Source organism: Indicator indicator, chromosome 3, assembly GCF_027791375.1.
Source record: "Indicator indicator isolate 239-I01 chromosome 3, UM_Iind_1.1, whole genome shotgun sequence".
NCBI classification, from domain to species: Eukaryota; Metazoa; Chordata; class Aves; order Piciformes; family Indicatoridae; genus Indicator; species Indicator indicator.
In genome coordinates this window covers 17,407,083-17,695,440 of record NC_072012.1, presented here as the reverse complement: position 1 = coordinate 17,695,440, position 288,358 = coordinate 17,407,083, and the positions used below count along the sequence as shown (strand labels likewise).

The 288,358-nt window shown below is 44.3% G+C and overlaps 1 protein-coding gene across 1 annotated transcript; it reads left to right on the top strand.

Moving 5' to 3' along the window:
• Positions 1 to 81,802: 81,802 nt before the first annotated feature.
• FRMD4A (FERM domain containing 4A) lies at positions 81,803 to 279,042 on the top strand. The gene is made up of 23 exons (XM_054399433.1): positions 81,803 to 81,895; positions 157,017 to 157,082; positions 184,914 to 185,008; positions 193,096 to 193,188; positions 206,627 to 206,711; positions 210,755 to 210,811; positions 213,282 to 213,304; positions 220,689 to 220,772; positions 229,031 to 229,096; positions 229,309 to 229,366; positions 231,046 to 231,132; positions 247,049 to 247,125; positions 250,728 to 250,866; positions 257,052 to 257,193; positions 263,702 to 263,835; positions 267,012 to 267,134; positions 269,492 to 269,720; positions 270,870 to 270,926; positions 271,381 to 271,618; positions 272,041 to 272,205; positions 273,960 to 274,819; positions 277,176 to 277,272; positions 278,973 to 279,042. The coding sequence occupies exons 1-23, from the start codon at positions 81,803 to 81,805 to the stop codon at positions 279,040 to 279,042; spliced, it is 3,138 nt and encodes a 1,045-aa protein (XP_054255408.1).
• Positions 279,043 to 288,358: the final 9,316 nt, after the last annotated feature.

Genomic DNA, 288,358 nt, shown 5'->3' with positions numbered 1-288,358 from the left:
TGCCCATATACTAGTAGAGCTTAAGTATTACCTGGTGCCTAATGATTGAGAGGAAGATGAAATATGATGCACAACCCCATCCATCCATCCACCCACTGCTGCTCCATCTCTTAGTTTGCTGGGAACTGCCAGCCCAAACTCCAGGGAGCCATGCTGAAATTTGCTCAACAAAAGCCAGTTGTGTTTCCTGGCACCAATGGTGAAGGTTGCTGTGGACAGACTTCGCAGTCCTACACCACTTCAGCTGTGACAATGCCACACAAGAGGCTCATAACTTGCTCAGGGGCCCAGAGCATCCTCCAGATGGAGCTGGGGGTGACAGTCTGCAGTCCCCAGCTGGGCAGGCTCACTGCCAGCTCACATTCATGGCCACAGGTGCTGCTAAAACAGCACCACCCTCTTCCACCTTCCTGCTCATCCTGCTGAGCTGGGCTCTGCTCTGACTCATGCAGTATCAGCACAATTCCCCAATCTGTGCAGATCAGAGAAGCTTTGAGTGCTACTGAACCAGAAAGGCCCTGGCTTGCTTTTCTGGTCCCAGACTGAATTACTCTTTTAGCCTTTAGGAAAACTACAATTTTTTTTTAATCTTGTAAACAGAGAAAACCCAGGAAACCTCATGAGATGCTATGGTTTAGACTGGTTCAAAACAGAACCAAGCATTAAAGGAGAACTAGGTGTTCATATGCTACCAGGGGTGCACAATCCACATTACCATATTGCATTACAGCTTGACCATGTGGCCTGAAATCTCCAAAATTTCCAAATACTCCTCTCTTTAGGTTCCTCTTCACACTATGGAGAATCAAATTTCCCAGATATGGAGGAGATGCTGTTCTACAGATGCTCATGTGGACTTGTACACCACATGTTGAAATTTGATATAATGTTGGACAGCAGAAAAATCCTAATAGTTTTTTACTGGAGTCTGGAATTCCTGCTCCCACTTATCCAACTCTTATTATGGTCTTGTAAATATAATGCAAAACATATTTATATACATCCAGCAAGAAATATATGAGCCTGCCATCTTCAGCTCCAGCATACTTATCTCTGTCTTCAATATGATGTGATCAGATTTGTTCACATTTAATAAGCAGCTGAGTTTGGCTGAGAATAGTTAATTAAAGTTAATATTAATCACAGTAGGGGGCAACTCCCTCCCTGTTTTTACCTCATAAGGAATTTTAAAAAGCCCTGAGATCTACAGGGTTGAAAGGACTGGGAGAGATAGAGAGGAAAATGGATGTGTGGGGTCAAGCAGTTTTTCTTGTGTCACTGCCTGGATGCACTTCTGCTAGGGTTTGCCAGAACAGGGGTTGTGTCTATCTTCGGTTTCATCTCAGGCTTTGCACCTTGTGTTCTCATACACCACCATGAAAATATTCACTCATACCTCTCCATCTCTATGTAGCTTTCAGGAGCCTGTGTTAACAAGACAGATATATGTGGGCAGAGATAGTCCCTTGGTGAGGAGACACAGAGGACCTGAGGGCAGGATTCTCCACAGCTTTGGACATTTAGAGTGAATCACTTTGGGAAGGAGCTTGTTTCTCTTGTTGGTGGCTGGCTCAAAGCAGAGGTCAGAGTTTTAGATGGTGAAAGCAATGTTAGGTGAATCACCATGGTCACCCAAGGACCATGTGGCAATGTCAGGAATTAAACCAGATCCCAGTTCTCAGTGCCTTAATCAGATGGTGAGTCTCTCTCAGTGTATAGCTTTGGGGCTTCAAAGAAGAGTTGATGTTAAAGGGCGTTAGAAATTTCCACCTGTGGTACGCTCCCATGAGAGTGACAGTGATTTTCTGAAACTGAAAATCAGGTTTTGGTTGTGTAACAGGGTTTTTCATTTCATTTTTGGACAGCAGTTGAGTACTGGTATGTGGAAGATTATCCCCAGGGCCAGAGACGGGGAGCCTGTATTAGAAAGTGAGTTAGCCCTGGGAGAAGCCAACCTTTGGAGCAGCGATGGGCACTCACTTGATAGCATTTCAGAGGGGATTTACTTTGGACTGGTCTGATCTGGCCCTGAGAACCAAACATTGGTGTGTCTGCAGGTCCAAAGCCCATTTTCCAGTTGGACTTTTCTACAAGAGATTCTGCCCTTGCATCATTCTGTGAAGGAACACAAAATGCAGGAATTGCGAGCAGTTGCGATATTTTCCACAAAGACAGACTCTGATCTGAATTAAAATGCATTCAACCAGTACCTTTTGCTGACCAACTTTGCCATGCTGTGTTTCTTTTGTTCTGCTCTCTTTTCTTTCATTCTCTCCCTCAATTCCCAGCTGACAATTGACAGGAACTCCCTTTCAGTGTGGGTTTGGTCACTGGCTGACAGCAAACACACCCAGCAGAAAACGCTCCAACTGTTGGTGTTTCCCGAGCCGGGGAAACCTCTTGGCTGCAGCTTGGGATCAGAATTACAGCCCTTTAACTCAGTCCTAGGGAATCCACAATCCTTCTGCGATGACGAAGTTTTCTCAGTGCTTTCCTAGGTAGCACAGGGAGCTGGCGAACTGTCAGCCCGGCGAGGGGATGTTGGCAGATTAAACCCAGTGGCACAATAGGCAGGGCAAAGTCCCATCGCTACCACTGACCAGATCCCCGTGGTTAGGCTGGGATTGCTTGTCCTGTGCTGAATGCATTACGTAAGGCAGGGATCGTTTGTCAGCCGCGATGGTACAAACATAGCTGCAGGCAGATTATGCAGAGAGAGAGAGGAGGGAGAGGAAGGAAGGTCTCTCCAGGAACGGTGCTCCACGCAAGTGAGGATTGCAACTTGTCAGGTTGGTGGCTGACCAAGCTGCCGTGAGGGTGTTGCTGGAGGTCCCTGACATGCTGTTGTTCATGTGGGATGCTTGAAACAGGGACAAGAGACTAAGTTGGGGAACAAGGATTGGCATGAGGATCGGACCAAAATGGAAGGGCTTCTGTCTCCTATGAGAACGAAGGTAGGAGAAGATGTTAATGTCTTTTGAAGCTGCTTTTACCCAAAGAGGGGAAGGGGAGGTGCGGGGTTAGCTCTCTGAATACGGGGGTTGCCAAGCTTTTGTCTTTTTTCTTTTATCTCTCTCTTTTATTTTTTTTTCTTTCTTCTTTTTCAAAACTATGCTTGTGAATGTAACTCTGAGGAGTGACAGCACTTGCCTTCAAGAGGGGAGTAACCCATCACTCTTCCTCGACAGAGATGACCTTTATAAATGAATTTGCCTTTTGGAATAGACAGCCATATTTTTGTTTGAATTTCTAGTCAGAGGCTCTCATTGTGTCTGTGTGTCTATGCATGCTCCCCAGGGAGCTGTTCATGGAAAGCGTACCTGCAGCACAGGGAGGGATGTATGGGACTGGTGGGCTACCCCAGTATGGTATTTTCAGCAACAAAGGGTGCATGGACCAGCAAAGAGGGTGGTTTTGTGCCCAAATGCCCTGCCAGACTGGGAGACCTCTTGGTGCGAATTCAGAGCAGAAAGCTGTAAAAGAGAAAGTGAGTGTGCAGACCAAAGGAATTGCTGCACTTGTTTGCTGCCTTCTTGCACTCCCAACTCTTTTAAAAGATTTTCCATTAATCATTGGTATTAAAGAAACTTGAGTTCCAGCAGGGAAAAGCAAGAAACAAATAGAGTAATAGTTTAGTTTAGAGTAAAATCTTCTTCTGTGCTATTATTTCAGTGTAGTCCTGGGGGTAGAATGAATGTCTAGCGTAATTTTTTTACTCACTGTTTCCATCCCATGTGGTATGTGCCTTGTGTAAACCTTTCTGATTCAAGTCCATTACCACATGCAATCCAGCCCTGCCCTATTGTATCTCAGGACTAGAAAAACTGGAATGCAGTGACAATTCTTGCTGACAACAGAGTGTCTTCATATGTCTTAAATGCAAGCAGTTTTGAAGGTAGTCAGACCAGACCTGTTTCGTATAAATGCTAAACTAGAAAAAATCCTGAGAAATTATCAAGTCCAGTGCCTGTGCTGAAGCAGATCACTTCATCTGGTCTCCTCTATTAAATTCCTGCCATTCACTATTTTAAATTAAAGGCTCTTCAATGATTGAAAGTATTTTCAATATTAAAAGCTAAAAAAGTGATTTAAATAATAATAATTTGCCAGCAAGTGGCTGTACTGTAATTCTCCAGGGAAGTAATCTCCCCCTCCCTCCCCCTGCCCCCCGCCCTTAATTCAGTTCTTTTTTTTGTTGCCCAGTAAGTTGGGGATTTAAAAAATGATGTAGCAACTTCATATTACTGTTCATTACCAAGAATAATGCTAATAGGCAATTTATAGAATGAAAGATTCATAAGGGATTCTACCCATCCATTCATTCCTCTGGTTACTGGGGGACACATACACTAGTATTGGTCTCAGTAGGGCATTTCTCAGTTTGGGTTTGTTTTTTTTTTTTAATCAGAGAATGGAGACCAAAACCAAACCCAAACCGAAACAAACCCACAAAAAACAAACTGAAAACCCCCACACCTTGGCCATCAGAACAGATTTCCATTATTAGAAAATGCAACTTTAAACATTTTAGTTGAAATTTCCATTCCGCTCCTTTAACCAGGCTTGAAATGCTTGCTGGAGGCAGTGTCTCCCAGAACTGTTGTGCTGTCAGGTTGACGCGTGGATTACAGTCAGACGTGTGTACTATCAGCACCTGCAGCACGCGTGCAGCTATACAAATGACAGAGTAAGGGAAATGGACTGGAACTGGGTATTGTGCTTGTTCATCTGACTTGCTTCATAGCTGCAGCTGGAATGTAAGCCCTAATAATGCCATTCATAAAGTGTAATCTCACTGCTATCGGGTTATTCATTGATCCTATTGAAGGATACAGACAACATCCTTCGGACCCCAATCTGCTCTAAAAGCAGAGAAAGGGACAGATTCTGATCCTCCTTTGTGTATGGGAAAAGCTTCCCAAGCCGAAGCAACGCATTCAACCCAATGACTGCAATAATGTAGAACAGATGTGATTCTCTTGAAGATCCAGACCCTGACCTTAGTGTTATGTTGCTGCTAATTTGGAGTTCTTCTGTGGCCACTGGTGGAGATACTCAAATAGACTGTCATGGGATCAAATCAAGATTTGGCCCTTATATCTTTACCTTTCAGAGAATGAGATGATCACTTGAGTAGATCTGAAAACTAATCTCATTTCCAAGATACTTCATAACTGAAAGTGATTTCCTACTCCCTGGCAAGAAAATTGAGTGTAAAATCCATAACTCTCCAAATAGTCTTAATATGTGATGCCTACAAAAAAATCTTGACAACAGCAAGGCTGCTGATGTGCTGAGACCCCTGCCTGTCACACTCCCTAATATTGCCTCATTTTCTCCCCCCAGCTCCCCCATCTGTTTGATCCCATCTGTTGTCGCTTGTTTTACACTTAGGCTGAAATTGTTGGAGGCTAGTTGGAAGGTTTTTTGTCCTTTGGTTTGTGTGGTGACATGAAGGATGGTGGACTCCTGGTCATCTCTGGCAGTGCTGCCTTGAGTGAGCTTAGAGCACCTGTGAGCTCCAAGACTAATCTATGTGAAATCATCTCTACATTACAGTGACATGTACAAAAATACTTGTTTTTCCTTTAAGTGTCCCAGGCAGCTCTATTCAGTCTTCTCAAATCTAGACAGAAAATTAAAACAACAAAACAATTTGCTTTGTTTCCCTGGGTACATAGGAGTAAGGACTGACTCCTGCAAGCACCCTTCACAGTCTGTCACCAAGGGATGAGGACAATGTGCATCTGCCTTTCATAGCCCAGTATGCACACGTCTCTGTAATTAAAAAGAAAATCCTGCATGTGGACGAATCTTGTGGTGGTAACTGAAAATATGATTGCCATCAGTTCTTTGGTCCCTTTTGCTCATAGAAGTTCCCACCCCACACCAGAGCTATCACAGGTAGGCATATCTTGACTTCAGAAGCCAAATTTACAGTGCAGGAGGGATGGAGCTGAGATGTGGAACACAGCATGCAGGACAGAGACGTGAACACGTACCTCTCTACCCAGCTCAATGGCAGAGCTTGCCACCAGAGAGCTGGGAATACATAACCAAGAACATACTTCATATGGGACTTGTTTCCCATTCCACAAAGTGATAACCCATTTGGTTACTGGACCATGCTAGGTGATCACAGAGTGAGGTGCTTAATAACTTAGAAACTCTTTAAAGTATTTGTTGAAGTAAATTAAGTATCAAACATTAAATGCATTACACCATGTAATGGACTCCACTGCAGTAAGTCATGGATGATTAATACATATCTACTTTAGCATAACTGGAATGCACAAATGCAGGAATTTAAGAGAAGGTGGAGGAATACAGGGTAAAATGGGCTGATGAATCAAAATTAAACAGATAATTGGAATGCATTGAACAGAAAACTTCCTGCATTTGTGGAGCTCATGGTTAAATTTCACATGACTAGAAGTAATAATGGGTTGTAAATATTTAGTGTGTTAATGGTGATACTGACAAATATTACCAGAATGAACTGAATTCTGTAGCCTTGTATGTCTGAGTCCCCTTTTTAGGAGTACATGAATGTGCACAATAACAGTGTCCCCATGCCACCTTAAGAGACTGTGAGGTTGATTGAGCACCACAGAGTGAAAAGAATGAAGAAATGCATAAATATTGCAGTCCTTTTGTTAGCCTTCATTTTAATTTGTTTTATAATCCTCAACACATGCACAATTTGCTGTAACCCTCAGTGCATTGCCTTCAGCAAATTGCACTGGCATAAGAATTTCAGTAATTTCAGTTTCTCTGCTGCTGACACTTGCCAGTGCATGCGACTGAATTTGCAATGAGCACCTGGCTAGAACCACACAGAACCAGCTAGCTGCTCTGCTTCCTTTTGAGAAGCCTGTGTCTGACAGCCTTTTTGTTTATCAAAGCACTGCTTTTCTTTCAGACTGGCTGAAAGAACTTTTTTCAGTGAACTTTTCAGCTTTTCAGAAACACACACAGAGGGTAAAAGCAGATTAATTACCGTTGAATTTACTGAGCTTTGCATTCAAAGATAATGAATTTGGAGTGTTCCTGTGTACAGAGAATTCATCTAGGGAACTCAGTAAATAGCGTGTGTAATGTTTAGATACTACACTTAAACTGATAATGGGGCTGTTTTCTTTTATTGAATCTTATTAACTTTATCTGTTTGTTGTAGATTTGGGGGATTAGCAAACTCTCATGGTGTTAGTGTTTATTTGCTAAACCCTTTTGGCCCTACTTTCAAAGCAATTTAGTTTTTTGACCGCTAGATCTCTCAAAAAGAACGGTAAAGTTGTCCTTTGTTCCTTACATAGAGAAGTTCAGAGTGTCTTGAAAGAGAGACACTTCAGGAGGTACCACATCCCCTGTGAGACTTCAACAGCAGAGGGTTGTGACAGGAAGCACTTGAGATTGACGGGGGTGGAAATCAGAAGGGAAAATTACCACAGAGAAAAGCAAATGTGGAATCTGGGTTGCAACCAATGGATGGGGTTGCTGTATTCTTTAACATCCTTGAATGAAAAGAGGTTTACATAAGCAGCTTCTTTATCATAGTGTGAGGCTGCATCTAGCAAAACAATCGAACAGATTCTTTAGCTCATAAGCTATTTTGTGGAAGTTAAAGTTAGGACCCTGCACTATATGGAGAGCTACACATCTTAAAATCACCTTATGGCACTCATGTACAAGTCAAGATGAAGAGCTGGTCCTTTGCATATGTCATGAAACTAATCCTGGTGTTTTTAACAGTGGCAAAAGACGAAATGGTAAAAGGGTGCAGATATTTCCCCAAAAGCGTGCCTGGAGTCTCAGATCCCTGTTTCAACACTACTGTGTATTTAACTCTTCTTTGGAATATCCCATTGAGACAGACACATAGAGGCGCTGATGACACTTAGAATTTCCAAAATCATTTGGGGGATCCAGACCTTCCAGCTGGAGAAACTTTAAACAGACAGTGAATACCCAAACCTTTTGAGTTCCTGAGCTGACACAGATACATGAAGATTGTGGTATGGACTAGGACACATGGGTGTTCCCTTCGCAGCACTTCCACAGGGCACCCAAAGAGTCTGCCAAGCAGCTTAGGAGGTACCTCCATCCCTGCTTTATTAGCAGCTTGACACAAAGGTTAATGAGGCCATATGTAATTCTCTGAGCTTGTAGACAGTTAAAAAGAAAGGCAATACAAGAAATAATGAAGTCCCATGTCTGCTACTGTTAATCAGAATTTTATAAATACCTGGGAGAGATGATGTAGAGGCATAACTCAGAGCAGAGTTTGGTTTTGGAATAATTCTGCCTCTGGAAAAGCAGAGCCCTTTCTTTCTGTTCTGTAACATTTCCTAAACCCATTCAGATTTCAAAACAATATATCACTGAACATAAAACTGAAAGGTTATTCTTCCTCCCCGGCTGTGCTTTGTACCCCTGCAATAAGACACCATGCCTGACTGGGCAGTTGCAGCTCTGTGTGTGGGGGGTGTTATTTACTGTACAGGACAAAAGTATACTTGCCTGTCCAGGGAGTAGCTGGACACTGTGTTGACCATGAGCATTGTATTGCAGTAGGACTAAGGTTGAAGTCCAGCAGAAGGACTCACACGCTTAGTGCTGGCCAAGCATATGATGAGAAAATCCCTGTCCCCAAATATTTCCTAATGAAGGTTGAGAGGAAATGGGGATACTTTGCCTCTTTTAAAAAGGAGATATTTCAGACAAGATTCTGATATCTCACCTGCAATTCAATAGCCAGGTGGTGTTGTCCATTCTTAGCATCCTCAGAAGCATAACTGATTCCAGGTTACACCATCCCAGCATGAAGCACTCTTAGGTACACACCAGGTTGTATTGGTTCAGCTCTTACTGAGCACTCCCATGATGATCCTCAAACAGAACTTGAGATGGACCAGGATGAGTACGATTCAAGGATTGCTCTGCCTTTCGCAGACAGTGTTGTCACTTGATTGGGAATCCTCCTCTATCATCATCAGCTGAGCATCAGGACCCGCATCACTTGGAGATGCAAATAGAATTGGCACCCTGTTGTGTTGAAGCCTGGAACGATCACAGCATGCCTTGATGACAAAGCTCTCATACTGTGTATCAAATGCCATTGGGTCCTTTCAGCTAATGGAATTGCTTTGAAGTGCCCTGCTCACTTCCACTGTCCAGACATCATGTCCCAGCTCAAGCTGACATCGATTCTCCATCTCTTGTTCAGCCTGTGCAAAGCCTAGGCTGTAGCAGAGGTGCTCAGGAACATCTCAGGTTCCCAAAACCTTCCTGCAGCTGGGCTCTCATGAGACCTCAGGCACAAGCACATTTGGGGGGCTGTGTAAAGACCACAGTTGTACCAAATTGAAATTAATAATAGCAACAATAACAATAATAGCATAAGAATAAATAATGCTAATTAAAATCAGCTTTATAGTGCAGTAGGACAAGGCATGAACTGGATGAATCAAAGAAAAGTGACAATGACAACATAAAGCCCACTAGCTCAGTGTCTGAGTTACAGGCTTCAGGGGTTTTTTAATAAGTACAAAGAAAATACACAAATGAGGACCCATCTTCCTAGTCATTTAATTAAGCAGCCTGCTTAATGGGCAGCTGCTGGTGAGGCAACTGGCCATCATTTTTGAAAGCAGAACTTGAACAGATCTGCTTGCTGTTAGCTGTGAAGCACAGGTTGCGTCTACTGGGGAAGGTTCTAGAGTGTTAACTGCTGTAAAAATGGGAAAGTTGGCGGAAAAAAGGGTATGTTGCGGGGATGATTATGAAACAAAAATGATGGTTGTCTCAAAATGCCATCATAGTAGTTATCTGTGGAGGAAAACAGCTGTCCTGCATGTCTATCTGATATAGTAGGTCATTCTGTTACTGGTAGGAACTATGTGCATTTAATTTTAGGGACTATATGGAATGCAATAAAACACTTGCACAATGCATATTTTAAATACACAAAACGTTCGAACAATGACCAGCACATGCCAGCATAGCTCTAAGTGCCTTAGCACACACTTCAGTAGTGATCAGCTATTCTTGTGATTATTTTACTGGGTTTAGATGAGTGTAAAAACGTGTGTACATATGGGCACAGGGGCTTTCTTCCTCAGAATGCACACCTAATGTACTTTAACTTTTGCTGCAATCCACTTTTATTTATGTCACAATATAAACCCCACTAAATCTACAAGACCACAAGTCTGACCCTGTTTGGTATTCAACACAAAAATCCCAGGCCCTGCAGGTTGTTCCAGTTCAGAGAAGACCTGAGGACAGATAGAGATGTATTTTGATATGATTTATAAACATGCATTAATGTCAATAAACATACCCATTTGCTTGAGCACAGTAGGTATCAAGCAAATGAGAGGGCAGTTTTCCTGCTCAGGGTGCCTTCTGTCATACAACATCTACCCACACCTGTGTTTTGCCTTGGTGCCTTGGCCCTTATTTTGATTATACTCTGATGGAGGTTTTTTTCCCCTCCCTAGTAAAGTCACAGAGTATCTTAACACATGGCAGATCAGCTAAAGGAGCCAATCCCTTCCTGCTCAAGCTCCAGGTACCCATTTGTTTTTTTTAAAGAAAGCCCTTGACCCTCTAATGCAGTTCAGCTTTGTGGAGGTACTGTGTTGCAGCTGCCCAGCAACCAGCCTCTCCCCATGTTAACAACAGCAAAGCTTTCCAAAACACAGCTGTCCCCAGGCATAGCCATTGACTCAGGGCACATCTCACAGGCCAAACACTGCTATTAAATGCTGATTTACTAGTAAACAGAGTATAAATAATAGTAATAAAAATGAAACACTCCTTCTATGAAATTTTGTTCATGAGTCTCCCACGCAACAAAAAGCAGAGAAAAGGGGTGGCTGCTGCGGCATGTCATGGGGTCCCTTGGGCTGCAGTGTTGAGGTACAGCCCAAAGCAGCAGCCAAACCTATTCCAGACTCTTTGAAAATATGCAGATAGCATCATTCTTCCTCTCATCTGGGGCTTGGTAGCACAAATGTAAAGCTTGACTCTGCTGAAGTAACATTAAAGACAGAAACAATCTCCTGGTTAGACAGCACTTAAACCGCTTGGGGCTTTGAAGACAGGAGGTCAAAAACTATATATCATGTCAGTTATCAGCCAGACTTGTCTTCCCTTCCTCCCCTCCCTCTGGCTTAGAGCTGTAGGAGCTCAGGTCCTTTGATGTAAACCTGTCAGACACTTTAGTCTCTTCCCTGCCCTATTCTTCCACATGCACATTTGTGTGAGATTTTAATTATAGGCATGATCATATTGGTAAGAAAACCCTTCTTAATTACACACTCAATTAATTCGAGTAGCTTAGGAATGGAAAGATGAAGTTAGGTGAAATTGCTACTGCTTCATCTAAACCTGGATCTCTCCATGGCCAGGTTTGGAATAATACTGTGGAAGTAATTTTTCCTTAGAAAAATGGATTTCATTTAGAAAAGATTAAATTATTTTGAAGAGAGAAAATTAGAGTATTATCTGGTGCACTGAAACTCTTTTGCAGCAAGACTAATAACTTACAGAACTAATCTTTTCAGTAAATATTCTGTGATCAGGCCCAAGAAATATATGGTAAAAAGTAGATAATGTTCAGTCTTATTACTCTGTCACAAGCCTTCCTTTAACCTATTGTGGGTTTTAGAAAGAGAACAGGTTAGGTGAGAGATTAAATGTTTTTTGATAATGTCAGATACCTCTCTGTGGCATGAGTGCCTCAATGTTTACTCTCACACCCTCGCTGGTAGATGTGTAGCACATAGGTACCAATGAGACCAGAGTAGGCATGCGTGAGAAACATCCGGATTGAAGCCAACTCATTGGAGCTTTAAGCTAGGATCTGTCCCTGTCTCTATTATCTGGTGACTCCCAACATGTGGGGCAGGAAGCCTCTGTTACATCCCCTGCTGACACCTGCAGCTACATTAAATAAGGCACAAGTGCAGGGGAGACAATATCCAAGATCGAATAAACAGTCTAGGAGACAGGGGAGGGTATGGACAGAGGATTAGGACTGGAGTAAGTTTAAGAAGTGGCTACCAGGACTAAGTAGATGAAGTCTGGAGAGTATGAGTGAGGGATGTAGGAATAAAGACAAGGTGGAGATCTTGTGTATGTGGCATGGAAACCTTCTTCAGTGCAGATAGTGTGTCCCAGCTGGATGTGAGTGGTAAAATGTACACAGGTAAAGTTGCTTGGTAAAGAAGGAACACCACCAAAGTCCAAAGTTAGGAAACACAGGAGCAAGAGATGTCCCTGCAGCTCTGTCACATGTAAATGTGCAGTCCTGCACTGCTTTTCCACTGATTTATTCTCATCTTGTACATGAGATGGACAGAGCTCAGATAATGAGCAGCTATGCCTTTGATTCTTTGAATGGACAAATGAAAATAAGGCACTATGGCAAAACCATTTGGTGAGGGTGGAGAGTGAATTTCTGTCTTCCCATTTACATCTCTCTATACACTATCTTTGCCTGGAATAGATCTTTTTTTCCATGTGAAAAGCTGTGTCTGATTATTTGCCCTAATTTGATAGGGTAGCAAGGAAAGCTTTGTGAAATGGGTGTGACTCCTACATTGTGTTGCAACTCATTTTTAGAAATATGTGTCTGCATATGCCAGGAGGTACTCTGTTTTAAATCACTCATGCACATACTGCTGGTATTTGCATTTTTGTCGAGCATAGATTTTCTGATTAGTAAACACAGTATTATTAAATTAGATTGTTAGGTAGATTAAGAAGAAAACATTAAGCAAAACCATTCTTTTGGCATTTCTTTAACCTCTAACCAGCTCTTTTCAGGTTCTAAATATGGCAGGTTTTGCTTAGACCACAGTTTTGTCACATATGTCTGAGTCTGATTTTGAAGATCGTCCTAAATGGATGCTAGCAGTGTTCTGGTGTTTCAGTAAATGCAGGGGAAATCATCAGCCAAATGTTTCAGACCTCTTCTACAGACACCACCAAGTGAGCTGGCAATTCTCCTGGACACAGCAAAAATAAAAGGGAAAGGTGGCAGAACAAGCAGGTTTCTGAGATTTCATTGCGTAGGGTCAGAGTCTCTGCTGGCAGAACTCCTGAAACTCAGCAGAGATAAGCTGCAGTTTCTCAGACATGCAACTGAGTCCCAGGCTTTTTTGTGAGAATGACTCAGATTAGTATGGGAACATCACAGATGCACAGAAAGATGGTAAAGTTGTTTGGGAAGCCATCAAAGGCAACAAATACCAAAAGGAAAAAAAAAAAAAAAGAAAATATAACATTTTTCAATCTGGTCAGAAAAAGACCTGCTTTATATATTTTGTTGTTATTATTATTATTTATTATTTCCTGTGAAAAGTATGTACACCAATAAATGGGCTTAAGCCATTAATGTTGCCAGGGAAGTATCAGCCACAGTACAAACAGGGAGATGAAATAAAGCTGTGTTGCCTGTTATGTATGTTGCAGAAAAATTAGTGTCAGTGGATACAACAAACTCAAAGGGAATGAAATGCAGGGCAGAGACTCAGCAATGCAAACTTGTGTTCTACCACCAGCCTTGAAGGAACTGTGACAGTTTGCATTCAGTCAGGAATGTTGCCACTCATTTGTCTGTGTGATGTTTCAGATAGTATGGAAAAAAGACAAAACAATAAGGAATTCTTTAAAGCCTTCTCTTCTAGAAATTAACTGGTAAATATCTTTGTGGACAAGCCATTTTTAGCAAAGAACCAGAAATGTTTGCAGTGATGTCAATAAACAAAATCAAACCAAGCTGAAGCTCAGAACCAAAGCAATTCACAAAATGAGAAGTCTTAGAAATATTTCCAGACCTAACCTAAAGAAATGGTTAAAGACTCTCAGAAGCAAAAATTAATGCTGAACATTTACATCAATTTGACAGAATTTATCTACACTTCTGCTTCATAAAACCTGAGTGCAGTACTTAACCTGCAACCCCCATCAATGTCTGCTGTGTGTTAACTTCCCAGCCCCTCTGATGCTCAGAGACCTGCTCTGGAATGCAGAATGAAGCATATGGTGGAGTCCGCAGGCTGAAGGGAAATCATTATTACACAGTAATCAATACTGTACTTCTTGCATGGCTTCTTGGCTTCTCTGACATCCTACTGTAGCTGTCAGAGGTTGGGATTGTTGGTTAGTTTTCTTTCTAATTTGAATAAAGTCATAGTTTGTTTTGTGGGCTTTTGATTTAAATTGATTTTGTTCCTTTTATGATGATGACAACACTCCTAGATTAGCTAGTGGCAATGAAGCTTCAGCATGCATCATCTTAGCACCTGAGGAAAAATGCACTGGTGGTGGAGGTGAATGTTTTTCTCTTGAAATCAATGCAGATCAAAATGCAGCATTGTGAATGAATAGAATCTATGTTTTGTGGGGGTTTTAAGTGTAGAAATGAGACAGGGAAAAGGGAGTAGGATCTAGGGCTTTCCTCCTTGTAATATATTGATAAAGAAGATAGATACACTCCTGCCAATGTCAGACCTGCAAAGGCAAAGACTTTTACCATTCCTCTAGGTGGTCTCTACATGGACCATCTGGACACAGCTTGGGCTGGGCCATGGTGCCAGGATCCTTCTGCCAGAGAGTAATGGGATTCACTGAGTTTCCAACAGACACACAGGATGGGAATTTGGCTTAAAATTTTCCTCTCAAAGCTTTTCCAGACTGCTTGTTTCCAGGAAGTCTTGCTCAAAACATGCTAGCCTCTGACTTTGTCCAAGTCTACATCAAGGTTTCAGGGCATTCAGTAGCTCTTTGTGCAGGGAAACTCACCCTGTATCCAGCAGTTTTCTGGTGGATAGAAGCTGTCATGGCAAGGTCTTGACCTTGGAATTTTGAGGCTTGTAGGTCCTTTGGTTTGGTACTGAAGCCCTCAAGCAGACTAGGGTCCTTGCTGTTAAATGTTTCCATTCCTCTCCAGGAGGGGTGAAGACCTTGTTACTCTTTCTGTAGTCAGGGCTTCAAAGGGGTCTAGCTGATGAGCCTTTTGCTGGGACTAGGGGTTACAAATCCTGAAGATATGGGTATGATGCTGATGTCCAGGTGCCAGAGAGAACAGGCCAGAAGGGAAATAGAACATTTCCAGTCCCACACAATCAGTGCCCCATACTGCTTTGTCTTCTTCCAGAAAACAGGGACTTAAGGGATTTCTGCTGTGGCCTCAGAAACCTCTTTGTGTTGGCTCCCTGCCCAGCTCTGAATCATCCTCACAGATTTGTAGTAATACTGTTGAAATAACACCCTTCCATGGATAACACCCTATAAATTTTTGCTACTCTCTCCTGCTGCACTTACTGAGAGACAAGAAATGTTAATGACTCGAGGACATCCTCTTAATTGCATGGCTTCTGTCCAGTGGAAGCATATGCACAACTTAGCTGTGATTGCTGGTGTGCACAGTGGTAGTGCTGTTCAGGGAGATGTCTGCTGGTATTAATGCAAATACAAGAGGAAACTCTGGAGAGAAGTCAGACATGGTTTGGTATTAAGCTGCAGACTTGGGTGTGTGTGGTTGGAAAGTTGCAACTTGGAGAGGGACCTGGGAATACTGGTTGACACTTGACTGATTATGAGTCAGCAGTGTGCCCAAGGTGGTCAAGAAGGCCAATGGCATCCTGGCTTGTTTTAGAAACACTGTGGCCAGCCATTAGGGTGAATGTCAGTGAGGAACGAGTGAAAGTATTTAATTACTTCTGTATGAGTTTTAATGTGAATGTTCCTAGTCCCTCAAGGCCATGGCTGCCTTACAAATGAACTGGAAAAACAATGAAAGGAAAAAAAACCCAGACGAGCAATGGCTGTCCATCTGAAGTGATGGCACTCTTATGTTCGGTGCTTTGATGAGCAGGGCTCTCACCCTTATATGCCTTTGTGGCATGCACAGAGCATGCAACCTTTTTTCAGCAGCAAATTCACCAGCCCTCACCTTATCCCAACACCATATGAAAGTTGGTTAAATCCTACGATTATTTATTCCTCTTTGAAACTGGTAATCTGAGCTTGCCAGGTGGGCTATTTTTCTGGGGATTTAAGGGAACAGGTAAGGCAAGGAATGAGCACTGATACATGCATTCTTGCCTTGTGCTGGCCAGACCATCTTCCAGCTGAGAAAGCAACCTCTTCTCTACTTCTATCCAGGTCATGATCTGAGGCTCTTCTTACCAGAGGTTGCTCTTTGTGGTGCCATCAGTGGCAGGATTTTTCCTGCTGGGTCAAAAGCATGAATTACCCCTATGTTTTAAGCAGCTCATCTGAGCTTTGATAATAGGGTTTGAAGGATGGTTAGTAGCTGTATTCATCCGTAATGTCAGCTACTAAGTCAAGATATCCAATTATTAATGTGGCCACTAGCAAAGTGCTCAGGAGGAAAAACCAAGGAAGCTACAGGTAACTGCATGAAAATAGAGCCAGATGAAAAGTAAGCCTGGAAAGGTAGATGCTATGAGAAGGAAATGGTGGGTGTAAGCTCCTGAGGATTGATGGATTCAGAAATGCTTGTAGCTGAACCTCTCTGACATACTTGTTGCTTGTTGGCCTTAGGGAAGGTACTTAAATCTGTTTATACCTTCCCCAGTTTTCTAAATTGAAGTCATAATACCTGTCCACCTACTCACCTTTCAAAAGAATATTCTGAAGCTCTGTCTGTTTGTAAACTGTTCTAGGAAATAGTAGATGCCAAACTCTATGTTTACAGTGAAATTTATAAAAATATTAGGGCTGGAAGGCACCCCAGCTCAGAGACAAAATAGGTACATTTTCACTGTTCACAGTAAGACTCTGTCCAAACTGCTCTCAATACTTCCAGCGTTTGACCCCCAGGCAACCAGCTCCTCTCCCAGTGCTTTACTAGTTTTATGGTTAAAGACAGCTTCTTAATGCCTACTTCTCTGCTCTCTGCAGCATAAGCCATATATATTGTCCTCTTGCAATTAATTCCAGCTCTATCTGCTACCTTTTTATGAAAAACTGTTCCACAACCCCTCAGGCTCCCTTTTTCTGGACCACAGAAGCCTTTTTCTAAACAGCAATTATTCCCATTGCCCCCTTCCAGAAGCAGCCCATTAATTTCTTAGAAGGTGGTGTGCAAACATGGACACAATCTCCAGGTCATACAGATGTCTGCTGCTTTTTGAAAACATCCCTCAGATGAGATCTGTCTTTACATTTTTTTTTTCAATACAGCATGATGATTGATTTATGTGCAGTTTGGGATTTAAAACACTACAATCTAAATTATATTCTACCTGGCACGGGGAGTTACCATACCAGTAAGTTGTGAAAGCTTTCACATTTTGTTCTAATTTTCCAGTCTCCAATATTTTTCTCTCTGCAGATGTCTACATGCCAACTGTTATAGTCAAAATGTTGTAAAATTTAACAGAAAATGCTCCTATTACTACAGGTTTGCTTTAACCATCCTATAAAAATTAATATAAAAATGAAAATTGTGCTGTAAAATACTTTCAACTCCCAAGAGCAGAATATTCATTTCTGTGACATTTTATAGGGGTTTCAAGTGACTCCAACAACACACACACACACACACACACACACATTTATTTAGGGCTAAATACTTAGCTTCTGTAACTTGCTATATCTGCTTTGGCTTCCTACAGTCATACCAATTCTCAGCAAGCAAAAAGCCAGCCTCTACTCTCTACTGCAAGCCGTAGGAACTGTGCTCCTCAGGACTGACTGAGACACTTTGAACCTGATCTTCTCACACCTTATGCGACTTATGTGTGCAAGGAGGGAGTAGAGTAAGCAATAGGAGGAGATGACCTCTTTGTGTCTTCGAAGTGTGACCTGGATTTGTCTTTACCAGAACAAGTAATAGAAAGCTGACACAGAAGTCCAGATAAAATTCTCTCTTTCTTCAGGCATGCACTAACAAAGGTATCTTCCAACTCCCCAGCACTGGAAGTAGTTACATGAGGTGCTGATACTAGTGTTAACCACCAGATGCAGGTTGAGCTTGTGGCCAAAGACCAATTCTAAATCCCACACCAAAGCTGGTTACAGATCTTCCCTTATTGCTTCCAGTGGCTCCATCACACCCAACAACAGCAGGATCCAGCATTCAGTCTTTCAGCCTGGAGAAGGCTCCAGGAAGACCTAGTAATGACAGAGATGCAGTGATAGGACAAGGGGCAAAGCTTTGAAATTAGAGAAGAGTAATTTTGGATTGGATGTTAGGAACAAGTTCTTTACCATGAGGGTGGTGGAACACTGGAACAAGTTGCCCAGAGAGGTAGTTGAGGCCCCATCCCTGGAGATATTCAAAGTGAGGCTCAACAGGTTTCTGGGCAACCTGATCTAGTTGAGGATGCCACTGCTTGCTGCAGAGGGGGTTGGACAATTTGACCTTTGGAGGTTCCTTCCAGCCCAGACGATTCTATGATTCTATGATTCTATGATTCAAGCCTAGACTTCTGCTTGGCTCATGGTAAGGCATTCCAGGGTGGGACATACAGTCGTTGCTGTATAATTAAGGGAAAGGATGGACAAAATTTGGTAAATCATCCATAAATTAAGCCCAATACAATGTCTCTTGGCAGCTTGCTAGTGCAACACTTAAGTCAGGAAACTTTGGCACTCATGATTGTTGCCCATGAACATACTAAGTACCTTGTGTAATCAGGAAATGCACTTTAGCAAGTTTATTTCTGTGTAAATGACTCAAGCATGCAGATGCCTTAAAACATTGCTACTGATTGTATTTTTAATTGCTGTGTTTAGAGAGTCTCATTGATCTAATCAGAGCTAAATAAGCTCTGTGGTACTTCCCATAGTAAAGTTTACTGAGGATGCTTTTCTTTCATTTGCTGTAATGAAACCTTCTGCTGTGCTGTCACTGGTCAGAAGCAAAGCCAGTGAACTGAGGAGGAAGCTCCACACTTTAATAAATCTGTTGTTATTTCTGCAGTTCAGAAATCCTGTCACCCAGGCAGTAGGAAAGCAGCTGGGTGACATTATCAGTAATTGCTTAATATTGTCACTGCATTTGCTTACCAAGGAAAAAAAGCCACAGACTATCAATCAGCCAACAGAATATTCATAGTCTGTGATAATAGTGAGTGCTTTTTGAATGTCATGGCAACAGTCACACAAGCAAAATGATCTTGTATTTGATTGCTTCCTGCTGCATTCCTGATAGTGTCCATATTGCTCCATTAATTTTACTCTCTTTAAAAAAAAAAAAAATCCCATTTGTGTTTGGCAAGTGTGCAAAATAGACAGAACCCTTTTCCCAGGACCTCTTGGGGAACCTGTAGTTCTTCTGTAGCCTAGATGTGTCCTATACAAGTTCTTCTGTAGCTTTCCTGACAGTATTTTGGAATTATATCTAGATTATTACAGCACGTAATCTCTGAAATCAGATTTGAGACTTACTTTTGTGAAAAATATTTAGAATAATCTCATGAAATAATTTCTTGGAAGGGCTTTCCAGACAAGGGGAAATAAATTGATTTGTCTAAGACACATCTGGACCTGACTCACTCTCTTTCCTACAGGCCTCTGCTTTTCAATTGCTTTATCTTATTTAGATTTGTGAGTTTATGGCTTTTATAGGCCAGACATCATTATGAGCATTTAGTCTTCTTCATTAGAAAATTATTCAGTAATGTCTATATCAAGTCCATAACTTCTAAACAGACAGCAGAATATAACTTTAGAAAGAGCTGCTTGGAGATCTGCAGGTGGTCAAATGCTATACTCCCTAGTAAATTGTTCTAGATATTTGTAACCATTCTTCTTAAACAACAACAACAACAAATGAAGAGGAAAAAGCCAAGTCCTTACTTGCAGCCTAAATTTAGTCAGCCTCAATTGCTTTCTCTTACAGCTCATTATGAATTTTAGTCCAGCTTGAAGACCAGAGTCCCCTATGAAATCCGCTCATGCAACTGCTAATAGGGTGTAATCAAGTTCTCTCTTAACCTCCTCAAGGATAAATTACTTTAGATTAATTGGTTTAACAAAAGTGAATATTTCTACTGGGTGTCCGAACTCATGTTAGACAGCTTCTAGACTACCATTTTGGCCACCACTGTGTTTCGCCTAAGGAGTAGTTCTAGTTTCATGGGGACCAGAACTACCAGCTCCTAAAGTATTTTGATAATTTTGTTATAATACCTTGACTATTTTCCTTCCTGTTTTGGGGGTTTGTGGCAGGGGGGTGTTTGGTTTTGGTTTTGTTGTTGGGTTGCTTTTTTTTTGACCAGGAATGTAAGGGGAATGAATAGCCTGGTCTACTTTGAAGCAAGATAATTCCAACTTTCGGTTTTACCTTACATCTTCCTTATATCATCTCTTATTCAGTTCTCATGTGCTTGAGTTTCTGGATGATCATAGCGGAATAGTAGAAATGTTGTGAGCATTTGATTCATCCCTGTAGGCATGACCACTCTGGAGTAAGTGACCACTCACAGGATGATACCCAAGGACTCAGCTGCTCCTTTGCCAACAGAGAGGCAATATTTGATTGTATTGTTTAAAAAGTGCTTTGATAGGCTCATTCACCAGGAGCTAAGTAAAGGCAAGGCCTTTGAGGGCTGGCTGCTTGTCAGATGCTTCTACATTAAGTCTACAAGTGAAAATCAAACTGTCTGGCTTCAAAGATATTTGACTGGTGTAAATTAACCTGTATTTTAGAAGTTCTGGAGCAGATGTCATACTTTGCCCTGGAGATCTCATTACTGCTCAAATGTATGCCACTTTAACAAAGTAGCAGGGGCCCCCTCCCCCACAAAGCAGGATTAGCTGCTGGTGTCTGTAGTCATCTTTGTCAAAAAATCTTATGAAAGCCTGTGTGGGGAGAGGAGGGGGGAAAGTTAAAAAAAAACCAGTATCTCTCTTTATTAATTACAGGATGATTAATTATTTAATGTGCCCAGATATCTGTGTGCACAATTCAGCTGATTCTCATTTATCAGACTTTTAGCGTCATTAATCAAGGGAAGTTTTAAATCTGAAGGGAGACAGGTTGATTTAAGGTGTTTTATGGTGGTGACCTCTCCAGTGCTCATGCTGCCCAGCCCCAATGCCAAGGCCACCGATCTTGGCAAGGTCTGGCTCTCCCTCCCACCAATGAGCTCCTGGCATTTGAGCTGCCTCAGACTCCTTCAAGGCTACTTTTCCAAAGTTTGTTATGGCGTTTGAAACTCACCACAAGCTCAAGTGAAAGCATAAGCTAGATAGCAAGGGAAAGTCTGGAAACACCACTGACTCAGGGGAGCTGAAGAGAAATTGCCCCAGTTCAGCCAAGACCATGATGGTCCCTCTTCTGAAACCATCTTCCAGGATGGTTCATATTTATTGGGAGTTCTGGGTGATGCCTTAGCTTAACCCTGGTCTGTCAAGGTTCATTACCTCAAGTTTCCAACACACACAGAGTCACTCCGGATGTGCTCAGTAATTTGTCATTTTCCTACCTTCTTTAAACTCCTAGGCAAGACTCAGATCTGGGGTTCAGGAGAAAAAAGAATAAGCAGGCATAGAAAATAGAGAATTATGCTTTGCTGAGGAGCTCTTCTCCAGGTGAATGAAGGTGTGAGGAAGAGGTAGGTGGATGTTAGTTCCAACTTGGGCACAGATTAGTTTTTCCTTTTCTTTTTCTCCTCACCTTCTGCTCAAGATTTGGAAAGTGCCCATTTATCAGACTGCAGTTGCCAACTCTCATAATTTTAGAATAATTTTAGAATGAACCTTATGTCATTGGAATGCTTTTTAGAACCTGGAGTCAGGTTATACTGGAAGTAGGCTGCCAGTTTTCATTTTAAAGAACAATTTATCTTCATGATTACTAGAAGAAGCTTAACAGTAAACCCCAAAGGATTATTACAGGCTTTAAAGTCAGATGGCATAAACAAACTTTAATTTTTATTTTTCATGTACTACTTTTCCTGATTTATGAATATAAATTACTTATATTGTATAGAAATATTCATAAACAAATGAGCCAAGGTATCTGGAGGTCTTGCACAGTCCTTTTTCATGGCAGCAGCTTCCATTGCTGAGATTGTATGTGCTCGCTGGGCTCCATCAAGAGTAATGTGGCCAGTAGGTCAAAGGAGTTGATTCTTCCCTTTTACTTTGCTCTTGTGAGACCCCACTCCATCAAAAGACAGACACAGAGCTGTTGGAGGAGGACCCCAAATATGATCCAAGGACTGGAAAACCTCTGCAGTGAGGATAGGCTGAGGGAGCTGGGGTTGTTCATCCTAGAGAAGACTCCAGGGGGACCTTCTACCTGCTTTCCAGTACCTGAAGGGATTCTACAGGAAGACTGGAGAGGGACTTTTCATAAGGGTGTCTAGTAATAGGACAAGAGGGAATAGTTTTAAGTGAGGGAGAGTAAGTTTAGACTTCATCTTAGGAAGAAGTTCTTCAGTACAAGGGTGGTGGGACTCTGGAATAAGTCTCCCAGAGATGTTGTGGATGTCTCCTCCCTGAGGATGTTAAACTCTAGGCTGGACGGTGCCTTGAAGAGCTGAGTCTAGTTGAAAGGTGTCCCTGTCAATGGCAGGCAGCTGGAATAGATGATCTTTAAGGTTCTCTCCAACCTAAGACATTCTGTGTTCCTGTGATTCATGCTGCATAGTTGCTTTGCTTGCCACTGTGTGGCAATCCCTGGCATTGACTTTACCAACCTCTGTTAATCATTCTCATTCAGCTGTGTCAAGAGCTGGTTAAACAAAAATAATGTAAAATAAAATCTATATGATTTTTATTCTATCTGATTCACCTGTGCTGCACTGAAGATAAATACATTCCTTACATTTTCTATTAAATCTCTGTTAAAAAAAAATCAGCTGAATAGCTAGGAGGTCTTGCAAATGTATTAATTTTTATCTTAACATAAGGAAGTTGGTTGCTGATTAGGGTTGTAATCTTTGTTCCAACCCTGCGTGGAAGAGCACAGACATGCCTACAGTTTCAAACACACCCTCTCTGCCATCTTACACACAGGTTTCTGTTATTGGAGAAAAGACAGAACTCTCAGACTCATTAAGCCATAGCAGCGTCCTGCACATTAAACAGACCCATAAGGCAAATCTCCAGGCACAATGCTAGCAGCAGATGGATGTGTGTCCTGTCTGTTTGAGGAGCAAGGATGATTGTCACTTCCAGGGAGAGTTAAAGATCACCTTTCATTAGTGTAGTGTCAGCAAGTGAGGTGTATTCCTATCATTAATGATCACAGAAGGGTGGCTCATGTCAGCCAAGAACACTACGGACCACACGACTCCATTACAAATGATTCCTGGGGCTTTAGTATGCCTTTTTTCTTTTTCAGACCTTCTCCTTCTGAGGGTAAACTCACTCTTTCTCCTGCATACATCTCATTTTCAGGTATGACTGGGCATTAGTCATTGTTGCAGTGTTATTTCACTGAAGCTACCCAAATATCTCTTCAGTATCCAAATCAAATGCACAAAGCTCTTAAGATGCCATGCAGACAATGGTGTGGCTACTACAGGTATGGACAGACTAGAGCTGGTCTCCAGTAGATATCCGAATACAGGCTCTCATCACTCCCCATTCCCTCCAGCAGAACATCACCCTAAGTGGCCAGGAACTGTTTTTGCAGATCAGATTCCATGCTGTGAATTCAAACCCTCACTTAGCCCACAGTGAAGTATGTAGGACCTCAGAAGAAAGAAAATAAAATCAGGATTTGTCTTATAATTAGACACCAAGCTAGGAGCCTATTTCTCTTTTTTTCTTTTTCAAATCACTTAATGTCCCACTTTCCCATTCCTGTCAAGGGATAACTGTACTTTTTTTCCTTCTAATTTCTATTTTATGTAAGGAAATTTTCATCTTCACTTTCCAGAGTCCATCTCTGGTGTGCATGCCTCATTAATAGGACCTAATTTGAGCTGCAAACAGCCAGCCAATGGACAAGTATCAGAACATGCCTGTAGAGTAATTTTTGACCTCCCTTTCTTTTTTGTGCTTCATTGGTGGATTTGTGAGTCATAAAACTCACCAACAGAGCCTCTTCCCATCATAAAGCTCTAATTGCACATTAACCTTTGTTTGATTCCTTGTAAAAATGTTATTCTCCCTGTAATTGAAAAAGAAGGGAGCACAGTAACAAAGCACCCGTTTGTTGCTCAGCTTGCTCTGAAATGTTAAATGTTATGTTATCAGCAGCTGCCTGACTTGTAAACTAATTAAAAATAGTTCTTTGAATACTATTAAGTGCGTGTGATTTTCAGAGATTTTATAAGGAATAATTGGACTGCCAAGATACTTTGACATCTTAGAAATGTTACTTTTGCATGGAGCTAATACAGCATGGTTTAGATTTTTAGCATGAACACACTTTCATAGTACTGAGAAAGAAAATTCAACAGTGCTTGTAGCTAAATTATTTTTTGCTATTAATCATTTGCTTGCACTGGCAGCAATTCACTTTTCCTAAAAGTATTTAGATACTACAGACTGGTTTTGTAATTTCTTTGCAGTGAAGTCATCTGAGCTTTTTATATACCAGTACCTTACAGGACGTTAGTAATCTAATTTAATGCCTTGTGTAATAGTAGGAAACCTCCTATTGGTATAAACTAGTTTTTCATCTAGCAGAATATAGAGTAGACATATTTTTTCTGTTGAAGTACTTTCATTTGGAAATCCTAATAGATGCCAATAACTGAGCATGTCAGTTGTTATGGAAAGATCGGGGGCGGGAGGAGGGGCAAAGGCTTTTAGCTAGTAGAAACTGTTACCCAGTGTTTTCCTTCCCCTTTTTGTAGACATAAATCAACATGTTTGATGGTTAAAACATCTGTGGGAGCATGCTTTGAGTATAGTGAGGAAAAAAAGAAATATTTTGCCTCTAAGTTCTCACTGTAATAAACAAGTGCTTCCCTGAGTCTATAATGGACTAGATCAATAAAACAATTGATGGTAACCATGGGAGAAGAAAAATAACAGCCTTGTTTAGCATTTATAGACTGCTGGTCCTGAAAGACTTTCTAAATGCTTTAATTAAGCATCACAACAACTGTACGATGTGCAGTACAGGAAGAGTTATTATCTATATTTTACAGGTGAAGAACAACACAAAAAAGCACCCTCTCCAAGATCGTGTAGTGAGCCTTTGACAAGCTGATAGTGACAGTCATGTCACCTCACTCCCAGTCATTTACCTCAAACCTTGGAGTACATATCCGCCTCTCTATGTAATGTCATTTACAAGCCAACCCTGAGAGATTCCTGTACACAGAAGTTCAGGTGAACCCACCAAGAGTTAAGAGCATAAAGTGTTTAGGACAATAGTAGATGACAGCCAGCATTTCATTAAAGGAGGGCTGTACAAGCTTTGGAGGTTTAGGAAATACCCAGTTCCTACCAGATCTCTGCAATGTGGTTGGAAAGGTTCAGCTCCTGCCTGTCTTTCTTTCTTCTTTATTTCTCCTGTTTCCTGGGTATGTCTGAATGTGAAGGAAGTAACTAAAGACATGGACAATGTAAAAGTCTCTGCAGGTTACATTTTCACAAGGATTTCTCCAGTGAGCCTATTTTCATACTCTCCACCTTGACATTGCACACTGGGTGTTCTGGATGACTCTAAATGGCTTTGTGGGGCATATGCATGATTTCAGAGTAGCATTTCAGTGCTCTAAAGGCCATCAACCACAGAGCAACAACATCACTGGTAAATCAGTGTCACAAAGCTCTGGAAAAAGGTATCTAACTGAAAAAAGCTCTAGTATCACAGAAATTGTGTTCCTTCCTTATGCAAAGCTTGTAGCTTGAGCCCTGAAGTCGTTGTTTAACAATTTATACAGAGAGCCATTACATTTTCTCTGTGAATTACCAAAACAAATGATCTTGTGACAGAGACTCACATCTGAGATAGGTCTGGAAAATGAAGCTTCTTTGGGTACTGGGACTGTGATGTGTGAGGGGATGTTGGGAAAAATCAGAACAGAAACTATGAGCAGGCTGAGTGGGGATCTATTGGAATTCAGCACTTTCAGAGTCATATTTCAGGCATCACAAATCCCACATATGCGTTCCTGAGATTTTTTAGTATGTGGCTCAAGTTACCAAAACACATGGTTTGTAAGAGCTAGCAGGGATGTTCAGTGGTCCCCAGTGTGTGATCACCTGCAGCTAGCCAAGAGACAATGCAGAAGACAGGGAGCTTCCACCCTGAAATCTGATATATAAATAATTATGTGCAACCTTCCCTTTGAAAATCAAGCAGGAATTATTTAAAGGGAAATATTGCAGAGGTGAAAGAATCTCCCCTTTTGTCTCACACTGTTGTCTTCTCCTAAGGAAGTAGGGAGCAAGGCTCAGTTTTCCGCTGTCAGGAGGTGTCATGTCTTCACCCTTCATCTCCCAGGATCATCATCTGACCTGGCTAGAGGTTACCTCCATCATCCCAGGTCAGGCCTTCCCACATTTGCCTGGAGAGAAAGGAAGAGAAGGAGAGATCTTCTCCTAGGACAACCTCATTATTTAATACAACGATGTCTACCACAGAGTGCATCTACTGTAGAGATTTTGAAGTGCAACTGCAAAGCATATATATAATCCTTTGGCAGGATTTGGTAGGTAGCAAAAGTGACCTCTGTCCCCAGTGGGAGATTTTCTACTTCTTTGATTATCCTTTCTGCTTCCATACTCCATCTATGAAGCATTAGCAGTACCCTTTCTGCCCTCTCTCTGTCTTACTGAACTAAGTAGTAGTTTCTTCCTTGATTTACTTTTGGCATAATTTTGTTGAGATAATGGGAGTGATGTGTTATGAAAATAAACAAGAATGAAGCACTTGCAAATGCAGCATAACAAGTCTACCAAGGACTGGAGCCTACTTTCTGCACTGGCTTTTCCCAGGCTGCCTTCATTTACATCTTCAGGCCTTTGACCTTAGTTAGCTGTGGAGGAAACACCTATGAACGTACTTCTGTGGATTGAATTTAGGCCAAAGTTTGGTATTGAGTTCTCTCGTCTCAACTAAAAATTGCTTGGACCCATCATGCATTTATTCTCTTACATGATATTCTGCCTCATGTAACAGCATGTGCATCTTCAGATGACATCCAAACCTTTCCATTAGGGCATGTAGTCACCATCTGGGCTATGAGCTAAGGCTCCCACCCCAGGCCAGACTGCAGAGTACACCACGTGACACTCTATTCAAGCAGCTGAATCATAGAATCATAGAGAATCTTATAATTGTTTCAGCTGAAAGAGACCTTTAAGGTCATGAAGTCCAACCTTCAACCTAAGACCATGAGAATGTTTGTGTACTGATTCTGTTTTCCTGCTAGGAGACAGGGCAGCCTGTATTTAGAGACACAGAAGAGATGCTGATGACTTCTATCTCCCATGTATTTTTAATGCTAGCAGTGTTTGGAGTAGTATGGAGTAGTAGTATGACATTTACAAGTGTCATAATTGTCTGGAGTGTTTTTATCAAAGTACACCTGGTAAAGATGGCCTTTTGCTTTCCCCTCCACAGCATTTTCAAATATCTCAGGGCAGAGAGTATATTACCTTCAGAAAAACCAACCAAGGGCTGGAAATTTAAGCACAGTGCATTTTGTTGTTTTTTGTTTTTTTTTCCTGTTTGGTTTTATATTACTTTTGATGTTATTTGGTTGTTTTTTAAATTTATAAGCTAGTCTTTAGGGTTGAAGAAATGTTTTGATGGGGAGGAAAGAGATAATAACAGATAATGGAGTAATCCATTTGTTGTGGCTGCTTTAGCCACTAAGATTCATATACATTTGAGACTGCTAAAAAAAATGGAACCATTTACACATAATTTAGTTGATTGAGTTAGTTCTAATTCTTTCACAGCTGCCTCTGAAGTGCATAGTTACTTAAGTTTATCATTTTGCAAAGCAGTTTCATTTAGATAGATTCCAGAGATGCAGGCAACTCTTATTAGGAGACATTCTGCGCTGCCCTTCTACTGTGCTTTATATAATTAGTGCATACTTCAACAGTACAGCTATTTAATAGCTCCTCTGTGTGTTCCACATAATGATTATAATTAGGTCAGTACTGAACGAAGAACCAGAGTATCCAACAGGATGCCCTTGTGACATATAATTAAATACATTTTAACCAGTTCCTCACCAAGGTTTGGCCAGCAGGTTCAGGTGCTGGATAACAGGTTTCCCTTGCAAACCATGCAATGCTCAACCACACATGGAAGCAAAGGTCTTCACAAGGCCTTTCCAAGGGCTGACTCTTCTCTCACACAATAAGCCACTCAAATACTGGGACTATTTCCTCTAACTGCAGAAAGCTTTGAAACAGGAACAATAAGAATTGCAAGAAAAATTATTCTCTGGCTGAATCACTGGTGGCTGACATTTAATGCCTTCTCCCCAAAATGAGAATTTAGTTTAATTTTTTTCCTTCTTACTAACTTTTCACATATCACCAACGCACTGTGCATCTTGGCAAAGAGAGCTCTGCAAAGCACTACAGATAAGAGAAAAAGACTAGAGCACATGAGTCTCCATATACCTACAGCCTGTAGTCCATACAAGTCATTACACACTTCCCTGCACACTGCTTTTCAGCAGCTAGGTCAGTGGCATTTGAGCCAAAAGTGGATGAGACAGGAGTGTATTTAAGAAAAATTTTATTTCCTATCAGGATTATTTTGTTTATTAGGAATATACAGGAAATCATGCTCACAACCCTTAGAAGTAATGGTCTGAAAGTTTGTGCAAAATTTACACTTTTCCCAAGTCCTCAGGTTGTTCATAGGCTGATCCACACATTCGTAATAGAAGGTCTGGGAACATTTTCCTGGCAGAAATGTTATCTTAATACTAAAAGGGACCAGTAGTCCACCTCACTTCCCTCTCTGAGTTTTTGCTTCCTGGTGCTGGTGACAATACTTGGTCAGCTCAAAAGTTACATCTTGAGGAAGTGGTGTCAGTTACATCAGGAGGAAGTCGCATCAAAGTTCTGATGCTCAGCATCATTGCTTTGAAGGCATCATTAAAGACAAATATTTAAATTAAAAAAAACAAAGTAGATGTTGTCTTTTTTCACATCTTTGCCCATAGTCAGAGGCAGTATCATCTCATCACTGAGGTGCTCTACTCAAGCACAGTGTGTGTGGTTAAGTCAAGGAGGCCGCTGACCAAATCTGAGTGCCATCCATCATTTCCCCCACTGTTCCTGGTGCCAGACCTTGCAGAGCGATCTCCTTGTTCAGCCTTCTGCCAGGTGGATGCTGGCCATGGTCAGGATACTATAGCCTGCTCTTCCCTGCAGTAATGCATTACTTACACCAAATTATTCACCAAACAGTTTACACCAACAAACTCCAGTTAGTCAGTTGTTTCTAAGTTTCCTCACTCCCATCTCAGATCCCACTGTGTCCAGAGGAGACACAGCTATTTTACACCATGGAGAACCTATCCTAAAACTGCTGACATCCCTGATTTGCTACAGTGTTGGTTTCATTCTCTCCTTTTGAAAAGGAGACTAGCAAAAAAACCAAACCAAACCAAAACAAAACAAAACAAAAATAAAAACAAAACAAAAAAAAAAACCACCACCAAGTATCAAGCTCTTAGATATTCCGCACATTCACAAACAGTTGGTAGCTCTTGGAGAACTTTTCTGTGAAGAGTAATCTGATGACAAATTCTTTAGTTATTATCCTGCAATCCAATCTGCTCCATCCCTTTGGCATCAAAATCCTTTCAGCCAAAATGTCTTTTATGTTCTTCATTGACAACCCTTTACTGGTTACAGCTTGAGTTGTCTAATTTTGTTAATGTGCTGGTAACAAGGAAGATATTGGCACAGGAATTTTAATTTCTTTGGAATGAGGAAAGAGAACTCTTGATAGATTTGTAATACAAGTTGTAGAGCTGGAAGGAAATCATACCTGCAGGAAGATGTACTAAGCAAAGTGGATTTTGGTGTGGTATCAAAATTAGACCTTTTCCTGCATCATATGAGCATAGAGATGTTGAGAGCAGGTTCCTCTGAGCTAACAGAGAGACATAGCCCACTATTTTGAGGTTTCTGTCCTTCTCTGGTTACAGCCATCTCCTGGGGTGGAGAGGGTGGGATAAATTTCTGTGCTCAGCTCATGAAGAGCATCAGAAAGCTGTATTCGGGATTGATTACAGCTATTACTATTTGAAACAGCTGAGAACTGCAGTCAGCCCTAGAATACTTGTATACTCTGTGGAGAGAGACAGGCACACCAGGTAGCAGAGTAAAAGTCACAAGTACCTAATTTTTCAATATATTTCTACTACAGACTGAGATCTGATGTGAAGCTTCAATGTAGGTCCTTGACATCTATTAAACATACAACACTATCACTGCCTATCAACCATGGGTACCTTCAGAGTCAGATCTCAACACTCCACTCAACAAAGATGGTTTCTATTCTGGGAATGGCAGTAATGATGAAAGAATAATAGAAAGAAGATTTGCAGAAATGCACTGTCCCAGTGAACATATGTGTGTTGTAGTTTAGCATGTTGCCCATAAGCACACCTGACAGTTAATTTTCTAACATGGTACACTGGAAACTTGAAATGAGCTTTTCAGTGATGTGGAGTACACAGAGTGTTTCTCCACAGTGTATTTAATGCAGGCTTTTACAGAATCACAGATTATATCTGGTTGGAAGAGACCACAAAGATCATCAAGTCCAACCCTCAACCCAGCACTGAAGGGTAAATATTAAACCATGTTGCTGAGTACCAGGTCTACACACCGCTTGAGCACCCCCAGGGACAGCGACTCCACCACAGTCCTGGGCAGACCATTCCAATGTTTGAGAACCCTTTCAGTGAAGAAATAGTTCCTAATATCCAGCCTGAACATCCCCTGGCACAGCTTTTATCTATTTCCTCTGTTCCTGTGGCTTGTCATCATGGAGAAGAGGCTGGCCTCCTCCTCACTCCAACCTCCCTTCAGGTAATTGTAGAGAGCGATGAGATCCTCCCTAAGCTTCCTCTTCTCCAAACTGAACAATCCCAGCTCCCTCAGACACTCCCCACAGGCCATGTGCTCCAGGCTCTTCACCAGCCTCATTGCCCATCTGGACACACTGCACTACCTTAATATTTTTCCTATAGTGAGGGACCAAGAACTGAACACAATGCTCCAGGTTCGGCCTTACCAGTGCTGAGTACAGAGGGATGATCACCTCCCTGTTCCTGCTGGCCACAGTGTTTCTAATACAAGCCAGGATGATGTGTCCCTCTTTTCACTGCTCTTCGGTCAGCTTCCTTTTCCTATCTCCTTCCAAAGGGCGCATTTCCATATATAGCTGCTAAAGTTAATGTTTCTGTCTGCGTCTAATGGTTTGACAATGGCATGGTGTGGACAGGGATACATTTAGACAATGCTTTTTAAACGAAAACCTTCAGACCTGAGTTCTGGGTTTCAGTGTTGCATTTGTGACCGTTTCTATCTGGGAGTAATGTTGCAAAAATGCTTCAGCGTACATGCTAATCAGATACTATAATGGAGTTATCTTAGCATTTTAAAAACCCAGCTAATTTTCATATCCAGGATGCACAAGACTAGTCAGTATTAACATTCTTGTTCCTGTAAGATAAGGAATAAATGGGACACCTCTTCTTGGGAGGGAGAGATTTGAGGATTACATCATCTAGCTTAAGGGATGTATGGCTCAAGATACAAGGTAGGCACCCGAGTGCTGTACATTGTTTCAGGACAGCAAAGCCTTGAACAGTTCCTAGAGGAACAAAACCCTGAGACCTGGATGTGTTTAACAAGCTTAAACAGATTTACAGCAGTTGACATTATAGCACTAAAAATTTTACCTGCTACAGGAGTGACATGAACTGTACATCCCAGCTGAGGATCCCCATGAGTAAGCAATGACAGCAGACAATGTCGCAGCAAAGCGTAGCTGCTGTGATCCAGGGCATTCGAGGGGAACAAAAGGAAATCCAAGGAGAAGTCTCCAGACTCAGCAGACCAAGAGTAGGCATTGGCACAAAGGATTTTCAAAGTGCTTCAGAGATGTTGAAGAAAGTCTTTTGCATAATCCAGATGCTCAGAAAGTAATGCTGAAAGAGGGTGTCATTCCCCCCCGCCCCCCACCCCCAGCCTATGTGTGTGCAAATATTTGCCAGTCAAATGATTGCTGGTGCATTTAAGTTTCTAGCCTAAGGCACCCACAGGCTGCAAGCATGGACTTTATTTCCTTTGTGTCTGGAGATGTGTCCACAGCAAAATGAGAATCATAGAATCACAAAATGGTTTGGGTTGGAAGGGACATTAAAGATCATCCATTTCCAGTCTGATGCTGTCATACCCAGCTGTTGGATCTGTTGCCTCAGTCCTCCCCTAGGCCTGACCTTTTCTCCCTGCAGACAGTGATGGGCCATGGTGATGCTGGCTCCTGACACAGTGTGTTACTCAACTCTGTGGGACTGCTACATAGCTTAGCAACTTGCCAATGTGAAATGTTACAGGAGTGAAAAGTGTCACAGCTCTGTATTGGAGGCTAAGAAAATTAGAGCTGAGTTTCTGGGGTTTCTTTTTTCGTTTGTTTGGGGTTTTGTTTGTGGGGTTTGTTTGGTTTTGTTGTGTTTGGTTTGGGGTTTTTTTTGGGGGGGGGGGAAAGGTGTTTGGGTTTGGTTTGGTTTGTAGACTATGAAAGGAGAATGCTAAAGTGGTTTTGACTGGGAGTTAATCCATTAATTCCTCCTACGTACTCAAATGTGTCAGTCTTTGGCCACAGCTATCTGCTTCTAATAAATTTTCCAGGGACCCCATTTGGGTGTTACTTCAAAAGTGGGATGACAAGACAAGGAAAACCACCAAGCAGCTTATCCAGAAAATACAAGTGTTCATCTTCATCATCGGGTTCCCCATCTGCAGAACTGGGGGTGTACCTAGCAGTTGATCAGGAAGAGAACTGGTCTGGACAAGGCTGACCTCGGCTTTCTCCAGGCTTGGTGCAATGTAGTAAGATTTGTAACATGCAGACCAGAGCCAATCTTCCCAGCATGCAACACATCTGGAAGTCACAATTTGCATTTGGCCAAATTTCTCATTATCTCAGTGAATTTACCAGTCAGTGCTGGACTAGCTAGAAAGCAAAGCTGTTTCAAACAATTCTGATTGTGTTAAGGGCCTTTGGAAGGAAGAAGAAATCCTCCAGAGATTTCTTCGTTGGCTCTATCAACAAAGTTCTTAAAGCTTAAAGGAGACTAAAATTCAGCACGAGAAAAAAAATAGTGAAAGGACAGATGAAGTGAGAGGGTGGTCTCACCCCACCATTCTGCATTTTGTTTTTTCCCATCCCATGATCGTGGTTTGTAGACCTCTATGCAACACTTCAAGTATTTAGATACACCTTTGCCTGGAAATGAATGGAACACAAATTAGGGCTTAATATTGTACATCAGGTCAGCTCTCTGGTTTTATTTCTGGAGGTTTTTTGACCCCTCTAGTCCAAGAGGCACTGAAATTAAAATGGGATGGGGTGTTTTGTGTGTCAATTACAGTCTCAGGTACAAGATGGTTTTTGCATATGTGGGAGAAATGGATGTAATGCAGTGTGTGTGATGTTACATGTGTGTTTACAGCTCATAATTCTTTGGGTTTTAATAGGTGCCTGTTGTTTTTTAACCAGACTGTGATTCCAGGCATCATCATGGCTTTCACGTAGTATAAACTCTGAAAGTTATTAGGAGCATTGTTCTTGCAGATGCAATGATTAACATAAAAATTAATTGTACAGGTAAAGAAACCCAAAGATGTGCAAGTGAACCACTGGTGTCTAGTTAGAATTGCAAGTTATACAGATCTCACTTACAACCACTGCTTTTGCCCACAGTAGAATGAAGACACAGAGCTTTTACTTTCTTCTGATATCTATCCCAAGGGGATGTAATCTCTTACAGAAATCCCTCCCAGTAGAGTTTAGCTCTTGCAAACACATCTCACCTTTACATTAAGTGGCTGTAAGTGTTTTAGTTCTGTTTTGTGCCTTTACTGATGCTGTGGAGTCCAATCCTGCCTACTGCTGAGCACCTTCCACGAGCATCGGGACATGTTAAAAGGCTCGGTGGGAGCTCAGTACCAAGAAAGATCAGACTGCAATGCATCAGTATTAAGGTCAGACATGCAATGAATTAATATCGCTCAACAGAAATATTAGCTGTGAAGAAGCTTAGAATTGTTCTTTTTATGGCTTAAGGAACAGTGTTATAGCAAGAATGACAGAATATAAATTCTGCGGGTGTTTACAAGGTGGGAAAACAAGAGTCAACATAAATGGGCTATTATCTGTATTGGGTATGGCCTGATTCTCAGTGAAATGAACACAGACAGTTTGTGCTGAGTAGGCTTTTCCAAGGTTAGCTGAGACAAGGAGCTGTTCCCAGGGGAGGATGAAGTGTAGACAGTGATGGAGATGAGTTACAATGCAAGATGTCAGGTTTTGCACCCCACAGCAGTGTTTCCAAAAGCAAATGATGGAAGATAACTGCAGCACTGATGAAGCTGTTTGCCTCATCATGATCTACGAAACAGAGTCTCTCCCCCTAGCCCAAGCCCCCAGCATATCTACAGGGGTTAGTGGGGTCAGCTCCTTCTGTCAAAAATGCTGTGGTTTGCCAAAAAGAGGCTGAGACAATGAAGAGAAAAGAGATGAAATTTCTTCAGACTATTAAAAAAAAAAAAGCTCCTAAAATAGCTCTAAATAATATTAAAACTGTAAATTCATTATGGGTGTTGCTTTTATAGCTGTAACACTGGCACAAAAATATATCTTCAAGAAATACAGAGGTGAAACTGCAAAAGTCAAAGAAGTAAAGACAGCCACTATTTCTTACTAAATGTATTTATGAAAAATTATTTCACTTTTAGGCACTCTTAAGTCCACTGATGACATAACCCTTGAAGTATGTCACATAAAGATCTGGTGAGGTCAAAGAAAAATCCTGGGTTAGTCTTAAAAGGGAATGTTTTGAAAAACTTAGGGCAGACTGGAAAATATAATGGCTTTCAATTTAAATAAAGATGATGATTCCAAATATTGTACCTTCCATGTAATGAAACACCATGAAGCTATTAAAATATCTGTTTGGCAGAGGCAACAGTGAGCCAAAAAATAAATATTGTGTGTAAAGAAAACCTGAAGTAATATTTGGCTTCAAAGGCTGTGTCAGGCATGCATAGAGATTGTGATAAATTGCAGTGAGATATTAGCTTCCAGTTCAAAAATGGTTCATTTGATTGGAAAAAATTTACAATTATTTACTACAATTCAAAGAAAGACAAAGCATTTTAGCCTATATAGCAGTTTTCCTCATTTTTTTTCCTCAGATAAATATTCTCATTCCATTCTATTCAAAATGGCAAATAGTTTTGGGTAGTTTTTAGAGATGTTTAATCAATACCTGTTGTTATTTTACTTAGAGGATAGTGTTTTATAAAAAGGTCATAAGCTGAGTGCTTATGGAATAAAAAATACCTTGGAAAGCTTATAGAAAATATTTCCTACTTCAAAGACTTCAAACTAGTTCTGTGGGGATAGGAAAATCTTATTATCTGTGGTTCTGCCACTGAATTAATGTAAAAATGGAAATAGTCTTTGAAAACAAGAATGATAAGGCAAAATTCTATGGTTTGGTGTGTACAGGTCAGAAAATTGTCAAAATATAGCCTTTAGAATCTTTGAAAAATATCTGTAGGGTGAGCCAGCAATGCAGCCGTTCTTTCTCTCTCAGAAGTGATTTTACTGTGTTGGGTTTTTCCCCCTTCTGTTCCTCATGATGAAAGACTACACATTCCAAATACATCATGATATTGCTATTGTCTCCAACTTAATCCACCACTAATTGTATTATTCTTCCCTTCTATATTGATCTGGATAAAGCATTGGCTCCAGAAGCTCCTTTTGGTGCTTTTTAGACCTCACCAAAGGACAACATCTTCAACCAGTGGAATAAAGTCTGGTATAATTAAGGACCTGGTGTGCGAGTCAGCATGCTGGAGATGTTCTTAATTGGATAGCATGCTCAGTATGCACATGCAGTGAAGGGTTAGCTCACACAGAACAGGACTGTAAGTGTTTGGACAGCCATTAAAACAAAGCTTCATGACCCAAGAATTAATTTGTTTTTCTCAGACTCTCTGATGGTGCCTAGCACCCTGGTAAATGCTTGATCCTGAGTGATTCTGCAATGGGCAAAGTACCCCCAGTGAGAGTGGATTGTAACAGGATCAGCTTGGCCACAACATAGGCATGTGGCTACAGCTGGACCTTGTGTGCAAGCTTGAATGAGCTTACAAAGCCCTACCACCATCTGATGATGGCGCTGATAGAAAAATATCTTTAGAAAAATGTTGTCCTTCCTGTTTCATAGAAACTCAGCGTTGAAAGTACACCTTCATCTCATACTGGTTATATTTATCTATTCCTCTGCTTTGCGTGATCATTTCTCAGCACCCTTGGCTTTGCTTAAAATAACAGAAAAGAGCAAAATCAGCAACAAAATCCTGAATGACCACCAGCCCAATGTACCCTAGTTGGTAGAATATCCACAGCATGCCTTTCAAGCCCTCCACCTCAATGGTCTCTCCTTCGTTTGACTTTGATAACAAGACCTCCAGACTTTGACCTTTCTTCCAAGCTGAGAGCTAAGTAGAAACCACATCTCCTCCCTAACCCCTCCTATACAGCTCTTACCTGACTCCTAACCAGGTCTGACATGATCTAGCCATGTGAACATCTCCTGGAAAGGCCTCGGTACCTTTAAGTCTCTCTTGACTTTTTGGGGCTCAGTTGCTTCTGTTTGGCTTTTTCATCCACCTGAAGTTTACCTGGCCCACTACTCTGGGTTAATATATTACACAACTCTGCTGCAGTCAGGACAGTAGCACAGTATTCAGGACATGAACCTGATCAATATTTGTGCAATAGTATTACTATCTGTATGTTTTTCAAGAGCTTAATCCTCAGGTTGCTTTCTTGGTTGGAGGTATGATGGGATCTGAGGTGCTCCAGTGCTGCTCTTGGAGCACATGAGGAGAGGAGAACTGGCAGATTTTAGCTTAATATTCAGGATGCATTAAATGCAGTATGAATGCATGTTAGAAAGGTCATGTTTGTTTAGCTATTTATTATTTGATGTTGTAAATAAATATATTTTTATATCAGAAAGAAAAGAGTGGCTATGAGTTAATGTAGCTTGCCAAGCTCTTTGTTTATAAAAAAAGCTTTCTAATTAGCAGCGCTGCATAGCAGACGTATTTTCTGTGTTTGAGGAGCCAAGGTTCTGAGTATCTTCTAGCCTGCATCAAGATGGCATCCCTGTCCCCTTCAAACTGGATTTTTGTTCCCACCTGCCGTTCCCTGGTTCATGTCTGGCTGTTGCAGACCTTACCTTAACATACAACCATTCACATTTCTGGCTGCCCACAGCCCTCAGCCAGATGCTCCTCTTCTGACCACAATGGCATTCATAATTGTATTCTAGAGATTAAGAACAGGAAAAGAGAGTCCACTTTCAACTTCCTAACCTCTTTGAAGGATAGAGTCTGCTTTGGCAGTTCCCCTTCTTGGCTAAGTTAAATGATGGAACTATCAAGTACAAAGCATCTTCCTATCTCTCTATCTTGCTTCTGCTGCACACCAACTTGCCTGCAACAACTATTACCTAAGAGGATATCCTCCTCTTTTTAATATTTTCAGGAGGCCACGGGGAAGGGAGATAAGAAAGAGGTTTTATCATCTTCCCAGCAATATTAGATGGCAGTAAGCAGATGCGAGTTAGAAACTCCATTTTAAAAGGACTTGGTAAACCTCAGTGGCCAGCTACTGACTCCAGAATTACACCCCAAAACAAGAGCCTTTTCTGTGAGGAAGTGTCTTCTAGAAGACAGCAAGACTTATTTACAGTCAATGTCTCCTCAGTCCCTGTGAAGGCTGCAACTGTCAGGAGAATAAGTCGGAGCTGCCAAACTCCTGTCTTCACCAGCTCTTATTCAGGGATACAGAAACTTGCCTCTCAGATTCTTCCTCTACTGGATTGGTTTGTCATGTCATTGCTCCACTGTTTCCTTTGGGAGTCCAGATTTGATGTAACCTCCAAATAAGCTCAAAAGGCCACTGAACTGCATGGCTGTTTCTGTGTACCCTGGGACACACTGCTGCCATCATAGAATCACAGATTCATAGACTGGCTTGAGTTGGAAAGGAACTTAAAGATCACTGAATTCCAACTCCCCTGCCATGGGCAGGGACACCTCCTACTAGACCCTGCTGCTCAAAGCTTCATCCAGCCTGGTCATGAGCCCTGTAGCAGCTTTTTGCATGCCAGCAGAGTAGTTTGGTTTTCCTGCTGCACATCAGATGCTCAGTATCTGCCATTTGGTTAAGATGGGAAGTCTTCAGCTCACTAGTGTCTGTAACCCCCTGATTTGAAGCTTGGCACCTGGCTTTCCCCTCTCCTTCCTTGGTGGCAGGATGGCTGGTCACAGTATCCTGCTCTATGCCATGTGTGCCATCTGAGGGTTGCAGAGCTGTCAGATGGCATGCAGGGATATCTGAGAGTAATCCAACCACTCACTGCGTTGGACTAGGAGGTGCTAATTGCTGCCAGAAGACTTTTCCCTGCAGGTTCCCTGTGGACATTGTCAAAGCAGGCTGAGAAGAGCTGGGCAGGAGTCACTGTGGAACGTGCTGTCAGAAATGACAGACAGTCAAAACCAGAATGTGTCCAAATAGGTTTGTTTTAACAAAACTTTTCACAGGAGGCTTGCTAGGCCAGCAGTGGGAAGGAGTGTGGCAGGGTGACCAGTCACTGAATGAGACACTGTCCTCAAGCCCAGCCCAGGCAGGACTTGTCATGCTGGCCAAGGGACACCTCCTCTCCAGGATCCTGTGGGAGGGGCCAAAAGTCTCTGAAGTTTTGTTACCTGCAAAGATGCAACAAACTCCAAATTTAAAACCACACCTTTCTACTTGGAAAGGAATTTTTTTGTTGTTGTTTGGGGGCTTGGAGGGGGGGCTTTTTTTGGTTTGTTTTTCTGTCCAGCTTTTATCTCAGGCCACACAAAGAGGCAAACCAACCAACCTCTCTGTGTCGTAGACAATAAAAAGCACCCAGGTCCCTGGCAGACCCTGGGAACACAGCAGGTTATTCCTGGTGCAACTACAAAGATTTAACACCATTTTCCATTTTGGCATTGAGGTGGAAAATCCAAATAAATATTTGCAATGAGCTAAGACTATGTCAATACAGAGCTCACTGGAGCAGTGGACAAGAAAGACTTCAATTTAAATATGACCTGATACAGATTCAAAGGATCAAGGAATACAACAGTGGCCTGGTTTGTCCCCAGCACTTCCAAATCAAAGGGAAGAGTCCCTGTTACTGTCTTTTTTGACAGATCTGTTTCTTTTTCTTTCTGGTCAAATGAAGATCTATCTTCCACAGGACTGGAGATAATGTCTGCACCTAGAAAGCCCGGGAGCCTGGTGGTGAGAGCATTCCCCACAGGCACCAGCTACAATGTCTCCTGCAGAAGCCCTGGAACCCCAGTCTCCCAACCATGCATCTATTAGAGTCTGTCTCTCTAATAGATGACAGGTGGCTAAAATCAGGAAATGGGTCAGTTTAGATGGAGATGCTACCTGTGTCTGGAGGGGCCTCTATCTCTCTGATGGTTTGGGGGGAACTTAGATTCCTATTTTAGAAGGCCTGGATGACCTGCTGAGGGCAAATAATTTCACTTTTCAGTGATGTAATGTCTGAGTGAGACAGAATGGATCCAAAGCCCCAGGCTATATGCCTCATATCAATATCTCTTACAAACAGAAATAGCTTTGCAAGGCCAAATTCTCCCTGGTTTCATTCTAGCCCTCAGAAGTTATTTTGAATCGAAAGTCCTTCCTAAAGTGTGTTTTCAAATGAAATATTTGCTGCTTGGATAGATTTACAAGTTAGGTAATATTGTTCAAAGATTTTCTCATCTTTTGATATCCTTCCTTTCCTTCAGTACATTGAAGTATCACACAGCTGAGCAACACAAAGCTATTTTGAGTCATGTAAAATAAACCTCAGTTTAATGGGCAGTAACAGATCCCAAACGCATCTTTGCTGTCTCTGGGGGTCAGTTGTTCAAGACCCATAACAGCCTCACTGACATCAAGGATGATACTCCTGTGACTTTCCAGGGCAAATACTGGGAATGGGTAGTTACTCCTTTTTGTTCCTTATGGCCACATAGAATGAAGTTGCTAACCCAGCTATTTCGTATGCATACTACAGCATGTTGTCCCAGAAAGTCTTGGCAATCTTTCAATATCATTGCTCTTAAGCCTTCTAAAATTACTACAACCAAGCAGCAGCAGCAGTGCTTGGATTTGTTTAAAGTAAGAGGCAAAAATGAACTTTCAGCAATTACGCTGATGTTGATAATATCAGACTCTCCAGTCCTGGGCATGAACAGTCATCTTCTGCTCATAAGCCACGAGGGACTCCAAATCTGCATCAGTTACTTTGAACGTGGAGCTTTTGAAAGCACCAGCTGTGCCATGTTAATTTGCTACTATGGAGCTTAGCAAGACCAGAGGCTTGAATTGCCTGCAATGCTCATGTTATTGATGTGGCTGATCAGGAGCTTTCAAGGTTGGTTCGAGGTGATGTAACCTACATCTCACTAAGAAGATTAAATATGTTAAAGTAAGGTTACTGTAAGTGGTGGACTGTTGCCTCTTCTGCAGGACCACTGCTAATTATTGCAAAGCCATGGCTTCTGCTGTGAGGATCGTTTCAGCCTTTGATTGCACCAGTGTAGGAAGCAAAAAGGAGTTGCAGAGGAGTCCATGGAAAAAAAAATAGAGAACTGAGAATACATCATTGCCATTTTCCTTCCATTCATAGGTGCCGTCTACTGTTTTGTAAAAGTTTTTAGATTGCCACATAGGAAGATGGAAATACAATTTTCTACTTGCTAATAAGATTACAGACTCTAATGCCCTCCAGAGAGACCAAAAATCCCTGTGCTGTAGAGGGCTTAGAAAATACAGGAGGATGATTAAAGGTGAGCATTTACAGAGCACTATCACAGTAGTGCCTGTCCCCCCACAGGGACAGCCTACTGCATACACCAAGGGATACCTGCAAAATCCTCTATCCCCTACGGTCAACCACATTTATTTACTCATAAATGCTCTCTAGAATATATTATCACCACTGGGTTTGTGGGATGACATCATTCAGCAGAGCAAGGGAGCATATATGCCATGGCAGTAAGATGGATTTTAGGTAGAGCAAGACTAAATTTTGAGTAAATCAAACCCAGAAATTCCTGATCTCAGATTCCTCTCAAAAACAAAACAAAACAAAACAAAACAAACCCCACACAAACAAAAAAAGCAACCACAACCCCCCACCTTAAACCCAAGAAAAGCTCTCTTACAAACACTCAAATGAGTGAGCCAGCAGAGATTCCCCAGCCCCTGGATTCAGTTCTGCATCCCATGTGCTACATGCTTCAGGCTACAGACACTTTAAAGCAGCACCTTTCAACATGGTTGGCAGCCCAGATCCAAGCCTTTTGATGACACAGAACAAATAATTACGTATTTCATACCAAACAAATGCCAGTAATGGCACTGCCTAATGAAAGAAGCATTTCAACCTTGATTTGGCAGCAGGATTCACTGCCACACAATAGTTGAGGCTTTCATTTATTCCTGCTGTGATACTACAGGAATGTGTGGAAGCATCTTTCCAGCCCTCAGCAACTGGCACTGGAAAGCTACTACCCCTGTGCCTGATCTGCTGATCAGTTCAATCTGTTTCACACATTCTCCCTCGAGCATCATGGAAGAGACAGGTGTATTTGTCCTCGTTCTAGATCTTCCAGTGTTTGCAAAGGGAGTCTCGTGTTTGCAAATGATCCCTCGTGGTTTAGTTGGATTTATTTCACGCCTATAGGTGGTCAAGCCAGATATGGTTCAGTGTAAGATCATGATTTCTACAATACCATGACCCAAGGAGTTTTAGCAGTTTTCTCTAAGTGCTGTGACATCTACATATTTCTGTTTCTGGGGAGAGGAAGACACTGATGGTGTCTCTTGTACTGACAAGTCTCTGATAGCATAAGCAATGAGACAGAGCACGGTGTTATTAAAAGAAGTTTATGGTGAATTGGATGGCTTATGACAGCTATAATGATGGGAAATTGAAGGAGAAGGTTTGTCAGACTTCCTGGGATGAGACCTGAAGACTTAGTCCTTTCAGCTATAAGGGATGGGCAGCTGCAAATGTGGTACTGGCTCTCCACCTGGACTAGACCTAAATCAGTGTAAGCCACTGTTTCGGACCTGCTATTTAATGCTGTAAATAAGAGATCAACCAAGTCTTTTGTATCCCTAGTGAGTACACCGGTATAAATTCATCATTGTTTGAACTCAGAGGAGCATATGACTGTCCCATGGAGAAAGAAGAGCTAGGGTTTGACAGATCCGGTTCCTGGTACTGTCTCTGACCTCCTCAGTTATCCCAGGTAAAGCCCACCCCCCATCTCTCAGTTTCAGGTACCTGATGATAAAATGAAGGAAAGCATCCTATTCCTCCAAAGGAGAATGACTCTGTTACTCAGACTATGCATCCCTGCTCTGTGGTATCCATTGCCACCACAATGGGGAAGAATTCCACACAAAAAGGAAAAGTAGATGCACTGGTGATATTTAACATTCCAGTAACATCAGAGGAGAGAGTCTTGCTCTTGAGGTCTCTTATCTTCTTCCCACAGCCTCTGTCAGGAGAGGACATTTGCAGCTGAATCAGTGCAACCTGAGACTTGGCTGCATATAGACATGACAGAGGTCTGTTTCCAAAGTACTTTGTAAAACTTGCCCTGCACATATACTTTTCATCTTTTCTCCATAATATTCTCCTCTTTCTCTTAGTATCACTTTATTTTGCCAAAGTGAATATTTCAGGTGTCGTTTGATTCTAATTTTGATGTTTATTCCCAGCATTCCGACTTTATTAACTCAACCTTTATTATTGTTTTTCAGTATTAATTCAGGAGTGTATATCATTTGTAAGTGGAGTCGTATGACTACTAAAAGGCTCCCTCACATAATTTGCTGCCCTGTTAACAGTAGCAATAATTTGAGCAATTAGTGAGGCCTTGACATGGACTTTAGCTTCCCTGTCACACAGGAATACCTCCTCAATGCAGCTGCCGTGCTATTTATACTCTCCCGTCAAGCCCCAGACTGCAATAGTGCCCCAGGAGACCTGCTTGTAATCAGTCCCTTTGCAGTGACTTTATGAGCACTAAATAAGTCCTGGACTTGGTGATATTAATGAAGCTGTGTGGGGAATGCCCATCCGCAAGTCCCCAGACACTGTGCTGCTAGAGCCTTCCATGTGCTCTCACTATCCCTCCCCCCTTGCCCTGCCCCAAGGAAATCTCTAACAGGCCCTTTGCCAATAACCACAGATTTCATAACAGAAGGGCCACAGAATCACAGAAAACATCCAGTTAGAAGAGACCTCAAAGATCACCCAGTCCAACCCTTGACCCAACACTGAACGGGTAACACTAAACCGTGTCCCTAAGTGTCAGGTCCATGCTGCTTAAATACCTCCAGGGATGGTGACACCCTCTCTGTGAAGAAGTAATTCCTAATATCCAGCTTGAACCTCCCCTGGCACAGCTTGAAACATTTCCTCTGATCCTGTTGGTTGTCATCAAGGAGAAGAGGCTGGTCCCCTCCTCCCTCCAACCTCCCTTCAAGTAGTTCTAGAGAGCGACGAGGTCTCCCCTCAGCCTTCTCTTCTCCAAAGGGTCGCTTTGGCTCTTGCACAGTGAACCTGCTGGGAGCCAAGAGAAGCTGAAGCAACCATCCAACTGTTCATCTTTGTCTTGGCAGCAGTGGTTAAACATCCATCTATGACCTCTTGTATAAAGTGCAGGGTGGCAATGCTAATGGGAGTCTCCTACACTGGTCAAAACCCTGTAGACTGTCAGGGCATTGCTGGTACAGCCAAAGTGGCACATCACTGTCTCAGAGGATTTCCGTCCTGTGTTTTACCATCTCATGCTTTAGGTGATGGAGCTGAAATTGCCTCAGAAGCTGAAGGTACCCCTCTGCATCCTTTTCCTAGCAATGCAGGATTTAGGGCTTGAATCGGGGGAGACATGAAAAGCAATCTAAGTCCTTGACTGGCCAGTCACGAGGGAAAGATTCAGCCCACAGGTCCCTTTGGTGCACTGTGACACAAAAAGAGATGTTTTATCTCTAGGAAAGAGCAACTTCATTTAAGCACCCTAGAAAATTTCACATGAAACCCTGCCCTGTGCAACGTCAGAGCTTAAAGCCACCACGTTAAAGTTCTATTTTTGGATCTCATTAAAATAGATACAATCTGTGCATAAAATAAATTACTTACTTTATAATTTTCAGCTGGGTTAGAGATTTACCAGTAAAAGCACTAATTAACAAACTTGGCCTGCTTTTTATTATCAAGACCCTAATTCAGCATAGGAGTTTGGTGAGGTTTGTACTTGGCTGAGCTTACCTCACATGGCAGAGGGCAGGTCACAAACAGCCTCCTAGGCCAGTCGGGTGCTCCCCTCTCCCTCTTGGAAGTCTTCACACTAGGCAGTGCCCCACAAGCTCAATCACTCATACCTTAGCCCTTACTCTGCCCATCAAGACCCACACAGGAAGATTTGGAGCCACCTTCTTGCCTCAGCAGTAGGTGGGATGCAGTGGACACATGGTGGCAGTATTTTGCAGAACCCCATCCCTGAAGGACATGGCTGTATGGCAGATGGCTGAGATCCATGCTTGTTAGCAGTTTGGGCTGGAGGCAAGTTTGAGCTGGCTTGTAGGTATCTAATACACCATGTTGATTAACTATAGATTATGTGTTCAGGAGGGATCATTATGATCAGCTAATTTGCCCTGCAATGTGAATGGACCCACAGCCTCACTCCTGCATCACCAATGTGAGGAAGGGTCTGCTCCTGAGAATCACTCCTGCCTGAGGGCTGCTTGGAGCCAGGTTCAAGTTGCCTCCCAGACTTATTCTTTCCTTTCACTGAAGTTCATTAGTAGGATTTCCATATGAGCTTTAAGATAATCCAGGCCAAATCCGGTGAACTCACAGCTAGAATAGGTTAAATTCTACATTTCACAGACACAGACCTCAAAGCTGACAGGTGAAACGATTGCATAAAATAAGGGCAGAGCAGACAAAAGTATGCAGTCTGCTTTCACTTTAGCAAGCAAGTGGCATCTGCAACTAGAAACAATTTCATTTTTTTTCCTGTGAGCTGCTGCATGTCATGATCAAACAGGAATAAGTATCTGAAATTAAAGGCCAAAATAAATAGTGCAATTGAATTGCTGATTTCTCACTAAGGCTCCCTGGGATAAAAGAGTTGTCCCCAGGGAAAAGAGAGACTGGGGGAAAGCATAAAAGGCCTGGCTGATGTCTTTTGTGCTTTGCATATAATCCCCTGGAAATTGGAATGTCCAAATGCTTGCAATGACACAAGCAGGGCTAATACTCTGGGATCACATGAGCAATTATCTGGTTCACAGGTGAAGATGGCAATAAAGTGGCTGAAAAGCCAACTGCCAGTGAGAGGGCAAGAAACAGCAGGGTCGCTTAGTTATGGACCATGCCACAAACACCTCTTGAGATCAAGCAGTAAAAATAATTAGGGCTGGAAAAGCAAGGAGTGAGGTTCCCAGCTGGTATGGGTGATAGATAAGGAGTCATCCTTTTTATCTGCTGCCAGACCATCCGTTCATCCAGTTTTGTGACTGACTCAGATCTCTGTCAACATGTGGGGCTCTGTGCCACTGGAGCAGTCATGGCCGTGTGTCTTTCAGCCTGGATTAAGGGTTAGGCAAGCTGTGTCTTGCTTTGAGGTCTGGTTATTTGCTTTTATGTTTATACAACAGAGAAGAGAGAAACTCTTTGCTAGGGCAAAGATGGGTTGACACCCCTTTCTAGAGCACTATCAGCTGAGAGCTCAAGGGTGGATCACACATGACTTCCCTACCACACTCTTAACACCTTTGCCAAACCTGTGGCCTGAAAGGTGCTTGTGGAAGCCCTGCCCAAAGACTAGCTCCATGCTTCTTTGCTTGTTTATCTAACAACAAACATGGCAGTCATCCTACCTAGTCATGATGATCTGCAAACCAATCTGCCTTACCTTTTCAGGTCTTCCAGCATTCACACACTAGTTGCAGTTTGTCTACAGAGAAAGTCACAAATAGTGTTTTATAGCTCTCTATGTGTCTGGTTTTCTGCAGGAAGTCTCTTTTTGGTCTAAAGGTACATCTGATCAAGATCTTTGTTGGGGAATATGTGGAAGGAGCATCCTCTGCTGTTGCATTTGCCTGAATGGAAGTAACATTTGCAGTTACTCTGCCTGCAACAAAAACCTCTTGGGCATCTTCAGCCTCCAGGGAATAAGGTGATCAACCCTGAGGGCAGGAAGAAACAATGTTCCTTAGGGCAGCATTGCAGAGACAGAGCTGCTTTGCAGATCCGTTGCCTTCTTTTAAAGCACCCAGACCTAAGCCTCCAGCAGATAGAGTGGTAGGCTTTTCCAGTGTGGAGATGTGTCTTAAAAAGGACGGATCTTTGAGAGTGGTTGAATAAAAGGACTGGTCAATCATGAAATCTGTCTGGAACACAGTAATCAGAAGTTGTCCATTAAGCTACCCAGTACCCTGACTGTATTGGTGATGGCAGGGCTGAGTAGATCCAGGTTGTCATGCACGTTCACATTAGTCTGTTTGTGGTGGTGCCTTTCTCTGTGGGTCATGCTTATAGCAGGAAAATATGTTTGCAACCCTGCCATTACAGTGTATGTCATAGTGTACAGTGTAGTTATACACTAGCAGTGTAGGAGAAGCTGGTGATGGACTTTAGTTGAAAGTATACCAAGCTAAACTGGCTTGCTTGAGAAAGCATTCAACAGACCCATTTTATATGCTGTACCCAGTAGTATGTTTCAGATCATACATGGCACAAATAAGGTGCAGAGAGGACAAGGAGTACCAGCACCTTCTGCAGTTGGTGATGTTCACAGACACCTCCTGCTAAGTGCTCATAGTGAGAAAGAAAAACCTGTCAAAATCCTTTGTTGTGTGACTACAAAGTAGAGTCCTTCCCAAGCTATGCTGCTTTTGAACCTGTTCATGCTGTACAGGATTGTGTAAGTTCACAGAATCACAGAAGTTCATCTGTCTTTGGACAAAGAGGAAGATGCACCAAACTTCTAGAGGGAGATACTCAGTGGAGAGCAGAAAATAAACGAGTTACAGAAGGAAATTCTGTTTTCGTGGGAGCTTGGCAGGCGTTTGTAAGGACATAGTCAGGAACCATCCTTCAAGAGGTGGCAAGAAGCAGAAGGAACACTAGGTCGTGCTGTTTCACCAAAATCTTGTGCAGCAGTGCTAGGGCTGGATTGCACATTTCTTGCAGGGACTGAGGGATTTTTTTTTTTTTTCTGTTAGCAGAGAACTTTGATCACACTGTTCAGGTGTTGCAAGGAAATTAATTGCACTTTATGTACAAAATGCTTTGAGCATGGAGGCAAAGGCTCAGGGCAGGTCTTTATAGGGAAACAGTTCCTGCGTTTGAACGTGAGATAATGCTGCTTGTGTTACAGGGAAGGAATGGTGAATAACAGCAAGAGTTCAGAGGAGTTAATTAGCTTTCCTGCTATTCCCATCAAAAGGGAAAAATAAAGTGGGAATTCTCTTAGGATACAAACTCCACTGTGTGCAGACACAAGGCACAAATGAATGCCTGGGTGAAGGAAGGAGGCAGCTCTGAGTCTATTGTACTACTTGCAGTGTGTGGAACAGTTGGCTCTACCTTAAGGCTGAGCATTTAGCAAATCACTGCAAAGTAATCTTGTGTCTCAGTGGGGAAAGAGCTCAAATGAGTGGTGGATTGGTTTTGTTTCCCTTGCACAGTAAAGAAAACTCTGTTCCCAAGAAAAGAGTTTCTTTGTGCTCCCCCTGTTAAACCATGGCTTGTGCCCCACCCCTTCCCCTGCTTTTAAATGAGTGTATGAAATCAGTGTGGGGATTTTGAGCTCTGTAAAATTCATTGCTGTGTGTGCACTTGAGCAGCACACAGGAGCTTTGAGTATTTTCCTTTAATTTAGCAGGGAGCTGGTGCAGCTGCTGTGGCACTTAAAAGGCTATTCTGTGTATTGCTTCTGCACCTGACGAATACAAGGCCATTGCATTGTTAAACTGCCAGTTTGGAGTGAAATGACTTTGCAAGTAGCACCCAGGGCCACCTCATGCTCTTAAGCCGAGCTCTTGCTGAGCCATGTCTGTGTTTGCCATCCTGTCACACCAGCTACCACAGCTTTATACTAGCTGTGACCACCATGAGCCTGCAGCCCAGGCTCCTGCCCAAACAGACCACCTTTGTCACCTGCCATGTCCAGTTGAGTTTCTAATGTCTCCAAGGATGGAAACTCCACAACTTCTTTGTGCAACCTGTGCTAATGCTCGGTCATTCTCACAGTAGAAACTGTCTCCAGCTCTGCTTCCACCAGCCTCATTCTAAAGGCCACATTGCACAGATTTCTTGCGTCCTTCAACAGAAGGCTGAGATACCTTGTCATGACAAGTGTAATTCATTTTGTCTGTGCTGTACCTATTTCACAAAGAGACAGAAAACCTCAAATGCCAAAGCAAGCTATCAGGCTTTTAGAAGATCCTAAAGATAATGAAAAGTAACACTGTTATAAGCTTTATATAATACCTTATTCCTCCCTTGATTTCTCTTTTTTCCCTCTCCTATTGGCTGCATAATTAAAAGTTTGAAAAGGATGTAGTTCCTCATATATCAACTCAGAAGCTAACTCTTACTAACAGAGGTTAGGAACAATGCTTTTATTTTGCTGCCTGACAGGTTTTCTTGGGGGATTTTGGTATGGGGGGTTGACAGACACCTGGATACATGATGCTCTGTGGATTTTATCTGTTCCTGCCTCCCTAAGCTGCATTATGACCATTTATATCTCAAAGCTACTGTAAATAGGGTATTTGCTTATAAGAAGTGCAGTCATATCTGTCAAAGGCTTTAAGACTGTAGTCCCTTATATGACATAATAAGTGCACAAGGAGGCACTGAGGTTCCAAAATAGAACAGCTTAGTTCATGTGGTTTCCTAAGGAGATACTGTGCCAGACAATGAACCGCAACAGCTTAAATCTCTGCTTAACAATAGTTTCATCTATAAATAGGATATTTTTAAGCAATGGGATGAACATTTAGGGTAAAACTAGATAACATATTTCAGATGAATAGTTTATTCCCTAATAAAGATTGTTTCAGGGTGATAAACTATCCACAGACTCAGGCTGAACTCAAATAATGTTTTCTGCCATGAAAAGGGGGACCCAATTTTTCTTGACAAACCATAAAAACTCCATTCTAACATTTCAACATGAAACGTTTAAGTCATTCAGTTAACAATCATCATGGAATCATAGAATGGCCTGTGTTGGAATCTAGAGATCATCTACTCCAATCTCCTCACCATGGGCTGGGTTGCCTCACAACTAGACTTGGCTGTTCAAGGCCTCATCCAACCTAGCCTTGAACAACCCCAGGGAGGAGGCAAGAAAAATCTTCATCTTAGAATCCATCTTGATTTTATTTGTTTATAAAGAAATTAAATTAATTCTTTTATTTTGAGTCCATCCCGGATACATTTTTTCAGCTTTTATAGCAGGGAAGGCAGAAGACTTTGAATGAACTTTCTTAGTCTGTTCCCTGTTTTGGGTCTTCATTAGCATTTTCAAGTGGCTTTGGAGTGTGAACATAATGTATAGCTGGTGAGCTTGTCTTTACAGCTGATGAAGCAAGTTACACCAGGGTCATGTTGAACTGAACCCTGGATACAGGTCAAGTGCATAAAATAGAGTTCTCCTGTAGCAGTCTCACGTTACAGACCTGACTTATGTTTCCAGAACTTGTGGTTTTGTTTGGAGCCTGGCATGGCTACACAAAATTTTCCTAGCCAAGCTTGGAAGCAGCTTCTTTTCTCAGCTTGGTCATGCAAGCTGGGGAGGGTAAGAGGCAGAAGAATCAGCTTTAAAAATCAGAGAATGACAGAGGCAATAGCAGTGAGTCTTGCTTCCCCAAGTGTATTTGACATCTGTAATCTGTGGGAAGAAAATCTGCTGAAATTATTCATGCAAACAGCCAAAATATGCCTTTTCCAGACAATCTGACATTGAAAAGCATCATTAATAATGGTTCCAAAGTGTGGAGAAACTACAGCTTCTGTCTATAGGACACAAGGAATTTTGCAAGTATTATCTGAGTGTCAGAAGATAAAAGAGAAGAAAGGAAGAAATCAATCTAGCTGGGATTTTTATAGAGGTTTCATGATGGTGCCTGGAGAGATTATTAAAAACACCTAAGCAGATTAAGTACATGTGAATCCTCTTGGAAGCAGTGAGGTTTAGACACCCAACTTGCTATTGATTTTTGCAAATCATAGTCATAAAAGGGGACATTTAAACTAAGCAACTTCAGGTGTCTAATGCACATGCTTAAGTAGACTACATGCAGTCCATGCAGGGGATGGGAGGGAATGCAAAGCTGCATCACACTTCTGCTCTTGATCACACTCAGGACTCTCTTTCTGAGTTGACACGGCCCATGACATAACATTACAACTCTGCTAGGTCAAACCAAGCCTCCAGCAGCAGTCAGCCACAAGCACTTAGGAGAATGGTAAAATAAGGCCAATGGAGAGATGCTTCTCCAGTACATCTTCCTGTTGCCCAAGAGTCCAGCCACTCCCTGACTTCATCATGTTTAACAACACTTTATAGACTTTTCCTATATTGATTTGCCTAATTTCCAGTCCCCTCAGAATATTGCCCTCTCCCACAACTACTGGTGATACTTTCTCTACTTTGACCATGAACTATTCAGATAAGAGCTTTTTGTCATTCTGAACATGCAGCCTCATCATGTAATACTCCTGGTGCTATAGCATAAAATGCTTTTTGAAAATAATAAGCCTTCTCTATTCACCTTTCCTGTGTCTTTCATTATTTCATGCGATTAGAACATATCTTCACTCTATTTCCCAGCCTGACCACTCCTCCTTACCTACTTAGTCCCAAGGTATAATGTGGGGAGCCTGTGATTAAAGCTTAATGTGGGTTGCTGCATCAGTTAGTGACGATAGAATCCTCTTGCCCAGTGCTGAAGTACAGATACCTTTGAGGTGGCACACAGCAGGCATTGGACTGTGCCCAGGGCCAAGAGCAGGGCTCTGTGGAGGAAATGGATGAGGCAAGAAAACAATAAGGCAGTTCAAACACACTGTGTTCTGAACATGCATTTCTGTGATTCTTCACAGATCACAAAAATTCTGCAGACCTTTTGGGAGAAGTCATAGATCTTGTTTTATTTCTTAGAAGCCACATGGACCAGAAGCTAATCTAATGCAATTAGATCTCACCCCATGATGTACTCAGTGGTCACAGCTCCCCAAAAGGCCCTTAGGGAATGTAGATTATCAACATTTATAATGAACAGTCCAAATATACAAGACAGAGTTAAAATAACCCAGGGCTGGCAGCCACCTCCACAGCTCAGTTGTGCTTCTTACTCACTTCCTTGTGCTCAAGTTTTCTTCTCAGAAGCTGGATTTCAAAAACTGGTTGAGAAAGACTTTCTTCAACAATCCTGCATGCTGCATTTTCCTGCCCCATTTCATTTTTCAAAATTGTCCTTCACAATAAAAGAAAAAAAAAAAAAAAACAAGAAAACTGAAGATTTTTCAAACTTGGGGAGACAACATCTGAGAAAAGGAGACAGAACAAGATAAAAAGATGTGTTGCAGTAGGTGAGAAGCAAGTGACACAGCATGCCCTAGAGTAGTGGGAGAACCATACTCAAGATTTCCACTGATGTTCTCCTCAATCTGCTCAGAACTGCCTGCTGAGCTGCTGAAGCATGGATTTCTCTGGTTTTGGTAAAAAAATCCTGTGCTGGTCACAGAAACTATCTCACCACATGTTTGTCAAAGTTGTCCCGTTCATCCAAAAACTATGAGTCTTCTTTCTGTTCAATACAAATACATATTTAAGAACATCAAGATCTTTTTCCTGAGGGATCTACAAAGAGAAATGCTCCTTGTATGTTAATATCTCCTCATTTCCTCAACTCAGTGAGAATAATCACATAAACCAAGGAGTACACAGAGATGCTTGCAAGTGACTAAATTATCACAGATTAGCAGTTATTACAGTTAATTTAAATTAATATGTTTTATGTTATAGTATAATGTGTTGGAAGCACACACTAATAATCTGTTAAACCATGATAACTTCAGCTCTTGCAGTGCATCTCCCTTCCTGAGGGAAAAGCTGAAATATTGAATCTTGTTTTAGCCAGTGACAAGTGACTACTGCAGTGACATAAACTTTGCATGTCCTTAATACTTGAGTCACAGTACACCAAATCATCCTTTTGAAACAAAACAGACCCACCATTTTAATGACCACAGACATCAGAAGATAATATTTCAAAGAAAAAAAAATGGGTTCTTTTCATCCCTAGGGGTTAAATGCTCCTTGTGTCTCCCATCATCCACATCCAAGTCTAGTCCAGTAGAAGTACTGGCCAAACCCAGCCCAGATCCAGTCCCTGGAGTGTCTCATGCCTTCCAGAAAGACTGAGCAGTTGTACCCTGACCACACCCATCCTCTGCAGATGTTAAACTGGATTTTCACACACTTCATCTGATTGCTCAGGTGACATTGAAAGCAGTATCCATACCATCCCAAAGCAGCAGGGACCTCCAGGATTATGGTCCCAGCCATTAGGCTGCTTCTTTGTTTTCCTTTTCACTTCTTAGTGCATGTAAGATCTATGTGCTCTATCCTTTTTAGTCATTAGGCATCTCTCACCACTCCATGCCAAGAGTCTTTCCCTCTGCCACTCCAAATCCTTTGATCAGGGCACTTTGCTTTGATGTACCCATCAGTATCAGCAGATACATGGCCAAGTACAACCATTGGAGATCTCCCCCATTGACAGTGAAGAGCTGCTTGACTTCCAGGCTGCTTTTCCCTCCTGTACCTCTGCTTCCCTTACCCTCATGCTCCTTGCCTTCACCTGAGAGATGAAACATGTCTCAGATAAAAGTTGCTATCAAGGGCTTGAAGCTGAGTCAGTTAAGTAGCTGCAACCAGTGTGGGACAATGCTTCTTGGAACACTCTCTCCCTCCTGACCTCCAGAAAGGTGAGAAAATGATGCAGGGAAACTATAAACACCAAGGTATGTGGCCAAGATGGTAGAAATAATGAGGATAATTTTGGTTTGTTTTGATAACTTCCTTAAAGTAGTGAATGAACCCAAATATCTCATCTAATAACTCTTCACCTGCCTGCTTTCCTCAGTAAAAAACAAGAGTAGTATCTAAGTGTTGTTTGTCCATATGTTATACCAGTGAGGAAAGTATTTCAGCTCCAAAACTGGCCCAACGCTCCACAGACCTTCTCCATTCCTTCAGACTATCCAGCAGGACGTTTGAGGCTTGGTACTTAGTTTGCAGTATAGAATGTGTGCAAAGGTACAGAGACAGAAAGAAAACCCTTCTGTAAGGTGATGTCTTGTGCTTGAGGACCAGTGTGCTGGGCTCAGTGGGGTCCCTGCTACAAGTCACTTCTTAGGTATGGAAAGAGTAAAGAGAAAGGTGATGTGAGTGAATATGACCAAGAGAGAAGCCCCAGGGGAGATTGTGCCTCAGCAGAGAGCATAAGCACTGTCACTCTTCTTCAAGGAGGAAAAGGGCCATCTTGACACTGTCTGGTGTCTGGGCTTTGCTAGAGTGCAGCTCTCTAATGAAGGGCATGCTACTGTTAGAGACATTTGAAGGATGAAGGAATTAAGGATCCTGGCTTGTACCTAGAGTTGAAACAAAAATTGCTGTGAGGCTTAAACCTTTTTTTAACAAGAGTACATAGCTTGCCAGACCTGGTGGGAGATCATCAATTTAATTGCACAGGCCTTGCTTTCCTGCTTTCCACTAAGTGCCTAAAACACCTCTACAAGGGCCCAATCAGGTAGCTCAGAGCTGCATAACCACATAAGTAGGACAGGGGTTCCCTTGCAGAGATCTCAGGGTTTTATAGCTAAGTGCATTTGATGGATCTGTCACAGCAACCCAGGAAAGCAAAACCTGTCACTCTCTGGAGCAACCATTAGCTTTATTTCCAGAGTCTCTGCAAGTGTTTTTGTCCCCTGTTGAACTCATGGAGAAGAGTATGGGCTCTTCTTGGATGGCTGACTGACTTTGAGAGTGAAGGAGGCAAAACAAGTAGCCAGGTTGTGAGGCACAAGGATTTGGGGCAGAAAGCCTTGGCAGAAGACTTCAGGGATGTCATAGTGGGTGGCTGAGTGCTGCTTCATGTGGGAAACAGAGGAAGGGCAAGCAGAAAGCTGATGAGAAACACGTGACATCCAACCTGCTGAGCTCAGAAAGGTTCTTTGAAATAGGGAGCCAGAAGGAAGAAGAGGCAGCTGGAGTCTTTTTGTGCTTTCCATTCACAGGGAGCAAATTTATTAAGGACCAAGAGGTCCCATTAGCATAAGCAATGAACCTTCTGCAACCATTTTGCTTTCCAGCACTGGCTGTGGATCATTGTCAGATAGTCCTGCTTCACAGATGCACTTCAGAGTCAAAACTGACTCGTGTTACTTGTACAAGTCCATCCATGCATAAAGCCGTTTAAGATGGTATTGTCATCTCTGGATTCACCCCTGCTCTTCTTTCCTAACATCACTTATATCAGCAGCAGGCACCACAGGGTTTGAGTCCCACCATTATATGCACTAGAATGTACTTGCAGTAAGGTCCCTGCTAAGGAGTGTGGAGAGACATCATGTGAATTTAACAGGTATTTTCCTGTTTAATACCCCTGTGACAGAATAGCAGTGATTCTTGCAACCCCTACACCTTTATACATCCACAGGGCAGTGCTTTGGAAAGTTCAAACCTTGGAGCACCAGTCTGCTGCCACCAGAGACGTCTGTTTTGCCTAAAATCCTTTAAACACCAAAGCAAGAACATCTACTTTGCAGGAAGCACAGAAAATTTTCTGTGGATGCAATGGAGCGTAATCAGTGACAGATTTGTCATGTCTGTTCCATCACTGTGGCATGGGGGGAGACCAACACTGATCGTGTCAGCAAAGCATGGTGACAGAGGAGACCTCTGTCTCTTCAAGCTAGTCTTGTGTCATGTTAAGCCAGGCTTCAGTTCCTGGGACATGAAGAGAGAAATGTGTTCCTTTTTTGTCAGTCATCAGGCTTGGGGTTCAACCCACTTGGGGGCATGCTGGGATGGAGAGAGGATGTAAGTTAGGGTTCCCGTACTGCTTGAAGTGTGGTCTCCCCAGTGCCTGATTTGTGTGATCTGATCACATCTTTAGAGGTGAGCTACACTCTAGATTTGGGATCAGAAACTCATTTCCCCATTTCATATTGTCATGTGTGTTGTGACTTTACCTGATGCGGCTTCCAGTCTGCTCACTAGAACCACTCAGGAAGTTCAACTAGTGCATCTTATGTTTGTGTAGGAGCAGTGGCAAAGCTTTGGTGCCTCCTGCCACAATGTCCAATTTTATTTGCAATAGAGTTGGTGGGTTTTGTGATAACAGAGACACAGTGAGAAGATGCTCTCTGGCTCTTCCTAAACTAAACATCATTCCCAGAATTACCTGCAGTGGCAGGAATGTGATGAAACTTAGCCAACTGTGATAGTCCTTCCTATCTCCCTTATGCTGCTGCCCCTTACCATGCTTTGAGGAGGGGGTTCATACCACTGAGCTGATGAATCAGTGGAGGAAAAGGCTGAAGCTCCATAGCTTGAATGAGGTGCTTATTGGTCTTTGATCTTGGACAACAAGGTGAGGCCCTTGCTGGCCAAGATACCCTCCCTGCAGGGAGCTCAGTGAGGGTAAAATGAATATGGGAGGACTAGATATCAGGTTATGGAGAATGGCATCCCCTTGGGAACCTCACACTCCCTGAACCCTTCCTAAAGCCTTGACTGCTCTGCTCAGGCGATTAGTTGGCAGTGACAGACTCGGTCAGACAGCAGAAGGTTTTTTACCCTTCACCATCCTGGGGAAGAGTGTTAAAGTGCCATGAAGTGTGACAAAACTGGGAGAATGTGAAAGAGCCCAGACATTATTTTCTTTTTGTATTTCCATAGTTGGAGGCTCCTTTTTTTTTCTTTTTTTTTTTTTTTTTTAGCAAATAAAATCATGCTGAGGTTTGATTCATATTTTTTTAATGCCTCAGAAGTCTGCAGTGTCATTCTCCTGGTTTGGCATCTTAATTCAAAGTGAAATACATAAAACTAAAAGGAGTGTGCCAAGGAGTTTCTCTAGCTTTCATCATCTTTTTTTTTTTTTCTGTTTTCATGAGCAGGCGTGTCCTTTTGTGTAGAAAGGAATAGAGGGAAGAGCTTGATAATAAAATACTAAAGAGATTTTTATTATTATTTTCAGTGGTATCAGGCTAGAGCCTTTATGCATAGAACATCAGCTAGACATTCAACAACTGAAACTTGTTCTTACTGAGCTTATAACAACTCACTGCAGCATACTTGCATTGTCCAGCTATTAGGACAAATTAACAGCTATTAATAGATACTGTCAGTGACTGGATACATGACATAAGAAGAACTTTATCTTCACACGAAATAAGGATATGAAAAAATACATGAGGATGAGGCGCAAGCTCTGCAGACCTTTGCGGCTGCCAGCTGAGCTCAGGGTCTGCACACCCCTACCAAAGGTGAGCTGCTGGTGTCAGGGTGGAGGTGGATGTTGGGGGGAGTGGAGGTCTGTGATGGGGCAGTGGCAACAGGATAGTGTTTAATTATGGACTTCTGTAGGAGTTTCCCAAACCTGAAACCTTTAGAAGACAAAGGAAGCAGGGGGATAAGGTAGGAAAGGGAGGTGGAGACCTCTTTCCTGAGATGGAGATCTCTGGGACATTCTCTGGCCAGGTTAAATGAGAGGTTGCTTCACTACATTAAGTCTTTTCAAATTAGGCTAAAAGAACAAGTAGGCTGTTCAGTTGTCAGTTAGGAGTAGGCTGGAAAAACATCCTCTCTAATCCTCATCTGTGATCAGGAGATACACAATTTCTGCTCTGATCTGCCTCTGGAGAAACCTCTCTCTTGCTGACTATGAGCAGTCCCTTGAACAGGGGAGTTAAATTAGTGAAAATGTCCCTGCTCCCCACCATCCCCATCACCTCTACAACATTTTTTCATGTGCATGCTTCCAACTTTCCAAACATTGCTTCTTCTTGAGTCATCAAGCTCTGCTATCCAAAAGCCGACGGGTCACATAGCAGAAAACATTGCACATGTTCCCAAATGCCCTGCCTTACAGGAAATACTTTGCCATTGCCTGAGGATAGTTTCTGTGAGCTGTCTGCAATGTGAGCTGTCTGCAATGTGAGCTAGAGGGGGAAGGAGGCAAGGGGATATGAACTCTGGTGGGTCCAGCATGAGACATGGTTGCAGTACTTGCAGGTGCATTGCATTCCATTATGCCTCCACCGTGAGCAAGTGATAATGTGAGCTGAAAGCATTGTACCTGCCACATGAGGCAGGTTAATTGACTTCTGCTTGCAAAATACCTGGGAATCTCAGAGCAGGGTGGAGGGGTTGTCCCATGTTCACTGGGTAAAACTCAGGCAGTAAGAACCTTCAGTGTGACAGACAGGGACTCAGCTGCCCCTCTTGTGTGGACCCCAGCCACATGGGTAGCACTAAGGATGAGGGGTGCTGTTTGCATCACTGGGGCCCCAACCCTCTTGCTGTGCCAGACTTTGTAGAAATTCTAATAGCAGACCTGGGGGCATGCATCACCAGGGGACCGTAAATATAATTTTTAATTAACTGGCTATTCTACAGAGGAGACTTTGTGCAGTGCTGTGAGACATGGGAACAAAGTTCAGCCTGTCCCTGTGACAGAGCTCCAAATTTCCCCTGCTCTTTCCCAGCCCAACACCAGCAAACAGATGTACTCTGTGTCTCCTATTTATGCCCTCCCAAGAAATTAGCACCCCGTTAAGCTACACAATGCAGCATTTATTTTTATTTCACTGCACTGAAGCCTTTCAATGTTAAGTCCTGATTCTTTCTGAAATGAAATCCAGACTAGCACCAAGAGCTGCTTAAATCAACAGCCAATAAGGGTATGAATTGTGTGCAGAAGAACTAGTGCCTATAGCTTAAGATAAAGCAGCCCCCAAGCTGCAAAGTCCAATGCTTGATCCAGATCCAAAAGGGAAAGGACAGAGGAGGAAGATTTCACTTCCAAATATCTGAAGCTGGGACTGTGGTTTGTCTACAGACCCATTTTAAGGCAATAAACAGCTATATTTATATCTCCTGAATGTGCCTATTATTTCAAGATCTTGCCCAAACAAATGAAAGTGACATGACAAAGCAACACTGTAGGAAGCCAAAAAACGTATAAAAAGGAATTAATCCATTATAGATGCAGTCTCAGGCAAGTTCAGTCTATTTTTAATCATTTTAATAATGCAACTGATTTGCTACATCAAGAAGGCAAGCTGAAGTGGGACCCCTCCTAGCAAGATACGTAATAGCCTTGTGTGGCTCAGTAAGCATCTGGACCTCTTCAAGAGCATGCACAGCACAACAGTCTTCCAGAGAAATGGTTATCACTGCAGAAGCCCTGCCCAGCAGGTCACTTTGAGGCACAGGAGACCTCAAAGACAAATGGATGATGCTCTAGGATAGCAAGGTAGAAGCCAGTGGGGCACTGGATTGTAGCAAATAAAATTAGAAAAACAGAGGCTTTCTTGATAATATTTTTAAAGCCTATTTCTGTTGTGATTTGGGTAGGTGAATTGTGAGATTGTTGCCATGGGAGGTAAAAATGGGTATCCATAGACTAACCAGGCTGGGGGACTTGATTCCTCCATGTTTGTCATGATCATCCTGGGCTGTTTAGTCTTGAGAATAGAAGACTGAGAGGAGATCTGATCAATGTCTATAAATATCTGAGGGGTGGGTGTCAAGTGGAGGGGGCCAGGCTCTTTTCGGTGGTTCACAGTCATAAGACAAGGAACAATGGGTTCAAACTAGAACATAGAAGATTTCACCTCAACATGAGGAGAAACTTCTTTACAGTGAGGGTGACAGAGCACTGGAACAGGCTGCCCAGGGGGGTTGTGGAGTCTCCTTCTCTGGAGACTTTCAAAACCCACCTGGATTCATTCCTGTGCAGACTATTCTAAGTGATCCTGCTCTGGCAGGGTGGTTGGACCTGATGATCTCTTGAGGTCTCTTCCAACCTCTGATATACTGTGATACTGTGATACTGTGATCCCTCTCTCTCTAGTTGAAACAGACAAGATCCATCTGAGCATCACTTGCTCAGCTTGCCTGTGCTAAAGACAAAATAGTTTCTCCATCCTTGGGTGGCTTGTTTGGCCCTGAGGGAAGTCTGGAAGAGAGAAATCTTGAAGTTTCCCCTCCCTTTCCCATAGCAGCCTTTAAATGAGAGTGCATGTGGGGGAGGACAGGAGACAGATGCCTTCTAGGCAAAGGATGGTTTTCAGGGTACTCATTTAAATCATGAAAATAAAATAATGTCTTGGTTGCAGAGAGTGGTGTGAAGCCATCAAGGAAAAGGACCACCCATGAGGGGTCAGTGAAAAAAGTCAGACAGTGTCAGCTATGCCCAGGAAGGGGATGAGATGTTGGTTGAATATAGTGACAATAAAACAGAAATCATAGCCAGGAGTTTTAAACTTGAAAGTTGAGTGATCTACAACACATTAGACTCTTCAGAGGCTAATCTTGCTTCATAAAACAAACAAAACCATCCAGTTAAGCCTGTGAAAAGGCTGGGTCGTGAGCCTTGATGCTAAACCTGAGAGGGTAGAGTGAGCCCAGCCATCAATTTCCTTGTTTGTAATACCTCTGGGCTGTTGGTGCTTCCCATCTGGGGACTTCCTTACAAAAACGTTTATCTTGTTGTCGTGTGGAAGTAGCATTTTTGCTCCATTCTGGAGCTATGTCAGTCCCACGGTGGGTGAGAGGTCAGGAATGGGACTCCCACGTTCATTCTTAATCTGGCAGCACGGGCCAGACCCGTCTGGCAAGTCCGTCAGCTGCTACCAACGACTTCTCCATCTTATTGCCAGCAAGGGGCTGGACAGATATGTGGGATTTAGATTGTCCTGTTGAGAAGCCCTCAGAGACTCTGCAGTCCTGCTCAGCAGTGCACTATGTACCTTCAAGCTTGGCCCATGTAGTTTAGGGTGGGGAGCTGCTCTTGAGGGAAAGGCTTGGGCTTGCATGTAATCGATGTTGCCTTTGGTCATGCTCAGCCCCTTTCTCCACAGTCTCAGACATCAGCTTTGCCAGGCCAAAGTAGCTGTCTCTTCGTGGAATGTCATCACTCTGGGACAAAGGCAAGACTTATAAATAAAGGGAAATGACAGGTAGTTCCTGTTGAGTAGAATAGAGCTACAGGTTGCTTAGATCATTGATCAGCAACCCATGTCACACTACTTCCACAGCTTCAGCATGCACATACTTTCCATACAAGCGTAGCAGTAGTATTTAAAGTTTTGATGACTCCATGGAGTCTCTGATGTTTCTATCTTTTGGGAGTCAAAGCAGTCCATGGAGAACTTTGTTTTGAAGAGTCTGGAATTGGCTTAGGCTAGGAAAATTCAGTATAAATTTGGGGCAGCTTCTCATAGAATCATAGAATCACAGAATCATAGAATGGTCTGGGTTGGAAGGGACCTCCAACCCAACATCATCTAGTCCAACCCCCTCTGCAGTAAGCAGGGCCATCCTCAACTAGAGCAGGCTGCCTAGAGCCCTATCAAGCCTCACCTTGAATATCTCCAGGGATGAGGCCCCAACCACCTCCCCAGGCAACCTGTTCCAGTGTTCCACTACCCTCACGGTAAAGGACCTGTTCCTAACATTCGATCTAAATTTGCTCTTCTCTAGTTCAAAGACATTGCCCCTCATCCTATCACTGCAGGCCTTTGTAAACAGTTGCTCTCCGTCCTTTCTGTAGCTTCTTGTCCATCAGCACCCCCAAGTCCTTTTCCACAGGACTGCTTTCTAACACCTCATCCCCTAGTCTGTATTGATAGCAAGGATTGTTCTGGACCAGGTACAGAACTCCATGGATATACCATCCTTTAATTTGTCCAGTCCTTTTCTGAACCCAGGGGAAATTTTGTGTTCTCACCATCCTTTGGCAAGGAGTGGCCCAGATAAAATATCAACTGTGCTTGAACTGTTTCCTTTAATTTCTTCTGAGTGTCATTCCTGCCAGCTTCATTCGATGCAACTTTATTCTTGTATTGGGTGAAGCAGGGAGCAGTGATCCCTTTTTGCTCTCTCCATGTCACTCACCTTAATTTTTGTAGGTCTCCTTAATTTTTCTTTCAAGTAATTCTTTTTCTATTGTGATTTTTTTTCCCAGATCAAAGAGTCCACTTTGCTTACTTAGTCATTTCTTTATAGAAGCCATTTTCTTTTTGCATTCAGTCATCTTTACTGCCTTTCCTTGAATCCTCTCCATCATCTCTATATCTTTTCTGGAGAGAGAAGGATCAGAAGATAGAATTCAAGATATAAGTGAATACTGATTTTATTCAGTGGCATATTAATATTCTCTTTTGCTGCCCCTTGGTAATTGTTAATATTTAATTTGCTTATTCTACCACTACTGAGTAATGAACTGATGTTTCATAGAAGCCAAATATCTTCCCTCTGAGTGAGCCCAGAGTCCATAATTTTAAACATGAAGTTCAGAACATTTTTCCTGCCATGAACATTACTTCACATTCAGCTACATTAAATTTAATTTGCTGGTTTATTGTTCATTTACTTAGTCTCATCATGTATTTCTGCATGCCCTTGTTCTCCCTCTCCTGAATACTATAGTGTCATCTGTAAACTGTACTCCTTTTAAGCTCAGTCCCTTTCTCAGGTTGTCTATGCATATGTCCTCACCCAAATCCTTGGAGAAAACCAGAAGACCATCTGCTTGTTGCTTTGATTGCATAGACCTGAGGTTTGCAAGACTTCTCTGAAGATACTGTGTCATAGCTAGATCACTTCATCAGGTGAAGTTGTTCCATTCTATTCTGGAGCACAGCTTTGAGGTTGGGCCATAGGCTGATGAGCCTTTGGTGCAGTTTAGGTTGATTCATTTGAAAGTTATTATCTAGGTCTTCAGCTGACATTGAAAGCTACTGCAGGACGAGATTGACTTACAGCATCCTGAACCAAGATGAAGGCAGATGGCTGTGTCCTGGGCCAGTTGGATTCAAATTTCGCTCCAGATGTAGTGAATTACTGCAAATCTACCTGGAGTTGTCAGGTCAATGAGCTTCTATGTCCACATTTTTGTGTGGGAAGGAAAACTGGAGGTGAGAGGAGAGATCTGTAAGCTAATGCCACTATGCCATCCAAATTCACCAGGAGGATGGGAATTCCCTCTTCACCTTCCCCAAAAAGAATAGTTTTGTGCTTTGTGGCAGCAGATCTATTGTGCTCAAGAGGAGCAAGCATAGAATAACCTCACTTCAGTTAAAGCTTAAAAATTCATAAAAGTTCTTTACTAGTTGGGTAGAAACACGTCCTGGCTTGCCACAGCTGAGTTGCCATCACATCCCACATTTGTGCTTTCTCCCATATTTGTCATACATGTTCATAATCCACAGTTACTGAAGGCTTGACCCCTTGGCTAAATCAGTAGAGGTGAACCAGGGTCCCTTTTCTAGCAGACTCCATGATCCAGTGTAAGAGGATTAAGAAATTGCCCTTAACTAATAAACGATATGGCAAGAGGATATTAATAAAAATGCTAGTCACCCTTTATTCATGAAAATAGCCAAAACTCATTCAATAGGATCACTATATGGTTGGAATATATATTTACAATAGGAATGTACAGTCTTTGGGCAAAACACAACAATTCTATGCAAATTAGGAGGTAATAACTTGGAAAGAGAAGGTCCCTGGGAGCTCAATGATAGCAGGAGGGAGACTCGATAAGGACCCTTATGCCAAAAAGGGCAATGAATTAATTACTCACAGCTTGTTTTACCCACATGGGGAGTGCTGCTGCTGCTGCTGTGTTAGCTATGAAGCTTTGGGGTGCTCTCGTACAGCGCTGTCATGGCAGATTGCCGGAAAGAAGGGTTTGCCACGTTGTCCCAGGCTGATCTGGTTTCAGCAGACGGCGGGCGGTTAACGACGCTTCTCGCAACAGGCCCTTGCTTGGTTCCTGGGTAAACTGAGGCGTGGCATGATTCTAGTGGCAAGGGGAAGCAGGCTAGGCAGATGCGGCTTCTAGGCTCATGGCTTCTCCGGTTTGCTGTGTATGGGCTTGTGGCTTTATCCCAGGCTCTGGACCAGGCACTTGAGGCAAGGCAGGGCAACTGGAGGCAGCTAAGCTTGAAAGCAAGGCTTGAAGCAAGGCTTGAAGCAAGGTGAAGGTGACTACCAAGTCAGCCTGTACATATACGTTGCCAGAGATTGATTGGGCTAATGGGGCAACTGAAGCTAACGTGTAGCTGCCCAATGGAAAGGCGTTCTGCCAGGCTATAACCATAAAAGGCAGAAACAAAGGCATACGTCAGCACACGTGCTCTTATCCCAGGTAAACAACTTGTTTACCAGACAGGCAGGGGTCCTGTCCCCTTTGTTCTTTTTCCCACGTTGCCCTGTCTTTCTGCAGGAAGGAGGGGAGAGAGCAGGACCATGTCTAGACATCTTAAGGCCTGTCTGGGTTTGTACTGGGCTATATCATGGCCCTACCATGACATCCAGGCATACTTTTTTGCCTCATACAAGGCACTGTTCTTCCCAGACTCCTCATATCCCATCTTCGCTCGCCCAAACATAGATTCCTGGCACAAATTAGGCTCTGGTCTGCTCCTTAATGCCTTTTTTGTCAGCTTTTGGCTTTACTCACTTTTGGCTTTTACATCCCTATCTTTGTTGCATGGTAACTTTTTCCTACCATCACAAAACACCTTCACTCCTGAAACTCCCTTAAGAAAACAATTCTGGGACCCAGCATGCTCCCACATAACACTTCAGCTTTTGAAAACTAGCATATTTTGCTGAAATCTCCATCTTGGCAAAAGTGTTCCAATAGTCTCCACTTTTCGTCTCTCTTCTGGTATCTTATTCCCAAATGGCAGAAGAAAACTAGGAAGGAAGTGAGGGGAAAATGTGGGTGTAGAAGAACATCCTGTTCTGCACAAATACCCTGGTGTGTTGTCAGATGGATGCTCTGCTTTAAATAGAAGAGGTCTCCTGCTTGCAAAGGCCAAAATAATAACTTCTCAGGATTTAAATAAAGATGGAAATAATGGTCTAAGAGAATGTTTGGACCTAGTGCAGTAAAGATTGAACCAGGTTAGAGCTTCTCATTATCACGTGATCTCTTTTTTTTTTTTTTGTCTGTAGCTAAAGTACACACACATGCAAAGAGAGTTTTAGAATAATCTCTAGGGAACTCAGGGAAATTTTGGGTTTTGTTTATTGTATTTGAGAGGCTGTTTCCATAAAAGAGGTCATTTGGGGTAAGCAGTATTGAAGTGAGAGAAGAGAGCCATGGGATAAATTCAGGGGTCCTGAAGCTTTGCTGTATTTGAAGAAGTTCTGCTTCGATCGGATTTTGTGACTGATTTCTGCTATCCACTTTCGCAAGGGGTTAAGTGGTACAACGTGCTGCACTCTGATGACTTTTTATTTTTTACCGTCAATATTTTTTTACTATATCCACACCAACTGCTTTGGCTATCACTAGGAGACAATTTTTATTTTTTCTCGTCTTCTGCACTTTTTCCTCTATGTTAGATTTTTCCCTAATGTGCTTTGCTTAGAATATGAATTATTTAGCACAATTTGAAGGAAAAATAGAAAGAGAGATACCCTTGGGTACAAAATATCTAGGAGTCTAGGAGTTAGGAAAATTCCACAGGATTTACTTTAGCAAAGCAACTTTTCACATCAGCAGCATTTTCCCCAAATTTCTGACTATCTCTAAAGACAGTTAATACTGACTAGTAAGAGAACTGCTTGGCTGAATATTCACAGCAGTGGTTGCTAATATCCATCCTGAATGTCCCTTGGTGTGGCTTGTAACTATTTCCTCTAGTCCTGTCACTTGTCATCATGGAGAAGAGGTTGGCCCCCTCCTCACTACAACCTTCCTTCAGGTAGTTGTAGAGAGTGATGAGGTCTCCTCTCAGCCTTGTCTTCTCCATGCTGAGCAACCCCAGGTTCCTCAGATGCTCCTCATAGGCCTTCTGTTCCAGGCGCTTCACCAGTATCCTTGCCTTCTCTGGACACACTCCAGCACCTCAATGTCCTTCCTATAGTGAGGGGCCCAGAACACTCGAGGTTTGGCCTTGCCAGTGCTGAGTACAGGAGGATGATAACCTCCCTCATCCTGCTGGCCACAGTCTTTCTAACACAAGCCAGGATACCGTTTCTTGCTCACTTGGGCACACTGCTGGCTCATACTCGGTCAACTGTCAACCAACAACTCCAGGTCTTTCCAAGTCGCAGATTTCCAACCACACATAGCCAAATCTGTAACTTGTCATGGGGTTATTGTGACCCAGGTGGAGGACCTGGCACTTGGTCTTGTTGAACTTCATACAATTAGCCTTGGCCCATCCATCTAATTTGTTCAGATTGTGCTGTATAGTTTCCCTGCCCTCTAGCAGATTGACACAACCACTCAGGTTGGTGTCATCTGCAAACTGAGGGTGCACTCAATCCCCTCAGCCAGATCATTAATAAAGATGTGAAAGAAAACAGGCTCCAGGAACACCACTAGTGACTGGGCCCCAGCCAGATTTAACTCCATTCATGACTACTCTTTGGGCCCAACCGTCCAACCATTTTTTTATCCAGCGCAGAGTGCACTTATCCAGGTCTTGTGCCATGAGTTTCTGAAGGAGAATGCAAGTGCTAGAGTCTGACAGCTGGTATATTTCATATCTCTGCTATTTATTGTTGTGGTAATGGAAACCCAGACCATGTAAAGCTGAGGCTGGGTGAGAACCCATAAACTCATTCACCCTTGTTGCCCCACTAGTAGAGCATGGGGGGTTTTAGTGCCAGATGGTTCTTGAGCAGAAATCAGGGAAACCATTATGTGCTCCCTTAGGCCATTTTCTTGTGCCTGACACTATTTTCTCCATCACTTTTGAAATAATCTTGAAATTCATCTTTGCGAGGACAAAAATGAGCCTGTGTTGGAGTCAGAGTCTGTCATGTGGAGCCTGCATTCTGACCCTGGAAGAGATCTTCTGTTGTTTATTTCTGTTGCCAATACAATGCAGCTGCAGGGACAGTCAAGGGGCAGAAGTGATGTGGTTCCCCTGAGGCACCACACAGAGACATCCTACAAAAAAGGATCTTTAAGTTCATATTTCAGTATTTAATACGTAGCCTTTGTGTAATAAATGGGGTGAAAAGGGGGGAGTGATCACATGTTTGGTTCCAGTAAAGTTCTTGTTGTGCTCAGACTGGTTGGACAGTAGTATCAGCTAAAAGAGGGCAAATGCATAATTCAATACTAGTGGACTTCTGTTGGCTTGTACTGACACAGACTGAGCACTGCTTGCTGTGGACCAGGGACAGGGACCTGCGAAAGAACAGTCATATGTCCTTGTACCCATCCTGCTCTTGTAGAAACCATAGCTTCTGACTTTACATGTACATAAGAGGAGATAAAGGCGTACCAGCGGTCAGGCATTCTGCAAAGAGAGCAGGGCACATGAAATCCTGTCTGTAGTGAAACCTATGTGGCAGTGGTGAGCAATCCATACTAGCTTACTCATAAGCATACTGTATTATGGTTCCCTGAGTTTCAACCACCTGCAGTGTGATACCCTCCAAATATTGTGCTTTGATCCATTCTCATTAAAATGCTCTTCTACTCAGACTGGTGAAGGTAAACCCTTTATCAAAAGCTTTAATGAAAGAGCAGCACATGGATAGTGAACAGATTTTCTTTTCAGTGGAGAAGCTTCCCATGCTGGGTTTATTTCTGGAGCAGCTGACCTATTATCTGATGCAGGGCCTTGTGTGAATGAGAGTTGGTCCACCCAGAAAATGAATTATGTGCCCTTCTTTGCCGTTGACATTATCCATCATTTTGTGTCCCAAATGGTCTATCATGTTGTTGTCTAGTAAAACTCAGCCATCAGTGGCAGTTCCTGCTCAGATGCTGATGCTAGATGTCTGAAAATGTGATTTCAGCTATAACTCTGAGGACATTTAGTTGAATTTATGACTGGAGGTCCCTCTAAGCCACAACAACCCTATCCATCTCATACCTTTATAAATAATACTAGTCTTCTGTTTCTGAATCCTTCAGGGCAGCCTTGGGAGGGGGGCTGGGGGGGTGTTTCCTGTGTCTGGAATGCAAACAGGCAAAATTTCACTCTGAGATGTCGAACTGTCTGAGTACACATCAAATAAATAAAAAAGAGTTTGGTTGAATAATGCGGACATCATGTAAGGCAGTTTGGTGAATTTGGCATTGTCTAGAATACACAAGACTTTGGTGCCACTCATGGCCAGACCAAGAAGACTTCCAGTATTTCTCTTTTTTGTGCCTCAGATTCCTTTCTAATCGGTTCCCAGTTAGTATTAGGTAAAATCCTTGAGAGATTCCCATTGGGTTTGTCTTCTGCTGGATCATGTTCATCAGTACTTTACCACTACACGTGGTGCTGGGAGAGCTACAAACAAAAAGTGCTAAGCAAGCAGAAATGTCTCCTTTTCTCCACTGACTTAAGTAGGAGCAGATGTGCCGAGGAACAGCAAGCATTAGGCTCGTGCTTTAAATGTCCATAGATACAGTAAAAGGAGAAAGGGTTTATCCCAGAGAAATGCTTAGCATCCTGAAGCGGGATGCTGCAGAGCTGAAGTGGTTGAGCAATGGGAGGACATTTCAGAGGGGGTGTTAGCAGAGTCAAACCCTGTAAGATTATTTGAGGTTATTCCCCTTCGTGCATAGCCTCAGCAGTCACTGCCATAGTGCAATGCCTTGGGGAGTGGGTAAGGGAATCTATTAATACCCTTAGGAAAAAGTTAGCATCCAAAAACCTTTTGTTTCCTTGTTTTTTACACATCTGTGCTCTCCTCTGTCACTAGCTACAGCGCAAAGCCTGGCATAGCTTCTGACAAAGAGCTATTGATGGTATGCTTGTGTGAATTGGCCCAGCACTAGTCACAGCCAACTTCTGTGGGACCTGCTGCCCCTGTTTTACAATACGCTCCAGTGTGCTGAGCCATTTGTGAAAGGTCAGAAATGAACAGAGAAATGGACTGGAGTCAAAAACAAGTAGTCCTATAAATATCAGTTGTAGTCAAAGGCAATTTATTCCATTCCCCTCCTCGCTCTCCCTGTGTGTGTGTCTCTCCCTCCCTCTGTTGTGGTTTCCCAGATATAGCTCCATGTTTCTGACTGGGGAGCTCTGAAAGGAAAGCAGCACGCACATTGCAGCTTCTGCTCCAATCTTGCAGACATGGAATGATCCTCAGTCCTTCAGGTTGGACTGACAGCTGACACAGAGCCCAGGCATCATCTGGACTCAGATGTTCGGTTTTGATTTCTCAGATTTTCTTTATCTGTGAGAAAATAATTTGCTACAGTTTGAGAACTTGCTTTGGCCACAGACATTTTGGATTGGAATTCTTGAGGGTTCTTCTCTGCTCGGAGATAACGTTTTCCTTCACAATGACTTTAGCAGCTAAATTAGAGGATATTGAAGTGACACTGGAGCACCTATTAATGGATGTGTTCGTAAGTAAACTACACTTTCCTATTTAAAGTGAGATGCTAATAATCCAGAGGACACTGTACAAATTTAATGGTGTATCCATGTGTTTCATTGACTAAATTCCTTTGCATTTCCCAGTAAACTGTGTCTCCAACACTACTAATGTATTGTGGTATAGCTAAGGTGCCTACTGGGAGTGATAGTGTGTACAACTGGAACAGTATGACAGAACACTTGCTGCGTTGGGTTTGTGTATCATCTGCAATGGTGATAAAGTACATGCAAAGGATAAGAGCTTTGGTCAGTTGGAGAAATATCTTTGTAAAGAAGTGCATTGACAGAACATTTAAACTGTGTGCTGTTTAGCATCGAGAGCCCTCAGCTTTGGATTTTGGCAGCTAATAGTTTAGAGTCTCTTACCACTTTGACTTTTGAGTTAGCTTTGTAAGAGATAGATGAACAAGCAAAAGTAGTCATGTTTTCAAGAAAATTAATTTTATTCCTCCCGGATGTACCAAACACTTTAAATCAATGTTAATCTGGAATTGCTTCCTTGAAATCATCAAAGCTCAGTGAAGCAGTGTATGACTTGCTTCAGCACATCTGGAATAAGAGTCTGCCTGTATCATCTCTTTTAAAAAATTTCTTCAAAAGATCACTATATTTCAAAAGATTTTCCTGCTTTTTCCAACACCACTTGATGGGTTTTGCCTAAAGGTCAGAAATGGCCAGGGTTTGGAAGTTTATTGGGGAGGGAAACAATGATGAGGGATTTCTAGATCATTGATCTTCTTCAAAAAAAAAAAAAGTCATACCAAGGTGATCTGCACTTTCTGAATTCAGGTGGTAAGAAGTAAGACAGAAAGTGACATTCTGAATTTTCAGAAGAGATTTTTGGCATCTCTTAAATTAAATGCTTCAAATGTCAGGGTCTAATGATGAGGAATCTTAGGCATCAACCACAAAAGTGAAAAACAGGAGAGCTTGCCAGCTTTCTAGCCCTGTGGTCCAATTACTAAGGTGTCCATCTGTGCTGTGAAATTGATTCAAGTCTCTCTGGGCTGGCCATTTCCCCTTAACTCTTTGGATAGTGCCCTGCCCCTTTCTTACAAGTTACTGAAGTAGTGATAGAGCAAAATAGGAGGAGGCTATCCTGTCAAAGTCTCTCTGTAGAGTGTGAAGTACTGAAATACTCTTTGGGCTATAAGATTTGAATCAATTTAGTGATTATTTGCCACTTTGGGTTCAACTCCTTTCCCAGCTCTGAGTATTGTGCATCTTGGGGAAAATCCCTAAGGATTTAAATACTCATGACAAGCAAAGATGCAACATCTGCATCTCATGACCACAAAAGGCTTTGAAAGTTACTCTTTGTGGGAAGGGGACAAGTGCTTTTTCTGGACTTTTTGCAGTACAGCAAACTCGACATTATGATCTCTCCTTGTCTATTTGTAGCTCAGCATCACTTCATTGAGCTGAGCAGTTGACACCTGGGAAGCTGAGATCCTCCATGGAGCAGGTGTCATTGAACAGTGGGTGCCTAAAGGCATTTATCGCAGGGTAGCTCCAAGCAATATCCCAGGGGTTGCCAAGATCTAGAAAGCCAGGGCTGAGATGAATGAGACTGAACAATCCTACATGTGTCTGATTGTGTTTGAAGGACATCAAATGCCTCTTGCCCTGCTGAGAACCAACCAGCCCCCTAAAACAAGTCATAAGGAATTATTTCTTCTTGGCGTTCATGTCCCATCCAGAACACTGTTTTGAGGTTGTGTTTGGGCTTTGTCTATTCCTATGTCCATCTCTTGCTTTCATCCAAGTGTTTTTCCTCATGGTTTCTTTTGGGGGGAGGGGGGGTTTGGAGGGCTTTGTTTTTACAAAGAGGGTGACAGTAGACCAAATAAAACATAGACAAAATTCACCAGAGCTGCAGGTGGCCTTAGTTCCTGAAGCCAATGGAGCTGTTCTCAGGTTGCATTTTGAACTGATCCCTCAAATATATAATTCCATAAAACCATTGAAGCATCCCCAGCTGGGACATTGCAATCACAGCTGAAATTGTGAGGCACGGACATATCTATGTGGTGTCATGCTGTGCCATGCCAGAGCCCCAGCTGGCTCTGGAAAAGCCGGTATGTCTGTGCAGCATTGTGCAGGGCCACACTGCAGTAGTGTCACTGCTTCACTCCCCTTGTCCCTCTGAAGAGCCTGAGGCTGTAAGATTCAGAATTAATCAGTCCAGGCTCCACATCTCACGTTGACTATGAGAACTGTGAATCTAATCTAGCCTCTATGAAATGCAAGAAAATAAGTTTTTGCTGATGAGCAACCATGCTTTAAGCTATCTGAGGTCTTCTAGAAACTACCTAGGAATTATGGCAGAAAGAGTTTCAGATAATCTAAACCAAATATTCCAAATGCAGAATCATTTTGTCTATCAGGCACAATTTTCAGCCTTTACTCATACATCATCTTGCCTTGTGGCTGTGTTTGATCTTAAGCCATCTGTCCATTGAGCAATGCTAAGAATAATCTCTACTCCTGGATACAGAAAGGTAAATAAGAAACTTAATATGAAGGGCAAAACATAAAAAGCTGTTATAGATCATTCTAGCAGCCAGGTTCACTCGAAGTCATTAATCCATTACCAGGTGTTTTGCTGTTACCAGTAAGACTAGGACTTGGGTGAGGAGTGTGGGGCCAGATCAGTGGGCCTGAACAGGCTGCAGGCAGATGGACTGCCAGGTAACAGGACCCTCCTGGGAATGATTTCGAAGTCTGCTCCATGTCATGCATCTTTATCTCTGTCAGGTTTATTGCTGAAAGAATGAAGCCATCTGTCACACAGCTCCTCTTCCAATTCTCTGGTGCCCTCCACTGCTCCAAACCAGGCAACCACTTACAAAATTGGAAAATTGTGGTCTCTGGACCCTTGATGGGTTTTTTTCCTTTGAAGAAGCCTAGTTTTAATGATTGTTAGGGGGGCAGTAACCTGTTCCCAGTTCAGTGGGCCCTGACAAAGCCCCCTTTAACAGCCCATACCAAGATGGCAGGCCCATTTTTGTCACAGTGTAAGAAGGTTATATTAGACAGCAAAGTTTTCTAAAGAAAACTGAGATCTAGCTCAGTTCAGACTAACCCACCTTGATGTAATTGGCGTCTGCAGGAATACAGACTACAGAAAGACCATAGGATTGGGCTTGTTTTCCTCTGGACAAGGTTTTAAACTAAGTTGTCCTGCAGGAGTTCACCTGGAATGGGTTCAGCAGAGTTTCACAGGGAGGATGGCAAGTCTTGGCAGCAGATATACTTAATGCTTCCTCTAAAAAGCTAATATAACATGGGAACACTTTTCCCTTTTTTTGATGGGGAGAGACTAGAGATTTGTATTCGCATGACATGAGCTGCCACTTCCTTGCTTGACAGGGTGTACTCACTGTGTTGCCATCCCTCTATCAGAAAAGCAGCTGTTGCTGCACTGACACTTCCTTTTCCCTGTTTCCAAATGGCATTGTAGAGCTTTACTGGGTTCTACAAGGTGAGATAAAAAGGAAGTCTCTGACATGACATTTCATAATTAGCTGGTTGCCATCAGGTTGCCACCAAGCTGCTTGGTGAGCTGGGACTTGGCTGCCTGAAGAAACCCAAACAGAGCAAAAGGGGCCTCTGTAGGGAGGCAGTGCAGGGACAAGCTCAGGAGGTCCCTCTGGTGTGCTGAGAGGAAAAGGAGATCTGGGTAAGAAATACAGGCTCTGAGTCCTTGGTTCACTGCTTGCAAAAGGCATCCCTGAGCAAAAACCCTCTTCTTGCCTCTAGACATGCTTAATTATTCTTGTGCAGTCTATGGAAGAAGACCTTTGACATACACCTCAGGACCAACCTTGCTGATTTCCAAGCCTTGCCTTAGGCACATATCAGGGAGAAAGCCTCCCTGATACATCACACCCAACATGCCTGGGGATGTCAGGGAAGGTTTGGTAGTGAGCTGGGCTGTGGAGCCTGGCCACTGAGATGCTTTCTTTGCATTATGTTAGAAACAGACTTTCAAACAAACAAGAAGAGCGGTAATAATTTTGGTGAAAAAGTGAGCCTGAAGCAGCCAAATATCAGCTGTTTTCAAAAAGGAGATTGAATTCTGAAGGCAGGTGTGACAGAGCTTTAGTGGATGTCCCAGGAGAGAAAGAGAGATTTAAATTAAATCTTTCAACCATGAACAATGTATCCCTGGCTCACTCCAGACATCACCTGGGAAAAAACAGGCAATCTATCTCCAGTGGATCATGGGGTCTTAGACACCATCCAAACACAGTTAAGCCTGCCAAATCCATAGCACACTCTATACCTCCACCTACATTCCTGCAGACATTTATTTTTCCACAACTGGCTCCTCAGCCTTCCTCCCACCACACTCCACAGATAAGTAGATGTTTATGCATATATGTGTATATATATTATATGTTTTTTTAAAACATGTGTGTGTATATATGTAAGAGACTATTTGATGAAAGTGGCATTCTGGAGAGCTTCCTGGCATGCAGAAGGGCTGAGATTGCTTTGCCCTGGGTGGACATAGCAATTTGAATTTGCTATGTTCCAGCGTCCTCAAGCACTCTGAGAAAACAGCTGCTCTTCTCCCTTCCCACACTGTCAAGTCCTGGCAGCACTAACACCGAAATAGGAAGGACATGCAACTTAATCTCTGTTTCAAATACCCTAACAGTCAGAGGAAATTACCTGGGATGCTGCAAGTATTCTGGCTCATTCCTCTGACAGCTAGCAATGAGAGGAATTAAAGTTTGAGTCAACCTCCTGCATCCAGCCAAACCCCAAGCTGGATATTTGATGGAGAAGGAATCAAAGCCTGAAGAGTCCATACAGAGAGGCAGAGGTCACAAAGGAGTCAGGGCTCTCTGGAGTACCTTGACAATGGGGATGGCAACGTGAGGTGGACAAGGTCACAATGTCCTGGTGGGCTACAAATACCCATATTCAAACTTTTAAAATCAGGCTGCCAAGAGAGGCATTTAAGTGACCTGGCTCTTCATTAATAATAAATAACAACAAAAGCAATGGAGACAAGTGCCAGCTCTTCTCCTCATCCCTCCAGAAGCAGGGAAACTGAGAGACAGGGGCAGAAAGCCTCTAACTGCCCACTTTAAAAACAGTAGAAATCTGAATTCCAGAATCCCAGTTTGATGATTTCTTTATACTCCCTCCAGAGTATAAAACTCCAATACAATGGCAAAATAATCCACCATCAATGTTTGGGTCACAGATCCCCAGTGCCATGGATGAAGAATGCCTTTTGATCTAGTCCTACCATGCTTTAGCACAGAAAGGTGTTGTATTTGTCCATTCTTCAGGCAATTACATCATTAATTTTCTTATTTTCTCGTGCTGTCATCACTGGTAAACAGTAGCCATTCCCATAGTTAGTACTGAGGACAATCTGGAGAAAGGAGTGGTGTAGTAAGATGGTTGTGATGAACCTGCTTCAAACACCATCTGCACAGTGAGCCCTGCACGCAGCAGCCTCCATCCCTGCCATAATCAAACAAACATTCTTGCAGTTTCTATTGACTCCTGATGTCTGTGTTACATTTTTCTTCATAACCATTGCAATAATAAGACACCATCAACATGCAAAGTGGCAATAAATTGTGTGGCTTTGCCAGCCTTCCAGGACTTGCTAATTGAAGAGCAAGCAGCAAATTCATACATGGAATAGTCACAAATCATTCATAATTCAAAAGCGTGGGTGCTACCCTCACTCTCTACAGTGTAATGGCTATTTCCACATGTTTTTTTATCAGGGAAATCCATTCTTTGAAGTAGTTCCTAAAGAGTTTCTCTCTGGCAACAGCAGCATCCTCCAGTTTATCCTCAGCATCCAGTTTGCAGGAGATTTAAAGCCTCATTCTCTACTGCTGCAGTCAGACTGAGTTTTGCCAGTACAGCGGGCAGGGGCAGAATCAGGCCTCTTGACCTACACTAAAAGCTGAGGTTACTCAGCATGATTGTACTGTTGAAGAGAACCAATGAGGTAGATGTTTTCTTTAGAGACTTCTGAAAATGAGAACATTAAAATGATCGAACCAGGTCTTTCCAATAAATTATCTAGTCCAGCATCATGTCTTGCAGGGCAACTGATATCAGATGCCTACAAACAAGTGCAAGAGCAGGGCAAGTATGCAGCCACAGTCCCCACAGTATCTTCCAACCACCTGCTCATTGCATTCAGGAATTTCATGACCCAGAAGTAGTGTCTTCAAATTTAACAGCCCACAATAGATGTTCTTTCATTAAATTAAGTAATTTTTAAACTTAGCCCAGGGGCCCAAGTTAGCAGTCACAGCTGCCATCAAGAGCCCTAGAGCACAAGAAAAGCCATAGTGTTGTGCTACAGCCCTATGCACAGTGTCGCCAACCACAGATTACTCCTAACTTCACTTCCAAGAGAGTCGGGTCACACTGTTGACCCTCAGAAAGCCTTTGTGGAACAGAAGGACTTTGTGGAGCAATCTAGGCTTGCTCACCCATACTGAACAACTCACAGAAAAAGAAGATGGTGAGAATGAAGAGCTGAGAGCATCAATGCCAACAGGGATGTTAGCAAACACAGCTACCAAGGGACACAACAGAATTTCTGATAACTGGAGAGGTAGACCAAGAGTGATCAGTTATCAAGCTTCTTTTATAATCATTGGGGAGACATTGACACTTTTAGGTATCATTCACCCCCCCAGCAAAGTAGGCAGCTAGAGCAGGTCTGCTATCTCAAACCCTGCAAGTGCCTATTTCTCTTCAGTGATGACAAAAAGGAGTCCAGATTACAAGCTCACATAAAAGCAACTAAGGTTAGGAGACGTAAACATCACTGCAGATGTCTCCTATAACTGAGGTAGGGTGTCATTACATCTTGGCAGACACAGGAGAGCTGAAGCACTAAAATAGAGATGGGTAGGAATTACGAGGAGCAATTCCAATGCTGAAGATCCAGAGTCAAACAAACTATTCACATTTCTTAACCTGTCCATGAAAAACCCACACAAACTAAACTGGTTTTGTATTTCAACGATGTTAGCAGTTCCTCTTTTCTTGCTTTGTGCAAACAGTTTTCCCCTCACTCAAAGTCATCGTTATTCCATGCCTGCAAGACTTCAGCTACAAAACAAAATTTGCCTGAGAATCTGGTTTTCAGCTCTGATAAGACTTAAAAAAACCCTCTTAATATGTCTCAGGGGTCTTCTATTTCCCTCCTTTCTTAAGGGACATGTTGGCTTTCTCTGCTATTCATGTGGCTTTCTCTTGGGGAAACATAACTCTCCCTCCTTCCCTCACACAGGCACGTAAACTTTCCCACAATATATTAAGATTAATCAAAGCAGTGTAACAAGGATGAAGATTTAAAAGAAAATTACACAGCACAAAGAAGGATTTCTCTTCACGGTGTTTGACATAGTCCATGTGTCACATATCATGTTCAAGGCTTAAATTTAGCTCAAGGCTGAGTACCTTCCATGCCATGCTGAACAAACCCCTATTTCTTCAGGGACTGAAGTAAATCAGCAGTGGCAAGCACTGTTCAGGAGTAGCTTGCTGACCTTTTAAGACTTGACACCAAGATGCACCAAGTATTTGCACACTCCTTGCACTCACCAGGATTTGCAAAGACTTCAGACCAGATCCCTGACAGAAATATTGTACAGTCATACTCCAGCTGATTCCATGACTGCTGTTGTATGGACCACACTCAGCCTCTGCTACACATCCATGATGTGGGAATGTGGTGTTGGTGCCAAATATCTCCTCTTTTGTTTATGTAAGCCCTGAAAGCCAGAGGTGGCCTCTGCAATCCCTTTGTGATGTTTACAGGGGCATGTCTCCAGGGCAATGGGGTCAGGCAAGTTCCCTCCCTAATTAATTAGTGTCTCTCTGAGTTATGTGGGAACAGAGCTGACCTACCAGCACAGTAAAACACAAGGGAAATGTCCTTCCTACTAGCAGAGACCTCACTTGCTATATGCCCTGTTCTTCTTTCTGGTCAGGGTTTTCCAAGAGCCTGTATGCGTGGAAGCTGGGACCATAGCAGCAAGGACCATACACAGGACAGAGAGAGGGTGGGGAGGAGAACTAGAGGTGGGGTGGAGTCTGATTCTGGAGAATCTGCTTGGTGGGATCAGGGGAAGAGGAAAGGTGCAGGTTGTTCTGTCCTCTTCCCTGAAGACATTTTCTGGGATGTCTAGGTCTGTGCCATGGCTTTCACTAGAGGCTGTGCCAAGAACTTGCTGGCTTGGTGGACACACCATCTGATGGATCTAAGTCCTTGGCTAGGTGAAGGCTCAACAGGTGACATTTTGCTCTGTCAGTCACTCTCCATGACATCCAAGGCTGCAATACAAAAAGCAGCAGTCATGTGGATACTTTTGCTGGAATACTAACAAATGATGAAAATTAGGAACATCCAGCATTACATTTTGGGTTAACCTACAGCAGTGTGGATCACATAAGAACTTCTCTGAGACGAGAAGTACTTGGTTCTGGGTTTCTGTTTAGGTTTATGCTAGTCAGGTCTATGAACTGCAGATGGTTAAACAACCATGCTGTAGCACAATGCAAAGTTGTCACAGGAGCCTAAATGCGTCTCTGTTGATGCAAGTGATGGACATGCTGCACATGCTGTCCAACACCATGCTGATCACTGCATAACCCAGAGCACCAAAACAGAGTAAAACAGAGCAAGAATATCTATTCAAGTGTGGGGCTGACCTTCATGTTCAGCCTGGATTGCTGCTCCCAGCAACAGCACTCACATGCACTGCTTTCCCAGAGGAGACAAAGACATGATGATCTGTGTGGCCTCCAGACGTGACACAGCATTGCCACATACAGGGGAAGCCCCTGGGCTTTCTGTGGCTCAGGACCATGAACAGCCTCCCCCACCCTCAAAAGCTGCTGAGTTATTGCCAGCTGTGACGGAGAAGGCTCATGCAGGAACAAAGCTTCATGTGGTGTGTTTTCTCACAATATTCCCCAGGCTAGAGTGATTGCAACATTTCTCTGTAAAAAAACATGTAAGACTAGGAAATTGCTTGGTTTCTTTGACTTTTAAGGCAAACTGGATTTGCACTGACAGTCTGCACTTATTTTTCACTCTCAGAGAGGCCATTTCCTTTACAGTCTGATTCTGGGTGCAATAAAACACAAGCTAAGTCACTCTAGGGACTGCAACCCCAAAACATCACCCTATTCTCCTTGTCTTTTTATTGCTTTGCTATGTCCCAGCAAATCAGCTAGGCAGGCTTCAGTGGTAAGTTAGAAAGATTAATAGGAGCTGAAAAAGAGCTCAAATAAGAGAGGTTTTCCTATCGGGACTCCAGGGGCTTTGCTACTAATAGAGACCATAGACATCATGTCAGGAGCTGCAAGGTACCCTTGTTTTTCTCTCACTCTGTTTCCATACTTCTGTATTCATGGAGTACAGAACTTAAGTTGGGGGTTTTTGTACTGAGTGCCCTTTCAGTTTTACAAAACAGTGTCTTACTGTTAGATCTGACAGATACCACAAACTGCATTTCAGCCTGTGCCACTGCTTGCACTGGTTTTGGTTCACTGATCTCCCCTGAGCATACACTGACTTGAAATTTGACTCCTCCATTGCCAGCGTAAGACACACTTTGCAGTAGTAAATGATTTCTTTCTCCTTTTCATTAAAGAAAAAAAAATCCAGTATAAATAGCAATCAATTGGAATGTGCTTTCCTCTGATGCATTGTTACTGCAAACCACTGCCCCTGGCAGCCTGCAATTATTACTGAAAAGCATCCACTGCTTTAATCCACTAACTTTGAGCAGTTAGTAAACACGGTCTTTTGAGGGTCTGTGTTGGTAAGGCCAGGACACTCCCTTTCAAAAGTCTGGCTTTTATTTCCTGCTGTGCTGGTTAGTTGGAGATGTCTCTACAGGCAACAGTGCAGTTGAATGAAGCCTCAGTGATGAGTCTTTATCATCTTAATTTGCCTCTGCAGTCAGCTACACAAGAGAGGGGGCTCTCCAGAGGGAAATTTAGAATTTCATGGGCTGAAGTGCCCTTGGACATGCTTATGTCTGCCATGAACACCTAAACTCCCTCTCTGCAAACAACTAGAAAGGCTCTCATAAAAGCATATTTTACATTGCCTACCCTATAGGCAATCTCTCAAACTAAACCTAATATACTGCACTATACACTTGCCTCCCAATGTACTTTGAACAGCTCTAAAAATAAGAAGCAAATATCTCATCCTTCCACAGCCTTAATGATTATGGTTTGGATTTCTTTCTCCAGGTTCATTCCACCTGGGAAATGAGGAATGAGACTGGGAAGTGTCTTTGTGTCCACATCTCCATCTGTCTGTGGTTTCTGTGGAGGACACCATAGAGGTGTGCCTAGGGTGCAGCACAGGGAGGGAGGGAGAATTCAGGTCCATTGAGATATGAAAGGATTTTGTTGGAACTGGTTCCAATACCGTACAAATGGATGGATTTCTTCTACTTTCCACATGTGTAAGAGGTTTCCTGCAAAGAAGCATGTATGTATTATTAGTCAGCTGCCTTGAGCAATATGCAAATTTGCATTTCATTCGCAAGACCTAAAATCAATGCAAAGAACTTGTGGCTTGTGGAAATGACTGTACGAATGCTCCTCTTTATCCTGCGGAGAAAATCAGCCTATTTGGTGCTTCTTGCTGGTACCGCTGGACCATCTCTGATCCCTCGTCCTGATTGTTTACAGACGCAGGCGGAGACATATGTTACGGCTCTTTGTCCCCTCTAGTGGATAAAGGTCTATTTACAAGACTGGTATTTGGAGGTGGAACTGCAGGGGGCCTTGCCTGCAGGAATGTGAGAGTTTCTGGGGAAGAGGAGCCCCCTCAGCCCAGGGCTTCAGATCAGATGAGTAGGGAGATCTTTGCTACTCTGCCCTCATACGAAGCATTCACCTCCGAGGTCTTCGCTCAGACTGACTGAGTCTTTATTCAGGCAAAGCTCCCAGCAAGAGAGGTTGCAGCTGCCTTTGTTCTCTTTCTGCACCGGTAGATTTTCAGTGGCTCTGCTGGTGTAGGCAAGGGGTCCTGGTGGGCAGCTGGGAAATGCCAGCCACCTCATGCTTAAAATGCAGGTAGGCAAACTGTGAGATGCGGCGGGGGGGCATTAGCAATTGTTACAAACTCTGCAAGAAGTACAGACCCTAACTCTGCACCTATTCCACATAAAGAACCTGCATTAGCCAGTCATGCTTAAGATATTTCCATCTTTTCCTGTCTCTGACTCTCTTTGGCAAAGACATATGGAACTAATTATGAACAAAGGCCGATTGTTTGAATATGTAGAGTTTCCCACATCAAGCTGCTGCTTTTTTTTTCTTTGACTAGTTTTAATGCATGTGCATATGCTGAGCAGATACAGTGTTTCTCTTCTTGATTTTAAACAGTTGCTTTAATGTCATGTCCCGAACACCTTCACCTTGACTTTTGGACTTGGATCAAAACAAAGTATTTTTAGTTCTGCATTAAAATGAGAACAATACATGGAGGAAGGGACTGGCTCCACAGCTCAGCAGATTTTGCTCTCCCAGCTAGATTGCTCTGAGGAAAAGAGTGTGGGCCAACATCTTTTCCATTTTACTAAGCAAATTCAAAATGCCTTTGTGGAGTTGGTGGACTGGGAAGCTCCTGCTCTAAACTGCATCTGGACCAGTACCCGTAACTGAGAATGGAAATGAACACAATATCCAACCCACATGTTTACAAAATCATAGAATCATACCTGTCTGATGTGGGACAATTCCTGGTGCTGGAGAAAGTCTGTGGGAAGGAAAAGTATTCTTCTCATTTTCAAAACACGTGTGTACAATTTAAAGTCTAAATATAGTTTCAAACTTTTCTTCCAAAGAAAGAAAATGTCATTGTCTACTAGTCTCTGAAGTGTTTTCATAAAAGAAAAAAAGAAGGCATTGAGACTAATTGTAGTCTGACCCTAATTATAGGCTCTAATATAATTATTTTTTATAAGGACACAGACAACCTGTAGGTTTCACTGAGCAGCAGGTTTCCACTAACACCTGTGCCTCCAGAGATGAGAGTGAGTGCTTGTGTCTGTTCTTTGCACGTCTGTGTGCGCTGCGGTACCCGGTGCTGTACGGACCACACAGCCTGAGTCAGGGAGTGCTCTTGCTTAGCTGAGCAGCCACAAGGATCTGCTCAAGCCCTATTCTGGGTATATGCTTTCCAACATCTAGAAATATCTGAATATAAGCTTTAATCTCTGCACCAGATGGTGATACACCACATATTCTTTTTTAGGTGGACATGTGATCTATAGCACAGCAAACCAGAGGGGTCTGTAGTCACATGGCAAAATGTATAATAACTCTGATAGAGCTTTGGTTAGACAACTGACCTGGTTACCATCTGTAGCAACAAGAAGCAAGCTTGACATTTTTGGAACATTCTCCCCAGAAGCTTAATTCTTCCACCTCTGTGGCACAGCAATTCTGCTGAGCAAACTACACCGAGAAACAGAAGGAAGCTAAAGATACACTGCTTGAAGCATGTTGTTAAGGTTACAAGGCTTAGGGTTTTCCTTTTTTTTTTTTTTCCTTTCTCCCTTTCCCCTCTCCTTCCCCCCTCCTTCTTTCCACTAAGCCACATCTTGACTCATAGTCTGATGTGAAAACCCACTCAGCTATTTGATAGTTGGGAAATCTAAATGAGTCTGTAAGTTCTTTCAGAGGAAGCCTGTGTATGATGTGAACTCTCTCTGTCACACACACTCACACACACGAGTTAGTTCTGCACTATGGTAGTACAGGCATCTGTGACTCCGGGTAGGACCCGAAGACTTTTATTCAAAATCCCATATGGATCACTGAGGAGACGCAGTGTGGAAAGGGTAAGCTGTGATTTCTTTGTCCTGAATGCATGCCAAGAGGATGAGGAGGGTACCATTTGATAGCAGTTTTCTGCCCCAGTAGCAGTCAGAGCTAATAGGGGTTATGTCATCCTGTGCAGAAATTACTAGTGGTGTGTGGCATGGTGTGTAGAAACTACTGTTGGTGGGACCTGCATGTTAATGAATGGGATTTAATACCAGTCAGAGGCTGTGTGATAACTTAGGATTGAAACTGGTGCCAGGAGGAGCGATAAGACAACATGCAACAATTAAAACTACTTAAAGGCTTCAATAATACTCCACAAAGTTATAATTTCTGAAATAATAATTTCTGAAAAGGATTGTTTCTAATAATCATTACTCATTGAGACATTGTGATGGTGTGTGGTGGTACCAACCTGTAGCAGTGGGGACTAAATAATAATGTCAAACAATAATAGTAAATAATAATAATAATAATAGTAATAGTAATAATAATAATAATGCCAGGGTGATGTGGAAAAGCTCACTATCAGTGAACATAGATGCAGGTGCCCACCAGTGCCTGTCCCACCTGAGATGCAGAGCGAGCAGTTGTTACACAGTACAACATGGGCTACACAGCACATGTTACATACCTCTGGTCAGTGACAGCCAAGGTGATACAACGAGACTGGCAGTCTCTAGCTAGATGATGCCATTGCTTTCTTACTCTGACAGGCATAGCAGAGAGTCCCAGGGAAGCTGGAATTATGTCATTAACTTCCTGGAAGCATGTTGCATTAGCAGCAGCACTTGGAGGACCAAGGGGATACCATTGAAGGACTGACAGGCTGGCAAAGTGGTAGCGGCTGGGACATGAGCCTCAGAGAGTGACGCACACCTGTGGAGCACTGTGAGCACACACCAAGCTCACACTGAGCTCACACTTGGTGCTTCAGGCTGCCTTTGCCTGATGAGAAGCCTCTGCTGGAGATGACATGGGTGGCACAGCACCCCCTGAGAACAGTGACACCTTGCACACCCCCTCTGCTTGTCACTGCTGATACCTCCTGAGATGATGCTTGGCTGAAAGGAATGGGCACAGTCTGCACTCTCTGAGCCAGAAGGGGGTTGGGTACCAGGGCTGGCTGAGGGATGCTTCACTCACTGGTCCATGGCTGCTGGTAGGTGTAGAAGCTCTACAAGCCAGAGGAGTTCAAAGATGCGTTGCATAAGATTAAGGGAAACCTTTGCTTGAGGCATTTGTTTTGCTGAAAAGCAGTTTGGTGGCAGCTGAAGCCACCTGTAAGCTTACTTTGAGTCTGCTGAAAGTGTCACTCAAAAAAAAAAAAAAAAAGTCTGGTTTCAGTCATTTCAAACCAAAATTTTTTGCCTGATGTTCCTTTCAAACAGTGTGTAATTTCATTTGGATGAATGCCTTAATGCCTTCTTTTCTTTTTTTTAAAGGATGCGGAAAAAATCTCAAAAATTAAATGCGGCTTAAAAACTGTTTCATTTAACATTGGGGGGGGAGGGGGGCAGGTGTGTCTTTGTTTTTCTTCCTTCTGCATTTGGCAAAAGGGAAGCAGAATAACTTTTTGTCAACCTGAAACATATTTTTTTTTTGCCTTTCCAGTCTGTCAAGCAAACCAATGATAATCAATTATTCATACAGCTTTGGTCTGCTATTGTTTCACTCTTGCTTGTTGCTTTGGAGTGCATTCAGAAAAGTCCCTCCTGGTAAATTTGATCTTTGTGGTTGAAGATGCCTGTTCTGAGAGGGGCCCAGGGCAGGCAGTCCTGCCTGCAGCCTTAACCTGCCCTGGGGAAAGATTTTATTTGTATCCAACTGCTCAGTGCCCAGCACCACTGTAACATCAGCCAGTGCTGTCCCTTCTGGAGAGACACTGCTCTTGCTGAACCAGGGCATAGGAGGTGGGTTGGTACCTCTACTGGCTTTGCAGCTGCTTTTGCAAGTGTAGGGAGGAAGAAAATCTGATGTCTTCTTCCAGGGCAGTTTCCTGCAAGGTGGCAGATGACATTTTGGCCAAAGCAAACTCTTAGCTGCTGCTGGCTACAGTGGGTCCCTCCCTGAAAGGACTCATGCTTTCACACAGGCCACACCTGAGACACAAGACACAAGAGCCTAGACACAAGAGATACAACAGTGCGGAAAATGGAAGACAACTCTTCTCCATGCATGCACACATCCCCTTTGGATGCATGCTATCCATACTGACCTCTCCTGGGAGGTCAAGAGAATTAATGTTGTTCAGCTTGGAGAAGGGAAAGCTGCAGGGAGATGCTGCAGCAGCCTTTCAGTACTTAAAGGGGGCCTACAGGAATGATGAGGAGGAACTCTATCAGGGAGTGCAATGATCAGATAAGATTAAACTGATGGAGGATAGATTTAGCACAGATACTAGGAATAAATACTTAATAGTGAGGATGGTGAAACACGAGGACAGGTTGCCTAGGGAGGTCATAGATGCCCCCTCCCTGGAAGTGTTCAAGGCCAGGATGGATGAGGTTTTGAGCAGCCTGGTCTAGTGAAAGGTGTCCCGGCCCATGGTGGGGGAGTTGGAACTAGGTGATCTTTAAAGTTCGTTCCAAGCCAAACTATTCTGTAATTCTATGATTCTGTGTGATGGAAAGGTGCAAAAACCAGCAGTCCACTCCCAGAGTGTTTTCAGGAAGTAACCCCATGGTAGGGACCATGGAAATACCTACAGAAGAAGGTGCCAGAGAAGATTGATATTTATATACCAGGCAAGAATGGGTGCGTAAGGATGACCAGTACTGCAGGGCACTTGTCACTGTGTACTCACTTAACAGCTTCACACACAGCCCAAGTGAGTAGCTGCTGTCAGGGGGGGCTACGTTGTATTTTAACTCACATCCACAGTTTATTTCTCTCTTTCCCACTTCCTGACCTGAGGTTTAGGCTTCTTGTCAGGCAAATACTGGAGCCTTCTATAAGGGTTTCCAAAGGATTTGGTAGGATGATTTTTGCAGCCAGCTCTTTTTTGTCCTCAAGCTCTGTCCTTCCCATTATTCTCTGCACCTCATCACAGAACTGTCTCATCAGGCACCCGGCCCATGAGGTTTTGGTCAACCTGATCGAAGCATGCTCTCTCTCCCTGGAGCTACTCCCACCAGTTGGAGACTGAAGGGCAGATCCCCTGCACTTGGGGTCCTGAAATTCAGAATCCACAAAATCCTAATGCAGGAAGGAAAGACCCAAAGTACAATCCCAAGTGAAGAAGTGTCACACATAAAACCTGAGCAATGTGTGGTATGCACCCAGAAGAGAAAATGACTTTGCAAAGGCTTTTACAAGTCCCAGTGAAAAAAAGAAAAGGAAAAAAAAAAGCACAACAGACAACAGTGCTAAATATTAGTAGCTATTGCACAGAGACCATCAAACATGTCAGCTGAGGCAGAATTGAATTTTGTACCACGGAGCACACCAGCAGTCAGTGCCAGGTCTGGAACATGAGTTGGGTTCATCTAAGTCAATGCTGATGTCTATGGGACATAGAATCATAGAATCATTTTGTTTGGAAGGCACATTTAAGGTCAAGTCCAACTGTTAATCCAGCACAACCAAGCCACCACTAAACCATGTCCCTCAGCACCACATCTATATGTCTGGTGACACCACCACTCCCTTGGGCAGCCTCCAGCCTCCAGTGCCTCACAGCCCTTTTGGTGAAGAATTTTTTCCTAATAGCAAAACTAAACCTGGCACAACTTGAGGTTGTTTCTTGTCCTATTGCTTGCCATTGGTTGTCCTATTCTTGTCCATTCTAACCATCACCTTGGGCTCACTTCAGAATCACTGCAGAGACTGCAATCAAAATATCCTACAGGGGTTGCAGAGGGTTCCCCTGGACACCCTAGTTTGGCTGAATCAATAACTCCAGGTCTCCTTTAATCAGCGTATATAGGAACACCTTGGTTCCCTAAACCAGGAAATATGAATCCCATCCCTAACAGTATTACTCAAAGACAGAGCCCCCTCCCCACCAGATCTTCCTTCTCTGGATCTCCTTCCTCACCAGCAAACTTGCACGTTAGATGTGTAGCCTGTTCTCCCTTTGCATTATTAATGTGAGATGGTTTATGCCTATGAGCTGTTATTGTATCCATGTGCTGCGGATGTGTGTGAGAGGAAAATGAATAGGAGGCCTGCTAATGTCTAACAAATGGCCCAACACCATTCAGAGATCTCTTTCTGCTCTTTCACGGCACTGGTAAAGAAGAACACGTATTTACTCCTTTTCTCAAGAACTCTCTGGCTGTTTTCCAGCCACGAGAATGTTTCTCACCGCAAACACAAGGCATTGTTTCTTGAGTTAGAAAGCCTAGAGAAAGCATGCAGCTTCCTTGTATTAAAAAAGAGCAAGTCTGTCTTCTCTGCTGCCTTCAAGGCTCAAAGAATGATACTACAAATGTTGTGTAAAAGGAAGGCCACCTCCAGTCTAAATGAAGTGCTGTAAGGAATGAATCAATCTGGGAGAGATATGGCCAGGAAAGCCATTTTAAATTAGGCCTTGCAGTTTGCACCCCAGCTTTAGGTCCCAGCTCTCAGCTGTGGTAAATTAAAGGCCCTGTGCTCAATTGTGTCAGTGGATGTTTGCAGCTCAGCAGGATTTTAGTCCAGATTGCTTTTTTTATTTCTTGTGTCTCCAAAGGAGATAAGCCATGAACACTCATTCATATCATGACTTTAAAACATACCAAGAAGAGATAAATCCGCAAATGGATATTTATTGCCATAGAAAACAGATGGCAGAAGACATAGCTCCCATATTCTCATCCCAAGATGCAAGCACATTAAGAATGCAGCAGGAAACATCATTCCTCCTATAAATAAATTTCTCTTGAAAAGAGAGAACCCAGAGCTGAAAATATTAATCAGTCTTTCTATTCTACAGGCCAAGTCTGAGGCAGGTTTTCCCACGCTATTCTGCAGTTTATGGTGATCTTTGCTTTTGGCAAAAGGAGATGCTGCCTTCAAGCAAATGCAGCAAAAGGGTTTGAGTCTTGCTGCAGCACACACCTACTGGTGCTTTCATTACTGAGTTACTGATTTTCTTTTTCTCTTAGACAAGGCATAAATCAGTTATTCTTTTTTTCCAGCATGAATTCAAGAGCAAAGTGGTCAGAAACCTCTCACACCAAGGGTTGTTCTGGAGGGTCTGGCAAGGTGGAATAAGACAGATCCTGCAGCATTCATGGTGGAGTGATCCTCCCGTATTAAACTCTCTCATGCAAGCTTCTATGAATGATGTTGTGAGCACTCATTTTGACACCATGACTGAACAAGTGCTTCAAGGGAAGTTGATCTTTCCGCTTCGTGCAATTTACTTGCAAACTCTTACACTGACATGCAAGTCCTGCAGACCTTTGCCTAATTCAATGACATTTTTTGGACAAGTCTCTTACCTTGACAGCATCACTACCAATCTGATAGACACTGTGGTGACAGCAGAGTTGCTCATGTACTGTGAATAACAAAATGACAGTAGATATTTGAGTGTAAAAGTTGTCCAAGAGAGAAGAAAGACCTTGAAACAAGTAATTCCTGTTGTCTTAGCTTTTTTTCTGGAAGTAATTCAAGTTGCAAGGTGATGAAACCAATATGCAAACTTAAAGTGGTGAAAAAAAAACATTTTGCAACACACTTTATTTGCAATGAGTGCTTCACCAGCCCAATAGACAAAGAATTGTATATTAAAAAAAAAGATTAAGAGGATAAGCTTAAGTAGCAGATTTGTCACCTGTATAATTTCTGATGTAATCTCTTGTGACTGCTGAAACATCAATTTCATCTGCTTCATCTGAGCTTTATCTTTTCTGACCTGTTCACAAGTATTTTGGAGGAACTGGTTTAATTTGAACTCTACCTAGACAGATAGATGTTTGGCACACTCTCTCAGGTGTCTAGAAGTTGTAATATTTAGTGGCACTTCTGAAAGGTGTAACAAATCAAAGCAGACTTCTCTGTGAAATGGATCAGGAATTGTGCCAGGCTTTGTCCCCACAAACTGTACGCAGGTTAACAGTGCAAGAGGTGAGAGGATGGCCGAGGCTAATGGATAGTGACTGGTGAACTCTTCAGAGTTCAGAGCCAGAATACTGTTCAAATCAGCTTTCAAATGGTTGGAGCTTAATTGAATTATCAGAAGCTCTCAAGGCTCAGAGACCTCATGAGCTCACAAGCAGAGGATCTGCTGTGAAATTTCCAGTGCTGCAGATTCCTATTTTGATCAGAAAATGAAAAGCTTTTTCATTATAGTTTGGCATTTGTTGTCTTCTCCTTGGCCAGACAGCAAAGGTAGGTCAGAGGACAGAGCAAAGGCAAGCCAGGGAACAGAGGCTGGGAGCCAGAAATGAGCTTAGTGTTTTGGACAAAAGGAAGGAGAGGATTATGTGAATCTGATCATAAAGCTTTGGAGAGAGTGGAAAGGTTCCCGTAGTGCAAGGACATCTTTGATTTTCCAGCTAATAAGCCCACACAAAGGCTTTTCTCGGGTAACGATCATGCCCAGATCATACCCCCATCAGTAGCTCAAAACTCAAGAGTTACAAAGGTTTGGCACTAGAGTAGTTGCTTCCAGATTCTGTTCTGCAGCCCAAAAGACAAGAACTTACCCCTACAAGGAGCTTCCAAGAAGAGCTTTTCCATAGGGAGGCTATGTTTCATGCAAGATCAGCAGGTGATAATTGAAAGTAGTAGCTTGAGCTTTTGAAATAGCCTCCAATCTGAAGAGCCACTTCTAAATCAGCTTCGAGCCAGGACTTATCCCTGGAAGGGCTCAGGCATGCCTTCAGCTGGGCATAGAAAGCCTCTATATATTTCTCAATTTATGATCCATGCAAGGGATTAAATGTTGCTTCAACAAATTTCCTGAACAAACAGTGTTTTCAAATACTGAGTGCAAAGTACAACACAGCCTTTCTCCAGTTGTTAATCGCTTGATCAATCTTTTCATCTGTTTAGATCAGGATACTGTAAGTGTATGAAAAAAAAAAAAACAACAAAAGATTAAACACACACATACAGCCCCCAAAAAACCAAAATTATGGATGAGTGGTAAACTTATCCCTCATAGATATTTTCCATTTTCACTCTTCAGACATCTGTGGTCCAGACCAAGCACCAACACAAGTCTGGTTAAACACTAGCAGTTACTTTAGTGAAATTCACAAACACCAGGGCACTCTTAACCAGTCTGATAGAAATGATGAAAAAGGCCATTCTGTCCAAAAGGAAATCTGTTATGTAGGTAGTCACATAGTTGATGTTTTGCTGATTCAAGAAGTTTTGAAAGTTGAATTTAGATTTCAAACATACTTCAAAGTTCTGGTCAAACATTCTGTCTGATTTTAGCTTATTTCCTGGTGAAGTATACATTATTCTCATTGTGTCAATCATTTCTAATGGCTTCCAGGAAACAGTGATTTTTTCATTCTACCAGATGATGGATATGAGTGATTCTTATGCTTTAATTTTTCTTGTTGGGACCAAAGTATCAAGCTCTCCAAATAGCACAGGGAAGGAGCACAATTAGTCTCCACTTCCCAAAGATACCACGTGGAAAGCTTTTGAGAAGATAATGGGCTGCAAATGATGCCATTTAGTCACCAGCACAGACTCTACAGTCCAGCTGTACTTCTAGAATATATTTAGAAGGTATAATTAGGGTTGTGAACAAGTTTCTTAACTGAGGTTGAAATTCATTTTAGTTTCCAGCACTCTCTTTATAAAAGCCACCAAGACTTGATGACGTGGGACCATGGATATCTATTTTCTCTCCATGTTTTGCATCATCATAGATTAGGTAAACTGTGTGAAATGATAGCTAAGGACCAATAACCTGCAGTTAATGCTGATGCACTGAGCATCTGCCTTTAGAGATCTGTGTGCATGACAGGCACCATTTTACGGGTTTACCATTTTAGTTCAGAACAGAAATCACTGTAAGAGTGAACCAAATTGGCCTTAACTCAAAAGTTTCTGCCACAGGGAGTTTCTACCCTGCCAACTCCCAACAGATTATTGATGGATTGAGATGTATTTTGGAGAAAATAATCTAAGAGCGATTAAAGGTGAGAGTTATGTTCTTGCTAGTGCATAAGTCACATGTCAGCTACCTTCCACCTGTACCTTTAGCCAGTGTACATTTACTTTTCCACAACACTCCAAAAAAGGTCTCCAACACCTTGCTTTATTAATCCTTTTGCTGTACATTCAGGAACCCATGTATGTCTCTAACCACAACATTGTAATATTATTGGCAAAGGAGCATCTTAGGAAGCTGAATGAGGATGACAACTTTCTGTCTTTCAGTCTTCTCTTAATCAATCTTAATGCATCAGCAGACAGCAGGGAGGAGGAGGAGCAAGGTTAAAACCCTGTAGGTAGTTTGTCCTCTTTAAAGGTCCAGGTTTTCACAGAAAACCAGAAAAAAAGCAAGTTGCAAATGTTTCACAGGCTCTCCTTTCCTCAGAGCAGAGATCAAAGCTGTTACTGTTGCCTGAGGGCAGAGCCTGGAGTTCCTAATTTTTGAAAATATTGTCAAGAAAATCTGTCAAGGCTAATGTGATGGATGGTCTGTTGAAAGAGGGAAGCTTAGCAATCCTGGGTCACAATTTGAAATGACTCCTTATAATACATCGGACTTTACATATTACAAAGGCTCCACAGATACTTATCCTCTCCAGAACTCTGCAAGACCCAGTCAGTGGTGCTGTTCCCACTTGGCAGCAAGGACGCTTACAGAGTGAAGGTGAGATGCCCACACTGTGCAAATCAGGGGGTGTTTGAAGCAGGATCAAATTTCAGGGCTCTTGTTGGCTAGAAGTGCACATCCACATCCCTTTCCTCCCTCTTCAGCATCTCTCCACCCAATCTGTGCTTGCAAACTACACGAGGGACTGGGAGTAGGCTTTCTAATTTTCATAATTTCCACTCTGAAATGTTGGAATACTTCCTTTTTTTCATCCTGTACTTTGCTGTAATGTGCCCATTGTGTATCCTCTTGTAAACTTTCAAATGCACCAATAGTGGCAGTTTCCTGCAGCTGAAAAAAGGATTTGCTTCAGTTACAGCAAGTGGGATCCTGGCCAACGAGAGTCATAAAACCAGGCAACATTGATTTTTGAAAGCACAGTTTTGTTAGTGCATTCCAATGCATCAAGTCAGTCACTGGAGAGTGGTTAAAGTGGCCTTGGGGCCAACCTCCAGCTTCTGGAGGACGGTGTCAGCAATACTACAGGCTTGGGGAAGTGTGGCTGGAAAGCTGTCTGGCAGAAAGGGACCTGGGGAATCTAATCGACAAGCAACTGAATATGAGCAAGCAGTGTGCCCAGGTGGCCAAGAAAATCAGTGGTGTCCTGGCTTGTATTAGAAATGCTGTGTCCAATAGGAACAGGGAGGTGATTGTCCTCTTGTACTCAGCTCTGGTGAGGACACACCTTGAGTATTGTGTCCAGTTTTGGGTACCTCGATACAAGAGAGATTTGAAGGTGCTGGAGAAAGTGCAGAGGAGGGCAATGAAGCTGGTGAAGGGCCTGGAGAATAAATCCTATGAGGAGCAACTGAGGGAGCTGGGACTGCTTAGCTGAAAAAGAGGAGGCTGAGGAGGGATCTCACTGCTCTCTACAACCTCAAAGGATGTTGTGGAGAGGTCGGTGCTGGTCTCTTCTCACAGGTAATTAATGATAGAAGAAGAGGGAATGGCCTCAAGCTGCAACTGGGTAGGTTTAGACTGGACATTAGGGAAAAAATTTTCACAGAAGGAGTGGTCAGGTATTGGAATGGGCTACCCAGGGAGCTGGTTGAGTCACCAAGCATGGATGTATTTAAAGGTCTTTTGGATTTGGTGCTTTGTGATATAGTTTAGGGGTGAACTTTGTAAAGTAGGGTTATAGGTTGGACTTGGTGGCCCCTTTTCTTTATGATCAGTCACAGAAAATTGTGCAGTACTGGCCAGAACCTGGGTTGCAGCAGCATTCTGAAAACATTTCATTCCTGAGCTTTGGTTTTTACTAATCCACAGATGCTGTTATGTGCCCTAGACTGGAAGGGAAATCAATGCGAGATTCAGGACAAGGGTGTAGGCAGCATGAATGTTTTCCTCCAAAGGACAAGAGATGGTGTGAGGTCTCTGGACAACCCTTACTGAGCCCAAGCATTGGCATTTTTTTCTGAAGTCAGCAGCTTCCTTTCCCCAGGAGTCCTCTGTTCAAGGGACTCAACATAAAAGACCTCTGTCAGCATATTTTAGAGAAATTCCAGGTGGAATCCCTCAAATCCAGATACTCTGAATCACTTGAAGATGGATCAGGCAGCCAGGCTGTGTACCACCACACTCTTGCACATAGACACTCTTCCATGAAATAAACATTTTGCAAGGAGAAATTGCAGGAGAGGCCTCAAATTCCTTGGGCACTAGCCTCTGAGAAACCCTCTGTTGTTTGTGTTTTGCAGCAACTGTCCATCAGGGAGGCACTGACCATCTCTCTCTCCCAGTCCCTAGCTCATGAAGCCAAGAAATACCAACATGAAAAGGTCCACATTCTCATATCCTGGAATGAACTGACCATGTCTGGTCAGATGGGGACAGAACTCAGAATATCATTTACGTAGGCTTTTCTTTCCCATGACAATTTCCCAACCAGAGCTTAAGTAAACATGAGATCATCACCAGTTTGCAAATGCTGAGATTTATGTCTCTCCTGGTCACATTTTCATAGAAGCAGCAATACACTTCCATTCTGACTCCTCTGCTCATATCTTAATCAGTCTTCTGACAAAACCAAACCCCTGTTTTGAAATCAAACAGGTTCATAGAGAGTGTTCCCTGCCGAGGCAGTGATCCTTGTCTCACTGGTCCACTGCCCTGTCCTCTGTTGATTTTGGTGGGCTTCAGACATAAATCGTCCCAAAGACCATTTCTTTCACTGCACAGAATAAAAGCCCTATTGTTACAGCCACAATGCACTTGGGACATGTCTCCATTGCTCTTCAGACCAAGGCAGTCACTTAATGGGATTGTTCTCATAGCTGAGTACCCTGTTTCATCTCCTTGTCTTGATGGTGCAGAGCAGTTCCAGTCACTATACCAGGGGAAGGTGTGGGTGGTGGGGTTGCTGCTCTCTGTCCCCTCATTTTGTCTGAGCAATGGGGTGGAGAAGTGTCTGTAACCAAATCCTAGGCAAAGCACCATGATGGAAATGTGTAGTTGTTTATATTCTTCCTGACTCCTGCAATAACCCAAATGAGGTCAGCCAGGACCAACTTTGCCTTGAAGTGCCTAGTTCATACAGGTCAGGAAAATTTTCTGGCTTTGCAAGGTTGTGGCATGCCTTGTAAATTGATGCCTGTCCATGGCAAGATTGAACCCCAGTTCCTGCCCCTACTGTCAAGACTCTTAGAGGTTTTCCTTCAACCTACATGTGCATTGTTCATTAATGGCAATGAGCCTTGCATTGCCAATATTTGTGAGCAGTTCTGCAGGAACCAAGAACTTTCCATCCCAAACAAAGAGGGAGTGGGAACCAAATCAGGGCAACATAACAGCAAGAGCCATGATCATAGATCAAAACATGTCTAGACCCATTGAAGCTTCATGTCTGGGTAGAGATCCTGCTGGGACTGAGCTGCATCTGGAGTTGCACAGGGTGTGTGCTGTGTGGGACAAACAGGAGAGGGCATAACATGGCACTTCAGGCTGACACTGAAGGCTTGGTGGGAGCTGCCGGAAGAAATGAGAGCAGTCTTGCATGTGGTTGAAAGAGAATTGGATGGATAGAATGTGTGGCCTTAAGAAATGCAGAAATGAGTGTATTTCAACCACATGAAGCTATTGAACTTGTGAACAACATTAGCTGGGTTTTAATCACGCTTTTTTTCCAAGCTACTGTGGTGCTTGGGCAGAACTTCCAAGTTAATCAGTCTCTTAAAAGTTCCTATATTTGTCTTCCTTAGACTTGAGATTTCTTTAAAAAAAAAAAAGAAAGGAAAATCTGCCATATCCTTCAGCTGCAAATGATTTAATAGTTCTTGGCTTTGTGTGATCTGAATATTTTCTTGTTCTCTTGCTTTGCAGCTGTGACCTACTTAATTACAAGCAGGAAACAAATCCCAGAGTCATTAGGCATTCTGCTTGGCTTGAAGAAAAGGAAAAAAAATTAAAATATCATGTTTTTAAATACTAGGATGTCCTTCTTAATAACAGGAAGTCAGGCTCCAGATAGCAACAGTGAACATTTGAATTCTTTGTGGATCAAGATAAGGGCAGCAAAGAGCTGCCCTTTTATTTTTTATTTTATTTTTTTTTATGGCATGGATGTTTTGGGGGCAGGGGAAATGACAGCCACTTCCAACAGCCAAAATGCGAATGAGTCATAAATTGTTAAATCAAGAGCGTAAATCCTCTTTGTTTTAACTTCTGAACAGCTTCAGTCTGTCTGCTCTACACAGAGACAGTGAAGTGACTGACTTCCTGCTTCAATCCAGCAGCTTTCGATCCATTTTCTCCCCTTTTCAGGTATGAGCAAACAAGCTAGACAGCAAGTTTGGATTCCACACAGCAAATCATCGGGTTGGGAGGCAGAGCATGGGGGATTTTGATTAACTGCTCTGCACCTCTGCAGACAGAGTCTAGGCTGCTATCTATAGCTCCTCAAACACAGCATCCCGTCTGAGTATCCTGGTGGGGATGCGGGTGTAACAGTAGCTACAGAAAACAGCCAGAAAAAAGGGAAAGCCAAGACTGCCATTCTCTGTGACTGGCTGTCCCACACAGGCACTTCAGTCCTCTTGTTTATCTGCAGCTCTGGGAGCAGCTTAATAATACAAATCTCTTAATGCATTATGAGGCAATAGAAGCTGATGTTTGTACAGGGTTTTAAGCCAACCAACACAGAAGTGCAACTTATCATCTTCTGTCAACTGTGCATGCATTATCACTGTAGATGGCATGGATCCAGCACTGTCCTACAACACAAATGGAGATTTTCCATTAGTTCAAGCCACATGGGTCTGTGTTTTGGGAGCAAATAGGGTAGAGGTCAACTCTTAGGCTGTACTGAGAAGATCTAACTGGTCCCAGCTGGGGAGATGTTCTCAGCATGAAGATCTGCTGCAGTACAGTAATCCCCCTACACGGACTCCTAAATTTCCCATTTGCAGATTAATCATACAGTGGCAATAGAAAGAACCAAACTGTCCCACGTGAGTCTGCCCCAGCACAGGTCCCAATGAATGTTTAAGTGTCTGCACACACTGTGTCCTGGGGTGCTAGCAGATCAGCACGGCTCACTCTGGGACCTCTGCAACCCAGAGCCAACAGAGCAAATACCTTTCTCCATGGCACCTTTCATACAGGCATTTAGCATCACCTGAATTTATACAGCACTACTCTCACAAGGAACATTTAAACACATAACCAGTCTTCACCTCAGGGAGCATTTATTCACTCACAGTTATGCCTATTTTGATAATCAGTGTAGGAGCTTTCAACACGGAGGGTACATTATTGATTGGAGATCTCATAAGTGTTTCTGTTTATGGAATATGACCAGTTGGCTGTCTAGCAGGCTGAACACATATTTACTTTTTAATGTAAAACAGCTCCCCTGGGATTTCATAGCACCTGACAAATGTCAGTGAATTAATCTACTGAGGAAATGGAGATCCATCAAGTTATGTGACTCGTCTAATGTTCCTCAGGAAACTGATTACATTTTGGAATAGGACCAGATCCCTCCTCATTTCTGCTCTGAAGGTCACACCTGACCTTTTTATATTGCATCTTTTCTCTCTGTCTGGTGACAATTACATCCTAACCAGCAAGGAAAGTTACTTATACGTAATGATTGTAAGGTGCTTCGTAATAAATTAAATACGAGGGCTTCAACTTCAGCAAGAACAAGCTTATCTATCCATAAGTGAGATCAAACATGAGAAATATGGACCAATGATTTTCTGAAATATGTTCCCTTAGCCCCCCTTCTTTTCAGTGAAATGCTCAGGTCTTGTCTGTGAACAGAAAGGACTTTGTATTAGTCATTGAATACAGTGAGTGTTACCACTGGGTCTGAATCAGACAGACTACTTAAATATATCTGCAGAGTAAGTTGGAAGAAAATTTTCTGCTGAAATGGGCCATTTGTGCTGTGTGCAGGCTGGTTTTGCATAGGCAGCAAGGCTGCCCTTCAGTCAATTATCCATCTTGCCACAGGGCAAAACTGTAGACTGGCTTTTTATGAGACACAAGGTTTGTCCTCTCTCCCAGGCAAACAGTGCCAGTTTAGAGATACCTGCAATGTGAAGCAGTGTCCTCCAAGCCACAGCACACAGCCAAGGCCATTTTGACAGCTTGGCTGTCATGGAGGTCAGGCTCCATGAGGCTCTGAGCAACCTGATCTAGTGGAGCATATCCCTGCTCACTGCAGGAGGGTTGGACTGAATGACATTTGGAGGACCCTTCCAATCCAAACCATTCTATGATTCTATGTTCTGATAGGGGGTAGGAAGCAGAAGTTAAATGTATAACTCAAAATTATATGAGCACAGGAGTACTGAGGAACTTCTCATAGAAGGAAATACTTCTTCCAGTCATCTCACTAACAAAACCTTGAAAAAAGAAAAATGTGACTGAAAAATATGAACAGTCAGGTGTGTTCAATCCCCAGTCTGAAACTTAGTGTCCACCTGATGGGCACAAACTCAGGTTTGTCTTGGTTTGTGTTACTTCACTCCTGAACCTTGCCAGAGACTGTTTTAGACACAGGTGAATAATGTGTTAGGACAGAAGCTCAACTGTTGATGAGGTTTGCATTGCCCCTGTTCATACCCACCTCTGAAATAGGCTAGGAGGGCTATTTCTGGCCAAAAACATTTCTCTGAATCATTTCTGCACAGAATACCAGAGAGCAGCATGATGATAAACCTTGGGGTGATGGTCATGTTCAAGCATGTGGTGCTTTGATTGGACACCATGGTCACAGGTTGTTACAGTCCCCAGCAGGATCAGAGTTAATCGTAAGCTTGAGTTTCCAAAGCGAATAATCATATTTAAGATCTCACCATTCACTTTCTGTGACTCTACTGCACTATTTACTTAATACATTGTCCTGACCTACATCCGCTCCTGCAGACTCATTCAACACAGTGTTAGTGGAGAAAGAGGATTGAATAGCAAATCTCTGCACAATCTCTTCCACATTTTTGCCTAGCAGAAGTGAAAATCACTTTAGCTGATGGAATATTAGGGACAAGTACAAGCCCAGCTTTATAGGATTCACCTACTTTTAAACCTTGTTAAATCACTAACACAGATTACTTTAGGGAATGAAATGTGTATGATTTGAGGCTATGACATCCTCTCCTGTGTCAGTCCATAAAAAGCTCTCCAAAGCGAGGGTGTGGAAGGAGCTGCTGTTCACATAATGGGAATACTTAGTGCTACTAGAGCACTTTACATTTTCAAAGAGCTTCAGAAGTGTTATGATCAAGGTAGATGACTAGAATAGTAAATTTTCCTTCAGTTATTAATGTGAAGCAGCAGTTCTTTTTATTAGGAACATTTCAGGCCATATGGACTTGTGAGAACATCTTGAGGAAACTGGCCAGGATTTCTGACTCCTGATGTTCATCCTAAAATGTAACTAGCTGAGAAAGTCAACAGTTTCCTGAATTTTCTCTGTAGGGGGGTTGTAGGAATGTCAGTTGTGGCCCTCCAGGGGATGAGGGTTGAAGGCTATATATGTCTGGTTTTGGCAGTGTGTAGATGACAGAAAGTACCTAAAGTGGTGCAGGCACAGCCATCGCATTTGCATGGGGCAGCAGATCTTTGGGAGATACTTCCAAGTACAGCATCTTGAACTATAGCTCCAGAGAGACAGGCTCTTCTACAGCCTTAGTACCTCCTCTAAAAGACTGTGAAGGTTCAAGCATTATCATTTTCCCTGTCTTGTGGCCCAGACAAACTGAGATCATGATATTTTGGCAATCCAAAATGATTACAAGGTCAGCAGAACCTCAGCTGATCAAAGCTCTCAGAAGCCCATTATGGACTTTTTTTTAACCTTTTTAAATTCAGGTGAGGGGGGTTTTTGCCTAGAACATATATGTTGTATAACATACTCCTCAAAGGCTAAGGATTTGCTTCTTCAGGTCATTCCCAGCTCCTTTTAAAACCCCTCCCTCAAACCTTTCCTTATATGACCAAAGTATAAAATCTGCAAAGGTATGTGAAATACACACCATAGTATCCAGTTCTTGCACTCCAGGAAGCTTCCACTTCACACATAGGAATCCTCCATGATCCCTCCTTCGGTGGCAATGAGGGCACTTGACAGGGGAAAGACAAAGAAGCCCACCTGTTAGCATGAGGGTTAGTATGAAGGGTGAGACCACCTTAGTTAGAGGGGAAATAGGGCATTCAGAGAATCAGATTCTCACTTGGATTTGGTGCCCAGCATTCGTTTGTATATCTTGGCACAGTTTGTGGTTCAGTGCAGTTACAGGAGGGAGGTCACTAAGTCCTCATTGAGGGTCCTGGCTCTGTGTGGGCACATGTGAAGGACAGGAGTGAATCTTTTGTATTGTATTTGATCACTTGGTGGTGGGTCCTCTCTAACTGTTCCCATCATATTAGCCACAAAATTGATGTGAAAATACAACTAGTTAAACATCTCAGAAAAAAAAAAAAAATCTCCAAATGAAAAAAGCAAGAGGCTGTAACATGAAAGGGAACTTCAGACACAAAGATCTAGCAGCATTAATCCTCTTAACATTATAGAGAAATAAAGATCAAAAAGGCTAATGGATTTGAAATAAAACCTAAAAGACCACACTGGGATGGAGCTGCAGGGACCATTGGGACCATATGTTGGGCAGAAGCAGGATGTTTCTGGTATGTCTACAGCAAGCTCAAAGGAAACCGCCCTCCACCCGGCATGTTTGTCTTTCAACATGCCCAAAACACATCCACACCCATTGGAAAGTTGTGTGTAGAGATTTACTCAAGAGCACACTGGGGAGGATGAACTCTTCCTTCCAAGGCCGGAATATGTAGTCTGCCTAAAGGCAAAACTCAGACCTGTCTCTTGAGCTCCTGGTGCAGGCAACATCTACCTACATCAGTGCGCAGTAGTGATTTGTAGGCTTTGGGGTGAGGAGGAGCTGTCTGCTGGGCTTGGTTTGGGAAGTCCACCGCCATCCTTCAAAATGTCAGTGACAGACCCATGAAACAGCACAGCAGCCCTAAGGGGTTTGGTGCTGTTTGAGTTCTTTTTATTTTTTTTTCATGGGAAGTAAGGAGCTATTTTTATACCCTAGTGACAGCCTTTGGACTGTCAGTAAAATGTGGGAGGTTTCATAGTGAATGTTTTGTCTGACATTTTCTTAGAAACAGCAGGAAATAATCAGTGCCTAATTAGAGAGGAACTGTTGAAAAGACCTGCAAATATCCATAGGTCTGTGTGGAGGGCTACGAAAGACTCTTTTTTTTTTTTTTCCTTAATTGACCTTACCGAAGGTGAAGTTCAGTGTGGTTTATAGAAATGTAAGATGACTTTATAGAAATTACTCAAAGTATGGACCTGTAGAAGAGCCAGGTTGCTGATTCTCAGTATTTTTTTCTCCCTTCTTCTGCCATTCCCTGCTTCTCCCTTCTACTGCCATTCCCTGTAGCAATGACCTCTTCTGGACTTTTGGGGTGAGAGCACCTTCTGAAGGGTGTCCCTGGAAAAGAGCACCTTTAGTGGTGTATCTCTTGGCTCTGGAGAGGACAGCCTGTCTTTCACGGAATCACAGAACAGTTAGGGATTGGAAGGGACCTCAAAAGATCATCCAGAACAACTCCCCTGCCAGGAGCAGGATCACCTAAAGAAGGTCACACAGGAATGCACCCAGACAGGTTTTGAATGTCTCCAGAGGAGACTCTACAACCTCCCTGATCAGCCAGGTCCAGTGCTCTGTCACCCTCACAGTGAAAAAGGTTTCCTTCATGTTCATATGGAACCTCCTCTGACCCAGCTTGCACCCATTGCCCCTTGATTGGACATCACTGAACAGAGCCTGGCTCTGTCCTCCCAACACTCACCCGTCACATTTTTATAAATATGAATGAGGCCCCACCTCAGCCTCCTCCAAGATAAAGCTCCAGCTCCCTCAGCCTTTCCTCATAAGGAGGCGTTCCACTCCATCATCTTTGTGGCTCTGCAGTGGACTCTTTAAAGCAGTTCCCTGAAGTTCTTCCTGAACTGAGGGACCCAGCACTGGACACAATATTCCAGATGTGGCCTCACCAACTCTTTGCCTGAGAAACACCCGAGGTTGTAATTCCCTCGGAAGCTGTGATGGGTAATCTGTATTCAGGCAGCTTTTACCCCCTCAAAAAATAGTTTGTGTCTAATCAGCAGGAAAACCTCTGCAGGAAACCAAACAATCTGCTCTAATCATAAGGTAAATCTACCCACTGAAATGCTCAGTGGGCCTCCTGACTCAAGTGACTTCTAAGGAGACTGCTCCAGTCTATTGGTTAAATAAATATGTAGGGGAACTATTTTCAGAAAATCTGATTATGTCATCAGCCAACTGAAAAGGCTCCTTCAGAGCTGCCCCTTAGTCTGTTGAGTAATTACTGAGTTTGGATGGGGGTTGAAAGTCTCCTTTTGAGCATAGGGAAAGGCTAGATGCACATGTGGAGTAGCTAATTTTAAAATTCCAGCATATCCTCCATTTCCCCTCCTCTCCCCCTCTGCGGAATACCAAAGGCGTTAGTTACATCCCACAGCAATCACTTGCTTTGGTTTGGTTTCTTTTCCCCCACTCTGCTTTCCTTTATCAAACACGTTTCTTTCTTTTCCTCTCCTGTGCTTCCAGGCAGAGCTCTTATATACATCAGCCTGTAGCCTGGAGCAAATATTATCTAGTCAAGCTAAATAAAAACCCACTTTTGCTCCAAATGAGGCTTTATCAAAGAGATGTTCCTGGTTCCTTGCCTACATCACTGCAGTGTCACCTATTTTACACGCAGGGAAAGAAATCACTGAGGTGATGAGCATAGAGAGACTAGCAGCAAAGGCTGGACACCAAGCAAACACACAGGGCAAGAGAGAGGAGGGAAGAAAACTGTGCTTTGCAGAATAAATAGCTTCTGACAAATTTGAGGGAAATATTACTATGATTTTATTTCTGTATTTGATGATGACACTCTAAAAATGATGTCCTGAAGAAGCAATTAAGGAAGAACATGAATTTTGCAGCTGTGTTTTCCTGGCTCTCCTTCTGCCCTGTCAATGAGCTGATGAGCATCCTTGTGGCATTATTGTGATGTGCTTCTTGCTACATGCCCTCCAGTTCTCAAAGATCAAATTATGGATGGGGTCAGGGTGGGACAGACCTGAAGAAAGCAAATCAGTAATTAATGTCCCCCCTCCTTGCATATCCAGGATGCTAAATCTGAGATGTCAAGGCTTTTGGGAAATGGTGACTTCCCTGCTCTACTAAACCAGCAGCTTTAGGGACTCAGTACTTGCAGGTCCTTTGTGATTTCATCTCAAAGTATGCCCACACTTCTAAAATATGCTTCCTTGGAAATGCCTCTATGTAGGCACTTCCCAGATGACTCTTCCTCTGAGTCCTGTTGCCTTTTTGTGCACATTCCTCTGAAGGGAGAGTGAAATGAGTGAAAAATAGCACTGACAGGCAGCTGTCTCCAAGGGCACTGGTCGACACTGTGCCATTGGTAAAAATACTTCCATTGCAGTTCCTCCACCTGGTTATTAAACTTTAGCCCATAGGTGGAAGGAGCATTCATGGGTTTTCTTTGAAAAAGTTGATGCAATTTAACTGCATGGATTTTGTGAGGATTTAACTGAACACTCATCAGAGGGAGTGAACTACTCTCACTCAACCCACCTCATCAACCCACCCTATGTCAACATAGATGTAGACAGCATTGAAGTCTCCACCCACACAAGCTGCTCCTGGATGGAAATGGGCATGGAACTGATCTCTTCTCAACATCCCTTTTAGGAAAGGGTGTCAGAAATGAACCTTTGCATCCATAGACTGAAAAAGAATGTTTTAGCATCCAGCTCAGATGGAAAGAACTGCTTTTCTTTCTCCTGGGCTTGTTCAGATGAGACCTTATTAATGCAAGCTTATTAAGGGTTAAAAATGTGTCCACATGAGCTGAATCAAACTGATTTTAAATGGGTTTAATCTGTGCAACTTTCCAAGGTAGCATCTGTTGGGTAAATAAGATGCTTTGCAGACTATTGCATGTTTCATATAAAGATTAAGTTCCCTTCTGAGTCCAAACCATATAAAGGCTCCAGAATAGACAGTTGGGTGGATGCCTTTGCAGTGGCCAGTCAGCACAAGAACAAAAGGATGAAATGTTGCATGTGGCAAAGCTGTCCTCTCAGCTGTTCCTCGGGAGTGTTTGAAAGAGTTAAGCCCAGTACTGGAATGTCTTGGGAATGTTGGCAGAGGGAGAGCAAGAGGCTTTTTTCCTCCCTCTGGATGGAATCCCAGGACTGAGCTTGCAAAGTGATGACTTTGGATCCAAGTTTGCTTCTTGGTTCTGCAGCAGAGAGCTGGGAAGTGATGCAGTGTAACCAAGAAACCCTTTGTGAGGGATGTGCAATTGCCTTCCTAAGTCAGGAGAGGTATTTTTACCTCTTCTCCACTCCTCCCTGGGTACAGCAGAGCTGGCTTTGAGAAGATCCACAGAGGGAGAAACCACATCCTGAAGGGCGTGTGCGAAAGGAGAAAGGCACATCTCCAAACAGTTTATTTTGGCTGCTGGGTTTTGTTGTCGGGTTTGGTTTGGTGGTTTGGTTTTTTTCCCTTTCTTTTCCTTCTCCTTCTTTAATGGAAATTGCAGTGACTTTTTAACCTTGCAGTTCATAAGGCGCCTTGGGATTAGCTGATTGCCTCTGAGCAGGGAGTCTGGGGTGTTTCAAACGGGCAGTTGGCATGGCTGCTGTGCTCTTTGGCTTGGAGGATCTGCTCTACAGCTGGGACAGCCTGGTGTGGAGTCTGACGTCCCGGGCTCTGAGGACTTGCCGTTTTGGAAACCTGAGGGTCCTGCAGCTCATGCTGAAGCCATGGTGCATTTCCAGAGCCGTTTATCAGGTAGGGTTACAAAACACCAAGCCAAACCCTCAGCCCCCAAGTGCTACAGAAGGGAAACCCCACCGGGAGTCTCACAGAATCCTGTGCTATTCATACCATCTGCCTTGGGATCTGCCACAGGTGCTGGGAAAGAGGAGACACCATAGGCAGGGGAGGTCAGGTTTTGAGGGTGGTGGGGTCTCCTGTGTCTGAACACAGGTCCAAACTCCCCTTCCCATGGAGGAGAGAGGAATTGAATGCAGATTAAGGTGCACTGCTATATCCTCTTTTGTTGAGCTTTATACTCGTAAGTGCAGTCAGCTTGAGCTGTGTTGCACACTCAAACTGGCTCTGTGGCTGCACAAGAGTATTTAAAACTTATCCAGAGTAAAAGCTGCCTAAAGACGCCTAACCTCTGGAAAATGGGCAAACACAGTGGAGTCTAGACTGCAGTAAGACTAGCTGTCTCTACTTGACTTGTGCAATGCCTTTTAGCTGCTTCACCTTGCAAAGTCCAAGGCATCTGATTGTCCAAAACTTTTGTTCTACTTGGTGTGTGTTTTATGTGGTATATAGAGAGGTTTGGGGCTTGATTGACTAGCTTCTCTGAAGAGTTAACTCTATCTGCTTGCAACTTGAGCTGTAACAATACAGCTCTGATAAACTGTGTTTCTGAGACTAGCTATGCTGGGTTAAATAAACTGAACATTACAGTCAAGGCACTGGAAATGGTTGCTGCTTTGAATAGCAACTCATTCCAGTCCATAGAGAAGTCCAGGCTGACATGACACTGTAAATCAGCCAGTACCCAGATTACTTGCTTTGTAATCAACCTTAGATAACTGAGACTAGACTTTATTCTGCTGGGGGACAAACCTGTTGCAGTATTTATCAACTTCACAGATTTGACTCGTGCTGGAGGCTGGATTGGTAGATCAGTGTTTGCATTCAGAAAACAAAACAAAACAAAAAAGCATTTTCTGGTATTCCCATTTGCTTAGTATTTCGCTTTTCTGGTGCTCTGGAAGACTCCATGTGTGAAGCGAAGTTATACAGAATCCAAATTAAAAGGCTGTAGAAATTGTGTGTGTTACTTAGAGGGAGGCCAATGAAAGGCTCTCAGTAATTATGACAAACTTTGAGCCTCCTTCAAATCAAGCTCTGGTTTCAGCAGACTTCAGGAATAGATTTTATAGCCTTCATTGGCATGGCATGGGCATGGGCAGTGTGTTTATTTTAAGTATTTGTTTGTTCTAGAAGATGCCTGCCACCAATAACACAAATTCCTTACCCAAAAGGACACATCATCCTGCTGATTGCTGTGGTTACCCTGGGGCATGGCTTTGAAATCTCTGTGAAAGGTACCACAGTGATGGCTCCAAGTGAACCAAGTTGCCCACATTAGGCTGCACCTGGCCAGTGTGAACCTGCAGATCAGTTTGTACAGAGGCTGCCTATGGTGTGGGGGTGCCCCATCCACTCTGCAGTTTGTTTTAAGAGCCTGAGCCTGAGGCAAGTTAACTCACATGGGCCTGGGAAAGGGGAGGGGGAAGTAAGAGGGCTTAATGATGAATGCCCTTTTTACCCTCAGCTCAGGTGAAATCATTCTCAAAAACTAGAGAGTTCTTAGATGTGTCCAGATTCCTATTATGAATAACCTTAGGGCCCATGCATGAGGAGATGCTACTGCCTGTGATATCTCCTGGGACTGGTGGTGTTTTAATAGATTTACTCTTCTGCAAGCACTGAGCAGACACACAAGTGCACTTTTTCCATTACAAAATGCACCCATCTTCAGCTATTTCCCGTGGTATTATATCACATTCCTGACGTGCTACCACCTTCTGCAAGAGTCACCAGGGACATGGCACCAGCCTCCCTTGCCATTCTAATGAGCATCAATGCAGCCTGACATTCATTCACAGGACAGAGTGGACTTGAATAGTTGTCTGTTTCTCAGACAGAATAAGTGAACATCTGCAACAGCTCAGTAAAACCATGTCACTTTATTTGTGAATGCCCATGAGCTTCCAGTTCTTTGGAGAGGACCTGAAATGGTGAGGCAGATACCAGGAGAGTTGCTGCTGGGTGGAGGTTTGCTTCAGAAAGGCATCTCATAGCTCATCAGCAGAGAGACAGCACCAGTGGTGTTATCAGTGGTCAGCATGAGCTGATAGCTACCTCTACATTTAATACTAGCAGCATTTTCTCCAGTAGCTAGCATCCTCCGATTTACATCCTGATGGGAGGTTTTAGTAGAATATTGCTTGGATGGAAAACCTGATGGCTTCATCACTTCCCAGGGGTAGAGAATTCTCCACTCTTTATCATTTAGACAAGCAAATAAGCTCTCGGCTCTGGTAGTTTTTCTTTCTGCTGTGTATTAATCTGTTGCTACTGCATCTTGAGAGCAAAGTAGATCAGATGTAGGAACACTGCATGGTTACAGAATCAAAAAAGTCCTAAAAGGACACAGTAGTCGGCTTTGTAAAACTGAGCAAAACCTTTTTGTACTCCAAAAAGTATGTTTTGTGCTTATGTGAGTTAATCAGATCTCAATGCAGCTGTGCTTCTGGATCCATTTGTTGGCTCATTCTTACTGAGACTGACTTGGAGGTACCACAGCAGATTACCGCATAGCCAGGCTCCTGGCTGAGCAGGATCCTTGCTGCTGTGTACACATCACTGGAGAGGACTCAGGTCCTTCTTTGCACCACCAAGAATATGGCTGCTCAGCTATAGCACTGACTTGGAGAATTATCTTTTCCCTAGACTGTCATCTCCACTACATGAACCCTGAAGAACATCCATGGTTTGATAATTCCCTTTTACTCTCCCATCCATGAAATATGCACAAACAAAGCTAATACTGTACAGAGTGTACAGTCCAGATTTACTGCCAGTGTAAAAGGAAATGGGCTCTTGAAAAGGAAAGGAGCTTTAGGCATCAACATAATCAGTGTAATTCCCCTTATTTCTGACAAGTCAGACTTTGCTTTCTTGGCTCTCAGGACATCAGCAGTGATGCATTAGCAGAAATAGATATAATAGTAACTTCAGTGTGATGCCGGATGTGGTGGTCAGGATGAGATTGTAAGCACCTGAGATTTCTATCTTCAAATCCAAATAAGAAGGATGGACTTGCTGAGGCTGCAGTCTGGGCAGTAGTTGTTGTATAAAAGGTTACACAACAAAAAATTATTCCTTCATTCTTGGACTCCAGACTGGATTTGACTCAGAGGTGCTGGGTAACTCCATTTCTCGTTGTCTTTAAGAGATACTCTGGTACTCAGGACATCTGAAAACTACTTTTGGTACCCTGGAGTTAGGTACTATCATCAGTCCCAGATTGCCCATCTGTTCCCAACAGGGAAATCTTCTTGCAAGTCTGCTTCAGTTCCCAAGGATGCGTTTGTCTGCACAGTCTGGACAAACCCCTTGCTCTGTTTGCCTTTATTCACCAGTTGCTATATTTTAATTGCCATGAAACCCTGCTGTATCTAAATTGGGTTTTGTGATCCATCATATGGTTTTCTGACTGCATTTGAAAAAGGATATTAACAAATAATAAACTACCAGTCAAGGCTTTCAGACAGTCAGCTGTGTGAGATGCCACAGAGCTGTCAGATGCATTTTTTACCAATGCCCAGAAGACGTCTGACTGCTCTGATATTGGTAAAATTGGCCCTGTGAACTAAGTGTGCTTGCTTTTGCAGAAATACATTTCAAGAAGTGCTGGAGGACGTCTGGTTTATAATGGAATAGGCAGTCAGTTCTGTACTTCAACATCCTGAAGATAGTTCACTATTTATTTAATCTCCAAATCTATCAACAAATGTTCTACTTTCCCAGCTCTGTCTGTGCAGTGTCAAAGAGCATCAGGCAGGCCAGGACCTACATCTTTAATAAAAATGTGTTTATATGTCTGTCTGGTTAAAATCCCACCAACTGCTCCTACCAAGTCAAAGGTGGACCGATGGACGCAGGGCAGTCTCTCAAGGAGCTGTAACACCAATCACAGGCACATAATTACTCACACATTGTACAAGATAATGCTACACACTGCTTATTATCCAACAAGTTCTTGGAAAGGAGGTTAAGTAATATCATACTTATTTTACTGATGTACAAACTGAGGCAGGAATGGATGAGATTACTTCCTTTGGGCTATAGACACAACCACAGAGTTGTCTTCAGTACCTCACTGCTTCCCATATATCCAGCTATAGGTAATGGTTTTAAGAAAGGAGGTGGGATGTAACATATAGGGCCTGGATGTTAACCTAAAACGAGGAAGAGAAGAGAGCTTTTGCCATGCTAGCAGGAGGATATAGGCCCAAGGAGCAATGGCAGGAACAACTGCAGAAGCTGAGGTACCATGATGGGGAAAAGATATCTGGGGGTTCTCTCAGCCCTGGGAGAAGGATTGCTGCTTCTGTGGAAAGTCTCAGTTCCTGCAAGCCAGAATCAAGTTGCAGATCCCAAGTTGCTAGCTGGTTTCCAGCTGTGGAAATCACCGTTGTGTCCTAGCCCCTTAGTATTGAGGGTGGTTTTGCAGTGCTTTAACACCCTGCCACTCTTTTTGGGCTGGAGCTGACAGGTGTCACAGACCAGAAAGTGGTTTTTCATCTATAGACATGCAGATGTGCTCAGCCATGTGAGCTCTCAAACCACGTCCTCCTTAGGCCTTATGTTCAGATACTTAATTCCCCTTGTTTTCTACATCCTGCTATTTTATTTTCCATGAGTAGAATGCATCTCAGGAGTGTTTCCCACACAGTGGGCTGATAATAGGTTTCCACACTTCCAGCACTGGAAATTGAGCTGAAGGGCTTTGGGGCTTCTCTTCCATCCACTTTGGGGATGCTAGCACTCTGCTGAATACTGCAAGGATAGAGGGACAGGCTACTATCCACCTTGCAGTTGGCTCTGAGACATCCTCACAAACCCATGTAACCTATCAGAAGTATGATCTTCTGCCTCATAAAGGAGCAGCTTGGAATATCCATTCTTGTTTCAGCACCATTCCTTACCCTGTTTGCCTTGAAGACATCTTATATTACCTAAGCACAATTAAGGATTCAGGAGCCAAAGAAGCACTTTCCAAGGCTGCCCTGCTGCCGGAAAAGACTCTGCAAATCAGTGTCAAGCAAGAGGGAGGAAGGAAAGGACTGAAATGTTTAACACATCATTTCAGAATGGTAAAACTTCCAGGTTTTGATTTATAGCTTCATCACCAAGTAGATTAATGTGGAATTCAAACACAATCAGCTCTTTGCTTTTCTTTCAGGCCTGAGGTATTAGCATTTCCCATTAATCTAGTCTGCTCCAGCATGATGAAGGCTGAGGAAACGGGAGATTAGACTTGTGGGAGTGTTGGGTGGGCAGGAGGAAAAAAGCCAACAAAATTCACTTTATTCAGGTCTCAAGTTGTAGCTGAAGCTCTTTCTGCCTCCTTCAAAGTCAGCAAACCCAGTTCCTTTCTATTCTGGTTCTGGGCAGAGGATTTTTCAGTGTGGTTGTTGATTTTCTACTCATAAGGACAACAGTGGATGTGGGTACTGGTGCCACCTGTAGAAGCGTGCTTTCAGGGATCTTTCCTAGCAGCTGCTCTGTCCTCGGGATACTGTAATGCCCCAGTACAGTCAGTGTTCAGGAAGCTTCAGGTAAGCAGGTTGAGAGGTGATTCTGCCCCTTTACTATGCTCTGCTGAGACCCCACTCTGAATACTGCCTCTAGTTCTGGTGTCCCCATCATATGAATGACCCAGAGCTGTCGGAGTGAGTCCAGAGGAGGGCCACAAAGGTGATGCAAGGGCTGGAACACCTCTGCTATATGGGTAGGCTGAGGGAGCTGAGCTTGGTCCTGGGGGGACCTTAGAGCTACGTTACAGTACCTGAAGGGATCCTACAGGAAGGATAATGGTTTCTAGTGACAGGACAAGGGGGAATGGTTGAAGCTGAGGGAGAGTAGGTTTAGACTGGATCTTAAGAAGAAGTTCTTCAGTACGAGGGTGGTGAGACTCTGGAAAAGGCTACTCAGGGAGGCTGTGGATGCCTTCCCCCTGGGGATGTTCAAAACTCAGTTGAATGAGGCCTTGAGCAGCTGCCCATAGTAGGGAGGTTTGAGTAGATGATCTCTAAGGTCCTTTCCAACCTAAGCCATTCTATAATTCTATGATTCTCTAAAGCCACCCCATCAGGTATGGTAATGGGGTCAGGCCCTTCCAAGCTTGCAGCCTAATTCACACTTTAGTGGGAGTTAACTGTCACTTTTTTCCCTGATACTCTTTGCTGAGCTAGTGCACAGCCTCTTGGAGCTGCCCTGGAGCCTTCTCAAACTTTATTAGTACATATTTAAGCATTTATGAAACTTGAACTGCTTCCCTTAAAAAAGAATTTTAAAAGACCCAACAAAAAGCTAAAGGCAAAAAAGCAACAACAGCTGACACAAATCACAAAGAAAAAGAGGAAAATAATCCTCCACCCTAAAAAAATCCCCAGGGTTGCAAAAGGGCAAATCAACCTCACATATTTCCAAAAACCACTCAGGAGCTTTTGGCTTGTGGAGTTTCTCACCCCCTCTTCATTCTAGGCAGAAGCCAAGAGGGTTAGACAGGCAGAGGAGAGAAAATACAAGTGTTAAAAATGCAGCTTTGTCACAAAATATATCCAAACAGACACAAAAAAAACCCCAGATCGGCTTGTGGAGGAATCTCAAGCCATTTCTACTTGAGGCACTTATGGAATAAGCACAAGAGATGATCAGTTCCCATTCCCAGGTATTTTTACAACACTGTAAAATTGCCCTCAGCAATTGATGCAGACCTCTGATGCCTTTCTAGAGTTGGGAAGGGCCCTGGCAATCTGGTAGGATTTGTGCTGCTGCCATCCGTCCCACTGTAGCCCCACAGAGATGAAGTAGAGAGGAGGTCAAAATGTTAATGCTGAAAAATATCCAACTAGACATTAGTGCTTAATGCCATTCTGGGGCATGCCAGATCAGCCAGCCCCAGGCTGGTCTTCATCCTGTGCTGCATCAGGCAAGAGGGCAATAGCAGCCCAGGTTCAGGTAATGCTAGAGCACTACTTGGGATGTCTTGTCCAGGGCTGACTGAGGATTCAAGGTGGAGCTCACCTGAGGAGCACAAAGGGCTTCTGCACTTGTAAAATTTGAGGCAATAACCTTCTTGCCTCCTGAGTAGTCACAAACACCTACTCCCCTTGGCATCTTGTGCATTCTCATCTCTCCCTCCCGTGCCCCGAGGGCAAGAGGCTTAGGGCTTTCCTTAAGGACAGGGACAGGAACTATTAAATCATGTCAGGAGTTGATGTAAGGTAGACTTGAAACACACACTGATACCCCTGTCCATCTTTACATGAAATTTTATGGATGGTAGGAGAAGATCAAGTGGTCAGGTCTCACGACTGAGCCTCTTTTGGTTCAATAAATACAGCAGCCTCTTAAAAGAGGAGGAGTATTTGGCATAGTTTTGCTCACATGTCAGTTTTTCCAACTTGCTTCCCTGTGAGAAACAGTCTCCAGTACTGAGTCTGTCCATGAGAGAGGAGTCTGGCTGCCCCTGTTATGAACATGGGCAAAGTCTTTGATGGTGTTAATTCTAACACACTAATAAATGGGTTATGATTGCCAACGCAACTTATGTAGGCCACTGGCCAAGGAGCAAGCAAAACCACTTCTGAATGGTTTCTAGCACAGGATGGTTTTGAATCTGCCACAAAACTGAACTATCTTGAAGTCCACCACCAGTGATTTGGGCATTCCTGCCCCTGTCTTTGCTTTTGGCTGCAAGGGATGAAATCTGTGCTCTCCACAAGGGGTACAAACCATCAAAGGGTTTGCAGGAGCTGGGTCCAAAATGCTTCTTCCTAAACTTAGCTATTTTCTACTCAGTGTCTTGAAGTGTGAGATGGGATGCAGCTCATTCTCCTTTAGTTATTCAAAATCTACACTGGTTCCTTCCAAGATGAGTGTCTTGGTACAAGTCACTGTCTGGAGATCCTGCCCCTTTATGCTGAAACTTGAAAGAGCTGAGATCATTAAACCCAACTAGATGCTAAACTGTTAAACACCCACAGACCTGTGAGGCAGGATGTAGTTGTGCCTTCTTGTATTGTGTGGTGTGTTGGTTCCGGAGCCTGCCGGTCCCAACACGGAATGCTGAAATCCAAGCTTCCAGACCAGCTGTGGAGAGGTGACCACAGCCACAGGTGGGCCAGAATGGCCTCAAACCATGGAACCAGTAGCTATTTATTGAGAGCTTTGTGCATGCTTTACTTCACTTTCCCACAGCCTGCCAATCCTCAAGCCCACTGTTCTGTCTTACTCTAACAGATTTTTTTTTCCCCCAACTGCTCTTCCTGCCTGCTTCAGTGATACAGCATCCACACTCCCATCCTTTCTCACACGGTTCCGAGGTACAACAAGACATCCCATCACTTATCACCCCCTGGTGCCCGCATAGACACAAAGACCAGATAAGCATCCCATTAACTACTCCCTTGGGTTCCCACAGCAGAGCCCAGTCATGTTCTAACTGTCATCCAGGGCCTGGGTAGAAAATGCTGGAAGCCCTCAGGAAGGCAGATAGCCATCAGGACAGAGTGCCCACCAACCCTGCAAGTCCAAGTCATCCAGCTTCAGCTGCTGCAGTTGATACAGCATGCTCTGTAGTAGGACAGGCTCCCAAGACCCTGCTTTTGGTAAAGAGCTTTGCCTTTCCCAATTTGTGAACATTTGTGAACAATTCAACCCCCTAAATTAACTGAAATTAGTGAGGAGTTTTGCCTGGAGAATTTTTGTTCAATTCAACCCCTTCTCCCTCAAAGAGAAATCCATCCTGAATGTATGGCTCAGAGTGGCCCAAGAGCAGGTCCACTCATACTGGTCTTCCACGTGTTCCTTCTCTTGCATAAAAGACAATGGTTATGGGGAAAAAAATCTGCTTTTCCCTTCTCGTTTGCAACATGTCTTTGTTTCTGCACCAAAAGCTTTGTGCAATGGATGCCATTTCTTCCAGATGTTCTCCTGGGGCAAAGGTGGAGCTGACTAGTACCATTGATGTGATCCTGCCCTAATTGTATTTGCAGCTGCATCCAAGATGCTGCCTTGAATCATCTGCACTCTTGCAGAAATTCTTTTTACATCCAACCAACAGCATCCAATTGTTTAGAGAAAAACAGTTGCTTTTAGGCATGGGAGCTTTGGGGAAAAATAAGCCCAAATTATGCCCTTGAAAGATGACTTTCATGTGATAGCAAAAAAAGAACAGAAAAAAAAGGCGTTGAATGCCATCCAGGTGTCAGTACCAGAAGGCTCTGGAATCACAATATGTGCTGCCTCTCCTTCCATTCCTCCGAGGTTGGACCGAGGAGAATATAAACTTTGTGGATCTTTGACACCCACAACTGGCTACAGAAAGTCTTTTACCAACATTTGCATATTAATTACTTCTGAAGCTTCAATATAAAGAGTCATTTCTAGTGTCCACTCTTTAATTCACCTGTAACACTCTTAATTCAAATCTATGCAATGCATGTGTTCATGTGTGCTCGCAGAAAAGAAGGCTTGTTGTTTCCTAAATTGAAAGCTTATGGACCCAAGTTTGAGGGAAATTGTCATGGGATTTCAAACCCTGCCTTTTTCCCTTCTCCTTCTTACAGTTTGGGAGGTCTTTCTTTTAACCATGTGCATCCACTGAGGACTCCAAAACAGCTGACAAAGCATAGCTTCGGGGTGGTTGTATCCCCGCAGCTCCTGGAGAAGAGCTCCATGTGACAGCCAGTGCTAAATCTCAAATACAAAAAGTTATCCAAGGTCAAATTCCTCCACACTGTGAACTTCTATCTAGCTCCCCAGTGGAAATTAGCATCTGTCCAGCACCTGGCAGGAATCACCCAGTGTCTGCAACATTGCATAACTTGCAAATCCTGTTGCATGTAGTTGCTTGCCACCTCCACTGGTCACTGTACTGCTGTAGCTGCCAGTCACTGGGACTCAAGGGACTCTCATAAAGCTCCAGGAGGGCAAGAATGTGGGTTTTACAGTCACTGCAAGCACATTTTGCTCCACTTCCATGGGGCCTGATCTCAACCCCTGTGTGCTTAGGGGCTTAACACAAACATTTGTATGGTCATTTCCATGCTGGTAAGGAGGTAGCTCATGATGAAGAGAGGCATGTTTGAGGGCTGGGAATTTTTACATTACTTTAAGTTGCTGCACTTGGGCTGACCTCTGCTTTTTCTTTTCTTCTTTTTTTTCCCCTAATGCTTTTTTAGCACTCTTTAGAGCCCCACAGCCATAGGAGCTGAGAGTCAGGCAGATCCTCGTGTATGTAGGCACGGCTGAGACAACAACTTCAAGTATTGGTAGGGCCAGCAGTGGAGCTGGGCTTTGCAAAACCTCAAGAAATCAGTCAGGGGTTTTGTAAAACCAGACTGAAAATGAGGAATGGTTTGCACCAGACAAACTGCATAAGAGCAGCCACTGAGATGAGGAGGTAGAGAGGGAAGGGGAATAAGCAGCACAGGAGTTGGATAATTTCTAATTAAAGTAAGAACAGAGTCACCTTTCATCTTAGAAAAGAGAAGTTCTGGGAAGTTTGCTATCATGTATATTCTCAGCCATTCATCATCTGAAATGTCTCTTAGTTGCCACTATTACATCATAAACATTCCTATAATTTATCAGTCAGAACCTCCTACAAAGGGATTCTTTCAGTTGGGCATTTTCACAAAAATCTTTTCCCCTTGGATCATGGTCCTGTAACACACACAGACCAGGAATCTTTTCCTTCTTTGTTCTAAATGCCAGATGTTTTTTGCAGACAATTTATTTCAATAAATATGCTTCTCATTATCAACCTCTTTCCTCTTTGTCCCAAGATAATCCGCTCTTAACAGCTCTTCTTCCTCTTATGGTAAAAGCTGAAATGTAAATATTCAAGATGTCGTAAGTGTCAGGAGCCATCTGAGTCCTACTAACCCAGATGAAGGGTCCCCAACATGGGGCTGCCTTAAACATTCAGCTCAGCCATCAGACTGTATTTGTAATGTAAACTCCCCTTGTCAGTTCCCAACTCCTGGCTCCAGTTTTTAGGAAATTTAAGATTTCTGGGGGTTGTATTTTCCCACCAGTTAGTCAGGAGCTGAATTTTTTCCTCTCAGAAAAGGCACTTGCATGTCAAAGACCAATGACCTAAAAAAATATCAGCAGTTTTGCGATCTAAATATAGCCCAAGACTGAAATCCTGAATTCCATGGAAGGAGCCAGTGTAAACAGCTTTTGTCTGTGCAAGCAGGGGTGGGCTGCAGCCCAGGGCTGCAATATGTTATCGCAGACTGCAGCGCCTGGATGTCCCAGCACCAGTGATGGACATCCTGGCCAAAGCCTTTCCAATCTATAGCCTTCATTACCCATCTTCAGCAAAGGGCTGGAGTTATCCCAACCTAAAGATACTGCCCTTCTGCTGGCCTGCACCCACTCATCATAAGGGATTACTTGCATGGTTGTGAGGTGGAAAGCCCCAAGTTCAAGTTCTGCCACTGAATTTGCCAAGGAGTCAGATTGCAGTGGAAAGCCATAGGGACGGTCCCCCTTGTGAATGCCAAGCTGCTCAGAAATTATTAATCCAAGGAGAAAAGCCATCACTGGGTGGTGATGAAGGAGAAATAATCCACTGCTGTCACCTGAGTCAGGGGCTGTGATTCCCAGTCACATCACTTTATAATAGCTAAACTAATCTCGTATTTATCTGTGGACGCTTTATCAGGCACAAACTCATTCCTCTGATTCATCTCGTCTTATAGTTGATACATAAAGCAGATCAGAAGTCACTTCTGCCAATAGTGATGATAGCTGAAGGTGACCAGGAAAGATGGACCCATCTGCCCTAAAAAACATCCAGCATTGCCCAGGAACATCTCCTACCTACTCTATCTTCAGCTTGGGCCAGAGCCTATTATTTGTTAATACACATGGGTAATGTCTTAATCGTTTGCTGTGGATGTGGAAGGCAAGCTAGCCATTAGACCTTCCCCTCCCTCCCTACCAACTTGGGAGGATTGGAAGTAAATGCAACCCAGCCAGGAAAATGCAGCAGGGAATATGGTGTGCAGAGTGTTGAAATTGTTTGTGAATGCTCAGGGGTGGGGAGAGCTAATTTTTGTCAGAGCTAATAACTGTTGGTTTACCTCACTCCTTTTCATTTCACTAACCCAGCTCTCGGTGGATCTCATTATCCTGGAAGTTGTCCAAGAGACTCCTCCTCCTCTAACAGGGCTCCAGACACCTTGCAGGTCTCCAGAGATAAATTGCTATTTATATAGACCAGACATAAATTTCTCAGTGGAGCATTTTCTTCTGTGTCTCACAAGTTTGTTGTGTTTTAGGGAAGAGTGTATCTGGATGGCCTCTTGAGGTTTTCTCCAAAGGTTTTCTCAAAGGAAAGGTCTTCTCCAAAGCTTTCTGTTCACATACTTCTTTTCCTAGGATGTGCTTCTCCTCTTTCATTCCTAGACACTGTTTGTTTTGGTGCAACCAGGCTCCTGTCTGAGTAGCTGCATAAGCCCTAAGCAGGGTGATAGACCCAAAGTGATGACAGGCCTGTAGCCTGGGAGAGTTGCACTACCCTTGAAACGCCGTGTATCTGCCCTCTCAGATTCAGGCAGACCTGCTTCCCTTCCATCTGCTGTTTCTCCTCTTGCTTTTCAGTATTTTTTGCTCTGGCTGTTCCTGCCAGGAGTTGCAACCCCATTTCCACCCCATCACCTGTTCATAAGCAAATTCAAGTGCTTGCAGATGACACCGCTTCTAGCCTCTTCTAAGGCAAAACCCAAATGCCACTTAGGATGCCAAGTGATGCTTCACATATCCATGGTGCACTCCAGGAGTGAGTGTAGCTGAGTGACTGAGCATTGTACTGCCACAGCTGTGGAGCGTAGGACCAGTTATTTGAAGAAGACTCCTATCTTAGTCATCACTGACCTAGTTTGGGTCACCCATCAATATGCTCTTCCCTTACCCAGGAGGTCTACATGCGAAATGGAATACATTCAGAAAAAAGTACTCTGAAAGGATTTTGCTGGGCCATTTGGCAGCTTGGAAAATCTGAGAGTCACTTATCATTTAACAGTTTTGTAGCTATGAAAATAAAGGGGCTTTTGAATTAGTACCACTACAGAAAAGGGAAGTCTGGAAAGAGTGGGACAAAGCTGTATCTCGAATCAGCAGTTCTTTTTGACACTCTCTTGGACTTAAGTCATCCTTGAAAGGCTGGGAAGTGCTGGATGAGTCACTTCATTTTGGAGGGAAAAGACAGAAATCATCAATGTTAATTTATGGGTAAAATATATCTTTGGTCTTTTGTCTTGGTCCGAGACAAGGACACTGGGCTGTGCATCCAGCTGTGCCAGGGGAACTGTGGAATCTTTGCATCTTGCATGACCTTTGCCTCCTGAGTGTTGGTGTTTCCTCCTCCCATTGTTCCAACCTGCTTTGGGACTATCTGAGCTTGTAACAGTGCACTTCACAAGAGGCTTCAGGCAAGTTATTTTGTACATGTTGCTATATGCATACTAAACATATGTGAGAGAGTGCACAGAGTTCATATGGACAGTACAGTCTGAACTCTAGAGTTATAGAATCATAGAATGGTTTGGGTTGGAAGTGACCTTTAACACGCATCTAGTCCACCCCTCACTGCAGTGAGCAGGGACATCTTCAGCTACATTCCTGACCTGGAACACTTCCACAGATGGGGCAACCTGTGCCAGTGCTTCATTATCCTCATTGTAAAGAATTTGCTGCTTATATCTAGTTTGAAACTACTCTCTTTAAGTTTAAAACCATTACCCCTTGTCCTAGCACAACAGGCCCTGCTAAAAAGCCTTTCCCCATCTTTCTTATACTTGCCTTTAGTTACTGAAAGGCTGCAAAGTCATTCAGCACTGAGTTCATACAGGCAATAGAGTCAGTGTCTTGGGCTGTCATCGTACAGATGTCTTCCCCATCAGGGGCTGGTAGATGTGAAAGTCACTGTACATAGTTGAGACCATACACTGGGAAGAAGAGCTGGATTAACAACCTTTTTCTCTGCACAAAACATCTGCAGCAGGACCTGGTTTGGAAGCAAGGGTAAGTGTGTGATATGGTACCACTGCCAAGGCAAGGGCAGCCCACTGCAACTGGCTAACAGTCTGGGCTGCTCAGGCTTTCTTGCATAAGCAAGCAAAATCCCCCTTTCCATGTTCTTTTGTATCTCTAGAACTTCAATTTTTGCCAGAAAGCCAAAGAAGAGCAGTGAAAATTCAACAAATCTCTTTGTTGCCCATTCCCAGGTTGTGGTAGAAGTGATAAAGATCTTTCAAAGAACAGAGGGTTTCATCACGAAAGAATCACAGATCTTTTTTTGTTTCCTCATTTTTATAGAACCAGTCCTGGTTTGTTTAGGGTTTCCTTTCTTTTCAATATCCTGAGCATCTGGAGATTAAAGGTGTTTTGACTCATCACCAAATGGCTCAGCACGGCAGCATTAAACACATGCTGTTTGACAGCAGAAAGCCAAACCATGCACCAGTACTGAACATTAGCTGAGTCAGAATTCTTCTATTGCCTTCAGCCTTCCTGTGTTTGAGGTCAGGAGTACATGAGAGGACTCAGACACGGGTTCCCTTTATCAAAGCACAATATTTACCAGCAAATCTTCTAATCCAGGGGATGGACAAACACAGGAGTGAGGGATTGGGAGAGGCACAAAGCTGTGATGCACAGTACCACCTAGTGACGGAGCCCAGCTACATAAGCAGGGCAACCCCGCATTTGCAAAGTCCAGGATCCATTTTCCCATCCAATCTTTAATCCTTTATGCACTTTTAATCCTTTAATGCACCACATTTAATGCATTTAATGCACCACATACTGTCTCCCGTGGGTCAAGGAACAGCAGCATTTGAAGCAAATTACATTGTTTTCCTCCTTCTCACAGTTTCCTTTTTGCAAATCAGATTTGGATTATGATAGGACTTCTTATTTCCAGTGAGAAGGAGCCAAGGGATGTTGTTTCCTTTGCTGAGTGTGGTAGGCAGGTCGTGTTCCACATGTATCACCCTCTGAATCACGCAGGAGGAATTCCTCATCACGTTGTGCAAAAGAGGAAAAGAAAAATGCAAGGTCCAGTGAGTAATGCAGACTTTCAGGGCATCTGCAATGAAAAGAAATGCCACAGCCTTGTTCCATTTATAGCAATGATGTGAAAGAGCAGTGTGAGGACCTCTGCTCAAGAGAAGGCTTCTAACCTTTTCCATTAATTTCTTTTCAAAGAATTGCTTATTGAAGGCTAAGCTGCTTTTTATAAGCCTCAGAGGCTGAGTGTGTCTTTGTCCTTTTTTCATTATTGCTGCTTCTCTCTGTTACTCTGGCTTTTAAGAGAAAACAGTGACTGTACCTGGGTGGTGTTTTTCTCTCTGTGGTTATCTGAGACAAGCCCAGCACTGAGATGGGAATTTTGTCACTTTTTCACAATAGCAGAATTGCATAGCATGAAGTGAATTAGAAGAATTCCAGATCTGTAGAATTTCCCCATACTCCAACCCATGGATCTACCCAGGATCCAAGCAGTTGGGCTTAAAAGGCTTTGATTTCTTCTCCTTGTTAAGGTGTCTTTACACATGTTCTTGAGCAGGACCAAAAAGGCTCCACTTAGTTTCCATGAATGGGTGAGGGAGCAGGGGCAACTCAATGTCTGGGTACCACCCTGCAGCTTGTGGGAAGCATCAGAAGATCACTGCACCTCCTTGTGAGGCCCTGCACATGTATAAGGCTTCCTTAAATGTTTGCATCAATTACAGCTGGTCTGGAAGGGGTTGGAGCCACCACTACACTCTGTGCTTTCCATGGACAGATAATATGGGGGATAAAGTAGCCTTTTCTTCCTCTTATCTGTGAAAGGGCTTCATAGGGAAAGGACATTCAGACCCTATCCTGGACCTTGCTGCACTAGTTGGTAGGAAGTCCCATGCTTGTACACCAGGCAATCTGAGGTGTTTCTCAGAGGTTTTATATATTTTTTTTTTATTTCTTCTGTGACTTCAGTGGAAGTTTTCATCTAAAGACTGGCTGGTAACTCAAAGACCAGCACTGTCCTTTCTTTGCTTACTAAAACTTACTAAATCACCCATGTGCAAAAAATAGCATATTTGTGGGGTCACCAGCATGATTCTGTCCTGAGAAGGTAATGCACAGCCACTGAGCACATTGCACCCAACAAGAGCCTGCCAAGGGATGAGGCCATCTCACGCACACAGTCATCCCACGGTGCACACAGTATTTCCATCAGGATTTCTTCCTAGGCTTATCCTTCTAGAGCTAATTGCTTTTTTCTTTCCCACAATCTGCAGTGCTGTGTCCAGCTCCTGAGCATATCAGCCTTGGAGAAGCTCCTGCAGCTGGGTAAACACAGTTGAGTGAATAGGGCCCTTCACAATAGAGTTACCAGGAAATCCAAACACTGTAAAGGGCAACAATTCAGCAGGGACATAATTATGTCATTACAAGACATTCTCCTCCCAAGCACCAGAAGAACACAGCCTGAACATTACCTAGCAAAGATGCACCTCAAACAGTAGGTTTTCCACCCCACAGGTCTCCAGGAGAGACTGCTTTCATATCTTCTTTCAGTCATTCTTAGTGTTAAGGAGGAAGAAGAGGTTCTACAGAGAGGTATGTGGATTTTCCTCCCATTCGGGATGTTTCAGGTATAACAGGCTGCCCCAGCCCCATTCTTCATGCAGGGATGAAGAAAAGATGGAGGGATGATAAATGGGGAAATATTATCAGGCTAAGTTCTGTTCATGGTAACGCAGAGGTAAAAAGAAACTGATAGTGAATTGAGTGCTGATTTACAACAAACTGAAGGAGATACAGCCCAGGTCAGCTGCTTCTACAAGCACAGGATTTTATGGGCTTTTAGGCACCAGGGTGAGGAGGAGAGGTAGAGGAGTCTCCATTCCCTTACATTTTCCCTGGTGTGTTGCAATGGCTGTTGGAAAATACAGTGTCATTTTCTTTACTCTGCACATTAGTATAGTGGCTTTGGCCACTGTGGTCTCTTTTGGCTCTTGGGGGTCTTTTTCTGCTGGGGCCTATGCAAGCTCCCTTTCCCCTGTATCTACTATTCTTATATATTTCCCTGAAATGCAGTCATTAGCATGTAAAGTAACTCTCATTAATCTCCAGTCATTGCTGCAAGGCAAACTTTTCCTTGTTGTAAATTGCAAATTGTACCAGAATCTGACCTTGAACACGGAAGCCAATATAATATATGCTGATATGGACAAACTGGCTGTGAGTCTCAAGTGAGCATATACCAAGCCAAATCCCAAAGTCAAGAATTAGGCAGCTTTCTACTAACAGAGGAGCTGGCTCACTGCATTATTGGCATTTGTGAAAATTAATCACATCCTGCAACAATGTTCACAGGATGTGTTTGATCTATTACTAATCCTGTACACTCTTGCAGCTGCTGATCTGCTGCCAGAGGATATCATAATGTTGCAGCTGGCACCCCTGTTGTGATGACCATCAACATAGTCAATGGCATGCACTGGATCCGTCCTCCTCAGCAAAACTATTGCATTTGCTACTCAAGATGAAAACTCGGGCCCTGTAGCTCTGGTTATAAGTTTGTCTCTTATATAAAATAAGAATATTTTCTTATATATTCTCATACAAGGATAAGAATATATATGCACAGACCAGGCAAGCACATATAAAGTTGAAAATATTTCCAAGTATTCAAATCTGCAGAACAAAACTGACTTTGTCTCAGTCTATGGGAGTTTCTGTCACCCAGCTGTCCCTGCAGAGGTGTGTGAGGAAGCTCTGCAGTGCTCTGAGGATGAGACGATTTCTGATCAAGAATGGAAAGACACGACACAGCTACTGCAATGCTGTCTTCCCAAAACACAGCTAGGTCTCCCAAGATTAGGCCACAGAAAGAGGAGGTGGAAGAAATTAAATTCTCATTTCTCAGAGGATTTCTTGCCCTGGTTTTATCCTGGGCCTTGCACAACTTTGCAGGGCATTTTGGCATGGGTGCTTTTCCTGCCAAAGAACTACTTTCATTAATATTTTTCCAGTTTACCAAAGCACTACCTCTACCTGGGACCACGCAGACAGAATTAAATGTCTCTGTTGACCAGGAAAGGGCTGTGTCCATGCTCACACACCAACAGTCTTGTTAGAGGTATCTGTGGCAAAAGGAGATTAGATTTGTGCAGTTCAGCTTGTTCCCTGTGGAAAAGCTTGCTTTGTGCAGATCAGGAGAGTCTCATTTTCAGAGCACAGGTGATGTATTTCCAAAGGTGAAGATGAATTGCAAGATGAAGGTAGTTGCTCAAGAGCATCCTGCTGAGCTCAAGGCTGAGTCAGAAGACATTACTCTGTTAGGATTTCATGAGTTGGGCCTTGATTTAATTCCACCAAAATCAGGGATTTAGTGAGAGGGCTGGATTAAATTCACATAACCCATAGCTTTAGACATCAAGACAAAAGCTTTTTTCTGTATTTTCAACACTGAGATAGTTATTTCTCTCCCCTTCTCTTTCCATCCTGGCCAATAAAGCAGAGGATAAGTGGTGCACAAGAGAAGAACACTGCATCATGTAGGGATGCTTTCCCAAAGCAGAATTCTCCTCAGGCACAGGCAGAATGTCTGTTACCCACTGTGGTTGACCCAGGGGCAGAAAGATGTTGCCCAGCCTGGCTGATAATTATCCCACAAGAAAAGGGAACTGGCTGTGCAAATTGTGAAACGTGAGGGCTGTCAGCATCAAGGGGATTCGCACTGGGGATGACAGGCATGACCTGCTTTTCCTATTCTGTTTGTTTATTTGGTGACATGCTGTCATTCAGTGAATAATCCAGAGTTTTCCTCTTAGGGGTTTTTCCCCTGTTCATCTGGTACTGAAGACAACCAAGGTGAGGATGGGGACAGACACCTCACTCCCTGACTCTTACAAGACTTCAGTTCTGTTCCTGTTATACTGAGGGAAACCAAGTTAAAAGGGTACAGCATATGGTCCCCAAAATCTTGGGAGGAGACTAGGGATCTCCCAACCACCTCAAGGGGGAGCAATGAAGGTTGGACAACCCCCTCTCCTGCTCCCTTGTCTCAAATTAACTTCCATCACAGTAGCTGCTGCAATCCTGTGCACCCAGGAGCGCAAGATCTACGTGGCGCTTACCAAACAAGGCTCCTCCCACATTGGCACCTGCTTTTTCATCACCCACCTCCAATTAAGGATGCACAGGGCAGAAAGGAGCAGTTCCACAACCTCAATCACCCCAAATACAATCTGTTGCAACTGGGCAGTTCTAGAAGCCTCAGATGCATACAGTCTGATTAAACTGTGATGGTACACAATCTGCAGCACCTTCAGGACTGCCTTCAGAATTGCTTCAGCACAGCTGTCCACTAGTCCTAGTTGTCCCTGATATATACATTATTAGAGCTACAAGTGTACATTAAATTTGCACAGAAGCACATGCATATAATGGGAAAGAGTCCATAAACCAAGCAAACTGACAGCATTCTTGCAGAAAACTCTGGTTTTATTCTGTGTGCACTTTCAAGGAGGGGAAGTTTGGTTATGAGTCAGAACATTTCTTGTTATGCCAAGAATCGAGATACTAGCCCAAGTGATAAAAAAGCCAACTGAAACACTAAAAGAAGTGGCCAGTCTCTCAGTAGCTGGGCTTTATAAGTTGCTGGCACATCATGCCTGAATGAGTTGCCTCAGATGCAGCCCTGGGTCTCTGTTTGGGCTGAATCAAGACCTGCACCTAATGGTGTGTAACATTTGGCCACAAACTCTCTTGACAATGCACCAGGGCAGCATTAAGCACCAAACATTTTGCATGAGATGTCACAGCAAGTTCAGGTCTCCCTTAACTGACTTCCCAACCAAAACCTACAAAGTTCATCAGGGATCTTGCTTTCACTCCTGTTTTCTCCTCAAGCTGTCTGTTGATAATTCTAAATCATAATTACAGAACTATAATGATAAGCCAATTACTGGAGCAGGGCATCTTTTCAAAATCCTGTAATAGAAAGAGAAGTGCAAATGTTCTTTAAATTCATGCTTTTGCAAACTGGTTTTGACAGGCTGTCCTCTGCTGACAGCACCTCACATCCTGCATACCAAGTACAAGAGTAATCTCAGTACGAGTCACTACCTACACCACGGTTGGATTTTTATTTTACTACTTTGCCTACCTTACAGTGGAGTCCAGCGAACTATAAAGGCACCAAATACAGATCCCATCCTGTGTGACTGCAAAGCTGGGGCTGCTCTGAGCATTCTGCAAGTGCAGGAGGGCAGAAATAATGAGCATTTTGAAGACAGGTGAGCTTGTGCTCTTTGCTTTTTGCCCAGAGCAGCTGTCTCTATAAAAGCTCCTGACAGGTAGGCAATGAGCTGGGCAATGCTCTCATTCCCATCAAACTCTTGTTTTCCTCAGCACGCATGCCTCAAGCATTCTGCTTTTCTCTTATTTCCATGCAAAGTCAGGCAACCATTCAAGTGCAGGTGATGTCCTAAAGCTAACTTCATTCCTAAAATATACGTTAGAATAATCAATTGCTCCTTTTTGCTCTTTTGAAGCCTGTCCTGGCAGAGCTTGGGAGCACTGCTGAGTTCATCTCTTCACTTTGCCCAGATCCTTCCTGGCCATCTCTTCCTTGTAATTGGGATTTTTTTTATTGGGTTTTTTTTGTAGCCAAGAGGGATGAGCAGATGGGATTAGGAGCAGCCCCAGGAGCCTGTGGCTCCTGTATCTTCATCAATGGCTGTAGCACAGGAGCAAAGATACCCTTTCATAAGCATCTTCTGCTTCATAAGCATCCAAAATGCAGGGTCAGCTCCTCCAGGCTGGTTGATGGTGGATGCAAAGCAGTCACAAGCTCTTTCCGTAGTAATTTTTGGCATCATCCCTCCAGGAAACCTCAGGTAGCTTCAGGTGTCAGGTTTTTTTGCATGGCCACAAGCTCAAGGAAGATCAAGAGCATCAGAGTTGCTCAAAAAGGCAACACTCAGTAAAAAAACAGGTTATATTTATGCCTTCAGAGAACGTTAGTATCTTTAAATACATCTTAGAGGTGCTGTAGCCATAATTCTGGATATTGACACATTGCCAGGGCATTGGGTTGAAGAAGGGAACAGCAGGACCCAAGCCACACACCCCCATTCTGTCATCTGAACTCCCTGTGAGGAGCACTGGAGAAACAGCCCCATCTACATGAACCCTTATCTGCAGAGGGCTGCATGGCAGAGGGTAGGTTTGGCACTTCAAGCTCTGCTGGCTTCAGATGAAGAAGGGGGTTTGGGTACTTCAGTTCTCTAATTAAGCCTAAATGCCACTTTTCACTCAGACAACCAGAGGCCACTGCAGATTGTACAGAGGTTAGCTACAACCTTCAGAAAACTATGGGAAAATACACTGCATTTGCTGTCCTTTGTCAAAATGCTAAATAAGAGACCTGCCAAAGTCGATAAATATTCCACCAAAGGCACAGGAGGCCACAAAGAGCAGGTTTTAACAGTCAGCATTACAACATTTGCATTTGGCAAAGACCCTGCTCTGCACCAAGAGCCACGTGAGCTGTCTGAGTTTAGTATTGTGCCTTCAATGCATTTTTCACTCCACCTCCTCGTTTCTAGGGATGCCATTATCAACAGAGGACCTGCTTTTATTATTAAGTAGCAAATCAATCCAGCAATCCAATTATTGCCTGTAGTTACTGTAGGCTGAAGAAGTCATAAATAAATGAGCATGCTGCAGCTATTTAACATTTTGGTACCACCATAAGCACCCAGACAATCATTTGTGCTCCTGCACCAGCTGGGCAATGATTCTGCTGTGAATCACTTGCTTTGGGAGGGATTTTTGGTTGGTGTGGCAGAACAGCACCATCAGAGGCCTGGCTGTGGTGCTCGGTGCTGGCCCAGGCAATTGCAAGATAATCGGGGGTAAATGCAAACTCCTTTTTCCTTTTGTTTCCAGGGGAGAGGCAGGGCAGGGGCCTCTCCCTGCTCTTCTCACATTGAACCCAGCAGGAGCAGAGCAAACCCAGGCTCATGTGTCAGTCCGTGGGCACAGGAAAGCCAAGAAAAGGTGCTTTGCAAAACCCCAGCCAGCTCCCAAGGGGACAGGGCTGAACGCAGTGCTCACCTTTCCTTCTCTTACTGCTGTTCCCAAAGCACCCCAGCTGTTTGGTCTGGGGTTTCAAACCGTATTTTTAGAGGGTTTGGGCTGTTCAGTGGAAATAAAGCATCTTGTAGTATACAGGCATCTAATTACTCATTACCTCATTAGCACAGTGATGTATGAACAGCCGCACAAGTAAAACAGTGCTCAAGTAAAATATAAACATAGTCACGGCTAAACAGACTCGTTTTGAAAAGTATCCCTCACATCTGGCTTTCCTTCAGTCGTGTTTTTTCCCTTTTCTTTTCCTCAAGGCTGTTTTTCTACTTCTACTTATTAGGATAATTTTGAAGTGTCCACCCTCAGTTATCACTGTTTGGGGGGAGCATGGAAGGAAGGAATCCCCATGCCTGCAGCCTGTAGGCAGGTGTCACAGGGAGCTTGGGTTCACCTCAGTGTCCGTCCCCAGACAAAGAGGTGTACACGAGGAGCTCTGCCCATGCTGTGCTGATGGTGAGAAGGACAGAATCACAAAATCATAGAATCACTTCAGTTGGAAAAGACTTTTAAGACCATCAACAATGGTCTTCAAATGGTGCACTGGTCAGTATCCAACTGTAGGGTCAAAGGACTCATTTTTCCCAAGTTATTGCTGTTACTACTACAACTGCTGCTGCTGCTACTACTACTAAGATTATCAGGGTCAGTATAAGGACTAGTGCTGTTTAACACCTTTTTATCAGCAGTACAGACAGTGGGATCAAGTTTGCCTATGACACTGATCTGTGTGGTTGACACACTGGAGGGAAGGGATGCCATCCAGAAGGACTTTGACAGGCGTGAGAGGTGGGCCCATGTTAAACTCATAAAGTTCAACAAGGCCAGGTGCAAGCTGCTGCACCTGTATCTGAGAAATCCCAAACACAACTACAGGCTGGGTGATGAGTGTACTGAGAACAGCCCTGTGGAGAAGGACTTGGGGAGTGCCAGTGGATGAAAAACCGAGGCTGCATCAAAAGAAGTGTGGTCAGAAAGTCAAGGGAGGTGATTCTCTCACTCTGCTCTGCTCTCATGAAACCTCACCTGAAGTACTATGTCCAGCTTTGAGGATCCCAGCATAATAAAGACATGGACCTGCTTGATCAGGTCCAGACAAGAGCTAAGAAGATGATCAGGGAGTTGGAGCATCTCCCCTATGAGGACAATTTGAGAGAGTTGGGGTTGTTCAGCCTGGAGGAAAGATTCCACAAGGACCTTATAGTAGCCTTCCAGTACTTAAAAGGGGCCTATGGGAGAGATGGGGATGGACACCTTTATCAGGGAGTGTTGTGACAGGAAGAGGGGTAATGGTTTCAGACTGAAAGAGGGTGGATTTAGATTAGATGTCAGGAAGAAATTATTCACTGTGAAGGTGGTGAGACACTGGCACAGGTTGCCCAAAGAAGTTGTGGATGTCCCCTCCCTGCAAGTGTTCAAGGCCAGGATGGATGAAGCTTTGAGCAATCTGGTCTAGTGGAAGGTGTCCCTGTGCATGGCCAGGGGGGTGAGACTAAGATGATCTTTAAGATCTGTTCTAACCCAAACCATTCTATGATTCTGTGATTCTATGGTTATTATTCACTGTTTCTGTCAGGGAGTATATAAAAAAGACATTTACAATCCTGCACCATCATCTATGTGATTTTGTCCTTGGTCACTTTTTGATGCAGAAATCTTCATGAGTTGGCGGGGGAAATCAAACAAACAAAAAACCCTAACCACACACAAAAAAAAGGCTGATGTTGCGTGAAAGCAGGTGGCAGTTTCTCTATTCTGTTTGTCACAAGCAGCAAGGTGTCTTCAGCCATCCTGTGGTTTAAGGATCCTGTTCTGAGAGAATTAAAGGATAAGGGGGAAATGGGGTATTTCCTATGGATTGCTTTGTTTATTTCCTTGGGCTTGCTTGTTTCTCTGTAAGGGGAAATCAGCAGGAAAAAGAATTTCTAGTGAAAGCCGTGAATGATGGGGGATGGTTTCCAGATTTACCTCCAGATATTTCCACAGCCCTAAATAAAATATGTGGAAAGCTGCTATTGAAATCAACTGCTCTCAAGGGAAGCAGTTATGGGATCTCCACTCTCCAGTTCTGGGTGCTATCTGAATTCTAGTAAAAATAACTATCTGAAACCTTGAGATTTGTTATCCTCCTTCTTAGGGGGAGGCCTTGTAGCCTTCCACTCATTCCCATGGATATGGTGTCATGGAAAGCCCTGAGGTCAGAAATCAGCCATGTTCTCAACTCCAGACCTTCTCCCGTGCAGTAGAAGAGCAAAGTGATGGCAGTTGCACACTGACTCAGTTGCTCTAAAGAATCAAAGGCTAGAGCACACTCACACATATCCAAAGTCTCACATTTGAACATTAAAAATGTAGTGACATGACTTGAAAGACCTCCATATTTCTAGGTAGGCTTTAGCCAAGAGGCCTGAATTCAGAGGTCATAAGTTTTCTCACTTGACCTGGGAAGCAGAAAAGAAAACAGGCAGATTTCTTCAGGGTGTATTAGCACAATCCTCAGACTTAGTTGAAGGTCTGCACAAGATCAAATATACTCCTAGAGAGTATATTTACTTTGGCCACATGCAGGTGGAACTACCAAGCCCAGCTCTGTCAGCTGAGGGAACAGCAACGCTTTAAGGGCTGTAGGAATGAATGAGCAGAGAGATAACCTAAGTGATCACCACTGGAAAAATCCACCATTCACCACTGATTATCACACTCAAGGTCTCAAGAGAGGCTACAATTATTCCCTACTCCAAGTCTAGGGCAAATCAGCATTTTCCCAGTAATTGAAATGTAGTAACTATTGTAGATGTTGATTTTTAATAGAAAACACTGCTCAACCATAAGATTTACAGTCCTGTTAGTTAGCTTTAGTGACTTGGGAATCAATTACCTTCCCGTACAACGTGACCAAAGATTATAGGTTAGCCCATGTAATAATTCATATTGCCATCTAGGAGTGAAACTCTAACTTCAGCATTTCACATAGAAAGACACCCTGCACAGCAATAATTCCTGTAATAAAAATAATAACCATAAAAAGGGAAAAGGACAGAAAAGGTCGTTACAAAATATGGAAAGACCTCTGTACATACAGAGCACTGGGAGGTGATGAGAGCTTTGCCATTCTCAATTACATTTCAGAATGGTAATAGCAGTAGGATTTTGCTAATAGATAAATTTTATCAGTTCAGTTCACTTGGGCTGGCAAGTGAGGCTGCATGGCTCTGCCCCAGCAGAAGCGTTGTCCCAGTCAAGTTGTTGGAACACACAGACAGTGTGTTGTGACATCAGCAACACAAAATGCACTACTGGCCTTTGTTAACCACTTGCCCTCTTGTCTGATGTCAGCACTGCTAATTTCTATGATCACTTTTATAGGCAGCAATTTTCCTGTTTTCTGCCCACCTCTGTCTCCCAGCATTTGTTGCCATACTTGACTCTTCTTCTGCTTGGCACAGGAAAAAATTTGGCCTATTTCTCCAGGTCTCTCTGCACAAAAGAAACATCTTTCTTTTAATTCCTTTGAAACAAGACCACCCAAGTCAGCTTTTCAGTCTGTGTTTCCAAGCAAATTATGGAGAAAGAACATTAATTAATTCTTTTTTCCTCCTGCAAAGGAATTGCCACTGTGACCCTTTAACTATTGGCTTTGTCCATTTTTCTCTTGTTTATTTCCCATTTATTTGAGTCCTCACTTCGCATGAAGCTGGCAGCTGAGCTTTTGAGCTTGAACCCTCAAAGCACAGTGGTACCTCATAAAACAAAAAACAGTGAAAATATATGAAAAATTTTTACTGTCATTATAAAATGGACCAGGACAAAGGCTTCCAGATGCAAGTGTCCATCAGTAGACAGTAAAAAGTTTGTACAAATTTATCAGACTACTCACTTAACTCTAACCACCAAAGCACACTCCAATTTTAAAATGGCTAAGGCTCAAAAATATTAAGACTGCCTTAAAATAATACAATGAATAGAATGCATAGAGTTGTGCTCTATTCTCCTTCACCTTCTGGAACCAGCCCAGGAGAGCAGGTTTTCAGAAAAGCATCATCTGTCATGAGATTTGGCAACCTTGTGCTCTCAGATCGTAAGGTCACTGTCACTGCAGAAAGGTAGCTGTATCCTGAATGAGGAGGGGGGAGAAGTGTCTGCCTGTGAGCCAAGAACAGGAAAATTAGCATTGCTCTAAACAAGGAGGCTGAGCTGCAGTATGCAAATAGCATCACTGCCCCTCAGAGATGGTCCAAACTCTGGGAATGTGCAACCCTGCTACACCCACATGCCCATCAGGTGTGGGCATCCAAGCTATGGGCCACAGAGGGAGATATAGCCTTACCCCATCCAGGCTGGTGGCTCCCAAGAAATTTGAGGACAAGGCTCAGGGGAAGCTTTTATCATTAGTTTCCCTCATTACAGCTTGAATGTGCAAAGGATAATATATGAATGCTGTTGACTCTTCACAGGAGTTTGTCTCTATTTTGGAGGTGCAGTTCAGTTGCATCCTGCAGCTAAGCAAACATCAAGGACCATGGGGCATCTGGGTTTTATTTCCTCTCCTTCTCCTGTGCAACCTCCCATGAGAACTGCTGTGGAAATTCTTGTTTTGCCTAAAAATATGCATTTGACTACCTGTGATTGTATTTAAGCCTGTTTGATTGCTTTGACAAAAAACCTTCCAACACACCTAATCTAAAAATGTTTTCAGTGTACTCCAAATCTTACAAACAAAGACGGTAGTCACCATCACACTGGTTCTGCAAATCCAAAATTCAAGCATCACTTGGTTTGCTGTATAGCTTAATTACTGAGTATCCTATCTACCTAGTGGCATGTGCTGCTATAACTACTCTGAATACAATTTCTCCCCCTTCTCTAAATAAAACAAGCCCAAGGAGTTATTGTAAAAAGTATCATGTTAGCAAGAGTTTTGGTTTATGTCTGAAATCTGTATTTACCTCTCAGGGCTTAAGGAGTTACACTTTACAGTCCTCCTAGGAGAGAGGGAAGCGTTTTGTGATCACATTCAGGTTATAGTTGAGAACAGAGGGATAGTGCAAGGCAAGACATCACTGAGAAATAGGTGGGAGAGAATAGGCCCAACCATAACAAACATGTCCTTTCCCATGTCAAAACCAGACACCTAGATTTTCACAGCACAAAGACTGAAAAAACACCACAAAGCTGCAGAAATTACCAACAATAGCTGACAAGTACTGGTTTTGCTGGGAGGTAGGCACCTCCATCATTTTCTGCAAAAATGGAGCAGGGGATGAAAAGTTGAGCGCGTGGAATGCTTTTGAAGGCACAGCTAATAGGTGAAACCTTCACCCTTTTCATGCAGGGGATCTGTGGCTTGAGATCTCCTTCAGGAGGTGTGAATTTGAGCTTCTTATCTCTTTTTTTGTGGTGGAAGTATCAATGCCACTTACCCTATGGCCTTGCAGACTTCGTCTTCAAAGCAGGCAGCAATACCCAGATCTGTTCCATCCCAAACCGTAGCCAGCAAGGGCTTTTAAGTCCCATCGGTGGGCTACTTCTAGGCTCTCCTGCCCTTTTCCAGGTTGGTATCTAGTAGCTCTGGGTCTGGGTGGCTCTGTGCAAACACAGCTAGGCTTGGAGACCACAGGGTGCTCAGAAACCAGGCCACAACCACATACAGAGAGGAAATGAGCAACCTTTATGAAATGAATTAATCAAGCGCTTCAATCTCCTCAGCTGTGGTGACTGCCATGGACAGAGTATCAGGAGAGCTGGATTTTATTCCTGATGTGCTTCAGTAATGAAAAGGAAATTGTATTCAGAGGAGTGATAGAAGCCCTTGCTCCCAGAGACGTCGGATACGCAGCAATTAGACTCAAGTTAAACAATAAATCAAGGAACACTGAGCCTTTGGCTCTAGCAGAGCACTATTAGGACTAGTGCTATGTTTGTTTAGAAGATGCTGAGCCCATTTAAAATGTTTTCATGTTAAATGTAATTCGGGTGTTTGTTACTAAAGAGATTGACTGGGCCTAGATGCAAACATTATTGGTCAGATAAGTATTTTCTGGCAAATAAGATCTATTCACTGTACTTTACTGATGTGAAGGCTTGCTTGCTCCATGATTTATTTTCTGTTTTCTTCCTCTCTGTGCAAGGATTGCCTCATAAAGATAAAAAGCCAAAGTGAACCAAAGTGTAAAGTAGAAATCAACGATTAAACTGTCAAAAATGGAGGGGCCTTTGTTGATCACTGATTCATTAGCTGGGAAAAGAAGAGGGGATTCAAGTTAACACAAAGGCTTTGGTGTCACAGCGTTTGTGATTTATTCCCAGGTCTCTCTCTCTCTCTCCAATTTGGTATGGGATCTTACCCAGGTAAATTGATCTCTCTAGGACTCCATTTTCCCATCTGTTCAACTTAGGTAATGATCTTGCCTCACAGAGATAGTGAAAACTTTCAATAAGAAAAAAAGGTTACTTTAAAACCCATGCTTCCATCTGAAATTAGGCTTCCTGCTACTAACACCGACAAGAGCTTTGACTAGAACAGCTACTTCTTAGTAAAGCCAGGAGGTTTCCCTGATTTTCTCAGGGGCCAGCAATGGAGTAGAGAAAAAACATTTTAAGAAATAAGAAAGTATGACCAAAAGATAAAAGAAACTGGAAAGCAAGCTTACAGCACTTCTATTCCAATTACTAAAGCTATCATTTGCCTGTGTCACTTGACTATTTCATCAGCCCTTTTTTAATGTCGTAGTGATGTATTCAAAGCTTTTACTTTTTATTTGGATTTTTTTATTTAAAAAAATATATTTAGTAAAAGCTGTTAATAATTATTTCGATGCTATTTTGAAAAATTCTCAGGATTTTCTGCAAAAAATGTGACACTTTGAAATAAAAAGCATTCCCAACTTGTGTAAGGTTTGAAATACTCAGTAGAAGGCAGCACAAAACTACAAAAATGATCTTCCCTTCCAACCTTCTTGATTCTATGATTCTAAGATTCTATGGTTCTATGATTCAAATCTGACACCATTCAATGCATAAAGGCTGCTTCAGGGTACAAAAAGCCAAATCAATGAGAAGTAGTTTGTTTTATTCTTTATGCAAAGAAAGTACTTCATTACGTAGCTCCATGTAAAGTGGTACATGCAGGCTTTGCTTAACAGGAGGCACGTTTCTGGGCTCAGATCTCTCAGCTGACTCATCTGATGTCCTTTGCAATCATATGCTCTGCCTTTTGTCATCCAAGAAAGCTTTTCTGTGGCTTTCACCAGCACCAGTCAACTGTTACATCTGAGGACAGCGTGGGGAGAATAATCTTGCCTTTCTTCAATCTTGTTCCTGCGTTCTTGCTATTTACTTGGAGTTCCCTCGCATAGATACAATTGGTTCACTTGCTTTTGGAGGCATTAAGATGTCCTCTTATCAGGTGCTTTCTATTCCTGTCTTCTCTGTGGTTATATCAGTGGTCTGCAAGAATCTCTCCAGGTCTCCTCCAACCAAACAGTGCCCTTTGCCAGCATCATTAGTGTTTTCTGGTTTTCCTCCATGCTTCCAAACACCTCTCTCTTCCACCAGCCCATGTTTTTCCCCCAAGGAAAAGCTTTCCCATCTCCCACCATGATCCAGTCCATTTTATGGATAGAAGTGGCCCCTGCCATGTCCTATCCTTCCTGCATTGTTCTGCTTTCAGGTCATTTCAGATGAAAATGGCAATAATCTGGGAACTGGAGGAAGTTCCTGAGACAGAGCTTCACTCAGCTTTGAAGAAAAGGGCAGCAGGGTCCCACATGTCCCTTCTGTCCCATGAATGGGTAGAATGGCCTAGTGAGAACCTGACTTCCAACAGAGAGGGAAACCCCTCACCTCTCCTATTCCTCCTGCAAGGACAAGGATGGCCCCCAGCACATGCCATCAGGAAGATCTTCTCTTTTCTCCCTTCTCCCAGCCCCAGGTGGGTGCAAATTAGAAAGGACTCAAGAACAGCCCCTTTCCCTGGCATCATGTCACTGAGATGTGGGTCACCTATGGAGGGCTGGTAGTACACCAGGCTCATCTTTATTCCTTTATGCACACTTCAGCTGTTCATTTGGGCTTGTCTGTTCGATGCCAGGATTACCCAGAGCTAACTGGGACACAGGTGACTTACACGTGACTCCTGTCCTGCTCCAGCCCCAGTTTGGAGCTGGAGGCAGCAGGCAGCATTTGCCAGCCCACAGGTCATAGCACCCACCAGCTGGAGTTGGCTTGGCCCCACCACCCATTTCAGCTGCCTCATGAATATCAAGCTTCATTTGCCTGCAGAGTAATCCAGCACACACTTTCTGCGCCTAATGAAGGAAGGATTTATTCTCTTTGGGAACGCTGAGGTTTGCTCACTTCCCTCTTCAGCTCTTGAGATCCTTTAAGCAGAATCTGTGTGAAAACTAATCAGATGCCCTGGAGGCTTATTTTGTCCAAGTCTAAAGTCCTGCTTCTCCCTTCCCCCCTTCTTTTGTGCCCCAATTACTTAAGGGATTGTCCTGAAAATTAATGAAAGTATGGCATGGGAAAAAATACCCACTGTTCATCTCAGAAGTGAAGCATTTCTGTGGAAGGCTTAGCTAGAAACATCTTGTGGTTCACTCAACAAACTTAGAGATCTTCCCAATTTGAAGTGACATGTCATGACAGTTGATATTGAATGTGCCCTATCTCCTAAATTGATTGCAGGTCCAGAACCAGCTATATGAGTCAGGTCCTGCTCCTGACTAATTGTATTTCACTTTTCTGAATGAGATCTCTGTGAATTCCACCTGGGTTTCAAAGTTCTCATCATGAATTATCTCAAGGACACAATTCATCCCAAACTGTTATAGATGGAAAATGAGGTGATGGGGACAGGTTTGGTAGCGGTACATGCAATGCTCTGTCTCTCTCTTGCAATCAAGTGGGAGTTAGGCTCTTAAATTCCTCCCATAGAGAGGCAGGCAGTTAGATGCCTTCAGCAAATCCTAAATATTCTTTGAAAGCATGTCCCTCACCTTCCTTGAGTTTCATATGTACCATTCAGGGGAGGTGACACTGACTTCTGTAAATCACTGCAACCACTTATGGATGCAAATCATTGTGTAAGTGTGAATATTACTTCATGACACGCCATATCCTCCACCTCCTTAGTGCTAATTAATTCAGTTCTGGGATAGACAATATTCATTAAGCTTTTCTGAAAATACTAGAAATGTTCATGTAACAGCTCACACATTTTGATAGCACCCACAGTCCTACCACCATGTTCCCTGTGAAGTATTTTGATACTTTAATCTTTGCCAACGAGAGTGGAAATGAATTGTCAGCAGTAGTTCTCCAGCACAAGGCCATGGTGTTTCTTCCTTGCTTTGTTATCAGGAGCAATAAAAAGGAATCAGTCCATTGTCATTTTGGTGCAGAGGCATCTGGTTGCTGGAGGTTTTCTTCTGTATATGTCAAAGTTAAATATTTGGTTCACTGGTCTCTTTTTGGGACTTGCCATGATATGAACCAGCTTGGAAGAAACACAGCTATTGCCTGCTTCTAATCATTGCAATGACAAGAGCTGCCTGCAGACTAAATGCTTGTTGGCTGGCCATGTTCTTTGGGGATGGACCGCTCCAGAGACCTTGAGAAATTACAGAAGCTCCTTGAAGAAAATGACTCTTGCTGCTGCTGCTGAATTATGACTAGGAAATGTAGAGAGAAATGTGTATAAGGTGAATGTGTTGGTTTGTTTTTTTCTGAAAGGAAGCTGTTGAGGAAGTCAAAGAGAGGAATAAGTGGAGAGCAAACTCTAGGTGGCACGAGGCATTGCCTCAGCACTGCACTGCAGCCATCTTTCTGCAGGCTTTAATCAAGCTGGTGGGGGCTTTGGCAGCTGTTTTGCTGAGCCAGCAGCAAACACTTCATGCATTATGATGCTTGGGATAGTGGTCCCAGTCTTGGTGGCCTCTTAGCTACCATGGTCTAAGCAACCATCTGAAGCTGTCCCAAGTACAAACACATCAGGCAGCATGCCCAGCAGTGTACACCTACCCCACACGCTGATGCCCACCAGTTTATTAGCTTGATTTCCCACAAAGTGATCAGCCCTGAGTGCCATTCTGTACTCGTTTGTCCATCTGTGACACGAGGCTGGCAGCCTTCCCTGACATCATGGGAGTGCTGCAGGGATTGTTTAACTGTGACTGCAGAGTTTTGCAAGTGATGTCGCATAACCGCACACAACAGCTGCTATTCATCCAGGACGACCTTTAACATCTTCTGCTGACCCAGCTCACTGATTTACCTGAAATGAGCAAGGGTCCAAGGAAGAAAATAGATCCCCAAAGCATGATCTTGCCCTTGGAATCTTTTCTCACTCTTCTGCCTCAGACAGATTTTCTTATTGTTGAGGCCAACTGATGTCCCAAAGGTGTCAGAGGACATTAGTAGGATCACACAGTGATGGGATGCTTTGTGGGCAGCTCCAGTAGAAAATGCCGCTGCAACATGAGGAATAAGAAAGGATGTTTTCTTTCTGCTTCTGGACTAGTCCAAAACCCTTGCCTGTTTAACCAGGCTTTGTGCCAAAGAAAGAGACTGGACTGTTGCAGGGAGCCTTCTTTTTCAAGCTAAGTCTAGTGAAACTCCCCACAGCTGAGTCACCTTTATTTTCCAGGTGTTGCTGCTATGCATGAAACAAATTATTTTCCAATTAGAGGCTTTTTAACCCACCAGGTGAACTCTTTTATCACCTGCTGAATAATGCTGCACCACACCCTAGCTCTGCTTTGGAGGCAGATTCTGCTGGTAGAGGATGAGTTTACTTTGAATGACAACCTGTGCCATGCAGTAATGGGTGGGGAAATTGCCTTGAGGCTTTGCTAGTTGAAGGATCATCCTACCCCAAGGGCAAAGTCCATTGCCTTGACATATTCTTGTAGAGCAACAAGCACAGGCAGGCACCTGCATGATAAGTGCACCTTTGAAGCAGCTTCACCTCCTGCTTTAGTGAAAGGCAGCCTGGGAAAGTGATTTTTCATTGCTAGTTCTGAGCACAGTTGAGGACCAGGCTTACATGTTCTGTGCTATCACCACTAAAGTTGGCAGAACCAGCTTGAGATATGTTGTGACCACTGTTGAAGGAAAAAGGCAAACTGGAACATAGGAGGCAATTTAAAATTTTACCTCTCTCTGAAATTATGGATTTAGAACTCTAGGAGATTTTGATGTTTGTGTTTTGATTGTTTTCTCCTCAGGGGTACTTAAACAGCCAGATTCTAGGTGTGGATTAGATGCACCCAGAAAACCTTAATTTTTACTCTCACAATGCAGTCATGGTCCCCCTGCTTTACTTGAAGCAGAGAGAGAGACCTTGCTGCCTCCTGCTACTGTGTCCTGACCTTGGGATTGCCTCCAAAGCAGAATTGGGATGCCTCAGTCTCTTGCTCTTAACCCTCAGCAGCCAGAGACCAGAACTGCTTCTATATTTATCCCCTTAACCAAAACCAGTCCCTTGGATGGAGCAAAGTGGATGGATGAGCCTGTCCAGGGCTGCATAGACAGCGCCATTTTTATTATGTCTGTGCCCTTAAAGACAGGAGAAGGAACTCTCTAATTTTTGCTTATTGCACTCAAAAGTATTTTGCAGCCCACTGTCCCCTCCCCCTAGACCCATTGCAGAGGAGAGGACATCAAGGCTCATGGCATCCCCATGCTGGCATGGTTTTGGATTTCATTCTGAGAGTAGATCAAAGCAAAAAAAAATCTCCATCTAAAATCAGACATCCGGATCGTTCACCACCACCACCACATTGAGAGAGTGGCTATCTTATCTCCCTACAGGGCAAAGAGGAAATTCCCTGTAACCCATGAAAGCCCCAGCTCTGTTCTGGCCATGAGCATGCTCATAGTGGCATAAATGTCAGCTGAAAATGAAGGACAAGGCTCACCTCCACATCTCCCCTTGCAAAGCAGACCTCTTCCTGGCCAGCCTGCACCAGAGCATGGCACAATGTTGTCTCAGGGTTTTATATGGTGGGAGTAAGTCCAGTCCCAGAAAGAAAATGCTAACAGGAGGCAAAAAAGCAGCACCAGGAGCAAGTCAGAGCTCAGAGTCCAGGTGTTGTAATGTGGGTGCTTCATACTGTGCCTGTTTAAACTAGTGCTTTTTGAAGTCTTACACAGGTTGTCCCTCTCAGCTGATCTAATTATTTAACAGCAATACCCTTGCATCAGGGCTACTGCTAGTACAATCTGTAACAATGCTTGCTTTATTCCTGGGTAACAGCCTCTATCAGTGGGTGCGCTTTTACTCCATCACAAGTTGCACCCATTTCCCAGCTGGGGGAAGGTTGAGGGGAGGGGTGTGGATTGGGGGTGCCCCTTCTGCATCAGAGCTGCAGCCTGGCAGGAGCTGTGCTGCCTGCCCAGCCCCCTGGGTGCCTAGGGCCCTCGCTGCCCTCCTCTTCCTCCCTGCCACCGCTTCGTGAGAACTGGCAACAAGCGCAAGCATCCCCGCTCCTTTCGCCCCTGTCCATTATCATTTCAAGGTGTGTACGCCTGTGTCGGGGGTGTGAACCCTCCCAACCCTCGCACCCTTTCTCCTTCCATCCTTCCTTTCCCTTCGTCTCTCCATTCTCCTCCCAGAGGCGAGGGAGAGCCCAGATGTTGGCAGGCCCCAGCCGGGTTCATCTGTTTCACATGACCCAGCGCCAACTGCTGCTCGCTGCCCTCCTCCCTCCTTCCTCCCCCCCTCCTCCTTTTCCTCCCTTCCCCTCCTCCTCCTCGTCCTCCCCGGCTCCAGCCTCGCAGCGCGGCAGCGGCCGCGCAGGAGCCGGGCGCCGCGAGCCGGCAAGGCGGGGAAAGGGAGGAAGAAGGGGGGAAAAGAGGGCTAGAGCATCCCGCGTCGGAGCATGGGACCGCCCTAGGGCCGCCCGGGAGCGGAGGGAAGGGCCGCGCCAGCCCCGCGCATCCCCCCGCCGAGACGCGGGCGATGGATGTGATGCGGTAGAGCCGCGGCCTGCCGACGCTGGTGCAGCGGGGATGCTCTCGACCGGGGCTTGGAGCTGAGGGGCCGCCGGAGCCGCCGAGGGAGCGGGAGAAGGTAACGGGGTCTTTGTCTGCGGAGGCGAGGCGAGGCGAGGCGGACCGGGGCTCCCCTTCAAGCCCCGCGGGGAAAGCCCAGCCGCAGTATGCGGGGCTGCTCCACGCCCCCCTCTCTCCATTTATCTCAGAGAGAAATGTGGGCAGCATCTGCTTCCTCCGTGCTTTCAAAAAAACAACCACCCAGCCCCGATATCCTGAATTCGGTGGGAGAGTAACGGAGGCAAGCCGGGCGGCTAGGTTTTTCTGCACTAGAGGGAAGGAGAGCGTGTAGGGGAGAGAAGCTGTGCTGTGATTTCTTACCACCCCACCCCCCTCCGCCCACCCCCAGCAATCTGGATGCCTGTCCCCAGTGACTGCTAAGATGGACTGCTCCTTCCCTTTCCAAATGGCTGAAGCAAGTTTAATGCAGAGCTGGGGGCTTTACAAAGGGTAAAGCCCTCTGCTTGTTATTCTTTTGCCCTGTGTACCTTTTCCTAAATCAGGGCTGCAAAAGTTGCTACAAACGCAGGGCTAGAAAAGAAAAATAGCTAGCTCCGCTTCCAAACTGTGTCTCTATCGGTGTATCTGCTTGCCTTGCAGACATGCTCCGTGTAAGGAGGGTTTCTGGCCTCATTGTTAGCCCGCTGGCTGCTGGGGAGGGCACGAGAAAAGTTGTTTCAAGGCTCTCTGCAAAATTTCCAGGAGAGACAATTGTTTCTAATAATAACCCTGGCAGAGGGTTAGCAATACAACACACACAGATGTGGGAGCCAGCTAGCAAATCTCCTCTCCCAGGCAAGCCAGGTTGGAGGGAAAGCTCGGTTCCCAGCTTACTGGTTTGGTCTGAGGTTTTAAAACGTTGTCCTGAACAAAAACCCCAGCACCATTTGCTCTTTCCACCGGGAAGGGGGTGTGGTCCCTGTGCCTGCACACCGCGTTTCGTGGGCATGACTGAACTGGGCTCTCCTGGTGCCTCCAATACCGAAAGAGGCCAGCCGAATCCTGGCTCTGCCGAGTGCCAGCTGGTCATCGGGGTTTCTCGGACTTGACTCACTCTAGATTGGCTCCCGGGGTCTGATGAGCATCCCCAATCCAGCATGGAGGGGGTTGTAACAAGCATGGGTGTCTGTGCCATTTTCCCTGCCTAGAACTGTCTGCCAAGCAGCAGAGGGATCTCAATGGAGCTAAAACTATCAGACTGATCCCCTTGCTCCTTGCAGTGATGGCAGGGGGAGCAGCAGGAAGGCTTCTGACTGCACTGATGCCTCCACACTCACTTGAACCCACATTGCTAACCCTGGCTGGGAGAAGCTGCACCAGCTCAGTTTGGTGGCTCAGAGCTCCTTGTCTTGACCTTAGCACAACGTACTGATATCTTGTTCTCTTCTAAATATTAATATTTTCAAGGTGGCTTTAAGTATCAGTGTCAAGCAGGGACATGCCATGTGTTGCAGGAGGGAGAGCTGTTCATGACGTGGCTTCTGTAGCCCAGCTGTGCCATTGAGCAAGGGAGTCTCTGGCAGAAGCTGTGGGGAGCTACAGATATGTTGCTGCTGAGCAATGAGAGGAGATGTTTTTAAGGGTCTTCAGCTTAGTATTGCTGCTAAGATCATCCCTGTGAGGTCCAAACTGGCTGAAGGAATTTTCACTGGTCACCCCTCACAGTGTGAGTGGTCCAGTCCAAATCAGTTTTCACAGTGGGCATAAGGGCACTAGTGGGGCATAACGTGGATTTATTGCATGCATCTGAAGTGGTTATTACATTAAAAATGCCAGTCAGTATTTGGTGAGAGCCATGGTCACAGCATTGGTGCGCTCAGGGCCATGCGCCAATGTAGCATCACTTGGTGCAGAGACCGTAGTCCACAGAGGTTGTGTAAAATTGTTTAGCCAAATTAAGAACTTCGGTGAGTGATTTGGGTGTTGTTAGAAAGAATTCCCAACTCATGGAGTCTGGTCCCATGTAACACCAGTTATTACAGTCAAACACATCCCCTTGGTTGCTTTCTGTGTGGGTAAGAGCACAAGATTTAAATGCAGCTCAAGAACGAGCATGGATTAGGGAGAAAAAAATTATTTAGGGTGAACTCAAAAGGGGCTGGGAAGTGACTGAAGTCTCAAATCCTGACCTAATAGAACTGCAGAGGAGAAGGAAGGGTTGTGTATTGTGATTGATGAGACATACAGGAAGGTAGAAAAGGAGTGTGTTGATACAATGCCAACTACGTTTGAGGTCAGGGCTTACTGGTGTCCGCTGAAGATGCAGTAAATCACTGTGTAACCCACTTCTTGTGAACTAAGCAGGAGCAGGCTGGATCATCTGGAACAAGTAAAGGTTGCTGTCACACTTGGCTCTCACAGACCTTCACTCAAAACACTTTAGGTTTGAGGTAACTGGTATTCCTGTTGCACCCCAAATCTCCATCTAGCTGGAAGCCATCCTACAAGTGCCCCATCTCTTGAGGAGGGCAGTGCTGCAGAGTGATCTGAAAGCGAGTGATGGTGGCTTCCTGAGATCCTCATGCTTCATTGCAGGATGGAGTGTGCTCGGGTGCACAGACAAATCCCAAGGTCAGTTGGCAATGCTGGTCTCCAGTCACCCTTGCTGGTTTGCTCCTTCTGGCAGCTGGAGGTGTGGATTGCCCTGCAGCCTCAGTGCAAGCAGAGCCTGGCAGCCCAGCAGGCAGCATGGTCTGACAAGGTTAAGTTACAGTAGAATGACTTGGGAGCCTCCTCCAGTCCAAATCAGTTTTTGTCCTGGCCTCTCCCAGGCTATACAGTTCCCTAAGCAAGCAGTGGATTGACCAGCATGGCCTTGGGGGACCACTGCAGCTCACAGCATTCCCTGATGTTTCTCCTTCTCCCAGACTTTTAACAACGTAATCCCCACGCTTCCTGTAAACCTCAATGTATGTGATTTTCTGGAAAGCCACAATTCTCCAAGGCTGCACAGTGAACTGGTGGCCATCTTCTTCTTGGGATATGAATCCCATCAAGGACCAAAAATCGATTGGACTGCTTTTCTCTCTGATCTGACACTGAAAAGACCCCAGCCATATCGTGGATCAGCTTTTTCATGCTGACAAATCACAAACACATAGGGTTGATCCTGCCTGCCTCTGTTCCACATCACCTTTGCTCTCCACCTACTCATGGGCGAATGGCAGCCTGAAGGTTTATTCCTTGCCTATGTTGGGCTCTATTAGGCTGCCTGCCAAAATAAGTAGAAGAGCCTGATGTACTTCCCTTTCCCAGTGCATTCCTTCTTCATGGCTGTGTTATACTTCTCTGTGAACCCATGCACAGTGTACATTTCCATGGGTTGGCACTTCAACCCCTAATCCAGTCTTAAAGTGCAAAGGAGAGCAGTGGGAACCATGATTTTCAGTGTAGTTAGCGATGTTCTTGCTTACAATCTTCTCTGTCTCCTTTCTTAGCAGATACACCACTGTCCTGCTCCTGTCCTGGGCTTCTGTGTGACATTTTCACATCGTGTTAAGCAGTTACTGTGTCCCACCATCAAGAAAAGATCTCTAGTGGATAGTAAAATGCTCTTTCCACACTCTATCTGTGCTGTGGGATGTGGTGTGACCTAATGTAAACTTTGCAAAAAGTCCTTGAGGGCACAAAAAGAGACACAAGTTGAGCCTTTTTTATTTGAAGTCCCTGTAAAAGAGTCCACTGATCCCACACTCCTAGAAAGCTTTTGGCCACAGAATTTCTTTGTGCTAACACTTCCACATGTAATGTGTAACATTTTGACAATGGCTGTTGGGCTTGCCAGCCCACAAGACTCAGTCTCTGTGTTTAGATTTTTTTTTTCATCTTAAAAGTTCCCAGATCTCCCAACCAAAATAAATCCACCCTTGTTTGGGTTTCCTGACCGCGTGAGATCGAATGTGGCTGCAGCTGTACCACACACGCTGCAAGCGCTGTTGGCATCCTCTCCATCCAAGATGAAATATTTCACGCCAGGAAGTGCTTTGCAGATAGGGCAGTCACAGGCTGACCCTGCTGCTTTCACACAGGGTTTGTGAAGGACAAGCCAGGGCTGCAAAGCTGACACATCAAGTGAGCAGCTTGGAAAGACAGCACAAAATCTGAAGCTAAAACATAGTGGCTGTCCTGGAGAGAGGAGTAGGGATGAAGCTCTTCCCACCCTTAAAAATAGTTTAGTCCTTTCTCTTCATGGATAGTATCTCTCTTGGCTATACCCACATAGGGTTTTATGAAGGTGCCCATCATCTCAACATGTGGCTGATATGTGTGTGCTTGTGTACCACCAGACACTCTCATTTCCCAGTGAAATGGGCCACACAAGAGGACATGGATGATTTAGGGAACATGTAATCAGACACAGTGCTTCCTTTGTGTGCACACAGCCCCCAGCATGGAAGCATGCTGGAAAATACATTTGATTGGTAGCTTTCAAAGGAAGCACCGTCTGAAGTGCTGAGATAGGGGTGGTGATGCAGCCATTGCAGGTCCCACCTGGGCTTGTGCTGCAGGAGGTGGTAGGAATGGTGGAAGAAGGAAATTTGTGCCTCACCAAGGCCAGTGAGAGCTGGAGGGAAGCACTGAGTCTACTTTGCCTTTGTGTTGCACCATGGGAGATGCTTTCTGAAATGTTTTGGGAGTGCTGATGGCCATTCTAGGGGGAATCTTTGAACCTAAAGATTCTGGGCTGTGTACTCTCTTGTTCAGTCCCCTCTTGCAGGCACATCCAATTGCATAGGTGGTAAAAGGCTGTTCCAAAATGGATATCAAATCCTGGGAGCTTAGGGCTCAGGGGTATTATATCCAGCTTCTGAGTTTGCAGACATTGCATCAGGCTGTTCCCTCTTTGCTTTCCATCCTTAACTCTTTTGCATCGATTCTGCATGGTATTAAAGACCTGCTGAGTTTTCTTCCAAAAAGGAATATCCTTCCCTGGCTTTTAAAAAGCAGAGGTGTCTGATACAAAGAAAGGCTCAAGTTGAGGAGTTTATTCCAGGTTCTTCCTGAGCAGAGGTTACAGGATCTTGTTATTTATTATGGTGTGAGGTGTCCTGATGCAGAGAGGACGCAGTCTTGCTTTGCAATAGTCAAAGAGTCAAAGCATTCTCAATACGGGTGATGCAAAATCCTAGCATTACTCAGAAGATGAATAAGATATAAATACACAGGCCATGTGTCCTGGAGACAGCTTTCCCTGCTTGAGCTCAGAGTGCAGCTAGTCTTAGCTCTCTAGTTCTCACCAGACACACAGCATCGGGCGTTATCAGGACAAAGGAAGGCAAGTGTGACTGCTTTATGCTCCTCCAACCATCTAGGTGTACAAGCAGAACCCATGGGAGATGTCCCAGTCCTGCGACCCCCAGTTCTGCCCTGCTCAGCACAGACTGCTCCTGACAACGCAGGAGCAGAAATGGTCAAATCAGACTTTTGAAGGTCCTGTTTCTAAAAAACACCTAGATCTCTGAGGAAGAGTCAGCTGCTTGTCATTTGAACATGCTCTGCCTCTTGCCCTGTCCTTCCTGTGAATGCCTACTGGGGGATGATGAGGATGATGTCTACCCATCACCAATCCCATCACTGCTGCAGCTCAGGCAGAACCACTGGCAGCTGCCCAGTCTGGGCACCAGCTGCTCCACTGGCTCTTGACATCAAATGTATGTCAAACGCACTGATTAACAGTGGCTGCAAACAACCTGGTGACATATTTTTCCACTGGAAGCATATCAGTTCTTAGAGTGTTATTCAAAACAAGAGGGGAAAAAAACCCACAACAATAACAACAAAACAAACAAACCATCCCCCCAAAAACCCAAACAAACTAAAACCCAGTGAAACAAGAAACCAACCAACCAAACAAACAAAAATAAATCAAAGCAAAAAAGGTGCAAAAAAACAGTGGAAAACACCCAATATTTCTGTGCAGAGATTAACATTTTACACTTTATTTTTTCACATCTGGAATGACTGTTGCAAGCATGTTTTCTATTATGTGTAACAGCTTGCACTGCTCAATGCTATTGACCTGCTCAGTTACAGAATATCTGAGCGATGCACTGCCCAGCACCTTGGCTCCATCGATCAGGGAAATCACCACTCACACTTCCAAATGCTTAGTGCTACAGTAGGTACAAAACACTCAACCAGCACTAAAAGAACACTTTGAGCCTTAAATCTTAATTTGTCCTTTGAAAATATTTCACACATATTACTACTTCTACTGCCTTGGGTCACTTTGGTCATCTTCCTATGAACCTACATTGATTTTTTTTTTTCTGCAGCAAATCACATCGGTTTCAGTAGCAAATAAATCGTCCTGTTCTCCTCTATAACTAAACCAAACCTCCTGCAAATGTTTTCCCAGAAGACTTGAATGCTCTCCTGTAATTACCACCCTGTCTGTGTGCACAAATGAGTGATATCTGGAAGAGTTTGCTGAAAATATGCCATGTTTGAAGTGTGAAACTACAAAAAATTACATTTTTATATATGTTTACAAGGAATTAAAAGTCTGATGTAGGATAGATTAACAGACATGAGCATCTTTGGGAATAATAATAATCTGTTCCTATGTGCTTTAATGCCACTTGGTCGTTATCATGATGATGACTCATGGTGCTTGCCACAGTACGAAGCAGGGAACGAAGCAGAAAAGTGACCAGGAGTCCCTACAGAGATGTTGATCTGACTTATAAAAGGCTGTGAAGTCCAATACTGGTAAATGATTGTCCTGGCAGATAATTTAGATCCTTTTCCCTTAGACCATGCTGTGCTCTTTGTGCATGGTGAACAGAGTAAACATGGAGTTTCTCCAGGGGAAACAAGGCTCTTCTAGGACATAGCACAATTGTTTTGTGCCTGTGCTATGATTAAGAGTTGATGAAGCACCTGTCCTGGGACCACTGGCTTGTCCTTGTGCAAAACATCAGTGAGCATCCTATTTTACTTCTGCTGTTGATATTTATTTCTTTGGGCTGCATTAGGGACTGGCAATCCAAATGATGGATCACAGTCCCTGTACATAATGTGCAAACATGGGATGAAGCTACAGAACTTGCCTTAAAGTGATTATTATCTAGAAAATAAGTTCACTCTGGGTGAGGCAGGTTGGCAACCTCACAAAATAAAGTTGTTCCTCACACAGTTTAGCTGAGCTGAGTTAGCTCAGGAGAAGTTTGCATACAGAGCAAGTTATCCTGATCCTGGGTGTTAACTGGGAAGTTGGCAGCAAAGAAGATTGTCTACCTGTTGTCTTATTAATGTTGGCACGAGGGGGCTTATTGTTTTTGCTATGTATTTTGTGTTAGTGATGCTTTTGCAGCCTTTAGGTATTCCTTTGGCATATGGATGAAAAGCATAGTATGGATGAATAGCCCCAAGGTCCAAAAGGTGGGATGAGGCCATAGGCTACCCTAGCTGCTTGCCTTCCACTTCCTGTAGCATGTGACCCTCTGGTTGCAATGGTTTCACTTGACAGCTCTGTAAGGAGTGATGAAGAGCTCAGCAGGACTGCAGCTTTCCTTTCTCACCAGGACTTGAGGTCAGCTCCAGGAAGGAGTTGTTCTACCAGGTCCATGGAGCTGTAAAGGAGATTCCAGCAAGAGAGGATGGAAACTCCATCCCTTGACTCAATTAAAACTCATCTGCACAGAAGTGCTGACCACAGGGGGAGCCCCAAGCTGGCAGGAGGATGAGCAGTGGGACCACCTTGATTGCACAATTACTTATTTATTATACATTCCCCATGCAGCCCTCACCCATGTGCACTGCACATGTGGAAAGGCTGTAGGAGCAACACAAGCTTCCTAGCTAAAAGTAGAGGAGACAACTACAGGATCTCAGTTTCAAGCAAGGTTTTAAGAGCTCTGATATGTTCTTGACCTAAAAATGTTGGCTCAAAGCAAGTGTTCATATTCAACCAGCTGCACAACTGACCGACTGAGGCAAGGTTTATCAAGACACACTTCTCCTGAGTGCAGAAGAGATTGCAAATCTGTGAGGTTTAAGACTTCTGTAGCCAGTGAATGCTCTAAAATAATAAATAGTACTGAAAACTGTGTCAGTGCCCTGTGGTCAGCCTCAGTTCCAGAGCTCAGAGGATGCCCTGACCAGCCATCTTAAAGCTCCTACACTCTCCACTCCTGCCTTGTAACTAGTGGGGATAATGCTTAGAAGTTGATATATTTTTAAGCTGCCAATTGGTTTTCTGGCAAAGAAAGGGAATGGAAAGGTGTAATGGTTTAAATCAGAAGAAAATGGGTCAAACCAAAGCAGCGGGTTAACCTGGCTATTTTCCCAACACAGAAGTGACAGAAAAGTAACACAGAAAATCTTGGGATTGAGACCAAAAAAAAAAAAAAAGATAAGAGAGATAAGAGATAAGAGAGATAAGAATGGAGTTTACTGATCAAAATCAGATAAACATGGTACAAAATGCATAATTACCTTAGTCTATTTGGAGAAAAAGCATAGTGCAAAGCAGCAGCAAGCAGAAGCAAGGGAGCCAAAAGCCCAAGCCAGAAAACTGCTCCCCCATCCCTCTTTGTTCCCCCACCATACCAGTGGAAAAAAAGAACACCTGAAAGCCTAGAACCCGGAAGCCACAACTGGAACAGGAAGCCTCCCATGTTACAACCTGAACTTCAAGCTCCGTAATACCTTGCTCCAGCCAGCACATTCGTTTTTTGAAGCTGGCATGACTGCAAGCATGCTCTGAATAACAGCAGCAGGTTCAACTCAATCCATGACAAAAGGTGATGAGGGTAAAAAAAGTCAAAAGTAGTGAAAAGTCTGGATTGGCAATGTCTTCTCCTGCATCAACATAGAAGACAGGGAGGGCACAAGATGTTCTGCTTCCCTTTGCATTTTAAAATATTTAGAGATGCATTATTTTTAAGAAAGGAAACAATACGTGACATAAACCAGCATAAGCTCCACGCTGGTGAGGAAGCTGGCTTCTGCAGAAAAGAACTTTATCTCAGGATATAACTGAAATCAGGCCTCCAAGGCAGGCCGTTCTCAGGGCCATGATTTAGGTGTCTGCAGGGTAATACCCTGATTGGTTTAAAAAGTAGCATTGGATTAGATTTAATTCTAACTGCAAGGCTCAAGCACTGAGTGTTTCGAGGTTAAGACATGCCATTCCCAGCTTTAAAGTTCACCTGAGAGTTATTGCTTGGTGTTGTAAATGGACTTAAGGACCGTAGGAGACAGTTTTTCATTTCAGCCCTGATACAGTAAGCCACTTAAACACTTGCTTATGTCACACTGAAATAAAAGGGATTTATGAACATAGCTATGTGCTTTGCTGAATCAGAGCATTTTTGCTGAGCCCTGTTTAGAGAAAGCATGAGAAATAACCTGTGCAGATGTCCTCAGGTGATGTGGGAGCCTCAGCAAGGCTGGAGAGTGCTAGGCGGAAGAAGCAAGGAGCCCCTGGGCAGGCCAGGAACTCTTTTGTCAGCTCTCAAGACAAAACAGGGAGGTCACCAGGTCACTCAGCCTTTAGTTTGGTTTAATTTTTATCCAGTCAGTCTCTGTCAGCTTCCACACAATGGCTGGGTCATGCTTTTCATGCCATGCTTCCACCAGGATGACATCACAGCTGATGCTGTCCCACCTGCTTTCTTTCTTTCTAATTACTGAAACTTTCTTTCCTCTCCTGATGAATGGGTGTTTGAAGAAATGATCACAATATTTGATACAACCCCTCATAAACACATCCCCAGCACAGCCCCCCCACATGATGGATAATGTCAAGCTCCTCCAAGGGGCAGCAGCCCTCCCTTCCTGCAGGTCAGGAGAGGTTTTTAAGAGCTGTGTCTGTAACCATGGTTTCAGCAATTTTGTCTCCATTCTCTAGTCCACAGGCAAGGACATTGATTTTTCAAGGGATTGAGGAAAAAAAGGCTTGCAATGAAAGCCAATGGCTTTGGGCCCAATATGTTCCTCTGGGCCTACCCAACCAGTGGGAGATGCCACATCACTGTTGGCTTATGTTTTCTGGCTATGAAATGTGCGTGTATGTCACACAGCCTCAGAGTACATCCTAAAGAGGGAAATCCATGCTGCATTAGAAGGTGGAGTATGATTAAACATCAGCCACCTACATCTCTTTGCACCGCCATTATCCACATTTGCAGCATCTTTCCTGGGTCTATCTTTTCAGCTCCAAAGCTCCATTTGCCACCAAATTCCCTGCTTTTCTTTCTTTGAATATGCAACATCTTCGTTCTCCTACATGAGTACTGCTAGAAGATGACAGGTGCCTGAGGATACAGCTGGGATACCATTCCTAGGATAAAAAAAACTACTGGCTTAGAGCTCTCCTGTTCCAGCGCACCAATAGTCTCTCCATTAAGAAATCATCACATGGACAAATCTGAATGTTAGAAGTGTTGTCTAATGGATTCCTATGCACTGCAGTGACTGCAATTCTGTACTGGCTCATTTCAGGAAGTTCAGATCATGTTATGTACTATGTCACTGACCATTACACACAGGGCACAATACGTAGACCTGTGCTCTCTATGCAAGGATCGTTGTGCCAGATTTAAATATTTTTTCTCTCTTTTGAAATAATAATTATAAACCAGATTTTCTATTGTTGGTTGAAGAAAGGTGGAAAATAGTTGATAGAAATAAGAATCATATTCAGAACACGAGTATCTCCCCATCCTCAGACCTTTGAGCCACCAAGGCTCAGGCAGAAGCCACCCTGCCTAAATATGGCCCATTCTGGTGAAGAGGAGGACCAGGGGAAGTGAATGTGCATGAAGGCTTTGGAGATGGACTGCGAGATGGCATGAACAGTGCTGCAAGCCACAGTGATGTGATGTCAGGGCAAGGCACTGTACAGAGCCCCATGACTGCGACAGATGAACCAGATTTACACCAACAGCCATCTCACTATTCTTCTTCAGGGATTGTTCCCATTGAGTCACAACAGAAGACTGTAAAAATGAGCAAGCCTCAAGGGCAGGCCCCTCTGGGCAGCTCCCCAGCTCTCCAGCCATTGCTGCTGTGCACCAATGACAGAGTCAGTTGTAGCCTTGTCCCCTCTCCCCAGGTGTCCGTGCAAGGATCAGTCATATAGCTCAGCTCTTTGCACTCTATCTCACAGCCCTCCTCATCCAAATCACTGCCAATATTATTTACCAGGTGCTGATGCACCTAGCCAGCAGCTGGATAGGATGCTTTGCAAACACAGAACTTAAAAAAAAAAAAATCCATTCCTTCAGGATCCTGAAATGTGAGTGTAGAACAGGAGACAACAGATGGATGCAAGCAAGTAAAGAGACAGTGCTGGTCAGTGCAACAGGCAGCCATTTGCAAGACCTGCCTCAGTTCAGCACAGGGAAGTGTTGCCACATGTGCAGATACGGAAAGCACAAAAAAATTACACCCCCCTCTCCCTGCAAACTTAAGAGCTGCCAAGCTGAGAAGGCAGCAAGAAGTGGTCAAGTGGGAGCAGGATGTTTAATCTAAGAGTTTATTGTAATCAGCAGGCTGTCATCTCTCCCTATCTCCTTTCAGCGGGTCTGTACAAACAGCAAACTAAGCCGCACAGATTTTTGTGTATTCAGCACAGTAATTGCCTCCTGTACAGGCAGTGAGCATTTAGGAAACATTCTGCCTCCAATTATAATTTGTGATTTGAGTCATGGAAGAACACGCTGTATTCCTCCTGATTTCTGCAGTCACTGGGCTAATGAAACGTGCCACAGATATTTATAGAACTGCCATTGTAAATAGCATTTGCATGAGGTGCCTTGGAGTTATTTAGTGTGACAGTGCTTTCACCAGGAGGATTTTTTCGTTTTGAAAGGGAAAGGTTCCCTTTGGAGCTGTTTCCTCCCGGCGCCTTTGCTGTTTGTGTTGGATGGATCAGTTCTGTGGACAGTTGCTGATAATTTAGTGACAAAGTGATGGGCGCACAGGGATTAGCTGAGCGTGGTGTGGGGTTTTTGGGCTGTGTCACAGACAGTTTATAGGATTTTTCTGAGACAGTGTTTGGAGTTACAGCAAAGATGAATAGAGAGGAGAGCAGTCACTGGAACAGTTTATGCCACAGAACGAAACAATCACCAGCTTGCCTTCCCCAGGAAACTCATTGTGTAAATATTTGGGTAGGAGCCTCTGCAGGAGATTTAAAGTCTTGTGATAAAGGTAACTAAAACATTCTTTCCTTGAGAAAAACAGCTAGGATATGGAAGATCCCATGAGTAACCATGAGAGAGATTTGCTTTCTGTAATATCCGTATATAAGAGAGAACAAATGTGTATGTCAGGTCTCATTGTCACTGATGGATCTCAAAGCATTTTACAAAGGAGGTCAGCATTAGTTTTTCTATCCTCAAGGTGCAGAAGCCAAGGAAAGGAGAAAGCACACATGCCTTGTGTATGATCAGCTCTCCTGCACACTAATCCAGCATCTCACCCACACAAACACGTTCCTTCAGGTCTTCACATGACTTACAAGCGCTATCTGTGTCTGTACAGATACATTGTCCCTAGTCTTTACACACTTGTGTGTATAAATGACAGAGCTTTTGAGAAGCGGTCGTGTTCAGCTCTTCAAGTGCTTGCGGGTCAGGCTGCATGGGCAGGCACTAAAAGAAGTGGCAGATTTTCAGGAAAAAAATGTGATTTACTGAGCTGTTATTAAAAAAAAAATTGTTCTGTGTTTTGGCACATCTTCTCCATTTGAGTTCGTGATAAATCTGGCCCATGAAATGCATGTGGCCCATATTCACACCCAGCACGTGTAGCTCCCTGCCATATGTATGATCTGTTAGCACTCAGGAGTGTGTAATACACTTCCATCTCTTCATAGATCTTCAGAAGCATTAGAAATTTGAGGGGTTGATATAGATACAGCATGCTGGCTGTTGGAGGATGCTTCTGGGTGGAGCACTAGAGCTTGGATCTAGTATTTTGTCCATCATGCTCTTGTCCCAGATCCTCAGATGTGAGAAAAAACATGTGCAAACAGCTGAGCAAGCAGCAGGAACAAACAAGGAGCTCATCAGGGAACTGTTGTAATAAAAATGTATATTTTTATAGATTTGATAGTTAATATTTCCTGGCAGTGGTATCTTCAACCACCACCGTAACTTATTTACAAAATGTATTCACAGGTTCAATTATTCGGTTGTGGGTTTTACACTGCACATATAAAGACAGTTAAATGATTTAAGCACAGATCTAACCTTTCCAGTACACCAATTCAAATTGGAAATACATGTGCTGTGATCTGTGGTTTTCCCACAAATGGGATTCCGTGGCAGATTGGCCAGGTACTCACGACTTACTCCTCTCTCTGGTATCTTCCCCAGACGCTGTGGCTATAATTTGAGTCCTTGGCTCAGAGAGGCCTAAGGAGCCTCTCTCTTGTCATGCCCAGTCACTGGGCTGTAGCCTCTTCAGGGATTCAGTTCCCTTGGAGCTTTTCCCCTTTCTGCCTTGGCCAGGTGCAAGGCCTGGGTGACGTTGTTGATCTGCTAGAGCAGATTCTTCAGCTGCTACTCGAGCAGCATTTGGCTCTTGTTGCTGTCTGGGTGAGAACAAGGCAAGTTGCCTGACTTCTTGGATGGTTTAAATACTGTCCCAGGACAATTAATACCCTTTGGTAACACAGAACCCTGATGACTGGACCTATGGGATGGGGCATATCCAAACATGGCAAGGGGCACACACAGTTCACAGCTGTGTTACAAAGTTATTTACATGTGGTACATGTTTATCTGGGCCCCAGGAACTGTCCAGGTTAGCACAATTCCAAGTGTTTAGACCATTGTCTGGGCTAGGGCTTGTTTGGGGGTTTGATCCATCAGGACAACTGTCTCACCTAACTTGAAACATCTGAAAGTTCCCTCTACTTTGAGTATCAAGGTCATCTAGATGGTTAGGTTAAACCAGACACTTGACTTTTTACTTTCTGGAGTTAGGGTGAAAGGCTGTAGGCCCTTCAGAAGGAAATTGGGAACCTGTGTTGGTACAGGAAAAGACACTCACTGAGGCATGGTGAAATCCAGGACCTGATCAAGAGCAAACTCTCTTGGTTCCCTGCCACATCAAGTATCCTTTTCTGTCAGCGATTGCTTCTTGTGTCTTTGCTAGGATTTTACTTTTCCATGGTGAAGGGAAAGCCATGGTGCTGTGCCTTATCTCATTTACCCCCATTCTTCTCCAGGTAAGAGCCTTTGGAAAGGAGTGCTTCAATTTACTCCTGATAGTCTTCCTCCATCCAATCTCTGCTGCTGCTAACCTCATGCTTAGTGACCTCCTGCTCCCACATTCACACTTGTAGGGCTTTGGGGTTCCCTGACTTGTCCCCTAAGAGCTGACCACAGCCCCACCCGCAGCAATGCAGCAAATACTATAGATCAGCCAATTTGCAGAGCTTTAGAAGCAGCATATTCTACACAGACAGCCTGTGCTAAATCAGGTCTTTCTTGCTGTGCTTTGAAATGTTCCCGTTCCTTGCTCTGACAAACTAGTAGAGTTTGTATTATCTAATGATGCAAAAAGCAAATAGTCTAGGCTTCAGACACCTGGTGGAATAATAAAATGCAGAGATGGGAGGGCAAGACCATCACATTTTAGCTTTTATCAAGTAGAAAGTCTGCCTTCTACCTTATTTTCTTTTCTCTTGGAAGCATGATTTGATTCTAAAGGAGGTGAAAAGCCCCATGGCTGGGCATCCTGCCTGCAACAGGAAATACTGTAACACATCTCCAGCCACATACATACATTGTTGTCCTTTTGAGCTTCAAGCTCAAGACAAACTAGAAGCTTCTTCACCGTCTGTGTTGGTACCTGGCCTTGGATCAGGCTCCAGTGTTGAGTCTCTTTCCCCTGAGGCTGTGCAATGGTTGATGCATCCTCTTCATAGCTCTTTACCCTCTCTTGTGCAGAAAAGCCTAAGTGGAAACAGCCTGAAGACCACCACCTGGGGCCATTAACCCATAGAATGAACCTTCAAACCACTGAGAAGCACAGAAACAAGGTGACACTAAAGAAATATTCATGTGCCTTGTTGTGTGTTCACACACTGCATGATCAAATTATAATAGTGATCGTGGCCCTTGCAAGGCACTTTGCTGAGGGACAGAACTTCTGGGGACAAGCTGATGTGAAAGTGGTGTGCAGTTGTCCAGTTCTGGGCCCCTCAGTTCAAGGGCAGAGGACTGTTTGAAAGAGTCCAGTGCAGAGACACCATGATGATGGAGTGGAACCTCTCCCTTCTGAGGAAATGTTGAAGGAGCTGGAGCTCTTTAGCTTGGAGAAGAGGAGACTGAGTGGTGATCTCATTCATGCTTATAAATATGTGAAGGGTGAGTGTCAGGGGGACAGAGCCAGGCTCTTCTCAGTGATGCCCAATGATAGGACAAGGGGCAATGTGTGCAAGCTGGAGCAGAACATAAGGAAAAGCTTTTTCACTGTGAGGGTGCTGGAGCTCTCAACAGGCTGTCAAGAATGGTTGTGGAGTGTCCTTCTCTGGGGGTATTTCCTGTGTGATATGCTCTAGGTGATCTTGCTCTGGCAGCGGGGTTTGACTGGATGATCTTTCGAGGTCCCTTCTAACCCCTAATGTTCTGTGATTCCCTTTCCCATTTTTGCGAATGATATTCACAAATACCTTGCAATTAGTCAAGCATCATGTTCTGCATTTCAGAGCTTCACTTTATTCAGATACTTCATGTTCCTAGCTGTTTGCGTTTGGGATTTCTTTAAGCAGTGGAAACTGTGGGTTGGAAAAATGTGGAGAGCTAGAGAAGCAAGTGCTTTGCTGAAATGCTAAAGCACAAAATCAAACATCTCAGAAAATCTTCCCCCTTTCACCTTTTTTTTCTTATTTCAACTTTGTTATAAATGATGGAGCGTAACACAGGAGAGCTGGGCTGTGTTTCCATCTCTGCCATTGCATGTTACTGCCATGATAAGCTCACTGCTTTATCTCTTCTTGCCTTGGGTAAACTTATATTAAAACTGGACTCTCAGTGCATGCTCACCATCACAGGGATGCAGCAGATGTGTGACAGTAAGAGGACAGGAGAGATGCCGAAGCAGAGCTCAGCCACTCAGATTTTTATCTGCTGGGGTTGCCCAGCAAAGCAAGTTTGGTTTTCCTTATGCTCACATGAACACAACCACCACAACTCTTATTCCAGGCAGGGCAGGCTGTTGCAAAGCCCTTCTGTGAGCCTCTGGTGTAGCTTTACAGCTGAGCTGAAAGCTATTTAATACAGACCTCATAAAGAAAAATCTCACTCACCAATTTATATACCTTATGAGAAGCCATATTTTGCATAGGATTGCTTGCTGGAGGAAACTCTCGTAAGAAGATAATTTATTGCCATGGCAGTAACTGTCTGACATTTATGAGAAGCCTTGTTTTACAAGGCTTTCCTTTGGCTGCAATGCCAGGGCTTCAGTTGTGCTCGTGGAAAATGAGAAGGAAAGTGGTATTATTTAGTGAAGGAAAGTGCTATTGTTTCACATGCATGATACTCCTGAGGCGTGCTGGTGGGAATAACAGCAGGGGTAAAGGCTGCTTGGATCACATGGGATTGTGCATTCCAGGATCATAAATTTGGGCTGAGTTGAAGGGAAAAGCTCATTCTGTCTAAAGCTGTCTCATAATAAACTCTGTACCTTGCACAGCCACTTGAGGCTCAATAGATTTCTCAACACATCTGTTTTTTGCTATGGGGAAGAGGCTGGGGTCAGGGTAAGTGTTGATCTTTCCTGACACCAGGAAAGGTGGAGGTGGATGTGGGACAGGAGCACCCAGGAGAGCCGGAGAGGCTGTGCCAAGAGTCAGCAATTGGCAGGGTGAGGGAGATGCTGCTGGAGACAGCCAAGGTTGATGACCCCATGGCAATGGCCACACACCACCTGGACTCAAACAGGTGATGTTGATGGTGGGGCATCCACCACCACCTTCTGGATGCCAGCAAATTCAGCATTCAGCCCCACTAAGCCACATGTGGATGCATTTTAGCCTGCAGAGCTAAAGCAGAAGGCTGAGCTGTTCTTTGTTAACACCCTAAGTTCACACCTTCCCACACTCTGCAAGGCAGCTTTGCATCAAGGGCTCAGCACCCCTCGGTAGAGAGAGGTGATGGGTGAGTTCAGAAGCACCCAGGGCACTGTGGCAGCCACATCCCCAGCAGCCTTTTCCTCCCAGCCAGGATCCCGTGGATCTCTGCTCCTTTCAGGTGATGCTTTTGGACCCACCACAGCAAGAAGTATCATTAGAATGAGTTGGAGGTTTCTATAGCACTTAGGAAGGTGCCTTGGCTAGAAGGTGGTAGGTCCCTGGGGGACTGAACTGTGCTGTGGGGCTGAGCTGGGTCCATGCCACTGTGGGTCCAGGTGTGTGTAAGAGTCATGAGGCAAGCCCACTTTGAGGGTCTGCCTGTTTGCTGCCTAAGTCATGCTGAGGAAGGGATTTCCAAGAGCCAAAGAGGCTTAGGCAGTTCATATCCCATTAGCAGAGAGTGGGATTGTGCCTGTGTGTGCTGAAGGTCTTTGGGGAGTTGAGCTGGGATCTTTTACTCTGCAAAGCAAAGTTGCTCCTCACTTACGGCACTCTGTGCAAGAGAAAAAACAGGAAAGGGTTTGACTGACTGTAGAGGAGCTCCTTCATGCCACAGGTCATTTGTTTATTAGCATCCCAGTTTACAGAACCCTGAAAGTCTTGTAAAAATCTTCTATACCCAAAAGTTTTATTGATGTTATTTGTTAACAGTTGCAATAAACTATACTAGTGTGGAAACACCTTTGGATTAGAATAATCACAAGTGGCTTCCATGGTGCATCAGATGGGGATAATCCATTAGCAGGACAAGGGGTGATAGTTTTACACTAAAAGAGGAGAGCTTTGGACTAGATATAAGGAAGAAATTTTTTACAGTGAGGGTGGTGAAACATTGGAACAGGTTACCCAGAGAAGTGGTAGACGGCCCATCCCTGGAGACATTCCAGGTTAGGTTGGACGGGCCTCTGAGCAACCTGATCTAGTTGAAGATGTTCCTGATTACTGCAGACAGTTTGGACTAGATGACCCTTAAAAGGTCCCTTCCAAGCCAAAACATTCCACAATTCTGTGATCTTAAATAGAACATCCCAAGTAGGACAAGCCCATTTTGGGATTCAGGCCCAAACAGGCAGCTGGTGCAACCCGAGGGAGCGCTGTCAGCAGAGCCCAGGGAGCAGTATTGCTTGCTTGGTCCTACCTCTGGGATGGCTGAATCACTGCTGTTATGAGGTGTGGGGGAAACTTGTCTGGATGTCTCCTCCACTAACTAAGCTGGCTGCAAAGCTGGAGGCTGCAGTATGAATTGTCGGGACCCCTGTGCTGCAAACTGTCCCTCTGGCCTCATTTTTCACGCTGGAACAACGTCCTCCCAGCATCTGCATCCAAGCAGACTCCACACACTCCTCTATGACAGCTACTGGGGTGGCTTTTCTTTTTCTCCTTCCAGTCTTTTCTTTCTTTTGGTGCCAAATGAACGGGAATTGGGGGGATAAAACAGAAAAGTAAAAAACCCAAACCCTAAACCAAAACAAGACCAAAAGCAGGGCAGTGAATGGAAGGCTTCAGCCTGCGCTGGGGGAGACAGCAGTCGTGTGCTGAGCCCTGACACGCTTGCCTCTTCTCTTTTGCAGATGACGGAGGGTCGCAGATGCCAAGTGCACCTCCTTGATGACAGGAAGCTGGAGCTCCTTGTTCAGGTAGGAACTGCACATTTTGCCATGTGATAGTTTGCTTTGGCTGCAGTTTTCACTTGGCTCAAGAGAGAAAAGGGTTTCCAGCTGATTTTCTCCACAACTTCACACTGATTGCCTATGGAGCTCAGGGAGGCTGTGCTAGTGCTGGGTGGGAAGGATCTGCAATGACATATCTGTGGGAAGGACTAATTCAGGATGTATTTTGCTTTATTTATTTGTCAAAACTGTCCCTGTAACTGCCAGTGGGATAGAAAAGCAGCTCTGGTCATTTCTGACACTCTTCACTATATCCTTTAGCTATTTTTTGAGGCATTGCTCAGGTTTGAGAAATACATCGGGGGTTTTTCTTTTTCTTTGAGAACAGTATCTGCCTAAAATACTTCCAGCATGTGTTTTAATATTCCTTACTTACCATCATGGGTTGCTGGGGTAGGATGCCAGGCTCCATGCCAGAGTTAGATATGCCCCATGCATCCACCTGTGTCAGAAGTGCAGCTGGAACAGAAGAGGCTGCAGTCGTGGTGCCACAGGACAGCATTGCTTTAAATATTAGAGAGGTTGTAAATCATGTCCAACACAGATATACATTAAAATAAGTCTCTGCTCCATCTGCCTTTTTTTTTATGTTTAAAAACAATGGAAAATCAGCAAAAATTATATTCTGTTGCTGCCTGTGTAATGATGGGCTACTGGAAGCTTTCCTCACAATTTTGGCTGATGTCTCAGAGATCACCAATGGGTTAATAACAAGAATTAGTGGAATGTCTTTCCTTTTACAAACTGCTGGCCAGCCACAGGCAGCCCAAGAAGCAGGAAATGAAACTTCCCATAGCACCCAATTTCCCCGGCTGCAGCTGATAAGCCAGGAACCAGGATGGGATCCTGCCCAGCACAGACAAAACTGAATGGGGATTGCTGAAGGCCACTTGAATCACCGGAAGCACATTCAGCCTCACTTTCTGGAAAGCTGCTTAAAAATACCAAATGTTTGTGGGCAACCGTTTTTCAAGTACATAGTCGCTGAGGAGGTGAAATCCCTCAGGAATCCCCTCAGAATCCAGGACACTCAGTGTGGTCAGAGAGTGTCTGGATAAGTGTGAAAGAGCCAGGCCAGAGCTGGAATGAGAACAGCTAAATCAGGATGACTAATTAAAAAAAAAACATCATTCCAATGGTCTCTGCACACGAGCATCTCAGCACCATGCTTCACTGGGCTCTCACTGATGCTTAGCAGCTGGCTGGGGAAGTTCACCCACCTTCACCACAAGGATGCAACACTTGGCTTCCTCTTCCATATAGGTGTCTTTTTAAGTGTTTCTTAATTCAATTAAAAATGAATGAGCTGTTGCAGAACAGCTCTGCTACAGCACTGCTCACAACATTAATAATCACAGTTTAAACTATGCTGCAGGGAATCTATATGAGCTGCCCTGGTCAACCTGCTTATTTGGGGTTTTATCAATAACACAAAAACCCCATAGTGAAGAGGAGGCTGGTTTAAGAAGCTCTGTGCCCTCTTCTGAGTGAGCAGGAACAATGTGACATTATTATTTTAAGTGGTCAATCACACCTTCAGTAGGCATTTCTTGTAATCAATACAGGAAGTGAATTGCCCTGTAAATCACACTTAACTAGTTTGCAAGTGACCCGTGCCTGAATTTTATTCATACAATAAATTGTTTTACTGTTTTCGAGTAACGTATGAATGGAGAAAGCCAGAAGGGATGATTATGGAAAATTAATATCCAGAAAAAGCAGTAACCTCTGTTGCATGCATTGACCCAGCTCTCTGAGCAGCACTATGCCCTTCAGATGCTTTTCTGGTTAAATGAGTCTTTTCAGTGCTGTCAGGTAGACTCTACTCAGGGCAATAGTAAATAAAACACTTTGGGGTGGAGCAGATGACAGAAGAAGAGGATGTTTGGATTTCAGTATGTCTCCAATATTGATACTCTTTGCAGATGTAGGCACATTGCTTTGGTTTGCTTCCTATAAAGCACAGGCAAAGTCTCCAGCTTTTGGGTGGTCCTAGTGCTGCTCCCCACTTGAGGCAGACATGGGCTGGTGCTACCCAGATGAAAAACGCTTTGCCTTGGCATGTCCCAGATTAACTAGCTCTCTCTGGGAGCAACATGCACTTCACCAGGGGAAATCTCAACCCATATTGTTTGCAACTTGTGGTGATATTTCAGATAAAAGTTGTGTTGTAATCTCTGAGCACCACTATTATTAGCTTATCTTGTAGCTGAAGTGAATACAAAGATGTAAATAAAAATGTTCATCCAACCCTGGGCTTTTGGCTGTCCCTTCAAAGCTGTATTTTTCTGTGGGGATCTTGCCATGAGCTAGAACAGAGGGTGATTTGCTGGTTTATGCCACAGAAAAGGTTTCTTCATAGCTGTGTTGAGTCTTAATATCTAGACCTGAATTGGTTTGAATCACTTAGGAGCTGGGCTCTTAAATTCTCATGTGAAAATTCCTCCCTTCCACCAACCTCAACCTTTCCTGAAGCTTTTCTATAGCTAATTTCACATTCCTGTGGCAAATTTATGAGACCACTGGGAACTGGTAGAATGGATTTCTCTACCATGGGTGAGGTCAAAATAACATCCTAAACTGGATCTGGCTTTATGCAGCCTTACAGTGCTTGATGTCAAGTGATGTCAAGTGCTCTGCTTAGAAAAGGGCTCAGGGATCCTGCTGCTCTATCTGGGTATGGAAAAACACAGCAGAAGAAGCTGGGTATGATTGAAAGAGGGAAATGGGTACATCTCCTTCAAAAGGCTGCAGAAGGGCTCATGGAGCACCTTGAAACTGCTTAGGCCAGTGGCTTTGGGGAGCTGAAATTATTTCCTCTCCTGCTGCCTTGAATGCTGCTGGGCAGAAATAGATGCATCTGGGAATGATCAGGGTGTTTGCAAAAACCAGTGTATTAAGCATGTGTGCTCCTTTTTTTGTCTGCAAATTAGCTGTGATCAGTCTCAGGGGTTTATGAATGTCGTTCAAAACGTATCAATTGATGGCTAATGAGGACCACACTTCAGGCTGAAGGAGGATGGCAAGTGGGAACTGTGTTCCTGTGGTTGCTCACAGGAGTCAGCCTTGACTGTGAGGCAGCTTCACCAGGCCAGATTGTAATGTTCTGACACCACAAATTCTCTCCTGAAACTACAAAGACCCCTCACACTGGCCATACAGCTGTTGCCAGTGGGAACCCCTCATGCATATATGTTTTATTTGCATTACTGAGCCCCAAAAGTATGATTTGGGCTCAGAGGCAGCATTTGTAACCTCTTTTCGTGAAGGCTGGCTTGCTTCAGTGTTGGCACCTAAAGCACAGGCTTAGGGTTACCACCATCAGGGAAAAAATCCTGGGTTTAGTCAGTCAAAGGGTCCTGACTAAAGCCTTTTGCTTCCAAGCTGAGCAGCTGCAGTGTGGTAGAGCAGCAGCTAAGAAAAAGCAGAAACACAGTCTTTGCAGATAAAAGAAAGCCCTCCCCAATGTGCTTTGTCAGATAAATGCTGAAATTTAGAAGGGCTAATCATAAACAGAGACAGAGGGGGATCATATGGAAATCTCCTCCTGAGGGTCTGAAACTCAAAGCCTGTTTGATTTGGGATTAGGAAGAAGAGTTGCATTTGGTACGTGTTTCATTTGATAAATGCCTGTTGATGATCTGGTGTGTGGCAAGTTTACATAGGATATTTTCTTGACAGCATTTTCTTTCTGAGCAGGAGCAGAGCATGGCTCTTTGGATCTCCTACAATCTGATGTGTGTTGTGTTTTTTTCCCCTCTTTTTTGTTTGACGCATGTTTAGTTTCTTACACAGTTTTTTGGGTTTTTTTTTAAGTGTTTGGCTTTATCCAGCTAATCCTTTTCAGTGAGTGAGTTTCTTTCTTGCTTCTGGAAAATGGATTTGCTCACGTTCCCCAGTCTCAGCCTCCCTATCAGTTATATGATTTCCTTATAACCGAATATCATTTGTCTGTTGCACATGAAAGGTTTGTGTTGCTTTAGTTAAAGACTTGCATAATTGGCAATGCATTCCCTTTCATCTGGGGTTTTTAGAAACAGTCTTTTTTCCAGGCTGGCTGAACCAGGCAGCTTGGCTTGCTCCCGGCTCCTGTGCTGACTGCCGGTGCCTGTTATCTGACAGCAGCTCCAGCAATTGTCATCCAGAAGTGTAAAGCCTCCTAATTCTTTCACTCTGGAGGAGCTATTGCAGAAATAGTACTCATCCGAGGCTCCTAGCAGAGCTGCCTGTGGGGTCTGGAGAGCTCTAAAATGTAATCATAGAGAAAAAATGGGCTTTTTTGTTTCAAACTTTCTCCCCAAGGAGCACTGAGTCTGATTTGGAAGAGTTAGGGAGAGATGTGGGGGTCAGGACCATGCTCGCCTGTAGGTATTTGGTTGGTTAACCCACTTGTTATCACTTCTGAAGTAAATCCTGCTGCCCAAAAGCTCAGGGTAAGCTAGGTAAGCTGGCAGCATTTCTGTTCCCCAGCTGCAATGCAAGAGCATCCAAAACCATGTGAACACTAATATGTGTAAATGCCTAATATGTGTAAATGGGATGCACAGAACATCCCTTTCCAGTCCTTTTGCCTTGTGCAAAAGGTGACTGGCTCTACTCTGAGTGGATCAGAAGTCCTTTGAAAGCCCAGGACTTGTCTCTAGCATGCCTGCTGGGCTTCAGCATCTCATACCCAGGAACCACTCCAGACTGGGAGACACTGGTAGCTGTGAGCTAGCGCTGCGCTGGCAAGATACGTCATGGCCTGGTGACTCACTGCCACATGAACAGCTGGCATCAGCATGACTGTCCCAGTGGAAAGGTTCAGTTCAGAGCACACCAATGTCCCTTGCTGCTCTGAGCTTAGCCTCACTGGCACCTGGCTGAGCACACTGTCCTGAGGGAGATACAATATCTTTTGAAAGCAGTAACTCCACTAATAATGGTTAGAAGGAGAAATCCAATTTTCTACCTTCCTACCAGATGCTGTAGAGTTTTTGGCAATATTTTCACTGTTGCTCATGGTCAGGAAATTGCAGTCAGTGGGGATTTACCTGTGTTTCCTTGTTGCCTCACTCCTGTATGCCACTAAGTGGGGTTGGCATAACAAGCAAAGGTTCCCTTCCAGGAGGTGCTAAGGATGGCACCTACCTGCCATTGGGGAGAAGTTGTCTAATTTTGGATAGAGGTCTTGCATGAGGACCAGAGCAATATATCACATCCTCAAACTAGGATAAACAATCTCCTCTGGGAATTCACGAAAGTTGCAGGGAAATGGGGTCCAGCCCTGCTCCATTGCTGGAACTGGGGATTCCTTTAACAGTACCCAGACTGGTGCAGAAATTCAGCCTCACAGCCCTGCCCATAAATGGAGACATTTGGGTGTCAGTAGCTGTCCTCGCTGTGTGACAACTCGGCTCCATGTAGCACTTGCAGCCTCTTCTCCAAAAGTGCTCTCTTCCCACCCAGCCTCTTCATACCTGAACACCTGGAAAGTGTCCCTCCATCTCAATGCAAGAGCTTAGCTTTGGTTTGGCAACTGCCCTCTGAGGGGATTTGTAGCTGTGGGTTGGTATGTTTCCCCTCTCACAGAAAAATGGATGTTTTCTGCAGGGCAGACAAATAATTGGAGACCAGGCTGAACTTGAGTGGGGTTTTGTGCTAGGAATCTGACAGAATCCAGTCCCTTGCACTGAGAAATATGTGCCGAAATTGGATTTGGATCAGAATTTAAAATGGATTGTATATGAAAGGGTGCTCAGATCTGTCTTCTAGAGAGGAGGCTTTTTGTCCCCTAACTAACTGCAAAGCTAGGACTCTGGTATGTCTGATTTCCAAACCAAATCCTGATTTATTACAGTAAGACTATAGTCGAGCTTGGTCTGTGTTTGGAAAATTGCAAAGTAGATTTTTAAATTTCTTTGATGTTAAAAATTATTAAGATCCACAGCTTTGGATCAGCTTGGGAGCTGTAGAAGTGTCTGAGGTGGGACTTACATCACTGAGACAAGCCATACATTTCCCCCTCCACAGACTGGGGCTCCTGGCAGTGTGAAGCTCGCTGTCTTCTCCAGGAAAGTCTCTTCTGGCCTTCTACTACCTCTTGAGCCCCTGTTTGACAGTTTTGATTGTCTTAAATACAACAAGCATGGCTACAAATGAGGCAAATACATGTCTGGATTTGGTTACCTTGAGAAGTGGAGGGATGAAGGAGATAGTGCTCTGCACAAAGGGTGGTAGGACCCTGGATTTGAGTCTGGTCTCACTAAGCAACCAGTGAGCTGTGAGCAAAGAGCTTTTGTGCTGAAAGTTGGCTGTTTACCAAGGAGTAACATTAGGAAAATATGTTTAGCATTGCTTCATGGGGAATGTGAAGCCGGGAGGGCTGTTGGCTTTCCCAGTCATCTCACCTCCTACAGACAAGGTTGTTGCACCACACATTGATATTGCCTTAGACAGGATTAGGGGATAAATTAAAACAGGGGAAGGTGAGCCAAGTCTGCTCCCAAACCCAGCCTTTCAGCCTGCAAGGTGTGACTGTGTTAACCTGCTCTACAGAGCCTCACTAATTCCCTCAAAAATCATCCACCCCTGCCATCCATGGCCTGCAGAGCATCTGGGGTCAGGCTGGAGGGCTGTTGTTCCACAATTCGTTTCTCAGCTTAAGCTCCAGTGAACCCAGAAGCCCCAGAAGTTGAGCCTAGAGGGGAGAGTGTTTGCTGGGAAATGGAAGAACACAGAGGCAGAAAAGAAATATATTTGATATGCAGAAGTAAAGAGTGAACAATTCAACTTAATAGCCAAGATGAACCTCAGGAAGGATGAAGGTGGAAAGGCTCTATTGTGAGGGCAAAATTAAAGAGATTTGTGACAGGAGGTGGGATGAGCATCTCAGGGAATTCCTGAGCAAGGCTCAGAAACTAGGGTTGGAAGAGCTTCTGCTGTGCACTCTGGCTTGACTCCAGCAAGGCCAATGCAGTGGTGCTGGCCACGAGAGGCTGGTCTAAGCACAGAAGCTCCCAGATGTGCTTATGTGCTCCAGCTTCCACTGAGCTGACTGCGAGTGTCCATGGCACAGTGAGAATGGGCACTGTCCCTGTGCTGCAGATGGCACTCCTTGAGGGAGTGCTGGTGGAGAACAAGCTCTGCAGTCAGATGCCAGCAAGGCAGGCCGTAGGGAGCAAACTGTCAGGTCAGGCTAGTCAGTGAGGTTCACCAGGTGCAGGATTTGAAGAGGTCAAGTCAGGTGCACAGCTCCAGGGCAGGGATCAGCCATGAACCCAAATGGGCAGGGGGCACAGAGGACCTCCAAGAGGTCTGCTGTGCAGTAAAGGTCAATCTGGTCAAGCAGCTCTAGAGAAAGCCAGGCTGTGTCTGGAACAGCAGGACTAGAAATTAATGAAACCCAGCAGGAATAGCTGCATCCCTCCAGATTTGTTTTTCAGCCACCTGCAAGTCAGCATAGGCATGGGAGGAGCATCAGCAGAAGATGGGACAGGTAGAGGCAGGGGGTAATAGATGCTAGGAGCAAAGTGACCCTGGAGAATTAGTTCAGTTAGGGCTGACCTCTAGCCTATGGCAGAGGTACCTCTGTGACGTAACAGAGGTTAACTGGGGTGTATGATGCTGCCCTGGACAGTAGTGCTGCATGTACCCCTCTTTCTGAGCTTCCTGTTGGTTTCTGAACAGAGCTAAGAGTGGATTTCATGCTTTCATGCCCTAAGACCCCTGTAAGCACACCTACATGTCTGTCAGGCACCACATGAGGAGCCTCAGGGAGCGCAGTGACAATGCTTACAGCATCATAATGCCAGGGAATGGCAATGATGCACCTCTATGGAGGGAAATGAGGGTGTGATTTCCAACAGCCTGCATAATCAATATCCCTATTATCAGTCTTTCAGAATAAATTGTATTTAAACTAATACAGACTGGGGAGCCATCCATGAGCTGCCAGGAGAGAGATAAGCTGAAGACATACATTTATTCATAATGCACATGCTGAGAGCTGGGTGTTCTTTACAGCTGGCCAAATACAAGTGAAGACCTTCACTATTTCCCTTTTTCAGTTGTTCTGCTAAAGTCTGTCAAATACCCTTAATTGTGGGCACAGATGGTGCTTTTCAACCTCATAGGGTGGCAGCTAGTGACTAGCCCAGTGAAACATCTGGTGAAGGAAGAAATCTCTTCCCTTTCCGAGGATTAATTCCTACAAGTTTTGTAGAGCATCAGCAATTTAAGCTGCCCTGGTGACCTCCCACCACATATAGCAGTACAGGAGCAGCATCTAATGGCTCTGTTACGGAGAAAATGTCTCTGTTACGGAGAGAAAATGTCTCTGTCACAATTGCTTGGGAGAAATTCAAAAATTCACTATTGTTTCTGCTCAGCTCAGCTGCTCCATGGCTTTTGTTAATGCCTGGGCCAACCTGCCAGTGTTCAGCAGTGGTTGTGAAATACATTATTGTAGCCCATGAGATGCTGCTCCAACCACAGACTCCCCAGGGACCCCAGCCTCGCTTCCCCCCCTCAGGGTGACTGCAAGGGATCCACAAAGTGCAAAGGTAGAATTAAATGCATTTTAACAGCAGGATGATGGGGTTGAAATGCACAGAGCTCCTTCTGCTCTCTGCTTCTATTCCTTTGTGGTTGACCACCCCTTGTGTTAGTGCTGCATCCTATTCCTTGCCCCCAACTGCAGCTTGCCTGAGCACCTGCCATATTCAGACCATGGCAGTCACTGCTGAGGTTCATCTCATTTAACTTGAAGCACACACAGAGTAGGCATCTGTGCCCAAGTTAGGCTTTTACAAGTGGTGGAGAGACGAGGGCACTTGTAGGGTATGGCTGAGCTCATCCTAAAATAGGTTGTCTGAATTTTTTCTCCTTGACTGCAAAAGTAGCCTCTGCAATTACATCTTAGGAGGGTCTTCAGACTGTGCATGGTTATGTGTGACCAGATTAGTCCCCCTTTGGCTCTGAGTTTTTCTTATATATCCCCGTGCCTAGATGAGGAAACCTAAACAGTAAATCCAGGTAAGAAAGCACTAAATGTGGCACAGGAAAAAAGCTGCCTCCTGGAAGGCAATGGGAATAGAAAATTATTTTTTTATAGCATGGTCTAAGTGAGCAGTTTTGAAAAATAATAACATATGTACCAGATGATTTCAGGAGATATTGAACAATCTAGAAGAGAGTAGCTCAGAAGAAATGATGAGCAAGGCAGCGTAGCAGATTTGCTTTCAAGCCAAGGTATAAAGATGTGCATTTCTAATCCGAGCTGGCATTTCAGGATGGAGCATTTCTCCTTATTGCTGCCTTTGCACTGTGCAGTACAAATGCCACACTTGATTGTCTGAGCTACATTACTCAGCATATAGAAAATGGGTTTCTTTTCCCTTTCCCTTTCCTTTTCAGCCTCAAGCAAATGCAGCTTAGACAAAAGTTCTCAACATTCAGCCAAAAGGCTCTTCCTTCATCATGGCAAAATGAGAGCCTCAGCCACAAGAGAGGCTCCTAGGCTCAGGGGTATTGCACATAATGAGTAAAAAGGGTTTAAAATTGTTGCCATCTCCCTGGGAAATAGTTTTATTTCCTATTCCCTTGCAGCAGGTAACCAAAAGTTGCAGCAGGTTGTGGCTGTGTGGTGTCAGGGTGTGATGGTTTGCCCACAGTAATGCATTCAGGTTGGTTAGTTTAGGGCTCACACAGACATGGGTTTCAGCATCACAGCTGGCAGTGGCACTGAGTAAAGCAAAAAGAAGCTGGGTCTGGCATCATGGCACTACCAGCTAAGGCTGCTGGGGCTGGGTCACCTTGCTTCCTGCAGCATGTGAATGAAAGGAGACATCAACGACCACACAGAGGGCAGGAGGCTGGAGGCGGGCAGCATGGGGATGCAAGGAGACCACACTGCCCTTCCCAAGTGAGTCCTGGGTACTCTGGTGCCCTGCCCACCCAACAACCTCTTCCTCTACAGTCCCCATTCATTCCCCCTGCCTTTGCCCTGGAGTCTGTTTTTCAGGCCCAGACTTTTTGGAAATGATGAACATTTTGTCCTCAAGTGATAGAGCAAATCTCCATCACTTAGCCTGCTCCGTATTTCCAGTGTGTGGCTTGTTGGTCCTTTCTGTCTGTATTTCTGGGAAGTGCCTACTCATGAGGAAGCTTTGGGCAATCTGATGTCAAAATGGATTTGTCCCTCTCTCTGGTGGTTTACTTTCCTGGATTGCCCTCCTCCTCCAGGGATGTGCTGTCTTGATGACAGCAGCATGCCTGTGAACTCAGTGCCCCGAGAAGGAGCGCAGCAGACACAGCGTGTGCTGCCAGCACAGAAAGGCTGCCTGTGGCATTCGTGTCAGCTGTGATAGGGGATGTCAGAAAAAACATCAGCTTTTCTAATTTGCAGGACAGAGGAGATGGCTTTTGGCTTATAATTAGGTCATGTTTATAAAAAAAAGAAACTGCATGACCTCATCATGATCAACAAGACATGTGCTCGTTCTTCTCTTATGTTCCTCTCCCGACTTCTCTGGGAAAAGCAATCCTTTTGTATGAGAGTCTGTTATCATCCAGATAGGATGTCTTTACTTTTCCATCTGTCTGTACTCATAGACAGTTCATTACCATTACGTTTGAATTAAAACTTTTGTTATTACCTTTGCTGGGAAAGTGCCTACATTTGGGGGAGAAGAAACACAAATCTAACCTGCCTTGGGAGGAAATTTGAGTCTCTGTCTTGGTAGTAGGTCAAACCAGAGACTTGGAGGTAAAGCTAGCAAAGTATGCCAACTTTAGGAAATGTTTATCTTCGGTAAAATTGAGCAATACTATATATTTTGGCTTAGTGATTCATCCTTAGTTTTGGAGTGGACTTTCCCTTCTGCTGTGCTGCCCATCTCTGGAATTCCTGTTACCAGAATAAGAATAGTCTCTCCTGTGCAAGCAGACAGCAGGCCAGCAGTGCAGCCCAGTCCTTGGTACATCTGCCTTTAGGAACGACCATTCCCTGCATTCCCTGGAATAACATGGAATGAACAGTACAGATATCTCCTTATTCTCTCATGGGCTTGGGACATTTTGGGCTGCTGGCCAGAAGGCTGCCAATTTGCAGAGGCACCTCTGACTCATTGCTAGTGTGCAATCGTGTGGTTATGGTGAAGGATGGAGAAATAAAGGGAGGCTTGAAGCAGGAGGTGCAGCAGTGACTAGAAGTGACCTGACAAGATTGTGAACAGGCCAGCAACTCTCAGTTCATCCCTGCCCTCCTAGTTTGGCAGACCAGTGTTAGAGACTTGGGCTTGTCAGAGTAGATCTTATAATGTCTTGAAGTTACACTTCTCTCCTGGAAAATAAATGAATTAAGGAGATTTGCCTTTGCCCTTTCTAAGAATAAAAGAAAAGGAACCAGCTGAGCCATTTACATTTAATTTTGTCTTCTCTCTTCGAAGCCAGGACAATATTTTCATGCATAGAGTTGTTCTGACCCACAAAGTGATGTGGGCAATGCTGTTGCTCACGCTTCCTCAATCTCTCTGATGTTCATTGAAGGAGACCATCCCAGTACCCATGCATCAGCCTCATGTAGCAGACAAACTGTTGCATCAGAGGAGGCTCTGGCTGCTGAGGAGCTCAAAGGCAAAAATATTGAGGGTTTTGACTGTGGCATTTGGTTTCTCTTGGTTACTAGGAAGGCTGGGTTGGTTTTGTTTTGTTTTGTTTTTAATTGAATTCGCTCTTTTGAGAATGTTTCAGCAGTAGATGCCTAATGAGGATACCTTTCCACTTAGACTCTGCCTTTACTCCTCATTACTATCACTAATGGACAAGGGATGAATAAGCTCATTTCTTGGTGTTCAGTTCAGGCTTATCTTCCATAATTCTCTGATTTTTCTTGGCTTGAGTAACCAGAGTGTTTATACACATAGATTATATGTACTAACATGATTAATTTAAAGAGGAGGAAGCACTATCCATGTCCCTCACCTGGTCCATCTCATGGAGACTGGTGCCCATTTCTTAGGGCTCCCTTAGCTCCTCTATGCCAAAGTGGGACCACAGGCAGCAGCTGGGTTAAACCTCAACTTCAGTGTCCTTTGTCTCTGCACCCATGTTCCATTCACTGGCCTTCTGCTACTGTTTTGGCAACCACATCTCTAATAGTACAAACATCTGCATGCTCCAGCACAGCCTTGGGGCCAGGCTTTGGGAGCTGGGGATGACATTTCAGCCCTAGTAGGGCACAATATATCTCTGAAGATGGAGACCCCAAATATTTCCAGAAACTGAGGTGGTCACTTGCATATTTATAGAGGATTTTCCCAAATTATTCAGCAAAAATCTCTGTTGCAGAATCATTTGACCGTAAGGCAGACTCAGTATGATTCAGAGCTTGTCACAAGCGTTTTGCACAGCTCTAGCACTTGGGCTTTAGTGGATGATTTAAAGCAGTCCTTTCCCTGAAAAACACTATGGAGGCAGCTAGCATGAATTATTATTTATTTTCGCTGCGTGGACAGTTGATCAGTAACAGATGTTTCTAATTGCATTAAGCAAGTGGAAATAATGAGAATTAGATGGCAGATTCATCAGGAATTTACATTTAGATTGAGTTACAATTTGCTGTTAAAAAACCCACAAACCAACAACAACAAATTCAATGGAGACTCATTGGCTCTTCAGCAGAAATGGGAGCCTATTATTTTTCATTATTATTTGATTATTTTAAAATGAACTGTGTTACTGTACTTAAAAATATTTGACTCAAGGTGATGATTTAATATATGTGCATTGTGTCTCCTGAAAAGGATATGGAGCAATGACATTGTTCATCAGCAAACATCTCAGGGCCATCTCATTTAACTACATTCTTAGGCTGAAAGGTTGGACTAGATGATACTTGAGGTCCCTTCCAACCTGGTGTTCTGTAAATCTACTTCTCCACCTCTCCATTAGGGTCATATTGAAAAACAAATGCAAAACGAGGGCAACCACAACCACATCTCATAGTGCTGGTGCAAAACTTGGCCACATCTGGATGGTGGTGACTGGATTGGGCTCACCCAAACCTTCTGCATCCCTGACAAATCGAATTAAGTTGCACTGATGGAAGACAAACTGCATGTCCCTTCTTGGGCACCACACTATGCCGAGTTTGGCAAGAATTTCAGATTGATTATCCCCATGCTGTGCATTGCAGGCAGCTGATGTAAAGCCAGCCAGAGCAGGGCAGAGGTGGGTTCACTGTCTGCAGCAGGGTAGGGAAGTGAGCAGGGCTTTAGCACAGAGAGGAACAGTGTCTGCTGCCTCGAAATGACACATAGATGACAATTATCTCCCAATTCATGCCAAAAGAAAATGAGCTGTCGTTCAAACCACTGGAGATTTTTCCTTCTGGGACTCTCTCATGGCTTCTTTTTTTTTTTTTATCTCCTAGATTTCAAGTTCAGCTTCAGACACAGAAATATGTGAATCCCCCATCAGCAGAGAAGGGATTTATGTGCAGAATATTATATGTCTCTGTTAAGTGCAGAATCCAAGCTATAATAATTTTTTTTTAACTAACTAGCTGGCTCAGTTTTTAATTGTTTTTTTCTTACTTCTGCCTAATGAAAGCCTTACCCGGAACTCCTTGAGGTCAGAGACTCTTGTCTATCAGCTTCAGTAGGCTTTGGATCAGATTTCAAATCACTGATTCATTATTAATTACACATCTGGGACTCCCTTTTCAAAGAGTTCATTGTTAAATAAATTCACTTTTAGTCATTACAGACTTGGCATTCTTCTGCACTTAATAGAAGTCTGGCAAACCAGTAAAGAGCCATAGGCCAACTTCTCTTCTGGTATTGATGGATGAATCTCTGCTGAACAGCAGTGGTTTACACTATATGGATATAAAATATCTCTTTTCTCTCATACAACCACTTTCTGTCTCAGACTAAGTCTGTGTTTGAAACTTTTGCCTTTTTTATGATTTCTCCGCATTTTCTCATAACTTTTCTCTACCAGCAAGAGTTCCTTTGTGGATCCAAACAATGCAGGAAGAAATACCTTTGCCATCAAGTTTCCTTTCTCTTCAGAGAGATACTGGCACCTTTTTCTTAGGACAAACTGCAGTCACACCTTCAGAGCCTCTCAGAAGAGCAAGCAGGCAGGCAAACGTTTTCCTGGTCCTTAATGGCAAATAGAATGGAAAATGTCTTTCTAAACATTTATGATCTTTACTGTAGTTCTCAATAATCCAGTTCAAATCCAGACATCAAGACATTAAAGTGACCAAGGAGGTGTTCTAGAGGCTCCATTTACCCAGAGGGATAACATTTTGGTAAGGGAATATGCAGAAACAAAGATTTTCCTGTTGGAGTCCATTCAACAGGTGGTTAGGCCCTAGATGAAAAAGCAGGACATATTATGTTGTGATTTAATGGCACAGAGTATTCCCACTTTGTAGTCGAAGGCACAGGGACCAGCAGCCCATGTGGGTGTTTCCTGTGCTACAAGCAAGGATCTTCTAAGCTACACTCATCCCATCCTCTGCTTCTATAAGGGCCACCTAGACATTTTGGGAAGAAAGGATGGGGCAAGTCCTTTTTTCCTTCTTCTGGTACCAAATTAGAGTTTTAAATGGGTCTGAATGGGTCTGGTTAATACGAATGTCCAAAGGGAATGGTGAGGTTTCATCTGAATTATTCATGTGACAGCTCCACATTTTTCAAAGCTTTCACATAATTGACAACTGTTTAAGTTATTTGGAACCAAAAATCGATAGAAACACAACTCCCACCATTTAAATAATGAAGCTGTGAATGTTTATTAGAGGCAGACACCCACCAAGGCCATGGCTTGCTTTCAATGAAAGGGATAAAAATCACCACACAGTTGTGGAGGGGACTGTGAAGGAAGAGGGCATTGAAACACTGGGGCACTCAAACCCCTGAGCAGTCAAAGCTATTTCACCATTGCAATTCAGGCATCTCTCCTGTTTCACACAGCAAAGAACAAAAGCCCTCCTCTGCCCAAATTCACCTCCCTCAGCTTCTCAGAAATCACATTAAATACAATTATACTTTTCACCCTCACTTTATAGAAAGCACAACTCTTTCGAGACCTGCTGCCCTTCAACATTAGAAATGACAGAGGCACACACTCCTTGCACTAGGGGTGGGTTCACAACTATCTGGTAGAATATCAGAAAGGAGAGAGAGAACTGTCACACAGGCAGCATGGCCACTGGGCGGTCAGCAGAAATGCCTTCAGTTCTCAGAGGGCCACCAAGGTCTCCAGCATAATCTTCTGGAAGTCTTTGTGCTTCCAGCAGCAGGAGCTGACAGCAGCATGACTGATTGCCAGACTGCCACAGCTTGTGAGACCGGCTATGTCACTTGAAGAAATGGACTGGGAAGAGCCTCTCTAATTTCCCTGCCCACACTGCTGCTTTAGGATCTGCTTCTGCCCATCGTTCACATCGGGTTTAATGAAAGCATGGACAGACACCGTTACTTAGTCACTTGGATCTCACTTTGCAGTGAGCAGTTGTCTGGGTGAGACTCAGAAAGAGACAAGGTGTGTTTGACCCTACCCTGTGGCCCAGGGGAGTGAGGGGCACACCCACAGACAGGAGATTAGAGGCCAGACTATCAGTGAGGATGTAAGTGGAATAGCACTGGTTTACTGTGCCTTTGGACCTACGCATTGCATAATTCTTTCATTCTGCTTCAAAGCTAAAGCAGTTTACTTAGCTATCCCATTTCTTGTGGTCTCTGACCACTTGGTTTCCCTTAGCATCTGAGCTTTGCCACAAGGCATTAAGAAATGTAACCAACATCTGGCAAATGAGGTTCAGCTTTTCTCTCCTGACCTTCCCAGGGGAAGAACTCTCCATCTGATGTGCAGTATTTTCCTAGTATGCTTTACATTTCAATGTGCTAAGCCAGAAGCTTCAAAATGTTGTGGTATCTTCTTCATATGGCAGCTTTATACATGCAGATGATTAAACTGATGAGAGCACCCAAGAATCCAAATATGTGTCAGCTCCAAGTTCTTTAGGGCAGAGAGTGTGTAATATTGCTGTATGTGTGAAGAATCTAACAGTGGAGTCAACAATTTTGACTATATCCCTAGGTATAAGTACGGATAAAGAAGATGACTGCACAAAAACCTATGCAGCCATTTTGTTTCTAAAGATACCCTCTTCTCCAGTCTCAGCACATGAGGATGTAGATCTCTTTAAATTTGATTAGTTTCCCTGCGCTTACAAGTGGTGTGTAGGACATCTGCTGGAGAGAGTCCAATGGAGAGCTGTGAGGATGATTGCAGGACTTGAACATTTCTCCTGTGAAGAGAGACTGAGAGAACTCAGGCTGTTTAGTCTTGAGAAGAGAAGGCTGAGAGGGGATCTTAGTAATGGCTACAAATACCTGAGGGGTGGGTGTCAAGATGAAGGTGGCAGGCTCTTTTGGTCATGCACAGTGACAGGACAAGGAGCAGTGGGTACAAGCTAGAACACAGGAGGTTCCACCTCAACATGAGGAGATGATTCTTTATGGTGAGGGAGTACTGGAACAGGCTGACCAGAGAGGTTGTGGAGTCTCCTCCTCTGGAGAGTTTCAAAACCCACATGGAAGTGTTCCTGTGTGGCCTGCCCTAAGTGATCCTGCTTTGGCAGGGGGGGTTGGAATCAATGATCTCTGGAGGTCCCTTTCAACCCCTAACATTCTGTGATTCAGTGATAAAACAGGAAGATGTAATTCTGTGCATCAGAACAGACATCATTCAGACCTATTGCCATTATTGATTTTATTTACTTTTATTGCCAATAAATTTATGAAAATCTGAACTATCTAACCACAGCTCATAAGATGGTCATGCAGGTTTGCATGTTATTGGCTCTTTCTAAAATGCTAAAAGTAAACATTTACTTAGCTTGTTTAATAATTTTAGCTATGAAGAAGTGACTTGGAGTCAGGATGGAAATAAAGATCCTTATTCAGGAGAGATATTTAAAAAGCAATCAGAACATAAGAATGCAACTAAACTAGTGTGTCTTGGGAAATTATTTTTGCTTTTCCACATCAGCAATACCAGATCAAGAGCATTTCTAAGCACCAATTTCTGTAGGTTGGATAGAGGGAGATGGACATTTCTACAGTTGATTTGAAACTGGATGAACTAGAGCCCTTCAGAGGTTTACAGTCGAAAAGATAAATGGGTTGTGTGAGCTGTCTGATTTCATTATGTGCCCTAGCAAAACTCTTTCTTTAATGTTTGATAGAATTATGATCAAATATTTCAAAATAAAACTGCTGACCTCTGTAGAAATTGTTGTTGACCTTGTCAAGGTAACTTTAATGCTTAAAAAGAATATCAACAATCTCTCAGTGATATAAAGCCTCAACAGATGATGCCAAATCAAAATATATATAGGAGGCAGCTGTTTTTTCACACTGGCCAAGCTCTTATCAAACCCTGTTGTTGGCTGAATGTGAAATGGATTCCTGACATAGAAAGTTGGCTCTGAACCTCATTTGATTTGCCACATGTGATACAGATGGATAATTTAAAACACAGTTGACTTTCTTGTAGTAGTTGACTACCCTTTTTCAAAATCAGACAGATCTCCAGAAACTGAAAGGCAAGCACACATGAAGACCCAAAATATTTTAAGCCAAACATTTACAATACAGATTGTCTGCATAAATTTGACATGTTGGAATAGCTTTCTTAAACTAGGTCATAGAACTTTCATCCCAGCATGCTGCAAAGAATGCCATATCCATGTCTTTCTTCTTTTGCATTAAGTCAAGGGTTTGAACCAAAGCCATGTACACAAACCCTCTTAACTCCACAGCATGTACAATTTGCATCTTGAGCTGCTTCGGTCTGAATTAATTTAGCACCAATCTCCAATTGGAGAGCTCCATCTAATCTGGTCTCAATCCATCACTGCTGTGTTACATGCAAAGGAAGGTGAAAAGTCCTCTGCAGACTCCAGTTCTGTGATAAAAGTGGGAGATATGCTTAGTCTCATCAGTATCTTTGCTTGCTTTAATTGATTACAGATACTGGCAATGAAATTCAAAATTCAGCCAGTGTCTCTCATAGTATCTCTGTTGCAGGGGCAACTTCTACATGTCACAAAATGAGACCTTTTTGAGTCTTCACAAAGATGGGGGAAACCAGAGTTGCCTGGCTACCCAGGCTTCTTGTACACCATTCAGAGATGTTGGGGTGTAGGAACACGTGAAAAGACCGGTTATACAAAGCAGAAAACTTGTAGCCCAGGTAACAAAGTCAGTTGTGTACACCATTGTAATTCAGGAGGTCATCACATTCCTGCTTCACAGTAGGAAGCAGGCTGAAAGCATTATTCCCTCCCCTCACATAAGACAAGTTGGGAAAAAAAGACAATTTGAGTTTCTCTTGTATTTGAGTCAATGTCTAGGGACTAAACCCAAACCTGAGCACAGCTGTGGTACTTGGCCAAGTTTCAGTGTCCTTCATGGGGCAAACCCAGGGGAGGACACAAAGCCTCGTGATCTGCCTGTTGGATTAAGAAATCACTGTGTTGAGCTGGCTGGTTGTGGCTGCAGCTAGGTGACAGGCAGAAAGGATGGGACATGCCATGCACATCTGAGCTCTGTCTTGTCATCTGTGCAAAACATTGCTACAGAACCTGCTACCACATGAGCTAATTCTTCTGGTTTAGAAACATGTGAAGTCTGTGTTTGTTTACCTCGTTGACTACTGATGGCCAGTTTGGGACCATCCTTTCTCTGACTTAGGTCATAGGGGAGGAAAGTAAATGACTCTCTGCTAGAAGAAGAACCAATTCAGAACTTCCTCACTGGCTCATAGACTCTACTGGTATCCAGCTGGCTAAGCTCTCATTCCCTCGAATGAGGTGACAACTAGAAGGGCTCCCTGGCTCAGGGTATAAGTGGGTAACTTTTCTGTATCAGTTTCTCTGAGTTTGTGCCTCATAAATTTGCACTAAATTCCCTGAAAGCTCAAAGAAAATCTTTAGTCAAAGCTGTCACATTTGGGATGTATTTTCATTAAATCTGTATTAATGACAGAATGCACTTCCTGACAATACTATAAAACCTCCCATGGAGTTCAGAGTGGTCTCCTGCAAATACAGTATTTGCTAGAGTAAACACATAGTAAAGCAAGCAGCCATCCAGGCTTGTCTTCAGGAGTGTCTTGAAAAGCGTGAAACAGATTTGATGTTACGTTAGGTTTTGGGAGAAACCCAAAAGAAAGGTAATAGAGGAAGGATCTGTCTCCTCCAACCACTGAAAAATAAACTTAGAAAGTTTACATAAAGAAAAATAAAAGTTGCATGCAGAAATTGACCCAGGGCAATTTTATAACTTGCTTCAGTGATGGTTTCATGGTTGATTAGATGAGCTGGCAGCATCCTTGGCAGTGCTACAGAAGCAATTTTTGCATCCCTCAGCATAAGGAATTCCACACTTTCCATCAAATCCCTCCTAAAAAGATGCCTACTTGCCCTTGCAAACTGGGTTTGTTTCTGTGGTTGGCCAGATCTCACTTGGTTCATGCTCCTGGCTGTGACTCAGTTGGAAAGGATTCAGATGAGGTTGCCCTGTGCAATCTCCTTTACTGCCCAGAAAGATTACCCAGGGGAATGTCAGAATTTTGACTACTTGCCTTTGATTCTCAGGCCTCTGGAAATCCGGTGCAAAGGTGTGCATGTGTATGCACAGGTCAGTGATCTGGCATAGGGGAGGTACACTGGAGACAGTGGGCCTGGCACAGGTGCTCCATGAAGGTGATGTGCATCTAGGCAGCACATTTACACTGCACACTGCAGAGATGCAGACTGTTGGAGGATCCCAGGCAGAGATACCTTACAGTGTGCTGTTCCACTGGCACCTGAACCATCCGGACTAAGTCAGTCTGAATGCTAGGTATAGCATCCTCTCTTTCCCCCAGTCCTGCAGGAGACAGCTATGCATATTCCCACATGGGATATAGAGCTCTTGGCAGTCACCAGATCTCTTTGTACTCCAGGGCTATGGATGAAAAAAAATGCATGTATACAAAGCAGAGGCCAGCCACAAAACTGAGCTCATCCTCCTTCCATCCTCTGGCTCTTTCAGCAGTTTGTGGAGACATTAGCTGCTCCCAGCAGAGACAGAATAGATGGAGCAGGCAGAGAGCTAGAGAAGGAAAGAGGGAAGCACTGATGCTATTGTCATACATGAAAGGAAGGTCTGAGCGCAGAGATGTCCTAACACCCGTGGCAGCTGGCTGGTCTCTTTGGATGCAGTCACATGAAAACTCTCTTGGAGCCATGGGATGATACAGAAGAAAACAAAAAGGAATGGGGTCACTGGGCATCGATGCAGAGCCCCATCTGAATGGGGGAAGCGTGCAGCTGCCTCTGGATCAGGCAAGAAGGGGAGGATGGATATTACAGACCCAAAAGTGTCTTTTTCCTCCCACCAACTGCTTCTCATTTTGGTTCTGACATAAATTTGCCATGCAGATTTGGGTCAGCTCATGCTCTCCACTTTCTCTACAAAAATATTTAAGCAGATTCACATTGCTAACAAGTAGGAAAATTAGAAAAGCTGTGGCTTCTGACTTAAGATACAGAGTGTCAGATATTAGCTGAACCCAGAAATGCAGCTATCTGTGAATATTTCTAAGGCAAATTTTCAGTAGGGCATTTCTATAATCCTTTTACCAAACAGACTTTTTAAAAAACTTGGGATTTTTTTTTCCTTTATCTATCTGACCCTGATTTATTAATCTTAATTCCCACAACTTGTGGGTGCTGATTTTCCAAGAAAAACATCAGTGGCACTCTGTCACCACCCTCCATGCTCTCGATGAAGCTGCTGGAGGCAAGTTGTCTCATTTTACTATGTAAATGAAGAAGAGATTTTTAGAGCCAACCACTAACCCTGGAAAAGAGGTGCCAGCAATGCTCCCACCACTGGTCCCTGACACCATTGGAGTTCAGCTGTTTCATGATTAAAACCGAGACATTCTCTCTCCAGGCATCTTGCATTTCAATGAATGATTTTTCACCCAGCCTGCTTTGATTATATGCACTCCATATATTGACAGAGTAACACAGAGATGAGAATGGTGGATCTATCCCATAAGGGGAATTGCAGTCCCTGAAGCCCCAAGCCTTCAGGCTGAGTGATTTTATACAATGTTATTACGCTGCATTCAGAGGAGAGGATAGCTGAAAGGGCTTTGATTTGATACTTACATAACATCACTATGGAGCCACTTTGGATTCTTCTTTTTTTCAAACTACATAAAATGGGTTAAACAACACGATGACAGAGCTGCTGGCAGAGCCAATTTGCCAAGATAAGAATTGCCAGTGACTGACAGTTCAATGGCCTCTGGATGAAACTTTTGGGTGTTTCGTGCACAGGGAAGCAGGGGTGGGAGAGCGTTGCCCTCTGTAGCTATCATGGGTTAATGTGCCACCTAATACAGCCAGGTGTAAGGGTGCTGCTGGGCTTCAGCAGATAAGGCTGCTGGCCACTGAATGCCCAATGCCAGAGTGGCAGCACAAAGGCTCAATATGGGCATCCTTACTGCCCTTGTCACTGTGGTGTTGGAGTTTTGTGGCTGGTTTTAGCAGATGATCTAATTCAGCTGGGGCACCTGGAGCTTGCTTCATTAGCAAATGATAATAGTTGTTGGAAGGGAAGAATTGTGCATGAGTTACCATTTTGCACTTTAATTTCCTCCTGATTACACTGCCCAAGGCTGGAGACAGGCGAAAGCTGCTGCCAGCTGATGAAGGAGCATTGTACTCTGCCTGGCAGTACCATGTGGGGAATGGCCAAGGCAGGAATGATTCTGTATTCATGCAAACCTCTCCTTTTTCCACCTCACCTCTGCTGCTGATGGACTGGCCACACCACACACACACCCCAGTTTACATTTCAACTCAAGCCACCAAAGAGATGTTTTTCAAACATCCAACCTTTGAACATTTTGCAAAACTGGACTGAGTCAGGAAGGCTCAAAAAGCTACTTTGAACTAAATATGTATTGTATCTGTCCTGCAGAAACCAAACCTGCCTGGGAGCTCACCAGACAGCATCTGCTATGTCTACAGTCATGAATAAAATAGGCTGGGGCTCACTGGCTGGGCTTGAAGCCACATGGCACAGCCCAGCTTGTGTTCCTAGGAGTAAAATCCCTCCTTCCCCCAAACATGGTGACCATCCTTGGGACTGTGTCTGATAGACCTAACAATGACCTTCCAGTACCAGAAGAGGGCCTACAAGAAGGATGGAGGGAGACTGTTTACAAAGGCCTGTAGTGATAGGATGAGGGGCAATGGCTTCAAACTAGAAAACAGTAGATTTAGACTGGATGTTAGGAGGAAGTTCTTTACCATGGGGGTAGCAGAATACTGGAACGGGTTGCCCAGGGAGGTGGTTGAAACCCCATCCCTGGAGATCTTGAATGTGCCCTGGCGGCTTGGAGGATGCCAGTGGGCCAGCCTGCAGAACGTGCTCACAGATTTGATTCCTGGAGCCTGCTCCTGACCATAGCTGGGTTATAGCACAAAATCAGCACAGGCTGACCACCAGTACTGCAAACACTCCTTAGCATTGCAGCACTTAATGTAGCAGCATCTCATCTCTATATTGTCATCATGTATCTTGCTCTAAGCCTCTCCAGCAAGGAGACAGGGGATAGTAGTGGCCTTTTTAATCTAATGAAACAAGTCATTGCTAAGTGTGATCTAGTTACCCGGTTCCCACAGTTCACTGTGTCTCTGTGCTGATGGATTCACGGGGTGTGTGCCTGGCCATATGTTGAAACTATGCATTTCCCAGAAACCTTCTGCCACGGAGAATTAGGGAAAAGCTATGAAATGGGGGAGGGGACCTCGATAGGCTTGTTTGACAGTTAATAAAACAATAAAATATACTTTGTGTGTTCCTGCCTTTCTAGGGGCGTACCAGCAGCTGCTAATACCATGTCATCTGTTTTTTATTCATGGCACTGCTGGACTGTGGCTAGATAATCTGTCTCTATAACTCACTCTTTTCTAGGTATAATGGGAAGCTGTCACTGAGAAACATGCTCTTCTGCCAAAAATGGGCAGCCTGTCTTTCCACTGGGGAAACACATGACTCTGGAGTTCCTCAGGCAGCTCGAATCCCAGCATCATTGTCTTTTAATTATATTGAATATTTAATACTGAAATGCTTGGGGTTTCTGCTGAATTTTTCAGAGTGACTGACAGAATGATCTTCTCTAGCTACAGAGAAATCCTTGCTGGTTGAGATAGGCAGGTGTTTACTTCCGGGGCAATGAGCCAGCTGAGACACCCATGGCTTGTTAAGATAAGCTCACAGTTGCACCCGTGGAGGCACTTGGGCTATTTACTTTGCAGCCTCCAAGGAGCTCCTTCTCAGATGGCATCACTGCCTTCTCAAGGCAGGATTTGGCTCAGGTCAGGTTAGATATTTATAGTGCTTATCCTCAGCTGAGTCAGTCATCATGCCCTCCTGAAGAGAAATAGGTATTTGTAGGAATTTGAGCTAGGTTTAGGATGAGATTAGATGCTCCTAGAAGCTTAACATTGAATCACAGAATGGTTTGCCTGTAAGGGACCTCTAAAGGTCATTTAGTCCAACCTCCTTGCAGTGAGCAGGGACATCTTTAACTAGATCAGAGCTCCATCCAGTCTGATCTTGGATACTTGCAGGGATGGGGCATCTGCCACCTCTCTGAGTAACCTGTTACAGTGTTTTGTCACCCTCATCCTAAGAAATTTCTTCTTTGTATTTAATTGAAATATACCCTCTTTTAGTTGAAAACTATCACTCCTGCTGCAGCTCAGGCTACAGAGTGGGCTCTAAGCAATGGACCAATGCAGGGAATAAGCCCTGACAATGCCAGTCAGCTGTGATCCCATACATCCTCTTTCCCTGTCTTTGGTGCCTTTTCATAACCTTTCTTGTTGCAGGTTCAAGTCACCAAGCTGGTATTCAGGCTCAGTTCTTTCCCTGCCACCTTCCAATACCACTAACAAAGCTCTCCCTTTCCTCTGTGTAATTATTTGAACAAACTTCACTTGCTTTGGAGGGGAGGAAGGGAGTGAGTTCATTGCTTTAAGGCTGCAGGAGCTGAGGTTGCAGAAGAGCCCCAGGGGTGCTCACTCTGCTCCTCGTTGCTGAGGCAGAAGTTCTTTGCAGTAGCAGAGCACTACACAATGTTTCATATAAACCTCATGGGCATGGGCCAGGCACAGTGAACAGTGTCTGGGTCATTCTCCTTACAAGGAAGCAGCCCCTAATGAGTCCATCTTTCCTCTCCTGCCTCTCCAAGAGGGAAGAGAAAAACCTCAGGGTACTTCCAAGCCCATTTGGACTTTACAGTAGAGCTGCCCACTCTGCAGATGATCAGGAATCCCCTGGATGAAGCATTGATGCCATCACACATAGCAGGAGGACTCACTGACCCAGTACTGAGGTATTAACTATTGTGGGAATTGTGTTTGCAAATGCAGAGAGGCCAAGCTGCAAAGTGTTGCTTGTCACAGGCTGGATAGGCATTGGGGAGTACAGGTGGGGTCCAGAGCTGTGAACGCACTCAGTTCACTGCCATCCAGAAAATCCTCAGGGATGGTGTCTTTGGCTGTGAAATTGCTGGTGCATGCCAGAAACTTCAGTCTATGGGAGTAAGGGTCCCTCAGCCCTTCTCTGTGGCAGAGAGAGTGTGCTCACCAGGAAAAGGCTCTTCTCCCCCAGGGCCACAGCTCCAGTGTGCTGGAACCACAACCAGGATCCTGTTGATTTCTCTGGTTCACAGCACGTTGCTTTTTATGTGCATTTTTGCTAAGAGGATCCTGTAGCAGGGGAAGCAGCAGGAGAAAACCTGGCTGAATAACGTTGCTCTGACAACCCACCCCCACCAGCAACGCATGTCCTCATTGCTCCGGCTGAAGGATTTCTATTGCTATACCCCAACCCAAGTTCAGGCCAGCCAGCTCCAGCTCTGACATGCTCTGCCAGGCTGTTGTTTTGGGTTTTTTTGATGCAGGTTATGTGGAGGATGCGAGGGCAGTATGGGTAGGAAAAAGCAACAGATGCAGAGCGGTCTCAGCAGTTGCCTGGACACCTCACAGTGTACCACAGTCCATCTCTGCAGCATTAAGGACACAGCTTGGTTTCTGGTCAGAATGCCACTTGTTGTTCCTAATTTATGCCAGTGGGATTCACAAGCTACCTTGCCTGCCACCCTGCTGTATAGGATACAGAAAGTCCTGGGCCTGCCTTCTATTGATTTCCCTGCTCTCAAAGACTTCATCTTCTTCAATGTGTCTGTGATGGAAGTTTTATAAATGCAAAATGAATATCCCTCTGGAAAATGAAGTCCAGAAATTAATAATGAATTAAAACAACTTGCCACAGGCATTGCTAATGAGCTCTTTGTCTGTGAGGCTCACATGAAAGGGGGTCATTGCTCAGCTGTTCCCATCACCAACGGCAAGAAGATTAACCATTAACACCGCTTTTTTTTCTCTCCTGAGACAGCGGCACAGGACGCAACTCAGCTTGTGACTGGCAGGGTTTTCCTGCCCTTATCCCTGATGTGCAGGGATGTCTTGAGGAGTCATTGCCACCTGGAGAAAAAAACACTTCTCTCCAAAGACACAGATTGCCCGTCTGTGTTGGGAGGAACACCTGGAAAGGACAATAACCTTGTAGAGCTCAAGAGGAGAGTGGAAAGTAATCTTGGAGGGGACTAGCAGGGCTTAACTTCACTGCTGTAAGCCTCTTCGGGGACTCTGGTACAGTAACTAAACTGGCACTGCTCCAGTTCTGGGTCTTTATCTATTGTTCTTTTTCCTTATCTTGCAAGGCAAAGGGTTATCCTGCCTTATCTGCTACCACAGGCTTTGGAGGGGGTTTCATGTCAAGGGCAGTGGAGATCATGCACCTGCAAGCCTTGACGGAGCTGTGCTGGGTGAGGAGCAGAGGCCCCTGGGCAGTAGAAAAGGGGAAGCTGTCACACCATGCCAACTACCTCTCCATGGCTTTTTCAGCAACCAGATCTCACTCAGCAGAAACAGAGAAGCAGTACATTGTGTTTACCAGTCTTGCCTGGGGAGGGTGGGAGAGGGCAGGTGCTTCCAGGTGCTGCTCCCCTGATACCTGGGGAGCTGGATGCAGCAGTGCATGGGGGAAGGGACATGGAGCACCACTTACCCACGATGTGGCTGGACATAAGAAGGGGATTTTGCCTCTTGTACAGTGATGTGACCATGGCACCATACCTAGTCTGCTCAGCTCTTAGCACAAATCAGAGCTAGTGCAGCAATCTGTGAAAGGCAACACAGAGGCAGCATAGGCATAGCAGAGGCTTCCAATGGCTGTGCCTGAGAAGTCTGAGTTGGGAATTAAAATAAAGCTGGTTGTATCCCACCTATTCCTTATCCACCAGGCTGTTGCTTCTACACAACAACTCATCCTGTATTCAGAGAATGTTTTAAGCTAGTGCTGCATTTAGACACAGCTACTGCTTTAGTTCCAAGAATGACCTGGAAACCACCTTTGTGTTGGGTGTAAAAAGGAGCAGTATGGACAATGCTGGTAACTGCAGTGGGACATAGTAGGGAAGTGGGTGAAGGACAGTGAATGCCAGGGAACTTCACCTCAGCTGTGTGAGATACTGTGACAGTGCGGGATTTGGAGACATTTTGAGAGTCTCACTAATCTGTTTGGGAGTTTAGTACAACTGAAGATTTGTTTCAATACAAGCTGTGTTTGTATTTACAGGACAGAACAGTCAGTTAGGACAGCAGAGTTCCCAAGACCCTGCCTCCTCTTTTCTGGACAGCATCATCATTTCATCTCCATTTAATAACAGGTTCACGTCCGGGGTAACTGACTCAGCTGCTTGGCAGACTCACTTTATTTTCACTGGGCTTGCAGCACAGAGATTTGTAGACCAGATCCTTGTGAGCAGTCACCAGGGAACATTGTTGGGATCTCTGACTCCATCTGTGCCACTGCTGCTCTAGCCATTGCAGCTCTGGGATCTGGGGCTTCATCTCCCTGGACTCTTTGTACCCCTATTTCCTACCAGTGACAGGCAAGAGCTCTGTTATGGCCAAGACAAGTAGACAGCAGAGCTGGTAAAAATTCATACAGTCAGGAGGATATATTAGACTTAAAAGTGAAATAAGATTTTGCAGACAGGGTAGTAAGGCACCATCCTCCATACAGAGTGAACAGTTTCTTGGAGCTTGGCTTTTATGCTCTTACAAAGGGCATTTTGAAAACGTGTTACTTTTCTCTCTTTCTTTCCAAGTGCCTAAATTTGAGGATATATCCTTATATCTAAATGACAAGCAATACTGAATGGCAAACTAATTTATTCTGTCATTTACTTCTCTTTTGGTCCTGTCACATCCTATCTTTTGGCACTATGTATTTTCTTAGTGTTATGAGCATATATCTGTGCTGTGTGTGTGAGAGTGGGTGTCTGAAATGTGTTTGCAAAGGTTCTTGATAAAAAACTTTAACAAATATAATTACCAGAGAGGCATGAGATAACTGGTCATAGCAGATCTGAACACTGGCAGGTCACCTGTCTGCACTGAAGAGGTCAGAATTGCCAAGTTTTTAGTACATAGGAGGGAAACTACTGCTCATTTCAAGGAGCTAATAATGCTTGCAACCTAATCTGAACACCAGCAGCAGAATACCTTCAAGAATAGTGTTTCCCTCCATAAGCACAGTAAAGTTCTGGAGCAGTTCTCATTAATCACTTTCTTTCATTCTTCTTTTCCAGCCAAAGCTTTTGGCCAAGGAGTTGCTTGACCTGGTTGCATCTCATTTCAACCTGAAGGAGAAGGAGTACTTTGGAATTGCATTCACTGATGAAACGTAAGTGTGAGAAATCAAAGACCACCACAGGAAATCTTGGTGCCTCTGTCCTAAGCAAAATGACTGACAGAAAGGACCTGTGTATCCCAAGGTCTAAGGAGGCATGGACCCCACCTCAGAGTCTGTCCTGTATTGCTTTTTATTCAGAGGGCTAGAGGCCTCTCACATCAACTAAGAATGGCCAGAGGTGTACAGAGGCAGTATCAATCCCTTCATGATCTCATGCTCAGAGTTGGTGTCATTTGGCATTGGTAAAAGGTTAGCTTAAGATAGCTCAAAATTATCAGATTGGCTATTCAATTAAATTGTTACTCAGTTTATTCGCTCAAGCAGGCTTAAAAGTAACATGAAATTATTCCAAGGAAATAAAAGCAAAACAAAACCAGCCACACAAAAAGACAGCTACTCTGTTATATCTGATGTTTTAGATCACAGATTAGAGATGTTTTAAAAAGGAAAACAATAAAGTGTAGGAAAGGAAGGGATTACCAAACTTAATGTGAACAAAGTCTTTTTAAATATAAAATATCCATTGTGGAAGGAATTTGGCCTTACCAGGAATCACACAACAGCCTTATGGCTGAGATAAACCAAAGTATGGGACTGTGACACTAGAGTCATCTTAGGTGATGTTGGTTGTTCCTCTTGAGCTCCAACTCACAGAATTGTAATATTCCCACAAAATTAAAAGTTTGGTCTCGAACAGGCCTTTTCTACCCCCTGTTTAAAAGACAAATATAAAATTAGCACAGGAGAAACATTAAAGGTCTACCAAATGCTATGATTAGTCCCTAGACTGTGACCTTTGAGTTCCTTTTACTGTTTCCCAAATGCCTGTAGCTAGACTTTCCACAGCATATGGACTATGTCTTGCACCACACCCACCATATTCCACCATGGTTTGCAGTAGGGGTTTTTAAAATACTAATCAGGAAGAGGCTTGCCACACTTATGTTGTTTTAAAAAACCCAAGATTTTCAAGCCAACACTGTGTTCCCAGAGCAGCTGAGTTAGCAGTATTGCTGTCACGAGCCTGCTCCGCTCATGTGGCAGCAAACTGCAAATTATCTGATGGAATAATGATTCAGGATCAGGTAATCAGAGGCTGCTGATTGTACAAACACATCCACACTCATCTCAGCAGTGATCACCCCTTTAGAGACAGATCTTTTGGCAAGCACCTGCCTTGGGTAGCCTAAGGCCATCTCAGGACGCAGGTCCGAGGATGGAGCAATACTCAGCATCTGGCAGGTGCAGGAGTGGGAGCTGAACCAAAGGAGATCTCAGAATTCATCCCATCTCACTGACATAGCAGCTTAGCCCTGTAGGAGATCTCCAACCTGCAACAAAGTAATGTGACTGATTCTCAAAGAGGAACATCAGGAGACACTCAAATTTTTAAAGCAGGAGGAAGAAACTGCTTCTCACCAAGGTGCTTTTTCTTTCTGGAGAGAGCAGGTCATGCAGTGGGCGCTGCCTGATGGGTGCAGGAAAGCCATCCAGGGAAGCCAAAAAAGAGTGAGAGACTTTAACAGCTCCAGTTGCACAGGTTATAAACAAGAAACATGTCAGACTACAAACAGATAGCAGCTGAGCAAGTCCAATCTCAGGTCAGCTGAGTGGGCACAGGGCTCCCTTGGGAGTGCAAGGGGAGCTGATGAGGGGGTGTCAGCAATTAGAGAGAGTCCAGCCTCCCCTGGGGCTCCCGTGTTTAACATGGAGCAGCGTGAGCAAAGATCAGGGTTAGCAATAGGAGGAAGCATGAGAAGCTGACAGAGCCTGTTGAGGCAGTGCTCAAAGATGAACAGCAGATGCAGATAGATGTGCACTGCCTGGACAGGATTTCAAAGGGTGAGGTGATGGCATCTGCTCATTTGGTCACCTCCTTAACTCACAGTCAAGATGGAGCAAAGTGCATTTTAGGAGACACTTAGCCAGCCCAGATGAAAGATTTGGGGACACACCCTCATTAAGTCTAGTAAATACAACCCAGAAACAGAGCAATAAGTTCCAACTGAGATGAAGCTTGATCTGCAGCTCTTGTGCTGTCCCATAGTGAATCTGACCTTCTGACCACTGAGACTTCTTCGCTGCTGCAAAAATAACCTTGACAAAAGTATCTCCTCTTCAGTTGTGAAAAACTTTGCATAGAATTGGTACAAACAGCAATTATTTTATTTGACTGAACACAGACAAAAATATATACTGGAGGGGATGGATTGAGTCTTGGAAACAGATGTCCCATGCCACTTTCAGAAAATAAACTGAGCTGTCTGTACCACAGGTCTTCACCTGCAATGTGAAATATAAGTTAAAAAAAAAAATCAAAAAGTAGGAAAACCAATCTTCTAATGTGCATTTGCAGAGCACCTAGCACACATAAAGCAACCCTTTAGTTCTGAGACAAATGCCTTCAGGGATTTTCTTCTCTTCACTCTTTGCTGACTTTCCATGTAACTTACGTGAAGAGACCTCATCATAACCAGCTAAAACAGTATGAGCTTGGTTTATAAACGTAGTCTGGGGTTAGCTAAATTGCAAGTTTAGAAAGACAAAAAGCCACTAACATATTAAATCAATTCCTCTGTTTAAGAGTGTGAGCCCTATGAGAGTAATTTATTTAGAAATTATTTGGACTGGGGATTTTCATTCATTAGTTGTGGTCTATCATGACAACCTAAGAAAATCAATAGCAACAACCTTTGCGTTGGCAACGTGATAGTTTCTTGTGATAATAGAGGGTCATTACTGCAGTCAGCATGACCAAAATTAGATTGTCAGGCTATTGTGGAGGAGGTCTTCTATTTTAATGATCATAGGAACGTTTTATGGTGTGAGCTGTTAACTGTGGGAGAGCACAGGTCAAAAGGGTGTCCCTGTACAGAATGTGGGGCCAAGCTTCATGTGAAATCAGAAGAGGTATATGCTGGTTGATGAAGACTGAAAAGAAATGGAGAAAGGACTTAATTTTTTTAGTTCAGCTCGTTATGGATCTCCATTAACTGCCCTTTCCCTTGGCATCAGTTCTTTCAGCATTCAGTGAGAGCAAGGGGTTAGGATTACCCTTCTGTTTGCTGCTGTCACCCCATCTGGGCCACAGGCAGATTTTCCGCATCCTTCACTTGTCCTTAGACATGAGTCACCTGCTCTGTGGACAGCTACCAACTTTTGCATCCCACAGCTCCTCCTCTCTCTGGATCCAAACAAAAGCTTATCAAAACCCTTTTGATCCCAGAGGAGAAGCTGCAGAGCAACTTCTTCAGCTAGCAAATACACAGATAAAAACTGCAAGACACTGAGGCCCACAACACTTGCATCCCACACCTGGGCTACAGACTGAACTAAAGTGATAAAGTAATGACAGAGTGATCTTGCTTAGCCTTAGGGTCCTATGGCTGAGAGGGTGACAAGGGAAGAGCAGGGTACCACTCCTTCCTGGAATGCACTCTCATCTCTGGGAACTAGAGGGAAGCCTGTTTCCACCCTGCAGCCATGTGGCAGAGCCAAAATGAGGGACCTGGTGTCCCACATCCTAACTGAATAATGTTCTGCTCTGGTGTTAGACCAGTTCCTTTGTCACACAGCACATCACCTCACAGAGCCTGTATAGATAAACTCATACAGCTCCTTGAGATTTCCAGCCTCTTCAAAAGTATTTCTGTTGAAGGATTAAGACCTTAAACAAGAAAATCTGTGAGCCTAAAAGATGGGGGAGGATTGCTTCTGTCATGATTGATGGAAAAGTAAAATAGTTTATAAGGTTTCTGTTTTCTGAATTGGTCTTCCCCAATGCCCATTCAGTTCAGCATGAGTTTGACACTGGAGAGGCCTGAGCTGGTTTATTGCTCTAAATACCTTTATAACACAAACCAATGTGGATCCACTTCTCAGAAAACTGTCCACTAACCAGTAAAACCCTGTAAACTGAACCACCTGGAGGCAAAAGGATTCATTGGTGTACAACTCTTTATTGAAAGCCCTGATAAAATAAAACAGAACTACATCATGCAATTGACCATATGAACCCTGGGCACCAAAATACATACCCAGTCTGTAACATAAACAGACCTCGTTTATTTTTCTAAAAGCAATTATTTCTTTGTTACTGACACACCAGTTTAACTGAAAATGTGAGTACAACAAATAGAGAACAATTATCTGGCTTCCAATGTTCTTTCTCCCTATAGGCTACCCCAAACTCTTTTCACCATTGTTTGTGAATACAGCGGTATAAGTACCCAAATGAAAAAATCAGTGGTGGTAATGAAACAAAAGCTAATTGGTGACTCTAAATCAAACCATGAAGAAAATCCAGCTAGACACAGGCACGTGTGAACAGGATCCCAGTGCAAAATGCCTAAACTGGTCCATGGGAACAGTCAGGATTACTGCACGCCTCAGGTTATATTGCCCATACTTTTCTTTGTTTTACATGGGATTGTGCTCCATGAATAGTTCTGAAGACAGGAAGACAGCTTCCAGAGCAAAGCATTTTGTGATGTAACAGCACTAGAGTTTGGTTCCCTGATAGACCACATTCACCAGCAGATGCCAGTGAATGTTCACTGCTGCTGTTCTCTACATGCCACACATGCCCCCTTTAAAACAAGGAGTTAGGTGACAGTCAGCAGTGCAAAGTTCTGAGTGATGAAATATTGTAAGTGGTAATTGAGTACAGTGAGCAGTTAGCTTCTGGCAGTGATTTAAGTGACTTTCCTCTTCTGAAGGAGCTTGAGATGCAGATGAGAGTAGTGAAATTCTTCAACTCAGAAATTCAGTGGCAATTAAATGTGTGATTCAGTACACACAACTGTATGTGTGCGGCATAAATGTGTAACCTGCTATGCATATGTGCATGCATGTATTCTTTTTTGTACTGATGATATCAGCCATTTTCTTAATTAAAATGAGGTGAGAATGAAAAGAGCAAAGAAGAAATACCTGGAAGTGACTTATAGTTCTGTGCACCACAGCTTCTCAACTCTTTCTTGTACATGTTAGGCAAACCCAGACATTTCTATTGAATAAACATAGAAGTAGACAGTAAGCCCATTGACAACAAATCAGTCTCGGTAGGAACTGGTGTGTAATGCCATCAGCTGCTGGTGGCTGCTACTTTGGTGATACAAATGCAGCTGGACAGGTTCAGGATAGGATGTCAGGCTTAGTGTGGCTTTTCCTTGCTGTGACAGTGTTTTATACATTGTCCTATATAGTTAAATGCTTGGTTTTTACTTTGGCTAGGAATTGGTGAGCATGTCTAGTTTCAATCTTCATGCATACTCTGACCTTCACAGTTAATTTCAGCCTCCCTGAAACCTATTAAAAGAAACAGAAACATTCAGGACAAACAAAACAGGGAAAAGGACTGGTTTCAAGAAGGGGAATGCAGTGGGTGATGTGGACACCTCAAATTTTTGGGTGCCTAGGCTGATAATCTTTCAACATGGTAAAGACAGGAGTAACAGGTACAAATTGCTACTGGGGAGATTTGGACTGGATGAAAGAAAAAAAAATTCAGCATTTGAACTTTGGAATAAACTCCCAAGACAGTTTCGAGGCCCATCTTGACAGGGTGCTGGGACATCTCATTTAAACTATATACCTTATATATACCCTTATACTACATACCCTATATATAAACTATATTTAAACTATATACCCTGTATATACCCTTATACTATATATATTCTTTCTGAGTAAGAATCCTGAAAGGTTGGAATAGATCATCCTTGAGGTCCCTTCCAACCTGGTATTCTATGAATCTATGAATGTTATGAGACCCTGGAACATTTGTCTTCTACACTAAGCCTTTTTAAAGTGCACATCTGTGCTGAACAGCAGGGCATGATGCAGGGTCTTGAACCAGCACTCAGTGACTGCACTCCAGCAGCAGAAATGATGGAAGGAGACCCCATCATGTTGCATGTCCCGCTACACAGCTTGCTGAGAACAAGACCAGTTTACCCATACACTCAGCCCCATTAACCTGGTCATCTTTCCACATGATCCACACAGGCAGAATCACTGCACAGCACTGTCCCAGGCTGGGCACGCTTGCCCCCAGCCGAGATACTGCAATAGGCACGTGTGAAATGACTAGTTTCACTTGAAAATCTGCAGTAGGTCACGCCTTTCCAGTAGCCATGCTGCTGGCAAGTCTGTACCTCTAGTACACAGTTTGGGCTACACTTTACCTAGAGAGAAAAAGAATAGGAAAAAAAATGTTTAAAAAAAATTACCTAGAGAAAAAAATAGCTAAAAGTTGAAATATTTTGGAGAGGAAACACATAGGTGTCTGGAGAAGGGGACAAAAAAGGGTTTGATGCTTTTTGTACACCAAAAGATGTCCAGGATGTGTTTGAAATGTCCCCAACTCCACATGTGTCACATCTAGTTGAGACTCCTGCAAAATAATGCAAAGGCTGCTTAAGCTGAATGCCTGACTTCTATATGGCAAAATTTGCGGTGAGTTAGCCTCTTAATGAATGTCTGATCCTGAACACAGTGGAGTGATGAGTGGAGCTCACAAGTAATTTTGAATCCCTTAGAGCAAAGCAGCACACTGTACTGAGCACACACGATATCCCAGCTGGTCTCTAAGGCAGCCTGCAGCTGCCTGGGCTTGAAGGTCCCAGAGCAGCCCATCCTCTTATACATCTAAATAACCCAGGGCAGCTGTGCAGAAATTCAAATCGAACTCAGGTGATTCAAAGCCTCCTGAAACTTTGCCCTTTATTTATTTTTCTAGAAAAGATGGAGTGAGTGAGCTACAAACCCAGTTAAACTGCTATAGAGGTGATTCTAAAGGGGCTTCTCAGTTGCTCAAACCACACATGATTCTAAGGGGAAACAGGCAGACCCCTGTGAAAACTGAGTGTGTTTGTTGACAGGGTATATTGTGAAAGCTTGTGGCAACCCTAGAAGTGAATTTGACACTTTTTATTTTTTAAACAAGCCTTTGTTTTTTCTTTTTTTTCCCTTTTCATTTTCAGTGGAATGAAGAGTTGTTCTTGAGGATTAGCATAAGCCAGCAAATAGGCAATAGAATAGAGCTCAGGACATCTGAATTCCATTTCCTGCTTTATTTGCTGCAAGAGTCTTCCCAAAATGACTTAAATTCTCTCTCCTCTTGCTTGTAGAGACAGAAGAGTGCTGAAGGCAAGTGCTGCCTCCTCTTCTGGGTGAACTCTGGTCTGACTGAAATCAACAGCAAAATGTTCACAGGATGCAGCCCTAGCATCACTGAAGGCAACAGCAAAATTCCTGCTGACTTCAGTGGGTCCTGAATTTTACCCTATGGTGTTTCCACAGTGCCTAATTTAACAAGGCCTTTATCTCAGCTGGGGAGTGAGATGCCCCAGTAATACAAATAAGGGTATTTATAAAATATCTCTCTCACATACACAGCACTTGACAATGTGGGGAATGTGACAAAGAACAGAGCTGCTTCTGCCCAGGAAAGCTTCCAGCAGCAAGGCACGAATGGATAAATTATAAGAGAAAATAGCAGAGATAGGTACCATCCAGGCTAAAAAGCAGCATGTGGTAATTGGAGCTGGAACGCTTCATGGAGCAGCTGTTTTTCAGGAGCTCTCTGAAGGAAGAAAAACGAAGGCTAGGCAAACCTAGAGAGGTTATTGCAGGGCTGTGGGTGGTAAATAAACTGTCTGCGGCTGTAGAGTGAGGTTTAGCCTTGAGTGAAATATTGCAGGTGCTGTGGAAACTCTTAACAATGAGGACTTCTAATGAAAATCTTGACAGACTTTTAATGATACGACTGCTCCAGGGGTTTGTAATAAAAAGGTGAAGCTCATAACATTTTGGGCTGTCCTGCATGCTTGGTGCTGCCAGCTTTCACCCTGACAGATTGAACTTTAGCAGTTCGATTCCCAGACTGAAATGTTGCCAGGATGATATCGCCTCCGCTCCTCAAACATTTATTGTGTGGCTTTCAAATACCATGCAATAGTTGAGGGCAAATAGCACAAGCTTCAGTTCATCTTTTGAAATACCTCAGATCTCATTGCCATGAGTAGTAAGAAACCTCTTTGGTGCCAGGCTCAAAACTGTCTCTCTCTTGGCAGGGGACACCTGAACTGGCTTCAGCTGGACCGCCGGGTGCTGGAACATGACTTCCCCAAGAAGTCAGGACCGGTTGTTTTGTACTTCTGTGTCAGGTAAGTGCATGATGGCAAGGCCTTCCCATGGGATACAGCTTCTGTAGAGGCCAAGAACTGAGGTTGTTGGTTTCTCACACTGTAGGAACACCTGTAAACAAACAAAAACTTTTAGCTTTGAAAATTCATCTCACCCAAGTGTAAATAAGTAGTAGCCACACTAACACCCATAGCTGCCCAAGAGAAACCTTGCATGAGGACAAGATCAGATGTTAAATCTTTAAATTTTTATTGGTGAGTTTTGAACTGCTTTGCTCTGACTGCAGAACAAAGACCTCTTTCTGCCAGAATAACCAACCTGAGCCAGCCACCTGGCACTTCCTTGCTGGTGAGCCATCCATTTCCTCTGGATTGTGCCCAGGGTGTGCATTATGCCAGGGACCAAATTGATTGCTGCTTAGCTGTGTCCTCTTTGCCTTCTGGACTCAACCACATAATGGTCTAATGAATTGCTCAAAACCAGCAAATGGCATTTCTGGACTGGACCAGACTAGGAAGGATTTAATGAAGGTTATGCCAGGTTGGGAGAATTTCTCTTCATCTGGGAATTTTGCAAGGAGCTGTTAATGTTTGGAAGATGATAGAAGCTGTCAGTGCTCTTGTGTACACAGCATCTTTGCTTCCAAGGCATCTTTGCTTCTGAGAAGACAAACTTGCTCTTGCATCTTTAAAACACCCAGAGAGAGGCTGGGGTGTTGGAATGGCATATGTACAAAATTAGGTTGAGGGTTTTGACTTACTTTTAATGGATAGCTTATGTCTACAACTAGCCAGTGCAGTGTTACTGTGTCTTTTTCTGTTAGCCTTTCCACTCCGGTGTTACATTACATCTGACATCACTCGCCTTCATTTCATAGTACCCGCAAAAAACGAAGACCTACTTTTGAGTTTCTTCCCCCGAGTGAAGCTTCTTTTCCCCACATAGTGATTGTCATTCATTTAACTTCAATTACAAGGGAGGCTTCTCAAGAGAAGAGGCTCTTTGTTCTGTGATGTCCCCGTATTTAGTGGTGGAAATATCTTGGGACAAAAGAAGGCTGCACAAAGCCCCATGACTCCAGAACTGGCCTGCTGTCTCTCCCAAAAGAAGAGCTTAGTGTACATTTCGGGTGCTTCAGACCACAAGGGTAGATCCAGAGCTGAACATTTCTAGTGTATATGATACAGAGTCACCTGCGCTTAGAACTACACAAAATTGTGGGTGCTCGTCTGCAAAAGTGTTAGACTTTTTTAACAAGGCCACAAAACTCACCAACCAAACTCATTAAAAACACAGCAGCTTTGTTATCAATCATCTTGCCTATGGGCCAAATTAAGGAGTCCATGCTAGGGCAGGGATCCCACAGAAAGCAAGGAAATCTCTGACTGAGCAGGAGCTGAATGCAGATTTTAGCAGTGGAACTGCTAACTGTGTGAAAGTCAGTGCTACTGAGCCACTCTCATATTCATTTCAAAGACCACTCAACAAGCATAAACATTGCCATTTGCATTGTTTTATGGAAGTTGGCAGCACAACAACTCTTGGACAACTTGTCGGAGACAAGTCATTCTAGCAGGATCTTAGCCAAGGACTATGGATCCATACAACAGTTAGTAAATAAGTGACCTCTCCTGTTCCGGAATTGTAATCCATAGAGGAAAAGCCAGTGTTCAGTATCTGAAAAGTGAGTGTGTAAAAAACAAACCTACCATGGTTTGTACTGGTTTTTGTGGTGGTAATGAATGGATTGTCACACTGAGTTACAATTTGAAATGGACTCAAAAGCCAAATGCCTCAAAGAGTTAGGAATGGCATTAATTTACCACAGCTTTTCTACTGCATTTTTTCCTCTGTGGATATCAGATGCTGGCAAGAAGTTGAAGAAGTTTCCCAGCATTGAAAGAGTTCTCATGTCCATCCCCAAATCTGATATGAGCAGAAGGCAGTTGGAGAAGACATTGACTTCAACCAGCTGGCTGAAGTTGGAAAGGCCCCACATATCTGTTACTAGGGGTTTCAGTTCTGGTCTGGGAACTAAAGTGAAGGCTGAAGGAGTGGTTGTGAAAAAACTCACAAATACATGGAATTTTATTTTGACAATCTTGGGGTGCACAGCAGCTTGCAGAGCCATCTGTGCTATAAACAGAACATTCCTTCCCTCCTGCTGCCACGAGCTGGAAAGCAGAGATAACTGACTCTGTACTGTGCCTAATTACAAATGTTTTAATTAAGGGACTGGGTGCCCATGACACCTACTGCATCATTGGTAAAGCCTTGCTTATGTTTGCAGATGCCTCTCTTGCATTATTTTTCCAAGCACTGCAGCTGAGAAAGCTTAGGATGATGCTGGAGGTCCTAATTGGGGAGATAGTAATGCACATAACTGGATGTGCCAGATGTTCGTTGCAGGGAAATCTGTTTACTCTATCAGGATTTAGTAATCATGTGAGGGTTTTCCCTCTAGTCAAAGCAATACACTATTTAACCACACTGGGTAACTACTGAAGGCATGAAGCTTCAGGCAAGAACAGTAAATGGTCTTTTGTAAAGAGGAGAAGCTACAGAGGAACTATTTTCACCTTTTACGTTACTATGGAATTTTTTTACCCTTAATATGCCTGGAGCAATGTTGATGGGCAGCATGCCAGCTAAAGATTGTTGTAGATTTTAGATCGCTCTAAAAGTACATGTAAAGGAAGCTTTTAAGCAAAGGCATCTTGGAAGAACTGAAAATAGGAAATTTCCTGAGCTTTGTAGCATGAAATTCTCCTCCCTTATTTAAATCTCTGTAGTATTGTTGAAGTTTCATCTTTTGACACACATTTCCTTGGTGTTTGACATTGTTGAACATTGATGTCCAGTCTCTTTACTTTCTTCTGTAATCAAAGACTAAAAATTTCACAGCACTGTGTCAAAGAAAGAGGATTTTATAAGGCTGTTCTTAGCATGAGTTCAGATGAAGTTGCTTTGACCCTTGTACACTTGCACAGATAACCGAAGCCTTCAGGTTGTCATCCAGTGCTCCTCTGGAAGCTTTCCACTGAGAACAATACAGAAATCTAGGAAGCAATCAAAACTGCTTGGGCAGCTGTGAATTGCCCCATGGCAACTGTGCAATATTATTTCATGAGACTGCTAATATCTGTTTCTATAGCTTTAAAGCCATACATGAAAGCAAGAGGCAGTGCCATCTGTCTTGCAGAGGAGGTAGGACCTCTGGCAACAGACTGGAAGTCATATTTGTTCTTATCCTAGAATTAGCTTCCCTGGGTGGCTTTCTAAAGCCCTAGTCACTTGGTTATTGGTGAAAGTCATTCCCTGCCCCAGAGGGTTTATAGTGCAGATAAACCAAGTCAGATCAAAGTCACAGCTAAAGTCCAGGAGACCCAAAGGATGGGGGTGAAAGAAGGAGGGACTGCTTGACTAGCAATTTTACAGAGGTGTTTTGAGACCAGAAGAGGACAGTGAAATTGTACCTCACAACCAACATGAGCTACATGGCAAAGGACAGAGAAACCTAAGTAAAGTGTGGAGACACAGGCAGCAAGGAAGACAGCAGCAAACAGCTAGCAGAGGTTCAGATGAAAGTGGTTGTCTTTTTGGCAGGGAAGGAAACATTTTGCTTTGACTCAAACAGGAGAAGGAAAGCAAAGTTACTCCCTTTGCATAAAGCTTTGGGGTGAGAGAGAACCAGAGCATAGATATGTTTGTTCACGGAAAGTTGGCCAGGCTTCGCAGTGAATTCTTATCACCAAACAATAGCCTTGTGGGACTAGCAATCCTTAGCTAGGGAACCACCAGCATGGGTCTGAGCTCTTTATCTTCTGGGTGTTTGTCATGCTGTTAGCTTATATGAACAAGTTCAGCAAACAGAATTGACTTCACTGGTGGATCTTTTCCCAGGAATGAATGTATGTGTTCCCAGGGTAGCTCCACCAGCTAACCAGTGACAAGTCACTGCAGAAGTCGTCACACTGAATCAGAACATCTCTCATGTGGAAAGGCATGGAAAGAAATGTGAAATAAATCCTCAATACACAAATACATTGTGGGGCAGTTTGTATCCATGGCCCAGCAGTATTCCCACAAAGGAATGCCTGTGTCCAGCAGCGTCTGGCATGTGTTCATATGTACTGGCTAGGCTGAAGTCAGCACGGGAGCCATGGGTGCTCAGGACTCTCAATATTGAGGCCAGATGTTTTGTCAGGTTACCACAGTTACTACAGAACAAAGTGGCCTTAAATAAGAAACCAGCACTGAAACACAGTATAAAGCTCATGCATGTCACTGCTTCCTTTAAGCTGAAGAAACTTTGCTCTCTGTGCACTGGTGGTGGTCCAGGTCAAAGGCAGGTGGGGCAGATGTCTGAGATAGGACTCACCACACCAAACTTGAGGTGTCTGTTTGGTATACAGCTCTATGTCAGGGTTAAATAGTGCAGCTTCCCTGTATAACCACTGGAAAGAAATAGGCAATTTTCAGGAAAATTCATCTGACATATTTCATATGACTGCTTTGGAAGTTCTGTAAGTTGCAATCTAAAGTACCTGTGTTTCTTGACTGACCTCAGACCCCTGTTCAGATGTAGTCATCCATATTGTAGCTACTTCTTCTCACCTGATTAACCCCCCTTTGTGTACATCAAGGGCAGCCTACAAATTCAGAATATTATTTCAAACAGGGTTGGCACAGCCAGCTACCTCACAGCAGATTTCAGCTCCTAATGAGGCCTTATGCTATTTTAGTTTTCCAGCCCTCCTTTGTAGCCAGTCTTTAAACCTGTATTCCAGGACTGATGTAAAAAATCAAAGAAGCGGGAGACCATTTGGAAACAGATGACTCTGAAAGGGAGACAGTGGTTGCTATTATAGATTGTTCATAGCACTAGATGGAATTTACAACTTGTTGCTGAAATGTGTTGCTGCCTCCCACCCTGACCAGAAGACATGCATGGAGTGCAGACTGAGGGCACCCTGCTCCCAACTTCTCCAACACACGTGGCAATCCCAGCACACCATGGCTGTATGTGTGACTCACTTCCACTCGGCTTCCTTCTCTTAGAGAAATTAGATTAGGGGTGGTGATGACAGCAGCCTGCTGCAGCAAGAAGAGTGGAATAGAGCCACAGTAACTTAGCCAGAGCAATTTATGTGTCTCATATAATGGGCTGCTTCTCCATCCACAGCCCTCCCCACCAGAGAGGAGTATGTGGTGTTCTACTGCTTTGCTTCAGACAGGGAATGAGGAATCACCAGCTCCTGTTTCTCCTCGCTGAGGAGGATGAAGGATCAGGTTTACAGGTACTGCAGAGAGAGACCCAAGGAGATTATCAAATACATCCATTTTGCAGCCAGGAGAGAGGGAGAGAAGTGGCAGAGCTTACTCCAACCCATGGAAATTCTTCATCTCTACCTGACAGCATGCAGGAGAAGGTGCTGGGGAAAAAAATCATGTGTACACAAATTGCTCTGCCCTTCCCTGGGCATCTGCTGACCCCTCTGCAAGGGGAGATGCAAGATAGACAGTACCAGACCTGACTTTGGCAAGGAGCTTGATCATCCCAGAAGAGTTTAGGGAATTGCCCTGAGATATTTCAGGTGCTCTGTCTTCATCCTCCTGGCTAGTCGTCTCTGCTCTGAGCTACCTTCCAGCTGTGCTGTCTCCCTCACCTGCTCTCCCTGGTACCACTGAATAGGTGAGTCCTCACACCAAGCTTGCAGGCAGTTGATGTTATGTGCAAGTGGAGACAAAGAGTCATCTCCTGTTCACATTATACCTCTACAGCTCCATCCACTGCTGGGATGCCGTAGAAACAATAGCCAAAAAAGTCAGGATATCAAACCTACATAAACATCCCAGTCCAACTAAATTTCTTTGAGGGGCTTCCATGAGTTGCTCTGGTACCATTACCTTTAAGACTGGTAAAGCTGTGCCATAAGCCAGCTCTCTTTGTACAGCATGTGTTTTGCTGGTTGGTGTTCATCAGCTGTGCGTACGTGAAGCAGGAGGATCTCAAAGGCCAGCAGCCCTTCAAACCCTCCTCCCAGCCAGCCACAGTGTAAAAATACAGCCACTCAGACCTTGTTTGTGCTGGAAGACAAGGCTCCCTGCAGACAATTTATTGCAGTCTTCTCAGGGTGGCCCCCTACTCTGTTCACCCAGGGGAAGGTGTAATAAATTGCCTGTGGGGAGGCTTTTCTCCTCAGAGTCTCTTTAGAGAGATGAGAAACTTCTGTCCAGTCAGAAGATTTACTTGTGTGAAAACTGACCTTTGCTTGAGGAAGGGAACTAATGGGGTTCTGCTACTTAGCACACTGCTCTGAGCTAAGTCATCCATTACACACACGTCTTAATAGTAGTCTGGCTCTTGAGTCCCATAACATCATTTCTGTTTTCTGCTTAACTGAGAATATATTTGTCTAAGTGAGCTGTGTTTGGAGAAGGGGATAGCTTGTTTTTCCCTTCCAACAGCCACCTGAGAGGGAAATAAAAAAGCAGCATTTAAAAAATTTGTTGATTTAAGCCACATTTTGAATATGTTGATGCTGGCGGCATTGTCTTGTGTAATTTTGGAAAGCATTTAGACAGGATGATAGGTACCATACAGAAATAATGGATGCTGTCAGTGTAAGATTTGTACCTAATTTGGATCAAGCAGCAACAGCTATGTTAGTGCCTACACACAGATTCCCTCACTGGGTCAGAGTCATGCAGACATTTTTGTCATTTTCATTGCAATTTGTGCATATCTACCTTACACCAGGGGGTGTGATTTGCTGTCATCAGTGAAGCAAGCAGAAAGGTCTGCTATCAGAGGTCCCATTGCTGTGCTACGAAACAAAGAAGGAGGTAGAGGGAGTGAGTGAGTAAACCACATGCCAGCTTTCACAGCCGAGCCATACCCTTGTGTGCTGCTGACAACACGGTGGACTGGCTGGAGGGATTTCTGTTCCTCAGATGGTTCAAGATCTTCAGATCTACAAGTACTGAGGGATGGTGTTATGCAAGACAGTGCACTCAGCAAGTTACTTCTAATAGCCAAGGTGTCACTCTGACTAAGGATCAAAGAGCAAGAAAGAGCTGGGGTGGCACTCAGGAGAGTGTGGGGAAATTCCCTGGCAACTGAGGGAGAGGAAGGTAGGAAGGTAGCATGCTTCTGTGATCCAGTCACTGCTCTCACCCTGCACCTGGAACAGATAACCAGAGCTGCAACAAGCCTTTTTGTTCAAAGATGTACTTCTCTTGCAAGTTAAGCTCCACAGGACACTTCAGGGGTGGTGTGATTTGCTGAATACACAGAGCTGGCTTATGGCTTGGTCAGGCCTGGTTCCCCACCAGGTATGATCACAAAGGGCCCACAGCAGTGAGGTTAGTGCCTTTCCAGGTGAGGCTTGATCACAGAATCACAGAATCAACCAGGTTGGAGGAGACCTCCAAGAGAGGAATGTGCATGCATTACTACCTCAATTCCTTCCCCTTTGTATGATGATATTGAAATATTTTGTGGTTTGCAAAGACTCCCAGGTGTACAGTCTGGAACAGAGGAAGAGAGCTGGTCTCTACATATTCCAAAGCAGATCCCTTAGTGTTTTATACATGGAGAAGATAAGGCACAGGAATGAGCGAAAGTCCCCAAAGGACAAAGTTTTCTGGGAGTTCAATAAGCCAACCTCTTACAGCCACTGAGAAAAATGAATGGGTGATGAGTGAAGGTACAAACAGCTTCAGAGTGCACTACAGCTCATAGGAAAGAGAAAGGAACAGGCTCTGGTTCAGCATCCACAGGGATTTTGTTAACTGCAATTCCCTCTGCTCCTGGGATCATATTCACCTCCAGTTTCATGGCTTCCTTGCAGTGAGGTAAAAGTTGACATAGGTCCTGTCCTCTGCGTACCCGTCCCAGCTGCTGGGTGAAAGAGGCCAGAGCATGGCACCAGAGAAGATGACAGGATGTGGGATCAGAATCAAAATGAATGCAGAAGGGGAGGTAAATGGAGCTTTTTAGCTGACTTCCATTCCTGGCTGATTACTTAACAGTCCAACTATTTAGCATGACCATTGTCTGCTTTAAGTGTCTGCACATAAAAGTGCACACCCATGACTATTAGCAAATAGGGTTGGAAGGTAAAAGGAGCTCTGCAGCCTGAGCTGCTCAGAATATTCATTTGGGATGAGACACTGGACATAATGACATCTGCATTTATGTCCATTATACCAATGTATGTGATTTTTCTTCTCCTGGTTTGCAAATGGCCTCGCATTTTTCACATTATCCTCTGAGGTTTTGAATGACATGGTGAGGCATAATGAGCCAGACCCCAGGATGGATGAGGCAGAAAAGGGGTCTTCTCCTTTATCCATTGCTTTGTAATAATGAAATTAGAGTCAGACCATTGACAGAACCATTGAAGTCTACTGACAACTCTGTCCTGAATCCTAAGCCGAATGGAGTCATCTGGGAAGGACATGGGAGACACCTCTGCCCATTTCAATCCTTTCATCTTGCAACTAGATTTCCCACCTAGGGCAGGAGGAAACACTGGGGAAGGTGACTGCACATCAAAACCAAAATCCTTTTGCTTCGTTATCACTTCTTTCATGAAATCTCTATTTTCCTCTTTCATGGTAAAAATAATGTTTTCACCAGGGGGAAGAAGAGCCCTGGTGGATTGTTATTCTGGAATTTTTCCCCATTCCTATTCTTAATAAGCCCTCCCTGCATGGAGGCAATATCACAGGGCTGCAGGGGAGGTAGCAAATACTGAGTCTCCAGCTCCTGCCCCTTGGAAAAGTCAGGAACTCATTCAAAAAGCACTGCCCGCATTGTTATCATGGTCACTTTGATCAGCAGCAAGCATCTTCAGCGCCATGCTTGGTGTCCCCATCACAGCCTGACACTCACCTCTGCTTTGACTGACCCTCTCACACAGCACTGTACCAACACACCAGAGACACCCACATTGGCATGGCCTTCTGCCAGCTCCCTCCTGTGCCCCACCCCACTACTGCCTTCTTCTAAAAGCAAGGCTTCTGAGGAGTGGGGCTCAATAGCACAGTAACAAGAGAGTGCTTTGCTATGCCCTGGCTCTCCAAATGACAGAGGGACCCTCATGCCTCCAGTTTCAATTTCTTGTTTTTTCTGGTAGAGGCAGTCCTCAAGAAGATGTTGTTACTTACTGAAGCCAAATGTTGAACTACTTTTGAGGACTTCCAAAATCCTTTCAATATTTTCTTCTAATTTTCTTTGAAGAAAAACACCATGGCACTAGAATGGGAATTTTGGAGCATTTCTTTCCGGTGATAAAATGCTTTTGTTGTTGGATAAAAGCCTTTTGGACCAACCGGTGCCCACCAGAGTCAAACCACAAAAGTAGGGTGAAATCACTGCCCCAGGATAGCTCTACACCTGAAGCAAGATAAAAAAGAGCACAGTGAAGTATTTTCACTGGTTGTCAGCTTCTGCTTGAAAATAAGCACAGGGGCTTGTGTTGTCCAGTGCTAGGACAGCATATTAACAGAGTCAGGAACTCAGCTGCTCAGAGCCCAGTCCCTGCGAGGGGATAGACAGACAAGTTCAGGCTGACAGGATATGTCCAGGGCTGTATACTAAATGTTTTTTACCTGACAGTTTCTCTTGGTGTGTGGAAATTGAGTGTGTCTCATTTTGTCTCTCACTGTCCACACAAGCACACCACCAGCTCAGGTGCTTTTGGAGGCCATTTCTCTTACAGTCTTCAGGCCTCCTATCCCCACTCACAGGACAAAGCACAAGTGAACAAGCATCCTCCCAACACTGCTGATTTTTGCCCATATACACACTCCCAACTGGGTTCATATATGAGGCCAGCAGAAGCAGCCAGGGCATTCTCCATCTGCTGAAGAACCAGAGTCCAGCTCCCAGCCAGGCATTTCTCTCTTCTGCAAGTCAGAGGTGAGCAAGCGTGCCATGCAAAGGAGAAAGTACAGTAGTGCCAGTTTCCCATCACCTAAGGATCAGGAATTTCCACAGCTACTTCTCACAGGCATTGCCATAGAAATGAGAATTGCTATTCATCACAGCATGAGGGGGCTTAAGCTGTCTCAGAGCAAGTTGTCAGTTAACCAGTGCTTAATAGAGAGCAATCTGATCAGTATGAGACATGGCCTCACAGCTAAAAAGCCTTAAATGTTTCAGATGCAGCAGCTTCTGAAGTATTCCAAGGTATCTCTGCAATACTGGTTTTCCTGCTGCTGAGAGGGAGTAGTCAGAGTAGGCACTTAGTGTTCATTACCCAGCATAATATTCACTGGTCTATTTAATTAATGCTTAGAAAATGTACTTGATTAATGAAAAGCTACTGGGGGTGGGGAGGCATGAGGCATGCAGAAGCAGAGGAATAACACTGGCATATCTTCTAAAAATTCAAGAATTATTTCTTTGGTTTCTACAAAGTCTTGTTGCATGCACACAATTTTTCGTAGCAACAGTTGCTGGCTATCCAGGATCCTCTTCCAGGAGCTGCTTGAGGAAAAACTCTTTGTTGGTGTATGGCAAGAGATGTAGGTAGTGAAGCTGAAGTGTTGGACACGTTGTACTGCCTGTTTCTCTGTCCAACCCATCCAGTATTTCCTGGATATATCAGCTTCACACCACATGGAGGAATGCTGCTCTCAGGGGAGTCCTTAACAGAAATCTGAGACTTACCCCTTAAAATTGATGAAAATATGCTGTAAGAAAGGGCCAACAGGCAAACCAAGCAGAGGGGCGAAGAGGATGGAGGAGTATTTTCTAAACACAACACAACAGCTCCAAGCAGCCTAAAGGTTTTCTGAAGGTCAGAAAGGAAACTGGTGTCCAAATCAGGAATTTACCCCAGAGTTTTCACTTGGTTCATTGCCTTATCAGATGGATGCTTTTTCCTGCCACCTTAGTCACTGACATTGGTCACTGTAAAGTGCAGATTCCTTCACTGTATTTAGAAAAGGTGGTAACAAGAGGAGGTCTGACAGATTCACAACCAGTGCAAAATAGGTGTCTTTACCTCCCCTTTCTGTTGTTGCAGCATAAGCTGTGAATTCAGGGCAGTCGGCCCCAGTTTGGGTTTTCTGAGCTTGCCACATAGAAAATCCCACAAGAGTTCTCTGCAAATCTGTTTTCTTTTAAGTAGCACCAATTTTCTGATGCACATTTTCCATTAGTCTGGGTGCATGTGTGAGAGCCAGTAGCTTCCCAGCACAGTCTCCATTCTGGAGATCACTTGAGAAATTGCTTTTCTTTGTGAAGATGAAGTATCATGTGCAGGCTCTGTGCTCTCAGAGACTCAGTTTTGTACAGAAAATTATTGAGGTATGTGTCCTTGTGGAAGGCCTTGGGAAAGCTCTTTGCAGCCTTAAGAAATGCAATATTGCCCTCTAGTGATGATGAGGATGGTCTCATTTGATCCAATGAAACCAAAAAGCATTCTGGCTAACTTTCACCAAGATGCAAAAATTGAATAAATGTTCCCATTATCTTCTGGCTCTGAAATTAAAGATGCTACCATCACAACTTGGAAAGCACTGGCAGAGGTCACAAGCAGAGGAGGTTCTTCAAGAATCATCACATTCATAAAATTATCATTTTTCTCCGTGAATTCATCAGATGGAAATCCAGCTGAACTAACTCAAAGAGCAAATTTAGTAAGAAGATGCCTTTATAAATGTAGTATCTTTTTTTGCATTTTTAAAGCCAAGTATATTTTTATTTGGGGAAAAAAATGAGAGAGAGAGAGGCAATTTCAAGGAGGTGAAACCCAGTGGAAAACAGGAAAGGTGTGGGGGGGAACAAGAATAAAATGTTTAAATTTTGTGGTTCTTCATTCAAATATGTAGGGATTTTATTTGGGTTTTATTTTTATTTCTGATTTGAACTCTTCAGAAGTGGAAAAAGGAGGGATAATTACAAGAGCAGATGAACAAGAGCTCAAAATATTTCACTTTAGTGAGTAAGTAGTCGGTTATATCTGTCAGGAAAGAAACTATTTTGAAGAGTCTTCAGAAGACACTTAGGAGCACTACAAAAATTTGACCTTTACCCCTAAGAAGGTTACATTTAATGCCCTCAATTCTGCAAATACCTCAACACCCACAAGCCCTACAGTGTTTGTGTGAAGCCCCAAGAGTGTCAAAAGGTCTCTCAGCTCCACTCCCAGACAGTAGGGTCAGGGAGCAAGGTCTCCCTGTAACTGGACCCTGGATTTTAACCCAAATTTCTAAGGTATCTTTCTTTTAAAGTTTCTGATGCAGACAGCATTTCCCTGGCACCTTTCTCTATTCTATTTGTCTGTGACAAAGCACGATAGCACTGGAATTTATGTAAGAAATGTTGTTGCCACTGTACTGAAGCGTAAAGATTGCTGTAAAACAGGGTGAACAGGCAGATGTTTTCTTTGTTGGGTTTTTTCCCCCCTGCTTTAAAACACAAAGTAAATGCAAAATTCACCTTAATCATTTCCTAAACCTAAGCAGGCTTTCTCTGTTACTACAGGAAGGCACAATATACTTAACATGTATCAGTCACTAACTTTGACAGTATCCTGAACTCTTTTTCCCCACAAGGTCACTAGACAGAATTAAGGGCTGGCATCTCAAAATCATTTTTGTTGGAAAAGCCCTTTTAAGGTCATCAATTCACAGAATCACAGAATATATCTGGTCAGAAGTCCAACCATTACCTAACTATCAAGTTGGTACTAAACCATGTCCCTCAGCACCACAGAGTCAATTCAAGTCAGCGGCAAAATTCTCATAAAGTTCTCTGCTCATGGATCCAACCATCAAAGCAGGCAGAACATGGGGTACAAAATAAAATAGTACATATCATGGACTTTCAACATAATTGTAAATATTTGGGATAATCAGCAATGCAATTGAGTGGGTGTTTCTGATGCTGAGGTTTGGGCTAGTCAGCCTGTCAGCTTTCTGCTGAGTTCTGATGACCATAGCTGCTACATGTTAGCTGCTAAAATATGTAAGCAGATGGCTTTACAAAACGTGTCTTATACAGAGCTGAAGTGGACATGGAAGGAAGCCACAGGAGGATTTTTGTCAGTGAACATTCTACAAGACACAGGTCAACAGCACAAAAACGGGCAGGTTAGGGTTAGAAGTGAAGAAGATAGGCCAAAATGTGATGGAGAAAGCAAATTTTACAGGCAGAGTAAAGGATTAGTTGAAGTTTAAAAACGAAACAAAAGATTATTTAGACAATCATCCGCTTGATGACCCATTGCCTTTGGTATGGCTGGGGTAGGTGTGACCAATGATGTCGTGGAGCAGGCACAAGCCGTTTGCACCACCCCAGTCTGCCATAAGCAAAGAAACTGAATTTTTAGTACGCTCATCATGACTCCTCTGACCACATTTTTCATGTAATGAGTGCATTTTCATGTTTTGCCCTAGCTTCATCTTGTGTCTCACCTTTCTTGCTTTCCCTTCCAGGTTCTATATTGAAAGCATCTCCTATCTAAAGGACAATGCCACCATTGAGCTGTTTTTCTTGAATGCCAAGTCCTGCATCTATAAGGTAAGGGCTCGGGGAGCTCTGAGTGGCACTGGTCTGGGCTGAGACTCCAGGGTCTGCATCCCCGACCCAAAACTGACATTGTTCACACCGTGACTTCAAGGTACAACCTCTATTTCCTCCTCGTCGTCTGACCCTCTCTCAGTCCCCTAATTACCCCGGCCAGCTTCCCTATTGGAAGTAACTGTTACGGTTGGCAGCAGGAAATCCGCAGCTGCTAAAATTATCAGCTGACTTGTATTTAGAAGGAAATGCCTGGGTTTGTGTTAAAAAATCAGCGCGGTGGAGGCGTTGGGGCCGGCGCTGGGCGGAGAGGGTGTTGTTAGTAGTTCCCACCCGAAGAGGGCGCCAGTGGCCGCGCGGGCTGCGGCGCGGGCGCCATCTTGTGGGCGTCTGGGTAGGGGGCGGTGGCGTCGGGGAGTAAGTGCGGATGATGGGAGCGGTTAAGTGTAGCAAAAAGCGTGCAAGGGAAGCGTGAGAGAGGCTGAGTGCGGCAGTGGAGCTAGGAATGGTGGCTGAGTGTGTGAGGAGTGTGGAACTGCACACGGGTAACTGAGCGTTTGTGTAGCTGTGAGGGTGTTAGGGGTGCATATGACTACGTTTGTGACAGTGTGGGCCAGAGAGTGACTGTGCAGCTGTGTGGGGGTGGTGGGAAGGGTGTCTATAGGTGTGCGCTGAAGATCACCCTGCGCAGGAACAAGTCACGCATGGGGAAGTTTTGTTTTGTTTTGTACCCTGCCTGGTAGGCTATTGAAAACACCAGCACTGTAACTCAGAGCTGCCCTTTGCAAGGCATTCTGTGTGCCAGAGATAAGGGTGTCCTGGCACAGCCTCCACCTCCCTGGCAGGGCACCACCACAGGGCTGCCAAACCGATCCCTCCCATGCCACAAGCCAGCCTTATGAGGGAAGAGGTGGGGCCCAGAACACACTGAGGTGGAGGCTGGCTGCATGCAGACTCAGACAGGTGGGCTGGGTGAGCGGCTCGATGCGTGGGACTGCAAAAGGGTTTTCAGCAGCTGGGGTTCCCTGGGAGGATCCCTTCTACGTCCATCTGTGCTGGCAGAGGCTATTGCCAGTGACTCACCTTCCATCTGCCAGAGAGGAAGTAGTAGGAAAAGACAGCTGTAGTCGGGGAGTGATTGTACCACCACACCACAACCCTCAGCCGCTTCGTAACCTGCTAACCAAGCTACCTTACACTGAATCTGTAGCCTTGCTTTCTGACATCTGCATGTCCTAAAATCCAGGGGACTAACTTTGCATCCCTTGAAATGCAGGGTAACAGCCAGAAAATGCCTTTTTCTCAGTGTCCTGGAAAGAGGCAGGGGTGCAATTAGGTGTGCTTAGTCAGCCCTCTCCAGCAACAAGCTCAGTAAGCTTTTGGTTCCTGGGGAAAGTTCCTTTTTGAAGTATTGCCAGGAAAAGCTTACACTGTTGTTCTTTTTTTGGAGAATGCTTCAGAAGAAAAAGAGGAGGGAGGGGGAAAAAAAAAAAAGACAAAAAAGTGCCTCCAGATCTAGGTTGGTCTATTTCAGTCTGACCTCTCCTGAAACCATTACTTTGCACATTTGAGCTGACTGTTATCTCTATCCAAAAATAGCCCTACTGGATTCCCAGCCTCCCATACAGGTCCTCCCTGCTTTGCCATCCAGCCACAGTAAACTATGCTGTGCTATTTAAAAAAGGCACTAGATTTGAAAGTTGGGTGCAAAGTCTCTGCTAAGCTAGAGGGCATGCACCCAGCCCATATGCCTGGAGGATTCATCTAGGTGGAAAGGCAGATTCAGTGTCTAAGCTCAGCCAGATCTTGTCATCCCTGCAACTAGCAGATGATGTTGCATGCTCCCAAACCTTGAAAGCTTCCCTGTTGCACCAAATCATTCCTTGTTGGACTTCCCTTGGAAACCTTCAAGCTAGATTCCCCTGTAGAAAGACCACAGTGTGCGTGATGTAAGTGTAGTTATGCACTTATGGTATGTGCTAATGCTATGCTAGCTGATTTTCCAGGCACACATCCTCAGTGTTCCCATGCCCAGGGCTGCTCAGATTGGGAAAGAATGAAACAGTTGCCAGCTGGCTCTGCACTGGGTGCTGCACTCCTCTGGCTGTGCCCACTGCCCCTCCTTGCACACCCACATACCCAAACCTTTGCACAGGACAAACAAGCCACTTTTGCTCAGAAAGGCCAAACCACATTTGTACTACCAAATGAGACAGTGCTTGGCATCAGGTGCTACCTCTTGATCAGTCAGGCTACTTAATTACTAGCACATTCTGGCACAGGTTTTGGCCTGTGCCAACTAGCCCTATCCCAGGCATTGCCTGGTCGCTGTTCAGGGAGAGCACCTGTTCTCAAAAGGCAATACAGCTGAGGTAGCCCCGTCTAGGACCCAGGGAGGAAGAGTGTTTAGTCATGAGCTATACTGTGCCACGTATCCTTGGGGCAGGAGAACAGTATAGGCTTGCCATAACATTGGCATTGGTTGAAGAGGCAGGTGTTTCCATGAGATGTCCTTGGTGCTTCAAGATGGGAGGAAGACCAGGCACCCTGGTTCTACTCCACATTGCTCCTTGCTATGGGATATGCCTGGCTGCTCCAGCCTGGCTCTGCCTGCAGCTGCATTCACAACTCACACCAGTGCTTCCCTTGGCACACACACATCATCAGGGCAGGTGCCTGCCTGACTCAGGCAGTTCAGCTTAAGCGCAGACGGTGTGTTTTATTACCCGTAGCAGAGCTGCTCCTCACTCCCCGAGGAGTTGTTGTGAAGGAGGTGAAGGGAGTGCTTATTTTAAAAAGCTGGCACTAGTGAAAGCCAAGGACACCTGGATCTTATCCTCTGTTTTGTTCCCTTTGTTTTTGATTTTGCCAGAGACAAGCCAACACAGCAACTGTGGCTTGTAAACGAGGTGTGGCCATGACTTGGCTGGAGCTATATTGAGATGACTTGTTTCTTGCCAGATGAAGTAAAATATTTAAAACAGCAGCTTAAATAAATACAAGAGAAAAGCCACCACAAGAGTGAGCTGAACAGTGACCCAGTTTACATGGCCACATATGTAGGAGGCAATATAGGAGTTCTAGTAGCAGAGTAGGGTCTAAAAGTATCTTAGTGAAGCCCACTGTCTTCCCAAAAGCAGGAACCAGAGACTCAAGGAGAGCATGCTTAGCTGCAAGATTAATGCTCTTGCCATCCCAAGCATCTTTGATGTCAGGTCTGCATCCCACACATTCAGAAAGAGCATTGCCTGGATCTTTTGGTTCTGTGACTACTGTCTCAGGCACAGCTGAAGGACTCTGAGAGGATCTCACAGGACCATCAGTGTCCTTCATGTGACCATTGTGTCCAAGTAAACAGTCAGAATTACACATGATCTTCCAAGATTGTTTTCATCAGAGGCTGGCTTCCATAGAATGGAGCAGTGAACATCTACCAGAAGATTTACTGACACAGCTCATTCTCAAAGCACCTCCAGCTTCAGTGCTCATGGGGATGAAGGGTCTGAAACAAGAGCTCTCATCCTGCAAGAAGGAATATAACTCACTTGCCTGTGAGCTTACCCTGAACAAGTTCTGCAGGGGCTTTGGCACAACCTCAGTGAAGACAAATTCTTTCATTTCCTTTCTTCTCTGAGCAAAGGACAAGGCTGTGCTTTCCTGAAGCACAGGTGATGTTGGGGGAGAAAAAATATATTTCCCAGACTACCTTTCAGTAAAACACACAAGAAAATAAAAATTACCCTAATCTTCCCCTCTCCACCTGCTTTCTTTTCCCTCCTCCCCAGGAATGTCTTCATGCCACATCCAGTTATACTTCATTTAGCAAATCATTACACTGAATATTTGGCTTTCTCCACACCTGAGTGGGCAGGTTCTCCCTCACTTTGGTCTCCAGGAGCACAGGGAATGCTTTGAAGCCTAGCCAGGAGAGAAAACTAGCACTGCACGCTTCACCGTGCAGTAGCCAGGAGGAGATGCACATCCTTCTGACAGGAGCTCAGACTCAACTCCCTTTTTCTTTTTTGCCTTCTTCCCCTTTCCAGGAACTCATTGAGGTTGACAGTGAAGTGGTGTTTGAACTGGCTGCATACATCTTGCAGGTAAGCACTCGCCTTCTTTTACTTCATGCTTTCTCGTACTGCATTAAGTCCTTTGATTTGTCAAACCCATAATGGCTGTAGGAAAGTTTCCCTAATTGCAGAAGAAAGATATCTTTACACAGTTTTCAACAATGCAAAACAGATACAGTAGACTCCCAAACCAGAGCTGTCCAAGCATGCATCAGATTCCACTGCTTTTATGTACCTAAATGTATATTTGTGCTGACACCAATATCCAAGACCATGGAGTATGGTGTAATGCCAAAGAAAATCTAAGTGTTAAATGCAATTTCCTAGGTGAAATCCATCCGCAATGGGTTCTTGTCTAGTGAGTTTACTTGCATTTGTTTACCCAAAGGAGCTTAGCCCTTTGATGAACTCCATAAGCTTCTACGTATGCAATTGTCTATATTCTTCAACATGGACAGAGTAGCTTAAAGACTTTCCAAAAAAACTTCTCCAGAAAAAAAAAAAAATCTTTGAAAGTCCTGTTCCTTAAGAAGGGGGAAAGGGTCAGAGAGCAAATTATCAGCAGCATCTGGTAAATCTCTGGTTCCCAAAGAAGAATCTTTTCAGGGTAATGGAGGATTTTTTGTGTGTGTGTGTGAAAGAAATATTTTTAGAAGCATGACTGTGGGAGCAGACCAGAGATAATTTTGAGGTGATCCTTGTTCCTCTTTTGTGAAGTTTTAATTTATTTTTTTTCACATCAGCCTTGAAGCTATGAGGAGCCATGTAAACAGACAAGCATCTCATCAGAGTACACTAGGAAATAACAATGCACTGCACTTCTCTAGCACTTCCCATGCTAAAGAAGCAATTAATGCAGAGGGATTTGAATTTTCATTAAAAGCATTTTATGTAACAAAAATGGAACGAGAGAGCCAGGATGAAGGACTCAATTAAAAGCACATTATAGAAATTACGTATTGGCTGTGGGGGAATAGGCATCAAACAGGCTCATTGTGAGAACCAGGGTTATGAATCTATTGTCTGCTCATCCTAATTAATAACTTGTGTGCCTAGTAATTGTGTAGCCAGATCCAGCTCTGCCACTGTAAACCTTGCTGCTGTGATTGTTTCTCATCACAAACACAGGATGTTATGTATACTCCTGTAGTAGTTTGATGTGTAACTTAATGAAAACAGTCAAAACAAGCCACACCTCTGCTGTCTGTAACCAGGAATTACTACAACTGATGTTTGTGACAGGATCCAAGCAAAACAAGAGGGATCATACTGCAGTTCTACTTCTCACTGCAGCATTTAGGTCAACAAATGCAGAAAGCCTGCCCTACAAAATTGTTTTTTAAATTCAGTGTGCCCATCCCTGTGGAGACCAGGGCATATCCTTTGAGTATTGCTCTGTTGAACTATAATCATGATATGCTCAAGGGCTCCTTTCTATGACCCAGAGGAGAGCTTGTCTGCCCTTCAGTTCACTCAGGGGGAAATGGGAAGATAGTAAAGGACTGTCAGATAGTGAAGGACTGTCAGAACTCAAATGATTTGGTGTGCAGCCTTATTACAAATTGTTGTGTTACCAGAACCAAGCAATGTACGATCAAGGCTCTGAACTCTATCCTCAAGACTGAAGTGCTACTGGACATGGGCTGACAGTTTTGTGGATGGCAGTAAAGACAAAAGACCTGAATGCAAAACCCAATCCTATGGGCAGTGGAAACTCCTTCACTGCACAAATTACGCTCTTGCACTGTGCTTTCTGTGTAGCTGATGGCAAATGAGGTGCTTTAGCCTTCATCATGTGAAATGCAGATTGCCTATGGAAAATGTAATGGGTATTGCACCTAGTGAGGGGAGGACTCACCAGATTCTGAGGGTTCACCAGGTAAGAAGTAAGACTCAGCTACTAATCTAACTGCTGGGTGGAACATTACCCAGCCCTTTAACGTCAGGCTGTGATGCTAATCAATAGAAATATCCAGATATCTAAGTAAAGGAGCTAAATTCTCCCCCAAACACTCAGCACAGCTTTAAAGACCCATGAGTCTCGCATCCCATTTCAAGCTAACAGTGAGATAGCTTTTGTAAATCTAGCTATTTGAAAATAACAAGAATACTTTTAAAAAGAGCTGGGATTTGCAGAGTCAGAGGCTGCAAAGTCAATGAGACTTCAGAGACCTTCTAGTAATGTAGCAATCCACATTGACAAGAAAAAGTCTACTTCTTTGCTAGCATTATTTCCTGCAGCTTCTTGGATATCCACTAGCAGAATGAAGAATCATCTGGCCCTGTATTAGGCAAACCTTTTGTTTGTTAATCTGCCCAGCTCACTGCATGGCACTTGACATTATATACTGGTTCCAAAAAATGCATGAGAAATCAGTTACAACAGGAAATTGCTGCTAAATGAATTTTGCAAATGGAAAATCTTTAACAGACTCTTTCTTAATTTATTTTATTTCTATTTTTAATGATCCACTTGTAATTGTTCTTCCTCATTTTACAGGAGGCAAAGGGAGATTTTTCAAGGTAGGTGAACTTGAAAGTTTTTGCCATTGTGCGCTGTGAGAATGAATCTGCTAAAATCACCATGCAAGCAAGGCGACAATAGCTGTGTAGCAACAGGAGTCATTGCTAACATAGGCATTGTGTTTCCTGAAATTATTTCCTCACAAAACACAGCCTTTGACCACAGCATGCCTTACAAACAGCATTGTTTGTGACTTTGTTGTTGGCAAATCTCTTTATATGTCCATTAAGTTCAGGAAACAGACTAGTCTTCGGAAGGAAATTGCTAAGGAAATGCCTATACAAACACTGTTACATCACAGATCCAGCCAGAGGCAACATTAAAATTCCATCAGTAATTGATATTTCAGCTTGAATTTGGACAGAGTTCTCAAAATCATAATTTAGATAATTGATTTTGTTGAACTTCTGCTATCCCTTGAGCTGAATCTTCACACTTGCTGTAAGGAGTTCAAAGAGATGACTCTGCTTGGTCTTTCAGAAGACTGTTAACGAAATGCCCAAGAATTTCCAGTATCTCTCAGTTACAGGTTAGTCGCAACCCAAGGTCAGACAGCTATTTGACACCTCATGTGAGAAACATGAGGTTCTTCATCTGAAGCTCAGGAGAGCTATCTGTGCTAAAAATTTCACCTACTGCTTATATTACTATTGCTGACCTGAAGATGAGTTCAGCTGGAAGACCACAACATCTGTTGAAGTTAGTTCAGAGAATAAAACAAGGTATAAAAGGTCTGGGAGGTTGAATTGACAGATGAGCTTGAAGAGATTTTTAGTTTGTGTTGGCACTGAGGTACTCTTAAAAAAAGACTTGTATGATAATTCTGTGCAACCAATAGGAGGCTGTGAATAACTGTCAGGTTCCACCTTCTGGTGGACTGGGACTTCTACCCAGCTAAAATTGAGACAAATCAGTGAAAAGGAACAATGCATTGTAAATACTGCCTGCCCATTGTGGAATCTGAGATGACACAAGGTAGCTTTTGCTAAAAGGAAGTTTAAGTTCTGTCTCATCATTTCTTAACCTTAATCAGCTTGCAAAATCCCCGCATGCAACTGACCTCAGAAACACAAGACCAGTTTTACTTCATTTTTCAGTTCTACCCAATTTGGAACAGCTCAGCTATCAGCAGTGTTTACCTAGGAGGTACTGGAGTGCATGTGGCTCTTTCACTTTTCATTCTGGTTTTCAAAGTACTGCCAAGTGCTTAGCCCAGAAGAGTTGGACCAAGCACTGTTTTGCTGTTCAAACCTGTGATAAACCACATCATCCACTGGTTTTGCTATGAAGAACAGTATTTAACATTTCTCAGAGTATCTTGGACACGGTGAAGACACAGAAACACAGATTAAAACACAGCATAGAAAGGAATCTGATGGCTCCGGGTAACATGACTGAAAGCATTTTATCTTCAAGTATCTGTTTACAGATCAGAAGTGGAAACAGCCAGTGCAAGCATCCATCTGATAAAAGCTATTTGATGTCCCTTGTAAAAGGAATGGTTGAGTTTATCACTAGGCATTTCACTAGGCCACAGGGAAATGAGGAATCTTCTCTGAGAGCACAAAACACACTAACTGCTGAAGTTAACTGCTTCCTCTGTGTTGGTGTGGCAGTCATCACCATCCCCATTAAAACAGTGACCTCTTAGTCCTTTACACCTGTGGATCCTGATGGTTTGAAGTGGAAGTGGAAGTCAGGCAGAGAAGTGATGTCCTAATAACTTGCTGACACTGCCATGGATCTTCATTTATAAATAGGGTTTGATGGCAAATCAATCTGCCATAGTAGCGGAGTTTAAAGCCTGTTCTTGAAGGAAGGTAGAAGAATGCTACCCTCGCCCTCTATGGTCCAGAAGACTTAGCATCTCCAGGGATGTCTGTCCAGCAGCTCCCCTCTAATGCGCACTGACATGGGTTTATGTGCTGGGTGAGATCAAGATGCTGCTGAAGTCTAGATGAGGTCATTGTGGTCAAGATTTTGCCTGCTGAGATTTGTGGTTATTCCTATCAGCGGTATAAAATCTGGAAGGCAAATCAAGCCTGAGGCCGGCCAAAGGAACTGCAGATGGAGACAAATGTTATGACTTCTCTTAGGGCTGGAGTTAGCTTCAATATTTGAAGTCCTTTGATGCTGAAATGCTGTTTGAAACAGAAGTGGCTACGCTTTTGAAACAGAGAAACTCTTCAGCTGTGAATGCCTTGCTGCTGAGATTTAAAGAGAATATGTTGTGCACAGCAGCATACATTGCACAAAGGCTGAACTCTTGAACTCCTGCTTTGTTTTTTGAAGAAATAAGTTAATTCTAAAGGGTTGCATGCTTGGAATGCAGACTGCAGCTTTCCCACACCTGTCCTGTCTACTGCCACCAGCAGATTTATAGCCCATGAGACGACAAGTTTGTCTTTGGCCCTGATCCAGAAATGTGCATAAGCACTGGTTCATTTGTAGTGATGAGAAAACTGCTGTTCTCCATGGGAGATTTCCTATGAGTCACTGCCAGTCCCTGAGCACCTCAGGTGCTGGGATAGGCAATGCCAAATTGTCACAATTTCTGCTGCAGGTTGACATCTGCCTGTGGTGGCCACAGCATGATTACCTCCAAACTCCACTGCACCCAGATGGTGGATCACAAGGTCAGGTCCCCTGAGTTTAGTTGCATGTCTACTTTTTGGGCCTCATGAGAGCTCAAAAAGCAGAACTGATCTTGAAAACTCTAGCAGTTAGCTTTTCACCACTGTGAACCTCTGCATCCACCACAATGACAGCAGCTCCCACTGCTTTTGAGGAAATCATTCCATGCCTCAGAATAATGACTGTGTTCATAGAACTCCTTTGTTCTTTCCCCAAAAGGGGCTTATGTGCCATTTCAAACCATGTTCTACATCCTTTTATAGAGTGTCATCATGCATGAATCTTTTGTCACTTATTCTTGCTACCTTGGAGTACCACTTAACTTGGGCATCACAATAACTGCCCAGTGTTTGATAAGCCCAGAGAGAAAACATCGTCTGAGTCAACCTTATCTATCTTAGCTAAGATGCCACAGCAGCCCAAACAGATCAGCTTGGCACCTGTAGTAAGCATTTTGTCTAAGCCCTTTTCCATTTTTAATGCTTGTTTCATTACAAAACCAAGCCCATCAGAAACCCTGAGCTCCTGAACTCATTACAATCAGCTAAGTATTTCTCAATGTTTACTCTAAATGGTATGCTCTAACTCCACGTTTTTTACAGAGTTGTACATAGGACACATCTCTTAGCTGATACAGATTTAGTCAGAGCCAGATTTAAAATAACAAGTTATTTTCCTTAAGAAGTTGTGAGTCATCTGCATTAAAGGGGAGTGATTTTCCTGCTGTTATTAAACAGCAAATTCTTCAGCTGACAAGACTGAAACATGCTTACATTTAGGCTGGGACATACCACTGAATTTAGGACAGCAATTGAGTATCCTGGTTCAACTGATTCTCAGGTTGAACAGGACAATTAAGATTGGATCTGTGCTTTTTGATACCAGCTGCAAAAACTTTCATTTCAAAGGAACAGGATCACATATATAAAGCTCCTAAACTAGTATCCTGCAGACAGATGTTATTAGCTCAGGCTAATCTTGTTTCTAGCTGGGAGCTGGGTCACGCTTGGTTGGCAGAGTGCAGGCAGGAAAAATTTCAGGTCCTTCAGTGAACACAAATCCTGCAGGTGTGATGCTCTTTGGGCCTACATAGGCGAACCAGGGTGCCATGAGTAATTTTGGGAGAGGTATCACTTATTGCTAAAATAGTCCAGATTTTCTCTCTAAATTAATCCTACTGGATTTAGATTCCAGTCTGACACTGACCAAAATACTTCGGAAGCTCACACCAGCTTTGGCTTTAAATGTTCAGAACCCAGCTCTTCAACCCCAAACAGCATCTGTGTCAAAGCAGCTAGAAATAACATATACTGATCATTTGTCCCTCTGTTTGGGGAGGGGAAAGAAAAATCTCTAAGTAAAACACAGTCCTGAACTGCTGCATCTCAGACAGGCTCTCTCTGCTTGATTTCTTTTCTTCCAATTAAGCAACATGAGACATTTCTAGTGAACTCCAATTATCTCCCAGCAACATATAAAAGAATAACAAGGGAGGAAAGCAAGCAGACAGTTTCCTGTTAAGCAGAATTTCACAACCATTTCACCATTTGGGCAGAGGGTAATCTAACAGTTTCAGGCTTATTTTTCTCTCTGTGTAACCAAGTGACATTTCACCTATTAGAATTCATTCAGGAATTACAAAACCCAGGCTGCGTTGTTGCAACCTTATGGAGAAGATGCTAAACACTGTATTCTAAATGGTACCATTTAGTCCGAGAATCTTAGGCCCTGCATTTGCTCCTGCAGTCAACAGAATGAATTTTCATGCTGAAAAGAGGTGATAAATTTAATCTGCAGTGTTGGTCTGTTACTGTTCATTGTTACTTCACATGCTGGAAAACGCATGGATTTCCTGAGACAACTGCACATGAAACACTGAGGTGTGGTGGCTAATTTATTTAGCCAAGACTGATTAAACAAACAGTACTAAGACCAGAAATTAGTTCTGTTAGGTCATTCTCCAGTCAGCTGACTTTATTGCTGTATATCTAACCAGCTTTCAGGAACACATGCAGATGATTTTTCCAGTTCAGTTTTCATATTGTTATTCTATCTTTTAAATATTATAATTTCCACCATAGTGAAGGAATGAAGTGGCTTAGAGGACACAGAGAAAGTGTATCTGGAGCCTTTCCCCTGCATATGAATAAATATGTATCAAAAGCATCCTTACATATACAGCCTGGAGGTTGGACATTTTCAAATACAAAATAAATGCAGCACAAGTGACCAGATTAAACAAATACTTTCTAAATACAATAATAAAATAAACACACTAAGATATTTCACTAGAAAGAGAGGGAAAGACCGTAAGTACAAAGCCACTTGTGATCCTGCTGGAAACATTTTAAAAATTAAGAGGTTTGGTGTTGTAAAAGGAGCCAAAAGGAAATTGACCTCATGGCCACTAGTTCAAATGCAATCTGAGTCATACTTTTTTTCCCTTTTCTTGATCTGACATTCTTTTGGGAGTCTAAATTCATCTGTCTTGAGACGAGTCTTGCCAGAAGACTTAGTGAATATATAGACCATGGAATGAAAAACTTTTTTGTTCCTGGAAGTGATTACCTGAAATACATTTGGTGCTTTGAAGTTGTGAGGCACTACCTTCATGGTATTTTCTAGGTACTGAGCAGATGATAGTCTCATCACTAAGAATTTCGTTTTCCCTGATTCTTTGGAGGCTTTATATCACAGTTGCAAGCTTTGCTCCTCACTGACAGAAAAGACAGAGCTGATGTTAGCCCTTTCTTTTGAGGGAGCTCTTTCTGATACAGGTTTTTTCCCAGGCTCTGACAGATGATTACTCACCACTAATCTTGCCCTGTTTAATGGGTTTCTTGACTCAGAAAGTCCCTGTTTGGAAATTACTCCCTGTTTTCCCAGTCAAAAAAAAATTGGAAATTTCTCAACTTCCTTCTCTGAGCAGCCAACCTCAAAAAATCTTCACTTGAGGGTAGTGACTGCTGCCTGTTCTCCCAATTGTGCTGGGTTTGATTTTGTTTCCCCCCAGTTCCTTTCAAAATATCAGAAAACTCAGTAAGAGCTGTGTGTGCACATGCTGTGGAGGACATATCTCTGGGCAGACCCAGCAAGCTCTGTAAACAGAAACAGCTTATTTTCTGAGCTGTCAGTCACAGAACAGAGCAGCCAGAGCAGCCAGATCAGCAGATAACATGGAACAGAGCCATTTCTTGTTCAGACTTGTGCAGATATTTATTTGCCGTGGAAGAAGAACTCTGAGCACTTGGACTTACAAAGGAAGATCTACCTGATGGTCAAATGACCATGGGATTTAGATAGGACTAGATGTTCAGTTTGTCAAGAATTGTTTGAGTTTGCATATGACATGCTACTGAATGGCTTTCTAGGTGCTTAACATGGAAGTGGTTGCCTCAGTCACCTCTGTAAGAGCTGTTCTGTACATCTTCACTCTGCAAAATTTGAACCTGACTGGGACTTGGGCAGAGATTTGCCTGGACTAGCAGTTGTGGTCCTGTTTTATAATTACTCGATTGATCATCAGATAATTACCATGTTAATGAATGCCTGTAGTCATACCCCAAATGGCTGCTCCAGCATTTATGTTAGTGGCTCAACCTAGCAATTAACCTGCAAACCCAATTAAGATAAACCCAACTAGGTCTCAAGCAGAGCCTGCTGCTGGGATATGCAAATGGAGAAATGCCGTGGGAAGATTTTTACAGCTGAAGCAGTATCATGTCTTTACAAGCCACCAGAATGTCCCAGAGACAAAGAAAAAAAAAATCTCAGGGTGACCTGAGATATCCAAGGGCTTCTTGAGCCTTTAGCAGATGTTAGGATGTCTGGCCTACAGCTGAGGATACCAAGACTAGCTGTCTGCCTGGTTATGGCAAAAGGTGGCAGAAAAACCTCTGCTATTAAAAAGTAAGCCAATAACCATTAATCCTTTGGCACTCCTCAGTGGCCCTCTTGGCTGGGTATTTCTATGATTTCAAAAGTAACAGCGACACTGCCTTCCTTCCTAAGCCTTTGAGGGATTCGTATGCACACGATTCCTTGGAGTAAGAAGGGAGGCACTTGGGGTTTGTAGGAAAAAATCCCTAGGTTTCATTTCATCTGCAATAATCTGCTTCTCTTTTGATGAGCTCTCTCTGCTCACCAGGGTACAGAGATGCTGCTAGAGCATCTGAGATTGCAGGAAGGAGAATGTTAGTGAAGTGGTTGGGCCTGGTCCCATGGGAGGGTTTTGTGTAGCAGGACATAAATTCAAGCTGGAATCTTATCAATGAAGATGTTGTGCAAGGTCAGGTCACTGGGATGAGGAGCTAAGAGCAACCCGTGATTGCTAAGAAAGCAAATCGTTACTTTTTGCAGCAGATTATAAGGCATTGAATAAAGGTGAATAAAATTGTGTCTGAAAGCATCACTTTCTCTTTCTTTCCCTTTTTTTTTTTTCCTGTGTGTGAACATGTCTGTGGGACCCTGATCAATTAAATGTGACATGGTGGCTTTTGTGTCCAGTCACTGGTAGGAAGTGCTTCAACATAACCATCTGGGAGAGCTTCTCTCCAATTTTGATAATAGAGGAGAAAGTTAACTGGGCTGTCATAAAACAAATAAAGAGAGAAGGAAAAGGAAACTCCATTGCCTCATGCTAAGGAGGAACAGATGTAGAGTCATAGCAGCCTGCCAGCTAGGTCAGGTCATATTAAATATTGTGGTTGTTTTCTTGTAGCCTGATCCTCCTTTTGAACTCTCTTTCAGCAATGAAGTTGTAAGGAATGAATTAAAGAAGCTGCCAGCCCTTCCAACACCAGCACTGAAGGAGCATCCTTCCCTCGCTTACTGGTAAGGTATCATTCTGCTGAGCAGCTTTGCAGTGTCTTATGCAGGACCTGCCTCTGGCATTAAGTGATCTGAGAGTGGAACTAGGATGCAGGGATACCTGCCTTCTAACTCTGGCTCTGCCACTGACTCATTGCATGATTCAGCACAAGGGTGGGCTACTGTCCTGGGCCTCAGTTTCCCTGGCTGTCAAGTGGCTGCAGTAATGACTAGCCAGAAAATTCACTGGAAACATGCAAGTGTCCTGATGAAATCAAGAGGCCTAACGTGCCATTTCCTTTCCCAGAACTTTACATCTGTGCAAAGTTTTCCCATTTTGAAAGCTCAGCATTTTTCACTGCTCTGTGTTAATTTTGAGAGACTGAGCTTCATCTTGCAAGTCCTCTCTGTATGGCATAGCTGAACTAAAAGGGACGTATCTCTTTTTTAATTTGAACTAGGTGATGTTTGGAGGTGGAAGCTTGTGAGCTCTATCTTTATTGCACTGAAAATTAAACCCAGGGTAGGAGCAGGGCCATAATTAAATTTTGTATGCCCCACACATAGATTCTCTGTGCCACCCTGCATATCCCTTTTATCTGCACAAATAGGAAAGAATTTAGTGAAATACTGTTCATTAATTGGAATATGCTCGCACTTGATTTTCTGTTTGTTCCTCTTTCATGTTTGTCTTTAAAGTGCTAGGCTGTAGGCCTGGGGGTGGGAGTGAACTTCTTTATCTACTACTCTTAATTTTGATATCTTGGTAATCTGAGGATGGCAGGAGGGAGCAAATCACTTTGTGGTATATGATCTCAATTCTTCCCTTTGCCATGGAGGCCATCCGCGTTCCCTAGCATTGCTACAACAGTACAATTAGCTGGACTTCATGTCAAGCTGTAGGCAAGCTGGTCTGTGAGATCTCCCAATCACTTCATCAGGAGAGATTCAGAGTCCCAGGGTGAGGTTAGGAACATTAACACAAAAGCTGTGGATCACTGCATTCTCCTGGTGTTTGTGAAAATAAAATTAATGTAGGCTTCGCTGCAAGCAGAATGGTCTCTGTTTTGAACGTGTTCTTCTTTTTTGCACAAATTAATCCACACATTCATAAGAAGTGTATTTCCAGCCAGGTAGGTGGCCTGGACTGACTGACAGACTGGTAACACAAGTTACAAGTCACCACAAGAGGAGTGGTGGGAACCTGTAGCCATGAACAGGGAAAGCAAGTTTGACCCCTCAGCAGCAACATAGACCGCATTTAGTCACCCAAAGCAAGAAGAACCATGTAAAAGCCTCATGCTCAGGATGCAGATGCTTACAGTTATACACAAGGTTCAGTGCTTTGTGCAGCTGTCACTAATTTTGTGGAAGTTCTCATGTGACGGACAGCAGGTCACAGGTCGGGATGCTGGTTGTGTCTATTAGGGGAATAAATTCAGTGGCTACAGTCATGTGTGATTTCACTTCAGGAACCAGGTCTCAGAGACCTCTTATATGTCAGTAGTTCATTATTTTTTTAACGGTGGCTTTTTCTCAAACACCTTCTGAAACTCAGAATGATCTCAAGAAGAGGCCACTGGGCAATCAGACAAAAAGCCTCTGAGGTGCAGCTCAACTTCACTTATCTAAGAGGGCAGATTTTAAAAACTGCATTTTCTGACACTTTGGCATATCATGCAGAATCATCCCAATGACATGCTGGATACAAATTTCATCCTCTTTTTTCTGTGTGCAGTCAGTTTTATGCTGCAGTTCTCCAGAATTAGCACAAAACAGCAGCAGGGAAATTTCCAACTCTAAAAGGAAACATCTAAAACATTGGTGGTGGATGGGTAATTGCTCTTCTTAGTTTATAAAACACAAACAAACAGAAGAACTCTATGCTACATTGTATAGGCTGAAATGGACTAAGAGTTGGTAAAATAGGTAATCAAGTAAAGACTTTCAGCAAGATACTATGATAGATCTGCATGAAATAATGTAATATTTCCATCACACACCATGAAAAACATCACCTGTTGCTCCCATCAAACATAGCAGGGCCAGTGGGGTGAGTCCTGGATCTATAGATGCAGCAAGGGCTGAATCAGCACAATTTGATGGCTCTGACTCTACCTTAATGGAATCTTCTGGTTACATACTCTTGCTGCAAGCCTTTCACTTCACTGTAACCTCTTCTCAGGGGGTTGCAGACATCAGAACAAAGATGAAAGTTCTGGTGTTTACATCATCAACTTTTTTTTCCAACTCACTACAGATTAGTAAGAATGAGTTGCACATCTTGTTCTCGAGCATGTCTTAGCATCATGGATTACTGGTGAAGCATCATAGATTACTGATATTTTTTCTTTTAAATGAAAGCTGATTTTCTGTTCCTCCCACACAGTCCAGAAACTGGAGCTCTGAGCTTTGACTACTCTTGCCCATGTGTAGAACCAACTGCCAGTATTTATTATATTAGATATAAAACTGAGCACAATTAGACAGAAGAGAACGTGTTACATCACAGCACTCCTTTCCAGACATTATAATTGTACTTTATGCCAATTCAGAGCCTCTACAGATAGCTAGCCAAGTACTAGGTTGCCAATATGATGGCAAGAGGAGGAGATGCAACAGCACAGAAGTAGGTGCTAGAGTAGGATTTTCAACAGGCCATGGGGAAGAAAGACTTCTCCCAGGTTCCCAGAAACATTGAATACAAGCTTATTTTTCACAGCCTAGAGCATCAGCACTGACAGAAAATTCACTTCCAAAAATATCAACTGAAAAATCACTATTTATTTCTCTCACACCTGAGGCTCTGATCCTGCTCATGGCCCTCTTGGTCCAAAAGATGCTCTGTCAGCTTCAGGGGGACATTATACAACTGCAAATAAAGATGTTAGTGAGTTCAAAAGTATAATCAAGATAGACAAAGGTCAGAAACAACATTAGTCAGGCACAGCAATGAGTGGACTGCTATTTAAAACAGCTCCATGTGCTGGGAAGAGAGGGGGGAAACAATTACCTTTGAAATCTGAATCTGATGGGGAACTCTGGCCTTGCATTTGCTTGCAGGTTGTCTGGTCTGCAGTTCCGTAAGCTGCTGGGACAGGAGGAATTTGTTGATTATTCTAATGATCTTTATCAGAGTTGTCTGCTGCAGGATATCATCCATGTACTAATTTTTGCATCTTTGAGGGGGATGTTTTATGATCTGGCAAACAGACAGTAGTGCTTCAGCAGCCTCCGTGTCTCCACAGTAGTTAAGCATCCTCTGTCAGCCCTGCATTATGAATGAGTTTCTGTGTCACTGACACAGCAACAAGCCAGAGCAGGGGGACAGAAGACGTCAGCTGGTGGTCCAGGCAGTGTCCCAGCACTCTCCCAGCTGTCAATAGCAGCATGGCAGCTGCTCAGAGATGAACAGCTGAAAGGATAAAGGAGAACGTTTATAAGCTCTGCTAATCCTCCATCTGACCTGTGAATGATTTTGCTTGTTTTCCCTGGCACGTTACCCCTCTGTCCCAAAACTGGAATCAGAAAATGATCCCTGTGCTGGACGATCCTTCCTGTGCAGGGAATGAAAAGGAAGTTAAAGAGTTGTTAGAAGACTGACTGTCACATAGCTGGGGTGGGATCCATTTGACCATGAACATTTCTTCAGTGCGGACATCTCCATCTGAACTAGGTGCCCTCAGCTTCCTTTGCTGATGGGATGAATTGTTCTCTGGAGTATCTGTTTCTTTTCCCAAAGTGTGACTAGCCCAGTGCTGCAGAAAGGTGAAAGGCAACAAATCTCACTTTTAAATATTAATAGCTCAACTGATAATTCAGGCTTTACAATTTTTGTCCAAAAGTAGCAGCAAGGATGATACTTCTCTGGCACAATATCTGTAGGCTTCAAAACATTGCACAATCACAGAATCACAGAAACATTCAGGTTGGAAAAAACCCTCAGGATCACCCTACTCTACAAAGTTCACCCCTAAACCATACCTTGAAGCACCACATCTAAACCTTTAAATACATCCAGGGCTGGTGACTCAACCAGCTTCCTGGGCAGCCCATTCCAGTGCCTGACCACTCTTTCCATGAACAGATTTTTCCTGATGTCCAGTCTAAACCTACCCAGTCGCAGCTTGAGGCCATTCCCTTTTCTTCTATCACTAATTCCTTGTAAGAAGAGACCAGCACCAGTCTCTCTGCAATGTCCTTTGACGTAGTTGTAGACAGCAATGAGGTCTCCCTTCAGCCTCCTCTTTTTCAAACTGAACAGCCCCAGCTCCTTCAGTCACTCTTCATAAGATTTATTCTCCAGGCCCTTCCCCAGCTTTGCTGCCCTCCTCTGCACTCCAGCACCTCCACATTTCTCCTTTATTGAGGTGCCCAAAACTGGACACAATACTCAAGGTGTGGCCTCATCAGAGCTGAGTACAAGAGGACAATCACCTCCCTACTCCTGCTGGACACAGCATTTGATACAAGCCAGGATGCCATTGGCTTTCCTGGCCACCTGGGCACACTGCTTGCTCGTATTCAGTTGCTTGTCGATTAGAATCCCCAGGTCCCTTTCTACCAGACAGCTTTCCAGGCACACTTCCCCAAGCCTGTAGCATTGCATGGGGTTGTTGTGACTCAAGTGCAGGACCTGGCATTTGGCCTAGTTGAAGCTCATCCTGTTAATGTTGGTCCATTGATCCAACCTATGCAAGTCCCTCTGTAAAGCCTCCCTACCCTCATGCACATCAACACTGCCACCTAACTCAGTGTCATCTGTGAACTTACTGATGATAAACTCTATGTCTTCATCAAGATCATCCATAAAGATGTTAAACAGAAGTGGTTCCAGCACTGAGCCCTGAGGGACACCACTTGTGACCAGCCACCAGCTGAATTTAACTCCAGTGACCACCACTGTTTGGGCCTGTTCAGCCAGCCAGTGCTCTATCCAGCAGTGTGTGCTCATCCAAGCCATGAGCAGCCAGTTTGTCCACAAGAATTCTGTGGGAAACACTGTCAAAGGCTTTTCGAAAGTCTAGGTAGACAATATCCACAGCCTTTGCCTCATCGAACAGTCAGGACATCCTGTCATAGAAGGAGATCAGGGTGGTCAGGCAGGACCTGCCCTTCATAAACCCATTGTGAGTGGGCCTGATCCCCTGGTTGTCCTCTATATGGTGTGTAATGGCACTCAAGATGACATTGCCTGGTACCGAGGTCAGACAGACAGGTTTATAGTTCCCCGGATCCTCCTTTCTTCCTTTCTTATAGATAGGTGGAAAGGAAAGGAAGATCATCAATGTCTTAACAACAGAGGGTATAGAGAGTGTTATCTGCATTTCTTAAGGAGAATTGGGTTGAGTCTAGACTATCCCACATATTTGAGTATGGGTTGAGAACATAACTTTATTCATCCTATGTTCAGGAAGGCTCCCTGACATCTGATTTGTCCTTTTGAAGGGAATGGGCCATTGACTGACTTCCCCAGCCAAGGATTATAGCCCAGGAACATGTCCATTATTTTATAGTAATCATTTGTACAAAAGCAGAGCACATCCAGAATCCCATCAGGTAATCATCCTGTAGGTACATCTATTCTTTACTTGAATGGTATCAATATGAGAAGCTGATCTCTACAATAAAGTGCAGAGAGTGGAAACCAAAGCTAAGAGCATTTTCCACTGGAGACACTCCATTGTTTTCTGAGAAGTCACTCCTGGTTTGTTCCTGTCTGAGACAGAGAGGAATTACATCCACATGTAATCATGGTTTTAAGAGGTAATTTCAAAGGGCTGTAAGCCCTCTCTGTCTATCTTCTTTATTAAGAATGATATTTTTTGGAGGTTGTCCAGTACTGAATTCTCACATAATTTGGTTACTACTCCAAAAGTAATCCTATTTCTGATAATCATGGCAGGAATCCAGGCTCTGCCTTCATGTGCACACCCATAACTTCTGCAGTACTTGCTTGGATCAGTGGGCTGACTATGGTTTCATAGCTGTTGAATTTATAGCTCACAAATCATTTTCTAAGCATTGAAATTACTCTGAAGGATTTGATGGGAGAGCTGGACCATTGCTTTACTCATGTCACTGAGTCAACCAGCACCTTGCACCTGCTGTGGCACGCTGGTGGGACATCCCTTCTCCTTGCCCTAAGAGCAGTCCTTTTATTTTCTCAAGTGACCTTTGGGGGAAATCAACTGGTGAGTAAGAAAAGCAGTTACCCCCAGACAAGTTACAGGGTTGTGGAGGAACAGCTGGCCCTGCAGACAGCCCAACAGACTCTCTACTTTGAATTGCTCTCTGCCCAATACACTGGTATTTCTGGTCCTCCTCCTGCGTTACCAGGGAGGGATGCACAGTCCTCAGCTCCCCTGTGCCGGACCTCATGCCCCATCTGGGCCTAGCACCTCTTGTTTAGCATGTCACAGTGCAGTTTGTCACACAACAGAACCTCCTGTGTGTGATGTCACAGCAGGCTCTGTGTGGCCTTGACCTATGACATCATTGAGGGCATTACAAAGGCTGTGCCCAGCAGAGCCAGGGAAATTTCTTTCTAAAAGAGATTCTGGATCCACACAGACCTTTCTGGCAAAAGGATGCATTTGGAAAAGGCAGCAGGGTTGTGAAATGCTTTGCAGCTTTCCACAGAAGTCCCCGTGGGCATGTCTGAGCAATTGTGCTGAGGTCATCTACCATACCATCCCACACTGCTGTGTGCTCCTTCACACTGTCTAGCAATAAACCCAGCTTCAGTTCTGCCTGGGGAAGGATTACCACATGGTGGGAACAGCGTGGCTCCCATTAAAGACCCCATTAGGGGTCCCAGCTGGATCTAAGACAAGCAGAAAGGGAGCAGTGCCAGTTCACATTTGCCTAAACCACACGTGGCATAATGGCATTAGATAGACACTTGGTACTACTGGAAGCTCATGCAGTGCCAGGTGGGGAGTACACAAAGGTGGCATAAAGGTGGTTTAGGTTTCCTTCCTTTTGTACAAGGTCTGTACAGCATCTTGAGAGGACTCAAGAGATTCCATATCCTTGGTGTTGCAACATAAATAGCAAGAGAGTGGGGTTAAACCTGAGAACTTGCATAGTCTGTCACACACATGTAACAGAGATGGTCCTGCAGGGCATTATGTTGCTGGAAGTTAGAGAAGAACCAAAGTCAGACCAGTCTGAAAGTACCAGGTGTGGAGGCTGTGATGATTTGTGTGGCTGTAGATCGAGAAGAGTCCTACTGAAATCACAGGCGAGTGCTGTGAACCTTTGAAAGGAGATGCTCGTCTTACACTTTGCCATGCTACAATCTTGGTAGCACAGCTGTTTGTATGCATCCAATAGTTCTGGTTCTGTTTAAAAGCAAAATCACAAACACCTCTCAGTCTGTCATTTGCATCATTCTGATCTCCTCTTGGATGCTGAATCTCTAGTCTGTATAGATGAATGTCTCAACATGTGTGCATCCAACACACACAGGACTGTTCTGTGACACAGAGGCCCACTGGTGTGGAAGAGCATCCATATATACTATGAAATTCTCTCGTCTCCACAGCAGTGTTGGGAATAGGCCCTGGCCCATGCTAAGTCCCAACACACAGCCAGGAATTGCCTGGGGGAATAAAATCAGTGTAATCCAAAAGTCTGCAAAGGCACATCAGAACTTTAACAGCAAAGGGAACTAAGTCTGAGTGTGCCACTGTTTAATGTGCTTCTATAGACATTGCCTCTGTGTGCACTAGGACTTCATCTCCTTGCTGAGAGAGATTTCTTCAGAGTACTTCTACTTGTGCTCCTGTACATGATTTTGTGCAGTTGCAGTGAGGAGTAATCTGTGAGGCTTGGGCTAGTACGGGTTATCAGTTTCTGAAACCTACTCTAGCTTTCAGAGAACTTGGTGGTGTTGGAAAGAAGCTGCACCAGCTAGGGCAAAGCAGAGATTGAGCAGCTCCACACACATCTGTTTTTCACACATTGTAATATCATGGGAATCATTTGTAGATAACGAAAGTAATGCAGAGAGGAAAAAAATCTGTATACATAGATACCTTGTTTGTGATTAAGAAAAGATTCTTCCAGAAAGCCAGCTCCAGGAAAACAATTTTTATTCTTAGTCTGAGATTCTGCCTTGTTTACCCTGGGCTGCATCAAATCCCCTTATCTAACACTTTTCATTGACATCTTTTGATTCCCTCAGTCAGTAGCTGTGTTAACAGAATTATCTCTTCACCATTTGGCAAGATTCTTAGTCATGGTACTGCCATAACATAAAATATCTTCCTTTCCAGTGAGGATCGAGTCATTGAACATTACAAGAAACTAAATGGTCAGACAAGAGGTCAAGCAATTGTGAAGTAAGTGAAATAAGAGTCATTTTTGGTGACCTTTGTTTATCAGAAAGTGTTTATACTGGACTGTAAATACAATATGTAACTATGTCTTCCATCTCATCTAATGATTTATTTTTAAGTACTTATGCACTTAATTATTTAATAATTAATGTCTTTCTCTCAGATCATCCTATCAGCTTCCCAGACATGTTATTCTTTTATGTGTTATTTTGCAGTTACATGAGCATTGTAGAATCCCTCCCAACATATGGAGTGCATTATTATGCAGTAAAGGTATGTGCAGCAAAAAAGGGTCATTTCTTGAATTAAACTGTTTTTGGAGAGGGAGGGGGGGAGAGAGGGACAAATAACCATCCTGCTTTCAGAATACAATACACTGCTACTAAAGTCTGGTTTCACTTCCTGTAGTAGGATAAATTTATTTCAACTCTGTAGTGAATGTTTGGTAAACACAGTTCTAAAGAGGAAAATTCTGCTCTTGTTGATAAAGCTCTTCCAGTCCTATTGTGCTGGAGATGTTCAGCCCACAAGCTGCAGCAAGCTCTGGAGGTCAGACTGTTCCCAGTCAGCAACTAACTATGGGCAGCCATGACCTTCAGATTGCAGAGATGTAGTTAGATGGATACAGATATCTCTCTTTTATGCCAAATCATTGTCCCATACTCTAGAGATAACACATTGCCCTCTCCAGACAGCTCTCCCCTTCTAATTATGTGGATTTCATGAAGGCACTCACAAAATCCTTTGTCCTTTTGTCTTACAATTTATCACCAAATCTTCCACTCTCATTTTATTATTATTAGTGTTGTTATTATTGTTATTATTACTTCCATGCCTAACTAGCTGAATGGAGTTGTTATTTTTTTTTAAGTAGAGAAATCAATAAACATAAAGAAAGATAGATCTGCACTCCCCAGAGTATATTCCCTCATTTATCACTCCTGAGGTTTTGATGTGTTTCATCATTATCTCTCTGCACAGATCATACATGTGTAATATCTTGCACACATGGGATACCATAAAAACACAAGTATCCAACTGAACCTGTCTCAAGGAGAGGTGTTTCTAGTCTGTTCCTGCTAACATTTTGCCAAAAGCATTAGCCTCATTTTTTGCCGGAGGTTAGGACCCCTCCAGCACGAATCCAGATCTCTTGAACTACTCAAGATCAAGAAAGATCTGGTGGATTGGGGTGGGTCTTCAAGCCTGTGAAAACTGGAGAACTACTGAAGTGAACTTCCGTGACCAATACGTACTTATGAGCAGCAATGAGGCAGCAAATACTGGACATAACAGGGTTTGCTTCAGCCTGATGGGGGTGTTGGGTTTTGGTTTACCCTGCCATCCTCTATCACATTAACAGAACAGATATAATTTCATTGAGGACTCCAGTAAATTGCAAAGAATCTGATATCAGATGTCAGCCATTACTCCATAAGGCCATTTTATTGCACACTCAGACACAAAGCAGTTGGGTCCAAGCCTGCCAGACCTTATCACTTTGTAGCTCTCAGATCCCATTACTGCTACATTTCCAAGATTAATGCTAAAATCTTTGCACATAATTCAAGTCAGCTGGGTGATTCAATTTCCTTCCTCTCCAATCTCTGAGTGTTCAGACTGAATAATTTACAAGGAAGAGAAAAAGGATTCACCACTGCACAAGGGACCCATGTCAAACCTCCTCACCTTCCCTAGCAGCATTTTGAGTAACTTAATCACACGTGATGCATTTTAAACAGTTTTATATTTCACGGCCAAAAGTGAAGCAGATCTCTCCTAAACACCATGGAGCTTTGTGACTTGAGAAAATTCAGCTGAGGTAAATTTAACAGCACCCAGACATTCACAGGTATTACTTAGGGACAAATCTTCATTTTGAATAACAACCTGGAAAATCTCCAGCATTTCCCTGTCTCTTTCAATATAATTCCTTCTGGTTTCTCTTCCAGGACAAACAGGGAATTCCTTGGTGGTTAGGACTTAGCTACAAGGGGATTTTTCAATATGACTACCATGACAAAGTGAAACCAAGAAAGGTAAAGTGTTTACTTTTCTATCAAGGACTGGGCTTGCCAAGCATGTTATAGCTTGATTTGAGGCTGTGACATATGCTAAAAGCTGGCATTGATTCATGGGATTTTGAAGGATGTTGATTTTCTCTCAAACTTGTCTGAATGTCTGCAAGAATTAATGGACAGAAGTAGGTTTTAATTTACAAAGTGTTGTATGGGGGAGAAATAAGCAGCACTTAATCTTGCAATTTATTCTTCTTTTATGCATGGCTCATAAGACATACATGGGAACTGCAGGACTGATCCTGCCATGTGCTGGAGGCCTTCCATCCACTGGCTATGGCAGGTCGAGGATGCTCAACCAACCCATGATAGTATATTGTCAGGCCATAAATGGTCTTAGAGAGGTGGAGAGAAGAAATAGGGAAACTTCTTCCATTTATTACAAAAAGAAAAAAAAATTGCATGGTTTTCCTGGCAGCAGCATTACATTTGACAAGCAACAGTTTTACTAACCGTCAAGCTGGCAGGGAAAGATTACTTTCATTCATCACACGCCTAAAAAAAAAATAAAAAGGCATTAAGAAGTTTGTGCCAAGTGGCTGATTTGGTTAAGAACTTTACTTTGAAACATTTCACAAATTGAGGTATGGCATGCATAGGTCTGATCATGAACCTTGAGTTTGGTCAGTGATGACTAGCCATGCTGGTCTCCTTATTGCTATTTGCTTTCAGTGCATCTGAAAATCAGGATTTGTCTCAGTCCTTTCAAGTCATCTCAAATCCTTGAAAAATCCAGCTAAGGAACATCCTATTCATTTGGGTGGAAGAATGTTTTGATCCCCTGAGCTCATCCTACTAGGCAGACCCATGTGTTCTGATTTTCCTACCTAGGATGCCATCTAATATAAAAAAGCTCACCTCTGAGCACATGTCCTGCAGGTGGGCATGCAGTCTGATAGCAGCAGCACTTGTACTGCAAACCTTTGGAGATATCAGGTGGCAAGGTTTGGGGCATGCTTGCAGGCTGCAGAATGGGATGATTTGGAGCAACTAGGCAGCTCTTCTGTGGATGCAAAGGCTTCCATGCTGAATTCATGTACTTCATTTCACCTTGCATCATCTCTGTGCCAAGGTTCCCTTTTCCTTTCTTTCATCTCCTCTGGTCACGTTCAAGATGCACACTGCATGGTGCTCACAGATAGCATCTTCTATTAAAATAAACCAGATTTAAGGTTTTGGTACAAACAGTAGCAGGAGGAGGCAGTGGGAGACTATAGGTGCATTGATGAACTTTTATCACTGAAGGCCATTAATGGGTTTTTTTTTGTTAACTGAAGGAAAGGATGAGGGTAGTAAGGAGGTCTTCACAGAGCATCTGTGCTCTCCAATATTTGGGATCAATCATTACTTGCAGGGCAAACCATATTCACATGTGACATCTTAAAACACGTCTAGGCTAGGTATTTGCACCCACGTACCTGCATTAGTGCCAACCCTCCAGGGAAGGTATCCTTAAAAGATGCCTTCAGAAGTCAGTAACAGAAGCATTTCATTGGAGGAAAAGAATGCCCTGCCATGACAGGATTCAGCCACTCACAAGCTACAGCAGTTTCTATCAGTCCTGACAGGATGAGTGTTGGTGGAGAGCAGCAGCAGAAGAAAATAGGTCAGATATTCTGACTGCTTGAGAGGAGACAGATGTTTCCACTAGAACAGTCAAGCCTCCTTTCTGAGCTTCTGTTTCCTCAGCCACTCAGGATGATCTCCTCTGTAGCATTGGTTTTAGCGCTTGATAACATCTTGGGCAGCCTTTATCTCTTTCCACTAATCTACCTCCCAAATCAGAGGCTGTAGGCATCTCCTACCCTTTTTCTGCAACTGTAACCTTAAAATAGGGTTCAAATTTTCTTTTTATTGGTTTGCCTCAGCAAATTATATATGAAATCCAGGAGACCCAAACCAGCGGTGGTGCTTTATGTATAAATCACTGAGAACTTCTGTGGCTTAACAGAAGTGGTCACAGATCTGGGAGGGAAGCTTGGGTGTGAAGGGAGAACAGGAATTTCCAGGTTAGAATTTGTCCATTGCTATCTGGAGACTAAAATAGTGAAAGGACAGCCTAGATGAGCATTTCTCTGTTACATGATGCTTGCAAACCCCATCTGTTGGCAGGGCTGTTCCAAAATATACGGCCTAAATCATAAACAGGGCTTGGACAGAGTGGATGAGGCTTCATTATTTCTCCATCAAGTGCTTTTACCCTCTGTAGAGCAAGTAAAAAGACTTCTTACCCTACACAGGTGGTAAAACCCTTCTGGCAAGAGCAGCTCAACTGTCTCAGCAAGGTGCAATGTTTAATTCTCCACTAATTAGATTGTAAAATTGCACTTGATAATCCTGGTATCTGGGAGCTTACCTTTCACTATACCAGCATGAGCTGGTTTAAATCTTTGCTGTGCAAAGGGAGAGAGGTAAACCTTACTGAACTTTCTGCAAGGTAAAATTAGCAGGGGGAGGTGAAAAGAAATCGTGTCTCTTCTGATCTTTATTATTTTGTTCCTGCACATTGCCAACGTCAGAAACAAACTGAAAAAATACAATGGAAAAATAAATCTCCCTGGAAGACACAAGCAGAAAATTGTAGCAAGAAACCAGCTGAAAACAAGACATTTATATTAAATGCATGTAGAAACATTGCTTGTCTCATAAGGGAGATTTTAATGTTTTTCTATTATGTCATCCTAGATAGATTTCTGTGCTTATTGTCTTTGCAAGTAAAACTGTAACCCATACTAAGCAGCTGAACCTATCTCAGCCTATCCCATTAGCAGTCAGTCAAACCCACATTTTTATTAAATTGCTGATAATCAGCCATGTGTCTCTAGAAAACTAACCAGATTTGTCAGCAAGTTGGGTGAGTCTGGAAAGCAGGACTGAGGCCAATGCAGGGCCAGAATCTGATCTTGCTTGTGATATTACCACTCAGACATGAGTCCTCCAGCATCATTGGGAATGCAGCTGAGATGGGTATCTGGCACCTAGTCCAGGGTGGTTCAGATGGGAATGCAGGGCTATTAAACTGGAATGCAGCTGGGCTGCAGAGCCTGATTTGACTCCATGCTTCTATTTTTATGTTCCTTCCTGCCTATGCTTGAATTCTGTGGGAGCCCTGAAGCTACTCAAAGCCATCACTCTGAGCCTTAATCATTCTCCTTTCTGTTCTCTCCTGAATGTTTAGGGACTAGCTTACAGATTCAGGAAGCCCTGCCAAAGGCTTCATCTTGAATATTGCCTTTTCAAACTCAGATTTGGGCTGTATCAGTTATGATATGACAGCTGTTCATTCTTAGATATTAAATAAATGCAAAAGTTTCACTATACCTCACAAAATCCATCACTGCAGCTGGACAAAGAGAATGGATTATCAAGTGTGTCCTGCTAACCACATGCTGAGGCATTTGGACGTTTAGTAGTGGCTTGCAGAACCAGTATCATTTTTATGGCAGCAGTCCACAATATCCAGGATGGGCAGAAGCCATCTCTTTATGTGTTAGACTTTGCTTCCCTGTGAAGAGAAAAGGCCCATCAAGGTTTGGTGTCTCTAAAAAAGCACAACAAAAAGTAGTCATTGTCCTGCAGGGCTTTGCCCACCTCGGGTCAGCACCTCCAATATTCATGATAAACCAAATTCTCTGCAGCCAGGTCTTCAGACAGGATGTGCCTGTACCATGCTCCACAAGCTGCTCCGGGGGTGGTGAGAAAACCCGCCGTTTTCAGAGAAGGGTCATTAGGGTTTGGTTTTTTGCTTGCAATGCAGACCAATTGGAAAGACAGCAAGGCACTGCAGCCCCCCATGAGGCTGTATTGTCTGTGAGTGGTGTTTTTCCATTTTTGCCGTCAGGTAGGGATGTAACTCCACTCTATCCCCAGAGACCTGTACATGAAGCAGAAGCAGCATAGCCAGGAGCTGCGAGACCAGCATGCCCGAGCAGCTATAGTAGCACTAGGCATGTCTGTTCTGCTGGTTTTCCCATTGACTTAAGAGCCCAAAGGCATTTTCTAGTGCACACAGTTTAACAGTTAGTAAACAATTAACTCCAAGCTGAAGAGTGAATCATTAACAAAGTCAGCCAAAGGACTTCCATGTGGCAAATAAACAGACAGAGATATTGTTTAACTTGTCACCTAAACTAAAATAACCTTAAAGGAGCATGTGGTAGCATTTGCAAGAAGCACTTCTATGTAGTGTTATCTCATTTTTTTCCACAGAAGGCTAGTGGCAACAAAAGGCAAGGTGAACCTTTTTCTCAGACTCAACAAAATTATCACTGTTTGCATTCTCTGGTTGACCGAAGAGAACCCAAGGGGATTAAAGAGTTTTGAAAACAAGATAAAATGTGAGGCATCCTGAAATTCAGCTGTGAATGTAGCTTGACAAAGTTTTCTTTGTGGCAGCCAAACACCAGCTTCTGTCATTTCTTCTCAGCTTTATCATGCTATGAAAACACTCTGTCCCTTGCCATAAGGTCTCCACAATGCTTTATGGATTCTCATTACAGAATAATTTAATTTGTATTAATTAATACTGTTGTGAATCCAAACCAGCAGTAACGGATTGACTTCCCTTTTAAACATGTAAAACCATGGGCTGGGTTGGACCCATCCTACCAAGCAGTACAAAGCACAAGTAAAATCAGTAGCTTTAAGTGTCTGATCAGAGAGAAACCACTGGCTTGTCAACAGCATGAGCAAAGTATTCAGCACATTAATTGTGTCCAGAAAGTGAAAGATTGCTGTGTGATAACACCTGGCCTTTTCCAAACAACAAGAGATAGAGTCAACTTTCCCAATTCCAGAGGCAAAATGAGATATTTACACAGGAGGAGCAATAACCTAATTAAGACCTGCTTTATTGCAGAACAAATAGAGATCCTCTCTGCTTGAGGGCATAGTGAAGCATTGTGAAGTCAGTAATTGTGCTGATGGAGTGGTTAAACTTGTGCTTACTGCGGTGAAGGAATGACAGACCAGTAACTTATAAACCCATAAAGCAGGAATTGATATGAACTGGATAGAATCTGGTGAATGATGAGGAGGAGGAAGCTGACAAATTGATCTCTATCTTGACTGATCATAGAACATGGGGGCAGTCAAAAAGGCAAAAGAAACATGACATTCAAATCAGTTACAGGGAGACCAGTTCACCTGCATAGCTTCTTGCTACATGATACAACAAAGGTCATGAGCTTTGAAGGGTTGAAGATAGGACAAAAAGTGTGATGCTCCATCCACAGTTTTAACATTCAATTGGTTGTTTTTGAACAGGAGAGGTGATAAAGCATCATGTCCAAGGAGAGTGTTTGATTTAGCAGCAGGCTGGTTTCTGTTGTCAGAGGCACAGAGCATGTGTAACACTCCTCACTGGCATGCCACTGAGCCACAGGGTATACTCACAGAGAGCTGTCCTTTCTCTAGAGCATCCAGAGTCAAGTGAGGTCGGAGACAATATAAGTGGGCTCTTTGTGGAATGGGATAATTTCCTAAGACCTTTGCAAATATCATAGCATTGCAGACTGGGATAAAATATTTCAAATTTGCAAATGATACAAGAGGAGCAGAAAACATTTCCAGGAAATACTGGCTTAAAAGATAGTGGAGTCTCAGTGGCATTGCTGTAATAAATTATTCACTAGGATTAGCTGACTGTTAAGGACTACCTGCTGACTCCTTCTGCTCAGCACTTTTATTTCTCTTCCCGTTGCTGATCATTCATTCTCTTTGGATTATGGACTTGGCTGAAAACTGAACCAGTCTTCAGGTCACAGTGGGTTCAACTCATTTTATAGTGCAGTAATTCAGTCTGGGTTTTGTATTTGGAAATGTGGAGCACGGGAGGTGTGACACATACAAAGCAAAGTTCCCTATCATGCTGTTTCTTCTCACAGAAAAAGTTGCTCACCCAGTTTCCTTCCATATCAAAATGTAAGACCCAGACCTGTGACTGATGAAGGGCAGCCTTCATGACTTTCATAAGTCATGCTGGTATAGTTGTGTGGCTGGGAAGGAAACTGCTCCAGAGAAAGGATCAGACCTCAGCAAAAACCAGACAAAAAAAGTGGTCATTTTTAACCTCAATCAGTTCTCAATCCCATTCACTATCTGGCCCACCATCACTATCCCACAGCACAGCTACAGGACCTGGGTATGGGTGCAGGCTGCATAACTTAGAGCAGGCACATTAACCTACACAGTAACTTTATAGAGCAAGACAAGGGGTTCCATAGCTTGGAACAAGATGGAAGGAGTTTGACTGCATAGAATTTGCCATGGTTGAACAAGGATGAATTAACATTATGGGTTATCATCACCACCTCTTCCCTTTCACAGACAAGCTAGCAAAAGTTTGCTTCAGGTGTTTCTCCCAAACAGGGTTGATCTCAAACCACCAGGTAGATTACTCCCATTTTCAAAAAAGGTAAGAAGGAAGAACCAGGGAACTACAGGCCAGTCAGTCTCACCTCTGTGCCTGGTAAGATCATGGGGCACATTCTCCTGGAGTCAGCTTGGGTTTACCAAGGGCAAATCCTGCCTAACAAACCTGGTGGCCTTCTATGAACAGGTGACAACATTAATAGATGAGGGGAGAGCAACTGATGTCATTTACCTGGACCTGAGCAAAGCCTTCGACACTGTCCCACACCACATCCTGGTCTCCAAACTGGTGACACAGGGGTTTGATGGATGGACCATGAGATGGATAAAGAACTGACTTGATGGCTGCACCCAAAGAGTGGCTGTCAATGGCTCCATGTCCCAGTGGAGGCCACTGACAAGCGGAGTCCCTCAGGGATCAGTCCTGGGACCAGTCTTGTTCAACATCTTTGTTGGTGACATGGACAGTGGCAATGAGTGCACCCTCAGCAGGTTTGCTTCTGACACCAAGCTGTGTGGTGCAGCAGACAGGCTGGAGGGAAGGGATCCATCCAGAGGGACCTTGACAGGCTGGAGAGGTGGGCACAAGCCAACCTCATGAGGTTCAACAAGACCAAGTGCAGGGTCCTGCATCTAGGTCGAGGCAATCCCAAGCACAAATACAGGCTGGGCAGTCACTGGCTAGAAAGCAGCCCTGAGGAGAGGGACTTCGGGGTGCTGGTGGATGAGAAGCTCAACATGAGCTGTCAGTGTGCACTGGTAGCCCAGAAAGCCAAGCAGATCCTGGGCTGCATCAGGAGAAGTGTGGCCAGCAGGTCAAGGGAGGTGATTCTCCCCCTCTACTCAGCTCTGGTGAGACTCCACCTGGAGTACTGTGTCCAGTTCTGGAGCCCCTATTACAAGAGGGATATGGACATGCTGGAACGAGTCCAGAGAAGAGCCACCAGGATGATCAGAGGGCTGGAGCACCTCTCCTATGAGGACAGACTGAAAGCTGGGGAGGGACTTTTTAGGATATCAGGTAGTGATAGGACTAGGGGGAATGGAATAAAGCTGGAAGTGGGGAGATTCAGGCTGGATGTGAGGAAGAAGTTCTTCACCATGAGAGTGGTGAGACCCTGGAATGGGTTGTCCAGGGAGGTGGTTGAGGCCCCATCCCTGGAGGTATTTAAGGCCAGGCTGGATGAGGCTCTGGCCAGCCTGATCTAGTGTGAGGTGTCCCTGCCCATGGCAGGGGGGTTGGAACTGGATGATCCTTGTGGTCCCTTCCAACCCTGACTGATTCTATGATTCTACGATTGTCTAGGTAAACAGCTTCTTAAAATCATAGAATAGTCATGCTTGGTTTCCATTATCTAGGTAAATAAGTAGCTTGATCAACTATAATGCTTGTAAACACTAGTATATAATCTAAGGCTCCACTGTGTGGTGTTTTGGTGTGCATGTACCGTGGTGATACCATCGGGCATAAAGTCCCCAGGGCTTTCTGTAAGATTGTACACTCACAAAGGCTACAGCAGGACATTCCATCCCCTGATCTAGCCACGTCAAGCCCATTGCTACCATTAAATACAGGAGTAGACTCTTGTTCTAAGTGCTTTGTCATATTCAGGTCTTAAAATGTAATTCTCTATAAAAGCAGCAGCCAAATCTTACAGGATTCTGCAGTGCACAGCAGAAACTTCAACAAGGTGCAAAGACAAATCACTCTGACAGGACAAAGTGAAACAAATTGGACCTCAGTGCCCTGGAGTTAGGGTGTCGATCTGGAGTGAGATTGAAACCTCCTCAAGTGCTTGTGCTTGGCTCTAAAGTGGCAGCAGGCTCCCCATGTGCCCCACCCTTCTCAAACGCTGTCTCTTAGTTCATCAGGACTGCTCCAGAGGCCTGAGCCTTTTTATCACCAGATGAAGCCAGGCAGGAATCCAGCTATTCAGTGGCTACAAATATGAGGCATCTTTAAGTCAGTGGCATGGGCAGGAGGCTCAGAAGGTCAGGCATTGCAGCCCATTGCCATGTATGTGGGATTGCTGCTGCTGTGGCAGTCCATATGAAGACATTCAACATAACTGGAGTGCTTTTAGTCACACAACAGGACCATTTACAAAGGCATGTAGCACTTGGAGAAGGGGCAAGGGTTTTAAGCAAGAAAAGGGCAAATTTAGATTGGACATTAGGAAGAAGTTCTTTACTAGGGTGGTAGCCCAGGGAGGTGATGGAGGGCCCATCCCTAGAGACACTCAAGGTCAGGCTTTATGGGGCTCTGAGCAACCTGATCTAGTTGAGGATGTCCCTGCTTACTGCAGGGAAGTCAGACCTGTAATGGTCCCTTCCAACCCAACCCATTCTATAATTCTGTGATTCTATATGTGTTCATGGTTGTAGCAGTGTGGGGTGGGGATGGTGGTTTCTGTGTTTTGGTCCCAAGATATAGATGTACTTTAGTCATGCCATTAGAGAAGACAAAAAGATCCTTAGGAAAGAAAGTAGTAGGAATGGTGGGTGGCATAAATTATTCATAGATTCTTTATCTAATACATTGTATATTACATCAGAAAGGAGAGATCTTCAATGCAGAAATATCTAAGCAGTTTGATTTGCTTGCAAAGGATAAAAGGGAGAAAATTTAACTTACAAGAATCAGGGAAAAAAAATGTTCTCCGTGGACCTATTGATTTGGATACATTCAGCATGGTGACAGCAATGTAATGTCCAACAGCATCTACCAGATGTAGATGTGCAGGGAAGATGGATTCAGTTGTGTGTACAGTCAAAGTCTGATCTAGTCTGTAAACAGTTATAGACACATATATCAAGTCGCATTATGTAGACAAATAGTGCTTTGTCCAGCTCTTCCTTCTGTGATCTGATGCTTTGCTGCCTCTCTGAGCCAATAAATCATTTTGAAATTTAAGAGGGAATTGTCTCTCCATAATGGAGATGAATGCAGAGTCTTGACTATATAGATATAGACACAATTTCTGTTTGGTCAAGACAGAAATATCTGTTGGGGTGGTATGGTCCCATGATAACAGCACACAGCAAAAGGGATCTCAAATTGGACCAGAAATTGTTTGTCTGTTTGGCAAAAAAAAGAGTCCTGAAGCCTGAGGGGAAGAATTAATTAGATAGTGAGCTGGGGTTGCTGACAGACCACTGAAAGTCCTGCTTAGCTAAGTCGCTCTCTAATTCCATGGGGGGAGGACGGCAATCCTCTGGGAAGATCCCTGGTGTAGCTGTTTCCCAGATCAAATCACACAGGAAACCTTTTTTTTTTTTTTTTAACTGAAAGAACAAAAAAAAAAAATACCCCAAACTAATAGAAATACAGGAATTAACGGAAGTGTGGCAGGATGGAGGGCTAAGTTATGGTGTAGCAGCATCCTCATCTCATGACCCAGGGGCACCCTCAGCAACAGGTCACACTAATTCACAGGTGACAACCCACAGAAATCTCTTGGTAAATCTGCCCCTGAAACAAGAACCCATTTGTTTAAGCCAAGACAGTGCTGTTCTGCATGGACCAAATACCTCCTCATTCACTCAACTAGTTTGACAGAGGTATGATTGATGGCAGCAGGGTTGGCTTGAGGCAGAACACAAATCCATGCCTGGAAACCATGGCCCCACTGAAATCACTGGGACAAAACTGCCATTGACTTTGCTGGAGCTGTGATTTTCATACAGTTTGAGGCCAAAAAGGGACTGCTCATAACCTACACCCTGACCTCCTGCATAACTCAACCCCTAGAAGTTTGCTCACTGGTTTGTTCAGTGGAGGGAATTATATTTCCAAATAGAAAAATTTTTATTACGTTTGTTTTATCTTTAAACTGCAAAACAAGAGTTGGGAATTTGTAGCTGCACTCATGCAAGCTGTGTGAAAATACTGCCATTGGTTAGTTCCTTTGTTCAGTACCAGTTTTAGGACTGGGATGTCATCCAGGGTTGGCCCTTGTCCACAGCATAGGCAATGGAAGAGGTTTCATTTGGGCTGTTAGGAACGTGCCATATTATTTCCCTGCCTTTCCTAAAAGCCTTTCAAAAGCATCCAGTCTGGATGATAGTCTATACATCTCTGCATAGTCTGATTTAGCAAGGCATTAATCATCTATTAAGCTGCAAGACTTGAAGGACTGGGAGACATCATATAGGTCACTAAGTCCAACAGCAATTTCAGTTGGTCATTCATTAGATGCTTAGAATTAAAGAAAGGGCCAACTTCAATTAAAGCAGGGCCAGCTTCAGAGTTTGATCAGGTCAGTGTTTGACCTCCTTTGCTGATTGTTGTGGGTTTGAGGGTTTTTTTATATACCTAGTCAGAATTTCCCTTGCTGCCACCCAGCAACCTCTGTTCACAGCCTCGTATACATTCACGGAAGACCTCTGAGAAAAGTCTTTCACCATCTCCTTTGTACCCCCCCTTTAGATCAACAAGAGCAGACAAACAGCAGGTAGATCTTCTGTAGACTTCTGCAAACCATTTCATTCTGAACAGCCACCAAGCCTGGTATCTGAAGCCCCTGAGAGCGTGTGCAGCACCGAGTAACCCCATCAGGCCCTTCAGGTGAAGACATGTACACAGGAAAGGGAAAGAAAACAAGACACCAAATACCTGGGCATTTGTATCTGGTTCCTAATAGACACAATGCAAAGCAGTTCACATTGTGTCCCCACAGGGTCATCCAGCCACAGTGCATGCTGCCCAGTTCAGTTTCAAGTCCAGCTCTTCTGGGCACAGAAAGCAGAAGACAGTATCAAGGACTCAATACCCCAACCCCAGGATAGAGAATCTTGAAAATTATTCCAAAATGTACTATTTGGGCATGTTTCTCTAGGAAACATAATTCAGAGAGCACTATGTCCCAACCAGGAGTTCTGCCCTTCAGCCACCCTCTGTCCTGTCCCTCAGCCACAGGCCAACACAGGAGACAGCAACAGCCTCGTTGCTGCCAAGGATTTCCAAATGTATGGCATGTTCCCTCTGATGGGTATTCAGACAAGGCTTCCCAAGCACAAAGGCACAGAGCAAAGCCCACTGCCTGGCACAGACTGACTCAGCCCCCAACACCTCAATGAAGTCCAGGTCACCCAGGACATGAGTGACCAAGCCAGAAACACTCCTGTGTGTCATTCACAAAACACCCTCCCTTCTTTATCAGGAGCCTCTGGCATTGTTCAGATGCTTTTGTGTTGACCCTACCTCCTGCTGTGTGCAGACACCACGACACTTGCCCCATGGTCAGTAAAAATGGTAAAAACCTTCTTCAGACTCATGTGGCTGAAAAGCATGCAGATCTCTGGGCCTCTTCTCCTCCAGACTCAGCTTAATTAGGGAGCTGCCAGCAGACCACAAGCATGCTCACAAAAGAAGCTTGCAATCTGAACGGCTTTGACTGCAGCTCTTTGTAACTAGTCAAAAACATCTGGTACCTGGCAAGCTTGCCTGCCTCTTGGAAGGAGATTCCAATGAGAAAATCCCTGTAGCTTGCACCTGAATTCTCCACAGTGCACTGTGCAGCAGTCAGATCTCTCCACTGGCTCCTTTTCTAAGCTGCCAGCTTTGCAGAAAAGCCATTTCTGGCACTTCGCTTCCTCACCTTAGCCTCCCCACCCACCACAACACATTTTAAACAGTACACATGGCCCAATGGGGAACAATTTTTCCCTCCAGTGTTTGTGGGTTGATAAGCTGTCTTGAAAATTCAAGCACTAGTGTTGATTCCAGTTTTATTGACATGATGGAACAGAGCCCATGGTGGGAATAGTTCCCCCAGAGAAGGAGGGAGTAAGGGTAATTCTTTTCTCCTCTTTGAGTAGTCCCTTTCCCTTCCACATGCATGTGGGACTGTGCAGCTGTGCTCATAAGCCAGTCTCAGGGAGACTTCCAAAAGTGTCTACAGAAGATTAAATGATCTCATGTGCAGCCTGTAATGATGGCCACTACCAAAAATTGTTCCCATCTGAAAGCTGCCCTGTGCTGCATGATCTGAAATGGGCTGCTGACCTCAGACAAGATCCCAGTGGGCAAACCACCACATCACAGAAAGTCAGCCCACCGCAAGCACCGCTAATTGTCTCCTTGTTTGTAGGCTCTGAGTGAAGGCAGCTACTCAAGGGCTGGGGAGCTCTGCTCTCAGCTTCTATTACCAAGTGACTTTCTCCTAAGCCTCATTTGCAGTGCATTAAGGGAGATGCTGTCCCAGTCCCTGCTGTGAGGTACCTTTTGTCTGGTAAAAGTCATTATACCCTGAATAAACTCCAGTAAAGCCAATATGAATTGTCCCACCCACAAAGGCAGATGTTGGGTTTGGTCCTGCAAATTAATCAAACATGATCATAAGCCAAATAACCCAAAACTAGATGCAGCTTTCAGTGCAGGAAGAGGTGAACCTGCTTGAGCATGGCTGCATTGACTCAGACTAGCCCCAAACTAGCACACATCTGTTGTCGATGCATTTCCACAAGGCTGTTGAAATTACAACCAGCTCTCTGATGTGGCTCTTATTCCCCAGTGAAGGCTGCAAGCACCAGTGTGGCAAAAGGATCTTGATGGGTAAAAATTATGCTTCCATTTAAGAAGACCTACTAATGGCACCTTGTGCATCTGTCACTGCATTAACAACATCAATTTGAAACTATGTAAGCTCAGCAACTGGTGAAGGGAACAGCTTGCTGACATTAGGTCTGGTTGAAGGGAGATCTTAGGCTTTGTTTCTCCCTGAGGGCTTGTGGTTGGCTAACAGGAAAACAGATACTTTCTTGTGGGTATTCACAGTTTTGAAGATTGGATTCCTTATGTATAGGAAGGTTGAGATCTCTCACATCAATGTGGGCAAAAGGAGTGGGAGGCTGCAGAATAGCATCCATGGAGCAAATGGAGTGCAGAACATGGGCTATGGGAAAAAAAGACACAAACTCAGGTTGTGGGGTCAATTTCACCCCCTCCTTCCCAAGAGGCTGGATTTACCTCCTTCTGCACACTGACAAGGAAAACAAAGAAACTAAATATAAAAATGCAGTAATCTGGGGAGCTGCTCTGGTGCCCAAAACATGGGTGTCTAATGTCATTTTAGGCACTGATAGTGATCCAAGTCATCTGTATGGGGCTGGAAGATGTGGTATCAGACCTGTGGCAGGTCCACTCCCTCCTGGGGCAGCAGCCAGGGCCAGGCAGGAGACTCCAGGGCACAGAAAATGGCACTTGATGCCTGCGTTCAGGCATCTGAACAGCTCCCCCAGAGCCCTGTGTGTTTGGACAGTTGGAGTTAATCATCAAAGGAAAACAGAGCTGCAGTGAGCAAACTGAGCACGGTGAGGGTAGGTAGCAGAGAGGACAAAGTAGGAATGGATCCGAGCACAGGGGACAGTCCTGCAGAGTTTGAGGGAGGAGGTTGTGAATGAAAGCATCCAAGGAGATCAGCTGCCAGCAGCTTCGAAAAGGGTCTCAAATTCCTTCTGCATCACACTGTAGTTTAGTCATAAATGACAACAAGCGACCCAGGGACAGAGCGATATTTTCTGAAGGGTGTGATATGCTGTTTTTTCAGACTCTTATGTGTTCCACATGTCTGAGAGCCTCCCAAACAAGCCCTCTTCACATGCTGTGCTGCACGACCACATTACCCTCCCCATCTTGCGGACGGGCATTTGGAAGTACAGAGAGATGATTTTGGCAGCCCACATGGCACTCTCAGGCTTGACCCTAGTTGTTGTCTGTGGGAGTTTAGACCCCAAACTTCCTTTTTGTGCCTTTGAAGCTAAGTGATTGCAGAGGAGACAGACTTCACTTCAGACCTCAGCTCTCAGCTTAACCCTTTCACCCCATGTCTGTTCTGCCTTAGTGCATAAAACAGCAGGTATTTCTGTACTTTCCTTGGTGATTACAACTTTTATGCAGTGATTAATTTTTCCAGTGGAGGAATAAAATAATCCCCTAAGGACAGCCCTTTCAAGCTTCCCAGCCCTCCTGGCCTCCTTCCTCTCCCAATATACCTCTGCAGTGCAGAGAGCCTGAGAGTATGGGGCAGCTCAGTGCCTGCCTTTCACCACTCTTCCTTCCAAACAGCTCATAATAGAAAAAAACACCTCTTGGCTGGAAACTTTTACAAACACAAATATTTTTAGTTTTGCTGCACTGAAATACTAGTGAGGAGAACACTTTGGGTGCTTGCTTTGTTTTTTAGACTTCACCTCCACCAGCAGCTTAATCAGTACAAATCAAATTACTCCTCCTGTTTACTTATTTCCAGAGCACTGACATTGGCAAGTGGCTTATCTCGGCGTGGCAGGAGCCAGCGCCTTCCTTGGGGGTAGGAAAGGAACTGCACAGAAGCTGCTGGTAGTGAGAGAAGGAGTATAATCCAAGAAAAGTTCTGCTGGCTCTACTCCCCAGCAGCAAGGTTACGCTCCCCAAGCTATGCTGTTTGCTAGGGGCAGCTCAGGGAAGAGATGTCCAGAGGGTAGAGGCTGCCTCCTCCCTGTGGATTAGCAGCCTGGAAGCCAAGATTTGGATTTTGGCTTACTCATTTGTAAGGAGGAGGCAGTGGTGGACCTGTCCGTGGCAGTGATGGTGTGTGGTGGTTTGCAAAACTGACACAGTGCTTTGCAGTCACCCCATCCTTTGCGCTGCTTCTGTGGTCAGTCTTCCCTCCTGAGTGGGGGACAGGTGTAGGGTATGGAGACCATGTAAGCACATCTCACTGCCCGGAAGCATGAACACTCAGCGGACAGGCAGAGACCCCCAGGGCTGACCCATGCTGACTCAGGGATGAAGGCATGCAGCCAGCACCTGGGAGACCTGCACTTTACTGCCACGAGTGTGTCATGCCTCAGTTTGCCCCTCGATGATAGCACTGACTTTGTCTGGATGCTGCATGGAGATGCCCGGACAGGGCAGCCTAGCAACAGAAGCAGGAACGTGGCATTGCTGTGTCTAACCCACCGCGAGCATGCTGGAGCCTTGGACATCATCAACACAAGTCCTGGGATAGATACCTTGACTCTGCTCGGCTTACACTTAGCCCCAGATGATTCCGGGGGTAAAGTAGAGCTAGGTATTGAGATTCAGTGGAGCCGTACGAGTCACCCCCGTGGGGTCTCACCTACCCGGCCAGGCCACTTGCACCCCTCAGAGGAGCGAGGCTCTTGTGCTAGAGGCCAATGCACAGCAGCCGCCAACCCTAAAGGAAAAAAAAAAAACGAATTCCATTTCTCCTATGGCTTGAATGACTTTAAACCGTATTTCGTCCTGCAAAGTGAAACCACCCACTCCCCGCTTCCCCCAGGCACCGAGCCCGCAGCAGACAGCAGCGGCCGGGAGGGATCCTCCCACCCCCGGGGCTGCCCCAAGGTGTTGGGCGGGGCACGCGGGCGGGACGCGGGGCCGAGCCGGGGCGGAGCGGAGCGGGGTAGCCCCGTCGCAGCGCCGGGAGGAAGCGGCGCGGTGGGCAGGGCTGGGTGAGGGTGTGCGTCGAAGAGCCTCACCCATTTCTTCTGCCCGCAGATCTTCCAATGGAGGCAGCTGGAAAACCTCTATTTCCGCGAGAAGAAGTTCTCGGTGGAGGTGCACGACCCGCGCAGGTGAGCGACGAGACGAGCCGGGCTGAGCCATGCCGACCCAGGCTTTGGCGGGCTGCGCCACGCCGAGCCGGGTCGGGTTGTGGCGAGCCGGGCTGCGCCACGCCGAGCCGAGTCGGGTCGTGGCGAGCCGGGCTGAGCCAAGTCGAGTCGTGGGGAGTAACGCTGCCCGTGTCTCTGTGTGAGACTTGCTGCGCTTTGTAGGCGGGGAACCCAAAATCAAGGGGCAACGGATACCAAAGGCGGGGGCTGCTGCTTCCTTTCAGCGCGATATTTTGGGTTCGGGTGGCTGGTTTTGAGGATTTGTTTGCCTTTGGCTCCTACTGGTATTTTTTTCTCCCCTCTTCTGTTTTGGCACCTTCTGATCCCCGGGGCAGCGTAGCTGCGGTGCCGTCAACCCCCGTGCATGAAAGAATTGCCTTGTCCCCGTGTTGCACTTTGGAGCCTGGAGTTGGGTGCCAGATTTTGTACTCACACGCTTCCTTGTAAATAAATATTCAGTAGTGCAGCTGAAAGGAATGGCATGGTACCAGAGGTTTACCGGCAGGCTGGATGAAAGCCCATCAGTCTTTTTGGCACGGGACTCTTTTTTTTTTTTTTTTTTTTTTTTTCCTTGCTTAAGAAACCTAACGTGGGAGAGAGTGAGTTAAAGTGACTGTGCTGCATCTAATCAGTGCATTCTTCACCCCTTGCTTGTTTGCCTCAGTGGATGGTTACTGCAGTGATCAGTGTGTATATTGCTCTTTAAGTTGTGCTCACTAAAAACAACATCCCACTTTCAAAATAAGTATGCCTATGACTGATGGAAACCATCTCTCTTCCCAGGCTGCTTTGGTGTGCTGCTGGTAGCTGTGTGTTTTGCTGATTGCTCAGCTGTGATCCCGTTTCACCTGTTTCCTATGCCGATCTGTGTACTAATACATGTACTTTTCTTAAGGGAATTTTACGTGCTGTTTCTGTGGTTTTTTTACCCTGATCTGAACAGTCACACCAGTGCAAATGGTGCCTGGCTCCATAGGTGCATTTTGTTAAGGCAAAAACTGAGTAGAGCAGTTCCTATCATTGTGTAGCTCCAGGTCAGCAGGGCCTTGAGGCAGCTGCTTAATATTAAGTATGTAAATATTCACATGAAATCTAGTGGAGGAAATTCCCAAAACTGAGAATATGCTGGGAGATCTTCCAGCACCAGGAGCTGAGGGTGGTGCACTCCTTCCCCCCCTGAGCCTCCAGCAGTGGACGAGGTGTCAGAAACGTGTGCTACAAGCAACCATCAATGAGAAGTCCCTAAACACCAAGGCTGGCCATGTCCTGGAAGCAGCAATTGCAAGGAAAAGCAAGCAAATACCTCTGGGACATTAAAATTGTGATGATATTTGCAACTTTGAAGGAGCTGGGGTTGTTTAGCCTGGTGAAGAGGAGGCTCAGAGGTGACCTCATTGCTGTCTACAACTACCTGAAGGGAGCTTGTAGCCAGGTGGGGGTTGGTCTCTTCTCCCAGGCAACCAGCAGCAGAACAAGAGGACGCAGTCTCAAGTTATGCCGGGGGAGGTATAGGCTGGATATTAGGAGGAAGTTCCTCACAGAGAGGGTGATTGCCCATTGGAATGGGCTGCCCAGGGAGGTGGTGGAGTCGTCATCTCTGGAGACGATCAAGAGGAGACTGGATGAAGCACTTAGTGCCATGGTCTAGTTGATTGCTTAGGGCTGGGTGATCAGTTGGACTGGTTGATCTTGGAGGTCTCTTCCAACCTGGTTGATTCTATGACTCTAACTTAATGTCATGCATGAAATGTGACCATACAGAGGAACCTCTTCTGTCTCGTTGTATTTGGAAGGTAGGAATTACTGACACAGAAGAGCTTTGATTTTTTTTTTTTTTTTTTTATTCCATGGCATGCATGGAATAAATAGCATCCATGGAAATGTCAATTCCATTGTGTAGTTTCTCTGAATCAACACCAGGAGAACAAAAACAGGTTCCAGGTTGTCAGCCTGGTGCTCTCTCACTAAAAGGGAATGAATTTGATTGATTTTTGTATCCAGAGAGTACCACCATCCAGGCTGAGCTGACACTCTGGCTGTAAAGCAGCAAGGCATATTGCAGTGGTGTGGTGGGAACACAGCTAGGGTTGTAGTCTCCCAGCCAAGTGGGATGGACTCCTGTGAGGAGTTGTTCAGTGTGTGGAAGAGGAGGAGTAGCCAATACAGTGCATTCCTCTCTGTGTAGCCAAACCAGAGCCTGAGTCAGCGAAGCCACGCTTGGCAGGAGTGCAAGCATGGCTCCATGGTTGTGGCCAGGGCTAGGCAGCATAATGTATGTTTTTAAGTCCTGCTTCTGCCTATGGCTTCCTGTCCTTAACAAGTCATTTAACCTCTCTTCATTGTGGTTACTTCATAAAGGAGATAAATTATTTGTTTTAGGGGGTATTGACAGGGTTCATTCCACAGTGCATGTGGAATGCGTGGAGGGAATTCATGGAAAAAGCACCAATGGGCCATTGCTCACAGGTCCCAAAGAGACAGCTCTGAGGAGCAAGTCCCCAGCTCTGACCAGCTGCGTCTGCAGACTTTCTAACAGGGCCTGCAGCTTTCATAGAATCATAAATTGTTTAAATTGGAAAAAAACCTTTAAGATCAGAGTCCTTTCATAATATTTCACTACAAGACTATTCTTAACAGTCTGTAGAAGAGGACCTCATTTATTTGGGGCTCTGTAGATCAGTGGTTTGGTTTACTCCAGCCAGTGCTACATCCCTGCAGTGACACGGGTTCTGCAGAGCAGGACGCTGGGAGCCTGTGTGTGCTAGTGCAGTTAGAGGTGAGGGCTGAGGAGGAATAACCAAGCAATTTTGTACAGCTGTGAAAGCATGGTGAAACCTACCCTGTGTTTTTTGCTAATACTTGAGGACAATGGGGAGTCCCAGGGAGGAAACATTTAGCTCTTATTTTTCCTGGGTTTATTTTCATTCAGCTAATCGTTGAGTAACATTCTTCTCTCCAGGGCACTTACACAGCCCTCTCTGAGCCTCACAACTCCCCTTTCTCATACCATGTGGCAAGTCCTGCTGTATCTGTTTACAAGTGGGAAAATCAAGGTACTTGAAGAGGTTCTTTCATATTCTCTAAAGCAGCTATTGATCCTGTAGATCTTTAGTTGTCATCTGGGTCCTAACATTTGTGAGACTCCATCCAAAGCCAGAGGTAGTGAAGAGTGTGAGGGCTTGGCCTTAGGTGTTTTGGTGTGTGATGAGGCAGAGGATTCACACATGCTGTGGGATTGGTGACTCCCCAGGAATATGTGGCAGGTCAGCATCAGCTCAGTCAGACGCAGGAATACACTGTGAACTGGACAAACTGTTTGACCTTTACTATTAGTCGTCTGGAGCTTGCCAACTTGAGGAGCTCTTTAAAGTAAATGCTCTCCTGGCTTGATTAGCTATTTATTGGTGTTCTCTAAGCATTTTTTTCCTGTTAGCACAAGGGTTTGTGCAGTAGAGACAACAGCTTTTACTGTGGAGTCTGTGATAGGTTCTGCCACAGAAAACAGTATGAAGAAACCTTGATATAACCACAGTTCATTCTATCAATTCTTTTCTCCTCTCCAGGGCATCTGTGACCAGGAGGACTTTTGGGCATAGTGGCATTGCTGTGCATACGTGGTACGCCTGTCCAGCACTAATAAAGTCTATCTGGGCTATGGCCATTAGTCAACATCAGTTCTACCTGGACAGAAAGCAAAGCAAGGTAAGCATGTTGGAGATTGAAGTGAGTGTTGCAATGAGTGAGTCCTCCTCACTCCCCACAGTCCCAGCAAGCTCAGGTTGAGATGGTGGCTCCTTTCCTGCCCTCTCCACCTGAGATCAAAAAAAAAAATGGCAAACTGACTCAAAATATCTGCTGGCTTTGGCCAGAATTAGGGTATTTATATAAAATTCTTGTCAATGGGCATGAGGATCGAGGGAAAGGTTGCACTGAACTGTGGCCAAATTGGAGTAACCAAGGTTTGCAAGCAGATAGGGTTGTGTCTGTTTGGATGGTTTCCACATGTCCTCTAGGTCTTGAACTCTGTTGTAAAGTTAAAGCAGCTTCCTATAACTGAGTTCAAAGTAGCTTCACACTCTATACCTGTTTCTGAATCCTTGCTGTCTCTTACTTTTTATTATAGTGTTTTCATAGAAATGAGGAGTAAGGATCTTATTTCTCTCTGCACACAGAATCTCACAGCAGAAGGAGGGGGGCAGGATACTCACAGTCTGGCCTTAAAAGGAACTGTCTTGATCCAGAGCTGCACTAAGGGCCACTCAATACACAAAAGAAACCACCTTGAAAACAGAGGAGTGTGTGTTCTCCCTCTAATTCCTTTCATCAACAGTAATTTTAGGCATATTCAGAGCAACAGGAGATCACTTTGATCACTCTGAGATCACTTTGAGACAGAGGAGTCACTTCTCATGCAGACACCCCTTTCCATATGAGCATGCTGATGTAAAACTTTACAGAAAAGATAGTCTGTATTGAGTGGATACCTTCTTACAGAGCTGTCTGCATTGCCCCCCATCTCTGGTAAGGTGGCAGGAATGTACAAATGGGTGAAACAGTCTAAACATCTGGCTATTGCTGAAAGCACTGCCTGCATTTTTAGTCAGGGACTGTTCTCTCCCTTGCATAGGCTCTAGCCCTGTCAGGTCCCTTCATGAGCCAATTCAGCCCACTAAACTGGCAAAAAATATTTCTTTTTCCTGTTTTTCTATGGTAGGTGCAAACTAACATCCCACCCTGCCTAAGTGCTAGATGGACAAAATTGCACACACACTTGATACCAAATAATGCTTTCCTGTCCCCCTTCTCTGCTCAGCACCACTAGGACAATGCACAGCCCTCTCTGTTTTGCTCTCAACAAAAACAACTCATCAAAACAAGCAGAAGTTTTGGGAGTTTCTTACTTTTAGCCAGATGGATTTGCTGATCTAGATGCAAGGTATTTAGGTCACAAGCAACAAACAAACAAAAGGAGATTCCCTCCTCCTTCCATTTCTTTGATAAGAAACTGGGTCTCTTAAATATCCAGAACTTCCCTTTAGTGACTTCTTTTGTTGTTGTCAGACTGTGTTTCAATCTGATCTCCTCCCTCGCACTCCTACAGACAGCACCACCTCTCCAGCCCTCCTTTGTCAACCTGTCACGTCTGTGACCATGTCATTGTGCTTTGTCACAATAATCCCAGTAGTCAGACTGAGGCTTTGAAGTTAAGGCATACAAACATTTTTATCCCTTTCTCTTAAGGGAGCTGGTATTTTAGTGTTGTCCTCGTCTTTGACATGATACTGTCAAGACTGATAGATGCATCTATTTTAATTATCTGTTCAATTCATCCTGCTGGTCACTTCAGGATGCTGTAATCATATGTGCTTTGCTTGTGGAAACCACTAAAACATATTCCAGAGAAATGTCTTTGTTTTAGCTCTCAAGGGCTTAGACAAACATTTATTAGAGTTTCAGGTCTCATGGGTTTACATGCCCTTAAATCTCAGCCCCCACTTCAGTTGAATCCCCATCTTCAAAGGAAAATTTAGATATTCCTTCCTTTCATGTCCAAACTTGGCATTTCATATAGTTTTGACAAAAGAAAGAAGAATAAAAACAAACTTAGAAGAAAAAGCCTGCTGGAGCTCACTGCAGCTAAGCCTTTACTCCAGTGATGTAGGTTAGATGGCAAGAGATAGGACCTAATGACTAAGCAAGCTTGGACTCTGTGCTCCTCGTATACTGGACACCTCTTGGATCTGGACTTTATGCACAGCTCCACTGGAAAACCTCCTTCACCTGATTTTAAAAGGAAATAAAATCAACTTTGCCTTGGTTTTGACTGTTTTTCAAGGCAGTGAGGTCCCAGCCTTCTTTCCAGCCTTACTCTGTGTTGAACTCCTGCCAGCTCACGGAGTTCCTAGCATCTTGCTCCCTGCTGATGTATGTCTCTCTCCCTGCAATCGAAGCATAACATGGAGACTGAAAAGATCTCCAGCTTTCCAAGTAAACATGTCAGCAGGCAGAACTCTTGTCAGCTTCCCTTTTTTTCAGGAGACACATGTAGCAGGACTTCAAGGCATGTCTTTGCTCTGTTGACTGCACTGAGTCAATCAAATGTTTGGCCTAAAAGCCTTGAGAGGTCCCATTTTGTGGGAATTTCCAGCAGCATGTTCCTCCCAGTGCAAGGCTTTTTTGCTGAATGAGCCAGTGGAAAATAGGCCAAGGGTTTCAAAAAAAAAATCACCTGCAGCAAAGCTCCATCACTGCAAGCAAGAGGAGTAAATTCATCCCTAGTGTCTGTCTATTCTTGCTTTTCACTGATGGATTTTTCTTTACCCTCTGACCCTGTCAGAACAACACTGGGGATCAGTTTGGCCCCATGCTTTGAAATGACTCATGAATGAGCCAGTCTTCCTCCATGTAAATGAGACTTGGCAGGTCTGTGCTAAGTGCTTTAGAATTTGTGAGCCTGGGGGGAGGCAGGGCCCGAGGGAGTGCTAATGGGGTGTAATCCAGCCTTCCACCATTGTGCTGTCAGTGCAGAGCCTAGCCCCGGCTGCTGCTCAGTGGCCTGTGTGAAATAAGCTGTTGGTCTGATTCCTGCCATTGACAAGTGGCTGTCCAAAGCACATGGAAAGTTAACCCTGTTCTTTTCAGGAGATGTTCCATTCCCACCGTTTAGTGCAGGGCACCATTAGCACAACTACAATGGGATCTAAAACCTTCTCCTACAGCTTTGGAAAGTTTGGATTGTACCCTCTGTGGAGGAAGCTTGCTCTGCCTTGCTGATTCTGTCTGCTCCCTTTCTGGTTAGTTTTTCCTCTCTCCCAGCTCCAGAGATGACAGACTTTGGTCTTTTATCATTTCTTCATTCGCCATATGTAGGGCACACTTCCATACACTGCTGGCTTGGTGTGCTGGCCAGGGCCTCAACAGCATCTCACTGCAGCACTCAGTATTTCAGTTGGTGCCTCGTTAGACAGGTAGAGCCAGAGTGTGCCCTGATTTACACTCTTGAGTATGAATGGAAATAAACTGCAGAGCTTCTCACGGTAACTGTCCTACAAACGCAGGAAAACCACTACCTCACAGAGCTGGAGGGCAGGATATGTGGTCCAGACTTGGGATTTGCCCTCTTCCTAGGCATTTGCTGCAAGGACTCAGTGTATTGGGTTAGGCAGATACTGTGGCTGATCAGTACAGCAGTTCCTGGGGCATACAAGGTATACGTAACCCTACATACATGTAGGGTCATACAACAGATGTACACCTGCAGGGGATAAATCAGCCAGACAGCAGCAGCCTGAAGACTTGTAACCTCCAAAGATCTGGTATTGCAGCAAGACAGCAGATTATGCTCAGGCTCCTTATCAAGATTTCAGCAGCAGGAAATCTTGTTAGGTAAAAAGTTACTTTCCTTTCACCTAGAGCTAACCTTCTAAAGCTATCTGGAGAACATGTTTCACAGACCTTAGTTCTGACCAGAAACATCAGATAAAAGAATCTCAAAGAGTGCTGTCCTTCTCGGGATGATTTTGGGTAGGAGCTGCTGGAAAGGAGAAGTAACTGGTTGTAGCATTGTCAGTGGTGGGTGCCTGATATGCTCTGATATCTTGGCAGGTAGTTCATCCTCTGTTCTTGGGGTGTTTGTGCAAACAAGCTTGTGAGGCATTTGGGTACCTCTGAATGGCAATGGTGGAGACTAAATACCCAAGAATATTAAATTATTATAATACTTCTGAGGGTAGTTTTAGTATGAGGCTCTCACCCCATGAGATTATTATTTGGAGTCTTAAACTAATCTTAAAAACAGAGTGTGCAGCAGGGAGATGTTTTACTGCCCTTATTATTTCATTGATGTGCAGAGGCAGAGGATCTCGAAGAACTTAAAGTTAAATGTCTTGCCCAAAGCCCCGCAGCAAATCGGTAGCAGAGCTGAAAGTGAAACTCAATGTGGTGAGCCTAAGCTCTTGTTAAAATCATTTCTGCTTCCCAAGGATGTGAAAGAACACTGAAAATCCCATCATGGCAAGCATTCTTTGTATTCCCATCTTGTGGTGATTCCAGTGGGAACAGAAAACACCCTGGTACATGGACATCAATCAGCTTCTGATTTGTTAGCACTGTAATTCTGTGCCCATCACCTGAACTGTATGACTAGGGCTAAGATTCTCTTCTGGCCTTGAGGTGCAGAGGTGAAAGCTCAGGTGAACTGGGACTTCATCGTCCAGTTTGACCGAAATCTTTGTGCAGCTGGAGAGCCTTGGTAGTGTCCCAACAACTTTCTGGGTTCTGGAAAATAGAAATTGCAGGTCAGTGTCCCTACAAGACTAGGGTAATTAGAGCTCAGCAGCACAGGACTTGTAAGATTTGGATGATGGGCTGAGGTCCAAGCTCCTCCATCTGTGACTGAGGAGCTCACACGAGGGTCAGCATCAAGAAGCCAATTTTCAGGTCAGAGATAAAATAGCAGCCATCTCTGTGTGCCATGTTAGACAATGAGCTTCTTCATGCTTGTCAGTTCCCTTCTTATTAGCATGGCTTGTTACCTGAAGTGAATTCAACAACCAATACATCAAATAGAGCTCAGAACATAACCATTAGCTCAGAAGAGGCAGGAGGAAATTATCCATGTGGACAGATTATTCCACAATGCCTTAATGAAAAGTTTCTTTATATTTTTTTGTGAAGTGCTTAGAGATGACTCCAGTCACAAATAAGAGGACTAGAGAGGGTTGTTGTGATGTGGTAGTTGCTATTTTAAGGTATGTCAAAGGCTGTATTGGTCAGAAAAAGGACTGAAAGACACCCTCATATGTAGGGTTCATCTTCCTGGTGGTGCTAGGGCTCTAACTGATGGGCCATCTCCAGCAACTTTGATCAATATTCTTGATTCTCTTGTTCATGTTAAATGCCTATTAGATGCTGTCAAAGGATGGACTGGAGACAGATAGATGGTGAGCTGCTAATGGTAGGATTTGTCTTGCAGAGGCAAGGCAGCCACTAGGAATGAGTGAGCCCAATCCTGCAAACAGCAACTGTGCTCCTTTCATTACTCAGAGCTGTTAATCCCCTCATCCTACATGGTTTCTCCCCTGTTAGATCTGTGGGCAAACCACATCTGGGCTCACTGCTCAATAAAGAGGAAGTTGGGTTATGCCATCTGAACTTTCTGGGCATCTTCTTGTCTCAAATCCTTCCATAACCAATGGAGAAAAGACATCCTTGGAAGTCAGCTCATCCTCTCCTAAGACAAGTTTGTGCAGTATGCATGTTTAGTTTCCCCTGGAGATGCCTAGACTACTGACATTTGGTGGTGTACAAGTGACTACTTGTGTTAGTGTGACCAGTTACTGACCTGGGGCTGACCGTTCTTACTGGAGTAATGTTAATGCTTTGAAGGTGTCCCTCACAGTAGGGACATGGCATGTTGCTTGTTAGTCTGGACCATAACCTGAAGATGTTTTCCTGCAGGATTTTCTTGCAGCTCCTCATGACCGCCTGTTTAAACCATGTCCTCACTCTGTCTCGGCCCAAAGCTCATTGCAGGTTTGAAAAGGCCCTCTTGGATGCCTTTGGGCTTTGCAGTTTATAATGTTGGCATTTTTGAAGGTTTCTTATTGTATGTGGTAACTCAATAACTCCAAACATAGTTTAAGAGGGGGAAAACGTCCATGGCAAAGCAGAGAAAGTAACAAACAACAGGAAGTGATGCCAGGATTGCACCTACTTGAGAATGTGTAAAGTGCAGCAGTGAATACTGTGCCAGGTTGCTTCTGTTCTTGTAAAATATTCCACATTTGCTGTGGAGGTCTGTTTCCTGCCACAGAAAAAGGGCTTTTTTCTTTCTGTAATCTTTAAAGAAGCATCACATCATTACTAACTCCTGTGTCCATGTGCAGTCCAAGATTCATGCTGCAAGAAGCCTGAGTGAGATTGCAATTGACCTGACTGAAACTGGAACACTCAAGACCTCAAAGCTGGCCAACATGGGGAGTAAAGGCAAAATTATCAGTGGCAGCAGTGGGAGTCTTCTCTCATCAGGTAGGTCCTTTATTCTATAACTGGAGGGAATATGGTGGGCAGTGCTGTGATCTTGGCATAACGGGGAGCAGCCAGAAGGTGCAAAGCGAAAATGAAAGTCACTTCCCTTTAGGTTTTCTGTCTGTCCAGGTGTTAGTCTGTCTTTCAGCATGTTGCCCGACAAACAACACAGGCAGCGATTTCCCGCACTCTCATTACTCCTGCTCATTTCCTCTTTGGCCCCAGGATGTCATCTCCAACCTCTCACTTCCCAGCTGAGATCTGGTCTCTCTTCACGGTTTCTGTCATAATCACAAAAACTTGTTATCAGTTGGTCCTAAGGCAAATGCATTTGTGAAGGAGCTCCCACCCAGCCTTGAGGAAGCATTCAGCCAATGCAGCTCTCTAGGGAAACTGAGGCTGGGAATTGGTGATATTCCTCAGCAGTGTTCAGGCAGAGAGGCTTCTTCACAGAGCGTACATCTGCCTTGCGTCTATGTTGCTAGAATTTGCCTGGTGTCCCAGGCTCAAAAGATCTATTTGCTAGCACTCCCCATCATACTAGTGTGGGGACCAAGAGGTTTCTTTTGTGGCTTAGAGCACCTTCCTGCTATGAGGAAGACATAATCTGTGAGAGACCCAAGAGAAGTTGATACAGAGGAGAGCTAGATCATCAGAAGAGAAGGACCAGGGAAGAGGATTTAGGAACATTTGTGTATTGCTTTGAAACTCTTCTGTCAGTCTGAACAAGCCAAGCTGTGTGTCAAACAGTGCTGAATGTGATTCTGGATTGATAGTTCGCAAAGAGTTTGAAGCTGCTCAGATGAGAAGCTCTTCAGGAGGGCAAAGTTGCTGGTATCAAGATAATTAACAGTTCCAGTCAATTAATTGTCCTCTGTTAAATGTTGTATCAAGTTATCAAAACCAGTTGTGTTGAGATGTGTACAACAGAGAATAATTTTCCTATGCTGCACAAGGGAATAAATGCTTTGAAACTGAACCCACACTGGTGTAGTATTCAGCATTGCATCACTGCATCCTTTATGTCTCTTAATAGCCACAGTTTCCTACATGGAAAATGTCCAGCAAGGGGTTAAAATGTGCAATGCTCACAGAGCTCCAGAGCAGCCTGCTGTGCATTTCCTTGGCTTGCCTGCAAAAAGAGATGCCTTTCTGCTCCTTAGGTCCTCCTGAAGGAGCATACAATCCACTGTCTGTGCCTCCCATTGCTCAGGGAATTGCAGTTGCTGAGCAGCTTCAGGACTGGTGTTGGGTTGCTGGAGTTCTTTGTTTGTTTAGCATTTTTCCAGCTCTCCTGCTGGAAAGTAAATAACATTTAGTACCCCAAGGAAGTTGTTAAGATCATTCCAAGATTTCAACTTCCTGGGCACATTTCCCAAGTTTGCAAGAGCTACTTGGTAGTAATCCTGTTTTCATGTTAATACACTGACTTTCAGCCTTCCTGGAAAAAAAAGGCAAAAAAAAAAAAAAACCAAAAAAAAAAAACCCACATAACACCATGGGGGTCTGCCTCTGCTCTTACACTGTGAGAGCAAGAGTCAGGTGAAAGCCAGCAGAAAATCAGGCCCATAAAAGCTTTTGTAAGGACAGCACTTCTCAAGATTATGCAGGTAGAAACCCCAAACCAGGAGCTTCCCATGCTTTTTTTTTTTTTTTTTTTTTTTTTTTTTTTTTTTTTTTTTTGTTCCCTGCTCAAATCCCTCTGGGTGATCATGGGATTTGCAGGCTCAGCAGAACTACACTAGTGACTAGAGCCATGCAAAGGCCATGGACCAACTGAGTCATTTCTTCAGGCCTGGGTAGGTGGGTTAGGTTATTTAGGACTGTGTGAACCTCAGTTTTGGTCGAGGTGCTGCTGGTGAGCCAGACAAGCATAGTTCCCTTCATGTTCCTGTGTTCAGAGCTTTCTTTAGGTCCTACCAGCTATGAGGACAGGGGTCTCCACAAAATGCTAAGGTGAGCTGTTGGGTTTACTGCCACCATGTGCCTTCCAGCAGCTGCGAGCACACATCTGGAGGGAGGGAAGGGTCGAGAGTGGATGTCAGAGGAGGACAGATACCAGGGAACGGGAAACCCTGAATTGCTTCCACACCGTTACCCAGACTCCTCTGCTCCCAGACCCCCTTCCCTCAAGCCTGACTGGCTGAGGTGACCCAGCCTTGTCCCACTGGATGGGAGGGAGCATTCACTGCCTGTCCTGCTGGGCACAGTCGTTGGATCTGTCCTGGCCTTTGCATTTCCTCCCATTGTGCCAAAGATTATCAGCACGCGGTTACAACAATGATGGGTTATCACAGTACAGCTTGCACACTGGAGAGAATAAGAGCAAATGATGAAGTGGCCACAGTAGATTTCCTGGCTATAAATACCCCAGATGACTCAAAATCACAAAGGCAGAGCTGAATTTGTTTGTCCCGACTTCCCTACTGTTCTGTCTGTTTTTTCTTGGAAATTACTTGTAGCCATTTCCTCTCCATTTCCCTCCACTGAAGGGGCTGTCAGCACCATGAGGAGCATGCCAAAGCTGGCATGTGTCCCCTGGGTTTTCAGCAAGGCTACAAGGAAATATTAGTTGTTGCTTCCAGCTGTCACACTGTCTGGCCAAGATCCTGCTATGCAGTGCAAAGCAGTCAGTGCCCCACGTCATTTAGGGCCTCAAGACACAACATCAGGGAAATGGAGTCTTATACAGGGACAGTGATTTCTCTGTGGCCACAGAATTCAGGGCCAAAACCTAAGCTCCTCCAGGCTTCCCAGGCCCTTGATCTCAATCTATGCCCACTGCAGAGTTGTAAGTTTGATATCTGATGGTTCCGAGTGCATTTATGACGAGCTCACTCTTTAACTTTTGACCTCATTTGTGCTCTGAAAGGGGCCCCCAAAACAGGGCTGCTGGGATTTAGCTCAGGGATATTCTGCTCAGGATCTATAGGCCATCCCTGGACACTGGGGAAGATTTGCACAGGTGTAAAAGCTCTGCTTTCACACTGGGGTGAACTGTAATCAAAGCCAGCAGAGGTAATTATTGGAGCAAAATCAAGTCACATGTAAGGTGGATGTGTTCTTCAGAGCCGTCTGTGCCCTAAGAGCTCTGGAGGTCTTGTAGCTATCAAGGAGTCCCATTACTACTGGGTTATTGTTGGACTGAACCCCAGTCCAACTTCTTCATCTCAGTGGGCAGAGGAGAGGCCACAGAGGAGCACCTCTGCTTTAGCTCTGCAGATATGTCTGAGGAGCTTCTGCTTCCCTGAGCCCCATTCCTTCATCAGCAATGGAGGTTTCCTGTTCAGGGGCCTGTTCACATTTGAAAATGCCACAAGAGAGCCCAGCCAGACAGTCCCCTGGACCCCAGCACTCCATATTCCAGCTGGACCACCCTGACAGGTGCTGGAGCAAATAAACAGCATCTTGACAGCTTCCAGCATGGCCCCTGAGCTTGGAGCTGGTGAAGACAAGTCACCCACAGGATCTCTGAGCACATCCTGTACAGTGCAGCTCCAGCTGGGCTCCCGTGCACCATGGAGGATTTCCTACTTGTCTGGCAGAGACAAGATAGCAGCTGGCTGGGCTTGCTGGCTGTTGTGTGCTGACATCCTGGTGCAGTGAGTCAGCCCAGGCTCTGGCATGAAGCAAGTGTGGGGGGACCTCCCCTCCCTGCTCAGAGGACAGCCTTCCATGGGGACCTCAACCAAATGCCAGCAAGTTGGAGCCAGCAGCCAGATGTAGTGTGCAGTTTGCCATATTTAGATGTGTTTTTTGGAGCAGGAAGCTCACAAAATGAGAAAGAGTTGCCTGGATGCTCTTGCCACACTGCTGCTCAGCTGCCTCGTTGCATCTCCTTTCTCCATGGTTCTGTCTGTTCCTTAGCATCACATCTATCCTCCCTGCTTGGTTTCATCTTTCTCCTTTATTTCTTTTCCAAGCTGATTTCACTCTGCTACAATAGCGGAGGAAATGGAGACAAACTGTGAGTCCCTGGTAGGGCTTTCCACTTGAAAGCAGCGGCTTGCATTGCTGTTGTCATCCCTTTGACAAGCTTTAGAACAAAGCTTGTCTTGGAGCTGACACCTGGTAGCCAGGAGCCCCTGCAGGTATGCACAGGCAGAGCACATCACCTTGGTCAGATTCTTTGGGGGTGTGACTCGTTTGTTACAATCATAGAATTGTCAGGGTTGGAAGGGACCTCAAGCATCATCTAGTTCCAACCTCCCTGCCATGGGCAGGGGCACCTCGCACTAGATCAGGTTACTCAGAGCCCCATCCAGCCTGGCCTTAAACACCTCCAGGCTTCGTGTCAGCATCAACATCACTAAGAGGGTCTTGACCTTACCAGTACTGGAGAGATCAGAAACCAGCCTGTTAACACTGATGAAGAAGCTCAGCCATGAATTCTGCTGTAGGGCAGGGAGGGGCAGGGAGGACCATGTTCTCCTCCCATTTCACAGGTCGTGTTCTCCTGTGTATCAGTGGATGGAGAGGCCAAGTGTGAATCACAAGCAGAGTATCCACACAGTAATAGGGTATTAAGTGGGTGTTCAGGTCACCAAGACCTGCATCTCATCGTGTATGCTGAGGAAAGGACGTGTACGATTGCCTTGGTCTTGAAATTAAACCAGCAGCATCAGCTATAAAAACAGGCCCCAATTCAGCAAGCTCCTTTTGCTTGCCACCAAGTGTGCTTTCACAGCCCTTTTTCTTTTAGGGACATCAAATGGTTCTGCAGAAATATGTATTAAAATGAAGAGTTCAGTAAATCTCTGCACAGCAAATGGAAAGAAGGCTGAATAATAATAATAACAATTTTCACAGAAAGGTTCAAAATTCATACAAGGAAATTACATATTTCTGCAGCAATCCTCCTGTTTGCTGCATTAGGAATTAGCTCTAATTGTGGGAGAGAAAATACCTGACAAAGCCTCCCAGTCAACCATTTCTGTTGCAGCAGGAGTGTCTCATGTTAGGACTGATCTTTCATCAGTGTTGATGATCCTCTTTTGTTGGTACTTGGCAGCAGTGGCTCAGTGAGCATCACATTTAGTAAGACAAATTTAAGGTAGTATCTGCTTGATTGGTTTGGTTTGTGCTGGTCTTTGATTATTTCTTTGGTTGTTTTTATGGTCTTTTGATTTGCTCTGACAGTTTTGGGTCAATTGCTCAAGGCTGGATTAATACAAATGTGAAGTAAAGAGCCTATAATGGAAGGGGTAGGCACCCCAGCAATACAAAGCACTGTTCTCTGCTCCTTCACAAGCATCTTGCATGGGTGTGATTGTCTTGACTGATCAAGTTTCCATTTGCTATTCACCTGTAAGAACAAGCAGAGAATCCAGCCCATAAAAATCTAGTAATACACTCCAAAATAGGACTCAGCTGCCACTGAATCCACCACAGGTACCAGAACTTAGCTTTCCGTAAGCTTAAGGTGGATGCTTTAAACTACAACTGTAGCTGAACAACAGTAAGCAATATGAGTGAAAAACACATAGAGGTGGCATTCACACCTTCCTGAGCTTACTTTTCATCTCACAGTGTGGTCATAACCCTCATGTCCTTACTCTGTGATGAAAGAAGGCACTCAGCTTGTGCAAACAAGCAAAGTGACTTCACTACAAACTCATCCCACCCAGGGGTGTTTTAAAGAGGGTGAATGCGAAGTACATCCTGAAAAACCAGCTACTCGAGGACCCTAAAATGGATGCAACAAACAGCCCCTTCTTGGAGATGCTACTTCTTGGATAGCAATTGATGCACCATCCCAAAACAAAATAAAATCAGGAGCCCCATCGATAAGTGCTCTTAAAGAGCTGAAGTTACAAATGCTTTCATGACATCCGAGCAACAGAGTCTTGACTTTGTGTATGAGCTTAATTTTAAGTGGAAGCTGCTGTGTAATTGCCACTGGAAAAGTCAAGGCATTTGGACATCCAGTTTAAATATCCTGATCTGCATCTTTGTGAGAAACAGCTGTATCCCAGAAGGACCTGTGGATTGATATCAGTTTAGTGTCTTTTACAAGAATCTTGCTAGATAATTTTGTGACATTACAGGCACTGTAAGTGGGCTGAATTAAACGTTTGCTACTACGATGCTTGCAGTTCTTAAGAAGTAGGCTGTATTCTTAAATGGTTTCTCCTAGTCTTAATTTCCCAAAAATGCATCTCCAGGGCTTCATAAACTGCAATGGTTTTGCTATTGAGAACTTCCATGGGAACTGTATGTCTCTTTTTTTTTTTTTTTTTTCCTTTCTAGGCTCTTTACATGAATAATTTTGTTGCTTTTATTTTACTGGATAATGATCACAAATGTCTTTTTGTGCCCCACTGTCCAGTCTCTGTTAGCTGAAACATTAAGAATTTGCTGTAAACAAACATGACTGGGTAACACCTGCTTTATGTCACAGTCCGATTTCTCTTTGGAAGGACTGCAGCCAGGCTTTGGTAAAATTACAGGCACTCCAGATGTGTACTCTGCTGTCAGCTGGCCTAGTGAAATAATTGTTTATTGATAGGTTCCCAAGAGTCGGATAGTTCTCAGTCTGCCAAGAAAGATATGCTGGCTGCACTGAAATCCAGGCAAGAAGCTTTGGAAGAGACGCTGCGCCAGCGCTTGGAAGAGCTGAAGAAGCTGTGTCTTCGAGAAGCGGTAGGCAATGGACGTTCTATAACCTGTGTCACTTTGCTGCTTGCATGGCTATAGGCTCGGGAAGGTCCGATTGTTGCAACTCCAGACTGCAATCTCAGAGGGCATTTCCCCCACAAAGGATGGTACCGAGTTGGCTTGGGGCTAGGATGGTGCTCAGCATCCATGTCGGCTGTTTGAAATTGTGTGTAAGGTGCACTCAGCCAGGTGTCAGAGGGAATACACAGCTTTTGCTTCACTAGCAAAAAAAAACGCAGGCTTTTATACTTTGATCTTGGGGCAGGCCTGACCTTAAATACTTTTCTTCTGCCAGCATGTTCTTATATACAGCAGACAAGGCCTCATCTGCTCCATGTAGACTTCCTTCATCCAATAAGCTCTGATACTGCCGGACAGGAATGGCAGTGTGCTGGCAGACCTTGCAAAGAGGAACCACTGTGGTCTTTTCAGAACATGTAGGACATCTCAGGAACTCACCTAACCTTCACACTCCCTTGCCAGTTCATTCTTGGAGTACACAAGGAGGCCAGTTTAGAGAACAGTTTAATGTCTGGGGAAATCACAGCCCTGCTGCAGATGTATGGAGATTAGCAGCAGCATACACTTAGGTCATTCAGCAATCCTCCTTTCTTTACTAGGCCCAAAAATCTGAATTTAATAACAAATCGTGATGTGTGACACAGCAGGAAGTTGGCTGTAGGCAGTGGCACCAAGATCTTCCAGTTGTTGCTTCATATTTGATGGGTATCTTGCCTTTGACAGAAACAGGGAAAACAGGTCACTGATGCAGCTCTCATTGAAATTTGTTGAAGTTAGTCTATAATTTTAGCACCAGCAAGCATGAGTTCTGGAAAATCACTCTCAGCAAAGAGCATCAGCAGAAATCTCTGCTGCCCCAGTTCCCATCCTTTACTCCACCTGAGCAATCCTTTCCATCCTGGCTGCCTTCAGCAAACAACTTGTGCTGATAAAGGTTCCAGGGATCAGATCAGATAAGTCCCTTGAGTCCAAAGCTAAGATCATCTGCAGGAAGCAGTCACACAGTCTTTGGAGACTGATAGACAAACTCTGGAGGACTCTACATGTCTTGAAGAAATTCACCACCTGAAGCTAACTAACACTGCCTGACTGCTGATGACTAATGCCTTGCAGGCAGCACCATATGCAAGGGAAGATGTCCCTGTGACAGTTGCAGGAGCTCACAGCCCAGCACCTTCCCCTTAACCACAGCTCAGTCTGCAGTGCAGCCTCAGGCACTTTGCGAGCAACTGGGATGCAGTCAAAAGTTCCCATAGGGCCATGGAGCTGGTGGTAAGGAGTAATATCTCCTTAATGTGCTACAGCAAGGCTGGCCAGAGCCCATCTGTCAGCACCTTGAGAGCTGGTGGATAGTGTTCGTGCTTTCTGTAGGTAATCCAAGAGAGGCAGTTGATAGACACTTGGAATCTGACCCTCTCTTGCAACCCTACAGCTCATCCATCAACAGCCTGCAGCTGGAACTATTTCCTGTCAGGCTGCCCTTCATCCTTTCTGCTTTGGCATGGGAGTGGCCAAAACAGAGGGAAAAGGCATGAAACCAGGAGACAAAAAAGGGTTAAAAGTGGGGGCATAATCAAATAAGCATGGCCAGAGCCATTCCTAACAGTGGCATCAGGTTACTTAAGGCCATCACTACTCCAGTTACTTATTAATTTAGATTACATTTCAGGACCATGCCTGTGAATACTTTTCAGCAGTTTATGGAGGCAGTAGCCCACATTAGTTTTGTTCTGCTTCAATCTTGGGCATTTTACAAAAGATATTAACTATTTCCTCACAGCCATGCTTCATATTAAATTATGGGTTATAAAGAAAATATCCTTTTTTTCTCTGAGGAAAGGATACAGGAGTTTCTGTGTTAATGCAGTGCTTAAAGCCACATCTCATTACAAGGAAGGCTTTTTGGAAGAGGAGCTGAAATAACCCGAGCCCGGATGGGAGACATTGCAACAGTGCCTCTTGCAGAAAGGAGTTGTGTACATCAGCTCAGAGCTGTGCTGCAAACCCATTTTGCTGGGAATTGCTTAAAGGAAATTTTTGAAAAGGCCAGACCCTTGTTTCCTAGTGACCTGAAAAGAGTAGAAAGAAAAACCCCATTAGGGAGCAGGGGAGAGGCCAGGGCAGGCAGGGGCCTGAGCTGCACACTTGCATTAAGGTCAGCTGCTGTTCTTTGGGATTCAGATGATTTAGGTTGCTCTGCCAGCTGGATTCTCTCGAGGCTGATGCTAAGGAACACAAAAGCCTTTTGTCTTTCACCAGGAGACTTTTGAGTACAAGGAGTCAGTCTGTGCTGGTAGTGAGGCTCCTGCCTTCTTCTGTAGTCATTTGAATGCCTTCAATTCAGATATGTGTGGCTGTATTGTGTAGTCCAGGGAAAAAAACCCCACAGCATTAACATCAGCAGTGGTGCTTGCTGCTTCCTGTGTTCCAGTTACTCCTCAGTTCTGTGAGGTTTGCTTCAGATTTTGAACAAATCTTTGCAAATAACCCCATCAGTCTGACAAAGCATCATTTAATATTGCTCCAAAGCTCCCATGACATTTACTGGGAAGGGGCTCTGATACATGAAGTGTTATCAGACAGGTAATGAGGTACCAGGAACTGCTTTTAGTGAACATTTTCACTGCATTCTTCTTGACACATCATGAATCAGGTGGAAATGTTTTTCTGTGCAGGTCATAACCTGCAAGGCTGTTGCCAGTGAGGCTTTCTGACTCAGCAGACCTGCATCCTGCATGAAGGCTCTCAGATCTGCTCACCCCGCTCTCAAAAGTAGCTCAGCAGACAGCAGCTCTTTGCTGCTCACCCTGCAGCAGAGATGAAGGGATGTGTGCTGCAGTCTTTTCATCCTCAGGCCCCAATGCCCTAGGGATGGCCACCAACTACAGACCTACCCTGGGCAGGCTGGAAAATTCATGTATAGGCTAAAGAAAAGCTCCCCACCCTCAGTGTCAGGTCCTGGGACATGTTGTCAGGGCTAGGCTCCCTCCTGTGTGTTTGTCAGCTGGCTGAACTGGATGTGTTGCTGTTAATGAAGGCCTGTCATGTCACGGTCACAGTTCAAAAGCAGTGTTGTGCTGTGCTCTGCTGCGCTCTGCTGCAGGATTTCCCAGATCACTAACAGTATTTTCTGCTTACAGGAGCTCACAGGAAAGCTGCCACGAGAATACCCCCTAGATCCTGGGGAGGAGCCGCCTATCGTAAGGAGAAGAATAGGAACTGCCTTTAAACTGGATGAGCAGAAAATCCTGCCTAAGGGAGAGGTGAGGCTGTGCCCTTCTCTTCTAGCCCCTTGTTCCCATCTAAAGTCTTTAAGATGTCCATGGTGCATCTTACAAGAACCATCAGTCCTACAGTCATTTTTGCTTCAAATGGCTGTAGTTGGTGATGGTGCCTTCTTTTAATATTGATTATAACAGGGAAGCAGTGAGAGAGTTGGTTCCCTTAGCTCAGACTCGCAAAAGTTAAACCCTGACAGTTCAGCCCTGACTTTGCTACAGGTAACAGAAATAGCTGAATGACCAACTCGACCATGGCAGTCCAAGTGCTCTGTGACTTGTGTGAGTAGGGAGCAAATCAGAAGCCCCTTGAGCCACACGAAGCCTGCTGCTGCCCTGGCCCGGTGCTATTATTGCAAATAGCCTCTTGTTTTCAGTTTCAGCAGCAATATGAATCCAGATCTGCACTAACCAGGGAGAAAAGCATCACAAATATCCCTCTGAGCGCTGCAAGAGCAAGATGAAAGCGTTTTGCTCCTCAGTCCTCAAACAAAAGAGCCTTCATCCCTACCTATGGGGAGCTGGAATTATGTTTTTCTAAGTTTGCCAGGGAATGTTTGTTCTCTTCCCTTGCTCCCACAATGAGCTGGGTCAGTGCCCTGAACCGTGGCTGTGAAAACAGGCCTGCAGCAGCTGTAAGGCGGGACCGGATTCACAGAACAGCTATTGTCTGCAGAGACACATTTGTCTCAAGACACTTGTGTGTATTCCAGTCTCGAGTTTCCTTTTTATTTTTGTAAGAGGAGAGACTGAAGCTGGTGTGACCGTGTGGTTTAAGGCTTGGTTTGGCCAGGGAATTAACTGTTTGTCATTTTGTTGGCATTTTCCTTTTGCTGAAAAAATAAACAGCTGGAGCTCTTTAGTTTTTTGTTCTCAATGGAGCCTGGGAGAGGAATTCCACTGAAGTCAAATATTCATGAACTAGCACATTTAATTAAGCTTTTCAAAGGAAAAGCATGGCTTAGCTGAGTTACTCCTAAAACCCCTGCAGTCTGTTGGCTGCTCAGTTATAACCTGATCTCTAGCCTCCTCAGACCGTACTGCTACAAGACAGCTTTTGGGGCTGTCGGGTGAGGAATCTTCTTACAACAGTGGCGAGGTTAGGTGAGGAGAGCACTAAGGTAAAGCAGCTCCTCCTCATTGCAGGCGCTCTGCCTTTTGGCATCAGCAATCCAAACACACTGACTCAGCCTTTCTCTACCTCCTTTTTCATCTGTCAAACTTTAAGACTCTGTGGAAAATCATAAATGTGTGTTCTCAAAGAATGGTGTTGAGTTGTGTTTATTTGGCTGCCAGTTTGAGAGCATTTAGAGGCCAGCACTGATTTTCATGTGCTTTTCAGCAAGTGAAAATGCCAGAAACTCAATTGAAAACAAAAGGTGAAATACTCCCTCAGTCACATAAACTCAGAACTGATATTACCAACTGTGACAAGCATCTGAAGCAACACACTTCCATCTGAAGGCAGGTGATAGCCCTCATTTCTGAGCCTTTATTTATAGGGGCCTCACTGGAAGAAAATAGACAAGTATGGCCAGAAGGAAAATTACATGTTTTTTCTAAGATACAGTGAATGATTTAGAACTGAACATGTGAAGGTCTGAAAATTCACCATACATTTAGTAAGAGCTTTGTCAGAGCAAGACTTGCAGGAAAGGGTCCTATTGTATTTCTTGGTAATCACCTCTACCTGATCTGGAATTCCTGACTCTGGAAAGGATTTTTACCAGAAGGCAGCAAATCAAGTTCCAGGCCTCAAAGCTCCATGGTATTAAATTCACTTTTAATAAGTTTGGCACTGATAGAGCTTATAAACTCTTCAAAGCAAAAGGAATCTGTTAAAAACATGGGGAGTGGACTCAATATTCAGTAAAGTGAGGGAAATTATAATTACAGTTTTAAGGCAATGCTGACTCACCACTGACAATGAAGGGATTCTACTTTTTAAGTCAGAAACCCAGAACAGAAACTTCAGAGAATGACTTCAGTCTGATTAATTCCCACAGCATTAGTTCTAGCAGCATTCACTGCTGCTAAACAAAGAGAAAGGATTTGAGTTTTCATAATGGGGATCTCCCTGAATATATGGCTGCCAGTGCTTGTGACCTGAACTCCCACCATTCTCTGAAAGTCAAAAAACTTGCAATTTTTTCCCTATGTGTAAGGTACTGTGTCACTCTTTCTAGCAGAATAACTCCAAGAAATGCATTGAGCTGGGGAAGGTAGCCAGATCCATTGCAGATTAGCAAGGACCTTGAGATGGAAGGGAGCAGCATGATTGCGGATGCTTTGCTGATGGAGAGCCTTGCCTGCAAGCCTCTAGCCTGTTTGCCTTTCCCCAGGAGGCAGAGCTGGAGCGCCTGGAGAGGGAGTTTGCCATTCAGTCCCAGATCACAGAGGCTGCTCGGCGCCTGGCGAGCGACCCAAACGTCAGCAAAAAGCTGAAGAAGCAGAGGAAGACGTCCTACCTGAACGCTCTGAAGAAACTGCAGGAGATCGAAAACGCCATCAACGAGTACCGCATCAAATCTGGAAAGAAGCCAACCCAGAGAGCCTCCCTGATCATAGATGGTAAGTGGCACTTGATGCCCATCGCATCATGGAATGGTCTGTGGAAGGCAGCAAGCAAAATTCTTGCTTTGAGGCACACATTTTCCCTCCCTCATCTGCCCTCTCCTGTTGGGAGGACTCCATGGGTGCTGTCAGATGGGTGTATGGGCCATGTATAGCGCTGGGGATGTGCTGGTTCACAGCATTAGGAGTCCTATCACACTGTAGATGCTGAGCGTGTCAGGAGAGCAGGCTGTGAGTTCTTTGTTCACCTATAGAACTCCTCTGTTAACGTCTCCTCCCGAGTGCTGCTCTACAAATGTAATTAATGTTAGCAGATTGGGGTGAGCTCTCTAGCTGAAAGCAGCTGTAAAATCAAAGTGGTAGCACATCGTTGCCACGTTCAAGTGCTTGCTTTTGTTTTCTTTTTTTCACAGTGTGATTGTCAGGGCACTTTATGGTTTACTGGGTTGTTGATTGGTTTTTCATGACTTTCTGCTGTGGTTCTTTCTCCCTTGCTGATTTTGCCCTTTCCCTTTGAATTGCAGAGCTTTTCTCTATGTCTTTGTAGCAGGAACTGAGATTAGAGATGCTGTATTTGTGACCTGGGTACCAAGTTGCACCACAGTCAGGGATGACAGACAGCTATGAGGACACAGGATGGGGGAGGTAGCTCAAATGTGTGCACACCAAGGACATGAGAGCTTCTCCTGCTGCTACAGAGGATGCTCAGAAAGCATTTCCTCAATTACACAAACCTGTGGGCCTTTAGTTAGCAGCAGGATGGTCATTTTAAGAAGACAGAGATCAAACCCAGAGTCCTTAGACCCAAAATACAAATCTTGCTAATGGCACCCTGCCATTTTGCATCCTCTGGGAATCTCATCTCTCTGTTGTCACTCAGTCCTAATCCTCATTAATTGAAGAGTTAGCAGCTCCTTGAGAGGCAGCCTACTAGTGAGAGCGCTGGCCTGCAGCTCTGCCCTCCAAGACTGAGAGTGGGCCGAGTCAGTTGTTTATAGGAATTTTGCCTCTCAGCAATGCAAGGAGGAAGACGTGGGTGACTGCTTAAGGCCAAGACTCAGAGGACAAAGATCACAGTGCAGTTCAGCGCTCCACCACTGAGATTCTCAGGACCATCTGACCACCTTTGTGTTTTCTCCTTTCTAGAAGGAAACATCGCCAGTGAAGACAGCTCCCTCTCAGATGCCCTTGTTCTCGAGGATGGTATGTTGGCTGCTGTATGTTTTAGAGAGCAGGAAGGAAACAGGGAGGGGTGTGTGAACTCCTGATTGACATTCAAAATGGAGGAACTGTTCTGTGTAGTAATCCATTCAAACATCTCAGCAGCAAAAACACTTGGTTTCCCGTCTCCACTTTGTAGTTAGACAAGAGGCTTGGAGCAGTGAGTATTGCTGTGGTTGCTGCTTGAATTCTTTTAAAAGACAGTCCCAGAATGCCCTCTTATTTTTTTCCTAAGGTTTCAGTTGTTTTAATGCAGCACACACTCTTGCTGGCCCTTCTTTCACTAAATAGGAATGTCAGCCAGAGTACTTCTGAAAGTTGTGTCTTCACGATACTCCTGAATGCAACCAGGGGAAGTGGGGTAAAGAAGCAGACTCTGGAGGCTTGATGATGTTCCCTGGGGCTGTTCTGCCTCTCTCCCTTCTTCTCTTCACAGAAGATTCTCAGGTCACCAGCACAATATCCCCTCTCCAGTCTCCACACAAAGGACTCCCTCCCCGGCCACCCTTGCACAACAGGCCTCCTCCTCCCCAGTCACTTGAAGGCCTCCGCCAAATGCATTACCACCGCAATGACTATGACAAGTCCCCCATCAAACCCAAGATGTGGAGCGAGTCATCCTTGGATGAACCGTATGAGAAAGTCAAGAAACGCTCTTCACACAGTCACTCCAGGTAAGCCAGCTATCTTGGAGCTCCATCACAGAGAGATCCTCTGCTTTCAGGAGGGATGGGTGCAAGCCTATTCAAAATTTACGAAGTCATCCCTTACCAAAAGGAGACTTGTAGCTGTTTTGGCCAGTAGGCACATCATAAAAATAGGCTGCAGCTACACAGCTGCTGACTGGTGTCTCAGTGTTACTTAAAAAAAGAATAAAGAAGGATGGTAAATCATCTGAGGGCTTTCACAGGGCTTGGCCTTGACCTCTGGCTACTGCAGAAGCGTAAGCTCTGGGATGCAGCTCAGAGCAGCAGCTGAACCAACTCCTACTCACCGTGGCAAAATCACAGGCAAACACCTGAGATCTGGAAGGAGCTGTAGGAGCCCCTTCCCCGAATTCCTTCCCCAGAACTGAAGCAGGGTGTTTGCTCTGCAGCAGTCACAAACGGTTCCCCAGCACCGGGAGCTGCGCTGAGGCGGGAGGGAGCAGCTCGCTGCAGAACAGCCCCATCCGGAGCCTTCCACACTGGAACTCCCAGTCCAGCATGCCCTCTACACCGGACCTACGGGTACGCAGCCCCCACTACGTCCACTCCACGCGGTAAGTGCCCAGCTCTGGGCTCACCTTGCTCACCCTGCTTTAGCCTTCCCCTGGGATATCAATTAATGCCCTCCTCAGCAAAGGGCACAAGCTAGTCCTGTTCACCTAAGAGGCTCATGTCTCCTGAAATGAGATCCTGAAATCACTTCAGATAAACACGATCCTGCCCCTTATCTCTCCCTCAGAGTAATCCAGCTCTTGTTCCCACTTGGGACCTTTCATCTCAGGGATTGTTTGTAGGCACTACAAACCTCATGCTACTTTTTAAAGGGATGTGGTCCTGCTGCTACATTCTGCAGTAAATTCCTCCATGGATCCAGCTGGAGATAACATGTTGTTTCCTGATGCAAAATGTTGGGTAGTGGGATTTCTCCCTCAGAGATAAAAATGTTTGCACATGTGATCTTATGTGGAGAGAGAGAGAGTCTGTATAAAGCAATCCATCTGAGGATCCAGGCAGCTCTGGAATAAGCCCAGAGCTGACAGAGGAAAAGAGCTGAAGTATGTGAGGGAGGTGATTTGATGTTTGTGGCCCAATATGACTCCAGTTTTCAGCAGGATCTCTACAAGCTGTTCAGCTTCATTGCTATTTTGATTTCATGGCAAACTTCACGGACACTGCGAGAAGCAGAGCTGAGCCAAAGCTGCATGCTGTCTGGTGTCCAGCTCTAAGGGGTAGTGCTAACATCAGCTAGCTTGGTATAAGTCAAGTCATGCCAACACACCTGCCTTGGGCAGAGACAAGGCCATGGGTAAAGTTTGTTAGCAGTTTTTGGCTGGGAGTACCGTTCAAGAGTGTGATGTTTTTAACACTGGAGCCGAGCTGTGTGAGAAATGAGTCTGGCACAGTGCTTAAGAAGGTGGCCTTGGCTGGGTAGGGGCCATTTGGGTCTTGACACAACTATTGTTCGGTCTGCTACATTCATGAACTGCATGCCCTGGCCTTGGCCATCCATCATGTGGGTGTGTGACTCATCACAGGGTGTTTCTGCTCCTTGAATGGGTGGCTGAAGCCAGGGTGAGAAGAGACTGCCCAGACTTGGTTGTGAACTGAGCCTTACAAACTTGTAATTCAGGGTAGTTTCTTGGAGGGCTGTTCCCCACTGACAGTCTTACATGTGCTACCTGAGGCTGGGCCCCTGTAAAAACTTGCTGCTTGACAGAGGTGACTTTTTTAAAACACCAGTAGAAACATCACTGGCTGAGTATGGGCAGTCAGTCTGTCTGTCTCATACCAGGTGGATTGAACCTGTGCGGGACATTCACAAGCCACCTGCAAGGGAAATACTACCACTTGTGAGGCTAAGGTCTTGGGATTTGCAGAGCTGAAGGAGTTGAACCAGCTAGAACAGGGACAGTGCTGATTCAAGCGTCTCTGTGATGGGACCCCATCAACAAAGCTAGCACCTGAGGTCCCCAGGTTGCACTTTTCAGACTGGGTCTTCCCCTGGGTTGCAAGCCACAGAAAAATCAGGCTGGGCAAGGGTTTATGTTCCTTGTGGTGCTGCAGACTGAATGTCACCACCAAGGAGACAAGAGGAACTAATAGGACAATAGGACCTAATCACCCAAGAGCCTACAGCAGGGAAGCAGGTTGCTTTGCAGGCAGCAACCCCACACAGTGCTGGAGGGTCCAGGTTTTCCATGCCCTCAGATTCCCCTTCCAGCAAGGCTGGCCTTGTGTGCAGAAGGGATGGGGAGTGCTTTGTTCTGTTGACTTACCAGCCTGAATCTTTTGTTCCTGGTACCTGCAGGTCAGTAGACATCAGCCCGACCAGACTGCACAGCTTAGCTCAGCACTTTAGACACCGGAGTTCCAGTTTGGAGTCACAAGGCAAACTCCTTGGCTCAGAAAATGAGACAGGGAGCCCTGATTTCTACACCCCAAGGACTCGTAGCAGTAATGGCTCTGACCCCATGGATGACTGCTCTTCCTGCACCAGCCATTCCAGCTCTGAGCACTACTACCCTGCTCAGATGAATCCAAACTACTCCACCCTGGCAGAGGATTCCCCATCAAAAGCCAGAGAGCGACAGAGGCAAAGGCACAAATCAGCAGGCAACCTGGTCTCTTCCAATTCAGGGAGTATGCCCAACCTGGCTGCCAGGAATGGGACAGGGCACCACCGCGTCTACCTGCACAGCCAGAGCCAGCCCTCCTCCCAGTACAGGATCAAAGAGTATCCCCTGTACATCGAGGGTAGCTCCACACCTGTGGTGGTACGGAGCCTGGAGAACGACCAGGAGGGACACTACAGCGTCAAAGCACAATTCAAAACCTCCAACTCCTACACGGCGGGGGGGATGTTTAAGGAGAACTGGCACGGGGATGAAGTGGACTCTGTCAGGCTCACCCCCTCACGCTCCCAAATCATAAGGACTCCATCTCTGGGCAGGGAGGGCCATGAGAAAGGCTCAGGCAGGACTGCAGTGTCAGACGAGCTGCGGCTCTGGTACCAGCGGTCCACGGCCTCCCACAAGGAGCACAGCCGCCTGTCGCACACCAGCTCCACCTCCTCGGACAGCAGCTCCCAGTACAGCACATCCTCGCAAAGCACCTTTGTGGCGCACAGCCGGGTCACAAGAATGCCTCAGATGTGTAAAGCAACATCAGGTGAGAGCTGGGACTGGGCAAAGGGGTGAGAGGCACAGGGGCTCTTCATGCAGCCCAGATTCTTACCAGGCATTACACCCTGGCTGGAAGCAACACCAGACCAAAGTGTGTTATCTGGCCTTCACATGCTGATCAGCAAGCCTGTAGGTGTAACACAGGGCAAGCCTTGTCTGAGGTATTTTTTTTTTTTGATGAATATAATTACTTTGTAATGATAGGCTCAAAAGGGAGGGAGGGATTGAAGCCCTGTTGTTGCCACATCTTTCTTCAAGAGTGCAGTTGTGCTTGGAGGGATGGTACTAGGGACTGAGGGCAGAGAATCTGGAGAGGCAGGGGCACTCTTACCACAGCGATGGAAGCAATGAAAGAAGCAGGGACTCAGCACAGACTCAAAGAATGCATGTCCTCAGTGAAACACCAAAAGCATGAGAAAGGTTAAGTGAGGAGCACCCTAGCCCCTTTGCCTGCTGTGAAAAATGTTTGACTGATACCTTTGTGCACTGCTGAGACTTGTTTTTTCCATGCAGCTCCAGCAGGTTTGCTGATAACATCCTGAAATTCAGAGGGCTGAAGTTTGTGCAGTGCTAGGCCTGTCATGTACAGAGCTCTGCACTGCTTTGTGCTGTTAATATTAAGTGGTAAGAAAACAGTCAAATTCATTAAATTGAGGAGGCCACTATGCCTTATGAAACAGCCCACAGTTAAATATTTACTGGCTACAAGTCACCACTGAACAAGGTATTTTGGATAGATCAAGGACTTGCTGTCCAGCCCCACGTGGACAGACAGAATTGCTGGTTAGTCAGTTTGTAATGTGCTCATTGCTAGCCTTCCACATGCCTCAGCCATGGTGTGGGAGAGGTTATTGCTCCAGCCTTGCTCACCGCAAGCCCTCATGGCCTCTGTGAGCAGGCCAGTGCATCATCCACCCATGCTGGCCCTTGGCCTTCTGACACCCCAGCATGGTACCTGGGCCATGGTAACCACCATGCTGACACCACTGGGTGTTTGTAGCATGGATTCAGAGAGGTGGTTTCACACCAGGCTCCTCATGTGCCAAGAGCTACCCAAAAAGAGGCCGATTAGTGCATGATGCCAACACTCACAGTAGGCCCAGCTGTGGCCCAAGACAATCAAATAGCTGATAGAACACTCCTGTGTCTCCATTTGAAAGCTTGTCTTCCCATCTTGGAAGCTGCACCAGTTCAGTTAGGGAATCTAGAAAGGAAAGGTGGTGGGGCTGTGTGGCAAGTATCTCAAAACCACTGTCAATCAGTTAATTCCCCTCCCATCTGGGTCTTTCAAACCTAAATGGGGCAGCAGAGTGGTAAAGTGTGCTCAGTAATCCCATTTTGTCCTGACCAGGTGGCAGCATAGACTGTGTTTGCCTTCCGAGGCAGTAACAGCTGTGGGAGGATGCTGATCCTCAGAGGTTGTCAGCTCCAAGAAGCAGATTAAAATTTGTTTTTTCTTTTCAAGTACCATAAAGAATTTAACAGTACAGAAGAGAACACCATCATTTGAGAGGAGCAGCCCTAGCTAATAGGTCTGTTGGACTTCACCCTGTCCTTCAAAGAGGAGAAGGGTCAACAGTGTAGGGACATGAGGAGGAAATATTAGTCACATGGATTTCTTAGCTTGACACTAACACCTGGAACTCCCCCAAGAACCGGTGCCAATGGTACATTTTTAGTCCAGCTTGCTTCTGCCTTCACTGAGGTAAGATAAAGCCTTCCTTTGGGCTCACAGCAGTAGTGTTGGCAACTGCAGCATTACACAAACGCACACTGAAAGGTAGTTGTAGCTTTTGAAATCTCCAGCGCCGTCTTCCTCCTTTGCAGATAAAGCAGTGTACTTGTCCAGACTCTCACCAATGCCAGTTCTGGCTGTTAGGGACGCAGCACTTCCCACAAAACCTGGAAACAGGAGGCTGACCCTGGCAGGCTTGGGCAGCTCCAGTTCAGGTCCTATGGAGATGCACAAGCCAGCCCCTGCTGTTCCAGGTGACAGCAAAACCAATAAGCTTTCATGCTAGGGAAGCATGGCATTTCTCAGGCAGGCACAGGAGAGTCTGGGTGGTTGTATTCAGCTGGAGGCTGGGCTGAACCAAAGCATTCCTGCAGAGCTGAGGACACACCCAGGCCCTGAGAGGCAGGAGTGCCAGCAGGAGGCTGACTGCTCATGTTGCATTTGAGCACAGCCACCCAGGAACAGGATGAGGTCTGATTCCCAGGCTGTGTTTGCTCACAGCTGGACGTGTTTCTGCTGGTCTGACCAAATGATGTTTCTGACCCACCCTGACCCTTGCACCCTCACCTCACTGGTTCTTTTTCTCCACCCTTTGGTTGTTTTCCAGCTGCCTTACCTAACAGCCAGAGGAGTTCGACACCTTCGAGTGAGCTGGCAGCCACGCCACCAGGCAGTCCCCACCACATTCTCACGTGGCAGACTGGGTGAGTGTCCATGGGATCACGTTAGAGCTGGGGAGAAAAACCTCTCCACATGCAAACGGAGAGGACAGCTGTGGTGAACAGCTTCCAGGTGCTCCATAGCCTACACCAGCACACAGCATTTCCAGCCTCCTCCCCCTGCTCTTGTAGAGGTGGAGCTTTAGCTTAGGCTGACCAAGACATGGCCATGCCATCCACACCGAGCAGCACTGCTTCAAGCAGTGCCAGATGCACAGGGAAAGAAGCCTTGCAGGCTCCTCCTGCTTGAACAGTCTCCTTCCCCCATTTTTCTGTGCGTTGAAATAGCTGATTTTGTTGAGCAGCCATCATGTCAGCTGCCTAGACCAAGCAGATCTTTGTTGTTAAATGCATGGCTAGGTGCCTGCCAGATTTGTGTGTGTTGCAACCACCTTTTTCTGCTACGTTTTCCCTAGCAATATGTCTTCATGACTATTAAGTGCATCTTTTTTCAGCTACCACTAACTTAACTTGCTTTGCCAAAGCAGGAGCCATGACATGCAGGTAACCATTACTCATGGTCTTTGGCACCTCTGTGAGGCAGGGAGCTCAGGAGTTAAACAAAAAGCCTCCTGCAAGCTCCCATGGGTATTATCTAGCAAACTCCTGTAACTGTCCTGCCATATGAAATAAAGATAATTTCAAGATCCTGTCTAACTCAGCACAGCCCAGATTTTTGCTTCTAAATTGAGTTTGGTAAGATCAGCTAGGAAGTTTCAGGCTACAGACCTCAAAATGCTGCAGGAAAGCAAGTCCTGAGTTGTGACTTGGGACCAGCTGTGAAAAATTCACTGTGCAGCCACTGGAAAATCTCATGCTCTCTTCATTTCCTGTGGTCAGTCACCTATGACCAAGTTTGACCTCTGGTTTTGCCCCAGCACTGCTCGTGACTACACTTTAAAATGGAGAGGAGGAGAATCATAATCACAACCCCCTTAGGCCTACCTTGGATTTTAAGTTTATACGTTTGATGGCCAACCTCACAGGGTCTTTGTATGTGCCTCCAGCTGCAGAACAGGAGAATTTCTCTGGTCCCAGTTCACAAAAAGTCAAGGGATTGCAAGACAGGCAAGATGACAGCTATCTTCACTCTACACCCAGATTTCCACCCTTAAGGGTTTGAATTTAGACTCAAATCTTAGTTTCCATTCCAATCCTAATTCCTCTAAATACCACCACAATGATCAGAAGTAAAACAGGTGAGCAGCCAGCTGAGAAATCCATTTGGAATATTCCAACTTATTTTTCCATTGAAGACACCTCCTGCCCCGTCTCATAGCAAATATGCACCAAGCCCAGTTCTCAGCTGGTGAAAGTGAAGATTTATAGCATAGGCCCTGCACCAACAACCAGTGCAATGAGAACTGGAGACAAATCTGCACTTATTTCACACCTGAGCATGAACCCCAAGATGTGTGTACAAAGACAGCAGAGGCAGATCAAGTCTGCCATTAGCTGCACAGCACAAATCCCTCGCTGCAGGAGCAGGCAGTGTCCTCCCAACATGACTCAGAAGCTTGACAGTTCTCCCCAACATGTTTTTGTGTCACTAACTTTCTCTAAAGATGATTCATCACCTTGTTTCCCCCACTGGATTAATAAGCTCATAACAATGTCTGTTCCACTTCTTTTCTTTAACATTTCCTCTCTCCTCTTTCCTCCTTTTTTTGCTCTCCTTTGTTCAGAGAAGCAACAGACAACTCACCCACTATGGATGAGTCTCAGTCTCCAACCCACCAAAGTACTGATGAATAGAGGTATAGTAAGGGAACATTTTGTTCTTTCATCCTTCTGCCTTACAGTCTGTGAACACAAAGCGAATAATCAGCATCCTGCTGGCCCAGAGGAGCAGTCCTTTTGATTGTCACTTGGGTTTTGGCAACAAGGCTTCCTTCAGCTCTTGGAAGAACAACTTGAAAGCATCTCGAAGCCCTCTCTGTGCCTTTTCAGCAAGCTTGTGGCTGTGGCACTTTCCTCTGTGAAAGTGGACTTCAGGCCAGCCCACTCTGCATTCACACAGAGGTTGAACAGACACAGAGAGCAGGTGGTAGTGACAGATTTCCATCTGGGGACATTTCAAAGCAGTATGAACAAAGTGCTGTGGGGAGAGTCTCCAGCCATGGTGCCAAGCACTCCTTTCTCCTCTTTCCCTACTGCAGAGCAGAGCTGTGAGCAGCATCGAGGTTTCATGGAACAAGGAGCAACCCTGGCCCCATTCCTGTGGGAAGACAGAGGGGGAAGGGTGGAGGCAACAAAAAAACCCTCAGAGTATTTCTATTTTAATTAAACTGCCATGGCCATGTGACACTGTCATTTGAATCTACAACGATTCACAGCTAGCATCTGTCGAGTGTTTCAAGCTTCTAGAGATAAACCATAAACCTCCATAGTCCATCAGAAAGCTGGGGAAGAAAAGGCTCTTTAACATGCAGACGGTGATGCCCTTGCTCAAGTTCCTCCCGGACACTGGTCCCAGGTGTAAATTAGGACAGAGGAAGCAGGAACTGCCAGACTGCATCAGAAATTAGATTGGTCCTGCAAGGTGGGGAGGGAGCCAAGGAAGGAATCAAAATCCCACAGAAAACAGACAGAAAATGCATTTCCCGCTTTCACCCTCAAAACAACCTCTAATTTGGAAGTTAGTTAAAAATTGAAGTGTGAGGGAGAGACATCACTTCTGAATAACACTATGCAGATACAGCAGTCCCTTTCCAAACCATCAATGAGATTTTGATCTCAGTGTTCTCCTCTGGCAAGGAGCTCTGGAGACTAAGCCAGAAGCCAATCCTGAACAGAGCTTTAAAGAGAAACAGCAAAGAACATTCCCATAAACTACCTGGTTTGCTCTATGAAGGGAAACACAAAGCCATTCAGCAAAAGTGGCAGTGGCTTCTCAGGAAGGGTGCCCCACGTTGAGGACTAGGCTACCTATGACAAAACTGTCTTTTCCACATCGGTCCTGGCACCCCTTCTCCACTTGATTCCTAGCTCATCCCTGGAAAGACACGTAACTCTGGGATTGCCAGCTGATGCACAAGCCTTTGCCCTGAGCAGAAGTGCTACAGGAAAGCACCACTACCCTCTTCCTTCTACTGTACCTGATGGGTACAGTGTATGACCAGAAGGCAGCGCTTCAGACTTGCTTGGAGGGCATCCTATTAAAAAACTCTCTACCCCAGCCTACTACTGAGCAGGAAAGCAAGACAGAGCTCCTTTAGGCAAGGCAGAGGCTGCTGCTGTACCTGGGAAGGAAAGGCCACATGGAGAAAGCAGAGACTAGTCAGGTACCACCTGTGGACACAGCTAGCAGGGTCAGCCACAAGCTCTGCTCTCTTGTAGTGCATCCTGCCAGTTGGAGTCTGGAAGCACCACAACTCTGCCTGTTGCCATTCCAGCACCCAAAATTCAGGGCACCCTGGCTGTGGAGAGGCTGCTGAAGCTCAACTTTCTCCTGCCTCCTCACACCCATCACATTGCTGGGCCAAACAGGACTGCTGGGAAAGAGCAAACTGGGTCAAAGCAGAGTCCTGCATGCTGAGCCCACCCCAACTGTCAGCTCTGGGGGTACCTGCAGGGTGAGAATTTGAAAATCCTGTGTTCCCACCCATAATATAGTATCTTATACCCATGGTTGAACTTTCCAGGAGTGCGCATTCTGTTAACAAAGTTTCCTTTCTCCTGCAGGACCTACAATGATAGCTGTTTCCTGGATTCTCCTCTCTATCCAGAATTAGCAGATGTCCAGTGGTATGGGCAGGAAAAAGCCAAGCCTGGGACTTTAGTGTGAACCCCTGACCTCAAGTTAATCACATCAATGCCGTTCTGAGATCACCTCACTGCCTCTCATTTGCCTTACCCAGATGTATTGCCATCCAGCACCAGGTTCAGCTCTAAGCACTTTTCTCACCATGCAATTCAAGGCAACATCTACAGAACGCTGGCCCCAAAACATGCACCACAGCCTGCAGTGCAGCCTGCTGCCAGCCTGCTGCAGGGCCCCTCCACGGCCTGCAGATGGGCAGCCCCTGCCATAGCCAGCCAGCAAGTCAAACGTTGATTTCCTCTGAAACAAGGCAAGCCTTTCAAGGCTTACAGCAAATCTAATCGTTCCACAGCATAAAACAGCAGTAAGAGTTCCATGACCTGCAATCTGAAGCCAAAAGAGCATTAATTTAAAGGGGGGGAAGGGAGATTAAAACAGGACAGAGGCCAAGGAATGGACATCATAGTCCTGAAACAGTAAAATCCTATCACTTCCAAGATGAGTCAGTCTCACAATGAGACCTGCACTGCCAAAGATCACTGCACAACATCAGCAGGATGAGTTTGCTTAGCAAGTTATAGTCACAAGAACCTCTCTTTTGTTTAACTCAACAGCAGACTTGACCACCTCCTGTAAAACAGCATTTCGTTCTTCACTTTGAGCCCACCTACAAGCAAGTAAAACAACCTAACATGCTGAAAAGTACCCTGAATGTCTGGGCTGATATCACAGCATTTCTGTCTACAGGCTACTGTTAAACTGGACAAACAAGGTTTACAATGGCATTATCTACAGCAGGGGCAAGTACTGACAGCAGCCCTGTGGCTGACACAGGCAGCATACCAATGCATGGAGAGGCTGGGGTTGTGTTGGTTGCTTTTTAATACTCTGATGATGATAAAAATTGCCAAAAATCCTTTCTATAAGCAGATAGAGCCAATAAATTCTAACTGACTTCTGCACAGAGCATTAAGGTGAAGTCCAGGGGAAAGCACATGGCACAGTGAAGCTGCATCACCGTATCTGTTCACTCATCTTCCCTCCCTTAGCACCAGTGTAGCAAAGGGCTGTGTGGGAGAACCGGTCTGTCGGGAAGGAAAAGCTCCACAACCAGCAGCAAAGGCAAGCAAGCAGCCACCACAAGAGAAAGAGAAGCAGCTGAGTGAGGTGTTGGACACAAACAAGAGCTGCCTGCTGATACCAATGGATCAAATGAAAGTCACAGAAGAAGCTGCAAGTTTACAACACACTTTTCAGCAATGCTTTATACATGTCAAGCCATGGAACTTTAAAAGGCCTCAAGAACACTTTTGTACAAAACAAGTGCACAATCTAGGTGGATGTTGAAGCTGGCACGTCTAGCCTTCACTGCGGTGCTATGCTGTTTTTATTGCCACTAGATGGGGGGAGGTGCCCAGCCTTCCCCCGTTTGTGCGTGCAAACGACGATTTCCTATGGGAAAGGCATTAAAAGAGACGGCTGGAGGGGGTTACTTGGTGAAAAGCAGAAACTGAAGTTAGCTTTAGTTTAAGACAGAAGAAAACCCAGTGCGAGTGTGTGCACGTGTGTGTGTGTTCCAAGAGTAACAACAGCATCTACCAGACAAAGTAGGGCAAAACACTGACAATTAAACACTACAACTTGGGGGGCTGCCACCCCTTTGGTATTCAGATTGCTGAAAAACTGCATTACAGGCTGTAAGAGAGAACAAGTTATTTGGAAATCAGGCTGGGAAACACCATGGGCTTTCCAATACATGTGAATGGCTCAGAGGTTCCACAACACATTCTAGGAACATTTGCTTTGATTCCCTGTGCCCACCTGCTGAGCTGCTGTCTGACATCCTTGGCATGGCAGGGAGGTGGCCTTTGTGAGATGGGGACAGCAGTGGGCAGCAAAGACTGCCGTTTGCCCAGGGAAATCCATGGCAGAGCCAGGAAGGAAACCCTTTCATGTTCATAAATGAATATGAAGCATATGTATATGCCTCTGGAAAAGAAAAAGGCACATCCTTTTGTATGCTGGCAAGGGGCCTTTTTTAAAGGTAGCCACACAAACCTCCTGCTCCTGGGCAGCAAGGAGGAACCACCACAAGAGTACCGGCCCCTCTGACAGTACTTGAAGCCTTGTAACCAACTGCTGGAAGAACCAAGAGCAGTGAGGTTGCACCCTTTATATGGGGGTGCAAGATGCTGTTTTCACCATCTCTTTGTGCTGTGGGGTCTTTAACATGGGAATTATTTCAAGCTTCTAAATGGATTTTTAGCTGGAGAAGAGGTAGCACCGATTAATGACATTTACTGATGACATTGGGTAGCTAAAGTGAAAGGATTAAGTAAGGACCAAACTAAGCAGCAGCAAGTAATTTAGCCCACAGATTTCTAGGGGCTCTGAGCAACTGTCTGTTTTCTTTTTAATTTCCTTGGTAAGTGGTTTTGGGTTGTTTGGTTTGTTTTTTGGCTTTTGTTTTTTCTGTGTACCTTCTTTTAATTAAAAAGAATTCAACAACAGCGGCACTACGAGGCCTCTGGGCACTACAGGAAGAAACATTAATTCCTCCAAGACCAGATCTGCAGTTTTGCAGCAAAGGTTAAAAGGTGGCAGCCCTGAAATTGGTGAGGGAAAAAAAAAAATGGTTAGCCTGAATTGCAAACAGGCTGGAGTAGAGAAAAAAAACTTACTGGAAACGGACTGAGTTTGGCTTTGTGTTCTGCTTTTCTGTTCTGCAATTAAGGCACATGTGAGCAGCCAGTCTGGTAGTAAAGACAGATTAAGTAAAACAGGTTTTACTGTTTAGCTCAATTCAATTAAACACAAATGTACATAAAATGTTAATCATGTGAGATTAACATCTTTAAGTATAAGGTGGAGGGGGTATATACATAGCTATTCTATACAAGCACTTGACTACCAACTTCACCCCTCCTGGACTTTATTTTCCAAGGCTTCATCTGCCACCATTATGGTCTCAGTCTCCCCTCTGTCCGGGCAGGAGCCACGGCTGGGAGGCAGGGTTTATATGCATTCAAGTGTTGAAAATGTTGAACCAGTCCAATTTGTTTTCACTCTGTATTAGTTTTAGTTTCAGGCATAGCTGATCCCCATTCAGGTGCTATCAGATGACCAGTTACTGCTTAGTTAACTAGATGTAAAGTTTTACATATATATTAATGTCAATAGTTTTATTACAAGTTGTGTAAAATGGACTCTCTAGTTTAAAAAAAGAGGGGAAAAAAAAAAAGAAAAAAATTAGGTCTCTCCTGAAATTGATTTTAGAGCATGGAAAATGATTTTACTGGATTCTGTTCAGTTGTAATCAAGGAAAAGATATGTATGTTGTAGAAAACGGTGCAGAATTTAAAAAGATCTGCTTTTAATTTATTCTTTTTGTATTAAGAATTTGTATAGTTACCTTTACATTTTGCAAAATGGTGTTGTCAACACTTCCTTATTAAAGCATTTTCAAAATGAAGCCTTGCAGTGCTCTTTTCACCAGGCGTGGCACCTCAGGAGCCCTTACCCTGGCAAATACACTGCCACCTCTGCCAGAGGAACCTCAGCTCACATGTGTGCACAACTGGCCAGGGTTCCCAGGTGGGACCCACTCCTTGCCTGTCAGAGGTCTGACTGCAGGAGACATGAGGCATCCTCCCTAAAAAGCCTGCCCTTCAGAGATCCCTCAGGATTCAGCCCTCAGCAGCCTCCTACTTGCTCTGTCACGTGTTCTCTCAAGCACCAGGCTGTAAGACACCTTGTGACTGATGTCCCACTGCAGTACCTACGAGTGACAAACCCAGCATTTACACGAGCTGGATGCTAAGGAGGCAGGAGGCCATAAGCAGCAGTGCCAAGGTCCCTAGGACAGGCTTGAACACCAGCTCTTGCCCCAGGCACTACTTTGGTTTTGTTCCTGAAGGAAGCTCCCATCTCCTGGTTTAATCTCTCTTGCTGAGGCAGCAGCATTGAGACCACACTAAACAGGCGCATCTCTAGCTCAGGAGGGGCTGTGCCAGCATTATGGGGTTAGGGAAGCTGCTTCCTATCACTGTTTTCTGCTCCATGGGCAGCAGGAACCCCTGCAGCCCCCAGCACCCCCTGCACAGCAGCAAGGCATCTCCTAACAGCACCCACGGAACCGTGCGCACTTCTCAGCGCCCAGCAGAGTTTGTAACGCTTCTTGACCTTCATCCCCACTGCCCAGGGAGCTCCCTTCCACTCACACATCTCTTGTATCACGTACCCAGCTCCTCAGCACCACAGGGCATCAACCCAGAGGCAGAAGACCACAACCACCACCACCCAGCATTGCTGCCTGGGGAAAAAAATCAGTGCAGTAAACCCAAAATAAATCCTCACGTTTCTTACAAATCCCCTTCAAGTAACGAAAGGCCACAATAAGGTATCTCTGGAGCCTTCTCCAGGCTGAACAGCCCCATCTCTCTCAGCCTTTCTTCATAGGGGAAGCTCTCTAGTCACTTTCATGGCATCCTGTTCCCACTACCAAGAGGTCCGTGCATTTCTTTTCCTGAGGAGCCCAGAGCTGGATACAGCACTGCAGATAGGGGTCACGCCAGAGCGGAGGGGCAGAAGCACCTCCCCCTCAACCTGCAGCCCACATTGCTTTTGATGCAGCCCTTAATACAACTGGCTTTCTGGGCCACAAGTACATGTTGCTGGCTCATCTGCACCTTTCCATTCACCAGTGCCTTCCAGTCTCTCAGCAGAGCTGTTCTGAATCTCTTCATCCCCCAGCCTGTACTGATACCAAGGATTGCCCTGACCCAGGTGCCAGACCTTGTACTTCACCTTGTTGAATCTCAAAGTTCACAAGAGCCCGCTTCTCAAGCTTGTCCAGGTCCCTCTAGATGGCATCCCATCCCTCAGGTGTTTCATCTGCACCCCTTAGTTTGGTGTCCACTGCAAACCTGCTGAAGGTGTGATTAAGTTACATCTCAGTCAGGTTTATTCTTTGGGCAAGACTGGATCTATTGTGGAGCTTATATGGCAGCTGTCAGGAGAGGAACCCAGCTCCTCAAAAAAAAACCCTGTTCCCACATACACCTCCTTCAAGGGCCCTTCCAGCAGAGCAGACAAACTGCAACTCAGGAATTATAGACATTTAAATACCATGGGGCACAGTAACACCCACACAAGACAGATACATACTTTGGGAGTACCACCTCACACAGTCCCTTCCACCACCAGGCTAGGGAAGGGCTGGAGGACTGCAAGCAGCAACCAGGGGCACTAAAGTCCCAAAACCATCCCAGACATCACTATGGTGAAGGCATGACTTCATCCTAAGGCTACAAGTCTTGGCACTCAGCAGAGCTATTTCCGCCTAATGCAAGGAATTATCAGAAATAAACATCTGGAAAAGCCCAGAGGGAAAAGTCTAAATCACTGAACTGAAACATTCCCTCCCCACAAAAACTGCCAAGCAGTGTGACAGCTGCACCACACCCACTCGTCCCTCAATTAGACTCGGGTGGGTTGGGGATTTTTTTGGCTAACAGGCATTATTAACTATTTGATCATGGTCTGGTAGCTGTAATTTGGGGCCATCCAGCTGCAACGAGCCTCCAAGCCATGATGAAAAGCAGCTGCCCCAACAGTGTCCCCCCTCCTTCAGATCCCCCAAGGACTGAAGCAGGCTCTCACGCGACTGACAGATGGAAGCTCTTACACAGCTCCGCCGTGAGAAAGGGCTGCTCAGTGCTTGGCTTCCCGTGCAGCACCATTCCACACATTGCGAGGGGATGAAGCTCTTCCATCACGGGATTCATCCAAGGAAGGCAACTGTCAGCAAGGAGACACATTGATTAAATTACATTCTTTCAAACTGATCAGACCAAAGCATTCCAAACCCAAATTCACATCCCTACAAGAGCTGCAGCCCCACTCTGGGTACCATTACAGCTCTCCACAACAATTAGCTCTGAAGCAGGAGGGAAAATCCTACCCAGTACTATTACAGATGCCCTAAGGAATCCAGTTCCTTGCAATGCTCCTTAAACCATCCCCTGGCTACTCACTGGCTGCACTTTCCAGGGAAATTAGAGCTCTTCAATTATTTAAACAGTTCAAAACTAAGGTCAGGAGGAGGATTTAGAAAGTGCTCAAGAACCCATCGGAGTGGGGAGAGGGATAAAGTTGCAGTGTTGTAAATGTAGCAATGGCTGCAAAGAGGATCTGCAGAGAGCACTGCAAAAGAATGATCATCACCAGACGCCACTGCTAATGAAACCCTTCCATGCTCCTGACATCTGCCCAGCTTCTTCCCACAAATTCCCCCTTATTCCCCAAAGACCCCTCCCCAAGCACCAGTGAGGTCTCATCAGCCTCTTCTTTATTACTTCTAAACAGTTTAAGCTCTTGACATTTTCTCTGGGGTCAGACACTCCAAACTGCAATCTCCTGCATCCAAAACAGCACTTTGGAATCCAGAGTCCACAGAAAAGCCTGAAGTTCCTCAAGATACTCCTTCAAACTCACTGCCAGCATGAATTCCCCAGAATCACATCTCGCTGTGCCACAGGACTCTGTAAATACCCACAGGAGAACACAGAATCATAGAACGGTTTGAGTTGGAAGGGGCCTCCAAAGGCCATCTAGTCCAACCTTTCTGAAGTGAGCAGGGACATCCTCCATTAGATGGACAACTCCTTCAGAAGACGACACAGATTCCCACTCCCTGCTTCCAGTCAAGGTGAGGACTCCAACACACCACTACACCTGGATATTGACGCATTTCGTGAGTGGGTCTGTTCACATTGCACCAGGTATACCACCAGGCCTACTACTGCATCAGCTCAAGTCCACAGCTCATGAGTGCCAGAAGTACCAAAAGATGTACCTGCTGCCTCACTGGAGTTATAACAGGATCTCATATTCAACCAACAGCCTGACCCCGAGCCCAGGCAGTCAGGACCTGATCCTCCTCTCTCCACTCACTCCAGAGGCAGAGGAGCATGCTCTGCACTGGCTCTGCTGGATCCGGGGCACCAGAGGTGACATCTGGATCATCACAGATGTGGGTAGTGACAAACCCTGCTATGACCAACCACTTGTTTGGAGCTCACTGCAGGTCCTAGAAAGGCCTCCTTAAGAGAAGGACCTGATAATAGTGCTACGGAGGTGCTGCTGTTCTTGTAATGAAAAAAGCAGATTATTTCAGCCCAAGACTTTCATCCTGAACCACTGACGAAGCTTCAACATTTCACTCATGTAAAATTTGACATCATCCTTTCTGGGAGTTTCTTCACCATTTGCAGTCAAGATGGCAGAGATCTGTGGCTCCCAGAAATG

Excerpts from the sequence above, each read along its gene's own strand:
- FRMD4A (XM_054399433.1), top strand. The coding sequence starts at position 81,803 with ATGGTAGTACAGGCATCTGTGACTCCGGGTAGGACCCGAAGACTTTTA. Across the intron at positions 263,836-267,011 it reads AGCTGTGTCTTCGAGAAGCG|GAGCTCACAGGAAAGCTGCC; the intron begins GTAGGCAATGGA and ends TTCTGCTTACAG. Across the intron at positions 269,721-270,869 it reads AGCCTCCCTGATCATAGATG|AAGGAAACATCGCCAGTGAA; the intron begins GTAAGTGGCACT and ends TCTCCTTTCTAG.